General features: G+C 37.8%; 1 protein-coding gene and 1 non-coding gene across 9 annotated transcripts; both read right to left on the reverse strand.

Moving 5' to 3' along the window:
• Positions 1-35,238: 35,238 nt before the first annotated feature.
• On the reverse strand, positions 35,239-169,309 carry PKIB (cAMP-dependent protein kinase inhibitor beta). 8 transcript variants are annotated; one of them, XM_078155172.1, is made up of 6 exons: positions 169,110-169,288; positions 107,729-107,871; positions 83,034-83,095; positions 69,619-69,723; positions 42,580-42,778; positions 35,239-36,372 (listed from the first exon to the last, which is right to left on the reverse strand). In XM_078155172.1, the coding sequence occupies exons 5-6, from the start codon at positions 42,749-42,751 to the stop codon at positions 36,284-36,286; spliced, it is 261 nt and encodes an 86-aa protein (XP_078011298.1). In that variant the 5' UTR covers positions 42,752-42,778; positions 69,619-69,723; positions 83,034-83,095; positions 107,729-107,871; positions 169,110-169,288; the 3' UTR covers positions 35,239-36,283. The 8 variants fall into 8 exon arrangements, 7 of the variants coding, with proteins under 7 accessions (XP_078011298.1, XP_020842626.1, XP_078011297.1 ...); XM_020986967.2 differs by lacking the exon at positions 107,729-107,871; XM_078155171.1 differs by lacking the exon at positions 69,619-69,723 and having other exon boundaries at positions 169,110-169,287.
• Positions 167,966-168,058, reverse strand: TRNAS-UGA (transfer RNA serine (anticodon UGA)). Its single transcript is given in 2 exon segments — positions 167,966-168,001; positions 168,021-168,058. It is a non-coding gene; the product is annotated as a tRNA-Ser (tRNA).
• Positions 169,310-288,358: the final 119,049 nt, after the last annotated feature.

Genomic DNA, 288,358 nt, shown 5'->3' on the forward strand with positions numbered 1-288,358 from the left:
GTCCTATGTATCTAGAATCATTTTAGTTTTTTCTCTTGATTGAACAAATTGATAAATGCCTTATATTTGCCTTCTAGAAGATTTCTTCTATGTAGGAGCCTATTAAGTCTCAGGAGAGTAAGGTAGAAAGTTCTATTACTCATTGAAAGAGATGAAGTATTTTTCATTACTGTCCATACCACTAGTTCCTGACTCTGTTCTTGATAATTGTAATAGCACTTCAATATTCCCAACATGCTTTACCTCAGTTGAAAAAGATTCAATTCTAATAAAGGAATATGACCTATTAGAGCATATATTGTCATATCAAATTACATTGTAGTCGACAGCAGGGGAGGTCTTTGTGGAACTTGGTGAAATCTGTTATATAGAAGTTAAAGTTTATGTGCTGTAGTGTAAAGCTAAGATCATTCTAGTGTAAAGCTAAGATCTCCAGAATTAAAAAAAAATAACCTGATCCTGTCTCTTATTGGCCAAACGAGACCAGATTCTTGCATATCCTTCATTCTTCTCCACATGTATTAAAAAGCTTCTGGAGGCTTTTTGTCCTCTATTATATTGTAACAATGTGGGGTGTGGGTGTGTGTTGCAGCGTGTGAGCAGTGCTTCTCAAATTCTCAGAGCTTCAACTCAGTGACATATTTTATTTTACCTTCATTCTGCCTTCTGTATTTGAATCAAAAATAAATTCAAACCAACCACCCAACCTGCTTTATGAGTTTGGGTTGATGTGTGTTTGGGGAGGGTAGAGGTGTATTGAACAGGGATGGAGAAAGCGGGAGAAAGGAACTTCAATCTTGTATTATCTGGTTAATCCAAATAACATGAATGAATGGAAAACCACTTAATAAGCACTTACTATGTGCAAAGCATTGTGCTAGGGGTATCAGTACAAAAGTAAGATAGTCTTGCTCTCCAGCAGCTCACATTCTATTAGGATGAGATAATACAAAAAGGAAATTCAGCTGAGAGCAAATGGAAAGGCCCCACAGTGCTTAGGTTACAATAGCAAAGCAGATGGTAATATGTACCAAAGAGATAAAAACTGAAATTCATATTCTAAAAAATCTTACCAAAAACATCACTTTTATAAATGTCATCTCTACAAGGCGTCCAGCTGCCTTCAAAAAATCCCTTCTGAAAGCAGTCTTCATAGGAGAAACCATCTGCAATAAACACATTGGTGACGTTCTTCTAAGTAAACACAAACTTCTAAAATTCTAATTCTGTGGTAAATTCAATTTTTCTAATAGTTCTGTTGATTTGATTCCCTCTTTAATTGCATGTCTTCCTTCAATTTTTTAGCAAATACCTTCCCTTATTTCCCATATTATCTGAATGTGGCTGCTTATATTACCAAAAAAAAAGTGAAGAAATCAAAATAGAAAATACTGGTTTAGGGCCATGCACTTATTGAACCATTAACATGTAACAAATGTTTGTTGAGATGAAATGACTTACTCCATCATCAAACCAAAAACTGTTTTTTTTTCTTTTTGATGCTGTTCATTACTTCTTCAAATTAGCCACAGTCATATTAATGCCTCTAGCATAGGAATGGCCTGATCTCATGTTGTCAGCTAGGATTTGGAGATTATGCTTAACTCTTAAAACAAAAAACAAAACAAAACAAAACAAAACTCATGGTTTTGAGTCTGTGGAGTGGTTAGAAAAGAATGCTCCAAAGAAAAAAGAGAATAAAGGGGACATGATGCTTCTTTTAGCACCCCAGGGTCATAACTGAATGGTAGAGGCTCTGGGAAAGGGAGATTTGGAGTAATGGGACAATTTAAGCCAGAAATAAGTTTAAAAAAAAATTTGCTCTTCCCTCCCTAGACTCCTGGGCAAAAAAAAAAGGGGGGATGGGAAGGAGATGGGAATTGGAGGGGAAGAAGAGGAGGTAAGATGATGAAGTAGGTATTGATTGCTCTGATCAATGGTGACCAACTGCAAACTGAATTATTTTTGTTCCTATCCTAGAATAGGCTGTCCTTCTCCTTCTGTTTTCCTTTCCTGGTGCCTGGGAAGAGAAAAAAATTCATTTTTGTATGATGTTCAAATCGCCATACCAGCTCCTGCTTCACAGGCTATGTGGCTACTGGCCTCAGCCACATTCTTATCAATCTCTGCCTCTGCTACTCTGCTGTACCCCTGGGCTACTATGGGAAGTGCCTCTCCTCCCCTTTCCATGTGTTATTTTTTCTCCTTTGGAGGATTCTTTCAAGGGGGCTGAATCACTAAACCATGTAATATTTCCTTTCCTTTTCTTCTCTAGAAAAGACACTACAGATAAATCAGACTATAATAGTATGAGAGAATGAAAAGAACATAAAACAATTGAATCTTAGGGTTGAGAAGGATCCATAGAAGCCGTCTAGCATAGCAGTGTCAAACTCAAATAGAGACAGATTTCAGGAGCCAGAGTTTGATACTTCTGATCTAGGCACTTTCTCTACCTAAACCCTGACTTCTCTCGAAGAATCGCCAACATTACTTGGTTTTGAATTAAATACTTATACTCTATTAGTCCACTTGATTGACATCAGTAGAACACAGAATCACTTGGTTCTAGTTCTATCAAAACAAGTCTATTAGTAGTATTCTATAAAGTCAAGAATATAAACTACTGTGGAAAACATTATCTATTGGTCAAAAATTGTTGGGCAAACTGGAAAGCAGTGAGTCAAAGTAAAGGTTTCATACAATGCTAAAATATTTACTTTTATTATTCAGTCATGTCTGACTCTTGGTGAGATGGAACAGGCATTTCAGAGGGCACAGTGGAAGGGCTGAATGGTGTTTAGTTATAACTCTGGGGTGGGAGACTTGAGGAGGATGGGAATAAGGACTGTGTGGCAACTATTTTGGCTAGTTATGAAATATAAGGCAGAAGTATGGATTTTGGTTTATCATGAGACAGAGTTTACCTACTTTGTAAGAATATTTTCTGTTTTCCCTGAAAACAGTATATTGTTTGAGACACCCAGATGATTTCCCCAACTCAATATCCTTCACAAAGATAGTTGGCTGGCAAAACAGCACGTTATTTGTCAAGGAAACTCATTTTTATACTAACACTAATAATAACTTATATTTGCATCTCATTTTGTAGTTTGCAAAGGACTTTCATATATGTGATCTCATTTGATCTTGATAATGACCCTGGGGGTAGGCAAGACCACTATTATTACCCCCATTTTACAGTGGAGAAAATTGAGGCTGGAAAAGATGAGATTTAGCCAAGTTCCATGGGCATCTAGCGAATAAGTAACAGAACTAAACTTGTAACTTAGGTCTTTTGACCCCAATTCCACTATTTTTATTCTTTCCAATAATCCATGATCCCTTTATAAAAAACAAAAATGCATCAAGTCCAATATCTTATCCATTCCCTGTGGTATCTATTATTCAACACTCAGTTGAGTATAATTTTGTATCACCCATTTCCTTTTGATTTTGAAGCAAGTAATGCAATGAGAAAGTAACACATCAAATACTATTTCTGCTGCTTGCTATTTGTGTCATCTGTAAAATGAAAGGGATTTGAACACAGGTGTTCTCTTCATTGCGCCACATTACTCCTTGTATTTTTCAAGAACAAAGCCAGACCAATGTTTTTTTTATTTTTCTCTATATTATGTTTTTCATCATATCTCTGATGAACACCATAATTTGGCATTTTAACAATATTTTAATAAAACACTGTCATATAATAAATGGTTTGACAAATGAAAAGCGTATTTCAATCATATGAAACATAAATGCTAAGAAAAGTAACCAGGTCAGAAAAAGAGTAATAAGTTGAATGATTAGAGTAAATTATTTTCTAAGCTATTTTTGTACAGGCAAAGTGAAGTCAAAGATCTGGAGGTGTTAGGAAAGAGAAGAGTTCACAAGTTTTGTAGGAAGGCACAAGGACTGGAGGACTTTAGCCATCACACTGCAAGAACCACGGATATCCAGGAGCAGACAATGATCTGAATAACTGGAGCTCTCAAACCTTCCCACAACTTTTATCTTAAATAAACTAACTGAAGTAAAGTGCTTTAAATTGCAATTTTCTAGGTAATTGTCCAACCTTGCTTCTAAGGCTTGTACCTAAATGCTAAATATCAGAATTAAAGCAAAAATTTATTCATATATTTCCCAATATGCAGATTCTGATACCAGGTAGTCAAGTTATCCAACTATTAGATAGCATGTTTCAGTTTTTACATGAATATTTGGGATCATTGTATTCAGCTAAATCATCTGAAAAAGTCAGTTACATTTCTGTTCCTTATTTTCTTCTATTATGAAATGGAGAAAATAACTCCTTGTCACCTGATAAGGTATTTTACAATTAAGCCAATCCTTAGTAAGCTCCATGTAAAATTGGGCTGATTCTTTAATAATCAAATAGATCTGCAATCTTGTTAATATGGTAGGTCTTCTACTAGTGTAGATCTAGTCCATCTATACCTTCTCATCTAGTGTGACTCTTGACTTCATTTTCCCATAGATCTTCCACAGGAAATCTACCAGATTTGCTTGGGGGAGGTTGGGTCCTTCCTGGAAATCTCTTGATATTGTGTGGATATCAATGGAGCCTCTGTGCTACCCTACTAGTTATCCCTCACTCTTTAACATGTATTGAGAAGTATAGGTCTGATTGGTGTTTTCCGGTGTATGGTTAGTGTATGTAATGATAAGTCAGCTAAGACTGCATAGTATGTTATGGAGACAACCAATGCATAAGCATAGAGAGAGGAGATAGAGTGTCCTGTGCAAGGAACAGAGAGGCTTGATTGGCTGGGTAATGCCTCACTCCACTTTGCATCTGCTACTCTGCCAGGTTTCAAGTCCGTAGAACAAGAAGCCCCTCCTAGGATAAACTCATCCCTTCTAAATTCACCACCGTGCTGCTAACTCAAGCCTTGATTGACACCACCTCCCTCAGTCTCTTCTCCCCTCTGATTGGAGGGCTACCAAACTCCTCCCCATGCCTTCCTTTATATGGACAGAAACTGGACTCAGCTCATATCACTTTGTACCATCTACTCTGCCTGCTTTCAACTCCACAGAACAAGATGTCCCCAAGCCAGAAATCTCCTCCTTTCCTGCCTCCTTTAGTGTGCTGTCTGCCCCTTTAGATTGTAAATTCCTGGAGAGCAGAAACTATCTTTAATTTAAAATTGTATCCCCGGCACATAGCTGTTGTTGTTTGTCCTTCATTGAGGACCATGACATCAGAAAGGTGATGACTTGCAAGTGAATTGGATTTAAGTGAGGGAGGGCTGTGCAAAGTCTCACTTTGTCCTCAGGCTAACACTTAGCACTGTGCCTCGCCTGTAGTAGGTACTTAATAAATGTTTACTGGATAAGAGGTGAGGGGGAATTAAGTGAGGCTAGAGAGAGAGAGGATGTAGTTAGGTTGTACAAAGATTTAAAAGCTAAACAAAAGAGTTTACATTTGATCCTAGAAGCAATAGGAAAGCACTAGAGTTCCCTTATTCCCTTGAGTTAGTCTAAACCAGGGGTGGGGAACCTGTGGCCATATGTGGCCCTCTAGGTCCTCAAGGGCCACCCTTTGACTGAATCCAAACTTCAAAGGATTTGTTCTGTAAAACTGTACCCATGTGGCCTTGAGGCCACAGGCTCCCCACCCCTGGAACGCTTTAGGATCATTATGGATCTCACTTAGGAGGCATTGCAGTATTTCAGGTCTTGAGGAAATTAGATGCAATACCATCTATAGAGAAGCAGCCTGACTTAGGGAATAGATTGCTGTACTTTGAGTCAGAAAATACTGGATTCAAATCCCCATTTCTAATGCTTGCTAACTATACAGTCTTGGATGAGTCTCTCAGATTCATTTTCCTCATCTAAAAAAATGGGCATAACAGTACCTGGATTATCAACCTCACTTGGTTGTTGTGAGTTGCATGAAATAATTATGTAAAGTGTTTTGCAAACTTTCAGATTTGTGAAAATTAGCAAAGAATGTTGTGTCTACCATGGTTTGACAATGAGATTGACCAAGTGTTCTGTGAAGTTTCTGATGAAAAATATGTACCTAGTAATGACAGGGCCCTGGAAACCCCCCCCACCCCCTGAACTTTCCTTGAGTTTTCTCCTTTTCCAACAGGGTCAAGTCTTCGTTTGCTTGAGGTATCCACACTTCCCAGTTAATTAACTGTTCTTTCATTGTCTGCACCTGGCTGCACCCTAGACCTCCACTCCTTGATCCTATCTAGACCCCAGTCTTCCTTGACCACATGGTCCAGGCCCCTGGCATTCTTGGTCCTTCTCTATTACCTCACAGTCACCTCAAACTACTTGGCCACTCCTAGATCTTTCCCACAGTCTTTCTGCATATGAGATCCATTTTGGTCTCCATTATGGGGCTAAGATTGTTAAAATCTGGCCAATGGCTTGGATTCAATCTGGCCTGCTTTCATTAGTGATACAAATGTTCAGCTTCCTTAAGAGTCTGGCCAATATGGTGGATTTTTCAATAAACCCAGTCCTTGCCTGAAAGAAGGCTTAGGTCGAATTTCTGTGGGCAGGTCCCATGTGTCACTATTTTGGGGTTCCAGTATCCCTAAATCTCAACACTAAAGGACATAGATAGAAACTGGACCTGTGATTTTATTGCTATAAGGGACTCCCTGGTAGGAAACTTCCTCTGTCAATGCAAGTTGTCACCTTCTCTGCAACTTATAGCCTTGGAGAGTTGTTTAGAACAGAGAGGATAAGTCACTTGCCCAGGGTCAGGCAGCCAGGATGTGTCAAAAGTCATACTTGAACCCAAGGTTCTGAGGTCTCAGATCAGTTTTCCATCCACCATGGCAAGTAAATGCCTCTTTTGATACTTCCAGTGCTTAGCACAGTGCCTGGCACTTAGTAGGAGCTTAATAAATTTTTATTGACTGACTGAATGCAAAATATATACAAAGTAAAGTACAAGGTGTTTGGGGGAAGGGATAATAGCGATTAGGAATCACTCCTACAGGAAGTGGGACCCAGCTGAGTCTTAAAGAAAGTTCAAGATTCTACAAGAAAGGTGAGGAGAGAGTACATTCTAAGCATGAAGGACAATCTAAAAAGAACAACACGTAGGTCGGGTTGATGTGAACATACACTGCGTGAGAGAATAATATATAATAGACTTAGAAAGGTCTGCTAAATCTGGATTGTTAAAAAGCTAAACATAGGAGTTTCTTTCAATCATAGAAGCAATTGGAACTACTAGAGTGTCTTGAGCCAGGGAGTAACTGACTGATACTTCAGGAATATTAATTTGTTAGCTGTGTAGAGAACTGATTGTAGAAAGGAGAACTTGGGGGTGGGGAAATTATTGCAGAAGTCCAGGAATGAATTAGAGAGGTGGCCTGTGTAAGTGAATGTCAGAAATGCTTTAGAAATTGAATAAATGACTGACTGAATATGAGGAGTGAGGGAGAGGGAAGAGTCAAAGGTATTTCTGAGGTTATGAACCTAGGAGACTGAAATGATCATGGTGTCTTTGATAGAAATAAGAAAATTAGGGAGCAGTAAAGATTCTGGGTAAAAGAGAATATAAATACAGGTAAAGTATTTGAGATCATTGCTATATTCCATATAAAACTTAGTTTGGGCATTGCCGGAAGAGAATGATTAAGACATTTATTGCCTATTTGGTATTTGTTGAATGTGTAAAGAATGAAAAAGTGAATGAAAAGGAAGATGCCCAAGGGGAGCATGAAAACACACCCAAGTTGGGGAAAATTAGCGCCTCTCCTTCTGCACAATTAAAGTTAATGTAAGGCCAGCAGAGGGTGTCATGTGACATATAGTCATCAGGGTTTGCTACCCTAAGCAACTTTAGGGTTTAGACCTCTCAGCACTTAGTTTTACAGTTCTCTAATACAAATAAGTAATACTGTACTGTGTATTCTTTCATCCAATTGACATCTATTAAAAACCTATTGTATGCAAAGCATAATGCTCTATGCTTGAGGAGAATATAGATAGTTTTCTGTGCTTCTGTCTCATCTTCTACCTGAGTATCAGATGTGTGGACTATGAGATTCTGTTTTATATAAACTGTTTATATAAAATGCTTCATAAATGCTTTGTGAATGAATTAATGAATATCTAGAGAGGCAGACATGCTGTAAGGGAAGTGACACTGACTCTGAAGTCAGAAGACCTGAGCTCAAACATAAGCAGTAGTTTAATTTGTAGCACTGTTGGCCACAGAATGATGAGTGAGCACCTAAAAGTAGCTTAAGAGAGGCAGAAACGTCATGGTTGACAACACTTGGATTGGTGACAGCCTCCTGACCTCATAGGAGCCAGGAGCTTCTTTTGATAAACCTTGAGCAGGAGAAAGTTAACATAATTGTAGCCAAAAGAAACAGTCACCAAAGCTGCTCTTATTGCATCCACCATATGGCTCTACCACAAATGGAACCTCAGCCTCTGAAGCAACAGCAGCAGGGCTTACGTTATTGGTAGGTTGGAATTAAAGACAATCACAGGAAATGAATGCTCAGAGTTGAAGGATGTTAATCATCATCCTTCCACCCTTGTCCCAGTACCTAAAAGACTTTAGAGCCTGGCCATACATGTGACCACTTACTCTTTACTTCCTATGCAGTGTCCTTGAAACTCTGCATTGTTAATTACTTTTAAGTTATCGTTAACTTAATCAAATATGTACTTTCATGGTTGCTACATAATGGAATCATATGATTTAGAACTGAACCTTAGATGTTATCTAGCCTGTTGTTGTTGTTCAGTCATTTCAATTGTGTCCAATTCTTCATGACCCCATTTGGGGTTTTCTAGGCAAACATACTAGAGTGGTTTGCCATTTCTTTTTCCAGTTCATTTAGCAGATGAGGAAACTTGGGCAAAGAAGGTTAAGTGACTTGCCCAGGATCACACAGCTAGTATATGTCTAAGGTCAGATTTGAACTCAGGAAGAGGAACATTCCTGACTCCAGGTCTGGCACTCTACCCATTGTGCCACTACCTGCCCATTATCTAGCCAAGCCCCTTCTTTACAGAGATGAAAAGGCTGAGGTTCATTGTAGTGAAGTGACTTGTCTTTGGTTCTCATTTGAAAGATCCTCCTAATTATGTGTGATGTTACTATGTATTTAATATTAAAAATAAAAATCAGAATTTATATGTCATAAACAATAAATTTCTATTTTAATGCAGGCAGCTAGGTGGTGCATTTGAGAACTGGATCTAGATTCAGAAAGTCTTCAGTTCAAATCCAGTCTCAGTCACTTACGAGGCAAATCACTTAACCTCTGTTTGCCTCAGTTTCCTCATCTGCAAAATGGGGATAATGACTTCCCAGAGTTCTCATGAGGATAAAAAGAGATAATATTTGAAAGCATTTTGTAAAAACCTGAAAACATTGTATGAGTGTTAGTTATTATTATTGTTATTATTAATATAGAATTTTTAGGTTTACAAAATACTTTATATCCATTTTCTTATACTATGCATCTTGCAGAGATATTATGAGGGAAGTGATTTGTAAACCTTTAAATGTTACCTAACTATGTCAGAAGGAGCAAGGTATATTGGCTAGAAAGCTGGCCTTGGAATCAGCAGACTTGGGTTTAAGTCTTGCCTCTTGTCCATACTGGCAGTATGATCCCACACAAGTTATTTATCCTCTTGGTGTCCCAGGTAATTTGCTAAAAATGTAAGTTATCAAGAAGGTACCTGTCCTACATTGGAGGAGGATATTCTTCACAAGGAGCTCCTTACAAGTGCAAAATCCCACATAAGGCAAAACTAAAGTGTTATCCTCATTGTTAGGTTATCTTCATTATTGGATCCTCACAACAACACAGATAGGTAATGCCTCAGATTTACATAGCACTTCAAGTTTAACAAATCCTTACAACAACTCCATTAGATAGTTATCGCTGTTATTATTAATCTCATTTTATAGATGAGGATATTGAGCCCCAGAAGTTAAATGATTTGCCTATGACCAGACAAACTAGTCCATGGCAGAGCCAAAAATCAAACGCGTCTTCTAAATCCAAATTCAAAGTTCTTTCTAGTAGCTATGATTGTCATATAACCAAAAGAGATTTTAACTCAGAAAACTTTTCCGGGATTATGTTCTTTTTATTGTAATAGTATATTACCTATGAGATCATGGCCCCAACTGAATTTTAAAGACATTTTATGTGCATAGAATGGCAGCGAACAAATCACCACGATAATTAAACTACTTCAGGGACAAAATCCTAGACTAGAGAAGGTGCTATTACTTTTTACCTGCTATGAAATAATATTTACTACCTTAGTGCAAGAATCAGGACCTGAGAGCCAGAAGTATGTCACTGGGGGAGAATACCAGAGAAAACAAAACTCGATAATGTGGCACTCCTCTAGTTGGTTGCATCAGACAAATTTAGATTTGTCTGAGTGCTAAAATTTTGCATCCATGAAGGAAGTTAAGTATTTCATTAGGAGCTGCCCACTATCACTTTTCCCCTTTGTCCACTCCACTTTTCTATGTCCATACACACCACACCTTCCTGTCCCCTGTCCCTACACATACCTTCCTCCGAAAGGGGCAACATCAGTTTGGCAGCTTTGCATTGCATTGAAAATGTTAGCAGTGCACTTAATCAGGCCCTAGCTCTCCTGTTTGCTTGTTTAATAGCTGTGAATCTAATATCAAGTAAAGACACATGAGCTTAGTATACAAAATGGGGAAGACCATGGCAAAACCGTAAGCAGACATTCTCATTTGTATGACAGTTTCCATTTTAGTACTTCTGTTCTGACTGCATAAAATGGCCAGAGGGGTCCCTGGCGTCATTGTCAGCTCCTGCTGCACTCCAGTATTGAACTGGAGTACAATCACTATAGATTATGCTAACCCAATTAGTTTATTAAATTTTTCACTTGATGAATTGGGAATTTATGACTACAGAAAGAAAATTATATAAACAACCAAAACGATTCAAAATAATATGAAATGCGAAAAAAATAATTTGGGACTTACCACTGTTTACCTGAATTATATGCACAGAATGAATCAAACAGTGAGCTAAACGTGGCCTGATCTTCAATCCTATGGTGAATTAAACATTGCCTAAAACATTATCTGATCTTCTCAATGGCTAAAAATAGAAACTTTCAATAACAAACAAACCTGATCCTAGTATAAAGTTAAATTAGATAATTATAACTAATGAGCCATAGATCAATCTTATCTAAGCTTTTTTTTTAATAATAGAAATACTGATTTTATAGCCTCCTTGTTGTATGCATAGAGGCCTCAAAATCAGAAAGAACTGAGTTCACGTCTAGTCTTCAATGCATCCAGGCTGTACGACCCTGGCTAAGTCATATAACATCTCAGACTCCAAAGAAACTCTCTAAGACTAGGCTAAAATTGTAGAACACTTGCCATTCCACATTGATAAGGGAGTTTCACTAAGACGTATCTGCACCAATAAAATCACCAGTCTTAAAAACCAACAAAATTTAATTACCTTAAGATAACTATGCTTCACATATGACAATATTCAAACAGATTTTTAAAAGATTTGTGCTGTCAACTGTATCAAACAATTAAAAATATTTTTTAAAAAATCTTGGACTTAGTGGGTTTGATACAATGTATTGCTCTTTCATTTTGGATGTACTGTCAGAACTTTTCACTAAAAGTTATGTGATGTATCAGTGTGTTACATGAGTGAAAACTAGCTCTAGGCAGATATTCTTTAACATCATGTATTTGATTTATTTGACAGCAAACAATTCATCAAGTCAAAGGAATGTTTTTCTCAGTTATATTTTTTAAATGCGATTTATGTCTAGGAACTCTTCACTTTTTGAAATCTCATTATACATTTACAAGTACTTAAAAATATGCAACAATTATTTTATAGGTATAATGGACCTGATTAAAGAGTAAAGCCTGAGGATTTTCATCTCCCATGATCTTAGAGACCAAGAATATTGCTCATTGGGAGAAATTTCCTAGATTAAATTTCCCAGGAACCATATCTCTGGTCATAAAATAGTGATAGCTCAAGACAAGGATTCTGATTGACAGAGAACCTTCTGAAATGTGAGAAGTTTTAAAAGTACAGAAAAAATGGTACAAATGTTTTCAAAAGGACCAACACCAATTTTTGAGTTTAAGGGAAGGAGGTTGTATTTAAATTTTAATTTTCATCTATATGACATTGATACTTTTAAGTTAAATGGTTTCATTCATAGTATATACACACATATGTGTACACACACACACACATACACATACACACACACATATATACATATATATATATATATATATATATATGTATATATATGTATATAAAATTATATAGAAGGAAAATAAGAGAAGCCCAGAGCTAACCACACAGTGGCCATAGTAAAGAACCTCACATACTAAGCAGCATTTCCTTTAGACATATAACAGTGTGTGGTGTACAATTTTTCCCCCTTCAACTTGATAGCCCCATCCAAGAATGCCATAACCAAAAAAACTTGCATTGACTGATTTATATTTTGGACTGTCTAAATTCAAATCTAGCGCTAAATTGGGGTAGATTTACAGTGCTTAAAAAAATTGCAGGACTTTGTTTTTTCATGAGTAGTTGATTAAAAGGAAAACAGTAGGGAATGTATGCTGAATGGTTCCTTGGAGGATAAAGGCCTGCTTTGTGATTTAATGTAAGTCTTTTTCCCCCTAACTTTTTTTCTCCATGGCCTTAAGTGTCCTTCCAAGCTCTTTATGTGGAAAAAATGTTTTTTTCAACAAAAACTTTGGCGAACATCCACTCTACATTGCCCAAAGCTTCCTGGTTTCTTTTTTTTTTAATTAATTCTTCAGGATTTTATTATTTAATGATACTCATGCTAATGTTGTTCCCTAGACTGCTCTGATTTTCCTTTCTTAGCTCGCCCTGTTTCTACAGTGATACTTTACTGCCAGGATTGGTAATTCCTCTCATGTTTATTCCCCAACACTTCTGTCTGACTACTGCTGCTGGTGCCAGAAGCAAAATGGCTTGGGGAGGAACATGAGAGACAGTGGGACTCTTACAACTGATATGCCCCCAAAATAACCTTATTCTTTAGTTGATATTACCAAGTCCAAGAAAGTTGGAAACACAATGAATCCTTTAGCAATTACTTAGAGACCCAGTGCTAGGATGCTGTTTCCTTGGAAACGGCACTCATTTGATACTCTGATCCACCAAGGCAAAAAGAATGGAAAGCCAGCTGCCTTTATATGGCTTAGTTTCCCATTTCCGATTTTTTCTATTATCCTCTTACTAGTATGTGCTAAGGAAAGGTCTCTTTTTTAAAAAAAAAAATTCTTCTCCTCCTTTGTGACCTTTATTTTATGTTATTCTTTTATCTCTATTCTCCATTTTCTCTTTATTCATTCTTTTATCCTCTTCCTCTTTCCCTCTGCCTCTGTTATTACTTCCCTCCCTTCTTTCTTTTAATAAAGGAATAAAACCAAAATTTTATCCTTCAGAACAAATCTTTGGACTCCAATCTAGTTATGATTCTATTTTTCCCTGGTAAATTAGCAGTAGATCTTCATGTTATGTCAGAGCTCTTGTTTCTGCCTTCTGAATCATTTTTCTGGGCATATTAGATGACCAAAGAGCCCAGTGCTAAAGGAGAAAATGGTGGAAAAATCCAATTTTCACTGCTATCTACTTTCTCAGGAGGGAATTTGACATTATATTCCTTGAACGATCATTAGGAAGAAGTGGACATGAAAAGAAAAACATTTCAATCAAACAAGCATTTATTAAGTGCTGAAACTGTCAGATTCTCTGCTAAACTCTGGAGACATGAAACCAAAATAGTACCTGTTCCCAAGAAGATTACAACCTAGTGTGTGAAGGGGAGGATGTCTATATAAATCTAAACACAAGATGTATGAAAAGTAAATGCAAAGTTGTTTGGGGACACAATTAAAAACTGGTAAAACCAGGAAAGACCACACATATGGGGTGGCATTAATCTGAGCCTTAAAGGGAGCTAAGGATTACAAGAGGCAGGCATGAAGAAGGTGAGTCAGTATCCCAGGCATGTGAGATAGCCCATACAAAGTCACAATTTTGAGAGATGGCATCTCCAGTATTGGGAACAACAAGTTCCCTGATGGGAAATAATGGGAAATCATTCTGGGAAGATGGGTTGCAGCTAGATTGCAAAGGCCAATGAGAGGAGTTTGTATCATATCCTAGAAGAAAAGAAGGTCACAAACTTATTGAGCAAGAAAGTGATATGGTCAAATATGTTTGAAAAATATCAACTCAGTAGCTGTGCAATACTACTACTACTACTACTATTGATAGGTAGAATTTCTGTAGTGCTTTAAGGTTTGTAAAGTGCTTTATAAATATCAGCTCATTTGATCCTCACAGCAACTATGGAAGATAGTTGCTATTATTATCATCCCCATTTTTATAGATGAGAAGAATGAAAGTGAGAGAGGTTAACTGATTTATTTAGGGCCACATAGCTAATAAATGTTTAAAGTAATATTTGAACTCAGGTCTTCCTGACTCCAAATCTATCATTCTATCTACTGTACCACCTACCTGGCACTAGAGGGTAAACTGGAGAGGAGAGAGACTGGAGTGTGGGGGAGAACAATTAGGAGGAGAACAATGTGAATGGAGGGATGAGAATGGATGTGGAGAGTTGACATAAAGGGAAACTAGAAAGAACTTGCCAACTAATTAGCTAATCAATCAATTAATGAAAAGTATTTATTAATCAGTGTGCCAAGTCCTGAGGATATAAATAAAAAAAGCAAAATAGCGCCTACCTTTAAGGTCTTTACATTCTAATAGGGAAGACAAAACATGTAGGGGAGTGGTGGCCAGGATCATGGGAAATAAGGGAAGGTAAAAAGTAAAGGATGACTCCAAGTTTGTAAACATGGGTGACCAGAAGGATATTAGCATACATGTAGAAATAGGAACAGTGACCAGTTTTTGGAGGAATATAATAAATACCATTTTGGTTTTGAGATGAGACAATTGTGTGTAATGGGTCAGCTGATAATGTGAAACTAGAACTTAAGAGAGAGATGAGCGTTTGGTTTCAATAACTAAAAGGAAAACATAAGTTCAACAGGACACATCTAAAGCAAAGAGTTTTAGTCTAGGGAAACAGTGCTTGCTTATTTGTTTACAGTTATCTAACACCCAGAAAATATCAAATGTGCTGGTAATATCTGTATTAATCAATCACTAAATAAATAACTATTAAGCATTTATTATACACTTGATACTATGTTAGGCTATAAAGATACAAAGATACATGAAAAACAATTCCTTCCCTCAAGGAGATTACATTCTAACAGGGGAAACAACACACACATACAAAGTCACACAGTCCAGGAGTGAGGAACCTATGGCCTCCAGGCCACATGTGACCCTCTATGTTCTCTCTCTTTGACTGAACCTAAACCAAGTTTGGGTTCACATGTAGCCTGAAGGCCATAGGTTCCCCACCCCTGGTATATACAAATTATATACCAAAGCTAATACAAGATAACTTTGAGACAAGAAAGGTAACCTTGAGATAAGGGAATGGGTAGAATACTTACACCTGGGAAATAAGGAAAGCCCTCAGGCAGCTAAATCTTGAAAGAGACCAAGGATTCCAAGAACCAGATGAGGAGACAGAACATTCTAGCCATAGGGGACAGCCAGTTGAAAGGCATGGAGACAGGATATATGTGAGGAATGGAGAAAAGACTGTGTAGAGGGGAGCAATATATAATAATGCAGGAAAGGTAGGCTGGAACAATCTTGTTAAGAACATTACATGTAAAATAAAGAAGCTTATATTTGCACATAGAGTTATTAATGAACAACCAGTTTATTGAGGAGAATGCTGACGTGGTTAGGCCTGCACTTCGGAAAAATCACTGTAGTGGCTGCGTGGAAGATGCATCAGAATAGGGCTGTCAGTAAAGAGGTAGCAAAGTATTCATTGACAATATGTGAATGCTTCATGATTATTCTTGTTCTATTCCACAGAATCACAAAATATCAGTGTCAGAAGAAACCTCATCAGCCATCTAGTTCAACCAGATCATGAAAAAGAATCCCCACTACTATACATCCAACAAGTGATCATTGAGTCTTTGCTCAAAAATTTCTGATGTAAAGGAACACATCATCTCTTGAGGTAGTCTATTCCACTCTATTGCTAATTGTTAGGACATTTTTCCTGACATCAAATTCAAGTCTGCCTCAATATTTCAATGGTCCCAAGAGGCAATGAAGATCTGTATTTAGGTGGTGTCCATGTTAATGAGAGTGAGAAATATTGTAGTCCTACATTTTTTTTTGAATCTTATGCAATCTATTCTCAGAATATGAGATACATGACATACTATGACTGACTTTAAACCTACAGTTCACTGTCTGTATAGAACATATGGAAGAGTCATATCTCTTGGCAATATAGCAGCTAGCTAAGTCACTTAGACTCGCTTAATCACTAGAAAGAAAAACACTCTCCAGCTTTTCTTGATTACCCCTAGAACCTGAAAGAGAGGTGTAGCCATTTGTTCTGTGGGGATCTGACATGCCAGTGCAAATAGGGTTTGGGATGGTCATCCCAGAGTTTTTGCTATTAAAATCAACTAGAGAAAAGGAGACACTATCCTTTGGGGCAATTAAGAAATGTCTCACACGGGAAGTAGCATTTGAACTCAATTTTTCAGGGAACCAGAGATTCTAAGAAGCATGTATTAGGAGGGGAGTACATTCTAAGCATGGGGAAATAGTCTGTGGAAAGGCATTAAGGCAGAAGATAGAACATTTTTTTATCAGGAGAAGCGTAAGTCCAGTTTGGCTAAAACATAGGGTGCTTAAACAGTAATAATATGAAATAACCCTGGAAATGTCAGAGCCAGGTGGTGAATGGTTTTGAAAACTGAATAGAGAAGTTTCTATTTGAATCTGGAGGTAATTAGGAGCCACCACAGTTTTTTGAGCAGTGGAATGATATGATGAGAACTCATCTTTAGGAAAATAACTTAAATGGTTGGACAGGGGAAAGATTCAAGAGGTGAGATATTTGAGGCAGGGAGATCATTTGGGAGGCTATTGCAATAACCCCAATGTAAGAGGAGATAAAGTCCTGAGCTAGGGTGATGGTATTGGAATTGGAAAGAGGATTGATGCAACAAAAGTCACATTGACAAAAGTCAATTTGACAAGACTTGGTTAGGATATATGGGGATAAGTGAGCTCTGTTTTCTTCTCTTTTTTAAGATCACAAACATTTCTTCAATTAATATTTGTAAATAATGACAATGGTATATTATTAATTATGAGTGTGATTATTTCCCAAAACACCACAAGAAAGCTATTTTTGGTATACATTTTTGAGGAGTCCTTTTTCCTATGTTAAAATGGTAACAGATAATGGAATTAAACACTTATAAACATAGAAAAATAATTAAATTATAGTAAATGTATTCAAAGATTAAAAGGAATAAAACACTTCTAAGTAGTAATAATCAGAAAAGCATAGCAAGCAGTACTTCTGGTACTGAAAAATCAGCTTTGTGCTTAGTACACTACATGAGCTGAGTCCCTCATTTCTTTTTTGCTTAGGCAATAATAATAAAGTCTAACTTGCCTTCCAAGCTCTGGTCCATCCGATTCTAATCCATCTTCCACAATACTGCCCAGATAATCTTCCTAATGCACTGATATTATGATGTCCTTTTTCCTGCTCAAAACCCTTTAAAGTCCTCCATTTGAAGTATAAATACCTAATAGTAGCATTCATGGCCAGCCAATATCTGGTTCCTGCCTATCTGTCCATACATATGCCATTATTCATTATACACTCTACATTCCTGCCAAATGGACTGCATTATGCCCTCTCCTGTCTCAGAACTCTCAATAGTCTCTCTTCTTATCTTTAACTCCTGAAGTTTCTCCCATTAGTCAAGGCCTAATTATAATTTCATCAAACCTTTGTTGGGGCAGCTAGGTGGTACAGTGGATAGAGCAGTGGTCCTAGAGTTAGAAAGACCAAAAAAACCAGAGTTCAAATCTGACTTGTCACACTTACTAGCTGTGTGACCCTGAGCAAGTCGCTTAACCCCTGCCTAAAACCAGAGAAGGAAATAGCAAATTATTCCAATATCTTTGCCAAGAAAACCCCATGGATGGTGGCTCCACAGAGTCACAAAGAGTCGGACACAGATGAATGAGTGAACAACAGCAAAAACAAAGCCTTCACTGGACTGAGCGCCCTTCCTAGGTGGAAGTGATTTCTCCATTCTTGGATTTCTCATAAAGCTTTGCTGGAATATTTCTTTTACATTTACATTATGTTCTTGTATCATAATTGTGCACTTTTCCTGCCATAAATCAAGAATTTATTTATTAAAGATATGCCAGACATTTTCAAAAATGAAAAATGAAATAGTCCCTACTTTCAGGAAGCTGACATTTTACTAGGGTGATGCAACATGTACACAAATAGCTAAATGCAAGACAATTTGAGGAAGGGGAATTAATACCTAGGGAAATCAGGAAAGTTGAGCCTTGAAAGAAACTAAATGTTCTATGAGGTAAAGAGGAGGAAGTAAATATTTAAGACGTACTATGTACAGGCCTGTAGGAGATGGAGTACCAAGTTTGGAAAACAGCCAATAGGTCAACTTAATTAGAACCTGGAGTTCAGGTGGCAAGAAATGTAAGATAAGTTTGGAAAGGCAGGCTGAAGCCATAGAATAGATAGCTTTAAATGCCAACCTGCGGAATCTATCCTTTCTAGAGCAGTAACGACTTCCTGAAGCATCCTGAGCAAAGGAGTGACATGGTTAGATTTATGTTAGGATAGTGGCAGCTATGTGAGGATGGGTTAGAGAGAGGAAAGCTTGGAAGTTGGGCAAACAATGAGAAGGCTATTGCAATCATTTAGATGAAAGGTGATGAAGGTCTGAACTAGGATAGAGTGCAGAGAAAGGAAGAATGAGACGTGTGGAGATGAAACTAACAATAATTGGTAATCAATTACTTAAAGCAGGACAGGGAAGAGTCAAGGATGATTCTAAAGTTGTGTGCCTGAGTGGACTGAAAGATAGTGCTAACTCCAAGAGAGATAAAGAAGTTTGGAGGGGGATGGGTTAGGAAAAGAAACACGCAAATTCTATTTAAGACATGTTGAGTTTAAAATGGCTATTGGGCATCTAGGAGAGAGGGAGAAGTGGCTTATGGGTCATATTTGTAAAAGGGGCTTAGCATGCACAGTAAAGTACTATATAAATGCTATTCCCTCTCTCCCTCCTCCTTAAGGCTAGGTCTTCAAGGCCTTTAATGACATAAGTCAGCAGCAGATGATTGACTCTCAAGTACCAGGGAGAAAAAGGGAGATCTAGTCAGGTGTTTGAGTCCATAAACACCTGATGGTTGTATACACAAGGTCATGACTGAACCCACACTGGGCTTCATCTTTTGTATTATATGAAGAGGACTGGAAGTGAAATAGTGAGAAGATTCTCTATACATAGAATGAATACTTATTTCCTGGTTGGGGCTGATGATCTTGATGACACAACCTGGGGTCTGGTGTTCAATAGTTATGGAAAGCTGAGACACTTTTCATATATGGTTACAAGAAATTTATCCTACCTTTATTCCATATTCATGCCAAATTTCCTCATCTTCCACCTGAATCTCTAACTTCTGCCAAGACCTTGTACCAGGTGAGAAGTCTCCAGGCATCTTCATGCATAGCCTGTCCTCTCTCTGAAGTTTTCTGCCTCTTACTTTGAGTTCAGTAATCAAACCAACACTATCACTCTTGGAGGAGATGTCAATGAATTGTCCTCTGGCTCTATTCACCATCCCTTTGACTTCACAGTCTCAAACACCCGCCTTGGCTACCACTGCCCTATATGTTTTGTCTTCTATTAGAATGTAAACTCTTTGAGGGCAGGGTCTCTTTCTTTTTCTATTTGTATCCCAGTGTTTGGCACAGTGCCTGCCACATAACAAGCACTTAATAAATGCTTCTTTTTTATTCAGTCACTATCCAGGACTCCCCCATTAGATGGTAAGATGCTGCTTCTTCTTGTTCTTCTTCTTCTTCTTCTTCTTTTCTTCTTCTTCTTCTTCTTCTTCTTCTTCTTCTTCTTCTTCTTCTTCTTCTTCTTCTTCCTCATCTTTTTTTGGTGAGGCAATGGAGTTAAGTGACTTGCCCAGGGTCACACAGCTAGTTAAATGTGGAGTGTCTCAGGCCAGATTTGAACTCAGGTCCTTCTGACCCCAGGGCTGGAGCTCTATCCACTGAGCCACATACTTGCCCCCGACAAGCTTCTTAAAAGAAAGGTTTGCATCATGCCTGCTTGTACCTTCAGTGCCTAGCACAGTGCCTTGCACATGGTAGTTGCATCATATATGTTTATTGAATTGAATCAAATCTTCAGCTTGCCTAAGATGAGTTTAGGAGGCATATCAGAATACCTTGCTGAGATGGGCCAAGACAAAGCTCCCTATCCTTTTGCCCTCCTCTTTGATTTTCTGCTGCAACTAATGAATGTTTCTTGCACTTCTAGCACCAAAACATTATTTAGTGGCTGATAAAGTCTTCACTAGTCTCTAAACCCACCCTTTCATCTTCTCATATATATTCACCAATACAGTAAAGGGAAAATTCTCTTCAGGAAAACCATAGAACACATTCCAAATACAAAGAAACCATGCTCACCAGCCACTTATACCTAGATGTGTTCCATTACAGTACCCTAGAGTTGAGCTTCCTCATAGGTACAGCTGCCAATCCTCACTCCATACTGCCTGCAGTACAATGTATGGAAAGAGCCTTTTTTCATTCCCCTCCCTTCCCTTAAAAATCCAAGGAAAGTCACCAAAGGTAACCCTCTATGTAGTTTTCTGAAAACTTTTTTTAACATGGGGAGAATGACTGTTAAGTGTGTAGACAATAATGAAGGATATTTTTGAAATAAAACAAAAGTCACACCTGCACATTCAAACACAGGCTTATTCAGGCTAGGGCAAACAGGTGTAAGTCAAAGTTGAAAATTTGAAACAGACCACATCAAAGCACCATTAGGATCTGAGATCTTACAGTAGATCTGAGCTTTCAGAAACTCTTTGATCTTAGTGAATAGATTATTTGTGAACACATACTTTCTAAAATTTAGAAGTCCATCAGGCCTTCTTTTTTTTTCCCATCAGGCCCTCTTAAAGTATGCATCTGGAGCTATGACTGTTCTGAATGTAGTTGAGGTGTGCTCTGGCCCCCTCTGTTGGCTATTAAGTGATATAACTTCATCCAAAAAAATAGCTCTGAGCAAGTTGCGGAGACTTGACTCTTTCATAACATAAGATCATAGATTTAGAGCTGGATATTTTTCTATTCCATTATACTTCTGGGAAAATCTTTATATTAAAGACTGCTTAGAGTTTTGTAATAATTTTGAGATTGCCTTATCTAGACAAATCAAGCAAAGTCAAAATCCTGGAAAGCCACTGCATTTCAAGTTTGTAGGCTTTACAGGAAGTGAGCTGGGAGCGCCATCTAGTGCCTTAGCTTATGAAGGCAGTTAAAATAACTACCCAATTTGTAAGGATGATATCCAAGTATATTGGGAAAATTAATTAAAACAAATTCTTCCACTACTGGAAAACATCTATGTCATGTGAAGGCAGTGACAAATCAATATATTTCTTAAATTCCTACTGGGTGCAAGGCACTGGAGTGTTTATTAGTTATAGTCATCAAAATTAATGACACATTGATCAGGTAGGGAAAAAGGGCTACCCTACTGAAATTGGTGAACTTTTTAATAGAGGTCTAGGTAGGCTGAACTTTTCAGATATCTCGTATGCTAACGATAATTGGCCATTTTTTGGCCTCATTTAAAAATGCATCTACATGGAACACAAGAAATGGATCGATGAAAAAAGTCAACTTGGATGGCTTTATTTTTAGGTCAACAGGTATGGTCCAGGGGCACTAGGTGGCACATTGGATAGAGCACCGGCCCTGGAGGAGGACCTGAGTTCAAATTCAGCCTCATACACAGAACACTCATAGCTGTGTGACTCTGGGCAAGTCACTTGACTCCAATTGCCTCACACACACAAAAAAAATAGTTTCCAGTCTCAGACACTTCAGAACACTTACTAGCTGTGTGACCCTGGGCAAGTCACTTAACTGTGACTGCCCCACCAAAAAGCCAAACAACAAAAACCAAAACCAGGTATGGTCCACTGCTTTAAGTATACGGTTTCTCCTTTGTTTCTACTGTAAGAGTAGTGATTATGGAATGTGTCAGTCAAGTAATAGCCAAAGCTTAGGAAAAGTTGTGTAATTGCGTATTGTTGTACCTCCAGCTCCCTTTCAGCACTTGTTCATACACCTCTGCCCATAACCCATTAGTTTCATACATGCTTGAATACCAGTTCTTTGCCACCATGCAAAATGTTGCTATGAATATTCTGGGGTGTGTGTGTATGTGTGTGTGCATGTATGTATATGTGTGTGTGTGTGTGTGTGTATATATATATATACACACATGTATATATGCATGCACACATATGTGTGTATACATATTGTGTGTGTGTGTGTGTGTGTGTGTGTGTGTGTGTGTGTGTGTAGGTAGGTGTAGGTGTCCCTTTTTTCTGTTCTTGACCCCCATCCCTACTACCTTGCCTCTTTGGAATAATGTTAACTGACTGAACTAATTTCTCAATGATTAGCATATTCCTACATTGTCACACCCTTCTCATCTCATAGATTCCGAACCTGAGCTGTCATTGTACAAATCCTAGTCCTTACCCCCCACTGCCTGCTCCTTTATTCCCATCGTCCTCAATCTTATCTACCCAATGACCCACTCAAAATCTACCTACTCTGTCACTGTGCTCTCTGAAATGCCTATTCCATAGATAACAAACTTGCTTTCACTTCAAACTTTTTCCTTTCTCTTTCCATTTTTTTGTACTTGTTAAGCCCTGGATGCCTCTCAATGCCATAACTTTCCTGGCCACCCTTTCTAGCCCTGTGCGCATTATCATTCAGACCCCTGGATTTATTAGTTGAGTCAGAATAGTTTTTGAAATATTCTTTGCTCCCCAAAGCCACTTCCAGACTCTCCCTCTACCACCATCACTCAGTAACCTTTTTGCTTTTGAGGTTCACTCAAACAATATTTATCATCCAATCAAGATTCTGAACTATCATCTATGACCATTAGGACACTGCACTTCTTTCTTCAAAGAGTTTAGTGCCTGGCTCACAGTATTTCCTCACCAACTCCTACCCTCATAATAGAGAGCTTTGACATACATATTGATATGCCCTCAAACACTCTAACTTCCCAGTTTTTCAATTTATTCATTTCCCATAACCTATTCCTCCACCATACTTCAGCTATACATAGAGATGGTTATACTCTTAATCTTGTTATAACCCTTGTGTTTCACTTCTATGTTTGTGAACTCTGAAATTAAATTTTGGCCACCATTTGACCTTTCCCTGTACCTTCTATCTCCTAACCCTGTTCATCCTCTTCACTGATACCTTCAATCTCTCCACTATTTAGTTCTTTCCTAGGTCAACACCTCTACATTGGCTATACCCTTCTCTCTTCTTCATCTTGACCCCTTTATAAACCAGTCCCTTGCCCCTTTATCCTATTTACAATCTTGCCCTGCCAAGCTGCAGTCCTAGATAAGTGCCATGATCCACTGACTTTCATTCTTTCACGTGTTGTTGAATGGAGCTACAGAAAATAATGAAACCAGTCTGACTGGGTCCACTACAAATTTATGTCACATAATTTCAACTGAGCGCAATCCTCTTACATCTCCCTAACTGATCTACCCCACTAACCACAGTAGCTTTTCCAAACTTTTTCTTCCCTTCTTACACCTCCCAAAATTCCCTTTTCCTCCATCTTATCTAAGAACTTTGCTTATTTCACTAAAGAAAAAAAAGTAAGGCCATTTGCCAAGTGCTCCCTCTTCTTCTGAGGCCTTCTCATCTCACATCATTCAGATATCTTCTGAACTTCTCTCCTTCAATTGTCTCACATGAAGAGGACATTCCTTCTCCTCGTCAAGGCAAACCCCTCTATATACAAGAAATCCCATCCTATCCCATCTTCATCAGCAGATTGTTCCCTCTATCTTCTTCACTGATCTTCAATTTCTTCCTGTCGATTGGCTATTTCCCTATTGCCTACAAAACCTGCTCATGCCTTCCTCATCCTCAGAAAACCCTCTCTTGACCTATCCATCCCTGCTAGCTACCTTGCAATCTTTCTCTTCCCTTTGTGGCTAAATTCTAGAAGACATTATCTTCAATGAGTGCCTCTACTTCCTTTGCACTCATTTCCTGGCTTCTGAGCTTATCATTCTACTGAAATCGCTCTCTACAAAGTTATTCATGATCTTTTAAGGGCCAAGCATCTTTCCTCAACCTTGACCTCTCTGTAGCCTTCGACATCATTGTAATCATCCTTTTTTCCTTGAATACCACCTTCTCTCTAGCAATTCAAAACATTGCTCTTTCATGATTTTACTGGCTGACCACTTCTCACTCTCCTTTGCTGGATCTTTATCCAGGTTGTTCCTGCTAATCTTGGGTGTCTACCAAGACTCTCCCTCTGGTCCTCTATGGCATTGCACTTGATGATTTCATCACCTCTCATGATTCAATTATCATCACTGTGCAGATGATTCTCCAATCTACTTGTGTCTCTCTTTTGACTTCTAGTCATGCATCTCCAACTGACTATTATGCATTTGCATATGGCTGTCTCATAAACCCTTTAAATTTAATATGTCCAAAACTGAACTTATCTCTTCCAAAAAATTCCCCCCTTCTCCCTAATTTCCCTATTACTATCAAGGATATTGTAAAACTGCAGGCCACCAGGCTCAGAATTTAGGTATATTCATATACACACATTTTTAAAAATATGAGTTTTTACAATGTAAATTCATAAACAAAAGTATAAATTTGTAAAAAAAAAAACCCTACATATATACATACAACATTTACTATTTCTGTCCTTTGTCATCTTTGCCAATATTTTGGCTGAAGCTTTAAAATGTATTTTTTTAAATTTAACACAGTCTTTCATAGGGTTGTTAAAAGTATAACCTTCCTTCGATCTCTGTTCATATCTTTGGACTACTTATCTATTGAAAAATGACTCTCGTATATTTGTATTAATTTACAATATATCTACTACATATATCATACTGCACATATTTATCAGGGATGTTAGATAAAAAAACCATCCATTTTTTTCCATTTTTAAAAAAATGATATGACCTTTTGTATTTGAATGTTCATCTTTTTTATTCATTGTTTTCCCTAATTAGATTAAGAGCTCCTTGAGGGGAGAGACTATCTTTTGCTTTTCTTTGTAACACTAACACTTAGTACAATGCCTGGAACATAGTAGGTGCTTAATAAATGTTTATTGATTAACTGATTTGGAACTTATTGTGGTACATTGTGGCAGATGGGTTTTCAGCTCCAAAGGCAACTATGGGCTCATCCATAAATTATTTTATATTTTAGAATCTATCTTCCATTCCTCTATTACCTGTCTCTATTATCATCTTAAAGTTTCAGCAAGGAGTCAAAGCTGGAAAAACTAAAGCCAAAGTAGCATTCATTCAGTTATTCATTTATTTCCTTTGACAGTGATTTATCACCACTCACACTCTAAAAGATGTTTATTGGGCAAAAGACACTAAAGGATATCATTTTCTCCTCCTTTGATTTTGCTTAGAGCAGACCTTTCAGACTGGGGCTATATTGTCATCTTTAGTTTCATCTTTTTTATATGTATCTTTCAGCTAAATTTTTCTATTGTGACTGACCTTTTTGGCTAAAAAATATCACTCAAAGATAAAATGGCAAGACTACATGCAGACTATTCTATCTCATTCATGAAAACTAATTAAGAAGTCTAGCTGAGAATATCCCTTTTATATGACAGAATACAACAAGTTCCAACGCATGGTTTAATGACAAGTGCCTTTTTTTTTTTTTGGTGAGGCAGTTGGGGTTAAGTGAGTTGCCCAGGGTCACACAGCTAGTAAGTGTGAAGTGTCTGGTCTGAGACTGGATTTGAACTTCGGTCCTCCTGACTCCACTGCGCCATCCAGCTGTCCCCCAAAATCAATTCTTAATGGAATTAAGTTATAAGAAGAGTAGAAAGGCAAGAAAAGTCTAGGTTATAAGTACTTTAAAAACCAAATACAGGATGTTATGCTTGATCTTGAAGATAATAGGGAGCAACTAGAGACTGTCTCTTATTTTGCTGTTAGATATTCCTAGTTCACATATCTGGCACCATTTGCAAACTAACAACACAACATGACATTTACATAGTGCTTAAAGGTTTGCAAAGTGCTTTTTTATCGTTTGAGCCTTATTACAACCCTGTCAGATAGGTGCTATTATTCTTCCCATTTTACACACAAGGAAACTGAAATTGCTTAAGCAATTTTCCAGGATTTGCACTTAGGTCTTCCTGACTCTAGGCCCAGCACTCTATCCATCTAACTGCTAATATATGTACAACTAGGATCATATTTCTGTGACCATATTATGCCTGATAATAAATTGGGGGCCTACATTCTTATTAACAATAACATAACTGGTGGCCTCCTGACATACTATTATTCTAAATTGGAAACATAACTTCAGCATGAGAGGTAGCCAGTAACATTGGACATAATGTTGGCCTTGGAGTCATGAAAATCTGGGCTCAAATCTCACCTCTAACGCTTACTAGCTGTGTGACCTTGGGAAAGACATTTCCTCTGGTCCTCAGGCAAATCTAGAACTCACCCATTATGTCTCACAATAAAAGTTTTCTATGCTTTCTGTATCTTAACTTTGAAACAAGTTAAATGCCATCCATATGGCAAAGGTATTCGATTGGATAAAACTGAAGATGGGTTTTGTTTTGTAAAAGTATGTCAGAGAAATATTTATATTCAAAGTGAAGCCAAATAGGTTAGAGCTAAGTTGAAATAGTCATCATTTGAGATTTGTTAACATGAATCAATTCATGTGGTACAGATCACCACCCACCACAACTGCTTTCTCTAGCATAAGTGGTGCTATCAGGAGGAGGGGGGAAGAAGCATCCTGGAGGAACACCTGTCCCACAGCTTGCCAAAGGCAATGACCCATCCTTTCAATGGCTTATTATGCTGGGTAAACAGCCAATGCCTTCTGTTCTCACAAGTGTTGGATTCCCTTTCTCCTTTGAAGCATGCTGTCTTATGGCATGGTTTGTCATAGTGTCGTGGAAACAATGCTGGTCTTGGAGTCCGAGGGCATGGGTTACAATGCCAGTTCTGTCCCTTACTGTTTGACTTTTGTCATACCTCTGAACCTTAATTTCCTCAAATGTAAAATGATGGAATGGTCTCTAGACAAACTCAAATGTCTCTTCCAACTCTGAATCTATAATCCTATGATCTGTTTAGTTCATGGCTACAACTGCTTTCCGTATTTAGAGGAGGCCACTCTGTATAAAAAGGATGAGGTAAAATAGCTAATTGCTTTAAGGTTAGCAAAGCAGTTGACATATGTTACCTCATTTGATCCTTACAACAACCCTATGAACAAGGTACCATTATTATACTCATTTTACAGATGAAGCTGAGGCTGAAAAAGGTTACCTGACTTGTTCAGGGTCTCATATGTAGTGTCTGAAGCAGGATTCAAACTCAGGGTTTCTGACTCCAAGTCCAGTGGTCTATACACTATATTACTTCACTGCCTCTAAAAGAGAGTGCTAGCAGTTATCCCATGCATTCAGCAGCCACACAGTATATTTACTGACTGGGAAACAGTATGAACTAAGTCATAAATATAAGAAATAATAATTACATTGTTTGTGCAAATGAAATAGACTTAGTAAAGGCGTAATTTTTAATGAAATTCAGTTCTTTTCTTATTTGTTCTAAAATAATTTCTTTCATCAAAACTTTAATACCTTCATTAAAAAAACTTGGAAAAGCATGTGTTTTGTTATTTTTATAGAAAATCATCCACCAAATATTTAAGAGCCTAGTACTATGCTATTGGCTATATATACTTCAAGACAAAGAGGGAAGATCTTATAATTTAACTGGGGAAACAAGATGAGCCAGCTAGGGAACAAGATGAGACTCAGGATGATATAGTGTTGTATAAACAGTAAATATTTAAAGAAGATATTATTTTGAGATGGCTAGTCAGGAAAGAAAGACACTGAGGAGGTGAGATTTGAACTGGGTCTTGAAAGCCTTGGATCAATGAATAGAGATTATATTCAAAGAAGACAGAATTGCACAAAGGCTCAAAAGTGGGAGTTAGCACAGTGGGTGGAAATGACAGTGAAGAGAAAAAGAACAAGCAGATAAAGGCATCTTGAATGACTAATGGAACTCCATGAATGCAGCCCGTAATTCCAAAGAAATTCCTCTGACCTCCATACTTTAGATTCATCTAAATACTTTTAGAATGGAGATATTCAGCTCCCTTTGTCAACCTCAGTGTAAAACCACACAGCTTCGCACATCTGTGGGCTAGGAGGAAGTTGGGCTGTTATTATTATTATTGGTTGAATCAGATAAAGACTTTGGGGAGCTCTTCTGGGTATACCCTGAATACATAATCCCAGGTAAGTAGCAGTGAAATAAAAGGAATACATACTTTCTTATAACTTATCTGTGTGTGTTCGCATGTGTGTCTGTCAGTGTGTCTTTGGGTGGTTTGAATATTTCAATAAGCCCTGTAGTTACTTTCAGGTGTGTGTGGCTGTATTGTGTTCACTAAAACCTCCAGTCTGAATAACATGAATGGACAGATGGCAATAGTGTGTCGAAACTACTTATATCTTTTTTTTAATCTACTTAGAGGTTATATTCTAGTGTAAACTTGCATTGGTCTTAGAGGAGATATAGGAATGAAGTTTCTGCAGTACACACACACATACATACATATATATGTGTGTGTGTATGTGTATGTACATGGAAAGTCATTCAAAGGATGTGAAATCTGATTGGGGAAGAGTCATTCACAGCTTTTCATGTCACTGTACCTCTGTAGAGTTACCTGCTCTCTTCACGCAGTCATGTGACTGGAAAGGTAGGGAAAACTATGAGTAGGTCACTAGAGAGGAGCTATTACCTTTCTCTTTAGCCTTGACAAGTTCTTCTTTGCACTAGCTAGGAGAAAGGAGTTTATGAAAAAGCAAAAGCTTGCCTCTTAAAATTGAAAGCAAGTAAATAAATGTCCTCACTAAAGAAAAAACAAACTAAGTCTTATGATGGTAAACTGAAGACTGAAAGCATCATGGCCGTGAATTCAACCTAGAAGAGATTTTTGTTAAAAGTAAATTTATTTCTAATTAATTATATATTATTAAATTTATTTTCCCACTTAATAGCATTATTTTTTCCAATTACATGTAAAGATAGTTCAACATTCACTTCTATAAGATTTTGATTTCCAGGTTTTTCTCTCTCCCTCCCCACCCCCTTCCCAAGTTAGCAAGCGGTCTGATATAGGTTACACATGTAAAATCATATTAAATATATTTTCACATTAGTCATGCTGTAAAAGAAGAATCAGAGCAAAAGGGAAAAAATATGAGAAAGAAAAAACAAAATGCATAAATATGCTTTGATCTGCATTCAGATTCCATAGTTCTTTCTCTGGATGTGGATAGCATTTTCCATCATGAGTCTTTTGGAATTGGCTTGGATCATTGTATTGCTGAGAAGAGCTAAGTCTATTCTATTCAAGCATCACACAGTGTTGACCTTTTGTTCTTTGACATGAATTTTGTTATTTTTTTCTGGCTCTGTAACATAATTTTTGATAGCTTGATTGGTATGGCACTGAATAAATAAATTAATTTAGGTAGGATTGTCATTTTTATTACAGTAGCTCAGCCTACCCATGAGCAACTGATATTTTTCCAATTCTTCATATCTGACTTTGTGAGGAAATTGTTTTGTAATTGTGTTTATATAGTTCCTGGGTTTGTCTTGGCAGGTAGACTACCAAATATTTTGTATTGGCTACAGTTATTTTAAATGGAATTTCTCTATCTCTTGCAGTTGGGATTTATTGGCAATATATAAATATGCTGATGATTTATGTGGGATTATTTTATATTTTGCAACTTTACTAAAGTTGTTATTTCAAGTAGTTTTTTTAGTTGATTCTTTAGAGTTCTCTAAGTATACCATCATATCATCTACAAAGAGTGATAATTTTGTTTCCTCATTGCCTATTCTAATTCCTTCAATTTCTTTTTCTTCTCTTATTGCTAAAGCTAACATTTCTAGTATAATATTGAATAATAGGGGTGATAATGGGCATCCTTGTTTCACCCCTGATATAATTGTTGAAGCTTCTAGTTTATCCCCATTACATACAATGCTTGCTGATGGTTTTAGATAGATACTGCTTATCATTTTAAGGGAAACTCAATTTATTCCTATGTTCTCTAGCATTTTTAATAGGAATGGGTGCTGTATTTTGTCAAAAGCTTTTTCTTCATCTACTGACATAATCATATGATTTTTGTTAGTTTTGTTATTGATATGGTCAGTTATGCTGATAGTTTTCTCAATATTGAATCAGCTCTGCACTCCTCGTATAAATCCCACCCAGTCATAGTGTATTATCCTCATGATAAATTGTTATAATCTCTTTGCTAATATTTTATTTTAAATTTTTGCATCAATATTCATTAGGGAAATTAGCTTGCAATTTTCTTTTTCCATTTTGGCTTTTCCTGGTTTAGGTATCAGCACCATATTTGTGTCATAAAAAGAATTTGGTAGGACTACTTCGCCTATTTTTCCAAACAGTTTATATAGTATTGGAATTAATTGCTCTTTAAATGTTGGGTACGGGGCAGCTAGGTGGTACAGTGGGTAGAGCACCAGTCTTGGAGTCAAGAGGACCTGAGTTCTAACCTGGCCTCAGACACATTACACTCACTAGCTATGTGACCTTGGACAAGTCACTTCACCTCGTTTGCCTCATCAAAAAGCAAAAAACAAACAAACAAACAAAAAATATTTGATAAAATTCACTTATAAATCCATCTGGCCCTTGAGATTTTTTCTTAGGGAGTTCATTGATGGCTGGTTCAATTTTTTTTTCTAAAATGGGGTTAAGTATTTTATTTCCTCTTCTGTTAATTTGGGCAATTTATATTTTTGGTTAGATTGTCAGATTTATTGGCCTACAGCTGGACAAAATAGGGCCTAATTATTGCTTTAATTTCTTCTTCATCAGTAGTAAATTCACTCTTTTCATTTTTGATACTGGTTATTTGGTTTTCTTCTTTCTTTTTTTAAATTAAATTAACCAAAAGTTTATCTATTTTATTGGGGTTTTTTTTCCATAAAGTCAGCTCTTAGTTTTCTTTATTAGTTCAACAGTTTTAATTTCAATTTTATTGCTCCCTCTCCTTTGATTTTCAGAATTTCCAATTGGGAATTTAATTGAGGATTTTTAATTTATTCTTTTTCTAGCTTTTTTAGTTGCATGCCCAATTCATTGATCTCCCCTTTCTCTATTTTACTGATGTAAACTTTTAGAGATACAATATTTCCCTTAAGTACTGCTTTGGTTGTATACCATAAATTTTGGTATGTTGTCTCATTGTTGTCATTCCCTTTGATGAAATTGTTGTTTCTATGATTTGTTGTTTGACCCACTCATTCTTTAGGATTAGTTTCTAATTAATTTTTAATCTATCTTTCCATGGCCCTTTATTACACATATTTTTTTATTGCATCATGAGCTGAAAAGGTTACATTTAATATTTCTGCCTTTCTGCATTGGATTGTGAGGTTTTTGTGCTTTAATACATGGCGCCATGCACTGCTGAGGAAAAGGTATATTCCTTTCTATACCTATTCAGTTTTCTCTAGAGGTCTATCATATTTAACTTTTCTAAAATTCTATTCACCTCAGTTTCTTTCTTGGTTTTTTTTGGTTAGATTTATCTAGCTCTGAGAGGGGAGGGTTAAGGTCCCCCACTTACATAAGTTTTGCTGTCTATTTCTTCCTGTAACTTAACTTCTCTGAGAATTTGGATGCTATACCACTTGGTGCATATATATTTAGTACTGATATTACTTGGTTGTCTATGGTACCTTTCAGCAAGATGTAGTTTCCTTCCTTATCTCTTTTAATTAGATCTATTTTTGCTTTTGCTTTGTCTTAGATCAGGATTACTACCCTTACTATTTTCACTTCAGTTGAAGCATAATATATTCTGCTCCAGCCTTTTACCTTTACTCTGTGTGTATCTCTCTGCTTCAAATGTGTTTCTTGTAAACAACATATTGTAGGATTATAGTTTTTAATCCACTCTGCTGCTTCCATTTTATGGGAGAGTTCATCCCATTCATATTCACAGTTATGATTTCCCTCCATCCTATTCCCCCACCCCCGCTTATACTTTTCTCTCTCCTTTCACCCTGTCCCTTCTTACCAGTGTTTTGCTTCTAATCACCACCTCTCTCAATCTGCTTTCCCTTCTATCAGCCTCCCCTCCCATTTCTTTCACCTTTTCCTTCCTACTTCTGCCCTTCCTTCTATCTACCCCTCTCCTTTTTCTCCTTTCCCCTCCTACTTCCCTATACAGTAAGATAAACATCTATACCTAACTGAATGTGTATGCTACTCCTTCTTTGAGTCAAATCTGATGAGAGTAAGGTTCAAACAATGCTCACCCCTCCCCCTTTTCCCTCTACTGTAATAGGTCTTTTGTGCCTCTTCATGTGATATAATTTACCCTATTCTGCCTCCCCCTTTCTTCTTGTCCCAGTACAATCCTTTTTTTCACCTCTTAATTTTTTTTATATCATCACATCAAAGTCAATTTATACCCACACCCTCAATCTATGTATACTCCTTCTAACTGCCCTAATAGAGATACACAGTTCTCAAGGGTTACATCTTGTATCATCTTCCCATGTAGAGATATAAACACTTTAACCTTATTGAATAACATTTTTTTCTTTCTTGTTTACCTTTTTATGCTTCTCTTGAGTCTTGTATTTGAAGATTAAATTTTCTGTTCACCTCTGGTCTTTTATCAGGAAAGTTCAAAAGTCCCCTATTTGATTGAATGTCCATCTTTTCCCCTGAAAGAGTATGCTCAATTTTGCTGGGTAGCTAATTCTTGGCTGTAATCCAAGCTCCTTTGCCTTCTAGAATATCATATTCCAAGCCCTCTGATCCTTTAAATAGAAGCTGCTATGCCTTATGCAATCCTGATTGTGGCTCCTTGATATTTGAATTGGTTCTTTCTGGCTGCTTACAGTATTTTCTCCTTGACCTAATAATTCTGGAATTTAGTTACAATATTCCTTGGAGTTTTCATTTTGGGTTCTTTTTTAGGAGGTGATCAGTAGATTCTTTCAATTACTATTTTATCCTCTGGTTCTAGGATATTAGGGCAGTTTTCCTTGATAATTTCTTGAAAGATGCTGTCCAAACTCTTTTTTTTGATCATGGCTTTCAGGTAATCCAATAATTCTTATATCCCCTCTCCTGAATGTATTTTCCAGGTCAGTTGTTTTTTCAATGAAATATTTTCCATTTTCTTCTATTTCTTTTCATTCTTTTGATTTTATTGGACTGATTCTTGATGTCTCATAGAGTCAGTAGCTTCCATTTGCTCAATTCTAATTTTTAAGGAATTGTTCTCTTCAGTTAGCTTTTGTACCTCCTTTTCTATTTGGCCAATCGTTTTCTTCAGTGGATTTTTTTTTCATTTGGCCAATTGTATTTTTTAAGGAATTGTTTTCTTCAGTCAATTTTTATCCTTCCTTTTCTAAGCTGTTGACTCTCTCTTGCATACCTCTCATTTCTTTTCACGATTTTTTTCCTACCTCTCTTATTTGATTTTTTAAATCCTTTTAGAGCTTTCCAAGAAGGTTTTTTGGGTTTGAGACCAATTCATACTCCCCTTTGAGGGTTCACATGTAGGCATTTTGACATTGTTGTCCTCTTCTGAGTTTGTGTTTTGATCTTCCCTGTCACCATAGCAGCTTTCTATGGTCAGGGCTCTTTTTGGTTTGTTTGGTTTTTTTGCATTTTTAGCCTATTTCATGGCATTTAAAGTTGAGCTCTGCTCCTTGGGCACAAGGGGACACTGTCCCAAGCTTGTGTGTTGGGGGCCAGGGGCCTGGTCATTGACTTTCTGCTCCAGGGCCTTAGGTGCTGGTGGCTTGCCCACTGCGCTGGGAGTATTAGGCAGTAGCCCAGCCTAGTTGTGCATGTTGTGCCCTGGGTCGTGGGGCTGGCAATTTGCCTTCTGCACTAGGGCTAGAGGCCTCACAGATGGCTTGCTGTGCTACTGGCCTGTTGAGCTAGAACTGCGTAGCTTGGTTGCTGATCTGTGCTATGGTTAAGAGCCTCCCACTGGTTTGCCTGGACACTATCTGCACTGGGCCATGCTCCCCTTCTACCCAAGTGAGACAGACCTTTCCTGGAGTCCCTCCAAATTATCTTAAGCTGGAAAATTGTTTCCCTCTACCTTTTTGTAGGTTATGTTGCTCCAGAATCCATTTAGAGGCTTGATTTAATGTTGTTTCTGAGGGAAATTGAGCTCAGGCAACTTCTTGGCTTTTCTCCACCATCCTGGCTCCCTTATTGTTATTAATTTTTTTATTAAGTAAGAGTTAAAAGAAAATTGTATATCCTACTAGAATCTAGGGTTCAAATAATGGTCAGATCAAAACCAGTATTAGACCAAGCAATGAGTGAAAAAAAGTAACTATTAGCAAGGTAATGAAAAAAGTTAGGGGTTGGTTTCCATAATAAATTACATTTTAGGACTATGTACTTCAAGCTTTATGTTTATGATTGGCAATTTTAATTAAATCTCTATCTTTACTTTTGAAAGAATGCATGGAAAAGCATTCTAGTACCTCTCCCTTACCCTTATGAATAACCCTAGTGTTATGACTTTCCATTGTTTACCATACTTAAATATTCCAATTAAATGGCTCCAACCAAAACTTTACTCTATCATAGTGTCAGTTTAACTTAATTCTAGGCAAAACACTTAGGAAGAAATAAATAGTTCCGTGAGTGCTGGCCTTAGGAGCATTAGATGAGTATGCCCTGGAATATCGAAGAGGCATAGAAAATACAGAACTAGACAAAGGAGATGCAATGATTTTAATCTGCATGTTCCAATGAAATAAGTCAAGTTGCTTACAAATTTTGACTTTCAAGGGCTACATGGAAAAAAAAACCCAACCCAGAAATAGTACACAAAATAATATTAAGCAGAAAATTATTAAAAGAAAGCTCAGAGATTAGCAAATTGCTGAAATGTTTACAACTTTTCAAAACATTTTCACAGCTAAAGAAAAAAATCTGGTACATTCTTGGGGGAAATTTTTTCTTATTGTAAATTTTTACTTTCTTCCTCCCATACCTTTTACATAGTTCTTTCTTTGGGGTGAGAAGAGGAGGGAGGGCAGACTTTGAACCTTTGGCTTCATTGGTATAGAGGAACTCCTGGTGAGGAAACTACCTCTACCAATGCAGATGGAAAACTCATTTATAATTTGAGAGAGTAGCCTGGTAGTACTGAGAAGTTAAATAATTTTTCAAAGCTCCCATAGTCAGTGTGTGTCAGAGGCAGACTTGAAGTTAAGTCATGCTAACCCCAAGGCTGGTGAGATCTCTAGCCAATATGACACGCCATCAGAGGGAGCTGTAGGGTGCTAAATTGTTCATGTTTGGATAGTGTCTCCAGGGATAGGCCTCCGGTCCTTATAACCTGATAAATCAGCCCCCCTTCCCACTCCATGCTCAATCACTGTTTTCTTGCTTCAATAAAAATTAAATGAGAAAAAAAAGAAAGCCATTTTAGCTCAATTTTTTCATTATTTTAGAACATGAAAGTCAATTTAATTGGGTTCATCTCAGGCAGCATACCCAATGACAGATGTTAAAAACTCCATATTCTTCCCCCCTCTTTCCTGGTTGCAAATTGAAGATCACTTGCTTTTTGAATGACCTACAGCAGAAATTGGTGCAGAAATCTAAGTAAGTAGATTCACATCAAAATTTTCCAAACACAGATATGTTGCACAGACCTGCAGTTGTCACTATAGTTACTACCAGATCTTGAGATTTAGGAAAAGCAGAACCATAAGGCCATTAGTATCTCCCTCTGCATACATAAGTCTAGCACTCCCTAATGTTTACGAGCTTCCTTTTTAATCTCTGGTTTATTTTCCATATTGTTATTGCTCGGTCGTTTTTCTCCACTGTTTGTTGGATCATCTGAAAGAAAAAAAAATACATATATAACAGATCATTCCCATTCATCTCTCTGATTAGTAGCTCTCAATCAGAGGCAGTTAGCTATTTCCTGCTAAATAGATACAAATGTTTAATCTCTAGTTTCTCTCAATATTTCCCTATTAGTTGTTTTTTTTCCCACTCCTCTTTTCTACTGAACTATTCTTTCATAATAAATTATACCTTCATGAACATGCAGGTACTACATGAAGAAGATTAAGAAATCAAACTTATGGAATCTACTCCAGAAGATAGATTTTGAATATAGGTGGTCAGCAGTGTCTTTGCAGATTAATGTTCTACTACCATGTCAGCATTTAATGGAGAGTACTTTTCTTTTTCCAGTGCAAAAATCTAGAAACCAGGGGATAACAGTCAGATTCATAATAGCTAGAGTTTAGCAATGACAGTTTAGTAGAGCCATAACTAGGCTTTGCACCAAGGTGATGTATTTAGAGGATGTGGAGGGAAATTGCAATCTCTACAATGTAGGGAGGGAAAAAAAACTACTTAACCAGAATGTTCAAAATTAAAAGCTTCCTCCACCTTCTCAAACATACCACCCCCCTCAGTTCAAGTGAGTTTACTCACACATGCTCCAGTCCCACACTGCTATCTGCCCCGCCTCCACTTCACCACACCCATACGGGAAAGCCTACTGAGCTTCTCAGCCACAAAACTTTGCCAATTATAGCTCTATAGCTAGCAAAAAAAAAAAATCTGAGTCTAGTTCTGAGTCTCTTCATACTGTCTTAAGTTAGAATTCATGACCTTTTATACTTTCCTTGTTTACTCTAGGATATTGTTTCAGCCTTCTCTTTTCTGAGTTAAAATAGGGCCTAATAAAGGTCTATAACCTTAAGCTTTAGTGGCCTGTCTGACTCTTGGGAAAAACTCCCAAACTGCAGAAATGGTCTGGCATACTATAGTGCCACATAATGGTACTGTCACCTGTGTGCAGGATGCTATGCTTAGTATAGCATGCACATTTTTGGCTTACCACATTGTCAGTTACTTTTCATTGATTTATAAGGGAGCCCTTAGAGATCCTTTGCTGTTGATTAACTAAAGTCAGTATTGCTATGCCAATGTGAGGGAAAAGGGCATCTTCCCTGCCACATTATGGCCCTTAAGAGGAAGCTGCTTATTTTGATTACTGTGCATTATTTGTAACTCTCTAGCCAACTTTTGCTATTGCTTTCCGTCACTGTACACACTTCTTTGTCTTTATTCATTTCTCTACACATGAAAGTCTTCCTCTATGACACTGGTATCCCTCTTTCACTTCTGACTTAATTATGCTTTCTTATGTAAGTCTCTCATTTTTCTCATACTAAGTAACAGCTAGTATTTCTATAGTACTTGATGGCTTACAAAGTTCTTTACAAATTTTATCTCATTTCATCCTCACCACAACCCTGGAAGGTAGGTGTTATTATTATAGCCATTTTTACAGATGAGGAAACTGAGGCTGGGAGAGATCAGGGTCATATAGATAGTAAATGTCTGAGGCCGGATTCTAATTTGGGTCTTTCAGGCCCAATTTTATTACAGTTAACAAAATATTTTAAAAGTGCCATGCACTGCCCTAGGTACCTAGAGGTTAAGCACTGAGTTACCTTAGCATGTCCTGAGGAGGTAGCCTTCCGCTGCTCCATGTGCTTAGAAACTGAGGCTTCGGGTGATATGAAACTACTTCAGACCTACTTCCTCTACTTCGTCTGGCTCCTAAAGGCCAGAAATGTTTGTAATTCTGAGACCCCAGCAGAGGATGAATGATGAAATGATTAGATCCTTGGGGCTGGTTGTGAGTTCTGTGAGACTCACAGGAAAATGTCAGAGCAGAAGGCACACCCAGAAGCTGACTTCGATACAGCTCAATCACTTATGTCCTGATCCCTAAGTCTCTGAAAGCCAGTACCCCTCTCCACTCCCTTCTGATCCTGTGATATCTTCTGCCCTCCCAGTACCTGTGGAACACTTATAACTCAGAATCTGTCTACTGATCAGCCTATCTAGAACTTAAGAGTCTTTTCAGTGGAGGCTATGCTGTTCCAGGTACCTGAAGGCTAGCTAAGTCCTGAGATGGGTGAGAAAGGTTTTTGGTCACAGTTTTCTGTTTTAACTTCTCTTTATCCAGGATGCCTTCTGCTGTACTGGGTACCTAGACATTGGAGCCTGAAATAGATGTGACATTTCTTGGAACTGACTCCTCCTCAGCTAAAACTTCCTAATATCAACCTACCCAGTCCCCTGATCTTCAGTACCCAAGCACTAGACCACTAGCCTTTTTTCTGAATACCCATTTATAATACCTTCTAGCCTGACTTTCTCATGCCTGGCATGGAGAGTAGTAATCATGAGCTCCAATGATCTCCAGGGATTCTTTGTCCCCTCATTTTACCCTTACTTTGTTTTGTAGATGAGAACAACTGAAGCCTATAGAGTTGAAATGATTTCCCCAAGTTCCCACAGCTAGTGGTGGCGAAGTTAAAATATTCCTGAGACACACTCCAGTTAATCCGAGCCATAACCGGTCCATTCTAAGAACTATCTTCTCTCCCCATAATTGTGATTCTTTGTTTTCTCTCTTTGTCCAATTCCTTAATTTTATTTTTAATTATTTTCCAATTAAATTTAAATTAAATTCCAATTTCCAAGTTGTTAATTTATCTTTTTTTATTTGTTCATTTGTCTCCATCTTTTGAACTTTTGCTTTCTCTCCTTAGCTAGCTATGTGGTTCAAAATCTTTCCTACCTGCTTCTCCTACCTCCCAATCTCTGAGTTTAATATTCTTTTGGAACATCCTTTTGCCACAAGTTTTCCTTTTCTTTGTCCTCATTATTTCTCTCCCATTCCAGTCTATTCTGATTTTGTTCCTCAGTATTTTCTTGTATTAGGAGTCTAGGTGGCACAATAGATAGAGGAATGCTAGTGTCTAAAGTCAGGAAGACTTATCTTCATGACATCTTCAAATTAGACACTAGCTATGTGACCCTGAGCAAGTCACTTAACTATGTTTGCCTCAGTTTCCTCATCTGTAAATGAGAGGGAGAGGAAATGGCATATCACTCTAGTATCTTTGCCAAGAAAATCCCAAATAGGGTCATGAAGAGTCAGACACAACTGAAAAAACGACTGAACAAATGAATTTTCTTGGATAACTTGCTATTATTTATGGACAGGATTTATTAACAATTTTTTAAACAACATTCATTAATTATATTGGTATAATGTTTTTATTCTTTGCTTTATCCTTTCTTGGTTTAAATATTAGGACTCTTTTGTTTTAATTCATGCCTAGATATGAATACAATATGGTCTGAGCCCCTAGTCAGAGTATAGAAGGAGAATCTCCCTAGCCCAGAGCAATCTTCCTTAATGCAAGCCATTAGGTTTTTTGGTTGCCATATAACAGTTTGATTATGGACAGAAAGGGTGTCTATTATTAAGAGGATCAGCCTAAGTCTAGAAAGATGCAACAAGTTGCATCTTAGCTGCTGACATTTTCAGCTATAACAACTCTTGAAGACTTTCTATTAAATCATACAAGGAGTAGAACCTTCATCAGTGGAGGGAGTAAACTACTGATATAATCACAGATCACTGAAGTACAAGTCATACTTTTGACTCACATTAAATTCAGTCTATTTATACTCCTAGATCTTTTTCAGACAAACTACTTAGTCATGCCTTTCTCCATCCTGAACTTAGGAAGTTGTTTTGAACTTTATGAAATTTTATCTTCCTTTTCTCCTTTCTGCTCTTCCTTTGTTATCTTCTCTTAACTTTTGTTCTTTCCCTCTTTTCACCCCTTCCATCCTCACTTCTCTCTTCCTCCTCCTTCCTTCCTTTCTCATTTCTTTTTCCTTCTTTCTGTTTCTTCTCTTTCCCCTCCTTTCTTGCCCTCTCTTTAGTTTCTGTCTGTCTGTCTCTGTGTCTGTCTTTGTCTCTGTCTCTGTGTGTGTGTGTGTCTGTCTCTTTCTGCCTAGGGGATGCTGTTGGAGCATTTGGTAGGGGATGTATTGTATTGAGTGAAAGCAGGTGTATTTGGTACTTGGGTCAAGAAAAGAGGTGAATGGCCTGTTCTGTGTTCCTTACATGGAACAGATTGACTTTGACTCATCAGTCTCTATTCTCATTGCTCCCAAAATCATACTATTGACTCACTTAAAATAATGTAGAAATCGATCTCACAGGGTCCAAGCCAAGGTTATGAGTGCCAAAACTAATTGTTAGCTTCACTCTTGAATATCCATTTACAATACCTCCTGTCATGATTTTGTTCTCCCGCTGACCCTATTCATACATGAAAGAATTTGAATCTTAGAATCACAGAATCAGGAACTGAAAGAGACCTTAGGGATTATCTAATACAAAGGTTAATTACTTTTTTATGTGTCATAGACCCCTGGGAAAGCTTATGGACCCCTTCTTACAATAATGTTTGTAAATGCATAAAAAATATAGGATTACAAAGTAAACCAATGAAATTTAAATACAATTAACAAAATATTAAAAAAAACAAATTTATAGACCTCCAGAAATCTATGGCCACAGATACCTTGGGAGCCTTAACCCCAGGTTAAGAATCCCCGATCTAGTAAAAATTCCCTCCTTTTGCAGAAGGGGAAATGCATCTATTAATTAATGCCTTAGAATTTGCTCTACTATAACTTTGTTAAAAATGGAAATATCTCTTTTGAAATTTCATTGAAATTACCAATATATTTATTTCAGAATAGTGAAATTCTTCTGGAAAAAACCATATAGTTTTCATAAAACTGAAAGAGGGATCAGAAATATCTGCATTTTTCACTTTTAGATTTGATAGATCCTTTCTTTTCATGTTTTGAAGTTGTTTACAGGTTAATGATGCTTATGTAATGAAACATTTTATCTTTAGCATCTTTATTGAATAATCAATGTCAATCACTGCAGGTACAGACACAAAGTACAGATAAACAGAGTCTTTCTAGAAATGATTGTTAATGGGTGGCTGTTTGGAGAATTAATTTCAAAGCCTCATGTGATCATAGATTTAAAGTGCAAAAGCCTCCTGGAGATCATCTAATCTAAATCACTCTCCCTCTGTGCCTTCATTTCTACAGATGAGGAAAAAGAGGCCTAGTGACTTTCCCTAGGTCACAGAGCTTACAAGTCAGAGACAAGCTTACACTTAGATCCTCTGACTCCAAAGCCAGAACTCCTTCCAGATTACCACTCTTCTTAAAAGTCCAGCCCCACAATTTGTTGTTCAGTAGTTTTCAAGTTGTGTCCAACTGTTCAAGACCTAATTTGGCGTTTTCATGGCAAAAATACTGTAGTGCTTTGCCATTTCCTTCTCCAGCTTATTTTACAAATGAGGATACTGAGGTAAACAGGTTTAAGTGACTTGCCCATGGTCACATAGCTAGTAAGTGTCTGAGGCCCAATTTGAACTCAGTCTTCCTGATTCCAGGCCTAGCACTCTACCTACTATACATCTACCTGACCACAAATATAAAATTTATGAACATATGCAAGAAGATACAGTCCATTAAAGTCAGGATACAACAAAGTGAGAAAAATAGTACTTTTTTTGTTTTCTGAAGGGAAAATGTTTAAATTAAGTCTAGAATAAAACACTTTACCCAATTTAGATAGAGCACTGAGCTTGGAGTCAGGAAAACTCATCTTCCTGAGTTCAAATCTGGCCTCGGACACTTACTAGTATATGACCCTGGGCAAGTCACTTACCTCTGTTTGCCTCATTTTCCTCAACTGTAAAATGAGCTAGAGAAGGAAATGGCAAACCACTTCAGTATCTTTGCCAAGAAAACTCTAAATGGGGTCATGAAGAGTTGAACACTACTGAAAACAACTAAAAAACAACAATAGAAAATAAAATTGTCAAATGGTGTAGAGCTGAAAGATATCTTAGATGTCTTCTAGTCCAACCTCAATATTTAAAAAATGAAGAAACTGAAGTCTAGAGAAAGTTTCTCCAAGGCAAAACAGGCAAGTACAGAACCAGGAATGGAGACTATAAATTCAAATCCAGTGTGCCCTTTCCAGTATACAGGGTATGCTGCCCACCATAAAAAGACAAACTTATGAGCCACAGAGGAAAGTACCCTAGGTACACAAAACTAGGTAATCATGAAGGAAATGAGCATCAAGGATAATAAAGCAAAAAATTCGCTTACGGTCAACAGTACTTTCAGCATTATCTTGTGACAAGCTGAGGTTTTCTAGCTTTTTAGGCAGTTCTGATGATCCAGGACTACCAGGAGAACCCCTGATGTCCGGTAAGGCATTCCGACGACCTGTCCTTCCTGAAGATGAAAAATCTGTGACCACAGGCTGTACATCAGTCATTTCTGATTCCTTTCCTCATAGCAACATCTGCAAATAGAATGTCCAAGTAAGGTGAAGAATAACTCAATAAAAAGAAATTTAAAGGTCTAGCAAATCCTAGCTCAGTAAAAGAAATATTAGAACAACAACCTACCAAGGGCTACTGAGTTCTAGCATCATGATACTAACACATCCTTCTCCTGTGTGCCTATCATTTGGTTCTCGGAGTTTCTATCTATACACTGGTTGACAATCCTAAACTTGGTGGAGACTCCTCAGTAGTGTTAACTAAAGTTCTCTAAATAGAATCTGCCCCAGACTTCCTATGAACCACTTGTATGCTTTGAGGGGAACAGATCCCTTTCATTTTGTTCTCCTTTTCTGAGGATTGCTCCACCAGAATGAGAATTGAAAGGGAAATGAAAACGAATTTGTTTGGCTGGCTACTTACTCATATGCCCAGTCTATCTGCTGGTATTTAGTGCAATCCTTGGCCAAAAGCCGATCATAATTTGAGAATGCCAGGTGAAACATTTTGTTCTTAAGTTTTAGCAAAACTAAGTTAAAAACTTTAATTCAGCTTTTTTTTTGTTTAACCCAGTGAGAGCTGAGTCTTTTATTTAAATCTGTTCTACAAAACTACTCTTCAGTGGTCTCAGGATAAAGGCACACAATTTGTGTTTTTCTTTAAATACCTTTAAAGGCTGTTTCCTTTCGTGCTTGCTTCCCTTGGCATCTCTGAGTAGCCTACCAGTCTGTACCTGATAAGGAAGTCTAAAGAAATTATCTTCATAATACATGGAGGTCAGTAAAAGATCACTTTTTGCTGACCACTCTCCTTTGTTTTCTTCTAGTTCACTCTTTTAATAAGGCCGGAATCAAAAGCTAGACTATCATCATCAAAAAAATTAAAAATTAAAATAAAAAAAACAAGTATATTCATATCTAGGATTTTGCCAAGCCTTTTTTGATACCTTCTAGTTCAGATTTGGACAAAGTTAGCATTGAATATTATCATTATCCTAATTATCAAAATATTAAGAACATATCTTTTTAAAATACTTAAATGAAATAAATATAATATTATATACAAGAAAAGGGGTAAGTACATTAAGGTAGTGAGGGTCAAAGGAAATATGGGTTGGGAGACACATATTGGAGAGAATCAATAATATGCACATAGCACAAGATGACTTGTTAAAAAGGCTCTTCTAGCTCTTGGCATAGCGCCTGGCACATACTGGACACTTAATAAAGGCTTGTAGGGCTGACTTGGCTTATTTAGATAAATGACATCCTTTCCAAAATTTCCTCTCCTCTAGATTTCTTTTTTCTTTATTTATTTATTTATTTTTAGTTTTCAACATTCACTTCCACAAGATTTTGAGTTCCAAAATCCCCCCCCACCTCGTGATGGCCTGTATTCTGATTCCCCTTCACCCAATCTGTTCTCCCTTCTATTTTCCTGTAGGGTAAGATAGTTTTCTATACCTCTTTGCCTGTGTATCTTATTTCCCTGTTGCATGTAAAAACAATTTCTTATATTCGTTTCTAAAACTTTACATTTCAAATTCTCTCCCCTCCTCCCTCCCCACTACATTGAGAAGGCAAGCAATTTGACATAGGCTATACATGTGCAGTCATGTAAAACACTTCCATAATAGTCATATTGTGAGAGACTAATTATATTTCCCTCCATTCTATCCCAGCCCCCATTTATTCTATTCCGTCCTTTGTCCCTGTGTCTTCTCAAAAGTATTTGCTTCTGATTATCCCCTCCCCAAATCTGCCCTCCCTTCTATAACCCCTCCCTCTCTTATCCCCTTCCATTCAACTTTCCTGAAGGGTAAGATAGATTTCCATATCCAATTAGGTGTGTATGTCAAGCCAAATCCATGAGAGTAAAGTTCACTCATTCCTTCTCCCCTCCATTGTAAAAAGTTTTTCGTGCCTCTTTTATGTGAGATAATCTACCACATTCTACCTCTCCCTTTCTCCTTCTCCCAGTACATTCCTCTCACCCCTTAATTCTTTTTTTGTATATCATTCCTTCATATTCAACTCACCCTGTGCCCTCTGTCATATATACTCCCTCCAACTACCCTAATAATAAGAAAGGTCTCATGAGTTACAAATATCATCTTTCCATGTAGGAATGTAAACAGTTCAACTTTAATAAGTTCCTTATGATTTCTCTTTCTTGTTTACCTTTGCAAGCTTCTCTTGAGTCCTGCATTTGAAAGTCAATTTTTCTGTTTAGCTCCAGCTTCTCTAGAATGCATTAAATTCCTCTATGTCATTGAATATCAATTTTTCCCCCTCATTGATTACATTCAGTTTTGCCAGGTAGATGATCCTTGGTTTTAATCCTAGCTCCTTTGACCTCCAAAATATTTTATTCTAAGCCCTTCGATCCCTTAAAATAGAAGCTGATAAATCTTGTGTTATCCTGATTGTGTTTCCACATACTTGAATTGTTTCTTTCTGGCTGCTTGCAATATTTTCTCCTTGACCTGGAAACTCTGGAATTTGTCTGGAAGCTTTCCTTTTGTGATCTCTTTCAAGGTGATCAGTGGATTCTTTCAATTTCTATTTTATCTTCTGGTTCTAGAATATCAGGTCAGTTTTCTTTGATAATTTCTTGAAATATGATGTCTAGGGGGCAGCTAACCGGTGCAGTGGATAGAGCACCAGCCCTGAAGTCAGGAGGACCTGAGTTCAAATCCAGCCTCAGACCAAACACTTGACACATACTAGCTGTGTGACCCTGGGCAAGTCACTTAACCCCAAAATGCCTAAAATTTTTTTTTTAAAGATGATGTCTAGGCTCTTTTTTTGATCATGGCTTCCAGGTAGTCCAATAACTTTTAAGTTATTTCTCCTGGATCTATTTTCCAGGTCAGTCATTTTTCCAATGAGATACTTCACATTGTCTCCTATTTTTTTCATTCTTTTGGTTTTGTTTTATAATTTCTTGATTTCTCATGGAGTCATTAGCTTCCATTTCCTCCATTTTAATTTTTAAGGAATTATTTTCCTCAGTGAGCTTTGGATTTCCTTTTCCATTTGGCCAATTCTGCTTTTTAAGGCAGAATTCTCCTCATTGGCTTTTTGGACCTCTTTTGCCATTTGGTCTAGTCTATTTTTTAAGGTGTTATTTTCTTCAGCATTTTTGGGTTTTTTGTTCTCTTTTAGCAAGCTTTTGACTTGTTTTTCATGATTTTCTTGTATCACTCTCATTTCTCTTCCCAATTTTTCCTCTACTTCTCTTACTTGGTCTTCAAAATCCCCTTTGAGCTCTTCCATGGTTTGAGACCAATTGATATTTTTCTTGGGGGCTTTAGATGTAGACGCCCTGACTTTATTGTCTTCTGGTTGCATGCCTTGATCTTCCTTGTCACCAAAGTAAGATTCTATAATCTGAGCTTTTTTCCCTCTGTTTGCTCATCTTCCTAGCCAGTCACTTGACTTTTTAACTCTTTGTTAAGGTAGGCTCTGCTTCCAGTGTGGAGGGTGTACTGTCCCAGGTTTCAGGGATTTTATGCAGCTGTTTTCAGAGATACTTCTAGGGACCTGAAAGTTTTCAGTTCTTCCAAGGTGGCATGATCTAAGGAGAGGTATTTCCTTCTCTCCTGGCCTGTGCTCTGGTCTGTGAGTGATCATAAGCACTCTTTTCTGCCCTGGAAGCGAGAGGAGAATTCCCTCTCCACTGCTGCCACAAGCTCTGCTATGCCAGTGCCCCTCCTCATCCCAGGACTGTCACCCAGGACGGGGATCCAGATCTAAGCATGGGTAAAACAAGAGAATCCTGCTTCAGTGCCAGCAAAGAGATCCCTGCAAACCTCCTTTGATGAGCAGCTCAATCCCCCCACTGTCTGTGGGCAGAGAGTTCCAGAAGCAGCTGCTGTCACTGTGGCCGCCATCCTAGGGCTGTGCTAGGGCCACGGCTGGGCTGTGTTCCTCTCTTTCTCATCCATGTTCTACCGACCTTTCCTACTGACTTTCTAAGTTTTTTTAGATTTTGTGGGTTGAGGAATCTGGAAACTGCCACAGCTCCCCTTGATTCAGTCCCCTCAGGCCTGCTCCAGATTCACTGAGGCCAGGTCTTTGCCTGCATGGCCCATGCTGAATTGCGTTCTTCTACCAGCCCGGAACAATAGACCTTTCCAATCAACCATCCAGGTTGTCTTGGGCTGGAAAGTTGTTTCACTCTGTCTTTTTGTGGGTTCTGCTGCTCTAGAATTTGTTTAGAGTCGTTTTTTATAAGTATTTGGAGGGGTTTAGGGGAGAGCTCAAGAGAGTTGCTGCTTTTACTCCACCATCTTGGCTTTGCCTCCTCATCTAGATTTCTTTGCTTCTACTTCCTCTCCTTCTCCTTCTTTTCCCTGGGTCTCTCTATACTGCCTAGGTTCACCATATTGGTTCAGGATTTACTGCAGACACCTGACTGGCATTAGCCCTACTAAAGCTTATAATCCCAGAACTCAAGGAATCTACCCAGAATCCATTCAGCTTCCTCTAGTAATAGGACTATAGGCATGCATTACCATGCCTAGCTTCTGGTGCTTCTCTTGAAGCTCATGATGTTGTCATTGTTAAGTTGATATTTTAAGCCTTGTCTTTCTAAACCAGTCTTATCTTCTTCAATTCATCTTCCTCCAAAGTAAGTATTATCCAAGACTCTGTCTTCAGCCCTCTTTTCTTCTCTCTCTATAACTTCTCTCTTGGTAATCTGATCCAAAACCATGACCTCAATGATCACTTCTATGCAAATAGCTCCCAAAGTTATATATATCTCCCCAGTCTCTTCCCTGAGCTCCATTCAGAAATCTTCAGCTATCTGCTCAACACTTTCACTTAAATAATCCATTGGAACCTCAAAAATTCAACATGTTAAAAAAAATCACCTGTGGCCCTCTAGGTCCTCAAGTGTGGCTCTCTGACTCCAAACTTCACAAGTCAAGGGAGTCAATCCTTTAAACTTTGGAGTCAGTCAAAAGGCTGCACTTGAGGACCTAGAGGGCCACATGTGGCCTCCCTGAGCCATCTTCCATTCCCCAAATGTAATCCATTCACATTTGTTGAAATTATTCAAGGCCCAATCCAAGTGCTACTTCCTTTATGAAGCTTTTGTTGATTTTCTCCAGATAAAATGATCTCTCCCTTGACCTAATTCCATTCTACTTTGTAGCATGTTTAATTATATACATATCATCCTGTATCTATTAAACTGTGAGCTTCTTGGGAGTATTTTTTTTATCTTAGGCTACCTTTGTATCTTTAGCATATTAGCTTGGACATTGTATGTGATTAATAAATACCTGTCTAATTGCTTAATTGAAATGTTTGAAGCTTGAAATTTGGTAACAGAACTATCTTAAAATTTTGCTTGAGTGATCTATCCAGTATAGAACCTAAGAGAAAGGTGTTGATCATTTAGCCTTGAATGTAGGTAGAAAACAATAATCATAGCTTCTTTTGTAGTTGTCTTACCTAATTCAATAGATTACAAACCTATGGCCCTTCATTATACTATCACAATCAAGGGCATTACTACACATAATGTGTGTGTGAATGAACACGTGTGTAAATGTGTTTGTAAGAAAAAGGAAAAAAAGTGATCATTCTGATCCTGAAGGAGTTTATAATGAAAAGGTCAGAATAGTGAAAAGACAGGAGTTAGAAAAATCAAAGATATCTTATTTTAAGATGTGTTTGTTTTTCATTTTACTGTCTTATAAAGATGATTAAGTCTATTTATGTCAACCAAAATCGTCACTGATTGGCTGCTTCTCCTCCTTTTTCCTCTGGGGAGCTGACTCATTTCTGCCTTTGTCTATTGCAGTGGTTAATTAACTTGTTTGTGTCTTGGAACTCTTAGGCAGCCTAATGATGTCAATGGCTCCTTTCTCAGAAAAGTGTTTGGTGCTTACATTCATAATTAAAGGAAATGCTAAATTTCAGTTAGAAGTTCGTCAAAATAAAGATGAACTTCCCCCCCCCATCCCCAAGTTCAAGGACCTCCTGAAACCTATCTTTGTACCACTTGGGTGTCCATGGACCCCAGGTTATGAACTCCTAATCCACTGTACCTTCTATGACAATGAACAAAGATCCTGCCATCACTACAAGCAAGACAATGTCTTTTCACATAACCTAGGGCAAATTTGTGTTTCTGTTTGTTGTGAGTAAATTTACCAGAAACCCTGTATCCTCTTTATCACCCCAAATACATCTACATATGCTGATCATTTCTGCAATCTCGGAAATTTTATAAATGCAAAACCATCACAACCAGTGAGGAAAAGCAGAATGGTCATTGGAGGCATATGACAAATTTCTCTGGCCAGTTCACAGGATAAAAATAGCCAACATTCTATATAAAGTCACCATCTAGAAACAAATACAGCTTTTTATTGTATCTTCTTTTTCACTCTCCCTAATCTCTCCATCTTCTTTGCCTATTTGTTCATCTTCCCTATCTGCCACAACATTCACCTTTGAAGAATGTCATTTCCAGAAAGGTCCAACTTTAATATTATCTCTATTGAAAGTCTGGTGACTTACATTTCTTGCCCACAAAGCCAAAGTAAAAGGAATAACCTTTCTGAAACCACTATCTAGTTGTACATTAAACTTAGAATGAGTTGTATGCCCACTAAGACAGCCTTTTGTAGCAATGAATCAGAGAATCTGATCATTTATTTAAAGAAACAAAAGGGAAAAAAGCAAAATATGTTTTTGGGAAAGTTGATGTCATAGTTATCACCACCACCCAGAGGAAAAGGCACCTCTTTGATTAGGAGAAGTGGGGAGGAGACTCAGAGGAGAGGTTGGGGAAGAATTGCAGGCTAATTGCACATTAAATGTCGTTTGTCTCTGTACAACCACAGCATCAATAACTAGGCAAATGAATGATTTAGGGCAGAATTCTTAATTATTCCCTCTCTTTTAAATGTTATTTGGAAGTGTTAATGTTCTTCTGTTTGGAAGGGCAAAGTACACCTCCAGGTAATAATATTTAATCCCCCACCAATCCTGCTGTTGAGGTCAACAGATAAAAGAAAGTAACACATACCTTAAACATTCTCAGTTGTTGTTGTTGTTGGGTAGGCAATGGGGTTAAGTGACTTGCCCATGGTCACACAGCTAGTAAGTATTATGTGTCTGAGGCCAGATTTGAACTCAGGTCCTCCTGAATCCAGGGCTGATGCTCTATCCACTGTGCCATCTAGCTGCCCCTTCAGTTTTTGTTGTCGTTGTTTTCCCTTTCCAAATCTTAAATCCCAATAAAAGGTATCATAATGATATTTTCATTTTATTTTTATCATGGCAATCCTTTATTCATCCATGTGTTAAGAAGTCTTCTTAGGGTAAATATAGTTGCCAAAACACATACATACACATGTTAAAAAGCTTTTATTTACTTAATGTTAACTCAAAATGTTGTTATTAGGTATATTTATTCACAAGCTTACTTTTTAAAAAAATTTGCTCTGTCCTCTTTTTAAAATGACCTAAAACCTTAAAATGGTACTCATTAAGTAAAACTTTCAAAATAATCAAGAGAGAACTCTACCTTCTGTTTGAGCAAATATGTACCACTTATTTTATTTTCCAAAGTCCATGAAATCAACATTTCCAAACCATATTCAGCAGACACACTAAAGCTATTTTCAGCCAAGAGGATATCTTCAGAAGGTCAAAATGGTATTCAAAATGCAAAGTCATAAACTTCTCTTGTGCTTGTCATCTTCCCAATGACAGTCATGCAGCAATAATGGGTCACATTACAGTATAACATCCTTGAATGGTACTACTTGCCAACTGTGTACTCAGTCTATTATTATTGACTAATGTGGATAATGGGCAACACCAACTATGAGAGATTGTATAAATGCCTTAAATTCAAGAATGATTTTTGTTTCTTTAACAACGCCTAGCACAGCGTCTCTGTACCTCATAAATTCAATAAATATTTGGTTAATCAATTTTATTTTTTTGTTTTTAGCTTTATTGACATCTGAGCCAAGAGTCTTCTGCTGTATAAAACCCTCATCAGAATCACCAAATTTTGAAAAGGCCTCTCAGTCAGTATCTTGGGCAGCTAAATGGCGCAGTGGATAGAATGCCAGGCCTGGAGTCAGGAAGACTCATCTTCCCGAGTTCAAATCTGGCCTCAGATACTTCCTAGCTGTGTGACCCTGGGCAAGTCAATTAACCCTGTTTGCCTCAGTTTACTCATCTGTAAAATGAGCTGGAGAATTCTGATATCTTTGCAAAGAAAACCTCAAATGAAGTCAGGAAGAGTCAGACACAACTGAAATGGCTAACAAGAACTTAGTGTGTCCCAAGCTGCTTATAGAAATCCCTGGAGCAATAAGGGACTAAACCACGGAGGTATCACACTGGCTTCTCACCCCCTTCATTCCTCTCCCCTCTAGGACCTTGTGCCATTAATATTCTTTTTTTCTTCTCTCATCTTCCATCTTCAATCTTTACTTCACTATTGGCTCCTTCCCAACTGTCAGCAAACGTAAGTAAATCTCCATGATTTGGAGGACATTTTGTTTTTACTCTGGAAGCTCTTCAAACTTTTCCTCTTTATTGAGCAATGTCTAGTAATAGGAATCTACACCCCCAGACTCCATTTCCTCAATCACTCCTTAATCCTGGCCCTGTGAAATGTGGCATCCAACTCTAGCACTCCATTCAAATAGCTCTCCTCAAAGTAACCAGTGATTCTTTAAATCAGTCTTGTAGCCTTTGCTTAGTCCTTCCCTCTTGATCTTTCTGCAATATTAGGCCCTGATGGACACTCTATTTATGGGCGTCTGTATCACTTCTTTCAGCTGGCTTTCTTCCCACCCATCTGCCAGCTCTTTTTGGCCTTCCTTCACTGGATTATCCTCCTGCTGCTTCCTCTAAGGATGAACACTCCCAAAGTGGGTCATCAGCCTTGTCCTTTCCCCTCCCTTCCTCTTCCCTCTCTCTGCTGCCCTCCTTTGCCCTCCTCTTCTACTTCTCTCCACTTGTCCTCTCCTCTGCTCTCCTCTTCTCTTCTCTTTCTTTCCTCTGTTCTCATTTTAAACATTCGCGATCTCATTAAATCCAAGGGCATCACCTCCCAATTGCTAAGGCCATTCCTTCACAAATATCTACTTTGAATATGCTTTGTATTTAATTTTCTGTGCACATAGTAGAATTTAAACTCCTTGAGGACAGTGACTTTTTTTTTGTCTCTGAATACCTAGTACCTAGCACAGAGCTTAGCACACAGTAGATACTTAATAAATGCTTATTGCTGTTGCTGCTAGATCTCACCTGAAGGGGCCTTAGAGATTCCCTACTCCAACCTCTTCTTTTTCCCAGTGAGGAAGTTGAGATTCAGACAGAAGAAGTGACTTGCTTAAGATTGCACAATAAATTAGTAACGAGCTGGGACCATAACCTGACTAATAGTCCACTGGTTTTCCTATATTACTCTGCTTTTTAACCCTAGTCCTGAAGATAATTCCTATTCAGAGAGTAAGAACAAATTGGTTTTTTTGCCCCCTTCTGCATTAAATATAGCCATCCTTGGATATTTCTAGGTATTTCACTCCTGAACACAATTATTTTTAACACAGGTCACAGTCAAAGTGAGGAGGGGATGATGGTGGGAGGGAAACAGCTGAGTAATGCTGAGTTGAGCACTTTCGGTTGTCTTCAATTGTTCTCACTTTGTTGCACTACTTGTGATTAAGGGCAAATGAAAATTATTCTAGATGATCCCTTTTTCATCTATAAGCTGATAAAATTGGACTAGATGATCTCTAAGGTTCCTTCTGTACAAGCCTATGAGTATCTGAGTTCTATGTTTCCTCCCACACTTTCCCCTCCTTTTCTCCTACCCTTTTTGCCATTCTCTTACTTCCATAACAAAGGTAAAATTGTTTGAATTGGTTGAAGAAGAATCAGAGATGAGGGGTGGGCAAGAGAACCATTCTCATTTCTTTCTTCCTCATCTCAAAATATTCACAGTGTTGGATTTGTACTCAGAGGATGTGAGTTTAATCTCAGCCTCATCAATTGGAGAATGGCTGAACAAGTTGTGGTATATAGAATACTATATACTAAAATACTATTGTGATGTACGAAATGATGAGCAGGATGGTTTCAGAAAAAACTGGAAAGACTTACACAAACTGATGCAAAGTAAAGTGAGCAGAACCAGAACAGTGTACACAGTAACAGCAATATTGTGACTATTAGCTACAATATTATTCTCAGCACAAAAAAAATCCAAGACAATTCTGAAGGACTTATAATGAAAAATACTATCCAGCTTCAGAGAAAGAACTGATGCAATCTGAATGCAGATCAAAACATATTTTTAAAATTTATTTTTCTTGGAATTTTTATGTCTGTGTTTTCTTTCGCAACATGACTAACATGGAAATATATTTTGTGTGACTGAACATGTATTACCCTTATTAAATTGCTTGTTTTCTCAAGGAGGATAAGGGGAGGGAGAGTGGAAGAGAATTTGGGACTCAAGATTGTAAAAAACAAAGATCAATATTTTTTACATATAATTGGGAAAGATAAAATACTAAAATTCAAAAAATAAATAAATGCAAAAAAAAAATCTCAGCCTTAACACATTGCCTGCATGACAGTGGGCAAGTCACTTAGCCTCCTTCATCCTCACTTTCTTCACCTGTAAAATGAAAGAGTTGATTTTGATGACTTGTAAGGTCTCTCACAACTCAAAAGCTAAGAGCCTCCAGTCTCTTCTAAACAATCTCGACTATTTCTCCCTTTTTCACTCATGATTTCTTAAAAAAAAGAAAAGAAAAGAAAAAAAATCACAAAGAAATTTTCCTGTATAGTTAAGGAAAGTTTTTTAGAGGCATTTGAGAAGAACCTTGAATTTAGCTAGCCTGATTCTCACTTTTGCCTTTTGCCAACTGCTACTGTATTCAAAATCTTCAAAGATCTCAAAAGGAGCACAAAGAAAGTCCAGTGATCTGGTCTTAGAGGCAAGCTGGTGGTACAATGGATAGAGTACTATCTGACCTCACCAACTAGCTGTGTGACCCTGGGTAAATCACTTAAATTGTATTTGCTTCACTTTCCTCAACTGCAAAATGAGGATCATAAAAGTACCTACCTTGTAGGGTTGTTATGAAGATCAAATATTTGTTAAAAAAAAAAAAGAAATAAAGAAGAAAAGAAAAAAGAAACAAACAAACAAAAGGAAGGAAGGAAGAAGGAAAGAAAGAAAGAAAGAAAGAAAGAAAGAAAGAAAGAAAGAAAGAAAGAAAGAAAGAAAGACAGACAGAAAGACAGAAAGAAAGAAAGACAGACAGAAAGAAAGAAAGAAAGAAAGAAAGAAAGAAAGAAAGAAAGAAAGAAAGAAAGAAAGAGGAAGGAAGGAAGGAAGGAAGGAAGGAAGGAAGGAAGGAAGGAAGGAAGGAAGGAAGGAAGGAAGAAAAGGAAACAAAAGCCCTTAGCACAATACCTGCCAAACAGCAGGTGCAATATAAATGCTTATTGTCTTCCCCTCCTTCCTACCTGCATTTGCCCTAATAAGAAAATAACAGTTCTGTAGGATATGTTGTCTAGGTACTACTGGTTAATTTAAAATGAATTGATAAATAAATATAAGTTGTATAATAAAAATAGCCTAACAAACCAGCTGGTTTGCTCTCAGGAAATCACTTGCCACTTCCCCTTTTAATGAAAAAGGGGATTTCAAATAGATGTCAAATGACATTTGATGATATAGGCAAGAAGGAGAAGTGGAAGCTATTTTTGCACAATTTGGTTACAACATGGAATACAGATAGGGCCATCATATCATCACTGTGACAGCAGGCCATATACAAAATCACTGAGGTTAGCTGTCCAAAATGTAACTTTACAGGAAAGGAACGATAATATGCTCTGGTCTAGGAGCTAGAAGACATTGGCCCTTGTCATGGTTCTTCCTAGCTATGCTGTGTAACCTTGTGCAAGTCATAATTTCTGAGAGCCTCTGTTTCCTCCCCTATAAATCAGGCTAAAAATACCTGCACATTTCACAGGGTTGGTGTAAGGATCAAATGAAGAAAACATGCACTAAAACACTGATAAACTGTAAGATGATATACTAACAAAAGCTATCACTGAGATGACATATGTGGAAAAACTACAGGATGAGGAAATAGGACACCAGGATTCAAATCTCAGCTCTGCCAGAAACTAGTTATGTGACCTTGGGAATACTGCATGACTTCTCAATGAAATGAAAAAGTTACACTAGATTTTTTCCAAGGTCTGTTTTGTCCTAAAATTCATAATATTATAAAATATGCCACAGAAAGCCCAATCCATGACTCTCCATATCAGTTTAGTTGAATTCATGTTTAAAAAAATAATTTGGGGGCTGGCCAGGCTGCAGAATCAAAAGAAATAAAATTTCCTACCAGTATATATACAATACATAGAATGGGTGTCAATGTCTTAAAACCCCAGTAATCCCACTCTGCCCAATAATCCGGGAATCCTTTTTCTCCAGACCAACTCCCTCTCTGGAAGACATCCATAAACATTAATGAATGACCACCACATAAGAAGTTTATCCATGGAGGATTTATGGTCACCAGCAATGAAGTTTTGCTAAGTTGATTAAAAAGCAGAGAAAAGATGCCACAGAGGGGGGTGAACCATGGCAGATATGGAGCTAGAAGAGAACTTTGAGAATATGTAAGGTGTTTCCTAGCCTTGGTCACACCCTCTTTGGGACCAGATCTGTTGAAGTATATAAATGAAGGGGAAAGGGAAAAGGGAATAAGCATTTATATAGCACCTACTAAATACCAAGCAGGATGCTAAGCACCTAAAAAAAAAAAATCTTATTTGATCCTCACAACAACCCTGAAAGGAAGGTGCTATTATTTTACAGTGGAGAAAACTGAGGCAAATGGAGGTTAAGTGATTTGCCCGGGGTTATATAACTAATAAGTGCCTAAAGCTGAATTTGAACTCAGTGTACTTATGCCCGACTCCAGGCATAGTGCTCTATCCACTGAGCCAACAAGTGGCTCCAAACTCCTTGGTGCCATAGCCAGCACAAGAACCCATAATCTCCCAATTCCCAGTCTAATAGACTAGGCCATTAAAGGTATTTAAGCAGGGATTAGATTGGTCACATCCTGGGGATGTCTTAAGGAGGATTAAACATTTTAGATGGGATAGGACTAGGTGATCTCTTGGGAGATCCTTTGATTCCATCCTACAATATCCTAGTTTCCTCTTGGAGGCTGTCACTTTATTTCTTCCAACCCCTCCTTCCTCTACCCATTCCATCTCTTGCATTCGACCATCCCCATTTGTCCATTCTAAACAAGATATCAAGTTTGTTTTTCAACAGGTATTTCCTTGACTTTTCAATTATTACCAAAGCCCTTGTCTAGAACTTTACATTTACTCTTATGAAATTTCATCTTATTAGACTTGGCTCATCATCATTTTAACCTGCCAAGACTGCATCCACAGTCTAAAGTATTAGTGTTCTCTTCCACCTCCATGTCATCTTTAACTCTGACAACTATGTCATACCCACGCCTTCATACAAGCCATCAACAAAAGTGATATCTATTCCACTGGAAAAAGTCCTAGAGCACTCTACTAGGGACCTCCCACAAAATTCACATTCACTCAGTCAACTTCATCAGTCTACTAGCATTTATTAAGTGCCTAATAGGGCAGCTAGGTGGTCCAGTGGATAGAGTGCCAGGCCTGAAGTCAGGAAGACTCATCTTTGTGAGTTCAAATTTAGCCTCAGACACTTACTAGCTGTGTGACCTTAACCTAGTTTGCCTCAATTTCCTCATCTGTAAAATGAGCTGGAGAAGGAAATGGCAAAGCACTCCAGTATCTTTGCCAAGAAAACCCCAAATGGGCTCACAAAGTCGGACACAAATAACTAAAATAACAAAGTAACAAATATAACAATAACAAAACAAATATTAAAAAATGTCTGATGTGCCAGGCAATGTGGTAAGTGTTGGGGATATAAAGAAGGGCAAACAAACAAACACACAAAAAAACAGTGCTTGCTCTCAAATCACTCACAGTCCTTTCCCCCACACACTTTTTTTTAACCTCTATATCCCTGTGTAAGCTTCTTGAATGCCATGTTCTTTTGTATTTATCCCTCTATTTTCTGTGTGTTAACCTATTGGAAACTGAACCAGTTTATGAAGTCAGAGATGGGTGCTTGATATTTATTGGTTCCTGGTTAGTTACCCTGCTTCTGATGCCTAAAGAGAGGTAGAGTGGGTTTAAAACTGGTTCTCCACCTTTGTCAAAGTCCCAAACTATAAGGAGGTGCTAAATTGCCCTGCTTTTGAGGGTGACAGAACCCAGATGTCCCACAGATTAACTAGGAGAAAGAATGAATAGCTTGGAGGCAGCTAGATGGTGCAGTGCATAGAGCACCGGCCCTAAGTCAGGAGAACCTGAGTTCAAATTCAGATAACACTCACTAGCTATGTGACCCTGGGCAAGTCATTTAACCCCAATTGCCTCACCAAAAAATAAATAAAAAAGTATAGCTTGCAGAAACTGATATGCCAAATCTGTGGGAGGTCCCTCAGAAGATCCATTACTGACTCCCATTTCTCCTTCTCCTGGACTAAGCCTCAAGATCTAGCCTGGAAGGCTCCATAGCATCGGTAGGTTCAGCCTCTGACCCTGTTGATGACTGAAAGCTAATTGTAACCTTCTGTCTCTCTCTCCCTCTCTCTCTCTCTGTCTCTCTGTCTCTGTCTCTCTCTGCCTCTGTCTCTCTCTCTGTCTCTCTCTCTCTCCTCTCTCTCCCTCCCTTCCCTCCCTCTCTCTCTCTCTCTCTCTCTCTCTTTGCCTCTTACTTAAATAAGTCTCTTCTATATACTCTCTTCTCCTCATGAATTTAAACAGTGCCTAAGGCTTGTAGTCCTGCCCATTGCAAGGTCTCAGCAAGGTGGGAGGCCAGGATTCACTCCTCCAATTGCTATTTTGTGCTGCATTGTTCTTTCCTTGGCAGGTCTCCTGTGGTCTCTGCAACTTATGGTGGCCCTCACTGCTTCACTGTTTCTGCTGTTTCATTCCTTCACTCTCAACAAGAGCCCAGGTTCTGTCACCATTGCTTTCACAAAATGCCCACATACATTTGGGGAACATCTCACTTCTCTGGATTGGCTTCCCCCTCCTTCTAGTGTCTGTCACTGTGTAAATACCACTCTTCTGTGTTGTACATTATAAAACAAAACAAAAAATGGACGTTTTAAAATAATATGAAATTAAACTATGAAATATTAAAAATATTTGATACTTGTCAATAGGGAAACATTGGAATTTATTTCTGATTCCCCACAACTAGAAGAGATTCCTCTCCTTTTAAAATCTCTGTTTGACCTTTCCTAGGTTACTTTTCTCACTTGACTGAGTAGGTGGTGAGAAAATGGAAGCACCTGGTTCTTACCACCTTTTCAAGAAATTTCATCATGAAGGAGAGAAAAGGTGGTAGCTTAGGGAAATTGAAGAATGGATGGACAGGCTTTTTGAGTATTGAAGAAACCTGAGCACTTCTTTATAAGATGGGAAAGAGCCTATGAAGAAGGAGAGATTGAAGATGTATGAAAGACAGAGGATTGCAGAGCAAGTTTCTTGGAGAAGGTGGGCAGAACTGAGGTCAAAGACCCAGGTGGAAGGATAAGCCTTGGCAATAATCACAGTCTTTTCCTCTGAAACAGAAGGAAAGAGGAGAATGGGTGATGATGCTGATAAATTCAGAGACGAGGAAGAGGAAAGTTGAGGGATGATCATGCTCAAAGTCCTTCTTGGTTATTTCCTGATTTATGGCTATTCCAAACAACCAAGGCTGATGGTCCTAAGAACTTCAGAAAGATAGGATGGAACAATACATTTGCCAAGGCTTTGTTAGGTTTTGATTTGCCCATTTAATAGTTTTAATTAGGAAATTGTCAGAAAATTCTCCCAAATCAGGATGACTCATATGAAGCTTAATTTCAGATTTAATTATTAGGCTAAGTAACCTCAGAGGTGTTCCTTATTAGTATTTTTAGACTGAATGATATTAGGGAACCATGCCTAACAGCTGTATTTTTAAAATATTTCAGGTGAATAAAAAAGATAGCATATGCTATTTTAAATTGAATCTTCAATGAATATTAATCATTTGGTTTCAGATAATATGCTGGCTCTCTATCCAGAGGTTGAACCCTTGTTTCTTATTGTGATATTTTTGAGGTTTTCTTCAAGAAGTCCATAGGAAATCTAAATGCTGAAATAGCTTCACTGTGGACACTTTGGCTCCTTTCTAATATTTCCCTTAACTGTTCCAAGTTGGGAAGAACATACCTTTCTTACCTCATCCAAATGTTGGCCATTTTCTATGTGTATTTCACTGTTTACAAGAAAATGATTTAACTTTGTAACAATTTTTTTTAATTAATAAAATGTCATAGCATTGGAAAGAACTGTGGATATCATTTAATTCAGTCCTCTTGTTTTACATAACACCACCAGCTTTGATAACCTGTAAAACCCTGTTGCACATAGATGAATACACTGAGCCCAGAGGAGTTAGATAACTTGCCCAAGGTCACACAGAACATTAGTAGCAAAACCAGACTTAGAACCCCAAATATCTGCTTTCCTGTCTGAGGTTCTTTCCTCTACTCTCATTCTAGTAACACCCTCAATTCTTCAATCCTTCAATGTTGGCCATATAGAAAGTACTCAGAAACTAATAAGTGAATGATTACTCCTTCAATTCATGAGGTTAAGAGAAAAGTTGTGAAAAGGAGACTAGACCTGAGGTCAAGAGACCTGAATTTGAATGCTGACTCTGTTTCACTACTTTTATGGATTTTGTAAGAAATTTAAGACAGTATAGGCTTTCCACCTATCCCTCTTCTCTATGACTCTTCAAAGATCATTCTCAGTTATTCAGTAAGTCAGGAGTTCTTAACCTTTTTTCGTGTGCCATAGCCTCATTGGCAATCTGCTGAAGCCCATGGAACCCTTTTCAGAATAATGCTTTTCAAAAAATTGATAATTGAAGGAATTGATAAATTTCAGTAGGGGTTCACAAAAAGAAAATGTCTTTTATTTTCCTGTATTAAGTTCAAGAGCACTCTGAAATCACCTGTGGATCTCAGGTTAAGAATCCCTGCTCTAAGTGATAACATTTGCAAATTCTTTTAATGCCCTGTCATGTTATTCATCTGATGCTAGCTTCAAATGCATTTAAAACAATAAATTGGCACCATTCTCTTATCTTTTGGGGAGGACAGTGTTTGTTTTATTGCAGAATCACAAAATTTCTGCATCGAAAGAGACCTTTTGGGGCAGCTAGGTGGCACAGTGGATACAGCAGACTCCCTGGAGTCTGGAGGACCTGAGTTCAAATCCAACCTCAGACACTTGACATTTACTAGCTGTGGGCAAGTCACTTAACCCCAATTGCAGAAAGGAAGGAAAGAGGAAAGAAAGGAAGCTTTTGTCTATTTAAAATTTAAATAAATTTAAAACAACACACCTAAGAGGTGGTCTTATACAATTAGCTTGAAGAGTTCCTGTGAGGAGGACTCCACTAACTTCCAAGGAGTCAATCTGATTGTTTTGGACAGCTCTAATTCTTAGGAAGGTTTTCTTAATATTAGACCAAGATTGGTCTTTGAAACTTCCTTCTAGTGCTTCTAGCTCTACTCTTTGGGTCCAATCACAGACAGTTTAATCCCCCTTCTAAGTGCTTCCTTGAAGCTCTATGTAAATGCTTACTATTTATTATTATTGTTATTATTATTATTATCATGAAGGAAACCAATTATATTGAAATACAGGTATCAATTTTTTTTAAAGAAGTTCAGAGGGGTAGCTAGGTGGAGCAGTGGATAGAGCACCGGTCCTGGATTCAGGAGGACCTGAGTTCAAATCTGTCCTCAGACACATAACACTTAATAGCTGTGTGACCCTGGGCAAGTCACTGAACCCCATTGCCTAGCTAAAAAATTAAAAAATTTAAAAAATAGATAAAATTTTAAAAAGTTCAGGAACCCCAGTTTAAGATCCCTAAATAGCATTTTCCTGATCTCTCAGTTTATTTTTCAAAAGATAAATGGATCTGTAATCTCATCAATCTTATCTTAGGGGATCTCCTCTCCTGTGACCTAGATGACACATTCTAATCTATTCTACGTGACTCTTGTCCATCTGTATTCACCCACATGTTTTCCACAGGAGGTCTACTTAACATACTAGGGACTTTCCTTACTTTCTACTGATACTGAAAGATGATGTTATGAAAACATCAGTTCACAGGTCAATCAATCAGGCAACAAGCATTTATTAAGAATATACTTTGTGGGGCAGCTAGGCGGCACAGTGGATATAGCACCGGTTCTGGAGTCAGGAGGACCTGAATTCAAATGTGGCTCCAGACATATAAAAACTCACTTAACACCAATTGTCTCACTAACAAACAAAAAACCCACTTTGTGCCAAATGCTAAGCTAAGCACTGGGGATACAAAGAAAGGCAAAAATAGAAACTTGAACTCTTGTGAAGGAGACAACATATAAGCTATACACATTAAAGATATATACAGAGAGGCGGCAGCTATGTGGCACAGTGGATAGAGTTCTGTCCTTGGAGTCAGGAGGACCCAAGTTCAAATCTAGCCTCAAACACTTGACACTTACTAGCTGTGTGACTCTGGGTGAGTCACTTAACCCTTATTGCTTCACCACAAAGCAAAGTGGAGCATAAGATATATACCGAGTGGATGGAAGATAATCTCAAAGAGAAGGAACTAACAGTAGTGGAAGAGTTTAGGGAGTAGGGAAAGAGACCAGGAAAAGCCTCTGTAGAAGGTTGAGCTGAATCTTATTGGAAATCACACAAGCCATTAAATGAAGATGAAAAGGGAAAATCTCCTCAGCATGTGGGACAGCTATTGAAAAAGCACAGACTCAGGCAATGGAGTGTCAGGTATAAGGAATAGGAAGAAGACCCACTGGTCTTGCTGGAATGTGAAGTATGTGGAGGGGAATAAAGTGTAAAAAGACTATGAAGACATGAGGGGGAAACATTGTGAAAGGATTTAAATGCCAAACTGAACAGTTTATATTTGGTCTTGAAGGTAATAAAGAGCCAATAGAATTTATTGAGAAATCGCAGTTACAAGGTCAGACTTGCACTTTAGAAAGATCATGTTGATAGCAGAGGATGGACTGGAATGGAGAGACACATGAATCAGGGAGAACAAACAACAAGCTATTGCAACAGTCTAGGTAACGAAGGCCTGTACCAGGATGGTAAGAGTGTCAGAGGAGAGAAGGGGACATAGATGAGAGATGCTGCCAAGCTGGAACCTAAAGGACTTTGCAACCAAATGGTTATGGCAAGGTGGGGAGAGAGTATGAGGAGTCAAGGATGATACCAAGGTTGTGGTGACTGGGAAGATAATGGTGCCCTTGACAGAAATCAAGAAGTGAGGAAGAGGAGAAGGTTAGGGTAGGGGGAAGATAGTGAATTCTGTTTTAAACATGTTGATTTTGAAACGCTTATAGGACATCCAGTTCAAGCTGTCCAAAAGACAGTTGGTGAGGGAAGACTATATCTCACGAGAGAAGTTAGGACTTGATATGTAGATCTGAAAATTATTTGCATAGAGAAGACATATGAACTCATGGGAGTTGGTGAGATCTTGTAACTAGACATCACATAGGAAAGGAGGGCCCAGAACAGACTCTTGGGAATATTCAGGTTAGTAGGCATGATATGGATAAAGATCCAGCAAAGGAGACTGAGAAAGCGTGACCAGATAGATAGAAGGAGAATCAGGAGAGATTGAACCCAATCCTGTAGTTTATCAGTATTTATTTGGATTCTGGTCCTGTCATCCAAATATCCCTAATAGTTTTGTTGATTAGTAGTAGATTTGATAAATATGCTATTTATCTGTTATTGCTTTTATTGAAACTGCTCAGTTGTTTCAGTCATGTCTACCTCCTTGGGTTTCTTAGCAAAGATACTAGAATGATTTGACATTTCCTTCTCTAGCTCATGTTAACAAATGAGGAAACTGAACCAAACAGGGTTAAGTGACTTGTCCAGGGTCACACAGGTACTAAGTGTCGGAGGCCAGATTTGAACTCAGGAAGTTGAGTCTTCCTGACTTCAGGCCCAGCATTCTACCACCTAGCCATGGTCTCTCACCATAGGAGAAAGGAAAATGGAACATGTATTAAATGTCTACTATGTGGCAGACACTGTGTTAAAGTGCTTTACATTTATTACCTCATTTGATCCTCACAATAATTCTGTGAGGGAAGTAATAGCCAGTACTTCCATTTTAGAGTTGAGAGAACTGAGGTAGACAATGGATAAGTGACTTGTCCAGAATCCCAAAGCTAGTTAGTATGTGTTTGAGGCCTGATTTTGTTGTTCTGCAGTGTCCAACTCTTTGTGACCCCATTTGGCATTTTCTTGGTAGATACTGGAGTAGTTTGCCATTTCCTTTTCTAGCTCATTTTACAATTGAGGAAACTGAGGCAAATGGGATTAAATAATTTGCCCAGGGTCACATGGCTAGTAAGTATTTGAGGCCAGATTTGAACTCATAAAGATTAGTCTTCCCTACTCCAGGCCTAGAACTCTATCTACTGCGCCACCTAGGGGCCCTTGCTATTTATGCCTTTATCTAAATCATTGCCATAAATGTTAAACGACAGTAGCAAAATCAAAGGTATGGACCATCTCTGTATATTGATAAGGTAGGGTGGAGGACTAGTTCATAGGAACTGAGTAGACTGGGGAACTGAGAAGCTGCATAAGGGAGAATCAGGAGGCATGTTGAAGTCTTCTGACATGAGGGCAGGACGTGGTAAGGACAGAAGGACTAAGAGCCAGGCATTGAACTCACTGAGGAAGAGAGAGTGTCCTAGAGGTTTCTAGGTAATGGCCACCAGGATCTGAATGTTGATAAATTTGAATAGTTTGAACACCATAAACCCCAAGGAAGAAGAGATTGCTGAGTGATGGTAACAGGAGGTGATGGGAAAGTGGCAATAGGAAGGAAGAAATATTCCAATTCCCTCACCTCAATAAACAAATGAAAGAAAGTATGATCAGTACTGGAAAGGGTGGCCAGGGATGCAAAGTCAGCAGGAGGGAGCTGGTTCACAGTGAGAGACACATGATGGAAGGAGGGAGAAAGGAAAAGACTTTCACCTGCTCTCACAACCTGACCAGCCCATATTCAGTTTTCTACCATTTCTTTGACAACATTTTTGCCTGAATCTTGTTTTGTAGCTCATTATTTGTTACGAGCTGCTGCCTGCTCACACCTACATTATAACTCTCCATTTTCCTGATTGAAATTCATTTTTAATTCTTTGGAGAAAAGTGTTTTCATATTCATTCATTCATAGACATATGACAGCATTGGTAAAATACTAAAAGTAAAAAGATGAGTCCTTGTTTCAGGAAGAGTTCGTGAACATATATGTGTGTGTGTGTATATATATATACACACACACACACACACATACATACATACACACATTTATACATACACATTCACATACACACATATATGGACAAGCTTTATTATCTAACTATATATTGCTATAATCTGGAAAAAAGTCATTGTTAATTCACTTGACTTTACCCATGTAGATAGGAAAAACTCTTTTAAGGGACTGTCACTCTCATACGGGGGGCTCTGCAATGTCCTAGGGCTTGATGAAATCAACACAATGTCACCAATAAATAAGATCATCTCTATGTATGACCTCCCCATCTTTAAGGAGTCCCTCTTTCAGTAGGACTCGTGAGATTTCTCTCCAGGATAATAGCAAACATCTTCCTTGATGTCTCTCTTTTTGACTAGGTTATCTCTTCACATTTTTTGAAGCAACTTGTATAATGTTAATGTATGTGTATGGGATACCTTTGTGGAACAGCCTTTAAGACAGTGTTTTACTCCACTTAATCAAGATTTTTTATAGTCAAACAATGTGTGCCAAGGGACATTGTACTCTCTGTTATCTTTTGATCCTTTCTGTGAAGGTAAAGATGTGATTTACTGTGGATTAGCACTTATAAATTTGCATCTGTTCTCTGTGAATACTTTGATCAAGGATGCCCTCAAAGCATGTACAGATGAATATATATATAAAAATAGTCATGTAAACCATCATATGTTGATGTTCTCTTGGTCACCTTCCTGGAGGTTATTAATAAAATTTAAGGTTTTTTTTCCCAATGCTTTCAGCATCTTTCCCTCCTTCAGATGCCTGCAGAACCGATCCATCAATATATTTACAATTCTGTCATGTCCAGCACAGATGCCTTCTATGTTCATTTGGTCTAATCCAGCCACTTTTTAGAGCCATTTCTACATTTTCTATAATAGAGGTTATTAACTTGAAGTCTATGGACCCCAGGGAGATTCATAAATTTGTTGGGATAAAAATTGCTCCTTCATTTTTATTAATTTCTAATTGAAATTTAGCATTTTCTTTAATTATAAATATAAGCAACAAAACTATCTATTCCAAGAAGGGGTTCAGAGGTTTCACTAGATTTCCAAAGGGGTCTATGACAGAAAAAATTAAGAACTCATGTTTCACAAGCATATACAGGACTGGGTTATTTGAGTCCACATATGGTGGCTCTGTTTCCTTGTGATTAAAAAAAAATTATTGTCCATCTTTAATCTGTTTGTTGTTGTCCTAAACAGTTTCATTCCAAATACTTTTGAGATGATTTGGCTAACTGAGTTTCTCTTCGCCAAACTTTTTTTTCCCCTTTTTTCCTTTTTATTAAAAAATAATATTTTATCTTTTCCCAATTACATGTAAAAACAATTTTTAATATTCATCTTTTAAAATTTAGAGTTCCAAATTCTCTCCTCTCCCCTCTCCCTTGAGAAGGCAAGCAATTTTATATAGGTTATACATGTGAAGTCATTCATAATATATTTCCATGTTAATCATATTAAAAAAAATAAAAGCAAGAAACAAAAAAATGAAAAAAGTATGCTTCAATCTGTGTCAAGAGTTCATCAGAATTCTCTCTCTCTTTTTTTCTCTCTCTCTCTCTGGAGGTAGATAGCATTTTTCATCATGGGTCCTTTGGAATTATCTTGGAGCATTGTATTGATCAGAGTAGCTAAGTCTTTTATAGTTGATCATCCTTACAGTACTGTTGTTACTGTGTATAACATTCTCCTGATTTCACTTTGCATCAGTTCATATATGTCTCCCCAGGTTTTTCTGAAACCATCCTACTCTTCACTTCTTAGAGCACAATAGTATTCCATCGCAATCATATACCACAACTTGTCAGCCATTCTCCAAATGATGGACACCCAGATTCTTTGCCACAACACAAAAAGAGCTGCTATAGATGTTTTTGTGCATATAGGTCCTTTCCCCTTTACTTTGATCTCTTTGGGATACAGACCTAGTAGTGGCTGTTGTTTTTCATCCTTCATTTTTGAAGACACCCAATGACATCATAATTTTGGAGCCAGTGTACAGTGTATTCAGCTATGGCTGATCAGTCCAATATGAATTCTGAGGGCTCTACTACAGGCAGGGCACCTTTTCTAACCACTTCTTCACACCAGGAGGTGAGCAGTATGGTCCTTAAAAGGGCTGCTCTGACACTCAGGGGGCTGCCAAATCCATTGCTGCTTCAGTCCAGTGAGAAGATGATCCAGTGTCCTAGGCTGCCTGTGTGGAGGGTTGTGGCTACAGCTCCCAGTGTATTCGCACCTGCTGTTTCATCACTCACCTGTCTCTACAGAAGAACTTCAAGTTGGGTAAATAGTGGATGATGGATAACATGTTTACTTGTGTGTGAGTCAGATTTACGTGAGGCAGAGTTGCTTAAAGTCATCAGCCTCACTCTCTCTTCCAGAGTATTAAAGCCTAGCAGTGCTATTGCTGAGTCAAAGTACCAAGCTTTCTCTAAATTAGTTTTACACTCACCCCCCACCACTACTACTAGTCTTTCTGTTTTGCGAAACAGCACTGCTCATAATCTTCCAACATATTTCTTCCTAAGATTTTACAAACAAGTTTATATTTTAAACTGGTGTCACTCTTGGCTGCTAAGTCTCAGCTTGGCAAGTAAGTTAAATGTTTGCTAACTAAGGAAATTTTTAGGATCTTTTGGTTTCCTTGTTATGGCAACTGATTTACATCATTTAAACTTATTTGAAATTATTATATTTGGTGTTTATGTTCTTTTTCCATCTAAATCCCATTTTTATTATCAATAACTTATTTAAACAAATTAGGTCATAATTATTTTAAATATATATCATATCCTTTTCTTGTTTCTTTATTTTTTATGTAATTTTGTACTAACTTTAATCTTTCTTCTAACAAGTAAATGTTCTGACTGTAACACACACAAATGATTCAATAATAACTCTTAGGTCAGCAATGTGTTGCTTCATTATCTGTTAAAATATAATCAATTTCCTTTTTGTGATGTTATCTGGTACTAATCATCTCTAGCACCTTCCAATTTTTTTCTCAAAGAAAATATTCAGGATGTATAGGTGTGAAACTTCTGTCTTTAAGTCTTTGGTCTCTCTAATTTCTTATTCCTGATCCACATATTTTCGGGCTGTTTTTTTTTTTTAGGCAATTGGGGTTAAGTGACTTGCCCAGGGTCACACAGCTAGTAAGTGTTAAGTGTTTGGTCTGAGGCCGGATTTGAACTCAGGTCCTCCTGACTTCAGGGCTGGTGCTCTATCTACAGCGCCACCTAGCTGCCCCTTTTTTGTTTTGTTTTGTTTTGTTTTGTTTTGTTTTACACATATTTTCCAACACATTTTTTGCCATCCTCACCTATCCCTACCTTTGTGCTAAAGTCACCAAGTAATAAAGGATACCAGTTAAATTGAATTGTTCAAGGTTACCTAGGCTTTTTTTTTTGCTAACCCCTTATGTATTTTAAGAATCAACTACCTGTTAACCATTTTCATTCTCTCCTTTCTAATGAAAAGATCATTTACTAGACAGAGAAAACAGCTCTGCCTTCCTTCTCTTGTCATTTATCATAATTTCATCCAGTTCAGTCAGTGTCTTCATCCTTTTTTTGCCTCTATATAGCTCAAATAAAAGGACAAGGGCTGCTGCTCTCGGTTTTCCTTGCTGTCCTCAGCAAAATTTGCCCTTGAGTATTACTAATGCTATTCTTAAGAGGATCTTGCCATTCTCTTGCATTCATCCTGTTACTTGCCTTTGCTTCCATTTACTCTACCTCTAAAAATCTCAGCAGTTTGGAAAATTCTACATGCAAACAAATCGGTCTCTTCAGATAGCTTCTACGTTTCCTCCTCATCAGAATTATTTCCTTTAACATATTCAGAATTTTTGTTGTTGTTGAGAGCTCCCCTTCCTTCTTGAACAGAATCCTGCTTGTCCTTACGTTTGACCTCAGATTAAAAATGACCAGGAATATAAATTGGACTAAACAAACTCTGGGATACCTTCCAACTAAGATTCTGTCAGTTGTCTGGGTGCTTCATCCATGATCTAATATGTTTTATCAATACTCATAAAATCATATTAAAATTTCCATGAATAATCCACATAAAGGTAACTGAGAGCTGAACATATGTAATTCCAAAATTTCAGAACATTAATCTATTAAATAGCTTTAACTAGTTCCCTTGGTTATTTCTCTGAGGTAGATAGACATATATGACAAGCACTTTGACATAAAATTCTCAGCTCTCCCTCTGATCCTAGATTAAGATCCAGTGACATTCACCAGGTTGCATCAGCTGTATATAGTGTGGATGCCTAGGTTAATGTGTCCTCTTAGCTTGGTAACTGCTGAATGATGAGACCCACTTCTCTTTCCATCTGTTGTAGCTGTGACCTCTTCCAATTTTTTTTTATGAGCTCTGGGTATTTTCTTTTTTTAGCTTTGTCGGCATAATCATATCACATCCTGACACAAGACAGTGTGAATTAATTCCTCTCCTCTTATGCACAACTCCACACAGATGGACCCAGATTTTTCTTTTTATAAGTTTATTAAATTGGAGAATGAAAAGAAAGAAAAATGCCTCCCTAAGGGACAAAATATGCTTCATTTCTAATTGTCTAAAAATAAATAAGACTAGCTTTAAAGCAGATTACTTCTTTACAAAGATTAGGGTGTGGGTTTTTTTTTAATTATTGAAAAAAGAAAATGTTTCCTATAAATCTTTTAGTTAATTTATGATTTATGCACCACAGATTTCCAAAAGAGATTTGCCAGTTTCTTTAGGACAAAGATCAGGTTATACAATTCAATAACCCAACAGCTACACAACCAGATAACACACTGGAATTATTATTCTCTTTTTTAAACTCCACCCATACAGACATATTGACATCTCCCATCCTGGGCCTCAAATCCAATTCCATTAAACAAACATTTATTAAGAACCTACTACATATAAGAAATCCCTGAAGTCCTTCAACCGTACCTAGTTCTCCCAACTGAATGTTCAAAACATATTGACTTAGTATTTTACTTATATCATTCTTCTCTAACACATATTATTGTATTGTTCTCCAACTGTTTCTAAGTATCTTTTCTTCCCCAAAAAATTATAAGAACTTGCCAGATATGTTTTCTGTATCCTGAACAGCAACTAGCACAGTGTTAGGCACATCATAAACCCCAATCAATTCTCATTTAAATTGTCTGGTTTTTTATTAGTGACATAGTTCAGTCCACACCCAGATTCCCCATGTCTGTCTGAATGCGAATTCTAAATCCATAAAGTCAATAAAGCAGTTCCATATCCACCCAGCAGAAATGCAACTTACATCAGAAATTGGCATAAAATGGTTTGATCCTGCCATGTAGGTATTTTCTCCAATGGTGCAGACTGAAGATGAGAGGCAGAGGAGGGATGATTTAAAGGTCAAGCTCTGAAAGGAAACAGGAATGGAAAGGTACAGGGGTTGGCTTTGACAAAGATAAGTCGCCTCTTTTTCAAAGAATGTAACAAAAAGAAGGGAGTTATAAGAGAGAGAATAGAGAGGAAGAGGGCATTAGAAACAGACGGACTCTATTTCTCAGCTGAACCACAAGGAGGCATTGTTAGCCACTGACCTGATCCAATTTACCAATAAGGACAGGACCCTGGGAAAGCTCATGCTTACCTTCATGAGCTTACGTACTTTACCTCCGCTAAAATTAAGTGGGGCAAGTTGAAAGCTTTACAGTTTTCAGATAAGATATGATCTTCTAACCCCTCTAGCTCTACCTCTCTCTGGGTGAATTCAGGATCTACCTAGAAATCTTGCCCCCACCTTGCATCTAGTAAGTCCCAGATACAAAGGCATATATGCTTGACTATAAAGAGAGTTTTTAGTCTTTATATAAAACCAATAAAGGAATATGTCAATATGTAATAGAACATCTACCACACAACTGTATGCCCTTGCTCAGCCACCTGAAAACTTACATTTCTGTCACAGGCAGCAACCTCCAATCCTCTCTAGAGTTGTTTCCAATTTCTCTGTTCGTTGTCTAGACCGGAGGTGAGGAACCTGCGGCCTCAAGGCCACATGTGGCCCTACAGGTCTTCAAGTGCTGTCCTTTGACTGAATCCAAACTTCACAGAACAAATATAGAACAAAACAAAAGGGATTTGCTCTGTGAAGTCTAGAACAAAACAAAGAGGATTTGTTCTGTGAAATTGGGGATTTGTTCTGTGAAGTTTGGATTTAGTCAAAGGACTACAGTTGAAGACCTAGAGGGCCATATGTGGCCTTGAGGCTGCAGGTTCTCCACTCCTGGTAGGCTAACCCTGACTATTCTTCCTGGCTTATTCATTGCCAGTACATGAAAGGGTTTAGGCAAGGACAAATCAGATATGGTAAGAGAGTCTCTCCACCGTTCACAATCTTACCTCATCTCTATTGTCCCATGTCTTTGAACTTTCCTCCTTTCTCCTTCTACCAGGCCAATATATATTTCATTTACCTCCAAGTCTCTTCTAACTAATACCCAATATTGGTCACTCCCAGTTAAATTAGAAGAGCCAAAAAGAAAGAGGGATAATATAACAATAAAGTAGGAGGTATAGGCCTTTGCTAAGAGAGAGAACAAGCAAGAGAGAAGAGTGAAGAGATTCTTTGGAAAAGCTGTTTTGGAGAGTAAGGAATGAGTCAATTAGATAAGATTATAAGGATTTCCATGAAGCAGTTAGGAATAAGGTAAGATTAGATAAAATAAATATATTAGACAGCAGTTGCAAAACTTCCGCCAGCAGTGTTCAATAGCACTGAGTAGGAACAGAAAAGGCAGATGACGTAGGTTAAGGTTTACTAAGATTAAGTATTTTTTAAAAAAATACCCCTTTTTAATAGATGAGGAAATAGAGTCTCAGAGAGATTATATCACTTGCCCAAGGTAACAGAAGTTATAAGATAAGAAAGCAAAAAATTCAAGGGTAGAAAACAGTATAAGATTAAGAATGTAAAAGGAGGGATATAAAGCCAGACTGGTGGCCAGATCCAGACTTGGAGAACAAGGAGGGATGAATCAAAGAAAAGACAAAGAATAATTTTAGGTGGAGTGATCCAGAGAGGTCCTGGGAATACAGAAGGTATCTGAGAGAGGAGTTCAATGATAGTCACGTAAAAGGGTTTAACCATTCTACCAGGGGCTGAGGTGGAATTAAGGTATAGGTCATGGATCTGAGGAGATTAAACTGGAAAACTGAAGATGTTTGAGGGGTACAGCAGCATGCATATTGAAGCTCCCAACTATAATGGCAGAGATTGGGGTAGAGAATAAGATTATGGGATAGGTACTAGACTGGAGAATGATCTGGGAGTTGCATATGATTGGAACCAGTATCTGTAAAAGGTGATATAAAGAGGGCCAGTTCTGGGAAAGACATAGTTAGCCCCACCATAACCTTTACTCCTGGCAAATGGACAAAGGAATATAGAAATATACTATATGGTTCCAAAATACTGTTCAACTTCATATCCTCCTGAGTAGTCAAGCAAGGGTAGAGATGAGAACATGGTGAGGAAGGAGTAGAGAGAAGGGGAACTTCTCAAAGGAGGAGAGAGTGCTGAGTGATGGGTTAAAATGGATGGTCTCGAAATGATCTTTTCTTATGTCAAGGAGCATGAAAAAAAGTATATTCAATATATGGAATGTCAATATTTTCTGAGGGAAGCCAGTTTTCTGTGAGTGCAAGAATAGTCCAGGTTAGAATTAGCTCAACTGCGTGCCTTATCTTCTCATTCTTATTCTTTCTAATAATTTGGTGTAAATTTTGGTCTTTTCTCTAAAAAGCTGATAGTCTTAAAACAGACTGATGTTGATTCAGAAATGACTTCTTAGGGGTAGCTAGGTGGCGCAGTGGATAGAGCACCAGCCCTGAAGTCAGGAGGACCTGAGTTCAAATCCAGCCTCAGACCAATCACTTGACACTTAGTACCTGTGTGACCCTGGGCAAGTCACTTAACCCCAACTGCCTGAAAAGAAAAGAAAAGAAAAGAAAAGAAAAGAAAAGAAAAGAAAAGAAAAGAAAAGAGTGGTACAGTGAATAGAGAGCTGGGCTTGGGGTCAAGATATGGGTTGAAATTTGGCCTCAAACACTTAACTAGCTTGGTAACCCTGGGAAAATCCCTTAAAATCCATCTGCCTTAGTAGCCTCAACTGTAAAATGGAAATATTAATATCACCTACCTACTAAGGTTGATCTGATGGTCAAATGAGATATTTGTAAAGTGCTCAGAAAAATGCCTGACACATAACAGGCACTTAATAAATGCTTATTTCCTTCTTTCCAATCATTTACTGTTAAAATATTATCAGTTTCATTTTTTGTGGGTTTACTCATTGCTTACCAATTCCATTGCCTACTCTCTAACTTCTTGAAGAAAGTACAAATGACATACAGCCATGAGACGTTTGCCTTTCTCATTTCCTGCTTCTGAGCCACATTTTAAACATATACATACATACATATACACACACATATATATGTATATATGTGTATGTATATATATATGCATATATATATATATGCATATATATAATATATAATATAATATATATATATATATGTGTATGTATATATATATGCATATATATATATATAAAACTTTTCTACCCTTTGCCCACTTTTTTTTTGCATTGAAGTCACTGAGCATTAAAATAAGGGTTAAATAGAAAGATCTTAGTCAAGTTTTTCATACAGTTTCTGTTACCTCCTCATCTTCTGCAATATCTGTTGGCACATAAGCTGTAACTATCTTCACATCGGTCTTTTAAAGCAAATGAGCACTAGAGCACTGCCATATGAGATGACCAAATATCCCATCAAATTATACTTCATGATGTCTCTGGTGAGATGATAAAGCCCAACTCTTTTTTTTGGGGGGGGAGGGGGGAGTCTCTCCAATGACAATTCATCCTTCCAATCTAAGTGCAACTTAGAATGTCAAGACTGACATGATTCAGTTCCTCCAGTAGAATGTCCTCTTATTAGTCACTGGGCAAGGATTAACATTCTGAATACTAAAAGCTATATGCAGGTATGTACAAATATAAAAACAGCATGGTTCTTAACACCTTCTAAAAATTCTTAACACCTTTAAAAATTTTTTGCCACTTGCCATCACCATGGCAGAAATGAGTTTTACATCATTATCCTTTGACATTTAGTTAATAACAATGAATATCTAATTAACAAAGAACTATCCACAATACTCAGACTATAAGAGGAAAACCCAATTTGCTTATTAGGTTTGCAATAATCTGCAAATTACTTTAACTGCAGTCAGTTCTTAATTATACATGTAAACCGAGGGAAATAAGGAAGGCATAGATAATTTAAAATAGCAGATGATAATAGTTGACATTCTATTTCACTTTACAAAGTAGTTTACATACATTGGAACTAACCCAAGTTTCAAAGCCTGGGACATATTGCTTGCTGCTGTTTAGATGTGACAGGGGAAGTATCATGACATAATGCTGGATGCCTGAGGGAAGGGCTGAGTTGGTTTGAGAGATAGGGAAAGAAGAAACATTCTTTCTTTGAGAGAAAGCATACAGGTATACCTCATTTTATTGCACTTTGAAAACATTTCATTTCTTACAAATTGAAAGTTTGTGGCAACCTTACATCAAAGACATCTATTGGAGCCATTTTTCCAACAGCATGTACTGACATCATGCCTCTGTCACATTTTGGTAATTCTTGCAATATTTCAAACTTTTTCATAATTATATATGTCACTATATATATATATATATATATATATATATATTATATATATATACACACACACATATATGTCATCACTGTGATCTTTGATGTTACTAGTATAATTGTTTTGGGGTACTACAAATCGCACCCATGTAAGATGACTAACTTGATAAATGTCGTGTATCTGGCTGCTCCACCAACTGGCCATTTCCCATCTCTCTCCCTCTCTTCAGGCCCCCCTATTCCTTGAGACATAACAATATTGAAATTAGGTCATGTAATAACCTTAAGATGGCCTTTAATTGTTTTAAGTAAATGGAAAAGCCAATAGATGCGAAAAACTTCATCCTTGTCTTACTTTAAGAAATTGCCGCAGCCACTCCAAACCTCAGCAACCACCACCCTGATCAGTCAGCAGCCATCAACATGGAGGCAAAACTTTCCACCAGCAAAAAGATTACATACTTGCTGAAGGCTCAGATGGTGGATTTACTTGCTATTCATCATTTATGATGGTCTTTTGTTTGATCAACTTTTGATAGGAAGGAGTTATACATGAGATAACCCTACCCACCTTAAGAATGATAAGGAAGAGAATTTTTGTTCTGAATCAAAATCATGTTCCTAGTTCAGTAATATTTAGGGGGTAGATAGATATACTTCCAGTATGCCTTTCAAAAATTGAAGAAAAAAGTAGCCAATTGGAGGCCCTGAATTACAGTGTCCCTTGGGGAAAGAGTGGACCAAAGTCCAGAGATATCTATCAGTGCCTCCTGTGAGACTCATCTGAACAACCCATGTGGACACAAGTCTCTTACCTGGGTAGCATGTACATGCTCATACGTGCGTGCACACATGCACATGCGGGTGCACACACACACACACACACACACCCTACATTATTCTCATTGGATCCTCACAAAAATCCTATGAGGCAATTATTACCACTACTATTCTCATATTAGCATTCCTTGTTCCCCTGCAATTGTATCCTCTGCCTAAGACTAGCCCTGAATATAACATTACACAGCTATTTTCAAGTACCAGCTGACTAATATAATGCTTTGTTATCACAAGGTCAACACAATGATCAATTTTGTCTGACAGATCTTTTCCTTGGTCTTTTTTAAGTGACAGTCAAATTTTTCACTGTTTATTTGCAATTTGCATTATAAGGTCAGTTCTTTATAGTATTCTGTCTCATTAAGTAGCAATTACATTCACCTTCCTCATCTTTCTCATCTAAAATATTCCATCCACTTAAATAAAACACAACTGAACTACTAAACCATTATTCAAAGCAATCTAATTCAATAGATCTGTGATTATATCATGTGGATATGTTCCTTCTAGGAATACCATTCACAATCCTTCTATGCAGTCTTATCCTTTCTAACTCTTATTCATGAAGCTTGTGTACAGTACAATAGGAAAGAGTCTTACCACTATAGTCAAGAGAAACTAGGTTCAAATTCTGTCTCTGATACTTACTACCTTTGTAACTTTGGGCAAGTCACTTAACTTCCTGGTTATCAGTTTGCTTAGATGGACCCTTCCTGCTCTAGATCTATGATCCAGGAAGCCTCCATAGAAGATTTACCAATGGTCTGGAGGCCTTTCTCTAGGTCTTTTATTTTATTTTTTTTTATATTCCAAAGGTATCACATTCAGCATTTGGACTAGTGGGCTATTAGACCTCCCTCTCTTACATGGTGGGGCCATCTCCTTTTCTGATCATTCTTTTCTTTTTATGCCAATTCTTATGGTCAGGTTATCAAAAGTAATATAGCGCTATCTGCCATACATCCATTACCCCTTTAGGCTATGGACAATTCTGATTCTTCAAAAATTGCACTGTTCTCTCCAGAGATGCTCAATTCCAATATTATGGCTGTATCTATTCCCTTACAAAATGTGGTAACATCAATAGCAAGAACATTGTAATCATCTATGATAACAAATAATACATCAACCATTCCAGGTATTTTATGTGTGCGTATATATATGTATATGTGTATGTGTGTGTATATATATACACATATATATGTATATATATACACACACACATACACATATACATATATGTATATACACATATATAATATACATTATATGCTTATATATATATATATATAAAAAATCAGTATTTATACATGTCAATTTCCTTTTTAAAAAAAAAAACCTTTATTGGGACACCTCCCAATTTTGTGCCTTTTCATTGGCTGTCCCTCATGCCTGGAATACTCTCCCTCCTCCCTTCCACCTTTTGGCTTCCTTGGCTTCCTTCAAGGTTCATTGCTAATCCCACTTCTATGAGAGGCTGTTTCACAGCCTTAGTCTCCTCAGTAGCAGTAAGATGAGTTGATTTTGGAGTACCAAACCTGAATAAATAAGATACTAAACCCTAAAATACAAAGGTAACAGCAGACCTTAAGATCCTACCCCTAAACAACTTATTGCTCTCCCAAACCACATTACCAGAAAATTTTCCAGAAAAAAAAGATTGTTTTAATGTAGTTCTTAATTTTTTTGTGTCATGGACCCCTTTAGAAATCTGGCAAAGCCTATGGACACTTCAGAATAATTTTTTTTAATACCAAAATACATAGGACTACAAAGGAAATCACTATATCAAAATAGAGTTATTAAAATATTTTTTTTAAAAACAAGTTCACAGGCCTCAGGTTAGAAACCTCTGTTAATGTTTTGATGACCTCCAAAATACAGACTACATAAAGTACATGGACTGAAATTCTTACATTATTTTAAAATATCTTTAAATACTCCTATACACTACCCAACTCAAAACTCAAATACTCACTTGGATTTAACTAATCTATGTGCATGTGTATTATCTAAATATATGATAGTATGATATGATGTTATGATATATGATATGATAGGACATGATATGATATAATATTTGTACTTGTCTTCTCCTTTAGAATATTATGCTCATTGCAAGTCGGGATTGTTTCATTTTCTGTACTGGTATCACCAGTGCCTGGCACATAGTATGTTCTTAATAAACCAGCCAACTCTTTATTTCCCACTAGCTGTTCTGCTTTGTTTTGACTCCACCATTATCATCCTCATCATTCCCCCACCTCCCACCCTCATCCAAGATAAGCTTGACACCAAGAAACTTAGTATCACAGAGATTGCTTTAACTTTGGTACTCATATCTCATCAGCACCCTGATTTGCCTCCATCCCTCTGATAGATGATGGAGGGTGGGACCTCCTCCCAGAGACTCCCTGAAAGAGGGCCCAGAGGCTCAGCCCATTCTTCATTCCCCTCCCACTGGGCTGCTTGGTTTCTCCTCCCCCATCATCACGCCCTGAGAGGCTACTCTCCTGTCCTCTTTTCCGTACCTTCCCCGATCTTTTCAGCTTTCTTTTGTGTGTTGTTTTCCCCCATTAGACTGAAAGCACCTTGAGGCAGAGACTATCTTTTTCTTACTTGTATCCCCAGCACTTAACACAATATCTGGCACACTATTGTTGTTCCGTCATTTTCAGTCATATCTGAGTCTTTGTGACCCCATTTGGGATTTTCTTAGCAAAGATACTAGAGTGGTTTGACATTTCCTTCTCCAGCTCATTTTATAGATAAGGAAATTGGCAAACAGGGTTCAGTGACTTGCCTAGGGTCACACAGCTAATAAGTTTCTGAGGCTAGACTTGACCTCACAAAGCTGAGTCTTCCTGACTTTAGGCCAGGCACTTTATCCACTGTACCATCTAGCTGACCATCTAGCTGCTTGGCACATAGTAGGTATTTAATAAACCTTTATTGTATCATATAAATACTCATTGATTGAATTATCTGAATGTTTTCTTTAATAATGCAGAGACACAAATTTTAATATTAATCTCAGGATTTGGTCCATAATTGCTTTCTACCCTCTGTTAACCTTTAGGATTCTTTTATCTAAAAGTGCCATTCACCGAGAACAAAAATTCAAAGGCTGTTTAACCAGTAATTTCTAAATTAAGAGCCTTTAACTAGGCCAAATATTCATGTTTTATTTTGTCTCTTTCAATCAGAGAAGGCTAAGCCAGACATAGCAAGACATTTTCACTTAAATAATAAATATTTATATAGTATTTTAAAGTATGCAAAGCACTTTACCAATATTCTCACATTTTATCATTACAACAGCCTGGTGATGTGGGACCTACAAGGTCCTATTATCTCCATTTTACAAATAAGAAAACAATCTCAGAAAACTTGAGTGATTTTCCCAGAGTTATACAGCTGGTCAAGTATTAGATGTAAGAGTTCGAACCCAATGTCTGTATACAGAATCTTGGAGATTCATAGGCAAACAGGGATAAGTGACTTGCCTAGGATCACACAGCTAGTAAGTGTCTGAGGCTGGATTTGAACTCAGGTCTTCCTGATTCCAGGCCTGGCACTCTATCCACTTCAACACCTAGTTGCCCCCACCATAAGGTCCTTACATGCACTAAATGTATAATTTTACACTCAGAAAGTAAAAATTGTTCATCTCTAAAGCTAAAGTAGCCATAAGTCTCTGAGGGACTTCAACATTATTTTACCATCTGTTTGCTGTCTGGCACAATTTCCCTTAATTTCATTCCTCTCAGTAGTAACTACCATTTCTCCATTCACCAAATTCATCATGGTGGACAAGTGGGATTCAGCTCCTTAATTATGCAACTGACTCATAGTGACCTGAGGCAAGTTATTAACTTATTCTAGTCTCAGAACTTTTAATAACTTGTCAAGTCCCTCATCAAGGTGTCGTGAGGATTAATGAATTAGAGTTCATGTGGATCTCAAAAAGATCTGGAATATGTAGGAATGTTTACAGGTTCATCTTGTTTATTTGTTTGAGATCAGTGGGTTAATATGTACAATTACTACTCAAAATTTTTGACTCTATGGTATAACTGACCTGGCTAGACCTTGGTACTACCATTACTGTTATTTTTATGGTCTCCTTGCCTAAAGCCGTCTCATCACTCCAATCCGTTCTCTATGTAGATAACAAAGTAATCCTCATAAAACACAAGTTTGACTGTGTCACCCCCCCCATTCAATAAACTCCATTGGCCCTCTATTACTTACATGATCGAATATAAACTCCTCCATTTGGCTCTGATAGGGGTAGCTAAGTGGCAGAGTGGATAATGTGCCAGGCCTGAAGTCAGGAAGACTTATCTTCCTGAGTTCGAATCTGGCCTCAGATACTTCCTAACTATGTGACCCTGGGCAAGTCAATTAATCCTGTTTGCCCCATTTCCTCATCTGTAAAATGAGCTGGAGAGGGAAATGGCAAATCACTCTAGTATCTTTACCAAGAAAACCCCAAATGGGATCACGAAGAGTCAGATGTGTCTGAAAATGACTGAACAATAAAATTAGGCTCTGAAACTCCCTTACTACCTGGCTACTTCTTGCCTTTCCAGTCTTCTTACACTTTACTCCCCTGCACATACTATATAATTCAGTGACACTGGCCTTTTTGCTGTTCCTCCCACATAACACACTGTCTTTTTGTGGCTATCCTCCATGCGTAGAATGCTTTGCCCCACTCACTTCCACTTTTTAGTTTCACTGACTTCTTTTAAAACCCAGATCAAAATCCACCTTCTGTAGATCTTCCCAGGTCTTGGTCTTTCCCACACACTCAGACCTATACACACTACTATTGTCTTCCTTCTGAGATTAACTTCCATTTACATTGTATATATCTTGATATACAATTTTTCTATATTGTCTCCTCTATTAGAATGTCAGCTCCTGCTTTTGGAGGGCAGGGGTAGCATTTTTGCCTTTCTATTCACCAATACATACTAAGTGCTTAACAATAATAATTAAAATATCATTATCATTAATAATCACAATTGTTGATTGACTGTGGCCAAATTGATAACCACAAATTAAGACTTAAGACAAATAGTACTAAGGCCAAATTTCTAGAGCATAATGGAAAATGGACTATAAGGAAAATGTAGGATAAGGAAAATACCTGAGTTCTAGGTTTTAATTCTTCCACTGACTAGCTACATGACCTTAGACAAGTCAATTAAATTAATCTCTCTGGATCTTGATTTGTTCATTGGTGAAATGATCTCTCAGATCCCTTGAAGTTATAAAATCTTTAGTTCTTTAACTAAAATTTTCAGAATATCAAAAGTCTGAGTGGTAAACAGTTGTCAGTTTGGTCTTACAAAACTGATTCATTCACTTGTGAGGAGGGAAAAAATTGTCAGGATCTACTGTACCAAAGGTTAACCAGGTCATATATGCAATAAGGAACTCAGCATTATGGAGGAAATTTTGAGTAGCATTTGCAGAAAGTGTTAAAATGCTAAGCTCCAAAAAATGAGTTTTCTGAAACAGTCCTAAATACCCCAAGTTTCCTTCTATAAATCCACTGTAACTCTTATTCCTCTTTTCACCAAGCCATGATCTGTTACCATCATCTCTCTTTAGTTTTTCTAAACCCTAAAGGCTTCTTGGTAATCCTAGCAACAGGTCTATAGAGTTGAACCGGATAATGTCAAACACACCTAGTTCTATTCTGTGGTCTGATCAACTTTTCAATCTACAGACCCAGAAGTAGACACTAACCAGGTGCCAAGGGAGTAGGTGCCCTCCACTCCTGTGACATCATGTGACTAAGGCAGCTGGAAAAGAGAGGACTCATTTCCAAGGCCTATGAATCTCCAAGACGCTGTATACAGACATTGAAAGGGATACAGCCTATTATGAGAACAAAAGGGAGTGACATCTGACTCTTCTGAATAGTGTTTGGGAAAAGAAAAACTCATGCAATTAGCAGGTGCAATAAAGATGTGACATTTAAAAACAAATTATGCCACATTGTCGTCAGTCTTTAGCAAAGCATAAAATGAATTATTATCCTTTTATTCTTTCCATTTCAAAGACTTTTTTTTAATTGCTTTGCCTTTAGAGGTTTAATTAAAAAAAAAATTCAATGCAGTAACTACCTCAACCTACAAGCTGCTAGGAAGGGCTTCACTTAGTTTTCATATGAAACAGAAAGCCTGCAGAAAGAGAAACCAATTAAAATATAATGGGAAGGGGGAGGGTTGTGCCGGGAATCCAGTTAAGTGGGCTTTTAAAAGCACCATTGTACAGAAGACTGGTTTGCAAAACGGGGATAGTAGAAAGTGAAAATTTTAGTTTTCTAATTCCAAGTCCTAGAAAACCAAACACGTTTAATCAATCTCCCATATGGATAAGCAAATATAAACAATCTAATTCAGACTCCATCAAGAACTACTCATATGTGTTTTCAGTAATTAGCTAATATTTGTCTTACACAATAAAATGCACAAATTTTCTATTTCATGAAGTATTATTTTACTTTAAGATAAATAGACATCTGACCTCTTTTCATTCACTCCCAGATCTCAGAACTTAGTAGATAAGTACTAGGAAATACTCTGAGAGTTTAAGTGACTTGCCATAGGTCACACAAAGAAAGAATCAAAGACAGAATTCAAACACACATCTTCCTGATTCTATTCCTATTATTCCTATCCACTATAGCACACTGCCTCTTACCTTGCAAATATAAGTGATTAATAAATTTATCACCTTGTGGCCCATCTGGTGCCGTGTCTCCCAATTTAGCAAGCTGGATCTCAGATGGCAGATATATTCTGTCACCAGGTCCATACTTGAAGCTTTTACCATTTGGGAGGCCCTCCTAGACCTTGAGCTCCACTGGTATAGTCTTCCAGAAACCAGAATCAGTTCCATACCATAAAAAAGGCATCCAAAGAGGACATTAATGGAGTGCTCTGGTTGGAATAGCCAAATAAAGACTTGAGTAGAATTTGACTGACATAAAAAATGCTGAGAGGTACTACCATCTTGTGATATCTTTATAAATGCAAACTCAAGGATTCTTGGAAGGGAGCACATATAGGACCACATCAGAAGAGATGTAGCTTGGCTCTGGAACATCTGCTATTATTTTTCTCTTGACCATAATCAATCCATTTTTTTCCCTTCATCAAGACTGGTCCAATAAAAAATTGTGAAGTAGTTATTATTTATCCTTAGCATGCCTTCCTTGCTTTTACTGATGATGCAAATAATTAGTAAAGTTACAGGCTTAGAATAATAATATATTTTATTCACTAAAAATACATTTTTTTGGAATTTTTTGCTTTAGCATTTATTCTCATCTAATGAAAGTATGGCTCGTGAATAAGAAATCTGTCTTGCCATTGTTCCAATCAGTCTTCCAAGTAGTAGCACCTGATTGGACTTTAGCTACAGCTAGATACCCAGAAATGTAATAGGCACTAAGTAAATAATTGGAGTTTGAATTTTATGAGACACCTAGCTTGTATTTTTTCATCAAAAAATTTTAAACCTTTCCCTAGGTTATGTACTTTGTAATAAAATGAATGAATGAAGCATTTATTAAAGGCTTACTATGTACCAGGCACTGTGCTGATTGTCAGGAATGCAAATCTAAAAGTGTTAGTGTCTACCCTCAAGCAGCTTACATTCTAATAGTAGTAGACAACACATCAAAATGGAGTGCTACAGAGTGCTGCCCAGATCAAACTTCTGGGCAGTCATATGGATAGTGAGTTGGTCATTCTGCTACATATCTTAAGTCTTTTTATTCTTAGTTACAGGTTTCTGGGAACTTGGAAACAAGCCTTTTTAGAAAAGGATTTTCACACTGGCAGACCAGCCTAAAGAATTGCTTTTCAAAGGAAAAAAATGATAATATCAAGAAAATCCAAAAGAGGGGGGAAGATTACTAATAACTAACACAATTTCTTCACTAACTGGAAGAGACCCTATAGCTCTTCCATGTATTTTAATCTCCCTCAAATCAGATACCACCAATGAAATTCTGATTGGATCGTGCTGTGCTGTCAAATGTTTTGCTAAAGGAACCTGTTTCTATTGATAGATCAATACTCAATTATCAAAATAACTGAGGAAGAAGAAAAAGTAGATCATACTTACAGGTCACCTGGTTAGGATCTACAGGTACTCCTGAAGACAGGCTCTGCTGGACCAGGCCTCTCCTATAAGTGAAAACAGTAGTGATAAACCAAAAGGAATTCGGCCTGCCAAGTTCTAATATATGACCTTTGATCATCCTGATTGGATTGTCCAGCCACTTAAATATAATGTCTATGACTAGTACAAGCTTCTTAACCTTCCTAGGTTAAGGGTCAAAGTGGAGGTAAAATAGAAATCCTTCCATTAAAAGTTAATGCAACTTCACTTCCAATATCACCCATCAGTCTCTCCAGGAAAGGCTGACAAATCTATTGACTACATCGAAAGAGTAATTATATAACATAGCAGTGCTCATGTCAACATTAGGAAATTTGAGCAAAACTTGAAAATTACTTTGAAATCAGTACATACATTGGCTGGATGAGAGAAAGTATGATGTGGGGATGGGGGGGTGAAGGGGAGGAGACTGCAGAATGGTTGGAATGAAAGACATTTCAGAAGGATTCTTACATAATGATAGACTGCGAATCCAGCTTGAGAAAACATTGCATCTTTGACAGGAATCTTACAATATGGCATCCATATTTCTAGCATCCCCATTGTAAGAGTGAAGGAAATCTTACCATGAGTCTGGCTCTCAAAAGTCACCATCAGACTGGGGATTATAAATAATAATTGATAACTACCATTTTATAGTTTACAAAGCATCTTCCTCATAACAGCCTTCTGAGGGGAATACCACAAGTATTGTTATCACCATTTATACATGAAGAAAGGCTCAGAGAAGTTATGCAGTTAATGACTGCTGGAGCTGGGATCTGAACCCTAGGTCCACTCTACTATGCTGTACTGCCTGCCCTCAATTGTGGTTCTTTGCCACTTTAAAACACTCAGTTCCAGTTAGAATATTATAAATAAGAAAAAGCAGCAATAATCAAAACCCAGAAAATTGTAAGCAGCTAGAAGGTTTAGTGGATAGAGTACTAGACTTGGGGTCAAAGAAATCTGAGTTCAAATTTTGTTTCAGAAACTTACCACCCATGTGACTCCTGAGCATATCACTTAACCTCTCTTATCCTTAAGGCAATGGGTCTACTTAAGGCTGAAGGTCTTTGGACCTAATTTATTGCAACTACCTGACTTGCTAATAAATCACATAAATCAAATTTTGTGTTCTCAGTTTACTTCAATTCAATCACAACACTGGCTAACCAGATCTTGATTAAAAGACAGAACCAAGGACCAGGCCTCTTAACTACTTTTCTAGTGTTCTTTCAACTGTGCCATGATTTGGAAGCAGAACCCATTCTCAAAGAGTCATCCAACTCTATCTATTTGCTTCTCTGAAGATGGACCAGCATTACTAATGATATCAGGAAACATCAAATTCATCATCAGACTCACTATTTATGAGTCCTAGGAAGATGTGATGTTTTTTAGAGCATAGCCTATGCAAAACCTATATTAATATTCCCTCCTTCCCTTCTCAAGCACTGGGGTGCTTCTTGACTGGCCAAGTCCCATCCCGAGCCATTGCTCCATCTAGAAGTGTCTTGCCAGGAACTCCCTATGCTACTGTTTCCCTGGATTTCTTTATCAAAATGTAATGGTCCAGCTGATTACTTTGCACAGTCCTGCCTCACTTAAATCTAATTCACTTGAATGTCATGGCATCGCCTCCCTGATGTCATGGTACTCTTTGAGAACAAAGGACAAACAGCAGCAGCGAGATTCTGCCAGCAAGCTGATCTTGTAGATTATTATCAACTCATAAGGGAGTTGCTGCTAATGGTTAAAGGATTGTCCCCTCCCACTCCGCACCTCACTTCACTTTAGCCCCAGGTTACAGCATTTTAACAAGAAACTTCAACTTAACTAAAAGGAATGACTTTAATTATGGTAATTCTAGGAATCTTAATGGGCCTGTGGGGAAAGATATTTTGGGCAGGGGAGATTTACAGAACCCTAGACTAATACCTCATAGTTAGCTGCCTCCCCTCACCCCCACTACTGTTTATTATCTATTATAGCTGGAATTTGAATTATTTCTACAATTTCTCTATTGCTGCTATCATTATTCATGGATTAATCTACATTTTTAATGGATCTGTGATTTCATTGGTACGAGGAACTTCCAGTCTTCCACATGTTCTCATCTATAACTTAGTCTTAGAGACAGCTGTTTGGGGGCACTGAGAGAATGCGACTTAACCAAGGTCACACAAGCCAGTATGTACACACAAGACTTGAACTAAGATCTTCCTGACGATAAGCTAATCAACATTTAGTCTTTTATATTTCTACCTTCAGAAAAACAATGAAGAGTAAACAAAAAGTAAATTAATTGTGTCAAATGTAAGATCACAATTTCATGTCCCTCTAGAGTCTAAAGTAAACTCTAGACAATTAGTTCCCTAGCATTGGGTCAGTATAGAAGTTAAGAGAAACCATCAGCAGCAATGTTGCCCATGACCCAATAGCAGGTTTTCATTAATTGGAAAGAAGCATGTTTTTTTGTATAATGATTATGTCAGGACTATACCTTAAGAGAAGAGTAGGTTCATTCAGGTGAATGGAGAGACATAATGCTTCAGGTTGTTCCAGAGGTGTTACTCAGCCTACCTTCCCCTCCCTACCCCCCTCCTCCACTGGGAAGCTGCTGCTCCCAATCAGCTCTAGCCTTGTACCAGTTGGTAGGGGAGGTAGACCACACCCATTCATCAACATTCCAGATGGACTTTGGGGGTTGGTTTGTTCTATAAACTTCCATTATGACTACTCAGACTACTTAGCACCTCCCACACATCCACAGCACACTCATCCCTCAATTGCTAACATGAACAGCAGACCTACTTCACAGTAAACAACATCAAGTTTGCCCCTTTTTGCCCCTATTAACCACCTCTACCCACAAGTAGAAAATCATAACCTTTGTTATCTTCTTCCATGATCTCATCGCTACCCAGTCCCCCCCAATCTTTCTCTAGCTCACTCTGTCCCTTTTTGCCTCCAATGATTTTCACTATGCCATTTAGAATCTTTGTTCTACCATGATAAAATTCTTTTAAACCTTTCTTCCAGGGCTCCATTTACCTCTATCTTGTTTAGTCATTTTCTGTCATTCTTTGTGACCTTTTTGGGGCTTTTCTTGGCAAAGATAGTGGAGTGGTTTGCCATTTCCTTCTCCAGCTCATTTTATAGATGAGGAAACTGAGGCAGAGTTAAGTGACTTGCCCAGGGTCATACACCTAGTAAGTATCTGAGGCTGGATTTTAATTCAGGTCATCCTGATTCCAAGCCCAGCACTCTCTCCACTGTACCACCAAGCTGCCCTATCTCTAATAACAAATTATAACATTTATATACCTGTATGTAGCAAAAAGCATAAACAAACATGTAGTATTTAGGATCCATGTCTCTGTTGGGTGGCCTATAGGGGTGGCCTTCAAGTATGAAAAGGGGTTGGATTTTAGAGCTAGAGAAAGATGTCCAATATCTACCAGTCCTAGGACATATCTGTCAGTATAACTCAACCAATGAGTGGGAGTTTGGTGGGGCCACTAAAAGGTCCACAATAATAGTTCCAACTTAGACCACAGACCAGACTGTATACCTATCAGAGCAGGCCCAGAGTAGCCTGGCTGGTGTAGGCCAGACCCACAGCGCCCAAGGCCAGGCTAGGTGAAGATAGAAGAATTGTTTTTGCCATCAAGGGCCAAGTATGCTAGGAAGACTTAGCAAGCAAAATCTGTTTCACATGGACTAGTCAGAATAGAGAAGCTCCAAAGCTTTAATGTGTGTAGAAAATTAGAAGGGTGATATGCTCAAGGCCTGAAATCTGAAGGGGAGAGAGATCTAAAGGGCCCTATTAGGGAAGAGTCTTTATCAACTGAGTCAGAGTAGCAGATGGGTCTTTTCTCAAGCCAATGCAATAGCCTAAGTTTAGGAACAACGTGGGGAAAAAAAATTGGATTGTAAGGACTGTAACAGAAATTCAAAAATTACTTCTATTACCTAACTATTTACATTGGTAAGGGGAATTTCTTCAAGTGAGAGTGCCTTAAGCCAATGAAAACATATTCATATCTTCTACCTGTTACTTATACCCTTTCCCTCTCCCCCCCACCGTGCACTCCTTTGTATCTTTTCTCCACAGTGCTTATAATAAACATAATTTGAAAAAAAAACAGAAACAGAATTAGTATGCTACTTAAGTAGGGTATATGGCATAATAATAACCTCTGTAGGGTTCCTGGGTTTTAAGGTAACTGAGAATAATAACAGTTAATACCTAAGTAGACTTTAAGGCTTACAAAGTACTTTACGTACTAGATCCTCACAACTCTATGAGATAGTGCTATTATTATTCCATTTTAGATTTGAGGAAACTGTGGGTGAGATAAGTTAAGTGATTTTCCCGGGGTCACACAGCTAATAAGTATCTGAAGCCATTTGAATTCAGGCCTTCCTAGCTCTAGGTCCAGAGTTCTATCCATTGAACCACCTAGATGCATCAATTTAAAAAGAAAAGAAACAACAAGACAAACAAAATTTAATGCCATCAAAGTATAATGATTAAGCTTTATTCCTAGAAGACACATGAAAAGGCATTTCCTCCCTGTTTTGTTTAGTTTTATTTTTTACAGAGGTGAGGGACTATGAGTATGGAATATAGCATATATCAGACCTTTTGAATATTTTGGTTAGTTTTACTGAACTATCATTTTTGTCTTCTTTTTTATGTTGTATTTATAAGGCATTGATCTCTGGAAAAGAGAAGAAAACACTGGGACATATGGATGATGTGAAAACAAAAGATGTTAATAAAAATTTATTTGAAATGGAGATGGTAACAACTGTACTATTAAGGATTATAGTTTTGTTTTGTTTTTTTCAAGGCAATTGGGGTTAAATGACTTGTCCAGGGTCACACAGCTAGTAAGTGTCAAGGATCTGGTCTGAGACCAGATTTGAACTCAGGTCCTTCTGACTCCAGGGCCAGTGCTCTATTCACTGTGCCACCTAGTTGTCCCAAGGATTACAGTTTATAAAAAAAAAGTGTTTTAAACTTTAAAGTACTTCATAAATGGGAATTAAATAAACTGCTTGCTGAAAGGCCACTGACAACCCCCAATTGACAAATCCAAATACTAACCCTATTTCAGCCATAATACTACAATAAATCGGTTGAACTATTGCATTCCTCACTATCTACAGGATCCTTTGCTTCTACCTTCTCACACTATCAGGTCTCCCCTGTTCTTGGGAGAAAAAAAGAAAAGCCACCCTTCTTTTGATCCTGTCATCTCTTCAAATTCTTTCTTTCTTTTTTTCAAATTCTTTCTTGCTAAATTCTTCACAAGAGTTGTTTATATTTCCTCTCTCTGCTTTTTAACTATATTCTTGCTTCTCATCATTTTATAATCAGGCTTCGAACTCTTACTTTACAGAAACTATTTTCTCTAAGGTTTCCAATGATTTCCTAACTGCTAAATCCAATGGCCTTTTATCAGTCCTCATGTTCCTTGAGCTGTTTACAGCTTTTGACTGCCCTTTTATCCCTAGGTATTCTTTCAGTACTTTTGATAGTCTTTCTTCCTGATTCTTTTTTTATAATAGCTAATAGTTATATTGATTTGAAAAGTAGTTTATGTGTATTAGCTGTCATAGGAAAAGGATCCTCACAGCAATCCTGTGAGGGAGGAGCTATTATCATTACTATTCCCATTCTGTAAATGAGGAAACTGAGGCTTAGAAATGTTAGATTGACTTCTCTAGGGTCACTGAACAGTGTTAGAGAAGGAATTCAAATTCAGGTCCTTTGGACTACAAGTCCAGCCTCCATTCTGCCCCATTATAGTGCTTCTTTGCAACCTGTTCCTTCTCAGTCTGACTGCTTCTCAGTCTCTTTTGCTAGATCATCACTGACTTTCTGCCTTCTAAACATGTCTCCCCAAAATCGGCCCAGGGCCCTCTTCTCTTCCCTTCTCTTTCTGCACTATCTTCCTTAGTTAATTTATCTGCTAGCATAAGCTCAATCAATAACCACATCCAGGCAGATGGCTCCTAAATCTATATATCTACATATAATTTCTCCTAGACTCCTATTCTGCATCTGAGGGGGTCAATGAATTGGAGGCCAATTCAGAGCACAGCAATAAGGATATTACTACTAAGGCTATTGCTATTGCTACTGCTACTGTTACTGCTAGCTAATATTTCTGTAGCACATACTATGTGCCAGGCACTTTGATAAGCACTTTACAATTATTATCTCATTTGACCCCCATAACAACCCAGGGAGGTAGCTGTTATTATTATCCCCATTTTACAGATAGAGAAACCAAGGCAAACAGAAATTAAGAGATTTGCCCAGGCTCATGCTACTAATTAGTATCTGAGGTCATATTTTAACTCATCTTCCTGACTCTGGGCCTAGTGCTCTATCTCCTGTGCCACCATATCTATTACCTTAAAAAAAAAAACCTACCTCTCATGCTAACTTCTTTCTGTTGAAGGTACCACTATTCTTTCAATCACCCCAGCTCAAAACTTTAGAAATCACCTTGATTATTATTCCATTTCCCTCACCCTATACATCCAATCTGTTGTCATGTCTTATGAATTCTACTTCTATAACAAATCTACTTAGCCTCCTATCTACTGCTAAAGTATGAATGTACTGAGCTGACCATGTCACTGCTCTACTAAAAAAAAAAAAAACCTCTAGTAGCTACTCACTGCTTACTGAAAAAAAAAAAGAAACTACTGATCCTGGCTTTCAAGACTGGCTGCCCTTTTTTTCCAATTTCCCTTTCTAGCTTTATCTCCTATTACTTCACTTCACATAATCTACTTCCAGCAAAAATGCATCATTTTCCATTCTCACTCTGCCCTCTTTTATCTCCACACCTTTCTTTGTCTATGTTTTATGCTATCAGCCTTTGTTCATGCCGCACTATTATCCAAGCTGAAAACAGATGCATCCTTTCCTCTCCCCCAACCTTTATATGTTAAAATCCCTTTCTTCCTTCAAGATCCAAATCAAGCACCAAATCTTCCATAATAACAAATCACATTTAAGTAGAATTTTAAGGTTTATAAAGTGCCTTACAAATATTATATCACATTGCTTACTATCTCAGGGAGGAGGGGAGGGAAGTCGAGAGAAAATTTGGAACTCAAAAAAATTTTTTTAAATGAATGCTAAAAATTGTCTTTATATGTAACGGGGGGAAAATAAAATATTAGTTTTAAAAAATTAAGTATTATATCATTTGATCCTCACCAGTACCCTGAAAGATGGGGGCTATTATCTTCATTTTACAGATGAGGAAACTGAGGATGGGAGGTTAATTGACTTGCCCAGAGCCACAAAGCTAGTAAATATTTGAGGCTAGGTTTGAACTCAGTTCTTCTTGTCTCCAGGTCTGGTGATCTTATCTACTATGCCACCTAGCAGTCTCACATGAAAACTTTCTATGAAAATTTCCCTGACCCCACTCTCCACCCCAGCTGAAAGTAACTTTCCCCATTATCAAATTTTTCATAGCACTTGGCCCAGACCTTATACTTTTATTCAGTCTTTCTAAAATTATGATTTTTGTGCAAATATCTTTTCCCCACATTTAGTTTATAATAGGATAAGAAAGCTCCTTACAAATAGGATCTGCATATCTTACCTTTGTATCCCCAGCAGACAGCACAATAATGTATTGTACATATAGATGCTGAACAAATATTTACATTGAACACAATTCAGGTCAATCCAATCTGGTCGTTTTCAGTCCATTATTCCAGCCCTTAATAATTTTGAATCCTAATTCTGTAACCTAATTTCTTAGTTGTCAATTCTGCATCATATGCAGATTTTAAGTATGTCTCCTATCTCTTCATCAAAGTGATTGATAACATATGAAATAAGATAGTAGAAAAGACAGAGCTCTGTGGCACACAACTAAAGACTTCTTCAATCTGACATTAATCCGTTAAATGGACAGGAGATTACTCTGAATGTACATTGACATCAGGGCATATTTTAGAATTGGTTTCCCATTTTAAAACATACTTCTGATAACTTATTTTTATTGTGATTTGGCTCTTTCCAATAAAACTGCAATAGAAGAAAGGGAAAATCTAGCTGATTTACTGTTTTTATCAAGCTTTCTGTCCAGCTGAAGACTTTTTACTGACTTCCTTATGAAGTGTCCCTGAATCTGTACTACTTTTTCATTGTCTTTCTATGGCAACTATAGTCAAATTTTTCTGAGTGTGGAAAACTTGAAATATAAGTGAAATATGTTGTATTACATAGTGAATCTATTTGTGCACATGTCTGATCATCATACTAGATTACAAGCTCCTTGAGGGTAAAGACAATGACTCATTTATATTGATGTAGCCTTCTCCATCTCCCCTTATGAATTAGAGGCAGGGGAGGTACTTGATAACTGCTTGTTGAATGAAAGAATGAATGAGGAGGAAGTCATGTTAATTTAATATGTTTATCATTAGAGTCTCCTCTTCTGCTTAAAATTTGCTCAACTCTATAATCATAACCTGGAAGATACTGACTATCTAATGAAGCTTTGTTTGCCTTTGGCCACTGAATAATAGATTAAAAAGAAAAAGGACACTAAAGATTGCTTTCTTTAATTCTGAATAAGCACATATGCAAATGAAAGAGGAATATTTTGTCTCTAAGAATATCTCTTTTTTAGTCTAGCTTACCATGTGAGCCCTTAATTCTTAGCTCTTCATTTCATTTTTATATTATTTGTAGCAATGGTCATTATAAGTAATGAATCTCAGCAGTTGCTAGGAAAACTAAAGGACCAAGCGTGTTTAACCTGGAGAAAAGAAGAGAAGGGTAAAGGGGGAAGCAGGATAACAGTGTTCAAGTATTTGAAAGACTGTTCAGTGGAAGAGAGATTAGATGTGTTCTGTTTGGCCCAGTGGGATTGAGTGGATAAAAGTTGCAAAAAGGCCAGATTAGGTTTGCTGTCAGTCTAACAATTAGAGCTGTCCAGAAGCAGAATGGATTGCTTCAAGAGATGGGATCTTCTTCCTCTTTGGAGGTCTTCAAGTGGAGGTTGGATGACCACTTGTCGAGGATTCCTTTAGTGTATAGTTTAGACTAGATGACCACTGATATTCCATCTAACTTCTCAACTTCTTAATTTCTATGATTCGGTTAGGATACAATCAAGGAAATTTCAAACTGAAAAGTTTCATATCAACTTTAAAGAGTGAATTCTCTCTCCTAAAGGGACTTAAGTAGTATAATTGATAGGATGCTGGACTTCAAGTCAGGAAGACCTCACTTCAAATCCTCTTTGTGACACTTACTACTTATGAACAAATCACTTAACCTCTATCAAATTTAGTGTCTCAATGGAAAATTAGGATGATAATCCACCTACTTGAGAGAATCAGATGAGAATATACATTAAGTGCTTTACAAAATTCAATGTTCTATGTAAATGTTAGCTGTTATTATCATTGCTGTTTTTATTAAGTGTAAGCTGAATGACCACTTGTGGAAGATATTTTAGAAAAGAATCATGTTTTAGGCAGGGCTGGACTAAATGACTTTTTTCTCAGCTTGAAGGTTCTCTGATTGCTCCCATCTAGCTTGTGCATTTTACAGATGAAGAGGCTAAGAGGTTAAGAGGCTACACGTTCAGGGTCATGTAGCCAGATAGCGGGAGAATTGGCATGACAGCCCTAGTGTTCTACCTCATCACCATGCCTCTACTCTTATTAGGAGGTACAGGAGCCTTTGTTTCCATCAATCAATAACTGGGTCATTGTCATCAACATGGAAGAAAAAACTGTTTGACTGTTTGACGAGAGTTATGTGTCGAGGTTTCCTTATTCAAATCAAAAATATCCTGGCCCCATTATGTTCTGACTACACCTGCCAATGGCTCAGTGTTTGTCCTCTCATCTATCCAAGTTTGTTTGGCATTTCTGTTTCATTTGTCAAGGAAAATCAAAGATTTGCCTGCTCGGTGTGTTCCAGTATCAATCAGTCTGCAGAGAATCAGTGTTTTCATGTGCCTTTTTTCTTGCATGAAGTTCATTCTATTGTTGACTGTCATGCTCACTATCTGTCCACACACAGGCTTTTTCTACATTTTCCTCTTTTGATTTTGTTTTCCTTAGTTTGGTGTTCCCTAAGATGGCCTTACTGCTGCTTACTGACTCCATTAACAGTCTGCTTCCATTTTGTGCTCATCAGCCTCCTTCAGAGCTCACGAAGCTTTACAAGCACCCCATCAAAAAGGCAGACAATTTGCCAGGGAACATTTAAGCTTAGCAGTATACTGAAATCATTCTTTAAATGCTTGAAGACAGGAAAAAATATATTTGCTTTCAGAAAGTGAATTTCTTGTTTTGGGGCTTGAGGGTGAAAGAAAATTGCTATGCTACTTAGTAATATCAAAAAAGACAGAAGATTTTCCTTGCCATCAGCATGCTAATTAATGTCTAAAAGCAAATGTAGGACACCAGTGGAGACATCATGTAAGCACAGCCTGATAGACTGGTGCACTTAGCTAAATAATGAATCCATTATTTTTACCATCTTTTCCATCTTTTTAAGTGGCACTGCATTTTGTTGTATTCCCTGAAAAAGCAGTCACCATGGCAAGTGCTGAATCACATGGGACAATGCACCTGATGCCAACCAACATTGAAAATACCATTATAAAGAAATACGCCCAGCAGGCATTCTGTTGACATTCATTTGGGTAGGGAACAACCTATTTACAGTAAGCAGGAAGTCCTCCTGTTCTTACATTGGCATTTTACAACCCTATTATATTTCATAGTAATCATTTTACTTTTATTCTCCTCCTTTTCTTTCCCTAACCCCAAGAGATAGAAGCACACCCACACACCAAATCCAGACATAAACATGTGTGTGTGTTTATGCGTGCCCGAGCACACACATACAGGTCTTTTCATCCAGTAATTTTAAACTATTTTACAACTATTTATTTTCCAGTGAAATTAATACAGTTAGACTTCTCCAATTTTGACCATGCATAATTTGAATGGGACCCTAAACTGAAGATTACCTTTGTACTGTTAATTAAAAAAAATACTTTGCTAAGCAAATTAATGTAGTAAATAAAGATTGGGGATGAAAGAAGGAAGTTTAATCTACTTTAAAAAAACCCAAACTATTTGGAAGTATTTAGCTTGTTTTAAGTAGGTTTTCACTGACTTGGATGGCTTTCCTTCCCTCCAGTTATTCCCAGTTAGATGTTAGGCTCTGCTGTTCTGTAACCTAACTTACAAAGAGAATAACCAAAACACCTAATTACCCAATATTAAAACAAAAACTGAGAAGAAAAAAAAAAGAAGCTAGCACTGAAGGTCTTTCATTTAGCCTCTTTCCTAATAAGCATGTAAATCAGTAAACCAGTTAGTCAACAAGTATTTAATAAGCACTTACTATGTGCCAGTTCGTGCTAAGTGCAGCAGATATAAAGAAAGGGAAAAATAGTTTCTGTCTTCAAGGTGCTTTTAATCTAAATGGTGGAGAAAACATGTAATATCTAGGCACATAAAAGATATATGCAGAGTAGAAGGTTATCTAAAAGGGGAAGGCACTAGCAGCTGGAGAGATAGGAAACAGCCTCCTATAGAAGGTGAAATTTGGGCTGAGTCTTCAAGGTAGCCAGGGAAACCAGGGGGCAGAGATGATGGATCAGAGCCTCGTTAATCCTTGTCAAGTTAGAGAACTATAAGGTTGCTGTTAACCACATCATAACATTGAACTACAGTCTGGCATTGAAAATGAGGTTTGCATACACAAAAATTATTGTGAATAAATGTTTTCCTTGTCCCTCAGAACTGCAGCTACACTGCCTGCTCTAGACCCTTCTAAGAATATCATATGAAATAATGGGATTAGAAAGTCTTGGTCATCTAATAATAATAATGATATACATTATAGAGCACCTAGAGGTTTGAAAAATTCTTTCTATATATATTACCTCACTTGATCCTTACCATCCTGCCAATTAAGTACTACAGCTATTATTAACTTCTGTTTGTCTCAGTTTCCTCATCTGTAAAATTAGGACAATAATAGCACTTATGTCCCAGGATTGTTATGAATCAAATGAGACAATAATTACAATATGTTTAGCAAAGTGCCTGGTACATAGTGGGCACTATATAAATGTTAATTATTATTCTTATTAGTAAACCCCTCTTACAGATGAGAAACCTGAGACTCAGGTTCAGTGATGTAAAAACTGAATATGGTTATAAAAGAGAGAAAGGTTTTGAACCCAGACCTCCCTGACTCCAAGTGTAGTACTCTTTCAACTATTCTTTCATAGCTTCTCTCATCCATTCATGTTTTTCATTTTCCATGGCCGAGGTTTGCCCTAGAATTCTTCCACAAAAACTTCCCTGTAATCTCTAATTACATGAACTAACCTTATTCTATTATATGTTCTAGAAGAGGGTCCACCTTTGAGTGATTCCATCAATGTGTTTCTCAGGCATATAAAATCTGTGACGTTTTAGAGGGGTACAGAAGTCATCTGTAAGATTGTAAGACTATTTTTCCTGGTCAGGAAGACTGCCAACAGGTAATTTTATTGCTTTTCACTCTTTATTCCTGTGGAATGTGAAGTGTTACATCTGCTTTTAGTGACTGAACTGTCTTGATCCTTATAAAACCCTATGAGGGACGTGCTCATATTATCCTATTTTAGAGATGAGAAAACTGAGGCTGAAAGAGGTTAAGAGAATTAGTGTCTCACAGTCCTCGGTGTCTGAGGCAGGATTTGAGCTCAGTTCTTCCTGACTTCTAGTCCTATGGTCTTTCCACAGAACTGCCTAGCTTCCTAAAGATAAAAGACTTGTAATCAACTGAGACTGGGTTCAGATTTTGATGATTTCTCTCTCTGTCTCTTGTTGAATGGCTTCTTCAGGAGAGTAGGTCAATATTATATGTATTGAGCACCAATTTACTGTAGAGCATTTTCTAAAACAACTCAATCTCATCACACTACATGAATGCTGTTCTAGATGGTCCCTAAATTAAACTCCAAGAAGAATGTTAATGGCAGATATGTCATTGCCATTCAGTTGTTGAGTCGTGCTCAACTCTTCCTAACCCTATTTGGGTTTTTCTCTGCAAACATACTGGAGTGGTTTGCCATTTCCTTCTCCAGTTCATTTTATAGTAAGAACACCGAGGCAAACAAGGATAAGTGACTTGCCTAGGATCACACAGCTAGTGTCTGAGGCTGGATTTGAACTCAGGATCTCTTGACTCCAGGGCTGGAGCTTTATCCACTGAGCCACCTACCTGCCCCAGATATATTGTAGTACCATAGATTCAGAACCAATGTTCATCTAATCTAGCTTCCTCATTTTATACCCAAGGAAACAAACTCTGAGAGATAAAACAACTTGTCTAAGGTCACAGAGGCAAAAGTGTCAGTCAGAATTTGAATCAGGTCCTCTAACTCCAAATCCAGTGTTCTTTCCATTGCGTCACATGGTAGTTTCTGTAGCAGATATGAAGCCTTCCTAAATATGGCAAATGTCATCAACAAGAAGACAAACAAACGTTGCTCAGGTGGCATCATGCCTTTGGAAAAAATATTCTTCTGTGTACACGGGCTAGTTCTATGTCTGTTCTCACTCTACAAACTGTAACCTACAAGCTTGCTTTGTAATACTGGCCTCGCTTCCTTCATTTTCTGTCTCTGTCCTCTGTACCTCTCACTACACATCAGTTGGAAGTCTTGTGCTGGCACCAAATCTGGAGTGACAACTTTGGATCATCTGGGCATATACTTAGCATAGGGCTAAGTCACTTTGACCTGATTCAGAGAGGAGCAGGTTGCCAAAGAGACCCCCATCAATCAAGTTCAGACAATTCAATCAGGTTGTATTCATGAGACATGGGACAAGAACCCAAGCAGACAAAACCATTTTAATTTTCTACAAAAGTTCCAATAAACCAGCTTGTCTAAAACTGTCCTTCTGACATTACTGAACAAAGAATTAAAAAATAATAACTTGATCATTTTTTTTTCTTTGAACCTTCATTAAAACCTACATCTAAGAAGTACATGTAGAACTTTTAACAGGGGGATGGATTGGAAACAAGACCTATGATTTCACTTGGAGATAAGGAAATTTTCTTTATCAACATAGATCAGCACCTACTTCTCAAATTATAGTCTTAGTGTGCTGCTTGGGGACAATGAAAGGTTAAATGACTTGCCCTGCATTAAACAGCCACTATGAGTTAAAGACAGGACTTTGAACCTGGGTTTTCCTCAATCATGATCAACTTTCTATCCACTATGCCATGCTGCTTTTTCCTTATGTACCACTTCGATCTCCTCAAATTAGGTATTTCCTACAATATGGATAAACACTTGATATCTTTATGTTCCAGTTTTTAAGTTGTGGTTAACACATGTCACTTTCCTTCCTGAAAGAATTTTTAAAATATTATTTCTGTAACACAAGACAAAACCCAACCCCTTTGGTCAAAAGCAAGACATTGTTGCTGTTCTGGGTCATCCAGAACCAGTGATCATATTTTACATAATTATAACTGAATACATATGACCACTTTGTTTTTTCCTAATCATTTCAGTCATGTCCAATCTTCATGATCCCTTTTGGGGGATTTGCCATTTCCTTCTCCAGCTCACTTTACAGATGAGGAAACTGAGGCAAACAGGGTGAAGTGACTTGCCCAGAGATAGTAAGTATCTGTGGCAAGATTTGAATTCAGGTCTTCCTGACTCCCAGGCTAACACTCTATCCACTGCACTACCTGGCTACCCTTTATGATCACTTAGGAAGATTCATTATTTGCACTAATCAGGATTTAACTGTGCTGAACTGGAAGGTTTCATAGACTAAATATGACAGAGCTATACAAGTAAGTAAACAAACAAAAAACATAGCTAGAATTAAGGGTCAGATTACATTTAAGAAAAAATATATAGTATTACTTTCATACATCCACTTATAAGATGAAAAAGGTACCTTACCTATCTGCTGACAAATCAGAATTTACAGTTTCAAGGCTCTACAACTAGATGAAATATAAGAAGAAAGTAGGTAAATCTGAACAAAAGTAGAATTTGGCTGACTCACATGGTAGCAAATCAAAGATTAGAGGCCATCAAGCAGAAGATGGATGTCAGTTGGTTTGAGATATTATAGGGGAAATTAATGGTTAAACTAGATGACTTTCCAACTTAGATTCTGAAGGTCTGTCTTTGTTTCTTCAAACAATCAATAAACATTTATTAAGGTCCTACTATGTACCAGGCACTGTGATGCCATAAGTACAAAGAATTAAACAATTCCTATTCATAAGTAGTTTCCACTTCCATGGGAGATATAAAAGTATAAATATAAATATGGGTATGTGTATAGATATATTGTTATTTACATTGCATACACATACATATGTAAATATGTAATATATGCAAATATGAAATGTAAATATAAATATCCACAATAGTTAACAAATATTTATTTAGCACCTACTCATTTTAAGCCATCAAAACAAGACCAACTAACTGAGACACTAATGCACTGTTGGTGAAGTTGTGAACTGATCCAACCATTCTGGAGAGTAATTTGGAACTACATCCAAAGGGCTAAAAATCTGTGCCTTTTGATCCAGCAATACCATTACTAGGTCTGTATCTCAAAGAGATCATGAAAAAATGGAAAAGGATCCATGTATACAAAAATATTTATAGCCGCTCTTTTTGTGGTGGCTAAGAATTGGAAATGAGGGGTGTCCATCAATTGGGAAATGGCTGAACAAATGCTGCATGTGATTGTGATGGAATGCTATTGTGCTATAAGAAATAACAAGCAAGATGATTTTAGTAAACCTGGAAAGATTTCCATGAACTGATACAAAATGAAGTGAGCAGAGCCAGGAGAACATTGCATACAGTAACAGCAATATTGTATGATGAAGAACTGTGAATGACTTAGGTATTCTCAGCAATTCAGTGATCCAAGATAATCCCAAAGGACTCATGATAAAAAATGCTATTGTCCTCCAGAGAAGGAAATTATGTCATCTGAATACAGACTGAAGCATACTATTTCTCACTTTCTTGCTTGCTTGATTCCTTCCTTCCTTTCTCTCTCTCTCTCTCTCTGTCTCTTTCTTTTCTAGTTTTCTTGTACAAAATGGCTGATGTGGAAATGTTTTACATGGTTACACATGTATAACCTATATCAGACTGCTTACTATCTCAGGGAGGGCAAAAGGGAGGAAGAAGGAGTAGAACTTGGAACTCAAAACTTAAAAAAAAATGTAAAAAACTGTTTTTACATGTAATTGGGAAAATTTTTTAAAAGACAAACTAAGTCTTGGGAAAGATCTTAATTTAGAAAGGCCAACGTCATCCACTGCATTCCAGGTCTTCATCAATCATCTTGACTTTTGTCTTGCCACTGGACTTCAATGACTGTGGAGGAGAGAATGAGGCTGATGACAATGTGCAACTCTACCTCACTTAAATCTAATTCACTCACAAGTCAACATATCACCCTCATGATGTCATTGGTCCTCTTCAAGAACAAAGGACAAACAACAGCAACAAATATATGTAAACATATGTGTGTATATATACATATAGATACATATATATATGTTTACGTGTGTGTGTGTGTGTGTGTGTATAATAAATACAAAATTAATAAACAAGAAGTAGTTCCATACAAGGTAGCTTGGACTAGAAGACACTTGCAATTATGGTGATCAAAAAAAGTTTCATATAGAAGATGATATTTGAACTGCGTCTTAAAAGAATAGAAAGACTCTGTGAGCTAGAGGTAAGGAGAAGTATATTCCATGCAAGAGGAATGACCAATCTAAACGCATAGAGACACTACCTGGACTGCCAGGAGGAGTATGCTAGAGTCAGCTCTAACTGGCTTAGGAGGACTGATTGTTAAATTTTCAACATGAGCATTTGTACACCTCAGAACCCACAAATGCTATAAATCAGGCCTTTATTTATATTTTGTTGATTGCTTAGACTTACAAAAATGATGGAAAAATGTTAACACTGCAGATTATACTTAAAAGTATGCCCTGCATTCACTGGTTGTTAAACATTTACCAGAACATGACTGAGTCCTAGAGTGTCATTTGAGGAACAAAGAAAAAACCAGTTTGACTGGTTTGCAGATTGCTAGAAGGGAAATAATGTCCAGTGAGACTGGAAAGGGAAGGAGAAGGTGCAAAGCAATAAACATTTATATAGCACCTACTATGTGCCAAGCATCATGCTAAGTGCACTACAAATATTATCTCCTTTCATCCTTACAACAACCTGTGAGGTAGACGCTGTTATCTTCTTTTTACAGCTGAGAAAACTTAGGTAAACAGGAGTTTACAGATTTCTGTTGTTGTTCCTTATTTAGTCCTCTCATTCAATCCTCACAGCCTGCCTGAGAAGTAGGTGATATTATTATCCTTGTTTACAGTTGAGGAAACTGTACAGAACTTAATTGCCTTGGGTCACACAGCTAGTAAGTGTCTGAGAATGGATTTGAACTCAGGTCTTCCTGACCCCAAACCTAAGGCGTAGCTATGTGATCAGATATGCTACAGCCAGATTGTGAAAGGCTGAACACATGAGTTTATATTTTATCCTAAAGGCAATAGAAAGTCAATAGACTTGAATGAGTAGCAGAGATAGATCTATACTTAACTTAAAACTACATTGGTAGAATGGATTAGACTAGGGTAAACCTCGATCAGAGGGACCAATTAGGAAACTTACGCTAATCTAGGCAAGAAGTGATGAGGGCCTTAATATTTTTCTAATACAACTATCATCACTTCTGAGTGATCTTCTTCAATAATTCCCATCTATCACACCTCCCAATTGTTTCCACCTAAGGTAGTAGTTATATGAGTGCAGAGAAGGGATCAGATGAAAGAGAGGTTCTTTCTTTATGTCATAAGCCATTACATGTTGGCAGTTTAGGTAAATAAATAAACAAAATGGAATTCATTTATTGTTTAGCTCCCTCCAAGGACCTAGATGTTGTTTGTTTATAAACTGCCTACAGGTGACATGATGACCCAAAAGAATACGGGCAGCAGGAACTGATTCACTCAGTAGAAGTGGTAGAAAACTGATCATTAATCAATCAATAAACACTTATTAAACACTTCACTATGCACTAAACCCTGGACATACAAAGAAAAGCAAAAACAGTCCCTGTCCTCAAGGACTTTACATTCTAATAAAGGAAACAACATGTATATCTGTTGGTGCATGCAAGATCTGGAGAAGGAAATGGCAAACCACTCTAGTATCTTTGCCAAGAAAACCCCAAATGGAGTCATGAAAAGTTGGACACAGCTGAAAAGACTGAACAACAAATGTACGAGATAAATATGGAGTAGATAAAAGGTAAGCTTTAGATGGGGAGGCTCTAGCATCTGGGGTTCCATGAAAGACATCTTGCAGAAGGTGATGTTTGAGCTGAGTCTTGGAGAAAGCCAGAGAATCTAAGAGGCAAAGATGAAGAGGGAGACCATTCTGGGCATAGGGAATAGCTGCTGCAAAGGGAGATAGAATACTGTATGTCAGGGACAATAAGAAGGTCAGTTAGCTAGATGTGAAGGGGAGCAAAATGTAAGTTTGTGGACAGGATTAAAATGTAAGAAAACTAGAAAAGTTAAAAGGGGGAAGATTATGAGGTTTTAAATGCCAAATCTATGACTTTATAACCTAGAGAAAACAAGACATCACTGGAGATTATTGAGTAGAGGGAATGACGTGGGCAGACCTATGCTTTAGAAATATCACTTTGGATGCTGTGTGGAGGATAGATTAGAGGAGGGAGGAACTTGAGGCAGAGAGATCAACTAATTTCAAGGCTATTGCAATAGTATAGGCAAGATGTGACAAGGGTCTGAATTAGTATGACCATCTTTTGGCTATCCCCATTCGTAGTCCTATCACATGATGCCCTTCTTTCAGGAAAGTCTTGAGAGGCAGCTTGGTATAGAATCAGTAGTACATGGGTTCAAATTCTTTAGACAATTAATAGCTATGTGATTCTAAGCAAGTCACTTAGCCTTTTTGTGCCTCAGTTTCCTCAGCTGCAAAATGTAGGGGGATGTTTATTTGAGGGCCACTAAGTTCCTTTCCAAATCCAAATCTATGATCCTATGAACCCTTGTGGGCTTTATACTTTATAAAACCATTATCATCACTGATTGGTCTTCCTCAATGATTCTTGCTTATCATCCTTCCTAATTGTTTTTGCCTAAGTCATAAATGCTGCCGGTTAGGGTTCTCACTCAAGATGAGACAAATAGAATTTAGTTGAAGTTGCCTAGAGGTGTTCTAGGGGCCTTGGTCTTTCCTTTAAGGTTACCTTCCATCTGCTCTGATGTATCTCATATGTTAATATTTATGTATATATTATCTCCCCATTAGAACATCAAATCCTTGAGGGCAGAGACTATTTTTGTCTTTCTGTGTACCCTCAGCAATTAGGACAGAGCCTGGCATATAGTAGCCATTTAATAAAAGCTTGTTCATAGATTGATTGACTTTAAGTCCAACATTGTGTTTACTATATTTTCTTCCCCAAGAGGGCTAGAAACACATCAGTGTTTTCAACCAGCCTGGAGCTACTTCAGCCTGAATAGAATTACTGCAGCTGGGCAGAGAAGATGAACAAACATTCCCTATGTTTTTACCTCCTTATGCCATGTGTCCCCTCCCCCAAGCCCCACACAAAACACAAAAGATTGGTAGAAATACAGATGAAGAATGAGATTTGTGTTTCTGTATGGCTGTGATAAAGAATGCTTCCTGAAGTCTATATTTTCTTGCTTTTCTGACAAACCTTAACTGTTTCATTTCCCACAGGAAAGAAACAAAATTTGAATGGGCAAGAAATACAGAAGGCATAAATAAAGCTCTCCTTCTATAGACTAATCATTCAAATATAACTTAAAGGTTTCAAAGATAAATACATTAGAAAGGTATCATGTCTTTTTTCCCACTTAAATATGTAATTTCAAAGCCAAAATTCTTTCTCTAGTGGTCTTGTTGAGTTAAAATCAATAAAATGCATTTAGTTATAAAGATAAGGTAATTAAATTTCATTAAATCTCTTGGGCTTGTACTACTTTCATTTTTCAATGAATTTCACAAGTAGCACACATAATCCAAATCTGACTAAATGCACATTGAATTTCCTAACCCATTCATACTAGAAGACCTTACTCTTCTACAAACGTATGTGATCAGGGAAGAGCAAGGGGACATTTTTTTTTATTAATAGCTATTACTTTAATATATTTTCAATCTAGGGGTGGAGCCAGGTTGGCGGAGTGAAAGCAGCAACTTGCTTGAGCTCTCCCCCAAGCCCCTCCAAATACCTATAAAAAATGGCTCTAAATAAATTCTAAAGCAGCAGAACCCACAAAAAGACAGAGTGAAACAAATTTCCAGCCCAAGACAACCTGGATGATTGATCAGAAAGGTGTATCATGCCGGGCTGGGAGTGCAGCGCAGCACAGCCTGGGCGCACAGGCTGTAGCAAACCTGGAGCAGGCCTCAGAGGTATGAATCGCAGGCAGCTGTGGCAGTTTCCAGACTCCTCAATCCAGGAATGCCAAAGACAACTTAGAAGGTCAGTGGGAAAAGTCTGCTTCTGCGTGCTGAGAGAGGAAGGCGGGGTCTCAACTCCAGTTCCCCCAGAATGCCGCCCTGGGGTGTGCAGCTGCTTCCCGAGCTTCCAGCCCACAGACTGAGGGGAACTGAGTGGCTGATCAGAGGGGTATTGTAAGGATCTCTCTGCTGGTGCTAAGACAGGAATCTCTTGCTTTGCCTGTGCATGGATCTAGGTCACAGGTCTGGATGGGGGTCTTTGGGTGATAAGGAGTGCTGGCATGGTGGAGCTTGTAGTGGCTGTGGAGAAGAAACCTTCTTCACAGTTCCAGGACAGAAAAGAGTGCTTGTGGTCACTAACAGACAGCAGCACAGGCCAGGAAAGGAGTAAACACCTCATCCCTTATCATACCACCTTGCAAGAACTGAAAATTTACAGGTCCCTACAAGCATCTCTGAAAACAACTATATACACCCCCGAAGCTTGGGGCAGTACATTCTCCACATTGGAAGCAGACTCTTACCTTAACAAAGACTTTAAAACTCAAGTAATTGGCCAGGATCATGAGCAAGTAGCACAAAAAGAGTCAGACTATATTATCTTACTTTGGTGACAAAGAAGATCAAATTATACAACCAGAAGACAACAAAGTCAGAGCTCCTACATCCAAAGCCTCCAAGAAAAATATGAATCAGTCCCAGGCCTTGGAAGAGCTCAAAAGGGATTTTGAGAAGCAAGTAAGAGAAGTAGAGGAAAAACTGGGAAGAGAAATGAGAGTGATGCAAGAAAATCATGAAAAACAAGTCAACAGCTTGCTAAAGGAGACCCAAAAAAATACTGAAGAAAATACCACCTTAAAAACAACACCTTAAAAAATAGCCTAACCCAAATGGCAAAAGAGGTCCAAAAAGCCAATGAGGAGAAGAATGCCCTAAAAAGCAAAATTGGCCAAATGGAAAAGGAAGTCCAAAAGATTACTGAAGAAAATACTTCCTTAAAAATTAGAATAGAGTAATTGGAAGAAGTGACTTTGTGAGAAATCAAGACACTGTAAAACAAATCCAAAAGAATGAAAAATTAGAAAACAATGTGAAATATCTCATTGGAAAAACAACTGACCTGGAAAATAGATCCAGGAGAGAGAATTTAAAAATTATTGGACTATCTGAAAGCCATGATCAAAAAAAGAGCCTAGACATCATCTTTCAAGAAACTATCAAGGAAAACTGCCCTGATATTTTAGAACCAGAGGGCAAAATAGAAATTGAAAGAATCCACAGATCTCTTCCTGAAAGAGATCCCCAAAGGAAAACTCCTAGGAATATTGTAGCCAAATTTCAGAGTTCCCAGGTCAAGGAGAAAATATTATAAGCTTCCAGAAAGAAACAATTCAAGTACTGTGGAAACACAATCAGGATAACACAAGATTTAGCAGCTTCTACATTAAAGGACATGGAATATAATATTCCAAAGGGCAAAGGAGATAGGATTGCAACCAAGAATCACCTATCCAGCAAAACTGAGTATAATCATTCAAGGGAAAAAATGGTCATTCAGTGAAATAGAAGACTTTAAAGTATTCTTGATGAAAAGACCAGAGCTGAATAGAAAATTTGACTTTCAAATACAAGACTCAAGTGGAACATGAAGAGGTAAACAGAAAAGAGAAATCATAAGAGACTTATTAAGGTTGAACTGTTCATATTCCTGCATGGAAAGATGATATTTATAACTCATGAGACCTTTCTCAGTATTAGGGTAGTTGGAGGAGAAAATTTATATGTATGTATATGTAGATAGATAGATAGAGGGCACGTTGAAGATTAAGGGGTCATATATGGAGAATAAAATTAAGGGATGAGAGAAGATTATACTCAGAGAAGAAGAAAGGGAGAGGTAGAATGGGGTAAATTATCTCACCAAAAAAAAAAACAGAAAAGAAAAGCTCTTACAGTGGAGGGGAAATGGGGGAAGGTGAGAGGGAATGATGAATCTTATTCTCATAGGATTTGGCTTAAGGAGGAATAACATACACATTCAATTGGGTAGGAAATCTGTCTTACCCTACAGGAAAATAGGGGGAGAAGGGACAGAAAGGGGGATGATAGAGAGAGGGCAGATTGGGAAAGGGGTAATCAGAAGCAAATACTTCTGAGGAGGGACAGGGTCAAAAGAAAGAATAGAATAAATGGGAGGGCAGGATAGGATTAAGGGAAATAGAGTTAGTTTTTCACAACATGTCTACTATGGAAGTGTTTTGCATAACTGCACGTGTATAACCTATATTGAGTTGCTTGCCTTTTCAATGAGGGTGGTTGGGGAGGGAGGAAGGGAGAAGAATTGAAACCTAAAGTTTTAAAAACACATGTTTAAAAAAATGTTTTCACATGCTACTGGGAAATAAGAAATACAGGAAATGGAGTACAGAAGTCTATCCTGCCCTACAGGAAAATAGAAGGGGAAGGGGATAAGAGAAGGGGGGAAGATATAGAAGAGAGGACAGACTAGGGGAAGGGATATTCAGAATGCATGCCATCTTGGGGTGGAGGGAGTGGTGAGATGGGGTGAAAATCTGGAACTCAAAATCTTGTGGAAGTAAATATTGAAAACTGAAAATAAATAAATTTGTATTAAAAAAAGAAAAAAAGAAAAGCATAACAATAAACTTTTTGCAACTTGGCTTAAAAAATGTATTTTTTAACCTAGTTTAAACTGTTTTATAATTTTTGGGTTTTTTTTAACCTCAATTCATGTTCTAAGTTACGTCCCTCTAAAAGAAGTGAAGAAAACAAGGAGATAAATTGTCATCATCTACCTTTTTTTCCTACTTGTGTAGTTTTTTATCATGGTTTTATATTTTTGATTTTTCTTTCATTTTGATAAACACATTTAAAATGAGAAAAGATCTCTTTTTTAGGTGTTTATAACAGCAGGTCATAGCTTTTATTTTTATTTATTTATTTATTTTGGCTAGGCAATGGGGTTAAGTGACTTGCCCAGGGTCACACAGCTAGTAAGTGTTATGTGTCTGAGGTCGGATTTGAACTCAGGTCCTCCTGAATCCAAGGCCATTGCTTTATCCACTGTGCCACCTAGGTGCCCCCAGGTCATAGTTTTTAGCAATTGGTATTTCACCAGCAAGAATCATGCCACAATTCTGCGTGAAAAGAAAAAAGTTATTTCAGTAATCTTATAATTTGTTTTTTAAATATTCAGAAACTGATATAGCTTCCTTCCCCCCCCCAACTTCCTCTACAACCTAGAGGTGGTCTTCTCTCTATTCCTTAAAGTATGCCCTTCAGTGAAAAAGCTTTTCCTTCTGTAGATGGTCTATTTGTAACACTTTACTGTAAAATAATTTCTACTTCCCAAAAATTCTAATTTCACCAGAAATTCTGGCATTGGTTTATTCTCTAAAAGGTTATGACCTAATTTTTAAATTTCCGTACTTAGATTGAGACAGTGTTGCATAACTATTAATGAGCTGCAGAGTTATTAAGACCCGGATTCAAGTCCTGCCTTTGATATATATAGTACTGACTGGTTGAGTGACGCTGAGCGAGTCATGTAAGTTCTCAATCTTCTAAACCACTCTCCAAAATTATAAATTACAGAACAGTTGCTGATCTGCATTAGTACAGATAGTTCCCTCATCTATACCAGTGAAATCACAGGTCTGAACAAAAAAAAAATTACTTGGAAATAGGAGTTTCATCCTATTTGGAAATACAAGAAGAAAGGTTTGTCATCTGACAGTATGCAACAAGAATATAAAACTAATCATACTATTTAACCCTCAAATCCTATTACTGGGAATATATTCCTTCCCCAAATATTATCATTTAGAAATGAGAAGTTGGATTCAAAGTCAGAACAGTAGTATTATTTTCAATAACAAAAGACTGAAAATGTCCAACAGTTAGTTAATAAATTGTGATATATTTGAAATGCTACAATGCGATTTTAAAGGAAAAATATGAAGAACACAAACAAATACATTTGTTAAAACTTACACAGAGTAGGGACAGCTAGGTGGCTCAGCGGATGGAGCACCGGCCCTGAAGTCAGGAGGACCTGAGTTCAAATTCGACCTCAGACCAAACACTTGACGCTTACTAGCTGTGTGACCCTGGGCAAGTCACTTAATCCCGACTGCCTAAAAAAAAAAACCAAAACCTTATGTAAAGTAACATGAAGTGAAGAAAGCAAAGGCAAAGGTGAATAAACACTTTGATTACAGCTACATAAAAGGAAAACTGTATACATAAAAGATAGAATCCTATGGACTAAAGTTCTATAGGCAGCCTAGGAGAGAGTTAGCAATCGAGAATGAAATTCTTAACACACACACACACACATTATCTTAAGGAGGAAAAAGGGTTGTTGACCAAAGAGATATTATGGATGTACAGGGAACTCACCAAGCAACTTAGACTTTTAAAAGACATCCATAGAAGATGGTAGCAAAGGCAAGTGGCAGAAGATGAACACAAAAGTACATACCAAAAATAAATAAATAAATAAAGCTCAGAATAAGCTAACACTGAAAGGGAAAATTAAGTGCAATTTTTAAAAGAGCTTTTTAAAAGATCTGGGGAAGGCAGCTAGGTGGCACAGTGGATAGAGCACCGGCCCTGAAGTCAGGAGGACCTGAGTTCAAATCTAGCCTCAGAACAAACACTTGACACTAGCTGTGTGACCCTGGGCAAGTCACTTAACCCCAATTGCCTTAAAAGGAAAAAAAAAGATCTGGGGAGAAAGAGGAGGGTCAAAGAAGAGATAGAATCATAGCTCAATATGGATGGCGCTGTGATAACTGACATCAGAAAGAAAGCAGACCCACTCAGTTCAATTTTCCCTCTTTTTTTTTCTACTAAAAAGAGTAATCTTTAGATTGGAAAAAAATCTTAACTGACATAGCTTATATCCAAAATAAGTACAGAGATACTAAGAGATCACCTATGTGCCCTCAGTGACTTCAAGTCATCTCATGGTGGGGGGAAAATTAATTGGCTCTGGAACCAGAGGACCTGAGTTTGAATCCTGGATCAGTTACTGATTACCTACGTGATTTGAAAGAGTTTCTTAAGCTCTCTGGCCTCAGTTTCTTAATCTTCAAAATGAAGAGATGGGACTAGATGATCTTTCAGGTCTCTTGCAGCTCTAAATCTATGATCTTATAACTGCATTCTAGGATACTGAAAGAATTGGCAGCTGTCATTGCTAATTTCAGTGTTCTTTGAAAGACTAGAAAGTTATAGAGATATTGAAGGAGTAAAGAAAATGGAAGATTTCTACAATTTTCAAAAAAGAGGGGAAAAAAATGGAACTTGTTAGCTATAGGCAAGTGGACTTGACTTTGATTCCTAAAACAATTTCTAGAATATTTTATTAAAGGGACAGTTAGTGAACATCTAAAAAGGGTAGTGGTGATTACAAAGAATCACCATGGCTTCATCAATAATAGACCATACTCACTAGCTGTGTGACTCTGGGCAAGTCACTTAACACCAATTGCCTCAACAAAAAAAAAGAAAAAAAAAAAGAATAGACCATACTAAACTAGCCTCATTTCTGTTTTCAACAGGGTTTCCATACTGGTAGGTCAGAGAAATGGTGTAGATTTTAGCAGAACTTTTTAAAAAGCTTCTTATGATGTTTGGAAAAGTGAAGAAATATGGATTAAATAACAGTATAATTAGGTGAATTTTGGGCTAGTTATATGGCTGGACCCAAAGGATGGTCATAAATGGTTGAATGTTGGATTGAAAGGTGGTCTTCAGAGTTATATCCCTGGGGTCAGTGCTTAGCCTGCATTGGTTAACATTTCTGTCAATGGCTTGAATAAAGGCATAAATGGCTTGCTTCTCAAAATGTCATAATATGCAAGGCTTGGAAAGAAAGCTAATAAACTGGATGACAAGAGTTGGGATTTAAAAAGGTCAGGACAGACTAGAACATTAGGCCAGAGCTACAATAATTCAATTGAATAGGGAAAAATGTAAAGTCTAATGCTTAGAACAAAAAAAAAACAAAACAAAACATGATGTAGATGATTTGACTAGATAGTAATTTGATCAAAAATAATATAGGGATTTAATGGACTACATGCTCAATATGAATCAACGGTATGATATGGCAGGCAAGAAAGACAATATAACTAACAAAGGTAAGAAATACAGTGATCACCTAACTGTATTCTGCTCTGGTCAGACCAGTCTGTAGTAATGTGTTCAGTTATAGGTGCTTAATCAAGTTTTCTTGATTAAGTCAGGAAGTATCCAGAGTAGGGCAACTGAAATAGTGAAAAGCCTTTAGCACACACCACAAAAGGATTAATTTGAAACATTGAAAATGTTTAGTTCGGGGGAAAAAAGACTGAGGTGACTGGGAGGAGAGGAGTTAGGGGATATAATATTAGCTGTCTTCAAGTATTTTTGAAAGACTTAGGCGGGGTTAGAGTTGTTCTATTTGCTTCCAGAAAACAAGACCAGAATCAATAGATGGAAGACAAACTAAAGCAAATGTCACCTTGCCACAAGGAAAAACTTTCTAATAATTAGATATCTCCAAACACGGACTAGTTACTCCCTACATCATTGTATGGAACTCATAAAATGATGAGAATGCAAATTGATGTGAACAAATCCATTTGATCTGTGATTTGAGTATCTAAACATGGAATGGGCTTTCTGAAGAGGAAGGGACTCACTGTCATTAGAGGTCTTCAGGAAAAAGCTAAATGCAGACAGGAAGAATTTTTACTCAGTTATAGATTGGACAACACAGCCTCCAGTGGTCCTTCCATTGCTCAGATTCTATGTAAAACAAAAATAGATGACCAAAGAACAGAAGTATATTTAGAAGTAGCAATTTTAAAAGTTGTTACTTAGAAATTATATATAGACTGGTTGAATAAACTATACCATATGAATGTCATAAAATATTACCAAAGCACAGGAAGTAATTAATATCATGAATACAGAGAAGCATGTGAAGACTCATATGAACTGATTTAAACTTGAGGAAATAGAACCAGGAAAACAATAACCACAGAGATTCAATAATATAATAGAAAGAATAAGAACAACATAAGAAATCCCCAAACAGAACACTGTATAACTATAAATTATCAAACTTGGTTCTAGAGTAAAGAGAAAATGTACCTCTATTCCTTCTTTATAGAGATGGGGGCTATGGGTGTAAAACTTTACAGATACTGTTAGACTTGGTTGAAATGTTGGTTAGTTGGGCCTCACTGCTTTTGTTTCCTCCTCTCTGTTTTACTCTTTGTTACAGAGGTGGTTCTCTGGGGAGTTAAAGGAGGGACTTATTTGCAAATGAAGACAATGTAAAAAATAATTTTTAAAGAAATTACACATGGAAATTGATTTTGAATGAACAATATTTATATGACCAGTTTTGTTGCTTAGAATTAAGCACGTAATAAATTAGGCTTTTAATTTTAGAAAAAGTTTTGCAATATCAGTATAAAAATTTTTTCTAAGCATTACAATTAGAAAATGGGCTAGTCCACTAACAGTGAGGTTTATTGTCTAGAGAGCATCAGACCTGAAGTCAGGGTTCAAATCTTGCTTCAAATCCTTGCTAGCTGTGTGACTATGGACAAAAGGCATCAATTCATTCATCTGTAAAATGAGGGTATTTGTACTGCCTACCTCACTAGCTTATTATGAAGTTCAAAAGAAATAATCTACATAAAGTACTTTGCAAAATTTAAAGTGTCATCTACATGCCAATTACTAAGCTTGAAATGGTGTAAAGACATGCAAATGGATATATTCTGTAAAATCATAGAAAATACAGAATTGGACAGGTAGGGAAAGACCTGCAGGAAAGAAAAGGATACACTTGAACCACAGGCATCAATGACTATAGAACTCTGGATGTCAATGACATGTCAAAGAATTGAGGCCAAGAGAGAACAGAGAGATTGGGACAAATGTCTACATTCAATGGACAATGGAAGGAGAAAATGCTCACATTGAATTTCTTCTCTCCTTTCTCTGAATTTCTATTTTACTTAGAAATTGATATGATACCAATTTAATATTTAATCATTTTAAAGTTGTTCATATGTGTTAGCCCCTTCTAGCTCCCCACTACTCTTACCCAATAAATTGTCAGCTCTAGATCAAGCCTTTTACTTCTCTTATACCTCCTCAAAGCTTTCCACACAGTGCTGAGTGGCATCTAAGCGTCATTATGTATAGAACGCCAGATTAAACTTAAGGAAGACATTAGTTCAAATCTTGCTTCAGGCACTTTTTTCATTGGAAAAATCACTTAACCTCTCTCAGTCTATTTCTTTAGTTTTTAAATGGGAATAATAATAGCACTTAAAGATACTATGATTGATTCAAGAGATAGAACGCAACCAGGAGAGACCATCAGACTGTCTTGAGGAAGAAAGATTTGTTAGCATCATCATTACTAAAGGCAAAGAAAATTACAGTATCTGTCAGCAGGTCCAAGTTACTCCAGACTCTTGATAATATCTTCACTTTAGGAAGCACAGGCAACATATATATAAATAGGAAGGATTAAATGGAAGTCTTATTAAAGCCATAATTAGGAAAAGTAGCAACAGTGGTGGTACCATACAACTGAGGGGATGGGGTGGGGAGAAAGAGTATATACCCTGGCTGAAATCTGGCTATCAGCAAATGTATACCTACACACTCATAGACTTTGACTGTATTGAACTTCTATAGCCAGATGAATTATTGGTTTACTGAATAAAGGAATGATAAGTTATTTATCCTTAATAGGAGCTATTGTCAGATCAAAATAGTGATAAATTTAACCTACCTTATTGTTTGGTTAAACTATTTTTGGTTTTGTTTTTCTTTCTAAAAAAAAAACCACTGATTCTTACGTGTTAACATTTTCTAGTGAAATTTGTTAATCTTCATTTAATAAATAAACTATTAGATTGTGAGCAAAATTGTGCTCAGAGCTGGAATCAATGACACTTTCCTGTTGCTATATGGTCCCAACAAATACATTATTATTATTTGTACTCCATGTTCCTTCCATCATATCATAATTCCTTTATTGCCACCTTTAGCCATTGCTTTTTCCCCTCTGTTCTCTGTTCTTAAAAGATATAACAACAGAGATAACTCTTCAGTGACTTTCTGATCATTAATATCAAATGAGGCACAAAACAGAGAGATATATACTGGCCAAAAGAGTTTGTCATTATCATGGAATATGTCCAGAACAAAGTCTAACTCAAAGTGGGATAGCAAAGTTTTCTAGAGAGAGGCTTCTACTTATAGATGAAATTATGCTGGTTGAATCAAGCTTCAGAACATTGTGAAGTCTCCTGGATGAAATCTATATCACTCAAAGAGTTTGGCCCATAAACAAAGGAAAAAACAAATGGATCAAGGGACCTATTATTCCAAGACTAGGAAACACTTCTGAATGGATGACCCAATGAGCCAGTTATATCTTAGATCAATAGTTATCAAAGTATGGTCTGGTGACCTGGAGGTCCCAAAGACATTTGTAGGTCCATAAATCAAAATTACTTTCACAATTACATTAAGAAATTTTCATTTCTAATATGGCAAATGTAGTTACATATCACCCACATAAACAAAAGCTCTTTGGGGATCCTCAAGTGTGTAAAGGAGTCCTGAGACCAAAAAGTTTGGGGACCCTTGTCTTAAACAGACACTGTAGATGGACAATGAACTGCCTTGGAATTGAATAGGGTGAGAAAAAATGTCCTATGTTTCATTTGCAATGTTTTGAATGAAAACCAAGCTTCTCCCTAAAGAAAGAACCATCTTTTTAATGTCAGTCTTCTTCTGGTGATACTATATTCATGCCAGTAATGAAACACTACAGTCTCCAAATAATTAAAACAACCAGAGGGCAACTGAGAGGCTAATAATGGGTATGAGTAGGTTATAGCATTATATTAACTAAAAATTGTGTAAGAGAAGTGGTATAAAGGATTTTATCAGAGAGACAACCAAAAAAGGAGGTTGGCCCATCATATATGAATGAGTAGTAATAAATAATGGATAGCATACCAAGTGCTATGTTTTGACCTTATTTTAAAGTTTATTGTTTTTATACCACCTTCATTTCCACATATATCCTTCTCAGCATCCTACCCAGAGAGCCATCTCTTGTTACAAAGAATAAAAAATAAAGAGGAATTAAAGGCCATCTGACAAAATTAACCAATATGTCAACTGAGTCTGACAGCATATGCAATGTTCCACATCCATTGTCCCCAATCTCTGTGAAGTAACAGTGAGGTACACTTTCTAATTTCTTCAGGGTCAAATTTGACTATTATATAGCATTCTATTTTTTTCAGGATGTTATGTTGTAATTTCCATTTAAATTGCTGTAGTCATTGTCTATATTATTTTCCTGGTTCTGCTCATTTTGCTTTGTATCAGTTCATGTAAGTCATGCCATGAAGACTGAACCAGATGGCAGAGCAGGAGGAAGCATTATAGCCAACTCCCACCGCAATTACTCTAACAGTGATCCAAAATGAATACCCAAAAGCAAAGGAGAAACTAGGTCACCGTGGACTGGTTCATCTTTCCAGCTCAAGATCACAAATTTGACCTATAGGCAAGTGACTAGGGCAGGAACTGTGGAACTAAGGCAGGCCAGGAAAACAGACTCAGTGCCTAGAACTCTGTGCTAAGACAGCAGCACAGCAACATCCTGAGTTGATCACAGTGTCATTCCTAGACCAGGCCAGCAACTCAGGGGCTTCCAGAGGGCCTAAGTGCACAGACGGTGCCCACTGTCCCAAACTAGAATTGATTATCTAGAAAAGATTGTGGACTCAGTCTCCTACCCAGGATAGATAGCACACAAAGGAAGGTGATTGTCCCAGAAGGGCCAAAAATCACAGATTCAGTCCCCAGATCTTCCAGGTAGGCCAGCAAAGAGAGGTTGCCCAGAAGAGGTTACTGAAAGAATGAATTTTAAAAAAAAAAAGGTTAAAAGCCATTATGATGCCAGAGAAGCCCATGACTCAAAACCAGTAGAGAATAATTCCAAAACACCTACAAGTAGGCTTCAAAGAAAACTCAGCTTGCTACTAAGATCAACTAAAATTCCTAGAAGAAATAAAGCAAAAAAATTTTAAAGAGTTTAAAATAATATTATAAATGAAATAAGAGCAATAAAGGAAAAAAATTAGAAAACTAATAAAAAGCTATGGAGGAAGACTTAGAAACAGAATTAACAGCTCAATATAATAAGCATACAACTTCATTCAATAAACAGACTCTGAAAATTAGAATGGACCAAACAGAAGTTAACAACACTGTGAGATGACAAAAAAAAAATTAAAACAAAGTCAAAAAGCTGAAAATGTAGAAGAAAATGTAAGATATCTCATAGAAAAGACAACTGACATGCAAAATAGATCAAGGAGAGCTAATGTAAGAATCACTGGACATGACCAAAAAGTGACTGCATATCACATTTTAAGAAATCACAAAAGAAAACTGCTCAAGTTTCTTGGAACCAGAGAGCAAAATGAAAATAGAAAATAACCATTGGTAGCCTCCTGAAAGAAACCCCTAAATGAAAAATTCCAGGACCATCATAGAAAAAAAAATCAGAGAGAGCAGCTAGGTGATGCAATGGATAAAGCACCAGCCCTGGGGTCAAGAGGACCTGAGTTCAAATCCGGTCTCAGACCAGACACTTGACACTTACTAGCTGTGTGACCCTGGGCAAGTCACTTAACCCCCAATTGCCTCACAGAAAAAAAAAATCAGAGCTTTCATGTCAAATAAAAAGTACTATAAACATTCTAAAAGGAAGAGGACAAATACCAAGGAACCAAAGTCAGCATCACCAAGCTTTAGAAGCTATCACCATAAAGAAGCAGAAAACATGGAATATGGTATTATAAAAAGTGAAAAGCTATGGAAGCTGTCAACCAACAGAAGGAAAAGAAATTGACCTCTCATAAAATGAAGGATTTCCAAGAATTCTTAATGAAAGCACCAAAGATGAGTAGATACTTTGAAATGCAAACATGAGGATAAAGAGAAACATAGAAAGGTAATTACAAGGAGCCAAGAGGGAGAGGGAGAGTGACAGGGAAAGGCATTTACTATTTCTAGCACAACACGGTGATATCAAGTCTGATATGGAACAGGAAAGAACTTCATCCTATTCAATAGTGAATACACAACACAACAAAGTCCAGTGTATATCACAACCCATTAAGTAATATTGATTCTAATCTTCCTTTAGTACTGGGGGTTCTTAACCTTTCTTTGTTTCATAGACCCTTTTGGCAGTTCTTTGGATCTGTCCTCAGAATAGGGTTTATAACTGCACAAAGTAAAATACACAGGATTAAAAAGGAAATCAATTATATTGAAATACAGTAATCAAAATATTGAAAGAAAAAGTTCCTTGTTAGGAAAGAAGCACAAAAACACGTTATGCAAAGTTTGAAGAAGAAAATGAATACATATACATGACTTTGGAGAGAATTCCAAAACATGCTGGTGAAAAAGTACAATATTTATTATGTCCCCTGAATGCTACCAAGGCTTAGAAAGGCAAGTTGTTGAAATCCTTTACAGCTTTCCAACATATTAAAACCAGAAAAAGTGATATAAGAAACACCTCCTTCCAATTTAGAGCACTTAGACTATGTATCTTCATTGGAAATATCTGAGAGTGCCATATTTTTAACACAATTGAAAAAAAATTTTCATTTTAAAAAATAGTTGACTGTTTCATGTATATTTTCAGAAGAATGGTTCAAGTATTTCCAACTGAGAAAAGATTAGGAAGTCTCACTGTGGCTGTTGAAAAATCCAGAATAATGTTGCAGAAGAATTTTGTCACTTTTTTCAGAGAGCTAGTGTCTAGGAAAAGTCTATCACCTGAATGGTTTTATAATAGTGATGGAACTGTTTGGCATCTTCTGTACTAGCAAATACCGGTGAATGATCATTTCAGAACCATAGCCTGCTTAAAGATCTCAAAGTTAAACTACTACTAGACTGTCATAGAGTCCATATTCAGGAAGCAGGATGTGAATCTAGGACATTTTACATCTTTCTAGTCTGCATTTTGTTTCAGTGACTTAGTTGATTAACCAAAGAGCTACTTAAAATATAAAATTATATTACAGAAAAGAATTCGTAAAAAAGTTTATCCCATTCAAGACTAAATATTAAGAAGATCTTAGAGAAAACTATGAATGAGCTGAAAAGTGAGAGGGTCATTTCAGCAGAGTTTCAACTTCCACTTATGTGATTGCCTGTGTGATTGTCTTTGTGATTGCCACATGATGATGAGGTTAATGAGGTATATGTCAGCTTTAGGGTAAACCTTTACCCAAACCTATTTGCACAAATCTATAAAACAATAAGGGATTCTCCTCCTTCCTCTCCTCTCCATCCAGTCTAGTGAGTGCCTCACATGATCCACTATACCTAGGCCAGCTTCAGTCACTTTATTTTCTGGCCATCTTCTTGCCCACCACTACACTACTTGGAGCATGGTCTTTCTAATAACAGTGGTAATATTGATATAATTATGGTACAAGACCTGGAAGTGGAGGAGAGGAGAGGAGAAGCTAAGTCTTCCCTCTTTTGCCAATCATCTTGTAAAATGGGTCACTGACCATAACCTGGCAGATTCAGTTCCTACCTTCCCAGCATCTTTCCATTAGAAGATTCACGATTATATCAGTACTTATCATTGAATGGGCATTGCCTTAGACAAACTGTGCCCTAGGAAAGACCCTTAGCTGAAAAAGGCCATCTCCCACTGCATCAGGGGCCATCTCCAGTAATCCTGATCTATGTCTTGCCACTGGACCCAGATGGCTCCCAGGGGAAAATGAGGCTGGTGACTTTGCACAGCCCTCCCTGACTTAAAATCAATTCACTTGCAAGTCATGACATCACCTTCCTGATGTCACTGTCCTCTTCTAGAACTGTGGACAAACAACAACAACAACACCTCTCTGGCCACCACTCTCCAATATATATTGTCTCTCCCATTAAAATATCAACTCCTTAAGGGCAGAAACTGTCTTCACTTTTGTGTTTATTTCCCACCCACCCCCACTCCCACATTCAGCATAGTTCTTGGCACATAGTAAGTGCTTAATAAATGCTTTTTCATTCATTCTTTCATATTCAAAAAAATTAAAAGAGTGGATATGAACCATACTTGTGGTTTTGTGGCAACTAGGTAGCAAAGTGGACAGGGCGTTGGACCTTGAATCAGAAAGAACTGAGTTCAAATCTGACCTCAGACATTTACTAGCTGTGTGACCCTGAGCAAATCACTTATATTCTGTCTGCCCCAGTTTCCTCAACTGTAAAATGGGGATAATAATGTTACCTACTTCCCAGGGTGAGTTATGAGGACCAAATGAGAAACAAACAAACAAAAAAAAATCTGTAAAGTACTGCCTGGCATATAGTAAGCACTTAACAAATGCTTGTTTCCTTCCTTTCTGTGATCCACTGCATCAATGGTACAGGAATTAAACAAAATGTTTTAAATAGTTCTTCTAAGTCAAAAGACATTGAACTTAGAGCAATGGTAAAGAAAATGATTTTCGGTAGAATAAGAAAACCACCTGGGAGAAGGGTGTCATTTTAGTCTTTGGTTTGCTAATTAATTCTGAAGAGAGACAGCCATGTGACACTACTCAGAGATTATTCATCTGCATATGTTTCATTCCACCCCTATGGGAAAAAAAGGCAGATGGCCAAAAAGCAAGGTGACAGGAGGCACTTTTACAAAAAAGCAAATTCCAGGGCCACTGCTATGGTCAGGACTCATTCAGCCCTATGTATTACATCATCTAACTGCTGTATTTGTATCCACTGCCACATCTATAGCACAGTACAATAACTGAGTGATACATTTCACAACCATTTATTAAGAACTCGATAGGTACAAAGTGTTGGTGTTCAAAGTGATGAGCCTGAGTCATCACAACAAAGGTTAAATTATGTTCTGAATACTGAATTCTCTACTAAAGTCCTACTCTGGTGTATCATCATGGCATAGAGATGGCCCAGGGTTTTTGAAGGTTATGCCAACGGAGGATAGCTATAAATATTTATGAAAGACATGGGTCAAGACCACAGAGTAGCAATAGGCAGTGAACCAAGTTCCCCACCCCAAACTTCTCCAAATAGCTCTCTCTAGAAAATGCAACAGACCTAATCAAGATGAGGAAATTCAAGAAAAACTAAGCGTGAGCTATTTTTCCAGCCCACACTGGCATAGGGTGACAGAAAGAGAGGTATATAGACACTGAGGATGGTATCAGGCCAGGAGTAGCCATGAGTGAAGCACTCTAACACCCAGAGAGAGGGTGTGCACCCGCACTAGAGAAGGTCCCAGACCCATACCTATGCCCATCCTGTAGGGCATAGGAACAGTTGTCAACTGGTAGCCTTTTCACCCAATACCCTTGCCTAAGAGTGGCTTTCTCAGGCAGGGAGCAGCAGCAGAATCTGAATTCAGAGGAGCAAGTTCAGAAGCAAATAGCAGTGGTATGACTCTGATCCCTAGGAGCATAGCAGAGTCTCAGTTCCAACTTCTAGTCTAACCTGAAACTTACAAAGGAATAACGAGGGCAAGAATCCCAGACCAAAGAAACACTTGAAGTTCTATCACTCTGAACCAGCAGAGCTTCCCAAGTGGCTGACAGTGGTTGAGTCTGGCAACAATTCTACTGTTGCTCAGACCCAAACCCAGGTCAGGAACTTGCAGATCTCAGACTATGGGGTGGGGCGGGGTAGGGGTTTGGAGTTGGGTGTGGAGGTGGGTAACAATTAGACTTTGCCACTTTGGGATCACTACAAGCTTTCAGGTCCCCACCCTGGGTTGTTCTTGAGATCCTGCACAACACTCAATACCCCAAGAAAGCAATGACAAGGACCAGCCCAGATTTTCTCTACAGAAGTATGTGGAACCTGACCCTAATTTCAAATTCAAAGCCAGGAAGTAAGCTGGAAAAATGACTATAATGGTGATAGGGATGCTCAAGTCACAAACTTTGAAGAAAATAACTCCAAAACATTGACAAGGAAATTGTCAGAGAAAAACAAAGCTTGGATACAAATTAAACTAGAATTCCTGGAAGAGCTACAGCAAGAGTTGTTGGAGTTTCTTTTTTTTTTTAAGTTATGTATAAGTTTTTTTAAGTTAAAAATGTATTTATCAATGAAAAGAGAACTCTAGGGGGGGAAAATGGAGAAGAAATGAGGGCTATAGAAAAAAGAATTTGAAAGGGAAATAACAGCCTGGCACAAAAGATATAAATTAGAATGGACCGAATAGAAAAGAATGAATCTATGAGACAAGAAGAAACATTAAAACAAAGTCAAAAGACTGAAAAAACTAAAAGAAAATCTAAGAGTACTCATAGCAAAAACAACTAACCTGGAAAGTACATCAAGGAAAAAGAAATTAAAATAATTGGACTAATCTGAACACTAAGATCATAAAGAGAGCTTAAACATAATATTTCAAGAAATCTTAGAAGAAAACTGCCCAAATCTCTTAGAACCAAAAGGGAGATTTTTTTCTTTTGGCTTTTGCTTGTCCATACATATTTGTAACAGAGATTTTATTTTTTCCTTTCTTCTCAATGTAAAATGAGGGCAGGGGATAAAAGGCAGGGTTTTTTTTCCAGTTGAAAAAAATCAAGAAAATGAGAGGCTTATGGACCAAGTTTGGATCATGCTTCTGTCTATATCTTTCTATGTCTGTTATCTGAAAACCATCCTAACTAAAATTTCTGCAGAGACATCATCAGAAGTTTGGCCATAATGTGATTAATTACTTTGGCCACTGAACTTTATGAAACTATCTGCTAAGGCAGAGGTTATTAACCTAGAATTCAGTGATTTAAAAAAAAATATTCTGATAACTATATTTCAATATGATTGATTTCCTTTGTATAACTCTGTGTATTTTATTCTATGAATTTAAAAACAATATGCAGAGAAAGGATACAAAGACTTTACCAGACTGTAGGTGGGCCCATGACACACACACACACATACACACACACACACAAAATGGTTAGTTAAGAACTCCTGGACTAAGGGATGGAAAGCTTTTGATCTGCATCAGTGGAGAGAGGTGCCTATACTTACAAAATCACTAATTTTTAGAAACAATTGGATATTCTCTGCTTAAGAAAGAAGATCAATTTTAGGTAGTCAATTTCTTAAAGTTTTCCATTTAAAAAAATAAATTCTGTAGCAGATGAAAGATGAAATGACTGAGGAAACAAAGGTCTGAATTGCTGAGCATTTCAATTTATTAAGCAAGCATGACAATTGCTCAACAAACCAGGACCAGGCCCTTGGCTTTGGTACTGGATTCCAAACACAGGAGGAGACAGATTTTTATACATTAAAAATTATTAATCAAATAAGACCAATTAATTAAAAAAAACAATTAATCAGGACACAAAATTAGGTAACCTGATTTCTAATTGGAGGAAAGATTAGAACTTTCCAAGTTGGGAGGGGGAGAGTAAGCAGGTGCAATTCCTTGAAATCAGAAAAAGAGGTGCCCCACTCCCCACCAAGTGTCTGTATACAGTCAAAGGAATATGGAAACAATAACTGATTGCCCAGTACGGAATTAGTTTTCTGATAAGACGTATGGGTTGCTTGAGATGTATAATTGTGAGAAAATCCATTACAACAATCTTTGCATCTGACTAGGTTTCTAGTCAGCATAAGCTGTGTCTTTAGCTAAGGGCCTTTAAGTAGCAGGTTGAGGTCCAGCTTGTCAGATAAGCAGGGCTAGGTTGAGACAAAGTCCTCTCACAACTCCCATGATTAAATAAAATTCTCTCACAGAATTGAATTTGGGCTAGACCAATAATTGGATAGAAAGAGCACTACTTTAACTCTAGAACTGAGTCACATGATGGAGTCAGTGTGGTTTACTCAATTCCCACTACCACTTTCTGTTCTAAACTTCTCAATTCCCTCATGCTCCCAGCATTTGAAGTGCTCGCCCTCAGCTAAAAAGAAAACTCAGTTATTCAAAAATGACACATTTGAAGGGATTTGGATCACTGAGGTTCTACCATACCATTAAGCCCTTAAAGAAAGATAAGATTAGGGGAAAGAAATTGAGATGAAGTGTGGTGAATAATTTGCCCAATGTCACACAGAAGTTCAGTAATGGATTGAGTATCCAAATCTAGATCTCATGACATGTCTAGCTGAACTCAATTATTTATATCAACTTATATTCAACATTTTCAAGCTGCTGACTATGCTGCAAAAGCCTATCTTTTTATGTGCTGTTATTCTCCAAGTGACACAATATGTCTAGAAATCATTAAACACTATCTCCTCTGAAGAACCAAAATTGCAGGTAACTCAAAGGGCAAGTATAATTATAAGTGGAATGTAACATATTGCCAACAATTATTTATGCATGAAAAGTTAAATAGAAAGCATCAACAACATGTGTAAACCAGGAAAGAAGTAGGCTGGTCATGTACTGAGAACAAAAGTTAACAGCCAGATGCTATAACGATTTCCAAAACACCCCGTCAGACCACATTTGAGTGTTAGTTCTGGATGGCACATTTTGGGGAGGAAGGGAATTGACAAACTGGAATCCACCAACAGAAGAAAAACCAGGATGGGGGAAGAGCCTTGAGATCACGCCATACAGCAAATGGTTAAAACAAATGGAGAGTTTAGTCTGGAAAAGGAAAACAGACTTGGGGGTGCATGATAATCTCTTCAAGCAGTGTGGCACAATTGAAAAACCACTGGATCTGGAAATCAGAGGACTTGGGTTCAAATCCTACCATTCACTACCTGTATAGCCCTGGGCAATTAATTCACTTAACCCCTCTGGGATTCAGTTTCTTTTGTAAAATGAGAAGATTGGACATACAGATCCTGAGGTCCCTACCAGCTATTAATATGTGATTCTATGATTAAGAATTTAAAGGGCTATCATGAAGAAGGGATTTGCACTTGTTAAGTTTGGTTCTAGCAAGCAAAGCTAGAAAAAAGAGATAGAATTTCAGGAAGTCAGATTTAGGCTGGGGCACCCAGGTGGAGCAATGGATAAAATACTGGGCCTGGAGTCAGTAAGACTCATCTTTCTGAGTTCAAATCTGGCCTCAGTTACTTACTAGCCATGTAAACCTAGGCAAGTTACTTAACCCTGTTCACCTCAGTTTCTTCATTAGTAAAATGAACTAGAGAAGGAAATGGCAAACCACTCCAGCATCCATGCCAAGAAAACCTCAGATGTCTTCGCAAAGAGTCAGGCATGACTGAAAATGACTGAACAAAAACATTTAGCCTTGATGGAAGGAAAAACTTCCTAACAGTTACAGCTAACCAAAAATAGAATGGGCTGCCTTGAGTTACCATCCACTTTTCAAGTGGTCCACTTGGAAGCATTCTCAAGTACGAAGCTGGATGACCACTTCTCACTAATGTTGCCAAGAGGATTTTTGGTTAGGTATAGGTTGGAATCAGTGACCCCTGGAGTCCTTTCACAATGAAATTCTGTGATTCTAAGAATTACAGAAGGCATAACTTGTGTTTCTTTTTTTAAATAATTACAGATTCTACCAAAAAATTGTAAGAAAAAATCATCAAAATTAGCTCCTCAAACATATGCACAGAAACACAAAAATAGATACTTAAGAACTGAGGTATTGTAAGCTGAAATGGAACCACAAACAAGGGAGGGAGGCAGATAAATCATGTGATAATAGGGTATATAGGACAGCCTCAAGCAGTGCAAGAAAGCCACAGAATGATTCACTTTGAGCAAACAGTGCAGCCAGCCCACAAAGCTAAAAGGCAGAGCAGGAAGACAGACAGTTTTCACAAACAGCATCTCTCACTACACACCAGATCACAGCCACTCAAAAAACAGCCTTTATGTGATGTGTGGGAATGACTGGGACTCACATTCGGATCTCAGCAGACACACTATTCCCCTCAGTAACAACGTCAGTATGAGTTTCTTCAAACACAAAGGAGAGTCATGCCCTGAAGACTTGAATCATTGGCAGTTCAGATTTTCATCTTCACCTATGGAGATCCGAAGAACTACTGAATGCCACAAAGAAAAAACTGCCCTTTCTGTTGTAAGCTTCTCCAAAAAGACTCCCTGAATATTAGTCATCTGAATATTAGAGAATCATCACCTTTCCAAAGCAACTGTGAAATTTTGTACTTCCACAGGAACAGAATTTGTGCTTGGGTTTGTCTTTTTGAGAAGTGATATTGATGGGGTGCTTGGGTGCTTGTGTTTGGGTGCTTGTACTTGGACCCCCAATTTCTCCTAGCTGCAGAAACACTATCCCTGACAGTTTCTCCCCAGCCCAAGGACACTGTGCCTAGCCATTACTCATGAGTGGGCCCCAGCAAGACCCTCATCTCTCTCCTTAGTGCAGTAACAAGCAGCACCTGAAGGAATTATTAATCTGAATTGGCTTTGCACTGGGTCATAAAGACAAACTACCACCCTACCTCATTATCTACATCCTGGGCTCCTCGTTAACTGTATTCTAGACTTAAGACACATGTATACTCCCCACCTCTATCTTGTCAAACAAGACATTGATTGGTGGCAGACTGAACAACTCTCAGTTACCCTGAATTCTAGTTAGCAGGCCTAAAACCACACCTCCATGTGGCCCCCCTTGTGGGCTTTTCCCAGTGAACTCTAGGTAAAACGCCTGTGCAGTAGGTACAAGAAGTGCATGTTTTTAAAGAACTGACCACTCCTTAACCACTCCCTAATGCCACCCTGAATCCCCTAGTTAGCATATTTGGCACATGTTTTATTGTATTTTATCCTATATAAACTTTAACTGTACCACTCTAAGATCGCGGGATCTTTTAAGAATCCTTGCCCGCTAAAAAGCATAACAATAAACTTTGCCACCTTGACTTAAAGAATGCTTGAGTCTGTGAATTCATTCCAGATGACCCATCCACCCATCACGTACTTCAGTCTTTGGGGGGTCACAACCTCTCAGCCTCTCATACCGCAACAATATCATTGCACAAGTGATAACTTTAAGCGATAACCACAGGTACTTGAACATATTAGCATGTATATCTCTGCTCTCTTAACTTGGATTTCACAGGATATACTCAGTTCTATGCCAGTCAGTCTCTTAACAAGCATTTATTAAGTACTTACTATTTGCCTGGCATTGTGATAAGTGTGGGGGGCACAAAGAAGGCCAGAGACAGTCCCTGTCCTCAAGAAGCTCACAATCTAATGTTTGGAAACAAACTATGCACAAGATAAATAAGAAATAATGGGCACTAGAATGAAGAGGGATTAGGAGGAGTTTACTATAGAAGATGGGATTTTAGTTGGGACTTCAAGGAAGCCAGGGAATCCAAGAGGCAGAGATGAGGAGGAGGAGCATTCCAGGCATAGGGGATAGCCATAGAAAATGTCCTGAGTCAAGAGAGGTAGTGTTTTGTTTGTGAAACTGCAATAGGCCAGTGTCACTGGATCAAAAAGTGTGAAGGTAGAGGAGAGGATATAAGATATTAAAAAAAAAAAACCTAGAATGGTAAGTCATGTAGGGCTTTGAATGCCAAGCAAATGATAACTGCTAAGTTAACCACATTTAATAGATAGCTAATAACTGGCTGACATTTAAAGAAATTCCACTTAACATCATGAAATTTAGATCTATGGGGCAGCTAAGTGGTGCAGCAGATAAAGTACCTGCCCTGAAGTCAGGAGGACCTGAGTTCAAATGCGGCCTCAGACCAAACACTTGACACTTACTAGCTGTGTGACCCTGGGCAAGTTACTTAACCCCAATTGCCTAAAAAACAAAATAGATCTAGAAAAGATCTTAGATTTTATCTAGTCTAAGCTCCTCAATTAAAAAAATAATTAAATTTTTTAATTAACAAAAATCCAATTTTCTCTTTCCTACCTTTCTGCAGTATGTATAGGGATTGGGGGTGTGAGAGAGCTGCAACGAACGTGTTTAGTCAAGCAACATAAATTCATGCATTGGTCATGTACATAAAAATATATGGCTTATTTTTCACTGAGTCCATCAGCATCTCTCTTATCATCAGTGCTCTGGAATTGTGGTTGACCATTGCATTGATCAGAGTTCTTATCCTTCAAGGTTTTCTTGTCTTTACAATGTTGTTATTGTATAAATTGCTTTCCTGGTTCTACTGACTTCACTCAGTTTCAGTTCATATAAGTCTTTCCCTAACTCCTTCATTTTACTGATTAGGAAATTGAGACTCAGAGAGATTTAAGTAATTTGCCTACAAGTCGCAAAGGTAATAAGTAGCAGAGTCAGCATTTGAACCCAGATCCTCATACTACACATACAATACCCTTCCCACTGTGCTATGATGTCTTCATCTCATGATTATTTAACATGTCTCTAGGACTTGATATTTGCAGAATGTCGTTAAGACTTTTTTCAGGCAAAGTAATACAGAATACTGATTGCATTAATTTTATTATTTCTATAACACCCACAGGAAGCACAAGATTATAAAGAATAAAATTACAGATGGCTAAATTTTCATACTTACTTATATTAAACTCTATTGTTTTAAACCATTTGGAAATTAAAACAAAATGAGAAATAATTCATCCCCAAATTATGTTTACATAAAAAAATAAAAAGACATGTTTTTACATTAAAGGAAAACTATGATTTAAAGGAGTTAGATTTAGAGGAATATGGTTCCCATGTTCAAGAATAGATCAAAAAGTCTCTAGATTTTGGGTCTCTGGCTTAGCTATTGAACTAAAACCTATATCTAGCACAATCCTGTCCCATAAAACTTTCCAGTATTATGGAAACGGCACATTCTGTTGACAGCCAGCAATAAGGATTGTAGCAAAGCAAAACTACAAACCAGAAATCCGCAGACAAAGAAATGGCTCAGAAAGAATCAACTTCCAATGATCAGAAGAGCCTTGGCTTTAATCACCAATCCAGTAGGTTAGAGGGCTAGTGCATTGGGCTGAGTTTCTGATTATATGCACTTGGCAAAGTACAGCACAAAATGGAAGAAATCTAGCTTTCCTTCCTCAAATCTTTCATAGCCCTTTGGACTTCTTTGCATTTTTTATTTCTGTAGATGTCTTATCCTATTAGATTATAAATATTGAGTGCTGGAAGAAACCTCAGAGGTCATCTAATTTAGTCTTTCATTTTACACAAAACAGAACAGGCCTAGAGAAGTTACTCGATTTGTCCAAGATCACACAGGTAGTGAGTAACAGACAAGATTTGAAACCATGTGCCTGGACTCCAAATCCAGGGCTCTTTTCGCTGGTACAATTCAGCAAACACTTAATAAATGATTTGTGGAATTGAATTGAAGACATTTATCTGGGGATATGTAAAATGAGGGGATTGAACTAAATTTTTTCTAACTTGCCCTCTAGTTTTATGACTCTGGTCAACTCATTTCTTTTTTATTATCTTATGAAGACAAGTATTGATGAAAAAGAGGATATGGGAAGCTGGTGGTCCTAAATGTGGAGAGAAAAATAGGTCTAATTAAACATTTACACATCAATGAGGAGAATGAGATTTAGAGATCAAAATGAGTTGTTTTATTTAAGTCAGGCTGCACAACCTGGGCCCTCGGGCACTTGCAGCATGTCAAAGGATTAAGGGGGCAGAGAGTAATGAAAAATGTAGAGGAAAACATCCTTTATATGTAGAGGAAATCCTTTGGCCTGCCCCAAGTTGTGCAAACCTGATTTAAGTTATATTCAACTATTTTACCACCTTTTTTGATCTCTTACAACCAATCATTACTACCATCACCTCAAATCACTTATGGAAATATGGAGGATCCCAGAATCCTAGACTTACAGCTACTCTTTACCCTGTTTTATTTGCCTCACCCTATTAGTATCGTCATAAGAGCTTATGGGAATCTGAGAGATCATAGAATCACAGATTTAGAGCTCAAAAGGAATTTAAGAGGCTTCTAGTTCAACCTCCTTTTTTACACATGAGAAAACTGAGATCTAGTGAGGTCACATAACATATAAGAGATAGGTGTAAGAGGTGAGATATGAGTCCAAGTCCTCTGACTTAAGTCCAGAGCACTTTCCATTGCAATATGAGGCATCCATGAACTTTTATAGGAACTGAAGCCAATCTCCTAGTATTTCAACATTTTAGGGATATAACAACAACTAGTGTTTATACAGCACTTTAAGGTTTACAAAACATTTTATAAATATTATCTTATTTTATCCGCACAACTGGGAGGTAGGTATTATTATTATCCCCCTTTCAAAGAGGTTAAGTGACTTGCCCAGGGTCACACAGCCAGTAAATGTCTGAGGTAGGATTTGGAGTGAGATCCTCCTTACTCCAGGTCTATCAGTTTATCAACTGCCTTCATGCAAAAGATGGTGCTTCAGCTGTACCTTCAAGGAAGAGCCTGACACAAAAAGAAAAATAAGGAGGTAGTACATTCCAGGTATGTGGGACAGCCAGTGTCAATATAAATATGACGTGAGGATGTCAACCATGGAAGGATATTTTTATTTCACCCTTGGATCTTGATTGTTTCATAATCCCCACATGGAAGTAAACCACTTTCAGTTACAAACAACAAATCCAAAGGCAGCCTGTGTTACTGCTTGATGAAATGATGTCTGCTTGCAGATGACTGACTGATAGGTGGGTGAATGAGTAGGGGGGGAGGGGATGCAAGGAGGTGGAATGATTAAATGAGATAATTTTTTTTGAATCTTTGATTTTTGTTGCTCACTGAGACAATCTTTAAATGTCAACATTACCTCAAAGTGAAAGGCATAATTTTCTATTTTTTTATAACCTTAAGAGTTTCATTTTAGCACAATCTGATCTGATATTTTATCACTGAGTACAATAAACCCATTCAACCATATTCTCCCAATATATAAGCTACTCCTTTGGAGCCTGTTAGAAATTTGGGGAAAGCAAATTAACTCTTCAAGGTCTCTGGAGTACCACTGAGAAAATTATACACCATTGAGCTCATTGCTTTATGCTCTTTTTTCAACCACATTAACATAACCTCACTATGTTATTTGAGGTTATTCTCCTGATTTTTCTTTATTTTTGTTTTTCCTTTGGGGATAGTGTAGGAATGCAAGTGGAGAAAAACAATATTAATTGATTACAAAATGTTATTTGGACACAAACTTTCCAAACAGGAATGATCTAATTCAATATATACCAACAGGTCCTTTTTAAAGTCACAACATGTTGTCCAAAATACTTTTAATGTAACAGATTTTGCTTTAGAGCAAATTAAAAATGATTCAATCCTTCAAAATAATCCAGAATAATAAACTGAAGATTCAACTAAAAAACAAAAACCCTCCAGCATCTAGGAACAGCCAGCTAAATCAATTTTTAGATAATAAAAATAAAATAATCTTTTGAATAACTAAATAAGCTTCTAATTTTGAATAAAAGACAACTGGACCAAGAGTACAAGCTTCCTAAAGTTCAACAAAAAGACAAGAGATCTTATAAATGATTACTGTTTTCATAGTCTCTGCTTTAGGGAAGAGTATCTCTGATTTTGTGGCCATACAGAAAGCCCCAGAGGAGGGTGAGAGAAACTTTTAATTTTAAATAATATTGTTTTAACTGTTTGTGTTTTGTCACTCTTTGTGAAGTTGAACATCAATGCCCAAGGGAAATGTCAAAAACAACATGGTTTGTAATGTGTAATAACAAATGCTGTCATCTTTGTTGTTTCTTAACTGTATTTCACCACTAATTTTCTGTTTATCTCTCTCTTTTTTTAAAATTTTCTAGTTAAGATCTGTGATTTTATTGGTATGGAACTCCTACCAATGTAGATAGCAAGCTTTCAGCAACCTATAGTCCCCGAGTTTCCTGGGGAGTTTCCAGAGTTTAACTGAGGTTAAGTGACTTGCGCATGGTCACCGAGTCAGTATATATCAGAAGTGGCACTTGAAACCATGTCTTCCTGACAATGAGACCAGTCTTTTATCTGTTGTATCAGGCTGTACCTCTTATCCCTCTTTCCACTCTACTTATTATGCTTTTCCCTCCCATTAGCAATATGCTCTTTTATTTAATACTAGCTTCATAAGCCATACATGGAATGATAGCTAATCATTTTTTTGAGAATGAAACAGGAAAGACAACATTACTGCTCACCCAACTCATGAAAATTCTTTTTTCTAAATTTCGTTGAGAGGTGATTACCAAAAGTTTCTTAAAGAGTGTATACTGAGATGAAAAGGTTTGAGAAGCATTGTTCTGTTGTTCTAAAAAGATCAAATTTCTGGATTTAAAATGTGAAGCCAATTTCTTTGTTGCCATAGTGATTTGTGGCACTTCAGGATTATTCACTTTTTTTTTTTGCCAGTCTAAAGGATCAAGAAGATAGTAGTGCTGAGATGCAGCAGAGACCTTCTTTAAGACTCATAAACAATAAAATCCATCAAATGTATATTATTTATCTGAAAGTTCCTTTCAAGGATACAGACTGTACTCATAAATACTTGCTCATTCTTTGCAATTTTTGTCCATGTCCTCACATTACTTTGACAAAAAGAGTCTACTGCACATACTAGACTTCTTCAATTTCTCATGACATTACAAGGGTATCAAAATATAACATATTTCATTTTTATGATGTTATTTGGTGGTCACCATGTCCAGTGAGCACCACTAATTTGGTGAAAGCAAGGTCCATATAGACTTGTTACCATGATACACCATGTCTTTCCATCTTTCATCCCTCACCTTCTACATGTGACTAGCCAATCTTCTCTTCCTGTCATACAATTCCTTCATCTTTTACTCCTGCATCTTACTCATACCCACCATGCATCTCTCTTCTGACATCTGAGTTTGATATCCATTTTCAATTCTTCATAGGCTGTTGTATTCTGTATATCGCTGCTATGCCATCAATAATACATTAGTATTGAAAAGATAGACCTTTAATTGTGAAATGATTGAGATATGGTTCATTGTTGAATATCACTTGTGAAAATCTTCTTGTTCCCTTTTAAAGCCCTCGTTGAGAATTTCCTCAACTTATATGTAGATTATTTTCATAAAGGTTTTGTGAAAGTAAACCTATAGGTTGGTCATTGTTGATTTTCTCATGGTCACATTTTTGAAGTATTAAAAAGATCTGAGATATTTTGCATTCTTTTGGTATCTTCCCTTCCTTTAGATATTGATTTCTCCATATCCTCACAATTGTGTTGCTTCCAGAATGGCTTTCTCCTCCACATATTTGGTCCAATCTAATCTCTGTAGTTCCATTTCAACTTCCACTATAAGCACATCTGGAATTGTGATGTTGGGGTCCAAGTGTGGTGGTTCCACTGTTGTTGATAGAGGCAGCATTTTGTTATAATGATTTTTAGAAACTTTCTCCCATTTTTCTTCCACTTGTTGTTCTATTTTTATCCTTGAAGCCCTTGGGATAGCTTTATTTACTTGGATATCTTGTGAAACTTTCTTTAAGAAAATTTTTACCATCTCCTGTTTATCTCTGCTTTCTGAAATAATACTGCTCATAAATGTCCGTCATCCTTCTGCATAAAATCTGACCAATGAGTCTATATTCTAATTCTAATTTACTGTTACTTTGGCAGCCAACTCTCTCCATTTAACAAGCAAGGTAAATGTTTGCTGACCAAGGCACTTTCTGGTTCTTTTGGTATCTGTTGTGAGTTAATTTGCCTTAAGATTTTGGATTAATTTATAGTTGACATCAATGTCATTTCTGTTTTCCATTTCCCATTTTTATGTTGTTTTCAAATGCTTGTTAAAAATAGTTTAGGGTTAAGTTGTTTCAATTGTTTGCCTTATCTTTCTTATTATTACTCCTTTTTGTTCTTGTTTTGCTGAATTTTTTTTTGCAAATTCTGATCTTAACTCTGATGAATTAATGGTCTGACCACAGGAATAACTGACTCAGAGATAAGAGCCACAGCAAAATCAAATATTTTTTGTCAAAATATAATGTATATCATTTTTATAGTGCTACTTGGTGGTCACCATGTCCAGTAATCACCTACTAATTTGGTGAAAGCAAGGTCCATGTAGACTTGGTGTGATCATCAACTAATTCTTTTTTTCCAGGGATTCATGATATAAAGGCATAAACCTTCTGTGTAAACTATGAGTCATTGGCTTCTCTCATTTTTTTTTCTTGAACCAAACTTTCCCATATATTCTCCTCATTTTCAGCTTTTCCCCATGTTTGCAATGAAGTCACCAAGCTTAAAAATATATTTAATTTGGAGGGTTTTGTTAAGTTCTTTGTGGAATTTGTCAATTTATAGCCTCATCCTCAGCCAATGATAACTAATGCATAAAGGGCAGCTATTTTCATGGTAGTCCCTTTACAAGTACTTCTCATTAGTTCTGTAATACATGATGTCCACATCCCTTGTGAAATAATGTTTCATATTTACTTTAGGCATAGGACAATACCCATTCATATCAACTCCTTTCTTTGCCTTCCCAAGGAGTACCTGTTTCTTTCTGTTTCATCCTTTCAATAAATGGAATCTTCCTACTTTCTTCTAGTTTCATTTATGACAAGAATATCAATCTTGATATGATTCATCTCCTCCAGCAACATATCCATTCTGTCACTGGACAAGGAGGAATGGACACACACACACACACACACACACACACACACACACACACTCACACACACTACTTGTACTCCAAGCCACTTTTCCCAGAGGACTGGTGGACCACTAGACACAAATGCAAGAGAGCAAAAAAAGTACCTAGAAATCCCAGGCTTTGTTACTACACAGTTTCCATGAGTCTCACCTAGGTTCCTTCTCTTGTACTCTATCTACTCAGCTTTCTCCCCAGACAATAATACACTAGCACTTGCTCTGTCTATACATTCTACTAACTATAGGCCCAGAATGCAGGAAGAAGGAGGCATTTATATCAGTTTCCTACACGCACTCTTACCTGCGCTCTCTCAACTTACACCTCTGTTACTCTGTATTCATTGATACACTAATCCCCCAAAATTCAACAATTAAAAAAAAAGGGAGTTGAAGGGAAATATATTCTCTTGTCTACCTGTTTCATTCCCTCATTGTTCCCACCCACCCACCCCACTCCTGTCATATACATAAACACACTGAGCTCTTCCTTACAAAATTTCCTTCCAACAACAACAAAAAAAAACTTCCTTCCAATAGTTTGCTCTTTGCCCAAAGGAAGGAAAATTGACTTATTTTAGAGATGCATAAAATATTAAAATGAGAATTAGGGAGGGGTGTTGTGAGGCTCAAATGGGATACTAGAAGTATAACATTTTTCAAATCTTCAAGTGATCATATAATGCCAGTTATTATTATTTTTATTATCATAATTCTTATCATCATCATTATTATTATTACTAGCCTCTAGTCACTAGGCTTCAGCCTGGAGATGACTTCATTCTCTGAATGTCCTGCTAAGCTCAACGTTTAAACAGAAACATAGTGGTGTACTGGCTCTGGGTTTAGGGTCAATCTGCATTACTAACACATTCTTAAATCTAGACAATCAACCAAACAATAATTCAAGCCCTGATTTGTAGCCATTTCTGATTTCTGATGTGCAAATGCTCACACTTAAAATTGAATAATGCCTGCTGTTATAATCAGCTACTTCTGATGTAAAGATCTCTAGGATACAGGTTACTTTTCCAGAAGCAAAGCTATCTGACATGATACCAGGGAACCAGGAAATCTCATTTCCTTAAAGTGCTTGATTGAAATCATGGAGAAATTTACCCTATATCAAGACAGCCTGTGTAAACTCTATATTATTTTTGGCTCTTCTACTAGGAATACAAGCACAGCACAAAAACGTTTCCATGACACTGTACATTAAAGAGCATTGTTGTTGTTTGGTTGTTTTACAGCCACGTCTGACTTTTTATGACCCCATTCGGGTTGCTTGATTTGTTTGGCAAAGATACTGGAGTAGTTTTCCATTTCCTCCTCCAGCTCATTTTACAGATGAGGAAAGTGAGGCAAACAGGGTTAGGTGACACACCCAGAAAGTATCTGAGGCCAGGTTTGAGCAAGCACTCTATCCACTGTGCCATCTAGCTGTCCTGAAGGTCATTAACAATATTTAACTCAAGAATTTCTTTGCATACCTAAAGTAGGGTACTCAGTCCTTCATTCACAGTTTTAAGTTTTTCAATGACAGCAGATTGATATGTTGATTTGTTATCAGAGTTCTGTTCCAATACATTTTATAGAGGCAGTTTGAGAATATGTATCTTGCTGCTTGAGGCACCCTGAAGGGGAGACTATGCTTTCTTTATACACAGCAGGGAAAAGCTCCTTCTCCAAATTTATTCCATATCTTCTCTTCAATCCAATCCAACAAGCAATTATTAAGTACTTGCTGAGGGCAAGGCACTGTGCTAGGGCTTGGGGATACACAGACAAAATAACAGACAAGTTCTGATCTGGAGATGCTTATGGCCAATTAGAAAAATTAAACAAATAAGTCTGCTCATGATTGTTTGAGGGATCAGGGTTTCCCATATAAGGAGTCAAATGAGCTAAGCCTTAAAAGAGGCCAAGAATTTTAAGATACAAAGATGAGGAAGGGACACATTCCAGGAATGGGGTACAACCTGGCCAAAAGATGGAATGCCAAGTTCAGGGAATAGTAAATAAACCAATTTGACTAGAATGTAGTGTTTGAAAGGGAGTACTGCGTAGTAAGCCTGGAAAGGTAGGCTGGAGCCAGATTGTGAAATATTTTAAATGCCAAGAGAAGGAGGATATATTTTACCTTCGAAGAAATAGATAGTCATAATATGGAAATGTTTTATGTGCAGAACCTATATCAAATTGCTTATCATCTCAGGAAAAGCGGAGGGGAGGAAGGGAGGAAGAGCATTTGGAACTCTAAATTTTAAAAAAAAATGAGGTTAAAAATTGTTTTTACATGTAATTGGGGAAAACATTTTTTAAGAAAATAAAAGAAATAGAGAGTCATTAAGGTTCTTGAGAGGGGCCTGATATGGTCAGAAGAGTGCTTCAGGAAAATTATTTCAACAGCTATGTGGAAGATAGGTTGGAGAAGAGAGAAAGTAAAAGCAGAGAGACCAGTTATGAGGCAGTTGTAATATTCCCAATGAGAGGTCATGAGGGCTACCTAGGGTGATAATCAATCAATCAATCAATCAATAAACATTTATTAATGCCTACTATGTGCCTAGCACAGTGCTAAACTTTAGGGATACACAAAGAGGCAAAAGACAGTCCCTGCCTTCAAGAAGTTTACAATCAAATGGGAGAGCCAAGGTGTAAACAAGTAACAGAGGGAAGACTTTGGGATTAAGAGGGGTTGGGGAAGGCTTCCTGTGGAAAGTGGAATTTTAGCTAGGACTTAAAGGAAGCCAGAGAGGTCAGTAGTCAGAGAAGGGGAGGGAAAGCAATCCAAGCATGGAGGACAGACAAAGAAAAAGCCCAGAGCAGAGAGATGGAAGGTGCTGTTCATGATATAGCCAGAAGCTGATGTTAGAGTATTAAAGAGTTTGTTTCAGGAAGTAAGGTGTAAGAAGACTGGAAAGTTAGGAGAGGGCTAGGTTTAAAGGTCTTCAAATGCCAAACAGAGCATTTTGTATTTGATCCTGGAGATGAAAGGAAGCCACTGGAGTTTATTGAGTGTTTGGGGGGAGTGGGGCTTATGTTACATGATTGGACCTGTGCTTTAGGAAAATCACTCTAGTGGCTGAATGGAGGGTGGATTGGCATGGGGAGAGACTTTAGACAAGCAGACCCACCTGGCTATCACAATAATCCAAGCATGAGATGATGAGGGCCTACAACAAAGTGGTGTCAGAGGAGAAAAGAGGGCATATGTATTTGAGAGGTATTGCAACAGTGAAATCAGACCTTAGCAACAGACTGGATTGTTTTGGGGAGGGGAGTGATGAGAGACAGTGAGGAATCCCAGATGACTCCCAGGTGGGGAGCCTGAGGGACTGGAAAGATAGTGTTGCCCTTGACAGTAATAGGGAAGGTATTACGGGGGATAGAATTTAGGGTGAAAGATAATGAGTTCCATTTTGGACATATTGAGTTTAAGATGTCAGAAAGACAGTTGGCAATGAAAGATTGAAGGTGAGCAGATAGATTGGAGCAGGATAGGTAAATTTGACACTCATCAGCACAGGGATGGTAATTCAATCCATGGGAGCCGATAAGATTACCAGGTGAAGTAATATAGAAAGCCAGCAGAAATACTGTTAAAGAAAGTGAAAGAGGAAGCTCTAGCAAAGGAGATAGAGAAGGAGTGGTCAGATGGGCAGGAGGAGAGGCAGGAGAGAGTAATGTCCTTAGAGAAAAGAGAATATCAAGGAAGAAAGAGTGATCTCAAAGGTTGTAGAGAGGTCAAGGAGAATGAAGATTGAGAAAAGGCCATTGGATTTGGCAACTAAGAGATCATTAGCAACTTCAGAGAGAGCAGTTTCAATGGAATGATCATATTGGAAGTCAGATTGTAAGGGCTTGAGAAGAAAATGAGAGAAAGTGGAGACACCTTTCATAGATAGTCCTTTTGGGGCAGCTAGGTGGTTCAGTGGGTAGAGCTCTTGTCTTGGAGTTAGGAGGACCTCAGTTCAAATCCAGCCTCAGTCACTTGACACTTACTAGCTGTGTGACTCTGGGCAAGTCACTTAACTCCAATTGCCTCACCAAAAAGTATAGATGGTCCTTTTGAGGAGGTTAGCTACAAAGGACAGAAGAGATAAAGGATGATAGATAGTGGGGATGGAAGGATCAAGTGAGAGTTTTTTCAATATGAGAGCGATATGAGAATGTTTGTAGGCAGTAGGCAATGATCCAGTAGAGAGAGAGAGATTGAAAATAAGCAAAAGTATGTATTGGTGTACATACAAAGAAAAAAAAAACAGATGCTCTAGATATTGTGGTGGAATGGATTATTTGGGTGGGTTAAAGTTAATGAAGAATTGGAGATTACTCAGAGATTGTGAACAAAGGTTACTGGAAGGATGGTAACTCTTTAAGCAAGGAAGTTGGGAGGTTAGGATCCAGAAGGGGAGGTAATGAGTTCTGTTTCGGACATTTTGAGTTTGAGATGTCTCTAGGATATCAAGTTGACTAAAGAGGATCATAGATCTTATGCTGCAAGGAACCCCAGAGGCCATCTGGTGCAACACATTCATTTTACAGATGAGGAAACTGAGGCCCAGGGACATTAAGTGCTTTGCCTGAGGTCACACAGGTATTTAGTTTCACAGACACAATTCACACCCAGGTCCTCTGACCTTAGAGCCTCATGAAATGAAGAGAGTGAGGCTTGATATGTAAATATGAAGAAATGATAATCCAAGCCAAGGGAACAGATCAGGTTTCTAAAAGAGAAGATGCTCAACTCTTTGTAGCCATTGGTTTCCACATAACTATTTGCTTCAATATACCATTGACACGTAATAAATTATTTGGAGATTATCACTATCATCCCTTACCACTCCATGCCACCTACCTGCCCTTCAGGTTCCTAGGGCAAATGTGGGTTCCATAGGCCCCCTCATCTCTCAAGAGAGGGAAAGAATTGCTGTACCAGCTGCACTACTACTCTTTCCTCAGAAATGTAAAGTGATTTTCCCTTTTCAATTTTATGCAAACCTGATCTTCAACCATTCCCACCCCTGGACCATAACGCTCTAACCTCAGGCCAGAGAATCCTGTGGCGGTGGTAGCAGTTACCATTAAATGAACTAAAGTACATTTTTTTTAATTAGAAAGCTCACTTCTGGAATTCATCTAAAATATTATCTGGGAAAATAGCACATTTTGACCATCTCCACAGGTAGTATTTAGTTCTCCCATTAGGCTGGGAGATCCTTGACAGCACAGATTTGTGTGTGTGTGTGTGTGTGTGTGTGTGTGTGTGTGTGCGCGTGTTTGCCCTTCTTTGTAATCCCAGTATTTAGCACATTGCTTGGTGGTTGTTAATTCGACTTCTTATTAAATCTTCTTTTGTTCAGTCCTTTTTCAGTTGTGTCCAACTCTTTGTGACCCCATTTGGGCTTTCCTTGGCAAAGATACTGGAGTGGTTTCCCATTTCCTTCTCCAACTCATTTTATAGATGAGGAAGTGAGGCAAACAAGAGTTAAATGATTGCTCAAAAGTGTCTGAGGCCAGACATGAACTCACGAAGATGGGTCTTCCTGACTTGAGGCCTGGCACTCAAGGCACTGCACCACCTAGCTGCCCTAGATTCAAATTTACATTTAAAATATTACTTGTCACTCTCACTCAGCACGAGGTTTTTAGTCATAGAATTTGTTGAAATGTAAATCTTTTTGCTCAAAGTATGAAATCAATTGACATTTTAAGAAGTTAAGATTGCATCTCTCATGAGTCTCCATTATAATGCAGACCTAGTGGTTAAAATAACTCATTAACATATTGTCCACAGGTGGCACAATTTCAAACTTTTGCATTAAGTCTATTGCACAGACCTTTTTCATCACTAAAAGAAGGAGGCGGGGAGGCAGAACTATGTCACTATATCTGGACCATGAAAATAAACAGCTCCCAACATTTAAAAGAAAGAAAGTAGGATTAAAAAGAGATAGGCTGCAGGTTCAGTGAAAATTGGGCACTGAACCTCAAGTTAATTTTGTGGACCCCATTCTTCCTTTCTACTCCCTTTGCATTTAAATTTTATGAGGGAATCTGGCTGTGGGAGAGAAATGTGAGGATGCCTTATGCAGAGCAGACAAAGAGCTTTAAATGCCAATCTGGATACCAGTGGGTTCTGATGGGCTGCTGACCTGGTAAGCAATATGTAAAAGTGGGGATGACTTCCAGGGTCAGATCTCTAACAAACTTTGGCAAGACTAGTGTGAATTAAGCAAACAAGACTTCATATGGTTCCTATTTTTGCAAACTGCTTCCAAAGTCACCATATCTACTTATTAAGAATACAGAAACCTATTTATTCCACCCTCAAAACTGATGCTTTGAAGTTAATCACTGGCCAACCAGAGGGTTTGTAGTATCATAGAGTTAGCATTTGAAGAGACATTAGAGATGTTGAAACCGAGGGAAAAAGGGAAGAAACAAAGATTCACCAAGCACTTACTGTGTGCCAAGCACTCTACAGTGCTTTATAAACATCACCTCACTCACAAAAACCCTGGGAGTTTGTTGCTCTTGTTAAATTATTTCAGTCGTGTCCAGCTCTTCATGACCTCGACCGGAGCTTTCTTGGTAAAGACACTGGAGTGGTTTGCCTTCTCCAACTCATTTACAAATGAGGAAATTGAGGAAAACAGTTCAATGACTTGCCCAGGGTCACACTACTAGTAAGTGTCTGTGGCCAGATTTGAATTTATAGAGATGAGTCTGCCTGATGCCAAGCCCAGCGCTCTCTCTACTGCATCACCTAGCTGGGAGTTAGGTGCTACTATTATCTCCATTTCACAGTTGAGAAAATTGGAGCAGCCAGGGGTTAAATGACTTTCCCAAAGTTACAAAGCTATTAAGTGTCTGGGGCTGGATTTGAATTGAGATCTTTCTGATTCTAGGTCTCATATCCACTGCCTTGGGCTCTCACTTTGATCTCAATTACTGTAAAACTCACAATAAAGTCACTTTCTAGTATGAATTAATCCATTTTGGATGATTTTCAGGAAAAAAAAAGAAAAAGATCTTGACTATTACTTGACTATTTCTTTCCGTGTTCCACCTCTATGGACATCAAGTAAGCTACTATTAATCAATCCACAAGTATTTATTCAGCGTCTACTCTGAGTCTCGCACTGTGCTAGGCATTGGGGATACAGATAACAGTAAACAAAACCATCCCTCGTCCCAACATCAATAGAGTAAAAGTGTATTTATGTTTCTTAGCCTTTTCTTTCTCCTGAGAACCATTGTGCCTCATTAAATTGCTAATTTTCCAGTTTTCTCTTGACTGAGAGCTTTTTCAGGATACCATAACCCTGAGGAGAGAGAAAAAAATAAAGGTGAGCTTTCATCCCTAGCTTGCTCTCTGTCTCTCTCAAGAAAAGGACAGATGGTTCCTTAGGAAATAGCTCTTAGTTTAGTGATCAATAGCATCACCATCTAAAAAAGACAATTTTCATTGTTTCCTCACCCCCTTTGTTTTTCTTTTCTTTTTAGCCTCTATAGCAAGCTCAGGATCCATTTCCTTGAGTAAGCAGATGCAATGGCCCTCATAAAACACTAGGTTTTTAATTGCTTTGTTCAGGATTCAAACATATCAACTGTGTTCTGAGAACTGCCTAAGTCATCTAAGTAGTTTTTCTTAAAAGAGCATCATTTGAGCTGTCAGAGATTTTTTTTTATTCATAGTTAAAACTAACAATTTGGCACTATATGTATTTTTTTACAAGCTAAATTTCTATTGAAAATATGTTCACCTGCTGAGTGACAGACTTGTGATGTGTAATTACAAAAGCAATACTTAGTCCACCCCAAAAATATTTCCTCTGTTTGCAAGCAACAAACAGAAGGATGTTTATGTTTTTCTAAACTTTATCATGATGTAGCTGCTCTACTTCCCCCACCTTTCCTGAATATATGGAGTTCCAGAAGAGAAAATGATCAACATATGCTCTCATTAGTAAGAGATGTAAACTGAACATTTCCTCTCCACAAGCATCTGACAATCTGATGATTCCCCCACATAACGCCAAAGCAGTCTAGGGGTATTTCAATGAGAAAACAAAAAACAACAAACTTTTATTTCAAAGCAAAGTCATATACCTCAGCTGTGTTCCTTTTCAACGTATACTTTCTACTTTCTAAAAGTACACTTTTATACTTTTCTATGATAAACTTTCACAGTTTATCATAGCCTAACTCATGCCTCACTTTCAGATACAACTCTGGGAGTTTTCATATTTAAATGTAGTAAACACTTAACATTTTATGCTAAGAAAATGGTATGTCTTTGGTTTTCTAGGAGCATTGTTCTCTTTATAAATGTGCCAGGGGAAAAGAGGAAGAAAAACTGTTCATGTTTTGCAAACTTGTTCTGTTTTAGTAATTAAGTCTTTGGAGTCAAAGAGATATAGGATATGGCTTTATGTTATATGTCATGATCAGCCCTTATGTATATGTTAAGGGGGCCTCAAATTGAAAAATGTCTTGCATTTATCAGGTTTGTTAAATACAAATTACATTGAAATTGATTTGAATATGGCTAAGCACAAATGTGAGAAACATTCAAGACCATTCACAAATATTAGGATGGTTGGTTCTGACTTCAAATAACAATTCTCTCCCAAAATGGAGAGCAATCCTGTCTCTCCAGTTAGATTTCAAGTTTGCTGAAGGTCAGGGGCAATGCCTTACACATCTCTGTGTGTCGCACAGTACCTAGCATAATGCACTGTACATTCTATATTTGATAATTAATTCCAGTGTCTTTCTTTGACTTTCCAATTCATCAAAACTAAATTTTCAAAGTCTGAATGTGGCCCAAATCTCTTCATAATCAGAAGTGGAAAGGAAGATTTTTTTTTTCTATGAAGAAACAAAAATCAATTGAAAAATTAAAGAGTTTTTATTTGAGAGAGAAAAGTTAATTCCACAAATATTTACTAAGCACCTACTATGTACATAATGCATATCTACCATGTAGATAATGTATTTCTTCTATGTGCATAATGCATTTGTGATAAGAATTCATTATTTGGTAAAAATTACTAGGGAAAATGGAAAGCAGTATGGCAAAAACTAGGCATAGACCAATATCTCACACCACTTACCAAGATAAGCTCAAAATGGATACATGGCCTAGATATAAAGAGAGATTTTTACAGGAAAGGAAAACATAGAACATATTACTTACCAGTCTTTCAGATAGACAATTTAAGAATAAACAGGAGATAGAGAGCAAAGTTAGATATAAAATTGATAATTTCAATTACATTAAATTAAAAAGGTTTTGTACAAATAAAACAAATACAACCAAGATGAAAAGGAAAGCAGAAAATTGGGGGAAAGAATTTATAGACAGTTTATCAAATAAAGATCTCATCTAAAATATATAAAGAACTTTGCCAAATCTATAAGAATACAAGTCATTTCCCAATTGATAAATAAATGGTCAAAGGATATGAACAGGGAGTTTTCCAATGAAGAAATCAAAACAATTTATAGTCATATGAAAAAATGCTCTAAATCATTATTCATTAGAGAAATGCAGATTAAAACAACCTTGAGATATCATTTTACACCTACCAGATTGGTTAAAATGATAGAAAGGGAAAGTGACAAATATTGGAGAGGATGTGGGAAAATTGGGACACCGATTCATTATTGATGAATTGTGAAATGATCCAAACATTTTAGAGAGCAATCTGGACTTATGCCCAAAGAGTTATTAAATTGCCTATACCCTTTGACCCAGCAATACCACTACTAGGTCTATTTACCAAGATGACTAGGAAAAAGGAAAAGAACATAAAATGTTCTAACATGTTTACAGCAGTTCTCCATGGTAGCAAAGAAGTGGAAAGTGCAGGGATGCCCATCAACTAGGGAGTGGCTGAACAAGTTGTAGTATATGACTGTGATGGAATACTACTGTGCTACAAGAAATGATGAGCTCAATAATTTTAGAAAAACATGGAAAGACTTGCACAAAATAATGAAGAGCAAAATGAGTAAAACCAAGAGAACATTGTATACAGTAACAGCAATACTGTTTTAAGAATGACTTAAGAGTGTGTGTTATATATATTTGTGTCTAATGATAGCTATCTCTAGAGTAAGGGGATGGAGGGGGAGAAAAAAATGGAAAAAAAGAAATTAACAAGTTAATTTGTTGTATAATTTGAAAGGAATAGCAAGTAGCGCATAGTAGATTTGCAGTTTCATATGTAATCATCTTTTTTGTTGTACTATGCTATGGAAATGTTTGTTTTATTCCATAAATTAAAAATAAAATAAAATTTAAAAGTAAGCATAAATAATAAAATTGAAATACAAGTAAGTACATAAAATCACATTTATTTTAAATCAGCTGTTCTACTTTTATAGCTCATAAAGAGACTCTTTTGTCAAAAAAGACACTATGGTAGTTGTGAGGATACAAGGCTGAATGAAAGTGTTTACACTTAAGAAGCCTAAAGTCAAATGGAGAGACAAGACAAATACTCAACTCATCATTTTTAGGAAATTATTAATAGTGAACAAAAGTTTATTTGTTACTTAGACTCATGGAAATTTTGAGCTGGAAGAAGTCTTAGAGATAATTAAAGTGGGTTCAACCCCCTCAATTTAAACATGGGGTTAAATTACTCAAGGACACACTGATAAAAGCTACAAGACCAAGATCCTGGGTCTTCTCATTTCCAGTCCTCCCCAAGTGCAATAAATTCAAATAAGTCTTTTTCTTGTTCTGGTCAATTCAGGAGCAGAGGAAGAGAAAGAGGGAAGAAAGAGAAAATGAATATCTCTCTATCAAAAGAAGAGATGAAAAGAGATATGGGATGGAGAAAAAAGGTAAAAAGAAAGTCAAAGGCATCAGTCAGAGGGAAGAAGGAAGAGAGACATTAGGCTCTGTACTATATTGACCTAAGGGTACACAATGGTGTTTGTAAATTTTAATAAATGGAATAGAAGCACCAAAATAAACTACTTACTCTTAGAATTAAATGGGCCTTCTAGACAGGAGTTTTCCCACTTGTTATAAAAGGTTTCACTGTTTTATTTAACAAAAATTCAGGTAAGTTGACCTTTCTGTAACTGATACACCTCTTTCAAAAGGTGTTGATGTTCCCATTGATTTTAAATGGCTCTTAATGATTTTTAACATTTGTACAAGTGACCAATGGAGGAGCCTTTATTTAAATAGGCTAGTTTCTCATATAGATTGTAACTAGTATTGCCAACCAGAATTTCATCGCAAGAACTAGTAGTTTCATAATGATAATAACTAGCACATTTATAATTCTTCCATTTGCAAAGCACTTTACAAATATTAACTAATGTTATCCTCACAACTTACGAATATTAACTAATGTTATCCTTACAACTGGGAGGTAGATACTATTATGATCCTCGTTTTACAGATTATGAAACTGAAACTGAGAGAGGTTAAGTGAATTGCCCAATGTAAAATAGCTATTAAGTGTCTGAGACCGATTTGAACTCAAGTCCGGTCTTCTACCTACTGCACCACCTAGCACTTGAAGTGTTTTTGTTTGTTTGTTTGTTTTACTTTTTTACTGTTTATTTTGTTTTACTTTTTTTTTAGTTCTCATTTGTATAATGCTTAATTTAAGGTATATACTACATAAATACAAATATCATCTAAATGTTTGTAATTGAAAGAGACCTTAAAGCCCTTCTAGTCCAACCCCAATGTCACAGCTGGAATGAACTTCAAAAGTCATTTATTCTAATTCAGTTTATTCATTTGAGAAAAATATGCTTCAGGTACACCGTAACCACTTTTCTACTTTTGGGGGGTCACTTTTCACATGGATCTAAGTCTCTCTTTTCCACTAGTTATCCAAAAACTCTTTTGTGAGTTACCAGAAGTGGTGATCTGTTGAACATTTGAATTAATGAATTGGAGTAGAACAATGTTAGTGGTGAGACTCAAAATGTTGGTAGGAAAATATAGTAGTCACATACTTATTTCACCATAATTCAGTATCAAAGTATTTAAACTCCAGAACATAGACATAGTGCCAGTACTTCATTCTATTTTTTTTAAATATATCTGCTCCACTTAACTGATTTTTTTTCCCAAAAAAATAAAACCTTCTGGAGCACCTTCCATGCTTCAGTCTTCTCTAGTGAAATAACAATGTAATAATCAGAGTAGTCTTGGATCAATTTGGACAGTTCCCAGCCAACCAATTTCATGAGATTATAGGGTATGGATCTCCATTCAGGCATTAAGCAACACTTGCCATTGAGGTGGCACTGAGGCTTTGGAGAATGAAGCGAGCTCTTCGATAACAGATTGACTTTAGTCTGTTCCAGAGAACAAATTCTTGTTGAAGAAGCTACCTCTTCTATAGTCTATAACAGCAAGATGTGAAATAGTTCACCTTTTTCCTTTTTTTTTCTTGAACCTTTTGTCCTTTGGATTTCCAGAATGGAGGAAAGGGAGAGGGTTTTTTCTCCACTACCCCCAATGGGTGGAAAATGATGACTTGAAGAAGCACGTGGCAAACAATCTACCAGGTAAGTCTGAGAAGGAAGTTTTTTACTGCCCTCTCTGCCTCACTGTTTCCTTTTCTGAGCACAGATCAGAAACTAGAAATCCTAAGAATGACATTTCCAGACTTGAAAGCTACTTTGTGGGTAATATTGAGATCAAAAGTTCCCATGGGATCAAAAGTTCCCAAGTTGAGGAGTCAGGTAATTATCATCCTGAAAGAAAAGAGTAACCTCCATAGAGAATCAGCCTATAACTCAAGGATTAAAGCCCATACTCCATTACGCTGCTATGAATTGCTTATATGACACAGATTCTAGGCAAATGAAGAATATTTGCCCCACAGTCTCACAATGTCTTTACCTTTTTTTGGTGGGGGAGGAGGGCAATGTACAGGTATGGAGTGCAATGGGCTATTTGAGTGTCTTATGTATCTGTATTTGTATATGGATTCCTGTACATCCTTTACATCTGAGATGAGTGAAATAAAAGCTGTTTTATACCTGTTATCCATATTGTTCATTAAGTACCTTTGTAGTAGTTGGGGGGCCTTGTCACCCCTCTTCAGGGAAACCTAGACAAAAGCTATAACTAAACTATCTTTTAGATGTATTCCTTAAGAAATCCAGGTGGGAAGGAGAATCACAAGCCAAAGAGAGAACCAGACACTCTCAGGGGTCAGACTTCGGTATCTAACCTAGTCCATATGAACCCAGAACCTTGGGAGGGCTCTGTACCATGATTTACAATGGCATATTATTTATTTAAATAACAATAGCTTACAAGTATTGTGGTGACAAAAAGTCAGGCAGACAAGGTCATCCTGTGCCCTAAAATTGTACCTTTAAAAATATCAGAATTAGTCGACTAAAAAATAAGGATTTTTCAATTATAAAAACCATACTATAATTTGGATCCAAAATGCTGTAACTATGATCCCACCAAGTTTCCTGAAGTTCCTTTTGAGATTGTTATGCCCTAAAGAATTTTGCTGCATGCTTCCAAAGAAAGAAAATCCCAGTGGAACTATACAAGACCATATTTGGATGTCAAACAAGCTGAATCCAAAAGTTTCAGAAAAAAAAAAGGGGAGGCTCAGGACAGCTATACAACCTTCTAACGAATTTTAATTGCCTGTACCTGTCACATAATGACAACAGCCCAGCTGTTGTTTGTCCTGCCTGTGTTATTCTATTCTACAGGGCACATAGCTAATAACTCCAAATGTTGCTAGACACTTTCTGATAGGACCTATCAGAACCTAGGACCTAGAGCACGCTATGAAGGTCGTTCTTTCTCTATTGTTGTGTTGGAGTCCTTCTATTTCCTTTTAACACTACAAGAGAAATTTTGGAGTGACTTTCTTCCTCTTCCAAAAAAGAACTGAAACAATTAGAAGCCAAAGAACATGCAGCATTTAGTTACCACTGTGAGGATCAAGTGATTTTTAATTTTAAGCTCCACAAACACTGCCAAGTCATGTTTTCCCTTCACTTCTGGTCCACACCTCCAGCTGCTCCCAACTATGTCATTTGAAGAAGCTTTACTATATTCTGATACATAACTTTTGTATTAAACTTTTCAGAAGACTTTGGAGGGTAATGCTCATTGGAAGCATGGAGTCTTTTACATCTTTAGCTTTTTTCTGCTGGTCTTACATCATTGCTATAACTTGACCTGTGCTGACACCTTGGCCACTAAATAACAGGGCAGGATATGAGACAATATAACTAGTGGAATGAGGACACCCATCCTTAATTTGGAAGCCAGTGTCTACTTCCAGAGCAACATAAAACTTACTGACACTGTGGTTCTGTCCTCAAACATTCGTTGGTCTGTGGCTATCTGGGTAACAGACCTAGTCAGATGATAAAAAGAAGATTGGTCTGCCAAATCTCACACCTAGCACACGTACATGCAATCCCAAATATGTTGTGCAGTTCCTTCAATAAATACTTACTGAACAGCTTACCAGGAGCACTATGTCAGGTGCTGGAGAGGATCAGAATACTTAGAAAATAGTCACTGCCTTTAAAGAGCTTCACATTCAGCAGGTGATATATCTGCAAATAGCTACAAGATGGCATGTGAATTAGAGAGGCTATGCAGTATGGTGGAAACAGTACTGGACTGGGAAGGAAGAGACCTGGGTTTTTGTTATAGCTTTCTCACTAACCAGGTACATGACTGGGTTGAATTTTTTCATCTACCTGGATTGTTTCATTGCTTGTGTGACTCCTAAGGTCCCTTCCAGATCTAACACTATGTTTCTGTGAAGTTCTAAATGCCATATGAAGTAATCGAAGAAATAACTAGGACTCCAGACACCTAAGGAACATGGCACACTCCAAGAGATAGTGTCCAATAATAAGCACAGTCTTACAAGGTGAAAGGGCTTCTGCCTCTTCCCCTTACCTGATTCCCCTGCCCTCTCCAAGAGTCTTCCTTCACCAGCAGCCTATGTCTTAGTTAGCATGTCAGCTTTTATTGCTAGTCGTTTTCAGTCATGTCCAACTCTTTGTGATCCCATTTGGGGTTTTCTTGGCAAAGATACTAGATTGGTTTGCCTTTTTATTCTCCAGCTTGTTTTACAGGTGAAAGACTTGAACATAGCTAGTAAGTGTCTGAAGACAGATTTGAACTCAAGAAGATGAGTTTTCCTGACTCCAGGACTGGCGCTCTCACTATACCACCTAACTGCCCAGGCCATCAGAGGACTGGAAAATGTGGGGATGTCATTCTCCAGGCCACTTTAGGGAAGAAGTGTACCCCTCACTCATGAGGAGAAAGTATATTCCCTTAGATGTTGACTCCTTGAACAAAGCACTGGTTTCCCCCATCCTACTTATAGCTCTGTAAGGTATTATGCATATTAGGATATAACCTGAAATAGTATCACAGATGGCTGACACTAGTAAAACATGGAAATCACTCTAGGCAGTGGCTCCTGATTATAATCAACAATCCTTCTGGGAATGAATTTCTAGAATTTGTTGAGGATGCTCAATCAACTTTTACCTTAGTAAAGGAACATGGTGATTCTGATAATGTTTTTTAATCTTTGGCTCTGGGAATGTGTTTTACTACTTACATATGTTAAAAACACTTGAATGTGGATGTGATTGCTGTTCTAGGAAATGAAAGAATTAATAGAATCAGAGCTGGAATGGATCTTAGAAATCATCTAGTCCAGTATGGTCTCAGTCTTCAGTTTACTAATCCATAAAACTAGGGGGGGTTAAACTAGGTGATCCCCAAATTCTCTTCTGGCTCTAACCATTTATGAACACCTTTTTTTGGGGGGAGGGGCATCTGAGAAGTTCTTGGCTTTAATTAATTTATTTTTAATTTTCAACATTCACTTCCATAAGCTTTTGAGTTTTAAATTTTCTCCCCCTCCCTCCCTGCTTTCCTCCCCAAGATGGCGTGCAATCTGATATAGGCTCTACATATACATTCCTAGTAAACATATTTTCACATTAGTCATGTTATAAAGAAGAATTAGAAACAATAGTAGGAACAATAAGAAAGAAGAAACAAAACAAAAGAGAAGAAAAAAAAGAGCAAAATAGTATGCTGCGATCTGCATTCCAGCTCCATAGTTTTTGCTCTGGATATGGATAGCAATTTCCATCATGAGACTTTTGGAGATGTCTTAGATCCTTGTGTTGTTGAGAAAAGCTAAATCTATCAATGTTAGTCATCACACAACAAGGCTGTTATTGTGTACAACGCTCTCCTGGTTCTGCTCACTTCAGTCAGCATCAGCCCATACAAGTCTTTCCAGGTTTTTTTGAAATCAACCTGCTCATGATTTGTTATAGCACAGTAGCATTCCATTACATTCATATACCACACCTTGTTCAGCCATTCTCCAATTGATGGGCATCCCCTCAATTTCCAATTCTTGGCCACCACAGAAAGAGCTGCTATCAATATTTTTGTACATGTAGGTCCTTTTCCCATTTTTATGATCTGTGGGATATAGCCCTAGAAGTGCTATTGCTGGGTCAAAGGGTATGCACATTTTTATAGCCCTTTGGGCATAGTTCCAAATTGCTCTCCAAAATGGTTGGATCAGTTCACAACTCTACCAACAATGCATTAATGTTCCAACTTTCCCGTATCTTCTCCAATATTTGTCATTTTCCTGTATGGACACCTTTTTACAAAGAAGTGACTAAATTGAGTGATTTGCCCAAGCTCTCATGGCAGTGCTAGAACTAGATTATGAATCTTCTGATTGAGAGTGACAGTGTAATACAGTGAACAGAGCACTAGAATGAGAGTTTAGCAATAAATAAGTCAACAAGCATTTATTAAGCACCAACTATGTGCCAGGCACTGTGTTAGATGCTGGGGATTCGAGGACAAAATGAAATGGTTCCTGACCTCTAGATTTTTATATTCAACAGGGGAAGACAATATGAACCAATCTAAGTATTTTGAAAATGAATAAAAGGTTGGCTTAGAGGGAAGGCATTAGCAGCTGGGGGATCAGGAAAAGCTTAGAGAGGGGATACTAGAAAGCAGAGGTAAGGAAGAAATACATTCTTTCCTTTGCATTTTCATTACCATCATTTTAATTGAAAATTGCTTTTCAACATCCCCTGCCAAGTCTTTCCTCTTTTGCCAAGTTATTCAATCTCTTCATTACAATCTCAGCCTCTTGATTCTCAATGGATTAAATCAGAGCCTCCTGTCAGTCAGTAGCTAGTGTTTCACTTGCAAGGTAAAACTTAACCATACCACTCCCTATGAAATAAACAGTCCGTATTTAATTAATAATCCCTTGGTCTCAAAATAGTCATATGATATTTCATTTTTTAAAATTTTTTTCTAAAAATGCATATTTTATTTTGTCACAGCTGTTTGAAGAAATCAGTAGCAGAATGAGTTAGCTAAGAAAAAAGCTTCATCTACTAACTCTTGGTTGGCTGAATACAAATGAGAACTCTTACTCTTGCCTTTTAGTGTTCCCTGGAATTTATGAAAGGTAAAGCCTCTCAGAAGTACCTGTTGCTCTTTGCTACCCACTCTGGCTTGAGAGGGAAAAGAAGAAAGGAGAAAGATTTGCGATTGGTTTTCCGTGTAGCAAGAGAAACTTTGATATGACTGGGATGACAGTACCCTGTTGAGCAAAGAATTGGCTGGACTGGTTTGTCTTGCACAGAGAGGCAACCTGAGTTGTTTTGCTGTGATGTCTGTTTGCTACAGTCTGATTTCGAAGCCATCTTCATAAGCGAATAGCTGGCTGAGCTGGGTGGCCCAGAGAGAGCCGTCCTAATGAGTTTTTACAGTTCTCTGGCTTAGAGGGAATTGATAGCCAATTCAATAGTATAAAATTTTAAACAGCACTTTTAAGAATGGTTGTAAGTTGAAAGAGCTTGTAAATGCTTTATTGATTTGAGAGAGAAAAGGATTTGCCCAACTAGAGTCCACTAAGGACCAGCAGATAGTTAATTGAAATGTGGCTTCATGTGATATAGATGTTCCTGAATATACCAATAACATCAAAACCTGAAGTCCTGAATTTTCCTGAGTATATAAAAAAGATTTTCCTCTCTCAGGTGCTTCCTTGTATGCCCTTTTACTTCTACAGATTCTAAGTGCGTTGGTATGTTATACTGCCTTCCCTGTTGATTATTTCCAATTTACCACGTATGATAGTTTATTTGTGCATAGCTGCTTGCATGCTATCTCCTTCATTAGACTATGATGTCTTGGAGAATAAGGACTGTCATTTGCCTTTCTTTTTATCCTCAGTGCTTAACACAGTGCCTGGTACATGGTAGACATTTAATAAATATTTACTGACTGACCCATCATTTACTGACTGTATAAATTATGACATATTTATCATCCTTGCACTCTTTATTGTATGAGTTCTTGTGATGTTATTATATTTCTTTTGGCTTATTGTTAAGGAATAGGTTATGTAAAGTGTCGTTGCTGTAAGTGGCTAGCACAGGTAAATAAAAGTGCACCAGTAGGGTCTTGAGAGCAAATGTGCCAAGAGTAGGGAGAGTGTATTCCTCCACAACATGGCCATTCTGAGGACTCTGAGAAAATTTGAGTGCAACCATGTGGTGGTGATCCTTCCTTGGGAATTTAGACTTGCTATTCTGAGAGCATGTTAGAGCAAGTAAGCTGGCCCCAAGAGTCACAGTAGGTGTCTACATTCCCTACAATGTAGGTGGCCATCCCCACACACCTGTTACATAAATACAGAGGGTCTAGACTAAGCTAGGAAGTTTCCCAAATATGGTGTTAGGGTTCTGGAGCTATTAATTTTCTTATTTTAGTAATCCCAGGCAGCATTTCATTTCAAACCCTAGACTAGGATCCAGAATCGATTCGGTGAGGGTTTCTCTCTTGCCCTACCATTTGAAGCTAAGACATTAGATGGGGTAGGACACTTATACATGCATTAGAGACAGAAGTGTCTGCAGTGATGAAACCACTAGGCTGGTGACTCATATATAGCACCATCTATTGGATAAATTATATATTACACTTTCTTTCTGATTAATTAATAAAATGACACCCTTTCAATAAGGTTATAAAAGGCAAAATACCAACCATAATAGCTTGCTTGCTATTGCCTAGCTAGAGTCCACTAAGGACCAGCAGACAGTTAATAGATATATGGCTTCATGTGAATGTTCCTGAATGTACCAATAACATCAGAACCTGAAGTCCAGAATTTTTCTGAGTATGTAGAAGAGATTTTCCTCTCTCATGTTCTTCCTTGACAGGTCCCAACCATCATGTGGGCTAATGTCCAAGTACATACATAGTGTACACCAGCATCCTAATAACCATCTGTGTCTATTCCCCTGTGAGTTTCTAAGCTCCACGAGATCAGAATCCTGCCTTATCTAAACTTTGTATTTTTCCCAGCACACGAATACAGTGCTCTGTATGTAGCAATCACTTTCTAATGTCTGTTAAATGTGTACATCTTCAAGTTCTAGTTTTTTCTCATGCTAATTCTCCCAAATGAAACTCCCTCCCTATTCCTGAATATATAATTTCTACCCATCCTTCAAGGAGCAGCTCAAGTCCCCCCTCCTTAGATGACTGTCTTTTCATATTTATTTGTCCTTGGTGAGTCACTCTGCTCCTGGCTGGATGTGTTTTCTTCTGCTAGTCCAATCTCTCTGATGATGTAGTGGACAGAAAAGGGGTGGGAGGATAGACAGAGAAACCCTTCCTTCTTGTAACAGATATTTCCTCTCAAAGGCCTTGCTCCAACTCTGGAGTCCTCCACTTTAGAACCTGGAGTCCACTACTACTGGACTGACTACCACTTGACTGACCACTATATTTTTATATAGGTCCAGAAGTTTGTCTGATTCTTTTAGCCAATCATAAAATATTTCCTGTGTTGGTATCACCTGCTTTTATCAGCCAATCAATCAACAAGTATTTGTTAAGGGCCTACTATGTGCCGGGCACTATGCTAGACACTGAGGATACAAGAACAAAGAATAAAACAATCCCTACTCAAAATTAATTTCTATTCTAATGGGAGATAACAAATACACTCAAGAATATAAGGAGGATAAATATAAAGTTAATAGATACAATATACTCACAAAGGAATTAAATACAAGGTAGTTTGGGAGGGTGGGCAATAGCAGTTACAAGGAACAGGAAAGGATTCATACAAAAGACAATGAATGAGTTCCATCTTAAAGAAAGGAATTTTATGAGGCAAAGGTAAGGAGGGAGTGCATTATATTATAGCTATGGGTGATGTTAAGTGCAAAGGCAGCAAGACGGAGGGATGCAATGTCCTGTGTGAGGAACAAAGAAGGCCACTTTGGCTAGATCATAGAGTGCAAAATGGTGAGTGAAGCTGGAAAGATAGGTTGGGCCCAGATTGTATGGGGTTTTAAAAACTAAATTGAGGAAATGATATTTTATCCCAGAGGCAACAGGAAGCCACTGGTTCATACAAAGGCCAAAGCCCTATAGTCCTTTCTAATTGATTAAAACTTATATCTATATAGTGTAGTAAGGTTGTAGGAAAATTCCAAAACACTTAGTTTACCCTGTTGATTGATTTAATTAAAGGTAACTGGGTCTTCTGTGATTACATCTATGGAGGGGCATGTCTCATCTGTCTCCCCAGTTAGAATGTAAGCTCCTTGTGGGCAGGGACAGGCACTGCATGGGTGCTTTAGTTCTTTCTATTCTTCATAATACCCATCACAGTGTTAGGTACCCAATACACTGAAGTAACCCCACTTAATGACTAAAGAAATCACTCAGCAGATACTTAGAAAGTTATCCTTTTTCTTTAACTTTTCCCTTTCATTAATGTTTTTTACTTCCTGAAACAAAAGATGATTTTCCATATGAGTAATTCAAAATAGTTTGAAACCTGCCTTAAGACTATTGTATTTGTTTGGCACTACTTTTTAAGTTTAAGCTTTTTTTTCTTTTTTTTTTTTGTATGAATAAATCTCCCACTGGACTGAAGACTAGAAATGTAAGAGAATACAAACATCCGTTGATTATGTTGTTAAATGATTTTATCATCTTTCCTAGAACTGAAGACAGCCTTTCATAACTTCATAGAAGTTCAGAATAAATCTTAATATTGATCTACCCACATCACTTTTCTGTTCAAAAATATTAGGTGGTTTCCAGTTGTCCCTTGAGCAAAGTTCAAACTACTTTACCTGACTTTAAGGGCCCTCCATGATTGAACTTTAAACAATATTTTCCCTGAATAAAGATAAAGTTGATTTAAATAAAAGCCATTTTAATAGATATTTAATGTAGAGATATTGAATGAGAGAAAATCCATGCCAAAAGCAAATCCAGTATAAACTTTTCAAAAAGCCATTTTATAGTGAAAAGTTACATAACTAAAAGCAAAATATCTTTAAATAGTTAATTGTGCTGTAATCTACTAATACAATATCTCTGTAGCATTAAAAAAGAATGATGACATATTAGCAAAAAGCATTAAAAAGACTTTTATACCTAAGCTTTACAGAAAAGCAGGGGACAGCACCCAAAGACCAGAGAGAAGCATTTCCCATCAGAACAAAGCCCTTCCTTCCGATTCCCAAGAAGAATCAGTTTACAATCCCCAAAGACAAATGGATTCAGCTAAAGGTAAGAAGTATTATGAGGAAATTGATGTGGAAGGCAAATAGGAAAGATGAGTAGGGTTGTTGTTTTTTTTCTCACTAGCTAATGTGAATTCTTCCACAAAGCTGAGGTGTACACAATTCATTACTTCATACTGTGGCTTCTGGATGACACTCTTATTCTGCAACTCTGAAAAGAGTAATCCCTTGGCATTTACAAAGTGTAGCAGGATTAAGAAAAGACACAATCAATCGGCCTATGCACACAAGCAGCTTTAAATCTGATCTGAAACACAGTCAAGGTCTCTACTCTGGAGGCTTCATTAAACATGAACTTTCAAAATTCTCCCCAGTTCTCCTGAGGAGTCATTTGCCTACTGTGACAAAACTAAAGTACAAGAAAGGTGATGCTGCAGAATTGTTAATGTGTGTTCTTTATAGAAAGAGGAGAAATGGGCTAGTATTGAAGCCTCCTATCACAGCTCCCTTCTTTGATCATAAAGGAAATACAATCAGGCCCAATCCAGGCCTCCTTGAGAAGAGTTAACTTTCTGCTTTTTTTTCTTTGTTAAGACAAATATTTGATTTACATTTAACCTTTGCATATTCCAAGCAGCTTAAGAAAACAATCTTTCCCACACTAAGAAAATATACCTTGTAAGCTTTTAATACCTGGCGAGGAAAGTAGCAGCTCCCTAAGAGCCATTTCCTAACATAGGGTCTTAGATCTAGTTCTGTAAGGGATCTATTAGGCCACTTAGTACAGTCCCTTCATTTTACAAATAAATAAACTAAGGCTCAAAGTCACAAAATGATTTGTCCAATCGCATAGGTTATTAGCAGATCCTAGCTTTGAACCCTGGACCTCTGACTCTACGAATCTCACGGTTTTCCCCCTGCTCCCCAATAATATTTGCCCTACCAATTTCAAAGGGATGACTTGAGGAAAGTAAATTGTAAATCATAAGGCTTGATATCATTATGAGTTATTATTGCTACTTCCATATTATTAGGAGCTAAGTTACTTTCCTTAAATGTAAATTTAGCCACTTATTGCTAATAATCACTAGGGCTTTGTGAAAGGCTAAATAAAAACTCTGCTAAATTCCTCCTCCTCTAAGGACAGAGCCTATCACCTACTGCAAAGCTCCATAGTAGGTCATGAGCCATGGAGATCCTCTTTGTACCAGAAGCCAAATCCCCCTATGATTCATTATCATGGATTACTCCACAATAGCATTTCAGTGTCTAACTAGGGCTACAGCCCTGAAACCAGTGAGTCCACAGAACCCTCAAGAGGGCAGGTTAATTCTTATGGCCAAGGGCCATAAGGGGCTAATTATTCCTTCAGTAAGCACATTTCTTTAGGTGTTTTAAAATTGGCTTTAAAAATAGATCAGAGAGTATTACTAACACAGTATTTTAAAGCTTATAAAAAGTTTTCCTTACAATCACCCTGGAAAGAAGCTATGCAAATATTATTTTTATCTTACAGAGGAAGAAAGGTATAGTTGCTTGCTCAGGATGGCCCAAGACAAATGTTAGTGCCCAAACTACATTTAGATTTTAATCCCTATCCCTCTCACTTCTCAAGTGGTGTAACAGAATGACAAGGATAGAGTGGAGGTAAAACATTACTAAGGTTAAAAAAAACTCAACATCAAAAAACAAGGGAATCATTTTCTTTTTAATGACAGCTTTTATCAGACTTTCAAAGCTATTTAGTATGTCAAAGACTTTTACTAATTTTTCCAAAATTCTTAGGAACATAAGTCACAGGACCACAATCTATAGGATTATAGAAATTCCTCCTCCACATTTAAGATCTTTTAAAAAAGTTTCATTGATATGTTTTGTTTTTATATTACAAACATTTGCAGACTATCCCCACTCCTTAAGAGGTCCTCTGTAACAAAGTAAAACAATTAAAAAATTAACAATACAACAACCTCGTCTGGAAAGTACATACAACATTTCATATTTGGCACAGCATTCTTAACCTCTCCTTTGGAGACCTGATTGTTAAACATTTACCAGCACACTCCTGGTTACGGAACAGTTAAAACCCTACTTCCATAATTAAAAAGAAATTATTTTTGCCTAGTACCTTCCCAGCAACAAAATGTGTTTGTCTTGCAAGAACATGTCTGAGTTGGCATAGTCTCATCACCACAAGGTTGACTTCTTGGTGATGAATTCTCTGGACACAGCAACCCATAAAACAAACAAAAATAAAAATGGCCTCAGTCCTGTGTGGTCTCCTTATGATTCTTCAATGACAGTTGCAGAGAGGCAGAAAAGGGGACAGAAGGGACTACGAAACATCATTTTTACTAATAATAACAACAACAATAATAGTATTTGTATAGTACTTTAAGGTTTGCAAAGAGCTTTGGAAATATCATCTCAACTTTATCTTCAAAACAACCCTGGGAAATAGGTGCTACCATTATCCCAGTTTTACAGATAAGAAAACTGAGGCAGCCAGAGGTTAAATGACTTGCCCAAGGTCACACAGTTAAGTTTCTGAGGCCAAATTGGAACTTAGATCTTCCTGACTTCAATGAGTATCAAATCCATTGGGGCACCTAGCAGCCACATTCATACATTTTAATTAATGGCACTCTAAACATGAGATCCTCTTTCCAATGATCAATTAATGGACATACTACAAGAACTGAATGAGCTCAACCTTGACATTCTTTACCATTTGAGTTGTTCCTCCTCCCCACCCAGTGGATCTGTGGTGAAATCTATGTGAATAAATCTGTTTAAGGGGTAAATCAAAATCTACCCATACTTTATCCTATACATTTTTTAATCTATGTTCTCCCATAAGGTACAATTGTAATCTATATAGTAACTCAGGTATAGCATTTGAAATATTTCTGATTGGATTCTCATAACAGTTCTTTGAGGAAGGCAAACCTGATATTAAGAGCTCCATGAAGAGACACACAAATGTTTGTTCTAGGTTTTCTATATAGGTGAATGCTAAAACAAAACTTTTTTTTGGATGGGGAGGAGAATAATGAAAAAAGAACTAACCAGAGAAAAACTGATATATCACTGCTGGCAAAACCATGTCTATTTCTCCTTTTCTCTCATGTTTATTTAATTACAGCAAAGTCAGTCAATAAACATTTATCAAGCACCGACTATATGCCAGGTACTATACCAAGCTCTGGGCATACAAAAAAAGACAAAAAAAAAAGTCTGCTTTCAAGGAGCTCACAGTCTAATGAAGGAGGCAACATGGAAAGAACTATATACCAAAAAAAAGTCATGTAAGAGATAAATTGAAAATTATCAACAGAAAGACAAAATAGTACAGTGGATCTGGGTTCAAATCTCAGTTCTGCCACTTACTACCTCTATGACCTTGGGCAATTCAACTTAACAAGCATTTACTGAGTGCCTACAATGGACTAGGCCAGGGATGGAGAACCTGCAGCATAAAGGACACATGTGGCCCTCTAAGTCCTCAAGTGCATCCCTTTGACTGAGTCCAAGTTTTATAGAGCAAATTACTTTATTAAAGGATTTGTTCTGTGAAGTTTAGATTCAGTCAAAGGGCCTCACTTGAGGACCTGAGAGGGCCACATGTGGCCTCAAGTCCACAGATTACCCACCTCTGGACCAGGCTCTGGAGATACAAAGGCAAAAATGAAACAGTGCCTGCCCTCCAGAAGCCTTCATTATACTGAGGGAAAACAACACGGACACAGATAGGTATATACACAATAAACACAAAATAATTTGGGGGTGGGAGAGAGAATCAATAGCTGGAGAGTTATTCCTCCTTTGGGAGGTGGCTCCTTAGTTGTTCTTTGAAGGAATCAAGGTGTTCTACAAGAAAAAAGTGAGGAGGATTAGACTCCAGGTATGAGAGATCACCTATGCAAACACCCAGAAGTGGGAGATAGATTGGCACCTACAGGGAACCCCAAGTAAGCTTGTTTGACTGGAATGCAGAGTGTATAAGGAAGTATAATATGAGATTAGTCTAGAAAGATAGGTGGAATAAGGAAGCAGCTGGTGATGAGAGATTGTAGTTCAGATGGTAGAAAAAAGCAAGTCATTTAACTTTTAAGGTTCTCAGTTTCCTCATTTAGAAAATGAAGGGTTTAAATTATATAATTTCTGAGTCTCTTCCAACTCTAAATCTATGGAGCTGATAATATGGAAATGACAAAAGTCTTCCCAATAGGCCTAATTCCCCCAAACAGCTACAACTACATTCTCAGTTTCAGGACATTTAGGTAGAATTTTTCCTCAACCTCTCATCCTGTGGGTGAGTGGCTATGACAGGAAAAAAGTCTGAAAAGGAAATAGAGAAGCCTAAGGAGGCACTTGGATAAATGTTTGTGGATTGATTAACTGGCTGATGAATTACTCAGACCACTGTAACATACAATGAAGAATGCCCATGACTACAGAACATATAATTTCTCATTCAAACTAATCACTATTGAATTAATCTGTACTTGAATGTCTATAGTGCCACTAATACAAGGAAGGAAAAAAATAAAAGCTACAAAAATTAATTTTTGGAGCCAGGAAATTTTAACTTTTAAGATTAATAACCCCTCCAACAAAACCCACAAAATTAGGAGGTGTCAAATTTACTAAATGCCTATCAATTAAGATTCAGTTCAATCCCAAAAATATTTTGACCACCTACTGTATGCAGTCCATTACACTAGGCTCTGTGGGAGACACAAAGATGAATAAAACATAGTTCCTGTCCCTGTGGAAGGTACAGGTAGAGAATATAAGATATGTACACAATTAACTCTAACATATGGTGCTATGGAAAGAGTGCTAGGCTTGGAATAAGGCAAGTCTTATATTCAAATTCCATTTACTAGTTTCCTAAAATGCACAACCAGACAGCAGGCATTGCCTCAGGCAAAAGGGGCAGGAAGGAACTGAGGAAAAACAATTCATATTGCTTTGAGGTTTGCAAAATCCTTTGCATATATCATCTAATTTGGCCCTGATAACAGGAAGGACTATTATGCGGTGTCATCTGTTTTGTAGATGAAGAAGCTGAGATTCAAAGATTAAGTGATCTGCCAGGGTAGACCCAACTAGAAAGTGTCAGACCCAAGGTCTCTAGTGAGGTCTTTGCTGCCTCCCAGCCAACCAATCTCTCCACAACCCAGAGTAATTAGCTGCGTAACTGTTTTAAAAACCTAAGGTCCCAAGAGCTGGCTTTCCTGCACACTGACTCATTCAGTTTACCAAGCAGCTTCTCGGGTTGATAATGGGCCCTGTAGTGCCCTCTCTGGCACTTCCCTAGCTGGCACCATTATCCAAATGGAGAAAACTCCATATAATACAGGTTACTTTAGAATTGGTTTCAGCTTATTAAAACTTTAGAACATTGTTTGAATGCTCTTAGTTTAGCTTTCAGCACAGCTACTACTCATAGTAGGTGCTTAATAAACGCTTGCTGACTTTTAATGAGGCTTTAGCAGATTTTATTTTTACCTACATATCTATGCCAGGCAAATACATTTGCCTCCTCAGATTATATTTTTGAAGAAGAAATAGCAGCCCAAAATAAAGGAGGAGGAAGATTTTCACTATATAATAATCTCTTGAGAAAAAAAATGCCATAGATGGAACATAATAGAAGTAATAATAATATTAGTGCAAAGATGGGTTTATAGTAGCAGTAATTTTAAAAAAAAAAGAGTGAACTGAGGGTTCCAGAATATCTGACAACATCTTCTAGTGTCTACTACTACAAAAAAAATTTTTTTCATCTAGACATCAGAGATGGGACTTGAACCCATAGTCCTCCTGATTCTTAGGCTGTCTCTCTAGTCAACATAACCACGCTCCCTCTATGATCACTAAAGATTATTTTGGAGTGAATTTGCACCTGTGCTTTCAGCAGTATGAGAAATTCCTGGTGTGGAAATATTGTCACCCAATGCATGTCAACAGCTAAAAGACTTTTAGGACACTGAGAGACTGAGTGGCAACCCAGGTCTTCCTGATTCCAAATTCAGCTGTCTACCTAATGCACCACCACTATGATTATAAATCTCACATTAAAGGAGTGAGCTAATTAACCAGCAGGATCTGAAGGCTGTCAACCTGAGAGAGAGAGAGAGAGAGAGAGAGAGAGAGAGAGAGAGAGAGAGAGAGAGAGAGAGAGAGAGAGAGAGATTTCCTGTGATCTCACCATTAAAAAGTTTCCTAATGATTTTCAAAACTTTTTGTACTTTCCCAATCAGCTATCTCAAACAAGAAGTGATTTCTTTCTTCACTTTGTCAATATCTGCTTGCAAACAATCCATCCTCACCCTTTTAGGAACCACAGCCTGGGAACTGTTGATAAGGTTACTGCTAAGGAACAGCATGTTTTATTAGCTCTAAGTGTAATCTGAAATCGCTATTGACATTTGTTCATTAAACAATAATTTTCCTAGTTTCCTGTATCCATCAAGGAGCAGGGGAAGAAAAATACCCCTGAAAGCACAACTCCACTCCGACATCCCAGACTGATAATACAGTTTTTTTTTAAATTAGGAATATTTAAAATTAATTCACATTTATGGATTTACATTTTCCAAAGATGGGTTGCTTATTTGTGCTTGCTGGTAGGGTGAAACTTAATGATAAAATCACAAAGGTTATAATTTTTGCCTTTCCCATCCCATAGCAGTATAATAATATAAAGAGAAGAGAGGTATCTTTTTCTGTCAAGCACTCAAACCTGGAATCCACAATTACATTTGGAGATGAATTAGCTTAGACAGAGGGACAGCTAGGGTGGTGCAATGGATAGAGGGCTGGACCTGGAGTCAGGAAGGCTCATCTTGCTAAGTTCAAATCCAGCCTCAGACACAATAGCTGGGCAAGTCATTTGACCCTGTTTGCCTCAGTTTCCTCATCTGTAAAATGAGCTGGAGAAGGAAATGATAAACCACTCCAGTATCTTTGCCAAGAAAACCCCAAATGCGGTCAAGTAGAGTCAGATACAACTGAAACAAGTGAACAACGACAACAACAGAGGTCCACACAAACATCCAACATAGTTCTGACTCTGTATCATGAAAGGATAGCTCATCTCTTTAGAAAATCTCCTCCCATCATCCCTCTTTTGGATAGGTGATGATACCCTGCTATGAAAGAATCATAAATCTCAAGCCAAAAGACACCTTGAAGGCCACCTGGTCGTAGGATCATAGCTCTGAAGCTGGAGGACCTATTGGTCAACCCCCCAATATTACAGATGAAGAATCTCAGGCCCAAGGATATTAAGCTACTTGCCTAAAGTCAGTAAGCATCAAACAAGAATTTGAATCCAAGGATGCAGGTACTATTATTATTCCCATTTTACAGTTGAAGAAACTGAGGCAGACAGAGATTAAATGATTTCCATAGTCACACATGTAGTACATGTCTGAGGCCAGATTTTAATTCAGGTATCCCTGACCTCTGGCACAGTGTTAAACTTATCAACCCCTATAGGAATATGGGGTGTTGCATGCAGGACAACTAGAATCTTTGGTGTCAGGGCTTAATAAGTCCTTTTCAGGGCTGCTCATTCGCCTTTGGTGTCCATTCAAGTCTCACCTGTGGCTCCAAGAAGCTGTAGCATGTATAGCAGCCGCACCATGGTAATTCCTCTAAGCAGACAGGGTAAACCAGGTTGAGGGTAAGCAAGAGAATTCAAATCTGTCAGTAAGTTAGGGGGATGTCTACACCGAGCAGGTGAAGACTTCCCCTAGTGGAATGGGTGGATGAGAACAATTTGTTCCAATGGCCAAGGAAGCAGCTCAAGCAGGTACTATGAAGTGCTTAGAGCTTGGTCAGACATTGTAGACACCAAGGCCATTCACTACACCCCAGGCCATCACCAGTCATCCTGACCATTGTCCTGCTACTGGAGTTGGGTGACTCTGGAAGAAAGAGCAAAGCTAATGGCATTGTGCAACTCTGCCTCACTTAAATCCAATTCACACACCAGTCAAAACGTCACCCTTTATGTCACTGGTACTCTTTAAAAACAGGACAAACAACAACAACAACGCCATGGAGGACAAAGTCAGAGAGAGAATGAGGAAGGGTCTCCTGTCCTCTTCTCTCCTCCTCTTGAGCTTTGTGTTTTGAAATCTGCGACTTCTTCAGCAACTTGAATTTGTCATCAGAAATTGATTTGAAGATCCCTTTTGGGTTGCTTGCCAGAAGAACCGTTGTGGCCTTATACTTGACAATCATAGAACTATAGGTTTAATGTAGCTATAGTCATCCTGATCTATATCTGGCCACTGGACCCAGATGGCTCCAAAGGAAGTGAGGCTGGTGACTTTGCATAGCTCTTCCTCATTTAAATCCAATTCAGTTGCATGTCATGGCATCACCTCCCTGATGTCATGGTCCTCATTGAGAGCGAAGGACAAACAACAAAACAGTACTTCAGATGTTATGTAATCTAGTTTCCTCATTTTACAAGTAAGGAAACTGAGGCCCAGAAATGTGAAGTGACTTTTCAAAGGTCATACAAGCAGTTAAGTAGCAGAGCCAGAACTAAAATCCAGATATTCTGACAATAAATCAAGCACTTATTTTCCAGTTTATAAACTGATGACTCTGTGTGTTTGCTATTGTTGAGTTGAACCTTGACATCATAATCCTTTCTTTTCAGATGATCCTACACATGAATCTACGCTATGACTGCTACAAAGGCTGGACAAAATAGATCAATTATACTCTGTTTTATTCTTTCCACAAGGGCAGACATAGCCAAGCATAGAATTTAAAAAAAAAGTCACTTTCCACACCTATAACAGGGGCAAGAGGATAAAACTGAAACTATTTGGTACTGAGGTCATGTGTTATGCCAAGCTACAGGGTCACTGAGCTGTGTAAATCTCTGATATACAGGCTTATTAACAGCTCAATCATTATCACTACAATGCAGCAGAATCCTATTGTTATAAAACAACTCATTATTACATGGAGGCAGATTTTTCATAGGTCAAAACATTTCCTGAAATATCACTATATAAAGTAAAATTCAATTAAAAAACCAAGCATTTATTCAGAGCCCCTTAGATGTGCTAGGTACTGTGCTAGACTTTCAGGATGTAGGTACACAGAATAAAATAGTCCCTGTCCTCAAGAAGCTTGCATTCTATCCAGGTTATTTAAGCACTAAAAGCTTAATGTAAGATAGTTATCTTACTTTCAATAATACCTTGTAAAATAGTTTCTCTGTCACTGAATATAATTAAAGTTTAGGATGGGGAAAATATAACTCATTTTAATCTTTTCATCCTTACAACCTTAAGAGTACTCATAGAGATTGATTCTTTATCTTCACATAATTATGAACATATTGTCTCTTCAGCAATGTAAACGTGAAATAACCTGAGCCAGTGACAGTAGGGCTTCTTTAATCTAGGGCTCTCAGACATTGCTCCTCCCACTCCCACCACATGGATAGATTGGGGGAGGAGAACTTGGATGGAAAAAATATATATACCTTTATTTTCACTAACCTCAAATTAAAATTTAGTATTTCCTTCAATTTATTTTTCAAAAAAGAAAATTTATTCTGAGAAGATGTTCCTATGTCTCATCAGACTGCCAATAGAATTCATGATACAAAAAAGGTTAAGAACCCCTGATGTCAGGTTTAAGGTTTAGAACTTCCTCTTCTAGTCCCAAAGCCATTCCTTAGAGGCTTTCAGAGTGTGACAAAATAAGGCATATGCTGAGTTTGGCTTTCCATTAGATTTAAAAGCCTCTCTGGGAAAGAAAGGCAGATGCATGGGGCTAATTTAAGTGTTTTGATTTTTCATGTTATATCTGGCTCTTGAGGCTTTGCTTGGGAGAATTCTAATTCTCAAAATAAACATATATGCTAGACTAGTTATTTCTATTGTGTGCAGAGAAAAATATCCTAATTTCACCAAAACAGATTAGTATTTTTAACTCCTGAGATATCTATATTATCTATAAAGAGAAGACAGGAAATATCCCATTTTTAGTTAAAATAGAAATACACTTGAGTAAATTATCTTAGTTTCCTCTACACCTCTTGATTTTCAAATGTTTTTAGACTTGAAGCCCGTATACTCTATCTCATCCTTCCCCTCTCTACCAAAAAAAGAAAGGTCACAGTTAATTTTGCAGGTACCCACACCATTCCTTTTCATCAGCATAGCAGATGCTAAAGCTTGGGAAGGGTGCCAGGGAAGAATTTGGGGAAAGACCAGGAGGTGAAGGAGCTCTCTTCATGTGGTCTGCAGTTAGTCACTGCCACCACCAAACAGCTATCCAGCACTCCAAAACTCTAGCTTACGTGGATCTTCATCCCGTATCCCCTTGCTCCATTTTCAGAAACAGGATTCTAACTTTCCTCAGCCTAGGTGAGATAACCGTGTCCTGTTCAGCTACCATCTGTTTGTGCATCTCCTGAATTTTTTATGGTCTCGTTTATACTTTCCCTGAATTCCCTTCTTATGCAGGCACACAATGTACTCACTAAAGTATGAGGTTGTTAAAGTGCTAGGGTTTTGTTTTTGTTGTTCTAGTAAATAAAATGTTCGGTACGAAGGTCCATGTCATTGCCTCTCAGAACACGAGCCGCTAGAGGAGAGTAAAGAGTTTAACTTGCTGTTTCAGGTGACCAGTCTACTGAATAAAAATGTTGAATGCACATGTCTTATTGTCATCATTATCTTTCAGAATCTGAGCTGTTTGAGGGCAGTCTCTTTAACTTCATTTGCAGAGCCTAATCACAGCACCAGAAAAGTATAGGTGCTTGTTCAGTCAGAGTCTGACTGTCTACGTGACCCCATTTGGGGTTTTCTTGGCAAATATACTAGAGTGGTTTGCCATTGCCTTCTCCAGCCCATTTTACAGATGTGGAAACTGAGGCAAACAGGGTTAAATGCCTTGTCTAAGGTCACACAATTAGTAAGTGTCTGAGGCCAAATTTGAACTCAGGAGGAGGAGTCTTCCTCTGGCCTGGCACTCTATCTATAGCCACTGTGCCACGCAGCTGTCTAAGAAATGCTACAGTTGGTAGTAAGGATTATAGTCACGTACATTTTTCTACAATGAATTCTTAGACCAAGAAGTTTTGGAAGAATCAATGTACTGTACAGGAAAGAGCAATGTATCTAGACTCATAGGACCTGTATCCAAAGCCTAGCTCTGCTATCCAAAGGCAGATCAAATCCCAGGGTTTCCTTATTTGTAAAATAAAAGAATTAGAATATACAAGATCTAAATCTAAGACTCTGTACTAATGGAAAAGGGTTACTGAAGTGACATTGAGTAGATCTACCCAAGTAGCTAGCAACTGTCCCTGATTAGGAATTTCATTTCATAAATACAAACCATGTAATTTTGTCTCTTAGTTCTTTGCTCTAAAGTCGGTTAACAATGCTTTCTTTGTTGGTTTTTTTTTCTCTCACAAAAGTAATATGACTTCAAAGATATTATTGCTTACTTGTTCTCATCTGAGTTTTAGTTTGTTCTGTCATTGAGAGAAGACACATAAAAATGTTGCACTGGACAAATAAAGGCTATAAAATTTATTTGTAAATTATTCATTGTAATAGTTCAAGTCCCTAAACCATCTTAAAATACAAATTGTAAACAATTCCTCTGTATTTAGTTCTATGTTGGAAAAATGTAATTCTCAGATAATCATGATGATGATTCACTTCACAGCAGAAAACTTTAAAGTAAAAGATATTTATTTCCAAGAAATATTACCAGCCCTTTCCAAAATCCCATGCTCCACCAGAATTCTAATACTGTACACACAGCAAAATCTGATCTCCCCCCAGCCATATTCTTTACATCTACATAGCATCACTTATGATGCACTGAGTCTAGGATTATATTTCTTTAAAAATTTTCACTTTTAATAATTTGTATTTTTTTAAAGTGCATTCTACAACAAAACTTAATACAGCAGGTTTAAATAACAATGTAAGAATGCTTAAGAAAAATGATTTTAAGTCACTAACCTAAGGATTTTTTAAACAGCTTGACCAAACAGGAGAGAAAAAAGATTCCTATCCCCAAACTGAAGTCTGACCTCTCTGAGTGTACTGCATACTGCCAAATAAGAAAGGAGACCATACAACCTCTAAGATCCCTGCCAGTTCTAACATTCAGGATTTTAACAATATTTGATTGCCTTTAATAAATTTGGTAAAAAATATCTGTCCACAAATGTTTACTGAATAAGGAGAACTTAGGGGGCAGCTAGATGGTGCAGTGGATAGAGCACCAGCCCTGGAGTCAGGAGGACCTGAGTTCAAATCTGGCCTCAGACTCTCGACACTTAACTAGCTTTGTGACCCTGGGCAAGTCACTTAACCCCACTGCCTAGCCAAAAAAAAAAAAGCTTGCTGAGGAATATTTCTTCAGAAGTAATGAAACCATTGAGCTAATAGAACTTATTGGTAAGGAAATGTATGGGATAATAGATTTAAGCCTGGAAGGCCAAACAGTTGAACCTCAGTTTTACAAATGAGAAAAATGGGCTCATAGATGTTAAATGATTTGCCCAAAGTCACGTAGCTTGAAAGTGGCTGAGGCAGAATTCAACTCAGGTCTTCCCTGACAAGAAATTCAGCACTCTATCCTTTACATCATGTTGAATGAAAAGTACAATATAACTTTTCCCCTAAGGCAGTGTCTGAGAACTTTTTTTTAATGTTTTGATAACTATTTCATTGTCGTTTTCTTTATAATCTTATACATTTTATTTTATGCATTTAAAAACATTCTGAGTAGGGGTCCACAAATAGCCCTTTCCAGACTACCAAAAAGGGCCACAACACATGAACTGGTTTTAAGAACACTGGCCTCAGGGGGACATTAATAACTGTTGTTGTTGTTCAATCGTTTTCAGTCTGACTCTTCATGACCCCATTTGGGGTTTTCTTGGCAAAGATACTGGAGTGGTTTGCCATTTCCTTCTTCAGTTCATTTTACAGATGAGGAAACTGAGGCAAACAGGGTTAAATGCCTTGCCAAGTATCACACATCTGAACTCAGGAAAAGGAGTCTTCCAGACTCCAGGCCCAGAACTCCCTCCACTGTGCCACCTAGTTGCCTTAGTAACAATGGGAGTGGGCTCAAGGGACTTCCTAAACTCAATTATTTTGAAATGTTATTCCAATAACAATACTGACCCACTTAGAACTTTTTCATCATAACCCCGAAAAGTAGTGCACGTGCTACTGATCTCATTTTACAAACGATAACCCTAACACACAGTTTAAGGAATTTGGGGGTGAGAAGGGTCCGGTTTGTAGACCCTCAGCCTGAAGCAGATTAGCAATATGTCAGTAATGTGGTCTCAGAGAGTTGCCAGTAGCAATGAAGAAAGATTAAATGATTTACCCAAGATCACATGGCTAGTTGGAGTCAAAAAGGATTTCAACCTGTATTTTCTTGACTCCAAGTCTAAAGCCATGACTATTGTGCAACCCTGCCTCAGGGAAGGGCTGTCATAACTTAAGTACTAATTTGCACTTTATTTGAAGTCCATTTAATTATCCTCCTTTTCTAATGTACATTGACAAATATCTATTCTGGACTGCCAGTGATTTTTTTCATACGCATTATCTGTTATTTTAATAAAGGATATGCCTCCAGATTTGTTCAACATTATATTACTTCTACAAGGAAAGCAAAGGAAATGAAAAGAGATTACAGCAGTATATAGACAGAGTCCCTGTTCCGCACTAAGTTGGAATAGCCAGGTAACGGTTGCTACCTTAGTTGCCCAGCAGCGAAGGGCAGAGCAGAGATAGGAAGGTTTCCCTAAACCTCTCCCAGGACCACAGTACCTACTCAAAAATCCTAGCTTCAGGTGAGGCTTGAACTCACAACCTCGGCATAGCCCCGCCCGCATTGTCTTTCAAGTACCGCGCGCTAACCGATTGCGCCACTGGAGCTTTGGCAAAACTTCCGGAATTCTCTAAATCTCGGTTTAGCCAGTTCAACAATAGCGCTAATAATTTGTTTGTTCTTTAACCTTATGACTAGAAAAAAAAGTACTTTGTGAATTTTAAAATGCTATGTAAATGCCACCTCTTATTTCAACACGATATAGGGAGGGGAAAACCTTTAATGAGAGGTAACCGTAATTTCAGGAAGGAGTTTGGATTCAAAACCATTTCTGCCATCGTTGTCCAAATCTTTGATGTAAAGGTGACGTGTTTTTTGTTGTTGTTGTTGTTCTCCCTCCCCCCACAAGGGTTTAATTTCTCAAAAATACTGCTTCGGTTCTCCACTCTGTACCCGGGTAAAAGGAGCAGAGGGTCCTGCGGCTACATGGTAGGGGTTTGATGCCGCTCTACCCGAAGCTGGGGTCCTCACCACCCCACCCCCAATCCCACAGGCACTGTCCCTTTGCATCAGCCGGGGTAACCACCAGGGTTACTAGTGGGGCTACCAGCTGCGGCAGCCTGGTACCAGCCCCTTCGGCCCGCCTGCCGGGTGCGGCATTGTTGCGGGAGATGTCCCGGACAAGCTCCGCCAGCTCGGGTGCCCGCTCTTTACCCTCTCCATCTCTAACCCCCAGCCGCCGCGGTCCCCTCCTCTCCGACGGAGTCAGGCACTCAGAACCCCAGAACGCGTCTGTCTGGGTCTTGGCTCCCGGTTCTCCGAGCGCAGCGGAGCGTGCGGAGCCCAGGGACAGAAGGACGCACCTGGGACCCCTACGCTGGGGCCCGGACCACTCCGAGACCTAGGCCCCAGGAACACCGTGGGGAGGGAGAGGCGTGAATTACGGAGAGAGGGACGGGGATGGGGGAGACCCAAAAAAAAAAGGCATGGGATTTGATTTCTCCTCAGAAGCAAGTTTTAAACTGCCAGAACAGAAAAATGGGAAAGTTTTCTTTACCATACCTTCACTTCTCCAATCTCCTCCAGTCCTGTCTCAGAGGGCATTTCTGCCCTGGGGGCACCTGTTCCTTGTACCCTCTATCCAACCCAAATACTTACCAGCTGTGCGCAGTGTGTTCCGGAGCTCCCACGGCTAGCTCTGGCTCTCCTGCCGTCAGTGGCCCTCGCGCCGCTCACTGAGCTCTCCAGCTCGTCCCCTTCGGCACAATCTGGAGGGATGCAGCTAGCAATCAGAGAAGAGGCTGGCGGGAGGGCGGTGGTGGCAAGAGAAGCAGGAGAGGCGGAGAGCTAGAGGGAGGGAAGATGGAGAAGGGGAGGAGGAAGAGAAGGAGGGAGGGAAGGAGCTGGACCACTCCCCCTCCCTCTTCTGCCCAGGCTTCCTTGGAGAACCAACCACTACCCTGGCCACACCAGGTGGAGGTCCAGATGGGAAGGAGAAGCTTGATCTAACTTTCAGGGAACAAGATTACAGCTTAAAACCTTAGAAACCATCTTTAATTACAGGTGGTCCTCGAAAGACCTGTCCCCGTTGTTTTTCTGAGTATTTCTATCTACGTGACTTGATTGCTTGAAGGTGTCCTTCCCCTTGACGCTGGCTTATGGGAGCTGAGAGAGACAGAGACAGATAAGAGAGACAGAATCAGGTCCCCTGAGTGTGTGTGTATATGTGTGTGTGTGTGTGTGTGTGTGTGTGTGTGTGTGTGTATTAGATGGATAATAGGTAGATATATACACATGTAGCAGTAGGGGAAAATAACATGCATCAAGATGCTTGGGGAAGCTCGGAGGAGTCAAAAGAGCTTTCAGTCTAACCTGCGTCTCTGGCAGATACTCACATTACAGGGAAGTCCTCTCATATATACTTGGAATCAAGGTGGTCTTGTTTATTTGCAAATTATATTTATTTAGCAGATAAGTTTGACTGTAAGTTTTGTACATTGGACAGAGATTTCAATATCATTTCGATCCTCTTGAGAAAAATGTCCCCCACCTACCCACCGTCTGTGTAGGCAAGGTCAGCCTGAACTGGGTTGTTAGAAGGGGGGAGGGGATTTGACTTTTGCTGTTCATAGAGGGAGTGTGTGACTGTCCATTCCTCCCTGACGTGCTAGATGTTCAAATGAAATATTTGTAGAGCATCTGGCATACTGCCTGGCACATAGCTTTGTTGTCTTTTAATCGTTTTTTAGTCATGTAGGCTCTTCCTCACACTTTTTGGGGTTTTCTTGACAAAGATATTGGAGTGGTTTGCCATTTCCTTCTCCAGCTCGTTTTATAGATGAGGAAAATGAGGCAAACGGGGTTAGGCGCCAGGGTCACACAGCTAGTAAGTGTCTGAGGCCAAATTTGAACTCAGAAGGAGTTTTCCTAACTCCAAGCTCAGTACTGTATCGACTGTGCAACCTAACTGCACATAATAGGCAGCTTAACAAATACTTGTTCCTTTGTTCCATAGAGATTCCAAGTAATTTCACTGAACAGACTGTGAAGGCTCAAGTTCCTTTTCAGCACAAACCTTTTTTGGGAGATAGCCTCTGGGAGTTCTAGACTTGAAATCTGAGGACCTTGAGCTTCATTCAGTTCCTGGTACAGACATTTATTATAAGCTGTGTGATTGTAAACAAGTCATTTAACTGTTCTGAGCCTCAGTTTTCTCATCTGTAAAATACTTGTGTTACCAACCTCATAGGGTTGAGAGAGAATCTCTTGGTAAACCATAAAATGCTAGAGAAACTAGGAATCCCTTAAGTATGTGCCCTTCCTCTCCCTACTCCTACTCCTATCCTCAGCCTTCACAGTATTATGAAATCTCAAAGCAAAAACGGACATCAGAGGTCATTTAATTCAAACCACATCTGACCAAGAAAATGCCAAGAACCCTTTGCTTTAAGACTTCCAGTGATGGGGGAACCCAATACCTCTCTAGGGATTCCATTCTACTTTGAGTTATATCTAATTGTTAGTTTTTCATCATATCAATTGTTAAAAAGTTTTTCTTTAGAAAAATCCACTGTTGGCATCCAAGGTTAGAGATTTTGTTAATATCAGTGCCAAGCACAAATGATGAAAGTAACAGATTTTTCTGTATTTCCAGGTATGCCACTAATTCAAGCCTTATGCTCCTGTGCAAATTTTATGGAAAATAGATTGCCATCTGTTGCTTTCTCCATGAGTTAGGGCTGGGCTGGAGAATGGTAGGGGGAGGGAGACTAAAGAAGTAGAGAGAATGAACAACCTTAAAGCTGATTTTTGTCTCTGTTAAATATCAAAGATCACACTCAAGGAAGACCCACTTGTCTTGCAGGATGCAGGCATGATGTGAAAATAGGAGTAGCTTGGTTGGACCCAAGGCTTCTCATCTATCCATCTGGCAATTCATGGGTACCTATTCCCAATCTGAGTTACCTTACTTGTAGAACTATTTTATTACAAAAAAGTAAACACCTTTTACATTTCAAACGTGTGAGTTAATTGTCTAGGAACAATGTAATAATAAACTAGGCTACCAAACACATGTGTGTGAAGTAGTCGGAAGAGCATGGGATTTGAAGTCTGAAACCTGGCTTGGGATCTGAGCTCTAACAATATGTGCCAGATCTGTGAGGTCTTGGACAAAGTATTTTAACTTTCTGTGACTCTGTTTGATCATAATCATGCTTGCCTTCTCTCTCTTACAAGAGTGTTATGAGGAAGGGCTTTGTAAACTATAATCTCTCTCTAAATGGGAGCTATCATTCCTTTTGAGGGTCAAAGTCGAAATGTGAAAGCTGAAAATGTTGCCAAGCAAGTACTTCTGGTAACAATAGCTGCTAAAGACTGTGCCTTTCACGAATTGTTCATTTTCCTAAAGCCTCAAAAAACATTGTGTTTTTTTTAAGAACGTGACTTCTCTCTCCAGCATTTCCTTGTGTGTTAATCGAAGTTAATTGAACTGATATTTATTATGGGCAAAGCACTGCTGGGTACTAGAGAGATGCATGAATTAAATAGTTTAAAATGGTAGATTCACTTCCTTCCTTAAGTGTGAGGGAGGGGCAGAAGAGTCTGAGAATTAATTTTTTTTTTAAGACTGGGTCTCCCTGTCTCTCCCAGGCTGGAAATGCATGGGTTACACCCAGGCTGATCCCACTTTGATCTGCCAGGAACCTTGACCAACTCTGATTCCAACTTTGGTCCCCACACTGCCCATTCTCCATATTAAAGCCAAACTTAGTGTGGACACCAATCAAGAGAGTAATAGATCCACAATGATACCAGGAAAGCAGGGGAAAGGGGAAGTAGCAGAATTGGTTAGTGTTTGAGCTGCAGATGGGGCTTTGGCCATCACAATTTATTTCCCCATCTCCACACCCTTCCCTAACCCATTTGATGAAATTACATGAAGAGACAGGGAACAGGCCAACGAATTCATGACCTAAAGAACATCTAGAGAAGGGTTTTCAGCCATTTATAAGGTAAAAAAGGAATTCTCTTTTATGGAGTTAGGAATATTTAGCTATTAGCTGGCAAAGGATAAGCCACACATCTCTTGACCTCTTAAAAAAAAACACTCCCTAAAAAGGGACAGTCTAGACAAGAAGCAGCTTCAAGGTGTGGACCCCTGGCAGCAGAGAAGAGAGTCATCTATGGATGACAAACCCAGATCTTGAGATGCATTTGTGTTTTCCTTTATGGACTCATGATGAAAAATGCCAACCACATCCAGAAAAGGAACTGATTGGAGTCTGAATACAGAACAAAGCATATTATTTTTCACTTTGTGTGTGTGTTTTTTTCTTTTGTTCTATGTTTTCTTTCACAACATAACTAGTATGGAAATATGTTTTGCATGATTGTACATGTATAACCTATATCAAATTGCTTACTGTCTCAGGGCAGGGAGAGGGAGAAAATCTAGAGCTCAGTTGAAAAAAATGATTGTTAAAAATTGTCTTTCCATGTAATTGGGAAAAATATTATTTAAAAAATGTAAGTGTTCTCCTTAGGCCTTAATCAAAGCACAGTGTCAGAGGTGAGAAGGAGAGAATTTCTTTCTCCTCCCCCTCTCCTCATCAATTATGCTGTCTTACAATGGAGTTACTCTCCCAGGAGGAGACAGTAAAGGAAGCAGAGAAAATCAGTGGAAATGGTTTGAAGGAGTGTTACCCGTGGAAGGAGGAGAGAGACAGACAGACAGAACCAATTATGAATTCAAATCATAATTTTATCCTTGGCAGCTGAGAGTCAAGGTGCAGAGAAGAGCCATCACAAAAAGATAAAGTTCATTAGGACTCTGCAGTACCAGTGGCAAGAGTTGCTTTGGCCACCACAGGTTCCCTAAGTGTGTCCCTCACTACTGGTGACTTCTAATGTGCTCATGTTTCTCACTGATATTGTATTTGTGAGAGATGTCCCATATTTATAGGGGGAATGCTTTTTTGTGCCTACTGTTTTTATTATGCCATCTTAGTAAGCATCCTTGCTTTGAGCAACTTGTGTCTAATAACCATTAAAAGTAAGCACACCAAGTAGGAGACCATGCACTGTAGTTTAGGAGTACACAGTACTTTAGAACTTAGGATAGATGTTTCACCCTGGTAACCTCTCTTATAAGCAATGAATACTGAGTTGGGGAAAAACTCCTAGAGGTATGTTACGATACTTGATCCTATCATCCCTTCAATCTACTGTCCTATATTTCTCTTCCCTTTCATAGCTAAACTATTAGAAAATCTGCCTAAATGGATTTCATCCATTTTCCAGTCTTTTGGTTACTTTTCTACTCTTTGTAATCTGACTTCCAACCTCATCTTTTAATTGAAGCATTTCTTTCCAAAGTTACCTATGAGTTCTTAATTGCAAAATTCCATGGACTTTTCTCATTCCTCCCTTATCTTTCTGTACTCCCCTGCAGCATTCAGTATGGTTGACCTGACCTTTGCCCTACACACTTAGGGAACACACCTTCTCTTCCATAATTTTAAAGATACTGGACTCTCATTGTTCTCTGACCCATCTGACTGCTTCTTCTCAGTCTGCAAAAGCAGGATCATTATATTTGTCCCACTGCCACCTCAGAAGTCTCTCCTAAGCCCTTTTCTCTTCTCTCTCTGTTCCTTCTGGCTTTTCTTCACAGCTCTCATGCATCTGACTATCACCTCTAAATAGAGACTCCAATCTCTATATAACCAGCCCCAATCTTTCCTCTGATCCCAAATGACCAACTGCCTGTTGGACGTCTTCAACTGGAGATCTGGGAAACACCTCCAACAGACTATGTCTGTGTTCACTGCCTCCATTTCCTCTCCTCTGATTTTCTTGTAAACCCTCTGCAATCTGACTTCCAATCTCATCACTTCTCAGTTGCTAAATCTAATGACTTTTTCTCAATCTTTATTTTTCTTGACGATAGTTTGAAATGATGTTTAAAACAAAATTGATTACCCTTCCCCAAAAACCTTTCCCTCTTCCTATGTCCTCTATTTCTGTAGAGGATGTCATTTTCAACTAGTTATCCAGTTTGCTACCTAGGAGTAATCCGCAACTTTTCACTGTCACTCACTCCTCACATCCAATTGCCGAGTCCTGTCTATTCTGTGTCCAAATCACATTTCATATTTCATCTTCTTCATTCCACTCAAACCACCCCAATTCAGGCCCTATTTCTCTCTAGCCTAACTATCACAATGGCCTTCTAATAGGTCTCCCTGCTTCCAATCTCTCCTCTGTCTAATCTATCTTCTACACAGCTGGGAAATTGGTATTTCTAAAGCATAAGTCTAGACATGTCATTCCTCTGCTCAAATAGCTCTAATGGTCCCCTTTCCCTCTAGGATAAAATAAAAACTCCTTTATTCGGCTTTTAAAGCCCTTCACAATCTGACTTTAGCCTACCTTTCCCGCCTTATTGCTACTCTTCTTCACTCACCCCAAGCTTCTGTCACACTGGTCTCTTTGCTTTGAAGTTTGCTCAACCTGTTATCACCGGCCTCATTCTATTAAACAGGCTGTTCCCCCATACCTTAAATACATTCCTTCCTCAACTCAACCTCACAGAGTCCCTAGCTACCCCAAGCCCAACTCAAGTGTTATTTCTTATAGGAAGCCTATACTGATCCTCCCAGTTGTTAATAAACCCTCCCAACCAAAAAAATTATCAGTGTTTTGTATTTTGTCTTTAGTTTTCTATGTTTCTCCCAGTAGAAAACAAGTTCCTCAATTGCAGCGGTCACTTTGCTTTTATCTTTGTGTTCTTAGTATATGGCACATAGTAGGTACTTATTAAATACTTGCTGAATTATATTAATTGAAGCTATCAAGAAGGAATTTGCTATATAATGCATTATTCCTACCATTTCTGACAATTCTATGCTTCATTTATTTCAATCATTATCTCTATAACCTTTACACAGCACCAAATCTCATTAAAATAAATTAAAAATTAAATATGCATATTTAAAAACTGCTATCTGCCTCATTTTTGTGTCAAGATGATGGACTAACCTGCAAATTTAACCTCAAGTACATTGTGGTCCATTTTAGTTTTGGCTAAATTTAATTAAAATCAATGTTTTAAAATTACAATATAGTAAGCTGTGTGAAACTAAATTCAAAGACAAATAGTTAAGTAGAAATGGAGATCTCATTTGGATTGGTCAGCAATCAGAAGTATAAGCTTTTATTAAGCCACAATAGTTATTCTTAGTTGGTTAAAATAATATGTATTATAAAAGAAATCAGACTACTGACAAAATTCCTTTTAAAAAGTATAGACAAAGACAAAACCCATTCCTCAATAATTGTAAAAGACACGAAGAAACCATTTTCGAAAGACAAATTGTAAACTATCAGCAATTATACAAAAGATTGCTCTAATACCTGTAATAATATTAACATATATATATATATTTTTTTAAACTGAGGCTTCACCTTATGCCCATCAAAGTGACAGTGATGACAAGATATGGAAATAGTTACAGTTGAAAAGGGCAATGGGAAGACATTCGCACTAATATACTGTTGCTAGAATTATGAAATGATCCAATCTTTTTGAAAAGTAATTTGCAATTATACAAGAAATGTCTCTGTACTACTCATGCCCTTTATTTGCCCCACCAGTCCTATTACTGGACATTTACCCCATGAAGTCTAAAGACAGAAGGACACAAATGTACCCCAAAAAACATTTAAAGAAGCTCTTTGGAAAAAAAAACAGGTACCCATCAACTGGGGACTGGCTGGCCAAACTCTGGTATATAAATGAATGCAATATCATTGCACTGTAAAAAACAAACATTAAACAAATAAGAGTAATTCATAGGAAGAGTCATATGAACTGATACAGAATAAAGTAAGGAGAATCATGTGATCATTGTAAACAATGACTGCAATAAACATGAATTTGGAAATTTGATAGCTAGCATTTATATAGAACTTTAAGTTTTACAAAACACTTTACAGATGTTATTTCATTTTATCCTTGCAATAACCCTGGAGGGTATGTGTTATTATTATTCCCACTTTACAGATGAGAAAACAGACACAGAGAGCCTAAATGTCTTCTTCTTGTTCAGTCTTCTCTTCAGTCTGACTCTTCGTGACCCCATTTAGCGTTTTCTTGGCAAAGATACTGAAGTGGTTTTCCATTTCCTTCTCCAGATCATTTTACAGATGAGGAAACTGAGGCAAACAGAGTTAGGTGCCAGGGTCACACAGCTAGTAAGTGTCTGAGGCCAAATTTGAACTCATGAAGGTGATTCTTCCTGACTCCAGGCCTGGAACTCTATCCACTGCACCACCTAGCTAACTTGCCTGGAGTCAAACAGCTAATAAATGTCTAAAGCTTTCCTGGTTCCTGGCTATTCACTGTATCCCCTGAGTAATTGTAATGACCAGTCTCAGTCCTACAGAAAAAAAAGTGATGAAATATTCCTTCTTCCTTTCAGTAAAGAGGATGGGAACTGAGAATGAAGAATGCATCACATAATATCAGATTAGGTTTCTGTTTGGGGTTTTAACTATTCTTTGTTACAAAGGAGTTTAATAGAGAGAGTGTTCATCAAAGGGAAATAACACAGAGAAATAAAAACAAAATACATCAATAAAATTTTTAAAAATACATGGAAAGTAATCTCTGTGCTAAAGAACTACTGCCATAAATATTCCTCTTTAATAAAGGTTTGTCTTAGGGGCAGCTGGGTGGCACAATGGATAGAGCACCAGCCCTGGAGTTAGGAGGACCTGAGTTCAAATCCGACTTCAGACACATAACACTTACTAGCTGTGTGACCCTGAGCAAGTCACTTAACCCTATCGCCTAGCCAAAAAAAAAAAAAAGAATAAAGGCATATCTTGTTTCATTGTGCTTTGTTTCACAGGTGTTGAGTTTATTTTTTTACAAATTGAAGGTTTGTGGCAACTCTGCATCAAGCAAGTCTATTGGCAACATTTTTTCAACATCATGTGCTTGCTTACGTTGTGTCTCTGTGTCACATTTTGGTAATTCTCACAATAATTCAAACTATTTCATTATTATTATATCTGTTATGGTAATCTACGATCAATTATGTTACTATTATAATTGTTTTGGGGCATCACAAACTGTGCCCATATATGACGGCTACTTAATCAGTAAATGTTGTATGTGCTCTGACTGATCCACAAACTGGCCATTCCCCATCTTTCTCCCTGTTCTGGGGTCTCCATATTCCCTATGACACAACAATATTGAAATCAGGCCAATTAATAACCCCTCAATGGCATATATGTGTTCAAGTGAAAGGAAGAGTCTGTCAATGGGGCAAGCTTGTCTTATTTTAAGAAACCGCCACTCTGTACCTCTGTGGTATGCCCATATATTGAATCTAGTTCTATTAACCTTTCATCTCTTTTTATTTCTTAATTGTGTCTCATTCAGGAGATCAAATTCTATGATAAAGCTATCAGAGATATATCTGTAAATCTATTAGATTCTTAGTTCAAAAATAATATTTTAAACATGTAAAGAATATGTTTTGATATATACATTCACATCTTGAAACATTTATTTGCAGAAGTCGTCTTTTGCTTTGTACATTGTCATATGCATACTACTTAGTTAAAATAAAACAAATTAAAAGCTCAGAGTTTTGTCCAATAACAAATAATCAAAGACCAAGTGAAAGTGAAGGTATTCAGTTTAGACAACTGAATTTAAGAGAAGAGAAAAAGCAATCTTGCTCTTTTTAAAATTAAATAAGATTTTTTTTTCATTAAAGTATAGAAAAAGATATTCCTTTCCTTTAAATAAAATATATACATTCTTAACTAGGATTATATTGACAATCTCCATATATTGCCTCTGAAACATTTAAATCTTTGTGAATTCTAAGCAGTTACAAATTATTCATTGCCAATAACTAATCAGTTAAGTGAGTTCCTAAAAACAACTAGTAGTGAGAATAAATAACTACTTTGAAAATACCGAAACTGTATCTGAAGGGGATACACAAACAAAATGCATGTTCCAGGCCAGAAGATCACCATTGTTGATGTTGTTCAATCATGTTCAACTCTTCATGACCACATTTGGGTTGCCATTTCCTTTTCCAGCTCATTTTATAGTTGAGGAAACTGAGATAAATGGGAGTAAGTGACTTGAGCAATGTCATATAGCTAGTGTCTGAGGCCAGAATTGAACTCCTAAAGATGAGTCTTCCTGACTCCAGGCCTGGCACTTGATCCCCTGCACCACCTAACTGTCCAGAGGATGATGGATCAGGAGCTAAAAAGGACCTTGAAAAGCATCAAATCCAAGCTTATCATTAACAGTGGAAGAAACTGAAGAACATGAAAAGAATGACTTATCTAAGATCATAGCATAGGTATCAGAGACTGAATCTGGACCCAGATCCCCTGACCCAAGAGTTAGTCCTCACTGCATTGTACTATGCCACATCTTCTGAAGATAAGCCCCTACTGATATAAAATTATACTTCCTAAAAGTATAATTGATTCATTTTGTTTGTAGGATAAATCCATTGGCTCAAAACTGTTTGGTGACACTTTGAGGAAATTACTTGGGACCACAAATAGAGGTGGTACAGATTGCTACAATTGTGTTTAGACAACAGATCATAGAAGAATTGTATAGCTTACCAGTAAATGTATATCCTTATGTTGGCATAGGAGCATGATAACTTTAAAGACACTGTGTCACTGTGATAGGAAATAAGTTTCGTTCAAGTGGATGAATTACTACATCAAACAGACTGGATCATATTTTAAAAGATAGACCTAGCACCAGTGTACCACTAAGGCCATCATGTAGTGACTAGAATAGATTAGTGGGGAAAGTCAGCTCTAAGACATGCCCAACTTCATAGAAAATACCCTACCAGTCTCTGAGCAATCTGATCTGATCTCAATTGCTAGCTGGTGCAGCTTATTAAAGATCTGTGACTCAATGGTTAAGTAATGAATTTTTCTTTCCATGAACTGTATATCCCTCACTCTGAAGAAAAGGATGCCTACTCTCACTGTACTATGGCTCTAATTAATGTTTAGTTTAATCTAGTGTCCACAGTGATAAATGCAACATTTTGCAGAGTTCCAATTTGGAGTACCACAGAAGCAAAACATTCATATTCAGCTGTTCCTAAGGCAATTATCATTCTTCTCTAGAAAAAATAACCCAAATCCCAAAACCCAGAAACTGTGCTATTTGACTAGAAAAAAAATTTAATTATTTCTTCATTATTGAAATCATGGATTTTTCCCCAGAACTACTCAATTTCCTATTTCAAAATATAATTTTCTTTTTAGTTAATACAATGACTGAATGTATCTTATTCGTATCTTCACAATCTTAATTATAGATTCAGAATTTTATAGAAAGGAAATAAGCATTTATTGGAGGCATTATTTCACCTATGTAAACTTGGAAGGAGTTATTTAGTGGAGTACCTTAGAGTTTTGTCCTTGGTCCTACACTGTTAAACATTCCCTTCATTTCCTTGAATAAAGAAATTAATGGCATTCTTCTCAAATTTTGGGATAGCACAAGTGATGACCATGCATCTGAAGACTTACAGAAACTGATGCAAAATGAAATAAAAAGAACCATATACATTATTATTAAAACAATGTAAACAGAAATAATAAAACTCAGTGCTTGGTGATTACAATGAATAACCTTGGCCTTGAAGAAAAGCTAAAAAAATCTAATATTTATTAAGCACCTATAATGTTCCAGGCACTGTGCTAAGTGCTGGAGATACAATCAATAAAAAGAAAGCCAGTCCCTGCCCTCCAGGAGCTTACAATCTAAGAGGAGACAACATGCCAAAGAAGGCTGAAGCATGGAGGGAGTGAGGAGTGAAGGGGTAGAGAGGGTGTGTTAGCAGCACAAAGTCTTTACACTAATTCCACAAAGCCATTGTTTGAAACAGGAAGAAGCTTTGTTAATGGCCTGGGAAGGCTGGGCGTCCCATGCGTGGGGGCAAATGTGTCTGACAGATACATACCCTTTTATTCGCTACTCCCTATTTGAATTTCCCTACTGTTTCCCCATTGGCTGGGTACTATAGAGGTTATAGCCTATCCAAAGGGCCTAATTTCCTCATGTTAGTCTCCGCCTCTGATTGCATCTCCCATTCCCTACAGTTCAGGGACCCAAGCCCTCATACGCTGTTACCCTCATTTGGGAACACCTCTTTTAATGTTAATCAAGACCTAACCTCAGAACTGGTTTTCAGCGGGTTAGTCTATTCACCTACCAATAGTGTTTTCTTATTCTAATTTATAGCTTGCTTTGTTCAACTTCTACCTAACCCTTATATTGCATTTTAGGTTTCGGTGACTTCTGTGAAAATGAAAAATAGCTATTTCTCACAGACTCAACCCTAGTTTAAACTGATTTTAGTGCTCTCAAGTGTGCTGCCATGCAGGCGACCACACCACGATGAGTGATACACAGAAGCATCATCCCTAACCACATTTTCTACAGGTGGACACCAAGGAGTATCCTATTCCACAGAGCTGAAACCAGGCAAAGCAGCAGAGGCAAAGTGAAGTGAACTTCTTTCTTTATAGAGCTGGAAAATATAAATATAGAATATTGCACATACTATCAGGCATGATTGATTATGTTGGCAGTTTTTGCAGAACTGCTCATTTTTCTTTTAAAATTCTTTGTTCTGAGGGATGGCTTATGGGGCACGGGGTTATCCTATGATCAAAGTGACCATATGAGAATCTTCCTACCTGTTCTACTTGGCCTATGTGGGCAAAACTTGTAGCAATGGATAGAGGTTACAGAAAAGCATTTTAAAATATCTTAATGGAAAATCTTCTTATAGTTAGAGCTGCTCTGTAATGGAAAGGCTGACTTGGGACAAAACGAATTCTTCATCACTTGAGATCTTCAAAAATAAACTGGATGATCATACCTAAGGGAAGTTGAAGAGGGGGCTCCCCAATAGATGGAACTTAAACTACACACACAGGTTCCTTCCAACTCTGAGATTCTGTGACAATCATGAGTCCCCTTTGAAAGCTGGGGATAGAATCTGGAAGAAGAGAGGCCTCTTAGACATTATCTTTCTCTTTCTGTAGCAAATGCTGGAATAAGAGTTCTTGACCTTTTTTGGTTTATAGTCCCCATGGTCAGTCTGGTGAAGCCTATAAACACCTTCTGAGAGTGATGATTTTAAAGAATTGAAGGAAAGGCTAAATTTCAGTCAGATGTTAGTAAAAATTACAATGTAATTTTATTTCCATCAAATTCACGGACCTTACCCTGAAATCTGTCCCTGATGGACATCATGAGGGTCTATGGACACTCTGGTTAAGAATCCCTGTCCTAGGGGAAACTGAATTGCTCAGGTTCCTCCCTTCAAATGCATACTGATTGAAGATTAATAGCCATATCTAGCTATGTACCCCTATCCTCTTCTACTGGTGCCAAGGGGATAGTCTAGCTGAGGAGTGATGGAATTATGATTCTTAGAGTAGCCCATGTCCTGTGAGTGCTCTTCCCACTGAATTTGAAGAACAAAGGCAGGTTTAAAAGAGATGGAATGGGTTACAGTCTTGGAGCTTGTCATTTGGTTCTTCTAGAGTTTTTTGGACTGGATTTTGGTCTATGATTTCATTGATATAGAAAACTCAGATGAGGAAATTTCTTTTGCCAACGTGGAACACAAATTAATCTGCAACTTACAGTCATAGAGAATTGCCTGGGACACTGAAAAGTTAAATAATTGGCTCTGGATCAACATAGTGTGGGTAGGAAGGGGTGAGAAATGTTTTGAGGCTAACTCCCTTTTCTTAGACTAGTATATGTTGAGAGCAAGACTTAAACCATGGTCTTACTGTCCTCAATACCAGTTTTCTGTTCACTATATGTCACACTGCCTCCCACCTCTGGTATTAGGCTCTAAACTCATTTTTTAAAGTATTTAATTTCAAGAGTTCCTAAGAAATCCTCTTTTTAATAGCTACTAAGTGTCAAGTGTCTGAGGCCTGATTTGAACTCTGGTCCTCCTGACTCCAGGGCTGGTGCTCTACCCACTGCACCATCTAGCTGCCCTGAGAAATCCTCTTTTAAAATCAGTTCTTTCAATGTGATAAGTTGGAGATCCACTGATCCAGTGGAATCCCTTCATATTTATAGATGAGGAAATACTAAATAAGTTGTGGTATATGAATATGATAGAATATAATTATGCTATAAGAAATGAGGAAATAAATTATTTCGGAGACAGAAAAACTTGTATGAACTGATGCAGGGTGAAATAAGCAAAATCAGAAGAATAATTTTTCACTGTAATATCAATATTGTAAAAAAAAATTTTGAAAGCTTTTATAAATTGATGAAGAATGAAATGAGCAGAAGTGAGGTGGGAGAATACAATAACACTGTAAAGACAAACTTTGAATGCTATAGTAACTATGATCAATACGACTGTCTGTGATTCTAGAGGACAATGAATGATGAAACATACTGTCCACCTCTGATAGAATTTACAGATTTAGGGTGCAGAATAAGACATACATATTTTTGTATACTATCAATGGGGGAATTTGTTTTACTTAACTATGCATCTCTCTCTCTCTCTCTCTCTCTCTCTCTCTCTCTCTCTCTCTCTCTCTCTTTCTCTCTCTCTCTCTCTCTCTCTGGATGGGAGGTTAGGAGGGAAAGAAAATAGCATTCTATTAATTCGATTTTTTTTTAAACCACAGAGGTGGGACTAAGATGCTACAGATAGAGGACTGTTGCAGACATTTTCAGATGAGATTGTTTTATTGTTTTTGCTTAATTACTTTACTTTGTTATAAGAGATCTCTCAAGGAGTAGGTGCAGGGGAGGAGGAATAAATGTCTGTAATGTAAATAAAACTTCAAAAAAGAAAGAAAAGATAAGGGCAGAAGGAGATCAAATAACTTACTCAAAGTCTTACAACTGTTTTGGGGCAGGTCTGGAGTGAGAAACCTTTTGCAAACACCTAGCTGATTATATTTTTTTAATTATATTTTTAAATTAAGAAGTGATCATTTGTGGCCATTGTTCTTTTCAGAATAATTATTTTGCACATAATCAGTTTCAGTCAAGTTTCTATCAGAAATATGGTTTTCTACACCAAATGATAGCTTTGGTTCATGCTGGATCCAATAAGTCATAATTTTACCAGAGAGTGCTTATAATGAACTCATCATAAAGTCTCTCACACAAATAAAAGTCCAATGAGGTAAGATGAGCAATGACTTAGTTTACAAATTTAGGAGGAAGATGCACCTTGGGGAAAAGTCTTGATCATACTGTTATTTGGCGTTTCTACAACCAGCTAGCTAGTCAGAAATCTGTGGTTGGGCTTCCTGTGAACAATCCTCATATTATGGAGTAGCTGGTGTTTTTAACTCAGTTCTCATTTTCTAGCCTTCCTGAAGTGAAAAGACTTTTAGACCAATTTCTCATGTACCTTGCTAAAGACTTTCTAAAGCATTACATAGGATTAGCATCCAGCAGGAGTGGCAATGAGCCCAGAAAGGGAGTACTGGTTTCCCTACTTGAAGTCCTATATTTCATAATTCAACTGTTGATCCTAAATATAAATTCCCGCCCCTGAAAGGTGAGGAAAGAAGATAATGCCCAGATGTTTTCCACCTTTAATGAATGAACTGGAGGAGATCTGTTTTGTGTTAGGTCAGACTTATAAATGAGTTTAAAAGAAGCTGATTTGATGTTTGCTGTAAATGGCATTTTTGGAGCACATGTGTGGAATCCTTTCCTTCCTCATTTGCACTTGGATTCCCTAGTCCTCTTCCATACTCAGGTCCAGTACCATCTCCTACAAGAATCTTCTCATTCGCCCAGTTGTTAGCACTTCTTGCACCTCCCCACACGCACACCCTGAAATTGTTTTGTATTTGTAATTTATTTACCTGTGCATATGTTGCCTTCCTCTGCCCACAAGAAAAAGAGCTGCAGCAACCATTTCATTTTTGTTTTTGTATCTCCATTGCCTCTCAATACATCTGGCACGTTGTAGACACTTAGTAAAGGCATGTAGAATTGAAGTAAATTGATTTCACTAGTCTATCTCTAAAAACACCAAGGTTGTAAATAAATGAAATCATCATCAGTTAAGTTCTCTAAATCATATAACTTCTGGTTTCTAAAGAAATGGGCTCAGAAGGGAAAGAAGGCTATTTATTGGCACGAATGACTTGGAATCAAAGATTCCATTTTATTTGTCTTATTTTACTGGACTTGCGTCTCAGTATAGGGAACTCCTACCAGTAGATCGATACCTTCTCTGCAACTTCTAGTCTTAGTTGTCATTGTTATTTGTTTGTTCAGTCGTTTCAGTCACATCTGACTCTTCATGACCCCTTTTGGAGTTTTTTTGGCAATGATACTGAAGTGATTGACCATTTCCTTCTCTAGACCATTTTATAGATGAGAAAACTGAGGTAAATAGGGGTAAATGACTTGCCCAGGGTCACACAGCTAATAAGTATCTGAGGCTGGATACGAACTGAGGTCTTCCTGATTCTAAGCTGGGCACGCTATCCACTGAACCACCTTGCTGCCCTTCTAGTCATTAGGACTCCTCAAAATCAAGATAAATATCATGGCCTAAAATGGTTAGATAAGTTTTTCAAAGTGATATCCATTACATCTCACACCTTTTAATGGTCAGAAAGAAGTTGTAAGGGTAGCCTACAACTATGGAATAGCTGTTTGGAGATGATAGCAAATTTGCTTAGAAAAGCTTCATCTTTCCACATAGTATTTGTATCTAACAGCAGCCATCTCTACAGTGGGAGGGAGAAGAAATAAAAAGGAAAAAAAAGAAATTTATATAACTTTATTATGTATTTACAAGGAATAGCAAATTGTACATAATAGATTTGCAGTTTCATGTACAATCATCTTTTTTTTCTATTCTACTATGTTATAGCAACGCTTGTTTTAAGTAGAAAATAAATAAAATTCAAAAAATAATCATCTCCATAGCTTTTCTCTTTTCCTATCCATCCTCTCTTCTCCACCAATAAACCCTTCCCTCTTTCAAAGTCAATTAAACCTTTATTTTAAAAAATTGACATCCTCTCTATACTAAATAGTAGTAGTACTGGGCACTTATCTACCCATAATGAATCAGTTAAAAGCATTTAGTAAATGGCTCTTATGTGCCACATACTATATTAAGTGCTACAGATATGAAGAAAAAAAACAAACATCCCTGCCTTTGAGAAGTTTACTCTCTATTGATGAACACAATACATATGTATAAATAAATATGAAATATGGACAAAGTAAACACAAGGTAATTTCAGGACTGGGAAATATGAGCAGCTGGAGGCATCAAGAAAGGTCTTATGTATGAGGAGGAAACCAAGCTTTGAAAGGAAAATGTTAAGATTGTTCTTTTCTCCAAACATTGAAAAGTACACATTGAGGACAGAATTATCCTATCTTTGTCTTTCCAGCTTCATCAAATTAACCAGATAATTTTCTAATCTACAATTGTAATGGATTATACCATTACTAATATTAGCAGTTTCTAAGTGAACTGCATCTGGAATCAGAACACCTGAGTTCTTATTCCAGCTCTGCTACTAATTGGTAACTGAAAGCTATGTAATCTCAAGGTAAGCCTTGTTCCTCTTTAGGCCTCAGTTTCCTCATCTATAAAATGAGAGGGTTAAGCTAGATGGTCACCAAGATCCTTCTGGTCTAAAAAGGAAAATTCTAGGATTGAGTTTTGAAAAATACAAGTTGAAGACAGATTTATCATATCCTCAAGTTTTCTACCTTCATTAAATAAATGGCATAATCTCCATTTACTTCTGTATTGTACAGGTGCACTTAGTTCTATTGTTTTATCTTAGCTTTCTAAACTCTTCCATGGTCTGTGATGGGAGGGGGGCAGTGCACTGTTAGGGTGAGGGGAGAGTGATTCTCAAGAATTTCTAAACCATGTACTCTATTTCCCTGTCACAACATCTTGAAAATTCATAAGATGAAATATTTCTCAGAAAGAATGGCTGTGAATAAGACTTTATTTAAAATAGCTATTCATGGAACTCTTCCTGAATGTGATTTTTAATATAAGATGACATCATGTTTGCTAGCAGCAGGCAGACAGCTCAGAGATAGAATTATTTTAACCAGTTTCTACCCTTCCTTAACAACAGTTTAGCATTTTTATAAACTTTGCTATTTCCCACTGAACACCTGCTTATACTTTCCCTTTGTTTCAGATATTCTTTTTATTTGATTTCTTTTGATTTTCCTTGGAAATGCCAAAAATACTCATTGCCTAATGAGAAAATTTAAAAAAAAAAAGGCAAAGCAGCCTAGGACTATCAAAGTCTGAGAAAAAGAGGCTTCCTAGCAACATAATTCATCCAGGACTTGAAGGGTGCTGTATATGGAATTGACTAAATTTATGTACTTGTTTATAAATTGCATTGACCCTTTTGATAGCTTTAATTTCATCATTGCTTACCATTTTTTCAGATCATTGCTTTTTATCTTCACTGTTTTCATAGTTTATTGTAGTGAGGAAGCTAGATGTGACAGTTCATACAGCACTGGTCTGGGAGTCAAGAAGACTGGAGTTTGAATCCTGCTTCAGACAGGATTACTAGATGTGTAATACTAACTACTTGTGTGACCCTGGGCAAGTCATATAACCTCTCTGAGTTTTAGTTTCCTCATCTGTAAGATGGGGATAGGAATAGCACCAACCTCATTGGGTTGTTGACTACATGAGGTAGCACAAGTGAGATGCTTCACAAATCTCAAAGTGCTATGTATGTGCTATCTGTTATTAATGTAATTGAGTGGACAGAGGTTGACCTTGGAGTCAGAAATGACCTGTTTAAATTCTGCTTTAGACACTTACTAGTTGTGTTACTGTGGATGAGTTATTTAACTTCTTAGAATCTCAGTTTCCTCCTTTGTAGGAAGGGGATGATAATACTTGTAGTACCAGACCAGTAATGGTGTTACAAGGTAGACAAGAGTTGTTTCAAGTTGTTTATTGGCTCTGTAGGCCCATGGAGCATCCTTTATTCAACCAGCCAGTTGCATACTTACCCCTCCACTCTGGTTTGTTTGGTTTGTTTTGGTTTTTTTCCTAAAGTTCCTGTAGTTGGACAGCTGCTGCTACTATCATTATTCTCCATAGCAAATTATTGGAAGTTTAGGTTGTGGTGCATGTCTAGGTCTCCGCAAAGAAAAGAGTAAAAAAAGATACTTAATGTATGATATAAATCAGTTATGGAGCCAGTGTTTATTTCCTACACATAAAAGAAATAATAAAAAAGAAAATCCACAAAAAATAAAGTGTGTTGACAGAAAGATTTAAAATAAGATTAAGTAACTTAACAACTACTGTCACAATCTCTCAGGAGACTGCTAACTTAAATTTCACTAGAACAGAGCAATTTGTAGGAGTGTCGATTAGGAAGCTTACATTTCACCTTGTCTTTTTAGTGTCTCCCTCAAAGGCCAACTCTTCTGGTAAGCCAGCCCAGGATTTGGGCGTATTCTCTTGGAGTAGTTGCCAGGGTCTCCTCAGTGTGCTACAAGTTGGTGCTGACCAAAACCACCCAAAACCTCCAGACTTCTTGAATTCAGTCTTATTCACCTGAGACTAGGAAAGAACAAACACCAAAAAAGAAACCCAAACCTAGTTTCAGGCTTGCCAAGACAGGACTTGTGCTGAGACACAAAAAGGCTAGGTTAGAGGGCAGGGCAAGCCATTCCAACTCTACCCCTTTCAGGAAGTAGGGCTGACATAATCTGAAGATGGAAAGGGAAAGAGCACTGAGGATGGGGTCACTCCCTTTCAAATATCCACGAAGTCATCAGCTCTTCCCCGTCAATGGCCAATAAGGGGACTACCTTATCATCTCAAAGCACCAAGCCACCTCATTGCTGAGTCAGGCACATATGGTCAGCCATAAACAGGCAGGGGATCTCTGTTATTTTGTACATAACTCTCATTGTTGTATGCTTCAATGACAAAATAGCTTCTACTTAATCAATCAATTTATTTTCACCAGAATATTATCCTTTGTGTTTCCTTTCTCTGGTTTTCACTTTTCCTTTCAAGTCTCAATAATATCTTTGAGTTTAAATATGCATTTATACCAGCTTTTGTTGGTGTCACCCTAGCACAGAGATATGATATTCCACTGTTAAAGGACTTCAATTATCTAGACATCAGCTGGAATTCTCTTTGTCAAAAGAAAAGCAACTGATAAATTTGTAAGTTGTCTTAATGATAGCTACATCCTTCAAAAGGTGAAAAAGAAGGGCAGCTAGGTGGCTCAGTGGATACAGCTCTGGCCCCTGGAGTCAGGAGGACCTGAATTCAAATCCAGCCTCAGACCCTTGACACTTACTAACTATGTGACCCTGGGCAAATCACTTAACCCTGATTGCCTTGCCCCCCCAAAAAAATGAGAAAAGAAAGGGGAATTGCTGTTCTGGACTAGGTTTCTTATCAAACAAGAAGGAAGCAGAAATGATGGAAAGGGCAAAGGATTACTCTATCATAGAGTATATGTTAAGGAAAGAGAGAAAAGCTGGGCATAGTCTATTGTTAGAACAAAAAGTTCAGAGAAAATGTATATAGAATCAATAACCCAATATTTCCTTAGAAGGAAGAGAATATATAGAGAATAAAAATATGAAGACACAACAGAAATTATTTTGTTACCCTTTTTTAACAAATGGAGAATTATCAAGTAGATAATAGTATAATTATATGCATCTGGGACTTGTTCAGTGACTAGACCCAAAGATTAGTTATTATTATATTAGTTCTAGCATGATAATTGTTATTAGTTATTAGATTAGTTATAAATGTGCCAAAGTTAATACGGAAGGAGTGTCCTAGTGGTTTTTATTTGTTAAATTTTTTTATTCTGTTAAAATTTTTAGGTTTAGATGAAGCCAAAGAAGACATGCTTGTCAAATTTGCACATGACAAGAAGCTAGAAAACATAGTTAACATGTTGGATGAGAGAATCATGATCCAAAAAAATCTTGATAGATTAGGAAGGGCAGAATGGAATAAGTTGACATTTCAAAGGGGTAAGTATGAAATTCTACACTGAGTTCAAAAATTTAACTTCAAAAGTGCAGGATGGGAGAATTGAGCTAAGGCTTTAGTGGCCTGCAAGCTTAATATGAGTCAACAGTGTGACGTGGCAAACAAAAAAAACCTCATACTATCCCAGCTTATTTTAAGAGGATATTAATATCCAGATAAAGGGAATTAATAGTTCAGCTATATTCTATCCCGGACAGACCACATCTGAAGTACTGCAACATTTTAAGGAGGACGCAAAGAAGCTAGAAATACATCCAGAAGATATTGAAAGGAGATCATGACATTCAGTGGGCAACTAAAGGAACTGTGGATGTGACCCTAAGAAGAGAAGACATTGAGGGGGATGTAATACCTATTTTCAGATATTGCAAGAGCTATCACATGGAGGACAGCTGTTTTGGCCCTAGAAAACAGAAATAGGAGGAATGGATGGGAGTAGCAGAGAAGCAAACTTAGATATCACATATTAGGAAAAACTTATTAACAACTAGAGCTGTACAAAACTGTCATAAACTACCCCAGGATATAATGGATTCACCATGACTGGAGGCCTTCAAATAGAGCCTGAATGACAACTAGTCAGCAATTATAAAGGACAATTCTTTTTCAGATGTGATTTAGACTAGTTAACCTTAGTTAACAAACTATTGGTTTGTTAACCAATTGGTAAACAAACTACTGGTTTGTTCCAATCTTGAAATTTTGTGATTCAGTAATTAATGCACTATCATCTCTTAAACCCAATTCCCCACCTCCCCTCCCCTCTATATGGTTGGACTAAGCACAAAATAGGAATCTTAGCCAAGAATTCTCAAACTTTTTTGTGTCTTACACACCTTTGGCAGTTTAGTGAAACTTCTCAGAATAATGCTTTAAATTCTTGAAATAAAATTAAATAAATACATAGGATTATAAAAGAAATCAATTATTTGAAATATAGTCAAAATACTTTCAAAAATGAGTTCACAAACCCCAGGTTAAGAATCCCTGTCCTAATAACTGTGAATTGCTAAATATTTTTTTAATATTATGAATATGAATGAACTAGAAAGAACCTGTGAGGGAAGATGCTATCAACCCCCAGAGAAAAAAAAACGGACTTATAGAAGTATACATAGTATGATTTTACTTATATATCTCTATCTATCTATCTATCTATCTATCTATCTATCTATCTATCTGTGTCAGATGGTAGCCTTTTGTAATGTGAGATGGGGAAGGAGAAAGACAGTTTGGAACTTAAATGTAACAACAGAAAAATTTTTTCTTTAAGTTGCAAAAAAGAATCCCTGTCCTAGACCAATGATCAAATGAAAGCTAAGGATGATATTCAGAAACTCAATTCTATTCAACCCAACTGTTATTAAGAGTTCACTATGTACAAGACTTTGGGTCTCTCCTCTTCCTGTTCCTTTCTGGGTACAACTCACTGCCATTTGCAGTTTCTAAATGATATTTACTATATATTGATGGATGAATAATACAGATTATCCATCCATTTGTATGGACAACAGGCATTTTTCTTCCAATTGGTTTTTCCTGTGTAGATGATTAGGCAAACCTTTTGGATGCTTTATGATCCCATTTGGGAAACTGCAATGTTCTAGGGTTCTATATAGTCAGTGCAAGGACATATGCAAACAGAAACATCTAGAAGACTTCATTTATAGAGAATGCCTCTTTGACTTGTACTCTGATTCAGATCTCTTCTACGACACTGTTGTACAACTTTGGCCTAATCATTTTAAGTCTCAGTTAATATTAATGATCAGAGGGTATCAAATGAAGTTACCCTTGTTGTCATGTCTTTTAAAGATTTTGAATGTTTTTTGATGTGCATAGGAGACAAAATGTCAGAAAAGAGGCATTTTGGTCTACCAATCAAATGTGTATATATTTTTTTAAAATAGCCAACATCTGGGGCAGCTAGGTGGCAAAGTGGATAGAGCACCAGCCCTAGATTCAAGAGGACCTGAGTTCAAATGTGGCCTCAGACACATAACACTTACTAGCTGTGTGACCCTGGGCAAGTCACTTAACCCCATTTCCTAGCCAAAAAAAATATATAGCCAACATCACATGAACACAATGACATTTTTTTTTTGCTTTTTGGTGAGGTGATCAGGGTTAAGTGACTTGCCCAGGGTCATACAGCTGGTAAGTGTTAAGTGTCTGAGGTTGGATTTGAACTCAGGTCTTCCTGACTCCAAGGCTAGAGATCTATTTATTGTACCACCTAGCTGCCTTTCACAATGGGATCTTGAATTCTCTATATCTTTTAGTAAGTTGTTTGATTGTAAATGTCTGCTGTGGCACATCTCTTGGAAAAGCCTGCGATTCTCTTTTAACAGCCTCATCAAGGATACCCTTGATGTATATATAGATTATTCTCACTAGAATTTTTATAGAGATGGGAAAGTTTCCATATGGCTCTTTTATGCTTTCTTGAATTTTTTTCTTTGTTTTTTAATGAGACTTGAGATTTTTTTCCCCCAACACTTTTGGTATCTCCAAACACTTTGAAACTCTATCCCACAAAGCCCTCAAAACGGTGTCATCTCCAGTACTGACTTTTGAGTATAGTTGTGTATAAGCTTTCCCCTTAACTGTTTTCTTCAATGTCATTTCCAGCTCCTTCCATAAGTACATCCAGGACTATGGTGTTAGAAGAATCTGAATATGGAGATTTTGCTGCCCTGATAGTGAGTAGTTGGTGTTAAATTTTTTCTCTAGAACTTTTTCATTTTTCACTTACTTGTTGTCCTCCTTGCTTTTCATTCTCAAAGGTCATCAGGATGATTTTGCTAGTTGGATCCCTCTCTAAGCTTTCCTAAAACCAACATTTCCCTCTGCTGCTTCTTGCTGTTTTATGAGGTAACACTGCTCATAATCCTCTACTACCTTTCTGCAAAAGATTCTACAAATGAATTTATAACCTAAACCAATAGTCCCCTCACTTTCCATATCTCCCACCTGACAAGTAGGCCAAGTCTAGGCAGACTCTTGGTCTCCTCACAAAAGTAATTGATTTACATCAGTTAAACTTCTGTATGGAATTGTTAGAATCTGTATGAGTTTTCTTTCTTCATTCCTTTCCCTCTTTTTGGCATCAATAACTATTTTAAATAGTTCAAATTGGAGTTATCTTACTAGTTAGTATGCCATTTTTTTTTCAGGCATCATGGCAGTCTTTAGCTGTTAACAAGTATCAGTGCTCTAGGTAGCTCTCTAAGAATAAAAGTGGAAGGAAAGGTGTCAAGAGAGTCTCCTCACTCCACAAGTCCAGTCTGTATCCCTGCTTCTATTTTTTCCTCATTTTTATTCCTTCTTCTAACTTTATTTTAATTTTGATCTTTATTGTAACAAATCAACAGTCTGACTATCTGCAGACAGCTGATTCAGGAATGACTCCCCACATCAGTAATGAGTCATTTCTAGTATTTTGAAACATAATTAGGTTCATTTTGGGAAGTGTTATTCAGTTCTCACCATGTCTAGACCTTTCTGATTCTTTTCTCAAAGATTCATGGTGTATAAGCATGAATCTGTGGTCTCTCTCATTCCTTACTCTGTCCTGGTTGTTGTTCCAGGTCTAGTGTAATGGATAACTCAAGATAAGCTCAAATAAACAAATCCTGTAAGAAAAACATTGTCAAATATACCCCCAGTAAAAGCACTTCACAGAAAGGTACAAACAGATAAAAACTACCTATAAGGAGATGAAGGCAGCAAGGAAGTTTAGGAACTTTTCATCAAAAATATAAAGCTATTTAGGGGCAGCTAGGTGGCGCAGTGGATAGAGCACAGGCCCTGGAGTCAGGAGTACCTGAGTTCAAATCCACCCTCAGACACATAACACTTACTAGGTATGTGACCCTGTGCAAGTCACTTAACCCCAATTCCCTCACCAAAAAGAAAGAAAGAAAGAAAGAAAGAAAGAAAGAAAGAAAGAAAGAAAGAAAGAAAGAAAGAAAGAAAGAAAGAAAGAAAAACCTAACCAAAAAAAAATAAAGCTATTTTATATACACTTTGGTAAAGGTCCCAAAGCTGGGTTCAGAATTAATCTACCTTCAGAAAAAGTTAACTTACACTGCCCCAGGTTTGCTCCACTAATTCTTAACTCACAATAGAGCTGCTTGTTGGTATGAAAGTGTAGAGATCAAGTCAAGCCATTCCAGTTACATTAATGTCCTGGCCCACAGTACCCCTAAAGCATATTTTCTAATATTTTTTCTTTTGTCCTCTCATATGTTCACTTTTGCCATGAAATCACCAAATATCAAACTACCAGGAGGGTTTCATTATCCAATGATAATTGGTATTAGAAAAAGACCACTTCAGTGAATCCACTTAATATGGGAATTGACATTTCTTAGTAAATAGTGAAAAAAAAAGTTTCATTAAGACTTTGTCTTAAAGACAAAAATCTAAAATTATGAAAATAAATTTCATTTATCTTATATTTAACAAAATATAAGTTTTAATGGCAACTATGCTCTTATTCTTACAAAGAACAAATAATCAACCAAGTTCTGATGGTACAAAATGACAACTTCAACTTGAACTTTTGAAGAAAGGTCATAAAAGAGTTGTTGTTACCGAAACATTTAAAAGCTTCAAAAAATTTCTCAAGGGCCTCTCAATCCTTTAACATTCAAATCACTCTCTTTTTAAACACTTACCAAGAGTCAGTAGGAGATTGCCATCCTTGTCTCCATGTGCTAGGATGGAGGGATACATGATGGTGCTAAGTAGAAATAGATGTTTGAGTAGGCACTGGTCAATTCTTTAATGACTATTCTTTTATTATATAACTTCTGCTTTCCTATGCAACTTCATATAGGGAGGCAGCCTGGCATTATAGATACAAAGCTGGCCTGAATCTGAATTACCTGGGTTCCACCTCTGAAACATACTCTGTGTCTGTCCCTGGACAATTCACTTAACCTCCCAATGCCACAGGCAAATCCCTAAGACTACAATGTGCAGAAATGTTACTGATCTGCTTTGATAGAAGGAGCTTCCTCCCCGGGAACTTCATATCCCAGAAAAATCACAGGTCAAAATCAAAATGCAGTTTAGTAACTACAGGGTTTCATATAAGAAATACACCATCATTGAGGATCTGTATACATTATTTAATTTGGAGTGTCTAATCTAGAACTTCACAGAATTTCTCTACCTCTTCAACCTCTGTAGTTGATGTAAGTATAAAATCTGTAATGACTTTCATAGCCCTATCTATTTATTTGCGTTCATTTTTTAAAAATCTGAGTTCTGATTTTTCTCCCTCCTTCCAACCTCTCCTACACCTATTGAGAAGTCAAGCAATATGATATCCATCATACATGTGATGTCCTACAAAATATACTTCCATATTAACAACGTTGCAATAAAAAAAAAAAACAGAAAAAAGGGGGGGTTAACTGTGCTTAAGTTTGCACTCAGAGTTCATCAGTTCTCTCTTTCTGGAGATGGATACCATTTTTCATCATGAGTCCTTTGGAATTGTCTTAGATCATTGTCTTGATCAGAGTAGCTAAGTCTTTCACAGTTGATTGTAGTTATAATATTGCTACGTTACTGTGTACATTGTTCTCGCGATTCTGCTAACTTTACTTTGTATCAATTCGTGTAAATCTTTCCAGGCTTTTCTGAAACCATTCCCCTTGTCATTTCTTATAGCACAATATTTCCATCACAATTATATACAACTTGTTTAGCCATTTCCCAAGTGATGAACATCCCCTCAATTTCCAATTCTTTGCCACCACAAAAAGAGCTGTAATAAATATTTTTGTACATATGGATCCTTTTCCTTTGATGTCTTTGGGATATATACCTAGTAATGGTATTGTTGGGTCAAAGGGTATGCATAATTTTATAGCCATTTGGGCACATCATGACCTTTTCTGAAAATTTTTTTATCATGAGTACTAAATATGAGATAACAAAGTATCCCATGAAAGATAATTCATGTTACCTTTGATTAACAATAAATCTAGCACCATTAGCTTGTATTTGTAAGCCATCCTTCCATTTAGCTGGAACTTCCTTTTCTCTTTTGATTTCATTTATACTGAAAATTACAAGATAGATATTTTTCAATTCCCTCAGTAGCATATTAACCTTTTTGTCACTGGAGAAGGATCTTGACTTTAGAATACAATGACTAAATTAACATTTATATATATATATAGCCTAAAAACTGTGAATCAAAGTACCTCCTGCCCTCATTTTTAGTACTTTGACATCAACATTGTGGAAATAAAAGTGGTCTGTGCTAATCTGAAGGCCATTTTGTATGTTTCTTTCTTATATAGGTTGCCATGGTCAAAGAATTTACTACCAAGTGTCTACCATATTGGTGAAGTGCAGCCTCTCCATACTTAGCTGTGCTGGTCCATGGAAAACATACTGGATCTGTTACAGGAATCATTTCTGAAGCTTTTATAGCCTGTTAGAAGATGGCAGAGCTTTTATAGTTTTTGAGAATGCTAGGTCATCTCCATTCCTCAGTTATTGGAATAGGACTCTCTAGAGGATTACCCACGTAGGCATCTCCATGAAAGCCCATCTTTTCAACATCAGTATTCCTCCAGGATGTTTACTATATGGCTGTGAGTTGTGGAATACTATAATCTCCAAAGAACTGAACCATAGGCTTACTCAAAAGACAATGGAAAGGTACATGTCAGGCATGAGCAGGCTGAACACATTAGGAACAGGGAACAGCAAAGGGGAAATGGTGTAAATGTTATAAAAGAAATACATGATCAAAAAAAAAAAGATGGGCTAGTCAAATGATGAGAACAAAGGATAACTGATGTGTATCCCATGCACTCCACTGATATCCCTGTGATGTTGAGATGGCTCCCTGCATCACCATGCACAAGAGTGGATCAAAATGAGAGGGTATGGATATGTTATGATCTTCATGACTGACAGAATACTTACATCCATGAGATCACGGATCCACTGGAGTACTGGAAAATATGCCAGATACTGTTGTGTACACTGGGAATACAAGGAAATAAAAGTTTTCCTGCTTTCGGAGGAGCTGAAATTCTACTTGTGGGGGGGAGGGGAGATAAGGTAATTTGAGGGAGAGGAGGGCAGAATACAACAGGTGTACAAGTTAAATGCAAAATATATACAAAGGGATACAAGTAATTTCAAGAGAGAAAAGGTGCCAAATGGTGGGTGTGCAGAATCAGAAAAGATGGCATACTACAGTCTCTTAAGGCCAGGTTTATATTGAAGTTGAAACAAATTGGAACCCTGAAACAGAATTGACTCTGTAGAATGCCACAGACTATGAGCTGACTGTAGCTGACCTTTCCCCCTTGCCTGACCTATGAATTGCCTGAGGCTGATCAGATGTTACCACCCCCCTTAGCCTCTGGCTATTTTGTTAAAAAAAAATCAACTCCTCCCTCCCAACATTCAAAAGCTTTCTCTTCGAACTTTTGGTTGATATACAAAACAATTTACCTCATAAAACCCTTGGATGTCCCAACCCCCTTGCACCTGCAGCTGGTCTGTTACAAGAATTGTACTCTTCTCCCTCCACCCTGGGACTCTATAAAAACCTGGCACTCATTCCCCAGCTTGGCACCCCAGCACTTGCTACTGCAGGCTACCTGAGTAGTAACTCCCTTGCCTCAATTAACAATCATAACTTTTACTATATTGGCAGTCTTCTCTCTAATTCAGGTTGACAACTTCATTTACTTCAGCCTATGTTTTTAGCAAATCCCCACATCAAGGGAGCAGAAGCATTGGGTTTCTCACTTCCAAATTGTTCGGAAATCTTTTTGCACACCTGGTTTGAGAGAATATTTCAATTCCTGTTCAATTTTCTCAGTAGGATATAAGATCACCATTTCTTGGAAATCTCTGCACTTTGCTCTTCAAAAGAACACAGTGTATCTGAGGAAGAAAAGTAATTTAAGGGTGATATAAAAGAATAGTATTTAAATTTAAGTAACTCCAAAGTATGTTCTCCATTAGGCATGACGTTTGATTATAGTCATACACACCTAGTAGAAAAAAATGTCAGAAAGTTCTCTCTTACACATTTCTAGCAGTTAAACAAATATACACCCACACCTTACATAAAATAAGGTCTACTTCAGTAGTTGAAAGAAGAAAAGGGGGAGTTGAAAAAATTGTTTTTCTTTCTCTCACATTTACTATTTCTCCTAAACCCTCAACTAGCAACTTTGATGATTTTCTCATCTAATTAAGGCATTTAAGAATAGTTCTGGGTTTCCAGGAGAGGCAAACAGAGTAGTTATTGCTTATACAATGAGTTCTGTTCAAATAAATTCAATAGCTTTAGATAAAGTCTTTAGACATTTGTATGGTTCAAAATATTTTATCACTTAGTGTAGTAGCTGGTACATGGTATGACATTTAAAAGTTAGAGAGACACAATTTCTCAGTAATTAATAATTTTATTAATAATGCTAGCATTTTTGTTAACAAAAGAGTTCAGTGGCACTTTCAAAAGCCAAAGACCTCTGGTCAGTGGGCTGACTAGGAACCTCTCCATTGCTGAAGGATAGGAAATATAGTTTGCAAAACTCACCAAGGATCCTTTCTGCTGTGGCTGCAGAATGTTCAGATAGAGCCCCAGGAAAAACTGTGAGGCAAAGGGATGTTTGTGTTTGGGTTCCACAATCTTTTTTAGTTTTGATTTTCAGGGATATTTGCATTTCAGTAGGAGGCATTTATAAATCAAAAGGTTTTCCAGATCTCCCAACCATGCATCCAGTCAATAAGCATTTATTTTGTATTTATTATGTTCTAGGTAATTATGTTAGACCCTAAGGATATAGACATAAATGAAATTGTCCAGCCCTCAATGAGCTTTTTTTGGGAGACAATTTGCATACACATAAATTTACCCCTGGCAGTGTTGAGGGTTAGATGCTAGGGGTGATGGAACCCCAAAATCATGACACCTGGGTCCTATCCAAAAGAATTTGACCCAAGCCTCCTTTCATCCAAAGACAAGGTTCATTAAAGATGAAATATATAGGCCAGACTCTTAAGGAATCTGAACATTTGTGATGCTCGTAAGGACAAGCAGGCATGAGGAATTCTCAGCTCCTAAATTGTGGCCAGGATGGATCTTATATACAGCCAAGTAGTTTGGAGTGACTGGAGGAGGAGCTGGGAGGAGGATCCATTTTGCTTTTCATAATGTTCTCTGGATTTTCCCCCTATTTTCCCCTTACTGGTATATCTAAATGATGAGGACAGGATTTAGAGCCCAAAAAGGTAAAACCCTGTACTTTCACACATGGCCAAATCTCTGGCATTCCCCTGAGGCTATAATCCCATCAACTGGCCTTTCTTTGGGCTATGCCCAATCTGTTACCCTTAACCTAGCCTAGACCTCCCTAAATCCCCAGCTACTTTCCTCCCTTAATCCTATCTAGGCTCCACTCTCCCTTTTTTCCCCCCCATTACCACATAGACTACCTGGCCACTCCTAGATCCTTCCCATAGTCTTTCTGTATAGAAGATACATCTTGTCTCTATTAAGATGCTCTGATTCTTACAATCTAGCCACTGCTCATATTTTTACAACCTAGCTAATAGCTCACAGATGCTCAGATTCCGTAAGACTCAGGCTGATATGGCAGATCTTTAATAAACCTTGGTTTTGGTTGAAAGAAGACTTGGGTTGAATTCTTTTGGACAGGACCTGAATGTCCTGATTTTGGGATCCCAGCACCCCCACCTCTAAACCTCATCATAAGCATTAGAATACATTATTTAACCATTGACCATGGATTTAAGAGCATAAAAATCACATCAAGCTTGAAGGGAAAAAAGAAATAAGTATTTTATAGTACCTACTGAGAGAAATTATTATTAATAACCAATTATGAAAAAGATTCAGGCTTCCCTCCACTCTCTGCATCCTATTTCATTGTTCAAAGCCCAGCCTCTGAAGGAAGTTACTGACCTTGGCCAAAAATTTACCCCACTTAGACCATCTTATCTAAGGTGAATTTCTGCCCATTGTGTTCCACTCAAGCAAATTTGGGTGGAGGTAGATCCTTTGTCTAGATTGCCCAAGCTGGTGTGGTCTGGGTGTAGAGACAGTCTTTTTGTCCAGGAGTGACATGATGTCATTCTCTCAGCCCCGCATTGCCATGAGTTCTCTCATTAATTGTTAACCAAAGTTGATTGCCACCCTCATTCAAGAACATCTATTTTTCCCAGGGCATATAAACTGTGAGCCAACTGACTAGGGGCCTTTGGCATTCGAAAGTGCCACCGACTTCTTTTGTTAATAAAATGCTAGCATTATTAACAAAATTATTAATTACTGAGAAATTGTGTCTCTCAAGCTTTTAAATGTCATACCATTATGTGCCAGGCATTATACTAAGTGATAAAAACAAATACCAGTTCATTGAATTCTGACAACAACCTTTCAAAGTAGTTGCTATTATTATCCTCATTTGAGGAAATTGAGGCAAACAGGTATTAAGTGACTTGCCCAGGGTCACTCAGCTATTAGGTTTCTGAACCTGGATTTTAATTCGGGTCTTCTTGACTTGAGATCCAACACTCTATCCACTGCCACACTATCTGCCTCTGATAAAAAAAAATAGACTAAAAAAAAAATTTCCAACCTAGCTAATAAGAGAAACAACAAGTCTTTCTTTTCTGGAGGGAAAGGGGGATAGGACAAAGTAGACACTGTGGACTCTGAAAAGTCCCTTTACTACTGACATCCGTCCTCTTTATTTCAAATCATTGCTTCTTTCCTGTCCTGTAGCAGACCAGCCCAGCTATGATCAGAATCACAAGGTTGTGGCTCACTCTCACCATGGTTTTGTAATCTATTCTGTCGAGGACTCTGAAGCTGTCTTTTAGTTAGTCAATAAGTATTTATTAAGCTCCGACTGTGCTCCAGGCACTGTGCTAAGCACTGGGGATACAAAGAAAGGCAACAAAACAAACCAAAACAAAAGTGGCCCCTGCCCTCTGGAAGCTCAAAGTCTGATAGAGGAGACACTAAACAAACAAGTAGGTACAAATGACATATATAGGATATATTGAAGATAAGCAATACAGGGAAGTATTATGGGAATTTTAAAAAAAATTTCCTTTTCTTTATCTGGGATTCAGGGACATTCCTCCTGCAATCATTGGTTATATTGAATGCAGCTGACTATGACCTGACCTTGTTACCACTCCTGAGCCTCCCCAGCCTTCTCTATGGACTTTCAGCTGTTATGCAAAACAGCTTATATAACAGCTTCAGGAGGCTGTGCATTCCAGGAGACTCCCTCCCTATTAAAATGTATGACCCCCTATCCATTCTGGGCACTCTTGCATCCTGGTCCTGTGTAGTGACCCTGCATTGCAATCCCCTGCCTCTATTAAAAGACCCTTTATTGCTGTTGTTTTGTAGAACCCCAAAAATCACAACATGTGGGTCCTGCTCAAAAGAATTTGACCCAAGCTTTCTTTCAGCCAAAGACAAGGTTTAGGGGCAGCTAGGTGGCAGTGGATAGAGCACTGGCCCTGGGTTCAGGAGGACTTGAGTTCAAATCTGGCCTCAGACACAGCACTTAATAGCTGTGTGACCTTGGGCAAGTCACTTAGCCCCATTGCCTAACCACAAACCCCCCCCCAAAAAAAAAAAGAAAAACCAAAACAAAGACCTGGTTTATTAAAGATCTGCCGTATTAGCCAGACTCTCGAGGAATCTGAGAGTCTGTGAGGTATTGGCTAGATTCTAAGAATCAGAGCAGTGGCTAGATTGTAAGAATCTAAGTCCCTTAACGGAGACAAGATGGACCTTATATACAGAAAGACTATGGGAGGAATCTAGTAGAGGCCAAGTAGTCTATGAGGTAATAGAATTCCAGGGGCAAAGGACAATGGAGTCTAGATAAGGGTGGGAAATAGCCTGGGGCCATAGGGATGTAGCCACAATGAAAGGCAAGTTGATGGGATTATAGCCTCAAATTTGGCCATGTGGGAAAGTCCAGGTTTTTCCTTTTTGGGGTCTAGACCCCATCTTCATCATTCCCCTCTTAAACAAATAGGACACAAATTCTTTTGGAGGAAGGAGCGAAGTTTCGGCTTCTGAAACTGCTTTCTGCTGGCAAGGGGCATAGAGCTGCCCCTGCCTCAAGGGGGTCCCAAAGAGGAGGTTGACTGGAACTGAGCACAGGCTGTACCCAGGGAATGATGGGGGACGCTGGCTGGTACCCGCTGTACTTATCATTTGTAGTCTGGAAGACACAAATCTGACAGAAAAGACTAAAGGACCCAGATATAAAGCAGGACTAGATTTAGGGCCCAAATATGAGAGGATAAAACATCCTTAGCTCTATTTAGATTCAGATAATTCAGTTTTCCAACCATGCAGTATCAAATCTACCTCATAGCCAGACTCAGGAATAGCCAGGTAGGTAACGTTCCTTTTCAAAGGAACATAATGAGGAAACTGAGCCAGGAGGCTCCCGTTCTTAGACTGAGGTTAAAATTGTCCTCTCAGCTTTTCCAGTATTGATGGGGTTGGGATCTGGGCCCCAGAAAGCAAAAACCCTGGATTTTCCCATTTTGGCCAAATCTTTGGCTTGTGCCTGAGGCTATAATCCCCTCAACTGGCCTTTCATTGTGGCTACACCCAATCTCCCCTCCATTGTCTTACTTCCCTATGGCCCCTGGCCATTTCCCACACTTAATCCTAGCTAGGCTCCATTATCCAGTTCACCAGAGTTCTGTTAACCCCAGTTTATTGGTTTTTCCCATCCAGATCTCCTTAGGCTCCTCCTCCCATCACTCCAAATTACTTGTCCACTCCAAGATCCCTCTCACAGGCTTTCTGTACATAAGGTCCATCTTGTCTCCATTAAGATGCTCAGATTCCTAAAATCTAGCCACTGATCCGATTCTTGTAATCTAGCCAATAGCTTACTAATGTTCAGACTCGTTAAGAGTCTGCCCAATATGACAGATGTTCTAATAAACCTTGTCTTTGGCTGTAAGAAGGCTTGGGTCAAATTCTTTCGGGCAGGATCCACATGTTCTGATTTTGGGGTCCCAGGACCCCTGAACCCTTAAACTGAATCAGTATCACATTCTGTCTGAGTAGCTTGTGGCATTTCTTAGATCATAGATTATTGATGGATTATTATGATCCATCAGACAACTCAAAATAAATCCCACCAGCTTTTATCTCAAACAAATTTTACTTTATCAGTACTTTTTAGTTCAAGTTGACAGTTAACTCAAAGTCTGTCTTAACATTAAGTTTGCCTGACCAAAACCTGTCCCAGGAGATGTAAAAATTTACTCAAGAGTCTTAAAAGTTCCTTAGATTAGAAGCCAAAGGAAGAATCTGAACTATCCCTCACTCCTTGGAAACATGTAAAATCTTCCTCCTCAGTCAGCCTGATGTGGTCTAGGGGTGCTGAGAACCCTGAAATGCAGGGTATAGGGTGTGAGTCTGCCTCAAAAGAATTTGACCACTTAAGCCTTCTTTCATTTCAAGAATTTAGTTTATTATGACACTGGTTGGGGTGGGCAAGATTCCTAATGAGTCTGCGCATTTGATAAGGACAAGACTGATACTTTTATAGGGAAAAGACTGTGGGAAGATCTGGATGTGATCTAGAAGTGGCAAGTAGCTGGGGTGGTCCAGAGGTAACAAAGAATGAAGGGCTGGGCTGCATTGAGGCCTCAGTGAAAGGACAGTTGAAAGGATTATACTGGGATGAGCCTGATGCCTCAGGCAAATGGCACGGATCTGAGTTCAGGGGCTGGGTTCCTGAAATTTGTGGGAAAGTTCAGGGGCTGAGGGTGTTTTCTTTTTAGGGGTCCAGATCCCATACCTCATCAAGCCTATTGTGAATCCTTTAAATGTAATTTAATCTCTAACTCCATAACTTGATTTAGTTAACCTATGAAGTTTGTTTCCCTAGAGGATGTATGATATCATGACTGTTTAAATTTGTTCAACTTTTATGACATTGAAGGAAGTATGGGATTATGGATCTATCTTCTTTTTAACTTTTGTGGCCTGCACAAGGGTAATGGGCAGTATTACAGAAGAAAAGAGAGTATTTTTTGAGAGATGTTGTGAAGGTAGAATTGACAAATTCGATGTGGGGTGTGAAAGAAAGTAAGGAGTCAAGATGATACCAAGGTGAGTCTAGATGGCTAGAAGTACATCACCTCCTATAGGAGGATGTCAGTAGGAATAGGGAATTTCCACAAGAGGAGAGGGTTTTAGGGGAAAGATAATGAGTATGGTTTTGAATGAGGTCATCCAGTTCAATATATCTAATAGGTGGTTAGAGATCTGAAACTGGAGGTCAGCCAGAAAGATTAAGGCTAGATAAATAGATCTGAGAACTGTGGGCAAAGAGATGATAACTGGATCCATGGGAGCTGATGGGATCTTCAAGTGAAATAGTATATAGGGGGAAGAAAAGGGGCACAAAACAGAGCTTGGTGGACATCCACAGCTAGTAGGATAAAATAATAATAATAATAATAATATTAATTATTATATTATTTATTATAGATAGCATTTATGTAGTGCTTAAGGTTCATTTTATCCTCACATCACCTGGAAGCTAGGTATTATTATTGATCCAATTTTGAAAATGAAGAAACTGAGGCAGACTTGCCTACTGTCACATAGCTAGTAAGTATATGAAGCCAGATGTGAACTCATGTCTTCCTGTACAGCTAGGTTGTACAGTGAATAAAGCTCCAGGCCCGGAGTCAGGAAGACTCATTTTCCTGAGTTCAAATCTGGTCTCAGATACTTACTAGCTGTGTGACCCTGGGCAAGTCACTTAACCCTGTTTGCCTCAGTTCCTTATCTGTAAAATAAACTGGAGAAAGAAATGGCAAACTACTCCAGTATCTTTGCCAAGAAAACCCCAAATGAGTTGTTAGAATTAGAAGGGCTTAAGTTTCCACAGGTAGAATAATGCAGAGATTTAAAGAACAAAGGTCCCAGGAGGTGGTACACTATAGGTGGGCTGGGCTTGACCAATGGGAAGTAAGTGGATTGTTCCAAGAAGACCCCAAAATCAAGATAAGGGTCGAGCCAGCTCAGACCAGTTAGGGTCAACCTGAGGACACCTGGAAAGTGCTAGTACACCTGCTTAATAAACTTCATTACTATTATCTGACACACCCCGCATAAAATTAAAGCCTCATAAATGAGTCATGGGACGTACGACCAAGGGAGGGGGAACATACTTGAGCATATCAAGGGGAAAATGTAAGGAAAGGTGTAACCTGGGAAAGGTTGGACCAATTCTGGACTGGGAGGTTTCATGCTGAATTGAACTGCATAAAAGCACACTTTCCCTTGCACTCAGGGCCCACCCCTCCTGAAGAGGGGTGGAGCCCACTTCTGGCCAGAAACGTCTAAATCCTCTGGACTTTCTTTATAATAAATTTTCTTGATACTAAATTTTTGTTGTCAAGTCTATTTCTAACATGAGTCATAAAGAGTCAGACATGACTGAAAAATTGACTGAACAACAACTTCCTGACTCCAGGTCCAGTGCTCTATGCACTGTACCATCTAACTGTTTCTAAAGGTCCTAAGAAGGGCCTGTCAGAAGGTACAAGGTCAACTAAGAGTGTGAGCAGCATCATGAAAACCTAGAGAGAAGAGTATCAAAGAGTGTGTCAAAAACTCTCAGAGGGTCAAAGGATGCAGAGGTCAAAAGGGGTGAGGACTGAGGAAAGGCCATTAGATTTGTCAATGAGGAGATGTTGGAGAGCAGTCTCACTTGAATGACGAGTTTGGAAGCCAAACTACAGAGAATTAAAAAGAGAATGAGAGGAAAGGAAGTAGAGGCTCTGATTATAAATGCCTTTCTCAAGGAGCTAAGCCATGAAAGAGAGGATATATATATATATATGATGATAGTTAGTGGAGATCAATGGGTCAAGTGAGGGGTTTTCGGTGGGAAAAACTTCACAAAAACAAAAGAAAAGTTAAACAATAGAGGGCAGTGCTTCCTCCACCCATAACATTCTGGAGCGCAAGGACCTCTGAACTGAGAGTAAGGAAACATGGTGTCTGTTCTCTTTTGTCTTTCTAAGTACCCTGGGCAAATAATTTTATAACTCAGTTGTCCCCTCTGTAAAGAGAGAGATGGAATTAGAAGATTTGTGCATTTTATTGTAGCATTGCATGTTAGAATCTAATATTCCATGACTCTCATTTTAAAAACCAGCCTTCTTTGACTCAATTGAGTCAATAATATGATACAATAATCAAAAAAATATCAGGATGAATTAAGATAGTTGTAGTGTCCAAGACTAGACAGCTTCTAAGGTTTCTTCTAACTCTGAGATTGTGTGATTCTATGGTACTTTGAGTTATAGAAACTCTTATGAAGTTGAAACTGATGTCTATGTCTTTACTGGAAAGAACATTGGACTGGGAGTAAGTAGATGTGTATTCTAGGTGTGATTCTGTCACCTATGTGACCTTGACTAGTTCCTTCACCTCTCTGTGCTTCACTTTTGTCACTGCAAAACAGGATGTTGGAAGTAGAGCTAGGACCACAGGTAAACAAGTAGGCAGTCATTTGGGTTGTAAAATACAGGGGAACCACACAAGACACTTTTAAATATTATTTTTCATCAATGCACATATTTTTAAAGCTAGAAAAATCTCTCCATGGCAAGTAAACTTTTATTTTGTGCAAGTCAAATGGACATGTTACAGTGAAGGTTCAAGGCCAGAGGTGGACAGTAACATGCAGGGTTTTGATTTTCAAACCTTACTTAGGACATAAAAATAAAAATTCCCAGTACAGGTTGGACTCTGTTAATCTTCTTCTAGATCTAACCTTCTATCATTCATTCATTGTTTAATTCATTCATCCAACAAGTGTATCTTCAACTCTTTTTGTCGTAAAAATACTAGGTACTTTGGGGGAGAAGAAGCTGGTACAAGAGAAGTAAGAGTTTCTCAGGAACTAGCAATCTAATTGGTAACAGTGAGGAGATAACCCAAGATGACCTTTCTGCCTGAAACAGTGGAAGGAAAGGACAATATGGAGTTGTCTCTGAGATGTAAATGAATCTCCTCTCTGCAGTGGTGACCTACCATTAGGGCCTAGGTCACCAATTTCTCTTTTTGTGTTCTCTACAAAATGAAGATTAAAGATTAGGAGAAAGTGAGGAGGGGATTCAATTGTGCTTGCTCCTGAATAGGAAGAGCAGAAACTCAAGAGAACTCCCAGATCAAAGCAGGAAAAAAAGGGCAAGGAAAGCTCTGGGCAGTATTCATTCCTTGTAGACAAATTAACAGAAAGGGGATCAGCCAATGAATAAAATGGAGCTAAAAATAAAAAGTCAGGTCCTAGCTGTTTCTGGGTTGTCTTATATAGAATGTAAGGCATGACCTTACAATCCCACTTAGATAGTTAAGTCTTTAAGGGTTTTTGGCTTCTTTTGTATCAGCCTCTTTCCCTTTGTAAAATACCTGATGAAAGAATTGAGGCCAAAAAATAAGATAAAATTGAATAAGGAAAAATGAAAAATGGTTCAATAAAGCATCTTCACAAATATAGGCTAAGGATTTTGTTACTAGACATGAGTTTTTGTGAAAAAGATCTGGGAGATTTAAAATTCAATACAGGTCAACAGTCTGTACTGAATTCATAACAGCCAGAATAAGCTAATGTTATCTTTTCCAAAGTCACATTGAGAAGCATAGTGTCTAGATCCAGTATGGACTCTATTCTGCCCTGATCAGGTTACATCTGGTTCAAATTGAGGCTCCCTCAATGATTATTTAAAACTTTCCAGGAACCACCATATTACCAGAAGTCTCAGTCACACTGCCCACTTCCTTTCCTGCTCACCCTCTAGTCTGCTCCACCTCCACACCAGTTGCTTTGCCCCAGGAGAATGCCTCCACCCTAAGGCTGTTTGGTGGGTCCTTGTCAGGAACAGCCACAAGAACAGACGTCCCAGCCAGGTTGCCTGCTTCCCTTCTGGCTCTGGTTCTAGTCTGTTCCCCCTCCACACCAATTGCTTTGATCTAACCCAAGAATCACCTCCCCCTTTCACACCTCGCTTTTATGTATTGTCTTCTCCCATTAGAATGTATATTCCTTTAGAGCCTTATTTTGTTTCTCCATTATCAGCAGTTAGCCATAGTGCCTGATGCTTGGTAAGCCTTAACAAATGCTCTGTTTATCTATCATCTGTCTGTAATCTATCACTCACCTATATCTATCTATTATTTGTCAATCATCTATCAACAAATCATCACCTATCTGTATGTATACACCTATCATTTCTGGACACAGCAGAATCTCAGATTTGAAAAGGTTCTTATCCAACTGAGATTTGAAGAAGAATCTCCTCTCCCACATACCCTATGTGTTGCATACAGCCTAAAAGAGTAGTGATATCCTTGAAATTAAGAGACAAGCTTAGGGGAAAGAGAATAGGATCTGTTTTAGACTTATTGCTTTTGAAGTACCTATCCAATTGAAGATGTCCCACAAGTAGTTGAAGAGGCAAGATTGAAATTGTAGAGAGGGATAATGGTTGATTAAGTAGATTTGGGAACTATCTATATATAGGTGGATGATGGAACCCATTTAAGTGATCAGATCTCTGAGACAGTGTGCAGACAGAAAAGAAGGGGGCTTAGGATGGACTGCTGAGGATACCCACACACAAGGGGCAGAACACAGATGATGATGATCCTCCAAAAGATACTAAAGAAGAGCAGTCAGACAAGAAGAAGAACAAGGAAAGAACCGTGTTACAAAAATGAAGAAAGAAGTGAATACCCAGGAGAAGGGAGTAGTCAACTATGTCAAATGATGTAGCGAGGTTAAAAAGGATAAAGACTGAGAAAAGCACATTGGATTTAGCAATGAAGAGATAGCTGGTGAACTTGAGAGAGATGTTTCAGTCAAAGGAGCAGGTCAGGAGTCATATTGCAAAAGGTTACAAAGTGAGTGAGAGGTGAGAAATTGGAGGCAACTTGAAGATAACTGTCATATCTCTCCAAGGTTTTCTCTTTTCCAGGCTAGGTAGCTTCAGGTCCTTTGATTTGTTTTCCAAGGGGCATGTTAAGAGATAGGCAGTGTGGCAGAGTAGATAACGTGCTAAACTTGGTCAACTGTATCCAGGGAGGAAGAGTGAGGACCTTGGCCAGTTGGTGCCTTTTGTATGGATAAGCAGCCAGTTGTGGCTCAGGAATGAGCATGCTCAGTTTGCCTAACATGGAGTCCATTGTGTCTCCTAACATGGGTGGAGTAGCCTTCTTTGATTAGCTGCTTGAGTCCGTCATCTTCAGAACATTTATGATGAAATGATAAAGGCTTAGATGGTTCTAAATCACAATATAATGTGATAATTACATTTCTATTTTCTTGAATTACAAGGACTATTAGAAGGGTAAGATAGTATCATTATGGTGCAATCATCCAAAGATGCTGGGCCCTATTGTCACCCAAGGTACATTTTGGGCCTATGATTGATAGACTATGTCAGACATTTGGCAAACTAAAAATGGCAACATGGAATGGTAACTTTTCCTCCCCCACCCCCACCACCACTATAAGGCCATAAAATAAACCACAGTTTTCCATCCCCTCTCATTGGTCCAGTTCATGGAATCCAAGCTGGGCACAGCAGATAGGAGTCATCAAAAGCTCAGCTGAAAAGATAACAGAATAAGAGAGTGCATGGTGTCACCATTTTTAAAGATACAGGCAATCAAAGGAGGCTACCCTACCCATGTGGTAAGGAACACATAGCTCCATGCTAGGCGACATAAGTATACTCAAACCTGGGGTACATAATCAAAAGCCTATTTTTTCACCTCTTGGTTAGCAGAGTAGAAAAAAAAAATCTGCACATGCTCCAAAATCCATGTAATCTCATATAGGGACTGGATTCTCATTGGCCAATCCCAGTCTCCCATTACATTAACAAATATTTGTTGCATCAGAATGTTGCATTATATTAAGTGTCTTAACTCTGCACTCTAGCACATATTCCATACAAATATTAAACTAACAATAGCTAGCATTTATATAGCACTTTAAGGTTTACAAAGTAATTTATGTAATTTGATCCTCACAACAACCTTGTGAGGTAGGTGCTATTATTATCCCCATTTTACAAACAAGGAAACTGAGGCCAAGAGAGATTAAGTGACTTGCCCAGCTAGTGTCTAAAGCAAGATTTGGACTCGGGTCTTCCTAACTCCAAATCAAATACTTTATCCACTGTGCCCATCTAGATGCCTTACTTGAGTTGCACAATTTTGATATACAGAAAGCCAGAGGGATTCTAGAATGTAACTGCGGTCTGACATCAGTGAAAACACTCTCAGGCAACAAATATTTATTCATCAGTCAGAGACGTTTGTCCAAGCAATTAAGGATTGACTCAAGTTCCTGTATTTTCAAAGGGTCTTATCATCTAGAAAGGAAAGGAGTTAAGATAGCACAAATATACCTTCATAAATTGGAATTTTAAGAGCAAGACTGCACTAAGGTTGAGCAGGAAAAGGAGTGAGTAGGCAATCATGTTGGAAAGTGGAAGAATAAATGAGTTCATTTACCTTTAACAATGCTTCTTTCCAGTTTTCAAGCTTTAGTGATCTGCCCCCTCCCCAATGTTTATATTAAAAGTTGCTTTGATATTTTCTTGATGCTTTCCATTTGCAAATCCATTAAAGTCCTTTCTGAGGCTCCTAACTAATTTGCATAGCTTCTCTTTTCCCATTTGGCTTTTATTGCTCAGTTCTGCCTGGTAATGATAATAATGAGCAATCATAAATCAAGATGAATGGGGCAGACTTACTGAGAGAAATGTTACATCAAAAACAACCCAACAATACAAGTGGGGAGTGGAGGAAAAAGGATTCAATAAGTAGAAGCCAGCATGTTCCATGAGATCTCAAGTTCAGCTGCAAACCACTCCTTATCTACAAAACAAAGGAGTCCTTTCTGTCATCTTCAGAACATTTATGATGAAATGATAAAGGCTTAGATGGTTCTAAATCACAATATAATGTGATAATTACATTTCTATTTCCTTGAATTACAGGACTGTTAGAAGGGTAAGATAGTATCATTATGGTGCAATCATCCAAAGATGCTGGGTCCTATTGTCACCCAAGGTACATTTTGGGCCTATGATTGATAGACTATGCCAGACATTTGGCAAACTAAAGTCCTTAATATAGTGCCAGTACCGTACACCCAGCAGGCTGCTCAGAAAACATGAATTGAGGATAATGATGATTATCAGCAGCACCAGCTGCAATCCGGGCTCTTTTCTAAGGGAAGGAAAAACAGCTCTCCCAGGGATAATGTCTTTCAAGGTACTATCAAGGAATAAATAGCCTCATCTCCTCCAAAAACTTTTTTCATTTGAGCTCACAAAAGAAGGTTTGAATTGAGGAAGGGGGGAGACAGTGGGTTTGTTGGGCTATTGATAAAACCGAAAGAACACCAGATCAATTAATATTCCCTGTTGTCTTCCAGTATAAGACTTCCATAGGACAAAGCAAGAAAATGCCAGCAAAAACATTGTGGCAGGCTGCTAAGTGATTCAGGAAGATTCAAAGTTGGGCTCTAAGCCTGGCCACACTAAGCCAGATTCTTCCAAATTAAAGTAGGCAGCCAAGATACTTACAGGTTCTATAACAATGAATGAATCAAATCAACAAGTGTACATTGATCATCTATGTGTCAAGCACCATTGCCAGATGTTAAGGATACAGTGATAAAACTAAACACTTCTGGCCTCAAGTTGCTTATAGGGGAAGGAGCCTTCAAGAAGTTTCTCCTGGAGAAATGATGTATGCAATAAAAAATACATGCAAAATAAATAATTCTGGAGGACAACAGAAGCCTGGAAAGGTATGATATAGGACGGGGCACTTGATGGGCACTGGGGATTCTAAGAGGCAATAGTGAGGAGGAGTGCTTTGAGACAATAGTAAGGAAAGAGTGTATTTCAGGCGAAATGGAAAAATAATAACTAGCACTTTTATAGCAGCACTTCAAGGTTTGCAAAGTGCTTTACAAATGTAATCTCATTTAATCCTCACAACAATCCTGAAAGGAAGGTACTGTCATTATTCCCATTTTACAGATGAGGAAACTGAGGTTAAGTGACTTGCCCAAGTTCACACAAGTAGCTAGTATCTAGAGCAGGATTTGAGCTCAGCTCTTCCTAACTTCAAGACCATCTCTCTATGCACTGTGCCACCTCATTGCCAAACTTGGCCAGTCAAGGAGATGGGAGGTAAAATGTCCCTGCTGTGCTCGGAACAATAGAAAGACTAGATGTAGGAGAATAATGTATAATAATCCTAGAAAGATAAAGTTGGTTCCAAATTATGAAAGACTTTAAATTCCAAACAGGGTAGTTTGTCTCCTGTCCTAGAAGCAACAGATCTGCCTTAGGCCCTCTTCTTTTTTCTACAATCCCAGGAAGAAAAGAGCACCCCAGAGAGAGCCTTGGGGGACATTCAGAATTAGGGAATGGGTTATGAATGATGATCTAGTAAAAGAGATGCAGAGGGAGCAGCCATACAGGTAGAAGTAGAACAAGAGAGAATAAACAGTCTCTTAGAAACCCAGGAAATACACAGAAAGGGAGGCCAAGATTAGTCAAGTAGGATGGGGATTGAGAAAAGGGCACTGGATCTGACAATTAAAAGATCATTAGTAACTTTTGTGAAATCAATTTCTGCTGAGCCTTGAGATTCAAAGTCAAACTATATGAGTTGGACAAGTGAGTGAAAGGAAGTGAGGTGGAGGAAGTAAGTACAAAAAGCTTTTTCCAGGAGTTTGGCTATGAAAGAGAGGGGAGGCATAGGATGGTAGCTTGAGGGGATGGTATGTTTAACAGAAGGATTTTTTAAAATTAATTTTAAATTAACGGAAATATGTTTTCTCTCCTTTCTTCCCCCTCTCCACTTAAAAAGGAAAAAAGAAAAATGAAATTTTTGTAACAAATATACAGTCACGCAAAACAAATTCCTGTCTTATTCTTTTTCTTAAATCTATTACCTCTCCTTCATGGAGCAGATAGAATACTTCATTATCAGTCCTTTAGAATCACAGTTGGTCATGGTGTTAATCAAAATTCTTAAGTCTTTCAAAGTTGTTTGTCTTTACAATATTGTTGTTATTGTATAAACCGTTCTCCTGATTCTTCTCACTTCACTCTATCAGTTCATACAAGACTTCCCAGATTTCTCTGAAATGTTCCTTTTCATAACTTCTTATGGCACAGATACCATAACTTGTTCAGCCACTTGGGGAAGGACTTTTAAAGATGAGGGAGACCTGGATATGTTTGCAGGTAGTGTATAAAAAGAGTATAAAAAGATTTGAGAAAAAAGAAGGAACAACCATGGAAGCAACTTGCCAATAGATATAGGAAGGGGTGGGATTAAAGATCCAAGTAGAAAGTTAGGCTAAAGAATGTCAGAGAAAGGTATGATCAAGGGGAAAAAAAAAGATGGGATGCTCACTTGGTGAGAGCAAAAGATATCTGTGGGGATAACCTGTGGACAGCAGTTGAGCTTTTTTGTATCCTGCTGATGCTGGGAGAAATCAAGGAAGTCATCAGCATCCTGAGCGGACTCTCTTTGGTGAATTATTTGTGGGAGGATATAGACAAGGGCAACTAGGTGGTACAGTGGATAGAGTGTCAGGCTTGGTGTCAGTAAGACTCATCTTCCTAAGTTCAAATTTGGCCTCAGACACTTACTAGCTATATGATTCTGGTCAAGTCACTTAATCCTGTTCACCTCAGTTTCCCCATCTGTAAAATGAGCTAAAGAAGGAAATGTCAAACCACTCCAGTATCTTTGCCAAGAAAACCCCAAAAGGGATGACAGAGTTGGAAGTGACTGAAATGACTAAACAACATAGACAAGTTACACAGGAAGGGCAGGAATAGACATGTTTACAGTATAAATCATTTGAAGGAATATCCACTTGGATGCTACCATAGATCCATTTAAATATTTGAGCTGCATAGAAGCATTTATAAGTTGCTTATTATCATCCTATAATGTGCTACATACTATGAAGTACAGTTATGTTTTTCAGTAAAAGGTATGGGGAGTTTTTTTAATCAGATATTATATTGATTTCCTCAAATGCATGATTAAGTTTATTTTGCCACTCAAAAATCTTCAGTGACTTCCTATTTTCCGTAGGACAAAATAGAAAATCCTCAGCCCAACATTTAATGTCCTTGATTATATGACACATATAATTTCCCATTCTCCACTCTCCATTCCATTCAAATTGATCTGCTAGCCTGCTATTCCTCATTCACTAGATGTCATTTCCTGCCTCCTATGCTTTTGCACAGGTGACCCCCCATGCTGGAATGAACTCCCTCCTCTTCTCTATCAGAAAGAATCCCTGGATTCCTTTAATACACACACACACACACACACACACACACACACACACACACAAAGCTCAGACATGATTTCCTACATGAGGCCTTTTTTTATTTTCTCCTGTTAGTTCTTTCTTCCTCTTATAAATTATTTCATATAACTTTGTATGCACTTTCCTTTTACAGAGCTATATGCACATTATATTTCTTTCCATATAAGAGGAATATGTAATGCAATACTATATTGTAAGAAGTTATGAAGGAGAGTTTCAGAGAAACCATGTATGTGTGTGTGTGTGTGTGTATTGTGTATGTATTCCTATGTACAATGTTTTATAAAACAGAATGTATAATCTCTTTAAGGATACGGACTCTCACTGTTGTATTTGTATCCTTGATACCTAACATAGTGTCTTGCATGTAGTAGGTGCTTAATAAATGCACCCCAGTTTAGGGATTAAACTTAAAGAAGGTCGTATAACCAACAAAGATGGAGGACTAGACACTAATACTCATGACTTCTTAAATATCTCCAAAACATGAATTATTCATGAGAAATAAAGCAATTTTACCTGTCTCCCTGGTCCAAAATACCAGGAACATTAACAAGATAACAACCTAATAAAATAACAGCAGATGAAGTTAATACCTAACCTCCAATGTGTTCACATAGCAACTTCTTCCCCACCAGCCACTGTGCTCTGGCAGAGCTACATAAGCCAATCCACAGGCTTGAGACTCCACCACCCTCCTTGTCTATGGAAAACTAAAAAGTAGAAGCTTTCTCTGCCTGGGACTTCAGTTCTATGCTATAATAGAGCTAGTCAGAGAACTGAGGAGCAGAGGGAACTGGGGCAGGATAGGCCTGAGGGAAAGGTCCTAGTATCCAGCTAGGGCCAGTTATGTTACCCTAGAAGTCATGTGGGGCAGAGACTGAGGCTGGAAAAACATGAGTTGCACAATCTGGAAGGAATTAAGACAGTTTTGAGGTTCAACTCCTAGAGAAACCACAATTAAAAAGGAAGAAGTCAGAAAGAAATCAATAAGGAGAAAAGATGGAACATACCAAAGATCTTAGGAGGAAGGACTCAGTGAAAGACTTTAAGCTTGAGCAGATCAACAAATAGAGAAGATATTAATCACAAAAGGGCATATTGCCTCCAGATCAGCTAAACAAGTCCAGATATCTATGAATAAATATTACAAGAAAAAAGAAAATGAATTAACAACTGATGAGGCAGAAGAGCATATAGATTCACAAGAGAGCATAAAACCAAAACAGGATGTTCCTGAATCCTTTAAAAGGAAAAAAAAATTGAAAGTAGAATTTATGGTTTACATAGCAGAAATAATTGGCAGATTAGAGGGGGGGAAACAAATTTCACTGGACAAACCTCATTTAAAAAAAACACAAAAGAGAGATCAACTGATTAGAAATGCAAATACACAAAAGTGAAAGATAATCTGGGGGGGGAAAGCAAAAAGCAATAATGTTAAAAGAAAACAAAAAAAGCATATTCATCTCAAAATAGATTACATAGAGAAAATTTAATAATTATAGATCTCTCAAAAGAACATAATGTTTGTTTAAAGACAAAAAAACTGAATACTAATTTCAAGAAATAACATCAAAAACCTGGCCCAAAGCTCTGAATACAGAAAACAAAAAATCCATCAAAAGAATTCATAGATTACCATCACAAAACCAAAACAAAACAAAACCCCAAACACATTAAAACCCTGTACTGAAAACTCTAAGACATTTAGTAGATAAATTTAACATTTTCAGATTCTGCAAGTGACCAGGAGAAAGATCTTCAAATATAAAGGAAAGAATGTTTAAATATCACAAGACTACTATGCACCTACCACAAATCACAGGACAGAATGGAATAAAGTGTTCCAATGGGCAAAAGAGCTCAAGATGAAACCCAAGATGACATACCCTGCAGCCTTGAGCCTAACCATTTGTGAATTAAAAAAAAAAAAAGAATATTCAATTTAAAAAAAAAAGGCATTTGAAACATGCCTACAAAGGAAACATGAGCAAATTATTTTATTTTCAAACACTCAGACAATAGAAATACAAGAAAAGTAAATGAATACAGAGAATATCAGAGACACTTTCAAGAGATTTTTTTCAGAAAGTATATGAGGAGATAAAGGTGAAAATGGAAGTCAGAAAGAAGAGATGGTAGAGAAACAGGCCAGAAACATCATAGACTAAGCCTCAGAACACTCTGCCTACAGATAAATCAATGTGGAGTTTTTTTTTTCATGGGACTAAATTATAGAATGGAAGGACACATAATAGGGAAGCTGGAAGGAAGAAGGTAAAAAGGAATATGTTATGTACACTTAAAATCAAGTCAAAGGTTAACAATCAAGGGAAAACAAGTCCTGTAGTGTTTAAAGAAGAAAAGGGCCTATAGCAGAAAGCTGAGGAGGCAAAAGGAGAAATTGAAACAAGGGCAGAGAAAGGGAGAAATCTTGTTTTAGTGGAATGACAGGGTTCCACTGAAAAACATTCTCAGTGGCAGAGAAGAGAGATGAGCACCTTAAAGTGGGTATAACCTACAGGCTTTTGGTGCTTAGAGAAACTGCTCATTCTTCCTCAGGAGAAGGGAAATCAGATCTTTTGGGGGCAACTAACACCCAGAAGACAGGAGAGCATGGGTCCAGAGAGGAGATTTTATGGAACATGGAAAAATTATCATGGAGAGGACAAATAGAAGCAACAAATCGCATAATCAGGGACATGAGAAAATTCCTACAATGGAGTAATCCTTCTACCCTCTCACCTGCAGGAGTTGGTGTTTCTAAAGTGAGGCATGCAATAAAATGAAGGACTTGGAGGGGCAAGATCTTCAAGATAATAACATAGGAACTATTTAGAAGAGGAAACCCAAAACTACTACCTTAAAAACTTTAGTTTCATGAGGAATACAGGGACTAAAGAAGGATTAAATAAGTGTAAGAGCCATGAACCAAAGAAAAAAAGTCTAGAATAGACAGAAAGCTAAATAATGAAGAGAATGAAGGAAATAAACCCTTTTTAGGAAAAGGTGCAGAAAATAAAATTTAAAAATAAAAAATATTAGATTAACTAATATTAACTGTGAACTCCTTTAGGGCAAGACTGTCTTGTCTGTTTCTTTGCTTAGCACAATGCCTGGCTCATAGTAGGCACTTAATAAGTGCTGACTGACTGACTGTCCAAATAAAAATCTTAAATAATCCAGTCTCAGAAAAAGAAATCAAACTAGCTGTAAGGGAACTACCAAAAGAAGGGGCGAGGGGAGGGCTCTTGGTCCTAACAATTTCACAGAAGTCTACCAAACCTTAAAAACTTATTAATATCCCATATTATACATATTATTCTCAAAAATAGAAAAAAGAATGTATCTTGCCATTTATAACACAAGTATAGTCCTAACAGCTAAAACAGGGAAAGATAAAACACAGAAAGAGAATTGTACACCAATATAATTAATGAATATCAATTCAAAATTTTAAACAAATCCTGTCAGATTGCAGTAAAAATCCAAGAAATAAGTCATCATGACCAAGTTGAATTTCTTCCAGGGATGTAAGACTGGTTCAACATTAGGAACACTATCAACATAATTAATCATATTAAAACAGAAAAAAAATCCCAAACAACTTTATTATCTCAAGAGTCTTACACTAATAAGTATCTGAGGAAGGATTTGAACTCAAGTTCAGGTTAGTAAGCCTATTACCAAATATAACATTCTATGTACCATCTAGCTACCTATATAAAGGCAAAATACTTTCTCCCATATAAAAATGTCCCATGTAAAAATAAACTAAAGCTCTCTATTCATGTTCTCTACCACTTAGATTTTTCTCTTCATCTCACACTATCTTTCCATTTATCAATCAAATATCAAGCATAGTGCTGGCCCAGAGAAGGAACTTAATAAATGCTTGTATCTCCAATTTCTCTAAAAAATAAATAAAAATTAAAAAAAAAATAATGAATTCTCCATTTTTTATCAGTTCATCTCCTTAATTTATATTAGACATCCTTCCCCTCATTTTCTCAGTAAAATGTGCCTTGTCCTCTGCCTCTCTGTAGTTTAGCAATAAATAAATAAAAATCAACTATCTCTTCCCCACTGAAAACAAAAATAATACATTGCAGCTTTTCCTTCAGGGCTGGTCTCCACATTTTCTCGTCATTGACATTTGAAAGTGACTGAGTCTTGTTTATGTGGCAGGTATATTGGCCAGCTCACAAACCTGAGAGCATATTTGTCTTCATTGCCCTTCAGACAGTCAAATCCCAGGGCTTAATCCATGCTCATATATTCCTAACAGATTAGATAACAGGTTGGCCTGATGAATTTGCATTGAAAGCCAACAAAATTATTCATTCAAAATTTTCAGGATTATTTAAAAAATTTTCCCTAATGTCCACAGGGCCTTTTAGAATCTTTTAGCAATATTCCTTTCTTATTCCCCATTCCCCACCCAGAACATCCTACTAAATATTTGTATTATAGAATAGTTAAAAATGCACATGGTGATATGGACCACATTTAATCTCATCTTTCCCTTGTAGTATTCTTTGTCTTTGAATTTAGTGAGCATATTAATTACACATTATGATGATTAATAAGGAAAAAGCCCAAAAGCTCCCAATATTAAATTAATCTAGGTCCCTCTCTAAGTGTACCTCATTTTGAATTAGAGGTCAGTTTCCCCTGCAATTTCACCTCCTCTTCAGTTTTTATCTCATTTAATGGCATCTGTAGCCAAAGAAGTTTGAATTAATTTTCAGAAATTCATGAGGCACAATGTCAAATATATTTAAAAAATGAAGATGTAGTATGTTAATGGTTGGATACTTTTCTAGAAATTAATTTTGATTTTAATGATTTTTAAATTTTGAATCCACTTATGTTCTTTTGCCTAGTATTCTAAATTTAGCACATAAAAATTTATTAGCATTTATTTTAATATTTTCCTGGAAAATAATATCTACTAGAGGTTAAATATTAAATGATCTTCCTCTTTTCCCAGGTGCTACAGATTTCCATTTTCTAGCTTTTCACAAAACCAGACTCTCATAATTGGGATGGACCTTAGGGTCCAACCCTTATCTGAATGAGAATTCCCTTTATAATGCATTCATTGAATAATGCACTTATTTCCAAATAAATTATTTGACTTTTTTTTTTGAGACTGTTCTCCCTGTATTGCCCAGGCTAGAAATTCAACAACCCCATCATAGCCCTAATCTCAATACAAATTGTCATGGAAACTCCAACCTGCTCTGTTTTTTTCAACTGGGCTGGTTCACCCATCCTTAGACTACTGGTGACCCTCTGCTCCTGCGGGCTCACCATATTGGTGCCAGACTTAGTGAAGACACCTAAATTTTAGCACAGAACTCTCAAGCTCAAACAATTCACCATATGCAGCATCCCCAGACACAGGGAATCTGTGAGACACCTGGCATGTTTAACTTGTAATAAGTGTCCTGGAAAATTCCCCTCCAGCCCTTCTGTGAAGTGGGATACAATATTTTTATAAGATAAAGAATGACCCTATTACAGGGCAAGTGGAATGAATGTTTTGGGGATTTTTGATGACTGTTTTGGTTCTGCAGTCCCTGAAGGAGACTTTCTGCCTTAAATTAGTTTTCTAGTGACCCTCTTTCAGCTATGTAACAACCTAATTGGTGCAGATGAAAGAAGGAGTGATAAGGAATTGTAGTACTGATCTTCTAAGGTATTTACACTCCACCCCATTATTTGGTATGGTATAAAGCCTCCAAAGACATTCTTTTCCCTTGGACTTCATAACTGCAAAGATTTAAATCGAAAAAACAAATATCCTTAGCATGGAACATATTTCTTCAGAATTGTGTGGTTCATTTATTTCTTTTCTGCTATAGGAGATGTTTCATTAATATCTTCACTGATTTGCAAACAGTTAGATTTCCAAGAACTGTGTGCTTTTTTCTGCCTGTTGGCAAGAATTAGTAAAATATGGTCTCACATTTGTGTAGACTTTTAAAGTCTGCAAAGCACCTTACATATATATTATCTCACTTGATCCTCTCTACAACTCTGTGAGTTTTGTCTTATTATTACCCCTCCTTTGTATGTGAGGGAAATTATTTTCAAAGAAATTCCATTATTTGCATCTGAGGCAGAATTTAAGCCCAGGTTTTCCTAGTTCCACATTTGGGACCAATTGACCACATTTTATGTTTTCAGAGGCTTCCTGCATCACCTTCTGTCTTTATTTGATTATTCAGTGGAAGTCAAAGTAAAGGAATGTTGCCTGTGACTGAGCTGTTCTTCATTTCCTTTGATAGTCCAGTGGTTGCTATTTTTATCTCATATCCTACATATGTTTAACAAGGGCATGGTCGTCCTTGGGCTTTCTGTCACATATTTCACCTTCAACAACTAGATGTTATAACAAATGCATTTCGAAAGCTTCCTTCCCTGATTTGTATGCTGCTGCCACCACCAGAATGTAAGGCATATTCCCAGCATCATTTCCATTGCTCATCCTTTTGTTCTTTCAAGAAAATAAAATCCATTATTATAGTACCAAGTACTTTTATTATTATTATTACTATTATTATTCAGTTTCCTAAAAAAATACATTTGTCATTGGAGTATAAGGGGAGAGTCCTTAGAACACTCAACATTTAATAGATTGCATGAAATTCTGACAATGACATGGAAGCCATGTTAACTAATAAGCATTTTAGCCACAGGAAAATTTAACATGTCAATGGTTTTATTAATCAATTGATCAATCTACTAGCATTTATTAAGCACTTACTATGTGTCAGGTACCAGGTGAAGCTCTAGGATACAAGAAAAGGCAAAAACAATTGCTGTCCTCGACAAGCTCACAGTCTAATGCAGGAGACACTATGTAAACAATTATGTAAAAATAAGATAGATGCAGGATAAATTGGGAATAGTCTTAGAGAGAGGCATTAAGAATAAGGAAGACTTAGAAAAGTTTTTTGTAGCAGGTGGGATTTTAGCAGGGACTTGAAGGAAACTAGGGAAGATAGGAGGCAAAGAGGAAGAGGGGAAGTGTTCCAAGTCTGGGGACAACAAATGAAAATGCTTAAGAGTCAGGAGCTAGTGTCATGTTCAGGGAACTGTAAGGAAGCCAATGTCACTAGATCACAGAATGCTTGGAGGACAGTAAGGTGTACGAAGGCTGGAATGGTAGGAAGGGTCCAAGTTATGAAAAGCTTTAAAAGCCAGGGGATATTATCCTGGAGGTAATAGGTCACAACTGGAGTTTATTGAGTGATGTGTCAGTGATATGGTCAGATCTGTGTTTCAGGAAGAACAATTTGACCACTGAGTAGAGAATGGATTGGAGAGGGGAGAGACTTGAGGCAGGGAGACCAACCAGATAGTTGCAATATTCTAGGTGTGAGTTGATGAATGCAATGCACCAGGGTATTGGTGGTGGTATCAGAGGATAGAAGGGGGCATATAAAGGGGATGCTAAGAATGTAAAATTGACTTGACAAATGATAAATATACAGCTGACAGTGAAAAGTCACATATGGCATTTAGATGGCTGAGAGGATTGTGTACCCTCAACACTAATAAGGAAGTAGAATGAGGGGAAAGCTTGGCGTGAGGGAAAAGATGTTTAGTTTGGGACATGATGAGTTTAAGATGTCTATGGGGCATTCAGCTTAAGATGAGGTTGGAGGTCAACAGAGAGGTAAAGGCTAGAAAAATAGTTTTAAGAATTATCAGCATAGAAATGATAACTGATAACGCCCAGTTAGAGGTTGTGACCTGGATGAAGATATGACAAAGGAACAATCAGAAAGGTAGGATAAGAACAAAGAGAGAGCAGTGTCAGAAAAACCTAGAGAGAAAAGAATATCAAGAAGAGGTGATTGGCAATGTCAAAGACTTCACAGAGGTCAAGAAGGATGAGAATTTAGAAGTAATTAATTTGGCAAGTAGATCATTAGTCAAGACATCTCGGCCATGTGACCAACAAGATGGAGGAGTTGACATTTTCTTTGGTCCTCTAAACCCCTCCAAAACAGAAATTACATACCAAGGATAAAGCAATTTCATCTCTCTCCATGGTCTATGACACCAAGAACCCAAAGAAGATAATAATTACATGAAGTAATATCTACCTTGAGCTAACTCAGCACTACCAGGCTCTCTACCCTGCCCCCACTCCCCAGGTTCCTAGAAGTAGTGCTAGACTAGCTGATCAAATCCATGGCCTTATAACTGAATGCAACCACATATCCTGCTCCCCCCATACACACACACACACACACACACACACATGCACACACACTCACTTTTCTGTGCTTGCAAATTCAAGCTCCAAACTGAAGAAATTGGTTGAGTCCATAAAAGCCAGTGCCAACAGCATCCTGGCCAGGAGCACCTGCATCCCCGGCTGTGGTCTGATTCCGGCAGAGTGTGAAGAGAGAAAGAATCACGGGCCAGGTGAGAGCAGTGAAGAACAAACTCTGTTTATTGATCTGAGGGCTCAGGCTTATATAGTACTAGATCAAGCAATAGTAACATTATTATTCATGAAAAGTACAAATCTAATTAAGTGATTTCCTTACATTCTTTGTACTTGTCTGTTACATTCTTTCCTGCTTCCTGTCCTCTACCCCATCTGTTTCCTCCCTTCCTGCATCCTGTTCTCAAGAGATGGAACAGGGGGGTGGTGAGCTGACATTCTGAGTTTCACAGCTGTCAGGCTTAGTACAAACTACAGGTAAGACCCGGACTGGCCTAAGCCTTCCAACTCCCTAAAGCTGGCCCTCTACAATCCTGTGCTGCAATAGAACTTTACAGGAGAGTGAAGGAACAGAGGGAACCTGGCAGGACACAAAGCTGGGTTGATAATAGAACTCAATGCAACACTCTGACCCCCACTGCCTCCCAGTGCCACAGAGATCTGAACTCCAAAAGGCAGAAATTTGACCAAGCAGCAATTTCAGCAGTATGGTGGTGCTCCGTAGTGCTGAGCCAGAGAAGTAAAGGAATGAAGCAGGACAACTTGTATGGGGAGCTGTGTGGCACTCTACTATGCTTGAGGCAAAGAGTCCAGCAGCCACCTAGAACAGGTCTGTTCCCTGAAAAGTCACTTGACATAGACATCAGGGCTGGTGAACCATGAATTACCCAGTATAGCAAGAGGCTGAAGTACTTTGAGATCCAGTCTCCAAGGAAACCACCATTAGAGGTGAGGGAGTCAGAAAGTGAGCAGTAGAGGACAATAAGGGGAAAAAAATGACTGAATATCAAAGGTCTCAAGAGGAAAGACCTTGCACATAAGCAGATAAACCAACAAGGAAGGTATAATAGCATAAGCAAATATCATCTCCAGACATAAAAAAGCTCAGTATGCCCAAAGGGCTATCAAACTGTGCATATCCTTTCACCCAGCAACACCACTACTAGATCTACAACCAAAAGAGATCAAAGAAAAAGGAAAAGGACCTACATGTACAAAAACATTTGTAGCAGCTCTTTTTGTGGTGGCAAAGAATTGGAAATTGAGGAAATGCCCATCAACTGGGGAATGCCTGAACAAATTGCGGTCCATGATTGTGATGGAATACTATTGTACTGTAAGAAATGATGAAGGGATGGTTTTACAAAAACCTGAGAAGACTTATAGAACTGATGCAAATTGAAGTGAGTAGAACCAGGAAAGTGTTGCACACAAAGTAACAGCAATATTGTAAAGATGATCAACTGTGAAAGACCTGGCTACTCTGAGCAATATAGTGATCTAAGACAATTCCAAAGGACCCATGATGAAAAATGCTACCCACCTTCAGAAAGAGAGAACTGATGAACTCCGAGTATAAATTGAAGCATATTTTTTTCATTTTCTTTGTTTCCTGCTTATTATTTTTTTGCAACATGGCTAATCTGGAAATATGTTTTGCCTGACCTCACATGTATAATCTGTATGAAATTGCTTGCCTTCTCAAGGCAGGGGAAAGAGGAACAAAATTTTTACATGTAATTGAGAAAAATAAAATAAAAATATAGAAAAGGAGTTGAGGGATTCATGAATAAATGCTACCAAACAAAGAAAATGATTCAACATCTGATGAGGCAGAGAACCCTGAGGATTGCAAAGAAAGCATGGAACCAAAGCACGGTGCTCTTGAGTGTTTTAATGGACAAATGAGAATTGTTGGAACAAAAACTTTGGTCTGCACAGCAGGAAAAATTGACAGAATAGAAAAACTTGAATCTGCAGTGGCAAGTCTCACCAAAGAAATTAAAGAGAGGACAAGTGATCAAGATTGCAAATATACAGAGTGAAGGACAATCTGGAAGAAGAGAAACAAAAAGTAATAACGTTAAAAGAAAGCATCCTGTCCATACAAATAAAACATTGGTCTCAAAGGCAAGATGTGTAGGGACAACCTAAGAATCATAGACATCCCAAAAGAATACAAGTCAAAAAACCTGAACACCATAGTGAATTAATAACACAAGAAAACTGCCCAGAACTTCTGAGCACAGAAAACAAAACCTGGTGACACCCTGCATACAGGTAAATCATGATTTTTGCAGGACAAAATTGGAGAGCACTTGGAAGGGAGAGAGGAAGAGGAGGATAGAAGGGAGTGTGCCCTAATCAAGGTGAGGACTAGCAATGAGGTGAAGGTAACTTCTATGGTTTCTCAGGAAGAGGAGAGCCTGAAGGGGAGTGGGTGAGGAGGAGGAGGAAAATATTTTAAAAGTAGGGGAATAAAGAAGGAGTCATTGTTTTGGTGATAAGAGAGGACGTCACTGATAAATGATCCTATGGGCGAAAAGAGATGGAGGCCTTATGCCTGGAGTTGTCTGCAGGAATTTGGTGCTTGAGAGACCACTTGTCCTACAGTGGGATGAGGCAATTCCGAGCTCCTGAGAGCAATTTAAATTGCTAGAATTTAATGGCGTGGCATAGGCAAGACAAGCCTAATCTTCAATTGCTTCCTGTCTATAGATTACTCTTCTACTATCTATAAGCATACCTATTTCTCCTCCATCCTCAGAAAAAGTCACTTGATCTATTCAACTCCACTAGCTATTGACCTAAATCTCTCCTCCCTTTCATGGCTAAACTCCTTGATATGCAACCCTTATGGTTGGACTGTGCCAATTATAGTAAAAATGACAATATTACCAAAATTAATTTATACTTTAATGCCATATTAATAAAATTACCAATGGGATACTTTATAGAACTTGATAAATAACAACAAAATTGATTTGGAAAAAAAATATCTAGAATATCAAGGGAAATTTGGTTGTGATGAAGGAAGAATAGCACTTCCAGACCTCAAACTATATTACAGAGCAACAGTTCTCAAAACCGTCTGGTTTGTATTTAAAAATATAGAAATAGAGCAATGAAACAAACAAGACAAAGGAAAATCAGAAACAATGGAACTCAATAATCCAGTGTTTGATACAGTGGAAAACATAAATTACTTAGAAAAGAATTCTCTATTTGATAAAAACTACTGGGAAAACTGGAAAGCAGTCTGGCAGAAATTAGGTTTAAGAATTCCAGAGTATTAACAATCACATGAAAGAATGCTCCAAATCACTAATAATTAGAGAAATGCAAATGAAAACAAGGTTTCACCTTATACCCTTGAAATTCAGCAAAGGTGACAAAATAAATGGCACTAGTCAATTTTGGAGGGCTTGTGGATAATAATCACATTAATGCATTATTGGTGGAGCTGTGAATTGGTACAGCCACTTGGAAAGCAATTTGGAATTATACAAATAAAGTGACTAAGATGTCCATACTCTTTGACCCAGAGGTTCCCTTATTGGGTTTATAACCCAAAAAAGCCATTAATAAGAAGAAAGTCTCCATTTATACCAAAATATTTATAGCAGCATTTTTTATAGCAAAAAATTGTAAACAAAGTAGATGCCTATCAATTGGAGAATGGCTCAATAAATCGTAGTATAGGAATATGGAATATGGAATTGAATCTTACTGTGCTGTAAGAAATGATGAAATATGATGAATATAGAGAAGCATAGAAAGACCTTCATAAACTTCTGCATAGCAAAGTAAGTAGAGCAAAGGGAAAAAAAATGACTACAACAATGTAAATGGAAAGAACAACCACAAACAAAAAAAGTCAAAAGTGAATACAGCAAAATTATAAAGCCTAGACAATACTCCCAATCCACACCTTCATGGATATCAAACATCCACAAGTGTGGCACATTGCACATTGTTTTCAGATTTTTTTCAATGTATTGTGTATTCAGTGTATTGTGCTGATTTTTTGCTCTTCTTTTTTTGTCATTAAAAATTACTATTTGTTATATGTAATGGTTCTCTGGGAGGAAGAGAGGGAGGGAAAAATGGGAAAATTGTTATTTTAAAAACAAAAGACGTTAGTAAAAGCATTAAAAGACAATTAAAAAGAAAAAGCAACACACACACATTAGAAAGATCATTACTGACTCTGAGAGCAGTTTCCATCGAACTATGAAGTCAGAAGCCAGATTGCAAAGACTTAAAATAAGAGTAAGAGAAAAGGACCTGGAAGTATCTATTGTAGATAGCCTTCTCAAGTAGTTTAGCCATGAAAGAGAGGAGAGATATAGGATGATAGCTAGTGGTAACAAAATAGATCAAGTGAAAATTTTTTGAGGATGAAGGAAATAAGGGCATGTTTGTAGATAGTAGGGGAGCAGGCAGCAGACAAAGAGTGATTAAAGACCAGGCTTACCTTGCCTATGCCATCACACTTCAGGCACCCTCTCTGGCCATCTACAGGTCTTTCCTTGGCACCTCCACCACCACACCACACCCTTTCCAGTGTGATGTCCTAAAACAACTCCATCCTAGGAAGAATCCCTATGGACTATGATAATCTACCTGAATTCATTCCTCCATGATTTATATACCTATCATACTTTACTTTATATACCTATCATATTATCCCATCCCAGTGATTCTGAACACCTGCTTGCCATTGTTCAAATACCATTCTCCACCCCCACCCCCACTGACTGCTCCCTTATCCCTCCACCCCAAGCCATCCACATTACCTCCCATTCTAAAGCCTCTCAAAATTTCCACTATACTTAATAGGTTAACAAACTAGCTTTCATCTTAAACTTTTTCCTTTAATGCTCCCTTCATCTCAATGTACTCACTATGACCTGGCTCCCTCCTTATGACACAGTTCACTGGCTCCCCTTTCAAGCATTGCTTGCATTTTCATTCATAAACCCCAACCCACTGGTCATCCTTTTTTTTTTTTAGCCAGAGACAAGGTTTATTTAAGATCCGCCATATTAGCCAGACTCTTAAGGAATCTGAGCATCTGTGAACTATTGGCTACATTGTAGGAATCTGAGCACCTTATTGTAGACAAGATGGACCTTATATACAGGAAGACTGTGGGAGGGATCTAGGAATGGACAAATAGTTTGCTGGGACAGTGAGGTAATAGATTGCTAGGGACCTGGACCACATGGCCAAGGGAGAATGGAGCCTAGATAGGATTAAGGCTGGGAAGGGGCCAGGACACACAGGGAGGTAAGACAATGGAGGCCTGGGCTAGCTTAAGGATAACAGAAAATTGGAAGATTGGGTGTAGCCACAATGAAAGGCCAGTGGATGGGATTATAGCCTCAAGCAAATGCCAGAGATTTGACCATGTGGGAAAGTCCAGGGTTTTTCCTTTCTGGGGTCCAGATCCCAATACCATCATTCCCCCCTCAAACAAATGGGACACAAATTCTCTTGGGGCAAGGGGTGAAGGTCTTGGCTTCTGAAACTGCTTCCTGATAGTAAGGGGCATAGAGCTACCTCTGCCTTGAGGAGGTCCCAAAGAGGAGGTTGATGGAACTGAGCACAGGCTGCATCCAGGGAATGATGAGGGGATATTGACTAGTTCCTGCTATTTGCTACCAACTGTAGGTGAATGGCATGTAGTCTGGAAGACACAAATCTGACAGAAAAGACTGCAGGGCCCAGATATGAAAGGATAAAACATCCTTAGCTCTGTTTGGATTCAGATAATTCAGTTTTCCAACCATGCAGTATCCAATCTGCCTCATATCCAGACTTGGGAATAGCCAAGCAGGTAACATTCCTTTTCAAAGGGACATAATAGGAAAACTGAGCCAAGAGGATCCCATCTTAGTCTGAGGCTAAAATTGTCCTCTCAGCTTTTCCTGATGCTGACTTCCCACCAGTATCACATTCTCTCCGAGTAGCTTGTGGCATTTCTCTCAGAAGGTGGATTATTGATTATCAATGGATTATTATGATCCATCAGACAACTCAAAATAAAATCCTATGAGCTTTTACCTCACACAAGTTTCACTGATCACAGCTTAGGAAAAATTTTTCCAGGATTTACATCTCAAACTTAAATTTGTCCTGGTATAAAAGCCAATTGCTAGAGATTTCTATATACTTGTAAATTCTCAGCAAATCAAAACCCAAACACGCTTTTTAGCAAGTTTACACATTAAAACAATAACCAGCAATAGCCAAATTATTTTAGTGGTAATCCAATTATGAAAAGTTGCTTGAGATAACTGATACAAAAAGTTCACCAATTTGAAACTTGAAACAAACCCATTACCAATTAGGTGACTTCAGTTTTGTTAAATGCATTTCCAAATTACTTTACACAGAGAATCAACATCTCATCATTAACTGTTAAAAAAAAAAAAACTACAACTTTAAAAAGAGCTTGCTTACCCAACTTCAAGTTTGGAGGCCAGCTTCTTTACCTTGAGCAAGATGTGCTGAACCTGGGTGATGCTACCAGGCAAAGGCTGCCTCAGGACCCAAGGCCATTGCCAGTGTGGGCCATGCTATAGCTGCTGCTGCTTCCCCCTCCTTCCTTTCTCCGGGTGGGTGAGGGCAAATTCGAAGGTGAAGGGGGGAAGGGTGAAACATTTTTCTCCTATGAGAAGTGTTAACAGATACCCTCTTGACTCAAGGGAAGGGAATAGGAGAAAGGAGTGACCAGGGTTGTAAGGAGGAATTTTAAAACTCCTTAATGACTGATCACAAAACCTCCAGAATCTGCTAGTTTTTTAGCTATTCTAACTTTTGCCTGTGACCTCCATGAGGAGGATTCAGGGATGTAGAGGGAAGGGAATAAGTAAGCCTCAGGAAATCAAAAAGCACCTGCAGTTTTCCCAATTCCCTAATGCCAAGAGAATTGACAGAATTGGGCATATGTTTCCTGATAGGGCATCTGTCTTTGTCCTCTATACTGTGGAAGGTATACTCAGGTCCATGGCTTTGAACTAAACCAGTACACTGAGATCCTGAGAGTGTCAGGTCCAAGTGCAAGACAGCTTCATAACTGTCTGCCCAAAAAGCACCTCCAAGTCTTCCTAGGTGCTTGGAGAGTGACCCCAATTGCAGGGCAATAAAGAAAGGAGAGGGGGAGGCTTACATACCTTCCAGTCTTGGCTGGAGAAGAGCTTGGGGTTAGGCAGTTTTCCCATATGGGCCACCAAAATGTTGAGGTTTAGGTAGGGGTTTAGGGGTGCTGGGACCCCAAAATCACAATATGCAGGTCTTGCCCAAAAGAATTTGATCCAAGCCTTCTTTCAGCCAAAGACAAGATTTATTAAAGATCCTCCATATTAGCCACACTCTTAAGGAATCTGAGCATCCATGAGCTATTGCCTAGATTGTAAAAATCTGAGCAGTGGCTAGATTATAAGAATCTGAGCCCCCATTGGTCATCTTGGGGGAGTTGGATTACTCCTTGCTTCCCCATTGCTACTTCCAGGCTCTCCTTCTACCAACAACACTCAATGACTTCTGCTCCATTTAGGTTTATTCAAACCACACGTATCACCCAATCAAGAGTCATACTTATTATCAGTTACAGATCTCTAGGTTACTCTCTTCATTTCCTCAAAGAGTTCAATGCCTGACTCACAGTTTTTCTCTTCTTCTCAACTCCTGTTCTTGTACTAGGGACTTCAGAATACATGTTGACTCTCAATCAATCACCCAAATGTCTCAATTACTCAATACTCATTTCTTATAACCCACTTCTCCACCCTACCACAGCTATACACAAAGATGTTTATATCCTTGATCTTGCCATCTGCTATCAAGCCCAGGTGTTCCACCTTCTTTCTCTTGAACTCTGAAATTTCTTTATTTGAACACAATGTTGTCACTTTGTCTCTTTCTCTGCCTTCCAACTCCAAAACCTTGTTGTTCATCCTCACTAACTTCAAATCCCTCAACCTCTCAGTCCATTACCCTGGCAGTGGCTTCCCCATTTTGACCCTTTGATGAACCAGTTCAACTCTTATTTTCCTTTTTTTTTTAATCTTTTGTCCCTTTATCATATCACCAATCTTGCCTGTCAACCCCCAGTCTTGGATTACTACTACCCTCTGCTGCCTTGCCTCCTACTCACATGCTGCTGAACAAAGCTAGAGAAAAATCACAAAACCATGTTGACTGAGTCTACTAAAAAATTATGTTATATAATTTCTATTGGGCCCTCACTGCCACAAAGCAATTCTTTTAAACCTCCCTAATGGAGTCAATATCTCACTCAGCACAGCAACTTTTCCAAAGCTCTTCTACCCTCCTCAAGCCTCCCACGGCTCCTCCTCCCACTCATCCCTCAGCCAAGAACCTTGCCCCACACGTTACTGAAATCATTGGCTATTGCCAAGATATCTTTCTCTTTCCCCTTCTTCCTCATCTCATCACCCAGAAGCCTTCTGCTACTATCACTAACTTTACTCCATTGCACACAAAAAGTCAGCACTTCTCTTCATCAAGGCAAAGTCCTCTAAATGCACAACTGGTCCCACTTCATTCCATCTTCTCCAGAAGATTGTGCTCTTTCTATAATCCCTATTCTCTTACTAATCTTACATACACACACACACACACACACACACACACACAGGATTAGAAAGCTATGATTTGGGTGTGTGTTAGATGATGATTTCTCTCAGAGGCATTTTAATACAGAATCTCACAATTTTAATTGGAAGGAATTTCAGTGGCCTAGAGACCAACCAATATTATAACATATTTGATAAGTGGTCATCTCACTTTTGCTTGAGAAGGAATTCATCTCCAGGGCCAGCCCCTTCCTCTTTTGCACAGCTATAATTAAGTTTTCTCTTCTATCAAAACTAAATTTTCTTTTTTCCTTTTTTTTTAAACACTCACACATTATTCCTGGTTCTGCCCCCTGGGCCATGCAAATGAAGTCCCATGCAAATGAAGTCTTATCCCTCTTCTACTTCAAATATTTGAAAATTGTTTGTTTATTTGTTTGTTTTTTTCCTAGATAGGATTTCTCACGGACAGGGGTTATTCAGAGGCTGTTTAGTGCATTTCTTCTGGAGAGAGAAGACAGCTTGGATCCTGGACAGTCAAGTGATGAGGAGCAGGATTAGAACCCTGAATCATCTTCCCCTGAGGCAAAGGGGCCTTCCAGCATCTTGGTACCTTTGACTATAGCAGCTTGGCAGCTCCAGAGAATCAATGATCTAGGAAATAGTCCCTCTAATTATACTCTTATTTTCTCTCTTCTTATCCCCCCCACCTCTAAAATTTGTAATAATACCTAGTTAAAGCTTTGTATGGGAGGAAGGTTTAGTGTGGGTGGACCTGGCCTCCCCACAACACCAGCTGTCACAGTCAAAATTGGGGGTTGGGAAACATCGAAATTGAACCCCTGCAGGCATTTATGATGAGTTGATAATAGAATGTGGAGCAGAAAAGATTAGCGAGAGTAGGAAGGAGCTAGCAATTCCTGGCATTGAGCACCCAGCATGCAGAGGTTGTATACAAAAAGATGGAGATGAGTGGTCGGAGGTACCTGGGGGATACATGAGTACCAATGTGGCAAATAATGTAAATGAATGGGGACAGAGGCAGAAGACAGGATGTGAGAGATCCAGGAACTGGAAAGGCAACTAGAACTAGGATGTCATGATAGCAGGATAGATTGAGGCAGAAAGAAACAGCCAGAGATAGAATGGAAGAGATATCCCTGGTGAGGATTTTGAGTGGCTGGCAGCAGGAGAAGAGAGAAGCAAAACATTTGTATAGAAGCGATTTACAGCTCTATCCAATAGCTTACTCAAAACACATGTCTACGTATTTGTAAAATGATTCCGCTCTCTGAGAGCTATCTCTCTGTTCTTTCCTTTTCATGGGAAAATTAGTGAGATCACAGACACAGAAAATCATTCCAGTGGTAGCTAAGAAAGCCTATGGATCCTTGATTCCAACTTACTGAAACCCAACATTAGAAGCTGAGTTAGAATCTCAGTTCCATGAATGCTCAGACTCAAATATGTAAATAGCAGATAGATGGGAGCTGAAAGGGAAAGGATGACATACATAAGGCACTGGATGGCAGACTTTGTGTGCATGTGGAGATTGGGGATGGGGAAGGGGGAAGGTGGTTCATGAGGCCATGGAGACCCAAGTAGCATAGAAGAGTGAAAAGAAGACAGGGCTTAGAACCAGGGCATATAAATTTAAATCTTAGCTCCAAATCAAAACAGCTGTGTAGTAGACCAGTCAATACAGTTTCATCATTTTCTTCAGGGTCATTCAATAGTACATGTGTGGAAACAAGGACAGCAAATAATGGGAGTGATCCAAGACTAAGGAGTGGCCAGGTAAGATCAAGGATAAACAACTCAAGAGGGCAGTAAGAGTTGAACTGGTTCACCAAAGGACCAAGATGGGGAAGGGAAGAGAATGCCAGCTTACCAATTATAAAATGTGGATAAGAATTCTTGTGTTAACTAATCTAAGGGGTAGATATGAGGAAAATGTTTTGTTAAATCTCAAAGCATTATAAAAGTTTTATCTTCACCATCATTTTTGCCCATCTCTGCCACTCAGACTCACTCCTACAGAGGGGTTGACACTGATGGAAATGGCAACCCTTTGCTTCATATGCCTATCAGATGAAAGACCCTCAGGTCTAGGCTAGGAGAAAGGGAAAGTTTTGAGGAATGGTTAAGGGAAATATTACAACTGTGAAGATTGCAATATATATTCCCATTTTTTTATTTTAAAATTTTTACTTTCAATTTTGATTGGCCATGAACATAATGGATAAACGATTGATTGGCTGGCTGTTGTCCTTCATTCTCAAAGAGGACCAAAATGACAAAACTATGTCAGAGTGAAGGTATAGCGTGTCTGACTGTGGCTGATTAGGCCAACATGAGCTCAGAGAGTCCTACCTGAAGTCAGGCACAAATAATCCATATGAATTTTTAGAGTGGATATGTCTTAATTTGCATATCTCACATATCCTTTGAGCTACTGCGGTTCTGCTTTGCTCATAGAGCATAGCACCTTCTTTGATTCAGGCACACCATTCTAGGTAGTCCTGTGTCAGTGTCTCCCATGTCTCATAATAAATTCCAAAGTTCCTCAGAGAGATCTTGAGAGTGTCCTTGTATTGCTTCTTCTGACCTCCATGTGAGCCCTTGCCTTGCTGAGTTCTCTGTAAAAAAATGTATTTTAGACAAATGTATATTTGGCATTTGAACAACAAGACCAGCACATCTGAGTTGTGCTCTCTGCAGGAGAGTTTTGGCAGTTCAGCTTGAGAAAGGACCTAGGTGACCAGTTTCTTATCTTGCCAGGTGATCTTCGGAATCAATTCAAATGGAATCCATTCAGTTTCCTGGCATGCTGTTGGTATACTATTAAAGTTTCCCAGGCATACAACAATGAGGTCAGCACAATGGTTCTGTAGACCTTCAGTTTGGTAGGCAGCCTAATACCTCTTCTCTCTCACACTTTCCTTCAGAGCCTCCCAAACCCTGAACTAGCTCTAACAATGCATGCATTAACCTTATCATCTACGTGGACATCTCTGGAAAGTATACTGCCAAGATAAGTGAATTTATCCACAGAATTCAAAATTTCTCCATTACTGTAACCAATGGTTCTACCTATGGATGGTGGAGTGTTGGCTGATGCTTGTGTTTTCTTGGTGTTAGGCCAAAATTAGCACAAGCAGTAGAGAATTGATCCATACTCTGTTGCATCTCAGCCTCGGAGACTGCACTGAATGCACAAGCATCTGTAAACAAAAAGTCACACACCAATTCTTCCTCCATTTTAGTCTAGGCTTGTAGCCTTTTCAAGATAAATAATTTACCATCAGTGAAGTAACTGACCCTGATGCCATTTTCATCTTCAGTGAAGGTACCTGACAACATTGCTGAAAACATCATGCTAAAAAAGCATGGGAGCAAGCAAACAGCCCTGCTTCACTCCATTGGTGGCTGGGAAAGTATGAGAGCATTGTCCATTATCCAGAATTCATGCAGGTATGCCATCATGGAATTGATATACAATACTGATAAACTTCTCCGGACAAAAAAATTTTGCCATGATCTTGCATAAGCCCTCACAGTATCAAAGACCTTGGTCAGATTGACAAACATTGTTTACAGACCTCTATTCTGCTCCTGGAATTTTTCCTGGAGTTGTTGAGCAGCATACACCATATCAACCTTTCTTGGCCCTTTCTGAAACCACACTGGCTCTTGGGTATATTATCATCTTCCAGGTGAAGGATTAGCCTGTTAAGAGATCTCTGACAAGAATCTTGCCAGCAATGACTAAGAGAGATCCCCACTGTGATTGTCATACATAATCTATTTCCTTGTCCTTTATAGAGATGGACAATGGAGGTATCCTTGAACTCCTGGGGGATAACCTCTTCTTGCCATATAACCCAAAGGTTTCAGTTGGCTTTTGTATGAGTAGTGGATGCCCTGCCTTATAAATTTCAGCTGGAATAGAATCAGCACCAGATGCTTTGCCACAGAAGAGGAGCCTAATGGCATTTAAAACCTCTTCTGCAGTTGGAAGTTCAGCTAGAGAGGGACTGACTTTAACCTGAGGTATGTGGTCAATGGCTTTAGCATTGGTTAATGACAATTTGTTGAGAGTGCTATGGAAATATTCAGTTTATCCTTCCAGGATCATGTCTTATCATTAATCAATGTGGCTCCTCAGTAGTTAAGATACTCCATAGGTCTTCGGCTCATAACTAGTCTTCAGGATGTCATAAAAGTGCTTTGGATTGTTACTGTTAACTTAAAACTGAATTTCAACTGCCTTCTTACCAGGCCAAGAATCCTGCATCTCTCTAAGCTTCACTTGCACTTTATTTTGGATGGAGCTAAATGCTGCCTTCTCAGAGACAGACAAACTATCCTGTTGGTAAACCTTGTGGAGTTCTCACTTTTCATTTAGCAGCTTCTGAATTTCCCCATCATGGCAGTGTTCTAACCCAGATGAGTAAATGAAGTGAAGTACACCAAAACTCTGAAAGCTGGCCGCTCCTTTTCTGCTCCACTGTTGTTGGTGTGTGTTGGCTCAGCTTTCCCTCCAAGTTAGCAATAAACTGTTCACATTTGGAGAAGTACTCTATTCTGTTGACATTGTCTTCTGGTCATCATCTTGCCTTAGGGCTGCCACTTTGTTGAATGTGGCTGTTTAGCATGGAGAAGATAAGTCTATGATCAGTTCAGCATTCTATGCCACACATTGCCTTAGTCACTTTTACATCCTGTCTGTCTCATAGTCTATTAAATGATAATGTCTGCTACAAGGGTGCATCCATGAAGTTTTATCAGAATTAGGTAAATGGAAGACAATGTTGTTGATGAGAAGATCATGAGACGCTGAAGTCTTCAGTATTAAGTGACCATTTTTGTCACTGTTTCTGACTCCATTCTTCCCAAAGACTCCATCATGTACTATAGTCTGTGCCTATTCTGTTGTTAAAGTCACCTAGAATTATGTTTGTCTTCTTTTGGCACATTGATGATGAGGGTCTCCAGGTCTTCACAAAATTTTTCTTTGAATTTTTTGAATAAGAGTTTTTCATATCAGGTTTTGTCATGGTGGGAATATATGTGTTGGTGATCTTGCAAATGGCAATCGCATTGTCATGAGCCTGTCACTCACTCCTTTTGGGAGGCATTCAAGCTTGTTGACTAGATCAGGTTTGATTGAGAAACCTATGACAGCTTCACCAAGCTCCCCACCACTGCAGCCACTCCAGGAAAACATGTATCCAGCTCTGACTTCCATAAGTTGGCCTGCATTTGCCAGCCTTTTTCACTCATGGCTGCCATCTGGACATGATACCTGCTGAGTTCTCTCACAAGAGCTGTTTGTCTTTAAGGTCTGCTGGATTTCTTATTGTCCATAAGCATATATACATTTTATGTACCAAAGGTAAGGAGAATCATCTTTGTTCTTTGTAAAAATTTTTGTACATGTGTGTGTGTGTATGTGTGTGTGTGTGTTTTGAACACAGAATAGGATCCCCACCTGCCACTGCAAACATTCCAGTGTTAGGTTAAGTGAAGCAGACAATTTTTAAGACACCTTCTCTATCCCCTTCCTCATGCCAAGAAGTGAGTTGTGTGGTCCTTTAAAAGGGTTGCTCAGACACCCATGGGGCTGCTGAATCCCTCTGCTGCTTGCGAGACGATGACCCTGTGGCATATGCCACTTGTGTGCAGGGTTGTGACCATACTTCTCAGTATATCCACACTTGCTTCTTCATCACTTGCCTGTCGTTACAGGACTTTGAGGTAGGTAGAATGGTATGGTTAATGTCTTTTGACTCACACATAAATTAGATTTAAAATGAGCCAGAGTTATGCAAAGTTGCTGGCCTCACTCTGTCTTCCAGAGTAATCAAAGTACAGCAGTAAGGCAAAAGTCAAGACAACTAGTGATGGCTTGAGACTCAGTGAATGACCTTGGCATCTTTGATGTCTAATCAAGTTCTAAGCACTCCACAGTATGTACTTGAGCAGCTTTCATGGCCATTGGAACAAATCATACTCATCTTCCTATTCTGCCAGGGGAAGTATTTACATGCATGGTGTAGTACCCCCTTAACTCACCAAAGGGTTTGAAGTCCCTCAGTTACCCTCAATCTGGTTTAGCCAATCTGCTCAGTTTATCAGGGGTGGTGGGTGGCCATAGTGAATGCTCAGTTTCTTGGAGCCACAGGTGATAGTCGGATGAATCAGGTGGACACCAAAGATAGAAAACAGCCCTAAAAAGAGCTCAGCATCCCTCACACCAGAGGTACTAGTCTAGCCTAAACACTTGTACACCCTAACATAATAGATAAATAAATACGTGTATATAGACATGTAACATATATACCTACATACATATATAACATACAAACATCAGAGTCAGAAATATGTAAACAGATGAACAATTATGTTCAGGTATTTTAATTAAATTCAGCATATATTTATTAAAGGCACTAAACTAGTCCCTGTGAACGCAAAAACACAGCACAATAAAACAAAAACAATCTCTGTTCTCAGGTAACTGATATTTTTTGGGGGGGTAGGAGGGGAAGGGATAAAAATGTACACAGCAAAATCAAGATAATTAGATTCATTTACATATACTGTATTGTTGCTGAATAATAGGCTTCTCCTTTACTGCTGTTCCACTTAAAGTGGTTTTAAGATCTGGCAGGTAAAGAATATTAAGTAGGATTTGTCTGTTCCATTTCATAAATCTTTTTGTCTTTACTTCTCAGGCAGTAGACAGAGCCATGATTAGGAAGGTTTGTGCTGGGTCAAGAGGCACTAAAGTCACTCTGGAATATGTTAAGGAAGGGTAGGTATTCGACACTAATCTATTGGAGGAAGAGAGAGATCTAGGACAGCAGTATAGGCTGCTGGTTGATGTCAGCCATTAGAGAGGAGGATAGGCAATGGTGGATAGAGAGATGAGGAGATTTATTCTTACTAATTAGATGGTATTTCTTTTATCCCTATGCTTCTATAGGACAGCAAATACTGTCAATGTCCTCTAAATTTGGTGTCCTGGGACAAAGCCTGGTCACCTTGCCCTAATTCTGTTCTGGCAGCAAAACAGAAATGATTAGAGCCACACAAAGCAGTCACACTTAGATGAAAATAAATAAATTCTCTAGGGCTCTTTTGCATTTCTAATCTGACTCTTCCAAGAGTAATTAATCTTTACATTTAACACCACTCTAGTAAACCAACTCTCTTCAAAGTTGACCATGACTTGATAATTGTTTAATCCAATAACCTTTTCTCAGCCTTTTTCATTCTTGACTTCTCTTCAGCCTGTGACACTATTGAAGACCTCTTCCTCCTTGATACTCTCTCCTCCCAATACTGCTCTCTCCCAGTTCTGCTCGTATCTGTCTTTCCAGTCTTTCTCAGATTCCTTTGCTGGATCATCATCAATGATTGCCTCCAAATAAATATAATAAAATATAGGATACAGGATAAATACAATACAGGTCTTCTTCTGCCCCTATCACCATACTTAAAGCTTTTAACACTCTGCCTTAATCTACCATTTCAGATTTACTTCACATTACTCCCCCTTCACAAAATCTATATATTCTAGCTACACTGGCTTACTCCCTCACTTTTACATTCTGTCTCCTACCCCCTGCCTTTCCATAAGTTACACCCAAGCCCTTCTTACCTCAGCATCTTTGAATCTTTAGCTTCTTTCAAGGATTGGACCATGAGCCACCTCTTACAAGGACACCTACCTGATCCCCCAAGTTATTAGTGCCTTCTTCTTGAATTATCTTATGTTTGATGGACATGTTGTTATCTCTTTACAGTAGAATGTAACCTCCTTGACGTCAAGGACTATTTTTCGTTTTGACTATGTATTTCTGGCAAATAATGACTGTGTGACCCAGGGCAAGTCAATTAATTTCTCAGTGCTCTCTACATTTCTTTAAGACTATAAATTGTACAGAAGGCATTACATGGCATTAGTAGAAGGAGCTTCCTCACCTGGGAGTTCACCATAGCTATTCAATCACAGACCCATTTCTTATCTGTATACTATTCCTACCACCTAGTACAGTACTTTGTACATAATAGGTCCTTAAAAAATACTTGTTGGATTATATTAGAAATAATGTAAATGATCAGATATCTGTTTATGATTTCTGTGCCATTTATTTTAAAATATATTTATATTTGTCTCCCTCCCCCCACTTAAACTCTTCAAGGATCATGTCTCCCACACAAAATTCTGTGTTCAATGTTCCCTTAAATGTTTCCACTTTGCTGAGCTGTATTAAAATGATGGAATTAAAATAATTTTTTTCCTGAGTCCCTTGTGGTTTTCTCAGTTTAGTACTCAATATGTGAAAATGTCTATAGGAAACCAAACTTACATGTTTCCATGGAGACTCCTTACATCACTGCTAGAGTGTATTGGCACTATGGAGATGTTGCCTGAATCTATTATAAAGCCTAAGAAACAGAAACCTCAGATAATTCCATGGGATGCGCTTTTGTACAGTGCTTGCGTGTTTTTCTAGTACTATTCAGTAAAATCCAGCCTCATTTACATAGTCTTCACCCTTCGTGCTCTTTGAGGTATCCTAAATATTTTCTGTTTACACGAAGGAATGTCTCCAAACACAGTAGTGAGGTCAAGGAGATCCAATACTCAAGAATACTCTCCTTCAAGGAAAAGGGCTTCAAAACCTTTGTCCATACACCATTATTTTTTTTCTTATACATGGGTTATACTTAATTATGACTGATCCATGTATTTCTTACATTTATTATGAAAAAAACCACTATGAATTGGTGTAGAGAAGATATTATCATTTTACAAATGAAGAGACTCTGAGGCTCTGTGAGTCTGCATAATTTGCCTAAGATCATATAAAAACAACTAATTATAAAGCTAGAGATTAAAAGTCCTAGTCTAGTGTCCTTTTCATTAAATCAAATGTGTTTTCTACTGTCATTGCCTTTGAGAATCCAAGGTCATCTCCATGCCCTAATGAGGAAACAGAGTAAGATTTTTATAGAGGGAAGCATCATAAAAATGCCAGCTTTTATTATATCATGTTCTATTAATTAATCATATAATTCACTGACAGTCACCCCCTTTGCATCTCTTATGATAATTTTCTCTCTCCTCCATTATTTAACCCAACTTGATCATCTTTTGCTGAAATAAAAGAGGTTAAGAGAGTAAATCTAGACCAAATGCCTTGATCTTAGAGATATTAATATTTATATGCATAATTTGAGTTCAATTCATTCATTCTTTTAACCCTTTACAAGAGAAGCCAGTTTGACATCTGAGAGAAAGAATTAGCCTCATGAAAAATCATCATTGGCATCCTCAGAAGCCAAAGACCAAAGCATATGAGATGCATCAACCAAACAACATGTGGTCATTAGGCACTAATCAATTTGCTTTATATAGTAGTGGATACAGTAGAAGATTTTTTTTTAATCTTTGCTATTTAGCAGAAGAGACCAAATGAGGAAATAGCAACAAACAATATATGCCACTATAAAAATTTAGGTACATGACTCTGAGTGCCATAGGATTTCATAAGAGAGAGAGAGCTCAGTGAGAGTAAGAGAACATAGCTAAAGAGTTGGGGGGGTTAGGTGGAAATTTAAACTGAGTCCTGAAGAATGGGTAAGGTCTGAATATGAGAAGTGAGGAGTAGAAGATATTTTAAGTAAGAGAAAAATATGATGTGGCAATGAGCATTGCATGTTTGTGGAAGAGTGAGGAAAACAGTCTGACCAGAATGGAGGCTGTATGTTGAGAAGCAAAATAATAATAATAATAATAATAATAAGATTAGATCAGTAGAGTGGAGGCAAATTTTATAAAACCTTGAAAGTCTGGCATTGAAGTTTTTACTTAATATGATAGAAAACATGGGGGGAAATTCTGAAGAGACATGACTGGATGAAAACAATGTGACTTAAAGTTTTTGTATAATAAAATGTACTAGAACAACTCCATAACTTGAATGATAGATTCTAATGTACAAGAGATGGTGGCACCTACAGCTAGTAAAAATCCCTATAACTCATTTTGTACTAACCCGGAGTTTCCTCTTAAATTAATGAATGAATGAGGCATTTATTAAACTTTTACTATGTGAAAAGCACTGGGGTAAGTTCTAGGGATGCAAAAAGAAAAGTGAAACTGTTCCTGCTTTCAGAGTTCACAGTCTAATGGGGAAGATAACACATATGAAAGGTTTCAGCTGCAAATCAGATGGAAAAGTCCCATGGTCCTTACAGTGAAGTGACAAAGCACATTTTAATGATCCTACTTCAATGTTATTCCACTGATAAAGTGGACATCAGTTTCTGATGTCAAATTATTTGATAGTGCCAAGAATTTTGGTGCCGACAACTTTCTTTCCCGAATCTTTGGTAGCTATGGGATTGCAGGAACAGTTGCCAGGCTGCATTTTCATAGAGGTTGCTTCTTGGGATCTTGTCTGACGGCACTGGAAGCATTGCTATTTCAAAATCTCCTGAGTTCAGGGTCCTGGACTGTCACTATCAGGGTCTAAGAAGAGATGGTGGTGGTTGATTTGCTTGGCATATGCTCCTTCCTGTGTCTCCCTCAGAGGGCTTTGCTGCTTCAACTAGATAAGGGATAGAACATATAGCAAAAGAATTCTGAATCAGAATTCTTAATGTCAATTTTACAAATGGAGAGCTGGATTGATGGTGGAACATCAAGGAGTCTGGTTTAGCTGGAACACAGAGTGTGTGAGAAGACAGTAAGGTGAAATAAGATGACAGAGGTAAGTAAAACCTGGATTATGGAGGGCCTTAAACAGATTGATGGGTTTTTAGTTTATTCCATAGGCATTAAGATGCTACTGAAGGATTTTTTGAGTAAAGAAGGGTAATAGTCAGATACATGGCTTAAAAGGATTATTTAGGAAGTTTTATGAAAGATGAACCAGAGAGAAGGAAGCTTTGGAAGCAGGAAAACCACTTAGGAGGTGGTGAGGGCATGAACTAGGGTTGTGGGACAGATGCCTGAATTTGGAGAGTGAGAGAGGAGGAGAATCAAAGATCATTCTAAGAATATGAATTTGAGTGACTAAGATTATTATGGTTCTCTCAGTCATTCAACCGACTGAGGGTTATAGTAAGTGCTTACTATAAGCTTGGCACTGTGCTAAACACTGGGAATGCAAGGAGAAACAAAAGCAGCTTCTGAACTCAAGGAGCTCACTTTATATTGATATAAGCCCATTAGGGACAGCTAGATAGTAGAGTGGATAGAGCATAGTACTTAGAATCAGGAAAACCTGAGTTAAAATCCTATCTCAGACACTTACTAGCTGTGTGACCCTGGGCAAGTCATTTAACTTCTGTTGCATGACTTGCATGAAACAATGCAGAGTGAAATGAGCAGGACCAAGACAACATTCTATATAGTAACAGCAATATTGTTTTAAGAACAACTTTGAGCGAGTAAGTCATTTTAGCTATTATAAATACCCAAATTATCTACAATGGACATATGGAAAAAGACACTATCTGCATCCAGAGAAAGAACTGATAAATAGAATTATATATAGAATAATTTTACATATGTACCTATTTGTGTCTGATGGTAGTCATCTCTAAAGTGGGGGGAAGGGAAGAAAAAAAGGAGAAAAAAGTTTATTATGTATTAATTTATTATATATATAAATGGAATAACAAGTTTTACATAATAAAAAAATTCAATTAAATTTTTAAAAAAGTTCACTTTAGCATGACAGAAATAATTAAAAGTTGAGATAAAGCAGTTGTCCAACTAAGACAACTTGGGAAGATGTTAGGAAAGACCTGCAGTCAGTAGCAACCTCAGCTTCAGAAATGGACAGTGTGGAGGTCGAACCACTGATCAGGGGAAGATTACAGGACCCTCCACTGGGGCTGGACTCAGGGTCCCAGGTTATGGCTAGGGGTGAGGAGGAGCAAGTACACCTACGTGATTGGAATCCCTGGTTCTGGTTCCAGGGCAGAGGGGTGACTGACCTGAGGCTTACAGCCACCAGAGGGAGCATAGAGAATAAGCGTTTGCAATGACAGCACTGCTGGAGGCCCTGGTCAAGGTTCAAGGACAGAGAGGAGTACCTGTGATCAGGCCCCCAGGCAGAAAACAATAGTATGAAAAACCTGAAGCCTGAGACATTATCCCCCACACCTCAGAACTAGAGCTTGATTCTAATATAAAGATAACAGCCAAGAAATAAGCTATTAAAAAAAAATGAGAAAGTTGACCATAGATATGATAGAGAAGATTAAGGTTCAAATTTAGAAGAAGACAAAACAGCTACTTCTAAAGCTTCAAAAAAAAAAGTAAAATAGTTACAAGCCCAAAAAGAGTTCTTGGAAGAGCTTAAAAAGGACTTTAGAAGTCAAATAAGAGAAGCTGAGGAAAACTTAGGGAAAAAATAAGAGTAATGCAAGAAAATAGGGAAAATTATGAAAAAAAAAAGTCAATAACTGGAAGAAGAGATCCAAAAACTTACAGAAGAAAACCACTCCTTAAAAATTATAATTGGACAAGGGGAAACTAATGACTTTATAAGACACAAAGAAGAGAATGTGAAACATCTCATTACAAAAACAACTGACCTGGAAAACAGATCAAAGAGACAATGTAATTTTTGGACTACCTAAAAGTTATGATTAAAAAAAAGAATCTAGACACAATACTTCAAGAAATTATTAAGAAAATTGTCCTGAAGTTTTAGAACTACAGGGTAAAATAGAAATTTTTAAAAATCTACCAGTCACCACCATTTGAAAGAGATCCTAAGATGAAAATGGACAGAAACATTATAGCTAAATTTTGAAACTTCTAAGTCAAGGAGAAAATACTATAGGAACTGTTGTTGCTCTTCAGGTGTATTTGACTCTTCGTGACCTCATCTGGGGTTTTATTAGCAAAGATACTGGAATGGTTTGCTACTTCCTTCTCCAACTCATTTTACAAATGAGGAACAAACAGGGTTAAGTGACTTGCCCAGGGTCACATAGTGTCTGAGGCTAGATTTGAACTCACAAAGATGTGTCTTTCCTCATCCCAGGCTTAGTGCTTTATCCACTATGCCACCTAGCTGTCCCACTACAGGTAACTAGAAAGAAATTATTTAAATATTATGAAGCTACAGTCAGGATAAGACAAGATTTTTAGCAGCTTAAAAGACTGAAGGGCCCATGACGTTCTAAGAGCAAAAGAGCTATGTTTGCAACCAAGAATAACCCAGCAAAGCTGAATGTAATCCTGCAAGGGAAAAAAATGGATATTTAGTTAATTAAAAGATTTTCAGGTATTGAGGAAAAGGCCAGAACAGAACAGAAAGTTTAAACCACAAGAATCAAGAGAAACATAAGAAGATAAACATAAAAAACCAATTATAAGGGATTTAATAAGGTCAAACTATTTACTTCTTATATGGGAAAATGCTATCTGTAACTCTTAAGAATATCATCTGTGTCAAATGGTGACTTTCTCTAGTGTGGGGTGAGAGAGGAGGAAAGGAGAATTTGTAACTTAAAATGTAACAAAAAATAAATTACATTTTTTTGAAGTGTCAGTGGTTCTCGTTTGTCTTTGCAAACCCAGTCCTACACACATAATAGATATACATAGCAGATGTTTAATTAATGCTTACTGATTGAAAAAAAAAGTCAATGGTGCTATTGTGACTGATATTATAAATCAAAAGGGATGGGGGCTCAAGAGATGCAGTAGCAAGGAGTAAGAATGTATCTTTCTGCCTCACAAAGTTTCTCCCAAGAATCTTGAGTGGTGTGAGTTGTACCAACATAGCATGGCCTTGGTTAGGTCACACGGGAAAATCCTCTAGACCAGCGCTTCTTAAACTGTGGGTTACAACCCCATATGTGGTCGAATAACTGAATGTGGCGGGGAGGGGTAGGTCATGAAAAATTTGGCAACAGTAAAAAGCTTCTGAATGTGCAATGACGAAAAATTAATTCAAAATCAAAAGCATAATGAATTCGAGGTGTTTCTGGCAGCACTTAACCATGTTGCATCAAACAACTTCACTGCAGCCTTGGTTCTGATCACACAACATGCGCACTTTGCACTGTGTGTGCCATCATGCCATGCAATGCCAACGAATGCTGCCAGAAACACCTCGACTCAGATTCAAGACTATTGTATGTTTATGAATTGCAGTGTTTTCGCTGTACACATAAAAATTTAAATGAATTTTGGCTTGTGATTAGGACAGAATTTCCAGTAATTTCTGAAATGGCCCTAAACATACTTTTGCCATCTTGTACTATGTATTTACATGAAGCAGAGTTCTCAGCATTGACAATTATAAAATATTCCTCCAAGATTTAATTCCTTATGTAAAAATAAACAAGTCCATCAATCTCATTAATATGCAAATGTGCTTTCATCTTTAATAAGTGGTAAAATTATATGTATGCCAAAGAATTGTTTTAAAATAAATTTCTTTATGATTTATTATTAGTAAATGTTTGATTTGTATACCTATTTTATATACCTATATACCCAGGGACATGTAAAAATTCCTCAGGCAAAAAGGGGTCATGAGTGGAAAAAATTTAGGAAGCCCTGCTCTAGACTGGCTGGTAGAGGTAAGTGAACTGGCCCCAAAGGAAGAAAAGAAGGTGAAGGTGCCTTGTTGGAAGCTACCCCAAGGATATATAGCTTAGGGGAAGGCAGGGTCAATGAAGGTATTTAACCAAGTTTAAAATTTGAGTTTAAACAATAAGTACTATATGACTCTAAAATCTGTCACCCTTTTAAAATAACATTTGTATTCTAGCCAAAGTACTACTTCTTCACTAGCTGCTATAGAAAGAGGAGAACAAACAGGAGTACTGTGCATTTGGGGAAAATGTCTCTCCAAATAAAGAAAACTGGAGACCAAAGAAATAGAGTTATGGAGTTGTGTCAATAGGAATGCTTAGGCTATAGGACATTCTCCTCATAGAAAAAAAAATGAGCCAAATTGATTCTATCTTGAAAAAGAACTACATTATCTTAGAGATCACTAACTACTCAGAAATGCATTTTCCCAAGAGAAGATTTCTCCTGATCTTTATGAACTCCTGTGACTTGAATGCTTTCCTTCTCCTCCTCCTCCTCTCCCCCTAACCTCCCACCACCCCATACGTTCCCCCAACATATTTCCTTTTCTGCCTCAGGAATGCCACTCATCAACTGTCTACTTTAAAGGAGCCTAAAAAGCTATAAAATTCCAATCTGTATCCAAAGAAGTTGAAGCTGATACCAGCCAAGCACTATTCCTTAGCACTCTACTCAAGTTATTTGATAAACCACCATCCCTGAGCAGATCCAGCTGGTTGGTGAGATTCCGTGGGCTCTCCAGAAATCCAGGCTGAGAAAAATCCCACAACAGTACTCTTCTTTGATACTATGGTTGGGAGAAGGTTGTGGGGGAGGACACCATCCTAATACTATATATTCAGACAGAAATGTGGGTAGAATATTCAAGTCAATTCCCACTACCACCCATACTTAGAGTAAACTGGAATCTAGCATTCAGTTGGCTGATACTCAGGTGTATCCCATCCTTGTATGGCTCCATTCATTATTGGTGCATTTGAAAAAAAACATTTTTATTGATATTTTCTGTTTCTTAATCACCACAGTATCCCATATCTCCCTCCTTTTCTCTCCTCCTCCCGGAAAGCCATCACATATGACAAATGGTATATTTTTTTTTTAGAAAGAGAGGTGGGAAGCACAATTGATCAAAACATTGAGAAAGCCCAAAAATATGTGCGGTGTGTAACGCTTGTGGACCTCTGACCTCCATGAAGGGGTACGTTGGGAATGTCTTCTATTTCTTCATTCAAGTCCCACTTGATCTTTATAATTTTGTTACATTTACTTCTGATTTTTAGTGTGCCATTGTTCTTTTCATCTACACTGTTGCAGTCACTGTGCAAAATGGTTGGGTTGTTTGGGTTTTGGGTTTTTTTTCAACTCTGCTTACTTCACTCTGCCTCAGTGCATATAGATCTTTCTATGCTTCTATGTATTCATCACATGCATAATTTCTTACAGCACAGTAGTATTCCATCACATGTCTGTACATGGCACACTTTCAAAGAGAAATAAGTAGAAAAATCTTTGAGGATATTGTCGGCTCCATTTGAACACCCTGTTGGATTTAAGTGTACCTGAACTTGAGTAAATTTCAGCACACTGGTTACTCCAGAAATAACCAATGAAGCGTGGTATGTATTTCAAAGAAGCTGAGCCAGCTCCATCTCCTAAGCAGAAGTGTGACCACTTGCTGTGATCTTCATTTTCATGAGCTAGTGAGCCCTGTTAAATGGGAACTGTTTGTCCCTGAGTTCTGGTCCAATTCCAGAGCAGGTAACAATAGTTGCTCTGCCAAAATCCTCATTGGCATTTTCTTTGCTTACTGTTGCTTGGGAAGATTGCTGACTTATGCTATTATTGCTCTTTCTGACTACCCACAAACAATAGAATACGAGCTCCTTAAAAGCAGGGACTTCTTTTGCCTTTCTTGGCACAGTGCCTGGCACATAGTAGTCACTTAATAAATGTTTATTGATTGGCAGCTGATTGAACTTTAGGCGTTTTAAGACTATTTTCATTATTTGCAGACACTTAAAAATTACAGAAAAACTTCACACTTAATGAAATTAACTTGGGGTGGGGTGGGGGAACAGTCTGCATTATGGAACTTTGGTAAAAGTAATAGAGTTTATTATTTGTTAGTACAAATAATTCAGACTAAGCTAGTAAAGCTCATTATTCCTCTATTCAGATTTTGGCTCAAAGAAATCCTTAGGGATCTGTTTTAATGAATATGTAAAACAAGCTTGTAATTATTATCTCAATCATGTATAAATGAAATTATCACACTGGAAGATATATATCATACTGTGCTATAATAAATGATGATCTGGTTGATTTTAGAAAAATATGGAAAGACTTGCATGAAATAAAAAAGAGTGAAATCAGCAGAAATGAACAGAATACTGGACACAGTAATAGCAATATTGTACTAAGAACAACTTTGAATGATAAAGTTATTTTGAGTATTATAAATATTCAAATCAACTACAGAGGACCTGTAAGGAAGATGCTATCCATATCCAGAGAAAAAATTGACAAGTAGAAGTATGTATAGTATGGTTTTACACACATACACACATACACACATACATACATACACACACACATACATACATACATACATACATACATACATACATATTTGTGGTAGCCTTCTCTAGGGCAGGATGGGGAGGGAGGGAGGAAAAAAATTCACAGCAGAGAATGAAAGAAAGCTTAGAAGTAAGCACAGAAAAGTAGGGTAACTTTGAAAATGATGATTAGCATTTATTACATAGTTTTCAAAAAAAAAGGAAACTGTGAAATGGAAATTCATAGTTTTATATTGAATCTTTATGGTGTGCTATATATATGGAAATGTTCTTCTTTTGTCTTTTTGTATTTAAGCTCAAAATGAATAAAAACTCAATATATATATGCATATGTACGTATCAACAATTAGTGACCAGTGCAAAGATGAGCATGAGAGAAAATGGTTAAAAATGTTTGAAAAATATGGTTTAGAATTTAAGGAATAAAAAAAGCTTGTTCTTTCTCAGACTGAATACTCAGGCTTCCTATTAAGGAGCTCCACAAGTATAAATCATCAATGCTTTTTTCCCCCAGAAGAGAGTCAGAAAGCACAGGAGATTACAAGTACCAAATAACATCACAAAAAATGAAGTTGACTGTATCTTAACAGGCAGGGAATGACTGGTTCCTAAGGTGAGAATAGTTTCTGAATCAGTTGTCTGTGTGCAGTCAGACTAGTGACCTTTCTTTATGTCACTTTACATGTGCAATTCCTCATCAGTAATGTGGACCTCCTCATATCCATCACGTATCTATCTCTCTATTACTGTATAGGTACCCCTCAACTTTAATTCTTTTATTAAAAATAAGTTTTACTGAGGAATATTATTTTTATATCACAAGCATTTATAAATTATTCCCACTTTGTGAGAGGTCTTGTAATAAAGTAAAACAGTTAAGTAAAACTAATGATACAATGACCTCATTACCTCATCTCAAAGTGAATGTAATGGGGCAGCTAGGTGGTTCTGAGGATAGAGCATCAGCCCTAGAGTCAGAAGGAACTGAGTTCAAATATGCCTTCAGACACTTACTACCTGTGTGACCCTGGGCAAATCACTTAACCCTGATTACCTCCAAGAAAAAAAAGTATATGCAACACTCCACATTTGTGAGGCCCCCTCACATCTCTGTTTTTTTTAATTGACATGTATTTTCTCTCCCTCCCAGTTCCAACTCCATTGATAAAGAAATGAAAAGAAAAATAAATTTCTTGTAATAAATATGCATAGTTAGCAAAAAATTTCCTCAATGATTTTATGCAATATACATCTATGTCTACAACCAATCTATCTATATTTATATATATGTCTCATTCTGTTCCCTAAATCTACAACCTCTCTGTTATGGATAGTATATTTCATTATGAGTCCTTTTGAATCATGAATGGTCATCATATTAATCATAGTTCTTTTGGCTTTCAAAATCATTTGTTCTTTATAGTTTTTTGTTGTTATTGTACAAATTGTTCTGATGTTCTGTCCATTTTATTCATTAGTTTATAAAAGTCTTCAAAAATGTTCATTTTTATGACGTTGATGTCTTAGTATAAATCATTCTCTTGGTTCTGCTTCAATTCTTCAGGAACCATGTTGGCCCATCACTCATAGTCTTATAGCATCCCTGGAAGAATATTGATGTTTAAAAAAATATGACCCTTGTTTCAGGGAGCAACTTGTGATAAACAAAACAATTTCTCTAAGGCAATCCAGCTCATTCTCCTCCTACCAAATTCTGTGCCTCATCATTATCCATGCATATTATCTGTCAAAATAATGGATTATTAATGCATCACTGTCTTGGATTGTCCATTTATATACAGTACAATAATTATTCTTCATCCACTTGTTTTTCCTTATCTAGATCACAAGATTGAAATTTTTGGGGTGATTATGGGTCTTATTTAGCAGGCTCATAAATGTCTTGGAATTTGTTATAATCAGTACAATGTCATCTACAAACAGGAGCAGTTCCTCTCTTTTGAGAATATGTCTTCAATTTTGACTCTGCCCTGGACCTATGCTATCATAGTAACAACCACTTTTTTTTTTTTGGAGAGAAACAAGAGGGAAACGTGTCTTCCTGTTTTACTGTCTCAGTTTATTTTAATAATCAGGTAGTTACTGAATAATTTTATCTTTGTTATTTCATCTTTCAAAGGATTTTACATAATTTTACAAATACATAGAAGACACGTCTTAGAAGAGAACCTTTAAGGAGGCAACTTCTTGTACTGAAAGTACAAGACATGTAGTTAGTAAACAATAAGCATGGTAGGACCCTCTATTCTCTACACCTTTCAGTCAATAGTGTGAGTGAAAAGATGAGGTATGCTGGGGGAAGTTGTATTCATATAGGAAGAAAGGAAAGAACAAAGGAATGAAGGAATGAAAGAAACAAACTTTTATTAAGTGCCCACTATACACCAAGCAGTGTGCTAAACACTTTATGAATATTATCTTATTTGGTCTTCACAATAACCCTTGGAGGTAGGTGCTATTATTATGATCCCCATTTCACAGTTGCGATAACTGAAGTAGACATGATTTGCCCAGGGTGACATAGTAAGTGCCTAAGGCTAGATTTGAACTCAGATCTTCCTGACTGGCTGGGCCAAGTATTTTATCTATTGTACCATCTAGCTGCAATAAATATATAGATAAAATATATAAAAAGCCCACCTTATCCTTGCTGTCATCTTCATTCAGAGTATCTTGAATATAAGTGTAGATTTTTCTCATAGAAGTTTTAGAAAGATGGGAAAGTAGGCACATGGGCCAGTAGTTATTTGTGTTTTTTTGGTATTTTTTTGGCAAAATAATAATAATGATAAATAAGGTCTGTCATTTTCTTCAAGTGTTTGAAGAGCAGTATTCTTCTTTCCTCGAAATATCTTAAGAATTATTTCTTCAATTGGGATAGGGGCCAGACCTGTGATTTCATGAGTACAGGGAGCTCTTAGGTGAGAAAACTCCTTCTTGTATGTAGGTTGGCATGTTCTCTGCAACCTTTAGAGCAGGATTCTTAACCTTTTTTGGGTTGTGGACTCTTTTGTCAGTTTGGTAAAGCCTATGGACCCTTTCTCAGAATAAATTTTTAAATGTATAAAATAAAATATATATGGCATAGAGTAAATGTTTAATAAATCTTTATTGATTAATTGATTATTGATTGAGAATATTTTTTAAAGCCAAATTTACAAACCGCAATTTAAGAAACTTTGTCTTACAGAGTTGCCTATAGCACTGAGAGCTTAAGTGACTTGCTCACGGACACACACACACACACACACACACACACACACACAGAGGCAGAAAGTGACTTCCTGACTTAGAAGCTAGCTCATTGGCATATTTTACACAACGCTGCCTGTCAAAACAAAAGTTTACCAGAAACAGAGGGACATACACAAGGTAAAGGTAAAAGGCTGGAGCAGAAAATATACTTCAGCTGAAGTAAGAAAAGCAAGGTTAGCAATCCTGATCTCAGACAAAGCAAAAACAAAAATAGATCTTATCGAAAGAGATAAGGAAGGAAACTACATCCTGCTAAAAGGCACCATAGACAATGAAGTAATAGCATTACTAAACATATATGAACCAAATGGTATAGCATCCAAATTCTTAGAGGAGAAGTTCAGGGAGTTACAGGAAGAAATAGACAGCAAAACTATACTAGTGGGGAACCTCAACTTTCCCCTCTCTGAATTAGATAAATCTAAACACAGAATAAACAAGAAAGAAGTTAAGGAGATGAATAGAATATTAGAAAAATTAGGTATAATAGACCTCTGGTGAAAATTAAATGGGGATAGAAAAAAAATAAAACAACAAAACAAAAACAAACAACAAACAAAACCAAACCAAGAACCAATGTTTTTTTCTACCCTTAAAGAGCGCTGAGGATCATCATAATTTCGGAGCTAGCATGGATCCCCCATTTTACAGATGAGGAAGATAAGGTCTGGAAAGATTAAGTGACATCCATAGTTATCTAGTCAGCAAGTCACATCTGGGGTTTGAGCCAAGGTCTTTGGATTGTCAATGTAGCAGTCTTTCTATTTCATTACACTTTTTCAATACCCCTCCAAATTGTATTGCCTCCAGCACAGTCCTCCTTTGTATGTTTATTGTCCAGTCTAGGTGCTATTCTTATTTTCAAGGTTTCATTTCTTCTTCCATTGTCATTGATGAAAAAAAAAATAATTTGTTACAGAAATCTTGACAGATCTTTTCCATGTGTTTATTATCTTCTTTCCTTGGTCTTGGAAAAATATTTTAATCTGGTTCTTTCACCAAGCCTTTTTTTTTTAAACCACCTGTGATTTTGTTGTTTTATGGAACTCCTGATAAGAAACTGCTTCTTCCATTGCAGATGAGCATTTGCTCTGCTATGCAAGTCTTAGAAAATTACCTGAAGCACCCAAAGGTTAAGTGATGCCCAGGATCACAGAGCCAAGGTGTCAGAGGCAGGATCTGAACCTAGGTGTTAGGTTTAGAGGCCAGATCCCTACTCACAAAGCCTTACTGTCTTAACTACTAAAATATTTTCCTCTCTACTGCTTCTTATTCTTTTATGAGGAAATATTACTCCATATTCTTGTGCTATCTACCTCTGGAAAATTTTGCCAAATAGTTTGTAATCTAAAATTGTTTTTCCATGTTGTTCTGCTAGGTATTTGCTGAAGAGAAAAGGGCAGGGGAGATTTTGAAAAATCTGCATTGGCACAAGAAGAGGAACAATTAAGAGAGAGAATCTTGATTGGGTTGTTGAAAATAGCATAGTGGAAAGTGGGACTCCTATTTTGTTTCTGTTTTATCAACAAAAGAGAGTGACTTTCAGAATGATGTCTAGAACAAAAAAGGTCAACAAAGAATTGATATCCCCAAGTAAGTGAAGAAATGGTGAGAATTCAAGTCATCTGGTCAGGACAAATCACTAAACAAACTCCTTTGTGTGATTGCCTAATTGTTACCAATGCTCTTTGAGAGAGTCTCACAAATGGAAAATAATTCACTGTATTATGCTCTTCCATGAAAATGAAATTTTCAAATTTTAGGCTGCAGAGCTTGACTTCTATTCCTGGAAAAATTATAAAATGTATTATTGAAAGAGTGGTTTGTGAACATCTAGAAAGGGAAGCAATGATCACTAAGTCAGCATGGCTTCATCAGAAATTAGCCAGAGTTGGGGCAGCTAGGTGGTGCAGTGGATAGAGTACAGGCCCTGAAGTTAGGAGGATCTGAGTTCAAATTCAGCCTCAGATTAAATACTTGACACTTACTAGCTTTGTGACCCTGGGCAAGTCACTTAACCCCAATTGCCTACAAAACAACCCAAAAAATTGTTTGTTTAAAAAAAAAGAAACCTGCTATGGAAGTATTTTGCATGACCACACATGTATAACCTGTATCAAGTTGCTTGCTTTCTCAATAAGAGTGGGTGGGGAGGGAAGAGGGGAGAAAATTTGGAACCCAAAGTTTTAAAAACAGAAGTTTAAAAAAAAATTTTCACATGCAACTGGGAAATAAGATATACAGGAAATGGGGTATAGAAATCTATCCTGTCCTACTGGAAAATTGAAGGGGAAGGGGATAAAAGAAGGGGGGAAGAAATAGAAGGGAGGGCAGATTAGGAGAAGGGGTATTCAGAATGCATGCCATCTTGGGGTGGGGGAGGAATGAGATGGAGAGAAAATTTCGAACTCAAAATCTTGTGGAAGTGAATGCTGAAAACTAAAAATAAATTATTTTTTAAAAATTTTTAAAAATTTAAAAAAAAATAGGTCATAGTTGACCGGCATTAGGATCCTGCCTGCTTAACAATCCTTCGCAATATTACCCTTACCACTGACTGATACCAAATTACCTTTTAGTTGTTTCAAATAGGGGTGGGCAGAATAATTTACCCCTCTTCCACTCAACTCCAATAAGAATGAGTAATGTTAATTATACTGGAAAAAAAAACCTGTTTTCTGGGCTTAACAGGAACATCTCTACCTCAATTCAAAAGTGAGTCATCCCTTGAAAAAGAGGTGAAACAATTAATACTCACCCTCAGAGCCTGGAATGAAGAAGGTACTATATGACGTGCTCACCAAACCTCAAAAAATGAGAGCTGAAGAATTAACATAAAAAGAAAGAATGTGACTAAGAGCCCTACTGGGTTTAGGACAGATATAAATTGGCAATATTTCCCTTCTATGTTTAGGAATGCTTTCGTACTTTGTATATTGTGGATTATTGTTGTCTTTCAAACATTTCTTGAGGGCAGCTAGGTGGTGCAGTGGATACAGCACTGGCCCTGGAGTCAGGAGGACATGAGTTCAAATTCGGTCTCAGATACTTGACACTTACTAGCTGACAAGTCACTTAGCCTCAATTGCCTCAGCAAAAAAATTAAAAAAAAAAATTCTTCCTGATTCCCTCAGTTGCTGGTCCCCCCCTTTCCAATCATTTTTATATCTTTATTTTGTGTATATCCTGTATCTTTTTATTTGTGAATATGTTGTATCCCCTGATAGAATGCAAGCTCCTTGAGGGAAAGGATTATTATATTTTTACCATAACGTGTGGTACATACCAAGCACTTATTAAGTGCTTGCATGTTGATTGATTGATTAAGATAAAGTGTTCAGTATAAGCAATCGGTTCTAGGCTTTTTTGACCTTTTTTGTAGTTGAAACTTGCCTTGGAAATGGCTGTGCTATAATGGATGGAAAACTGGTTTTGGAATCAAAATGACTTAGGTTCAAGTCTGGTCATTGACATGACTGGCTGTATAACTCTAGACAGAGGTCACTTTATCTCTCAGTGCCCCAGGTAACTTTCTAAAACCACACATTGCAGAGCAGATGTTAATTTGCTTTGGCACAGGGGATTTCCTCACAAGAAGTTCTCTTTTTCTGATGACATCCCAGGTCAGGTTTGTTTGGTTTTTAAAATCTTTAGGAAACAGTGATTGGCTGTTTTATATCTGTTCTCCAATCTATTTCCTATTTAGCCCTCAATTGTAAATGATATCTTCTCATTTTTATTCACCTAAGTTGGTATTTGTTTTGATATTTGTTGTAATTTCTGGTTTTGTTTTGTTTTTTAGGCAATTGGGGTTAAGTGACTTGCCCAGGGTCACACAGCTACTAAGTGTTGATATTTGTTGTGAGAAGTCAGTAATATAACTATATACAGACAATTTGAAAATGTCTCTCATACTGATATCAATACATTTCATATCCATCAAAATAAAATCAATTTCTGTTTTGCGTGTGTGGTGTTATCTGGTACACATTGTATTCAGTAGTTTATAATGCTTTTCTTGAAATAAGTATCCATAACATGTAGGTGGGGGACTTCTGTATTGTCTACATAGGGTCATCATAAAATATCTTTATCTTATCATTTTCTGCAACAGTTCTTGGCATATAAGTTTCAATTATCTTCATGGTAGTTTTTCCACAAATGCCTCATGAAGACTGCAAGACAAGATGGTCAAACGTCCTCTGATATTGTACTTGTGCCTTTTTGATGCATGATAAAACCTACTCTGTCAACGCTCTCCAAGGAGAATTTGTGAGTCAGCCATCCACTTAGGTACAATGTCCTTTTGACTTCGGATTTTGTACATGATAAAAATGCCTCTGTTGATATAATTCAGTTCTGACAATAGTATATATACTTATGTATGTATGTACAGTATGATCACCTATTTCACATTTAGAGTACAAGTAGTTAAAGTAATGTTTATAAGTGGTCCAAAAACTGTGTGATGCTTAGCACCTACTGGCCTTTGTTCAACAACTCTGTCTCCATCACTTGCAGCAGTGGAAGGAGGCCCCACAAAACCAATGCTGGGCATAATATCCAAACTGAATTGTAGTTATATTGCCAGGAGATATCTAAGTGAATGCAGCTACTTCCTAAGCTGCCAGTTAGCCTTAGCTATAAGCTTTCAAATGAAGGCCATTTTGCATTTTAATTTTTTTTCACAAGTTGACATTTTATAATAAATTCCTTGTCCATTGCAACTCCAGTAGCAAAACAGAAAGACATATGCCTATCAAATATGTTTGCTTCTATTATGAAGGATGTCCTGCAAAGAATCCAAATGGTAGAATGATTATTTATGGTCTTTCACATCCTCATGTTTGTGAATAGCATTAGGCTGATTGCATCAAGCCTTAAAGTTCTACAGGCCTTCCAAAAGAAAATTCCTAACCATTCAAATCATCAACATAATGTTCTGGGGTGGGGTGGGGAAACAAAACCAAAAACAAATGGATGTTGAATGCCTGTTGTCCAGCCTATAACATGCAGTTAAATGGGCATACCATTAAGTTAATCAACCAATACTGATTAGACCAACGCAGCAAATAGAAAGTGAGTTTAGGTCCACAGATGAATAGAAGAAAGAAAGCAGACCGGATTGCACTTGTAAAATTACTCAACACTTTTAGTTATTTCAAGTGGATCTCTAATACAAAAACCTGTATTTTAACACTAGTAGTCTTCTGGATGCTATCTGACTGTTAATCATGGAACACAACAATCTCCAAAAAAAAAATCTAAACTACAGAGCATCCCAAGGGCAGGGGAGAGATGCATGGTGCATACAATCAGTTTGCAGCATGTTATAAATAATGACTTACACACAAAAAGTGATCTAAGAGAAATCATCTAGGAAATGTATGATCAGAAAAGCAGGCAGGCTAGTCATACAGGGAAGGAAAAGAACAAATATTTATTACGTACCAAGCACTTTACGAATATCTCATTTGATCTTCTCAACAGCCCTATGAAGTAGATGATATTATTATCATCTTTTTACAATTGAGGAAAACAAGGCAAATAGATGTTTAAGTGACTTCCCTAAGGGTCACACAGCTAGTAAATGCCTGAGAATGTATTTGAACTTCCGTTCACATATCACCTAGCTGCTGAAGCAAAGCATCACATAACAAACTGAAAGTCTGAGTATTTCTCTGGCATCCACATTTATAGTGGTCTCCACAGAATATTAAAGACCTATATAAAAAATCTCCAGCTCTGGGTAGGTTGATAATGGAATATTTATAGTAGGACAAGGACAAGAATCACACAGGATTAGAAGGTAAGATAGGTAGGTGGTGATTCACACTAAGGGTGGGAGTACTCAGATCAGTGAAATCACAATTCTGTTGAAATATGGGGCACATATTTATGAAGAAAAGCTTTTTTATGGAGTGATAAATTCCTGGGTATTGAATGTTTATTCCTTTCCTGAATTTTCTCCTCTAGTCTCTCTTTCAAAGTGGAGTCAGCAGTCTCTGTGACTGGGACAGCAAGCAAATGCCTTACGCTGCCTGAAGAATAAATACATGGGCAAACTCCTATAGACTATGAAGAGGTGAAGGGCAATCCTGCCTCTATCTTACTGGTAATACCAACACATATTTAAGTGAGCAGGATCTCTTTTATGCTTGCTGGGGAAGAAAGAATCTGAATCACTGTTTGTTATCAAACCTTTCAAGCATAAAGTGGATTAGAGAGAATGATGAGTTGATTTCCATATTCCCAGAGGATGAAAAAGTGTCACTGAGCTTGCATTACAGTACAAGTGAAGGACTAAGTCTCCTAGGGAATAGACTGGAGGAAGAATCTTCTGACAGGATTCATAACAATTATAACCAGTTACTGAGACACCTTTGTTAGAGGTTTTAAAAATAAATTCTCTCAAAAAAAAATTCTCTTCTCCCTGACATGGTTGAGGCATAATGATTGGAAGCAAAGGAATGGAAAAGATGCTCCTTTTTTTTTCCATTAGATTCCATTACTCTGAGATTTTTTGATGAATGAGATGTAAAAGGGAAAAGTATGGGGGTCTACACTTCAAGAAATGTATTACATAAACAGCACTTCTAGGGCTATATCCCAAAGGGATCAAACAAATGGGAAAAGGACCCACATGTACAAAAATATTCATAGCAGCTCTTTTTGTGGTGGCAAAGAATTGGAAATTGAGAGGATGTCCATCAATTGGGGAATGGCTGAGCAAGTTGGAATACTATTGTGCTATAAGAAATGATGAACAGGCTGACTTCAGAAAAACTTGGAAAGACTTATATGGTCTGATGCTGAGTGAAGTGAGCAGAACCAAGAGGACTTTATACACAATAACAGCCACGTTATGCAATGACTAAGATTGTTAAACTGAACCCTTCTCAGCATTGCAAGGATCTAAGACATCTCCAGAGGCCTCGGGATGGAAAATGCTGTCCACATCCAAAGAAAGAACTATGGAAGTCGAATCGCTATCACTTATTTTTAACTTCTGTTGAGTTTTGTTTCATCTTTCTGATGGTTCCTCCTATTGGTTTTAATTTTTACTTACAACTTCACTAATGTGAAAATATGTTTAATGTATATGTAAATGTAAAGACTATATCAGATTGTGTGCCGTCTTGGGGAGGGTGGGGGGGGGAGGAAGAGGGAGAAAAATTTTCAACTCAAAAGCATATGGAAGTGATTGTTGATAAGTCAAAATAAATTAATAAAATTTAAAAAAAAGAAATGTATTGCATAGCATCTCTTGTTTAAAAGATATAACACGTATTATGCTTAGGGACTGAACTTGTCACATTCGCATTCTACAAATATTATGTTTTATATTAGAGTGCCTGAGTTTTATTTTGTTTATTTATTTGCTAAATAAACCAGAAGCCTTTGCTTAGGCAAAGAAATGGTATGACATATTTATATAGTAGAAAAACAGCCTGGCAAGTAGATAGTGAACTGGCCCCAAGTTAGGAAGACTTGGATTCAAGTCCTGACTCTGAAACTTACTGGCTGTGTGAACCTAGGCAAATCACTTAACCCTTCAGCTCCCCAGGCAGTTCTAAGACTATCAGTTTCAGAGAATGTGTCCATCTGCTTTTATAAAATTAGTTTCTCATTAGGGGCTCCCTATACCAATAAAATCATAGGTCTAGTCACCCAAAAACATTTCTATAGTACTTCATGGTTTACAAGACTAAAACTTTTGAAATAGAAGCACAGCTAGGAATTTACTAATTGTTTTTTACTTTTTCTGAACAATAGTTAGAGTTTAATATCTAACCCAATCAGTTAGTATTAAAGGCTGTTAAATACACCTCTTTTATAAAATGAGAGGGTTGGGAGAGGCGACCTCTAACCCTGCTTCTAGTTCTAATACTCTATGTTTACATGAGTTTGGACTGCATCTGAATAGAGCCTTCATAATTCTAAAAAAGGTCTTCCCTTGACCCTCAAGAGAGACTATCAAATGAGATAATGTGTATAAAGTGCCTCACAAACTTTAAAACACTAGGTAGTCAGTTATTATTATCTTATTCATCTTCCCCCTTTCATTTGACATGAAAATATATGTAACTTTACTTTACTTTACTTTACTTCTTTGCCTCCAGTACTGTTTTCATCCCCTTGCAATAAGATTTCCACATCCACCAATTTGTAGAAACTACTCATTCTAAGTTCACCAGTGGCCTCCAATAATCTCTTCTTCATTCCTCCTCCTTCTTAGCTTCCTTGTAGATTTTGACATTATTCATTACTCTTACTAACGGATATTCTCTCCACCGCAGGCTTCAAAGACACCATACTCTTCCAGTTCTCCTTCTAACTCTAACTAAGCCTTATTTAATTCCTTCTCTGGACCCTCATCCTCTTCCAAACTGCTTGATGTGAATGTTCCACAAAGGTCTGTTATTGGTCCTCTTCTCTTCTCTTCTTTGATAGTATCTTTCATTGACTGTTTCAACCAACTTCTCTATGTAAATGACTCCAACATCGATATTTTTAGTCTTGACCTCTCTTATGACCTTATTGACCTCATCTCCAATGGCACATAAACAACTTCACCCAGACCTCCCAACAATGCATCAAACTGAATATCTCCCAAACTAAGCTATCTTTCCCCCTAAACCTGTTGCCTCATCATTTTTCTCAGTGGCATAATTATTCCTAGTCTCCAACATTTGAAATCTTGGTGTTATCTTTCACTATTCCTTCTTACTAGTTAGATGCCAATTATCAACATGATAAAATATCTCACTGCTATCCTTTTTCTCTAAGAGGCATCTGATGATGTAGTAGATAGAGACATGGGGATTTTAGCACCTGCATTGCCGAGTTGTTGTGAGGATCAAATGAGCTAATACTTGTACAAAGCTCTTAGCCTAGTGCCTGTAAAGTAGGCAATATAAAAATTATTATTTCCTTCCCCTCTTTCTATGCTCATTGTTATATTTCTACTACAGGCTATCATTATCACACATCTTGACTATTAAAATAGCTCTAAGAGGTCTTCCTACTTTCACTTTTTAAAAAAGTTTTATTGGTGTTCTTTAAAAACATGTTTTCTGTTACTGCCCAGTGACTCCTCAACCCCAACAAATACAATGCTTTCTTGTAAAAAGAAAATAAAGGTGAATAAAAGTAAATCAATACATTAGCCATGTTTTATGACATGTCCCTCATTCCATATCTTTTTACCAAGAGGAGGGAGGTTATGCTTCATCCTCAGTCCTCTGATTTCACAACTGGTAACTTCACCAACCAGATCTTTGATGTCATTAAATGTGGTTTCCTTTATATTATTGCTACATTCTCTCTTCAATCCACACTCCATGTCAAAATCAGAATAATCTTTCTTTTGTGTAGATATAATCATTTTATCCTTTTGCTCAAAAAAAACCTTAAGGGGTTCCTGAATACCCATACAGTAAAATGCAAATTTATTTGTTTGGCATTCAAGGCCCTCCATAATTTGATGCCTTCCCAGCCTTATATTACAGTTTTCTCTTACAAAGATACTATGCTCCAGTCAAACTGGACTCTGTCTCCTAAACATGCTCTCTGTTTCCTGTCTCAGTTCATGCTGTTGCCTGTGCCTGGAATGTCAATCATTACCTTGTTCATCTTTTGAGTTCCCACTCATCCTTTACATTTCAGTTCAGACTCTACCTCCTCCTCAAAGTCTTTCTTAACTCTGATGGTAACAATCTCTCCCTTTTAGATTATAGGTGGCATTTTCTTTTGGAAATCTCTAATCTACCTGTATAATATTATACATAGATATTATAGTTATCTGTGAATCTGTCATACTACTAGACCATAAACTTTGTCAGGACAAGCAGAATGTTGTATGTGAATGTTGGACTTTGTGTAGAACCTAGGTCCTTGGAATCCAGAGCCAGTATTTTTTTTTCCAGCAGTACTCTGTTCACAGTAGGTCCTAAAAACATGCTTATTATAAATATTTGTCAAATGAATACATGACTGTTTCCTGTGCCTGGAATGGTCCCTTCTTCACCTCTGCCTCCTTCTTTCCTGACTTCCTTCAAGAATCAACTCAAATTCCACTTTCTGTAGGGGCTTTTCCCCATTCACCTCTACCATTAGTGCTTTCCTTTCTCAAATAACATTCCATTTCTGCAGAATATATCTTCACACATGTAGTTATTTGTACGTTGTCCCCCTCATTAAAATATTACATCCATGAGGGTGAGGTCCATGTTCTTGCCTTCCCAAGTGTTAACACAGTGCCTGGCCCACATTAAAAAATTAATAAATGCTTGCTGTCCAACTGAATGAATGAATATGAAGGAGCCACAGGAAGGGATATATTCTAAATTTAAGAGAAAGGATAAACGATGCAGCAAGATCTTGGAACTGGCAGGAAGGATAAGCCTTGGCAAATAGAAAAGCTTACTTTCCTCTGAGATGAGAGGAACAAAGAGAAGATGAGCAAAGGAGAAATATTAAAGGTGTGAAGGATCAGAGCTTAGATAATATGTCAAATGGCTTCAACATTCTCAGGAAAGTAGATGCTGAAAGTGGTAGTGCTAAGAGAGGTTTTAGGAGTTAAGGAAAGAAAATAAGATTTAAAATGGTTGCTTTAGGAAAGCTAATAAAAAGATAAAAATAAATGAATAAAAGGTTTGCTAAGAAGCAGGTAACATCTGGCTGATGTTAAATACTTTGATGAGTCTGTGATTTCATGAATATGGGTAGTCCCTCCACTTGTACAGATTGCAACCCATTCATTCCCTCTCATTCTGTGTGATTTTTGTCCATATCCTCTCTGTGTGGTGGAAATCTTCTTCTGGGTCACTGAACATTTAGTGAGAACTTTGGCTCATTCCATAATTATTACATATTATCCCTTGACACAAAGGACAACAACCAACCAACCAACGGACAGCGATGAGAAATGGACCTAAGGACAGGAATGGACCGGAAGCTTTCTGGTAAAGAAACTCCCTCTATCAGTGCAGGTTGACACCTTCTCTGCAACGTAACAAATTCCCTAGAACACTGAGAGGTTAAATGATTTTCCATAGGTCATTATACCAATATGTCTCTGGCATAACCTGAACCCACATCTTGCTGGCTCTGAGGCTGGCTGTTTAGTCATTGTAACAGTATACATTCACAAAACAACCAAAATACATTTATCAATTAATTTCAGCTTTTGTGCCTGCTTCACTACCAGACCATTTAATCCTTAGTACAAAGCCTGAATATTTATATCTTGAATTTAGCTGGTGGTTTGGTTTTTTGATTAGGTTTGTTTTGGTTTTGGTAGCAAATCAAATCTGTATACCTCTGTAGTAATGGACTCTACCTGCCAGTAAAAGAGCATAAAGGATAGACACTGAATAATGAAATAGTCAATACAATTTCTAATTAAAGTTTGTTCCCTGAAAAGTTGAAAAGGTTGAAAGCCAGCTTCTTTCTGAATGATGCAAAAGAAACCTTCATGTGGTGTATGTAACGATCACAATTCTACAGTGCAGGTTGAAAAGAGATTATTGCTAGATACTATAAATATTTGATATGCTTCCTTTCCTTTAATGTTCTTTAAGTAATACTGCTGTGCTGTCTTGGTCTCAGGTGCCCATTATGAAAAGAGTAGGATGAGGTTTCACTACTGCCATGAGATTTCCCTCTTATCAGAAATGCCTTTAGAGATATTCTGGAGGCTACAATTCAGCTGTAGAAAGTCTCTTCAATCCATTCCCTGAAGCGAGGTTAGGAGTTCATTTGGGACTTTCCCGTGAGAGTGCTGAGAAGTGGGCTATTTTTGTATTTTAAAAGTCACTATTTATTACTCTGAATTTATTTTTTGACCCAAAAAGAAGTAGAAGTTGTTTTAAAGCTACTAGAATTCCCAGATCAGCTTCAGATGAATTTTGATCATGTCAAATGATGTCTGTTAAAAGCTTATAAGAAAAAAAAATAGCTTCATAGTCTAATCTAGTTTCCAAATTGTTGGTTCATGGATCAGCACTAGTCTATAAAACTTTTACTACCGAAGATTTTTACTTCTTAAAATCTACAACTGTAAAACAAATGACTTCTCTTTACATCCTACTCCTTGTGGTTCTGGACTTGTCACCTACTGTGTAAGTAGCTAAGTTTTATTGTAGTAATGCTGTATTTCTTGTATTTGGTTCTCCAGGACCTAGCACAATGCCTGGCACTCAGAAGGCTCTTTGTAAATGCTTTTCACTTTACGTGAGCTGGTCAGCACTATTATTCATGGCTGCATTGACATGGTAGTAGTATTAACCATCTTCCCCAGTTAATGTCTTCACCTTTCCTCTTACTGACAAGCAATGACCCCCTCTGTCTGAAAACAAAACAAAACAAAACAAAACTCAGCAGTTATCAGCATTCTGAGCAAATGTCCTGAACCTGGGTAGATAAACCAGACAGCAAGGGTCCTGAGGTTCAGAAAGTAATGTTCCATTGGCCTCAACCCTCTGCTTGTTCCTAGGGACATGGCACTGCCTCCCAAGACTGATTCAAAGGATTTCTGGAATGAGGAATTCAATGATACTACTTGAGTCCTACTCTCTTCATGGTGCTGATTCCCTTTAAGACTGAATGTTTCCAAACCAGGGCCAGGGCTGCCCAGAAGGGCAGTGTTTAATGCCTTCCATTAAAACACTACATTTCATAAAAAGAGACCATTTGTATAACAAATTCTCCTGAGGGTAAAACACACTTAGCCTTGTTTTGCCCCCTACATTTGATCTGTCTGACCAGGAATCAGCATGCTGCCCACATTTCTGTTTTCTCCTTCTGTCACCTGCTTCACTTGTCAAAGATATTTCTTTCATAGTGACACCTGGGCTTTCTTTATGAATCTGGCTCAAATTTGACTTCCAATTAATTTGTCCAAGCCCCACTAAAATTATGTAAATGCTGAAATGCTATGTAAGTGCTAGCTATCATCATCATCATCTAACAATAATTCATATAACAATATTTATATAACACTATGTAACCAGGCACTGTGCTAAGCATTTTACAAATATTATCTTCTTTGATTTTCACAATAACCCGGCAAGGTAGGTACTATTATTATCCCTATTTAACAGATGAGGAACCTGAGGCAAACAGAAGTTAAGTGACTTGCCCAGGGTAACACAACTAGCCAATGTCTGAGGCTTGATTTGGATTTACGTCTTTCTGACTCCAGGATTGGTACTCTATCCACTAGCTACCACTATGTGCTCTGTTCCTTAAGCCTCACTTTCATGTAACAATGACCACTTAGTGGTCTTACGACATCCTTTCCTACGCCAGTCTTAGAAACACAGTACAATCAATCCTGGGAAAGCTTGATAGTGGTCATCATTTTATATATACACATATACACATAAAAATATGCCAGAAGAAGAATGGTTAGAACTTTACCCCACTGTTTTTGGATGGTTGCTGATCAAATGAGATAACGTATATAAAACACTTTGCAAACCTCAAAGCGCTATATAAAGGTTAACTAATGTTATTATTAATAACAATCTCTTTAATAAAGCAAATATATTCAGGCATACATCAATCAATCCAATAAACATTTACTAAGTACTTATTCCAACAGGCACTGTGATAAGTGCCAAGGACACAAAAGGAGGCAAAAGGCAGTTCCTACCCTCAAGGAGCTTACAATCTAATAAGGGAGATAACACAAATCAAATACATACAAACAAGTTATAAGCTATAAGCTACATGGTCAGAAGGTTTTAATCCTGACTCTGCCACTTATTGTTGGTGATATCTCAGACAAGTTACTTGACCTCTTTGGACCTCAGTTACCTAATATTTAAAATGAAGGAGTTGAAGTGGATGATATTTAATATTCTTTCCAGTTCTAACATTATATTATGCTATGTTCATTCATTCAACAAGCACTTATTGAGTGCTTCCTGTGGGTTGGACACTGGGGGTGAGGACTGGGAATACAAAGAAAAAAAGGAATCAGTCTCTGCCAGAGTTCACCTTCTACTGGATGAAAACAACATGTATGCGAATAAATGAACACAAAATATATGCAAAGTAATTTTTACAAGGGGGCTGGGAGAGCACTGGCAACTGAGAGGATCAGGAAAGGCCTAATGTAGAAAGCAGCATTTAAACTGAGCTTTGAAGAAAGCTAGATATTCTAGGAGGCAGAGGTGAGGAAGGAGTCCTGGGGGAATGTTGGGGAAGAGATACTGAAGTAGATATACTGATCTTATCTCATTGTATAAAACTATAATTCTTTTAAGTTGAGGCTGAGGACAAAATCCAAATTCTCACCTTCTCTATTCACTTTTTGGGAATGGTGGTCAGGCAACTGGGAGATGCATTCTTTAGGAATTGCACTTGGGAGTGCATTCTTTTAGGAAAAGACAAAGCCAATGGCATTAGGTGCTTTTGTAAAATAACAGATCTTCAGAGATAGAAAGAAGGGACCCTAGAAGTGTCTAGTTCAACTTCCTCATTTTTTAGAAGAAGAAATTGAGACCCAAAGAAGTTAACTAATTCATCCAAATTAACACAACTAGTAAGAGGTAGAGCTGGGACTTGAACCCAGGTTTTCTCATTCCAGGTCCAATGCTCTTTCTACTGTACTATAAACCCAAGGGAATAATCCCACCCAAATGAATTGGGAAAAAGTGATGTGCCTTGCCAACTCCTGCATCAATAAGGAACATGTCTCTTGTGAAAGAGATACCCCCCTGTAAAGCCAAGAAGTTGAAAGGACAATAGGAATAGAATAATGTTTAATGTACCATATTTGAAAATAGAATCAATTCTGCTGATCCTTCTGGGGAAAACCAGACACGGAAGGGAGAAGATTTAGACAGGAAGCTCGAACAGTATTTCTCAAACTTTTTGGTATCTGGACCCCTTACATTATTAAAAATTACTGAGGAGCCCCTCCCCAAAATATTTTGTTTATATAGACTATATCTATTGATATTTACTTCATCAGTAATTAAAATATCTTGATATTATCATGAAAATAGGACCCCTAAAAGGGTCTCAAGGATGCCCAAGGGTCTCCAGAACACATTTTGAGGACCACTGACCTAGTGTGAAAGTCCTCCTCTAAGGCCCACCTCTGGTTTGAGTCTGTTCAAAAGAGTTGTAGACAAAAAGGTTTAAGAGGATGGATATGGGTGATGTTGTAGAGAGAAGTGAAAGGAAATTCTTAGTAGATATGGTTTTGCTGATCAGATTGGGACTCCCACACAAATATCTAGAATTCCCAGGAAAAGCTTAATGTTAAATTTCCCAAAATATAACCTGGACCCTTCATACTTCAGGAGCACCCTCTATACACCAGACATTTAGTGATGTGAGAAGGTATCTAGTAAAGAATAGTACTAGACTGCAAAAGCAGAGTGAAGTGGAAGGTTGAGGCAATTATACAGCTAATTTAGGTTATTTACATAACCTAAATTAATTAAGGTTATACAGATTAGGTTAACTGAGGTTAGAATATTGATAACAATCTAAAGATGAAGAAAAAGAAAGTTTTTGGATTTGAATGGCTCTGGGTAACTATCAGTTTCATGGATTCTATTATTTCCACTCATTTGAACTACAATAAAAATGTAAACTTGGAGATTAATTAGTCAAAGATTTATCCATTACTTCAAAGAATTTTGTGCTTTAACCTCATCTTATGAATTTCCCCCTAATGTTGTAATTCTGGGCCTTTGTTCATTGTTGTTGTTGTTTTTCCTCAGAAATTATTAGTGATATGGTGTGATTTGTGTCAAAGAAAGAGTCATACAACTGCCTCGAGGGAGCTTTTTTTCCCCTAAACCTAATTATCACTAACCAGACACTAGTTATAAGACACTACACAGTCATACAGCAACCCAACTTTTTCTTCCTAGGGTAGTTTAAGGACATTGAACAATACTTAAGGGCAATTCTTAAAAATTATTGATTCAATGCTATTTGTCCTCAAAACCAACAGTTTAATTCCACAGTGAAATATGGCATATGCCTGGAAATATTTGCATACAGAAAAGTTTTCACTCTTGTGGTTGGTTGTCAAGTTGCTTCAGTTGTGTCCAACTCTCTGTGACACCATTTGGGGTTTTCTTGGCAAAGATATTGGAGTAGTTTGCCAATTCCTTCTCCAGTTCATTTACCAGATGAGGAACTACCGTTCTCATTGGTGGATGATTCTTGTTGCTTATTCTACCTCAGCAGACTTCAATCATGTTTGACTTCATTTCCATGAAAATTAAACTAATTTCTTGTTTTGATAGTATTAAAAGAAAAGCGTATCTGGATTTGTTGTTCAGTATTGTTCATGACCCCATTTGAAGTTTTCTTGGCAAAGATACTGGAGTGGTTTATCATTTCCTCCTCCAGTTCATTTTACAGATGAGAAAACTAAGTCAAACAGAGTTATATGATTTGCCCAGCTAATAAGTGTCTAAGGACAGATTTGAACTTGGGAGATGAACCAATCACCCAGCTTAGTTCTGACCATTGCTTCTTGATCTCCTTTGCTACATCACTATCCATCCACTCACATTTATATCCTTTACCTCCTCCCTCAAGTCCAACCAGTCACCAAATTTTATAGTCAAGTGCTAAATTTTGGGGATGGGGGATGATAAATTTCCTTTTGGACATTTGAATTAAATATACCCACAGTATATCCATTTGAAGATCACAGAATTTGCCAGTTGGAAAGTAGTTTTATGGCCATCTATTCCAACACATACATTAAAGGAATTCCCACTATAGTATACTTAATAAATGGTCATCTAGCCTCTGCTTGAAGACCTCCAAGGAAGAAGAACCCATCACCTCTTGAGATATCCCATCACATGTTTGGACAGCTATAATTATTTTTAATAGTATTTTTATTTTTCCAATTACATGTAAAGATAATTCTTAACATGCATTCAAAAAATTTTTTGAGTTCCAAATTTTCTCCCTCACTAAGATGACAAGTAATTTGATGCAGATTATATATGTGTAATCATGTAAAACATTTCCATATTAGTCATGTTGTGAAAGAGGAAACAAACCAAAAGAAAAAAAATATGAAAAAGTAAGGAAAATAAAATAGTATGCTTCGTTTTGCATTCAGACTCTATCAGTTCTTTCTCTTTTCTATCATAAATCCTTTGGAATTATCTAGGATCATTGTTTTGCTGAGAAGAGCTAAGTCATTCATGTTGATCATCACATAATGTTGTTACTGTGTACAATGTTCTTTCTGCTGGTTTTCTCACTTCACTTTGCATCAGCTCATGTAAGTCTTTCCAGGTTTTCCTGAAATCTGCCTGCTTGTCATTTCTTATATGGACAGCTATAATATTTATTCTTTATATCAAACCTAAATTGGCCTCTTTGAGCTTGTTGATAATATGCTTCTAGAGTTCAAGGCAGAGATTAAGAGAGGCTATATAAATAGCTGATGAGATCAACAGTCAAGAAGGTATAGAGAAAAAAAAGACAAAGATCCAGGAAAGAGCACTGAATCCATGCCCCTGAAGAGGAGGGAAGGGAGGGGAGGGAAAAGCATGGATAATGAAGGAGCCAAAAAGACTGAGAATGAATAGTCATTCTCAGCCTAGGAGAAAGCTGCGTCATGAAAGCCAGTGAAGATAGTCTGAAGGAGGAAGGATGTTTTGTGGCATCAAAAGCTGCAGAAATATTGAGAAGTATTAGGACTAAAAAGAAAAAAAAAGCTATTAAATGTTGCAATTAAGAGAACTTTGATAACCCTGGAGCAAGCAGTTTGAACTGAGCAGTGATGTCTAAAGTCAGACTGCAAGGAGTTAAGATGTGAGTAGAAGGGGCAGCTAGGTGGCGCAGTGGATAGAGCACCGGCCCTGAAGTCAGGAGGACCTGAGTTCAAATCTGATCTCAGACCAAACACTTGACACATACTAGCTCTGTAACCTTGGGCAAGTCACTTAACCCCAATTGCCTCACTTAAAAAAAAAAGAGAGAGATGTGAGTGGAAGAAGAGAAAGTGGAGCCAAGGGACTTATCTGTGAAAAGATCTAGAAAAGGAAGCTAATCTAGCTTCCTATTTTTAAGTATTCCTGCTTGCCAGGTGCTAGTTAGATCATGGATTATAAAATAGCAGGGTGAGAAATGAGGCAGTCTAACACCTTTCTTTACCCACCCGTCCTTCCCCTCCATGATCACTACCATGATCTGGGTCCATAGGTGGGCAAATTTCATGGAATGTGCTTCTCTCTCTTTGCTATAAGTGAGGCAGATGTTGACAAAAAGCCAGTACCACCTGCAGAAAGATTGAGATCTGTAGAAGTAGGAGCTTATCTGAACTTATGGCAGTACCCAATATCTATCAAGGTGTATAATGTGCTGCCCCCTGCCCAACTCGTGTAGGTCAGACCTTCCTTTTCTCCAGTGACGCCATACTCCTACCACCCCTCTTTATTCCAACAGTCTCCCATGGTAAAGGGAGGGGCCTTTCTGGTAGAGCAGTTCCATGATCTCCACCCTTGCCTGGCCACCCTTGTCTAATACTCAAGGCACTCATCCTTTGGTACTGATTTAACAGTTGGAGTCTACTGCTTTTTCCATCTTTATGACCTATTTGGGGCCTTTGCTAGGGTAGGTCCCCTGGAAAAGGAAATGCCGGGTTGAGACTTCATCAGATCCTGATGGACTCAGGGACCTGGTGGATAAACCAAATTAATCGGAAGTCCCTGGATATTTGGCACTCTTTGCCCTCCTGAATCACCCTCATGTGTTGCCCTTCCTCCAAAGCCTGCAGCATCCTCTTGGTATGGTCCATATTCCACTATACTTGAATAATGCCTCACTTTCCTTACCCTGTTAATAGCTCTGCTTCTAGACATAACATTCTATGAGACTCTGAGGTTGACAACTGCAAAGGATTGATTAGATGTGACAGATAGGAAGTGGGAGAAAAAACATACAACAAGCAAGGAGAAAGCCAAAGTGGGACACAGAGAGGAAATGAGATGAGTAAAGACAGGGAGAGGAAGAAAGGACAGGAATTAAGCAGCAGAGTTGAGTCTCCAGAATAGAAAAGCAAGAGATACAATGGGAGATAGAATCAGAGGAAGGAAAAAGAAATGAAGGGATGATGAGGTAAGAAAAGAGTTTCAAGCTCCTTAATGTAAACAGATACTATTAATTCTGAGTCTATTGTTATTGGAAGTTGTTTTTAATACTTGAAAAAGCAAAAGCAAATCCAAAATATACTCACCTTCAAGACAGTTAATATGCTTAAGGGGATTTTAGCAAATGAGCATTGAAATGCTACAAGGAAAGCAGGACATGAAGTCTCATCAGGTCAGGATAAAAGGGAATTGCATTGAATATGATAGAGCAAGGAGAATGTTTTTAGGTTTCAACAAAACAGATTTTAATGTATTATTTGGACCAAATATGTTGAACACTAAAGGAAAAAAAAAGCTTCTGATGCCTGGTTCTTATTTGCTCCAGCTAGGTACTGTGCCAGATTCATCTAGTGCTCAAAAAACTCCCTGGGTAGGTGAGGCTACTTTAAGAGTTCAATTATCAGCAACTCAGGCCACTAGGGTACCATTCAGTAAATGAGAACACACACATTCCCATCCATTGTTGCCTGGGAACTGAGAGAATCTGACTCTAAGGATCATAATAATACAAGGCTATGTATCCTGTCATCCATCATTCATGAGACTTTATTGTAGCAACTGCTCTGATAACAGAGCTATTAGAAATAGGAAGGTATGAATGTAGGTGCAGCTATTAGAAAGTTAGAGCAAAACTCAATAGGGCAATCTGAATTGAATGAGTGAGAAAAAATAGAGTCCTTGTACTGGACAGAATTAAAAGGATAATATATTTAGCTGTATTTTCTGTAGTGTTGAATTCATTGCTTCTGGACTTTTCCATGAAACTAGTGCCAAGGCAAGTAGCCAAAGACCTACCTGTGAGAAGGGAAGGAGAAAAAATGAGACAAAAGCTGAGACAAAAATTGTCAAAATGAAAAGTTGGCTGCTTCCCCCTAACCTCATCCCCATCCCCAACTATGTCTCTCCATGCTTGGAATGGTCTCCCTCTTTACCTCTACGTTTGGGGTTTTTTTTTTTTTGCATTTTAATTTATTTTACCTCTACTTCTTAAAATCCCTGATTGCCTTTAAAACTGTTCAAGTGCCATCTTCTACATGAAATCTTTCTTGATCCCCCTCAGCAGCTAGTGATCTCCTTCCTCAATTTGCTTTGTATTTGTTTTGTGTATATTTTTTAAGCTTTCCATACATAATTTTATTGAGTGATAATTTGCTAAAAAAGAAAAGAAAGTGATGTTTTTAAAACTTTAGGTTTCAAATTTTCTCTCTTCCTCTGTCCCTACCCACCCTCATTGAAAAGGCAAGCAACTCAATATAGGTTGTATACGTGCAGTTGTGCAAAACACGTCCATAGTAGACATGTTGTGAAAAACTAACTCTATTTCCCTTAATCTTATCCTGCCTTCCCATTTATTCTATTCTTTCTTTTGACCCTGTCCCTCCTCAGAAGTATTTACTTCTGATTACCCCCTTTCCCAATCTGCCCTCTTCTCTATCATCCCCCTGCTCTCTTGTCCCTTTCTCCTCCTATTTTCCTGTAGGGTAAGACAGATTTCCATACCCAATTGAATGTGTATGTTATTCCCTCCTTAAGCCCAATCCTATGAGAATAAGATTCACTCATTCCCTCTCACCTTCCCCTTTCCCCTCCACTGTAAAAGACTTTTCTTTTCTGTTTTTCTTTTTGTGAGATAATTTACCCCATTCTACCTCTCCCTTTCTTCTTCTCTGAGTATAATCCCCTCTCATCCCTTAATTTTATTCTCCAGATATGACCCCTTAATCTTCAACTCACCCTGTGCCTTCTATCTGTCTATCTATCTATCTATCTATCTATCTATCTATCTATCTATCTATTTATACACATAATTTTTTTTCCTCCAACTACCCTAATACTGACAAAGGTCTCATGAGTTATAAATATCATCTTTCCATGCAGGAATGTAAACAGTTCAATCTTAATAAGTCTCTTATGATTTCTCTTTCCTGTTTACCTCTTCATGTTCACTTGAGTCCTGTATTTGAAAGTCAAATTTTCTATTCAGCTCAGGTCTTTTCATCAGGAATACTTGAAAGTCCTCTATTTCACTGAATAACCATTTTTTCCCCTGAAGGAGTATACTCAGTTTTGCTGGGTAGGTGATTCTTGGTTGTAATCCTATCTCCTTTGCCCTCCGGAATATTATATTCCATGCCCTGTGGCCTTTAATGTAGAAGCTGCTAAATCTTGTGTTATCCTGATTGTGTTTCCACAGTACTTGAATTGTTTCCTTCTGGCAGCTTGTAATATTTTCTCCTTGACCTGGGAACTCTGGAATTTGGCTATAATATTCCTAGGAGTTTTCCTTTGGGGATCTCTTTCAGGAGGAGATCTGTGGATTCTTTCAATTTCTATTTTGCCCTCTGGTTCTACTATATCAGGGCAGTTTTCCTTGATAATTTCTTGAAAGATGATGTCTAGGCTCTTTTTTTGATCATGGCTTTCAGATAGTCCAATAATTTTTAAATTGTCTCTCCTGGATCTATTTTCCAGGTCAGTTGTTTTTCCAATGAGATATTTCACATTGTTTTCTAATTTTTCATTCTTTTGGATTTGTTTTAGTGTCTTGATTTCTCATAAAGTCACTAGCTTCCAATTGCTCTATTCTAATTTTTAAGGAAGTATTTTCTTCAGTAATCTTTTGGACTTCCTTTTCCATTTGGCCAATTTTTCTTTTTAGGGCATTTTTCTCTCATTGGCTTTTTGGACCTCTTTTGCCATTTGGGTTAGGCTATTTTTTAAGGTGTTATTTTCTTCAGTATTTTTTGGGTCTCCTTTAGCAAGCTGTTGACTTGTTTTTCATGATTTTCTTGCATCACTCTCATTTCTCTTCCCAGTTTTTCCTCTACTTCCTTACTTGCTTCTCAAAATCCCTTTTGAGCTCTTCCAAGGCCTGGGACTGATTCATATTTTTCTTGGAGGCTTTGGATGTAGGAGCTTTGACTTTGTTGTATTCTTCTGGTTTTATATTTTGATCTTCTTTGTCACCAAAGTAAGATAATATAGTCTGACTCTTTTGTGCTGCTTGCTCATGATCCTGGCCAATTACTTGAATTTTAAACTCTTTGTTAAGGTAAGAGTCTGCTTCCAATGTGGAGAATGTACAGTCCCAAGCTTCAGGGTTTGGCATAGCTGTTTTCAGAGATACTTGTAGGGACCTGTAAATTTTCAGTTCTTCCAAGGTGGTATGATAAGGGGAGAGGTGTTTACTCCTTTCCTGGCCTGTGACCACAAGTACTCCTTTCTGTCCTGCAACTGTGAGGAAGGTTTTCTCTTCGTAGCCACTACAAGCTCCACCAGGCCAGCACTCCTCCTCGCCCCAGGATCACTGCCCAGAACTATGACCCAGATCCAAGCACCAGCAAAGCAAGAGATTCCTGCCTCCGCACTGGCAAAGAGATCCCCGCAATCCCTCTCTGATCAGCCACTGGATTCCCCCTCAGTCTGTGGGCCGGAAGCTCAGGAAGCAGCTGCCCCTTCCCCCCTCTGGCTATGCTCTTGGGGAATGGAGTTGAGACCCTGCCTTCCTCTCTCAGCACCGCAGAAGCAGACTTTTCCCACTGACCTTCTAAGCTCTCTTTGGCATTCATGGATTGAGGAGTCTGGAAGCCTCCACAGCTGCCCTCAGTTAAGTCCTCTGAGGCCTGCTCCAGGTTTGCTGCGGCCTACATTCCCATGCCACACTGCGCTGAGCTCCCAGCATGATATACCTTTCTGATCAATCATCCAGGTTGTCTTGGGCTGGAAATTTGTTTCACTCTGTCTTTTTGTGGGTTCTGCTGCTTCAGAATTTGTTTAGAGCCATTTTTTATGAGTATTTGGAGGGGTTTAAGGGAGAGCTCAAGCAAGTCACTGCTTTCACTCCACCATCTTGGCTCTGCCCCCTGTTTTGCATATTTTAAATGTATTATATATCTATTTTATATAGAAAGCTGGGGTGGTATAGTAGCTAGAGAGAGCTGCCCTTGAAATCAGGATGACCTGGGTTTAACCTAGCTTCTGATAAACACTGGCTGGGTGACTCTGTATAAGTTACTTACTTTCAGTGCTCTAGGCAATTTGCTGAGACTCTAAGTTGCAGAGAAGATGCTGCCCTTCATTTGCAGGAGTTTCCTCACCAAGCAGTTGGAATGGCAGAGGACAGTGCTGGTCCTGGAGTCAGGAAGACCTAATTTCAAATCTACTGTCAGATACTCACTGTGTGACCCTGGACAAATCACTTAACCCCTCTCCACCTCAGTTTCCTCAACTGCAAAGTGGGGGGGGCATAATGGCACCTGTCTCCTAGGGTTTTGTGAAGATCAAATAAGATAATATTTGTAAAGTCCTTAGCCTGGAACTTGGTATTCACCAAATAAATGTTTATTCCCTCCCTTCTCTACCCTGGAGTTCATTAGATCACTGAAATCAGAAATGTAGTCTCTCTCCCTATATTTTATTTATACTTATCTAAGTATATGTTGTTTCCCTCATTAGAATATAAGTTCCTTGAGGGCAATGGCTGTTTCACTTTTGTCATTGTACTTATGCCACAGTGCTGCCACATAATAAGGCCTTAATAGATAATAATAATCACTAACATTTATATAGTGCTTTAAGGTTTGTAAAGTGCTTTACATATTTCATCTCATTTGACACTTGTTGATAAATCGATATATATTATTCACTGAATTGTCCCAAACTTTTTTTTCAACCAGACATTTGATTTCATTGATATAGAGAACTCTCAGTGAAGAAACTCACTCTGCCCATGCAAGTTGTCACTTGCTCTGCTGCTCAGAGTATTGCCAGGGGTGCTGAGAAGTTAACTGACTCCAGGCATTTATAAATTAAGGAAGGAAGGAAGGAAGGAAGGTAGGAAAGAAGTGAGGAAGGAAGAGAAGAAGGAAACCAGGCACTGTGCTAAGTACTATACAAATACTATGTCATTTGATTCTCACAATGACTCTAGGAGGTAGGACATTTCTGAGGCTGGATTTGAACTCAAGTCTTCCAGACTCTAGGCTCAACGCTCTATCTACTGCACCACCTCACTGCTTCTAGGGAATAAATAAAGGAAAATGTTTTTAAAATGTATGGAAATCACTACTATTCTCTCATAGATCTATACAGTCTCTTGCAGCTAAACTTTTTGTTCAACTTGGAAAAGTAAAGAGTCAAACACTAAGTATTTTTCTTCCCTTTTGCATGAGTAAAGATACATACTGTGGGTTTACTAATATTGTTATGTATTCTGGTTGACAAGTCTTCTCAGAACTTGAGCAACAGGTGATGAAATGGAGGACCAAAGAGATACCATGTGTCTAAGGCCACACAACTAGTTAGTGGCAAAGTTGAGACTAGAACTCAGAAAAAAAGGCATAGTTAGGGACTTGTCTCGGGGTCCCAAAGGTAATAGAAACCTCCTCTCCTGCAGTACTCTGCTGGCCTTACTTCCAGTCCCATGTCTACCCCTATTCCTTTCCCCAGCCCTAGCCCCAGGTCCTGTCTCTGTGACATCCCTCTCATTGGCTTACCTTCCTCTGCTACCATGCACTCCACTTGCCTTCCCACTCTTTACCTTCTCTAAGTTTCTTGAATTGGGGATGGGAGAAATGTAAATATTAGAAGGACCAGGCATGCCAATTGTCACAAAAATGTCCTTGAAATGTCCTTAAAAGTATTCTTAAATTCTGGTCCTTCTTGCTCATGTGACTGCACCCAACTTAGTGGACATCACCACCATCAAAATTTACCCCAGGTGCCAGAATTCCTCTTTATGTTCTAAAGTTACATTCCTTGACTCCCAGTCCCATGTTCTTTCCATTAATCCACACTACCTTCCATAGTAGGTGCTCAATAAATATTTGTTAAATGAATGTGTATGAAAATGATCACTACTCACCTAGTCTGACTGTACCTATGGCATACTCCCAACTTTACAATTCTGCACATGGAAGGCTACATGCTGCCTATCCCAAAACTTTGGGGTCCTTGTTTGCCTCATGCCTTGGCATGTATAGGAGCAACTTCTTCTCAGTAACAGTAACAAAGATAGTCAATAAGCATTTATTAAGCATCTACTATGTGCTGGGCACTGTGGATACATATACAAGTAAAAAACAAAGACAGTGTCTACCCTCAAAGAGTTTACATTCCATGGGAGAAGAGGACACCCAAAAGGAAACTCAAAGTTGGGGAGGAGTAGGAGAGAGGAGGGAAGGAAATATCCAGAGCAGGGGCACATTGGAAACTCCAAAGAAACCTGAAAGCAATGGAATTGATGGGAAATAGGAAGAAGATTGTACTGAGCCCTCTCTTTAAATAGAGGTCCAGGAGCCCATGGTGCTGCTCTTCAGTCAAAGAGCAAAGATACATGTAAAAATTTAAAAGCTTTGTATAAAAAGTAAAAACACAGAAGACAGAAAGGCAAAACATCCCTTCCCCTCTTTCTTTAATAATAAAAAGCATGAGAATGAAGCCAGTTAAGAGGAGAAAATGAGAAAGGAAATGGAAATGGAGAGCTGATAGCAGGGACAGGCAAAGAAGATGGCCACACAGGACACAATCCTTTGGGGTGGGGAAGGGGAGTTGTATAAGGAACACATCAAATTATTACTTTACAAATGCATGTATTTTAAGGCCTTCCAAAAATGACACATTCCATAGCATGTATGTATTTTGTGATACATCAAATCACATGTGTTATAGTGAAAGCTCCACAAGATATTTAGGCACACCTTGTAATTGGAGCAAAACAATGAAGGAAGCAGACTTGATTGAGAATTCTATGTCTATCAAATGCCGTCCAGTATAAATGAGGTAATGCAAATGCTTCAATAAAACACATTTTGCTTCAATATGTTTTGTGTATAGAAGAGAAAGAGTAATGCAGAGTTCAGTGATTTGTACTACCTTTATTAAAAGGATTAAGTTTTTTTAATATAATTTTCATTTAAGCAAGTGTTGATCTTCAATTTCCCCCTTTATCCAACACTAACCATCACAGGATGTCAGATAATTAGGAATGTATCATTTTAAGCATTCAACCATTGATTTAATACCACTTTTTGTCCATCACTGTTATCAGTAACATAGGCATGGTAGTAAATCAAAGAACGGATTTCTGCTTGCAAAATGATGAATAACATTTTTGTTTGAAAACTTTTGTGGGAGCCAAAAGGAGATATGTTAAATAGGTTTGATTGTTTTCATCGAAAATTGGCACCCACTGAATTATGAGTAGATAGTAGGTGATGAGAAAAGAAAAGTATTGTTCTTTTTTCTTCTTTTGCAACCTGTGTAATGGCCGTGTAACCTGTGACAGGGACTTAACAGGCTTTCTATCCAGATTGCATATTCCCAGGGCTTTGGGGGCTAAAAGTCTTAGGGATTTTTTTTTCTGAAGGAGGTTCCATTTGATATAAGAATGTCCCTGACCATGGAACTTTTGGAAGGAGGGAGATAGGGGGATACAGGAATGGAAATCATGTTTAGGGTTCCTCCTTATCCTGTGGCCTTACTCTATGCCTGGTAAAGAAATTTCCTTTTCGTGAATAGAGAAACCAGTAGGCATGAGTAAAGGATCATCCAGCCCAGCTGACAAAAAAACAGTGCAAAGATATTTTTGAGTGGGATCAAGGGTCTTACCTGAGCAAGAATTGTGGCCCAGCAATCAGCCATAAAGACTATGTGTGAGTCATTCAAAACTCACCCACTGTTTGCCTCAGCAGCAGATGGGAGACTTGCCTAAGCATCTGAACTGTCTATCTCTTCTCTGAAAGGCAGCCAGCCAAAGTCAGTTTCCACATTATAGGGTGGTGGGAAGGGGAAGGAGATGGCCAAAGCAGCAAGGCAGCTTGAGGAAGAGACAGGAGGCAGAGTGTGCCAAGTGAGTCAAAATGCCACCCTTGGCCACGATGTCCTCCCAGACCTTAAGGAAGACAGCTGACAACAGTGAATCCAAGACCCTTTGGAATATCAGTGCCCTCCATCCCCATCAGACTGCTTCCAGCCCAGCTCCTGAAACCATCATTGAGGGGACAAATCATTGGGGGGGCAAGAGCCCACCTTAATCATCACCAGCAGTAGCAACTGATGACCATCTGCCACCAATAGGCAAATAAGCACAAAACCCCTGGGCTTGGCAACATCCCTCAGGCCACTGGTCCTGCTTCCAGCTCAGCCCTCCCAGCCATCATCTGGTGAAGCAACTCCTGCAGAGAAAGGCCTAGTTACTCTCACCAATTACCAACCAACTGCCACTCACAGAACAGGTAAGCCAAGCTAGCTAAAGCCTCAAAGAACCCTTGAGAGAGTGCTCTGAGGACAGCAAGACACCTGAGTGAGAGACAGGAGACAGCATGTGCCAAGCAAGTCAAATTACCAATACCAGCTTGGCCACCATCTCTCCCCATACCCTGATAGAGATGGCCCAGGACATTGACCCAAAAAGCATTGCTCCCAGCCCACAGCCCTCCGCCAATATCTTGGGAAATAAGACCTATAAAGATATAGTCTGGCAACTGCTCCTGCAGGTGCTACAGCTATATCTATTGAAGACCCAGAAAGGAAAGTTCTTGGCACCGTTAAATAGTTCTACAGCAGGAACCAATAAAATAATATCAGTTCAAAAATATTAAAGAAGAGGCATTAACATCTCCTTTGCTGATGCACCCTGAGGACCATTTTACTTGCAGCTGAAATTTTGTGTTATGTGTTCTCTCCTCCATTAGAATGTGAGTGCCTTGAGAGCAAGGGTTGTCTTGATTTTCTATTAGTATCTCCAGTTCTTAGCACAATGCTTTATACATAATGTGAACTTAGTAAATGCTTTATTCATTCATGCTTGTCATTTAATTCACTGCTGTGAAAGGAAAGAGAAGGTGGCTAAGTAGATGGGTCTAGCCAGAGATTTTGACTGGTGGACAGAAATACTTCCAGACCTGCCTCAGAATTGAAGTTAGCCAAGGTGGTGGAAGCAATGGATGAAAGCCAACCAGGTACCAGGAGGATCTGGCAGGGGCTATTTCATTTTGTCTCTGTATCCTCATCAACTAACACAGTGCCAAGCACTTAATAAATGCTTGTTGGTTGATTAATTAAGAGGAACAGGAAGCTTGGTTGATCCCTCCAGTACCTGTTAATGGTCACACTTTCAAATAACTAATATTCTTGTTGGGTTTAGTGTGGTTCACAAAGAAGCACAATAAAAATCTGGGAAGATAATTAAATGGGAGAAAGGCCACAGTATTGGAGTAAAAAGAAGGCCATTCTCATGGTCAAGAAGTTGTTGTCATTTAGTCATTTTTCAGTCATGGCTGACTCTGTGACCCTGCTTGGGATTTTCTTGGCAAAGATACTGGAGTGGTTTGCTATTTCTTTTTCCAGCTCATTTTATAGATGAGGAAACTGAGACAGAGTTAACAGAGTTAAGTAACTTGCCCAGGATCACACAACTAGCAAGTGTGTGAATGCCAAGTCAAGATGTGGGGTCAATTACAACCTCTCACATTTTGGCTGTGTGACTTTGGACCAGGGGCTTGGGCAACTCTCTAAGACTCCAAGTTAAAGAACAGGCACTGATCTAAATTGATAGAGCTTCCTCACTAGGAAATCTCTACGCCAAAGAAATTACAAGTCAAATTCTAAAAAGAAATTAAAGAGAAAGAGGAATTCATATTGTTATGTCATAGGAATAGTTGGTAAAGGAATGACAAAGATGATTTTTTTAAAAATGGAAATTGGCTGTGGACTGTGGGAAAATAGGCAAACTACTGCACTATTGGTGGAGCAGTAAATTGATCCAACCATGCTGGAAAGCAATTTGAACTATGCTATATCCAGAAAATTATTAAATTGTGCATGCTTTTTAGCCCACTATTAGGACTATACCCCCAAATAAATCAAAGAAAGAGGAAAAAGATCTATATGCACAAAAATATTTAGAGCAACTCTTTTCATAGTAGCCCCAAATTAGAAATTAAAGAGGTGATCTCCTATGGGTAAAGGATGAAATAAATTGTGGCATATGAACTAATGGAATATTATTATGCCATAAGATATGATGCTGCTCCACTCTGACTGAAGGGCTGGAAGGTAGAGTAGTAAATTCCCAAAGCCTTTCTTTATAGAGAGCTCTGAGCTTTCAGGACTTGATCACGATTATTTGTAACAAAGTTGTTGTTTTTTTCCCCCTTTGTTTTTAATGGGGGTGGGGTGGAGTAAAGGAAGGAAGGTTAGCAATAGTGAAGTCAGGAAAAAAAAAGAGGGCCATTGAAACATTTTTAATGCACAGAAAAGAACAGGAGGCTCAGAAGGAAGCACCTGCAGGTAGAATAGTTTCAAATTTATTATGTACTTTAAAAAATACAAAATAGCATAAAATAAAGACTCATGGTTTCACATATAAACCTTTTTGTGTGTTCTACTGTGTCTACCTGGGTAGGTAAAATCTTCCTTTTTTGGTATTTATGTGCAGAATTTAAAAAAAAACCAAATTAAGTCACCACCATCTTTCCCACCCACCTCTTAGGTTCATGAGCTCTATGTTATTCTAGATTCCTCACTCTCTCATCCCATACATACAATCTGTTACTAAGTCTTGTGTCTATATCCACAACATTCTTCACCTCCATCCCCTTATCTCCACCTACCCAGACAACATCGTAGTTCAAGTACTCATCACCTCTCACCTGAAGAAGTGGAAATCAATTGGAAAAAAGAATGACATTTTATTAGTGGTGATATTCAACAAATCAGTCAAAGATTACATTCAATAATTAAATCAGAAAGACAGAAATATTGGGAAATTCTCACATACTTTTTCCAGTTAGGATGATTTAGAACAAAATATTTTTAAAATGTTCTATAACATTTTTTGATATATTAGATACTTCCCAACACTTCCATCCTACTCAAGATTACCTTCCCATAAAGAATAGCTAAACTCGTTTTCCTCATTAGAATGTAAGCTCATTTTGATCATGGACTGTTTCATTATTTGTACTTATATCCTGAGTATCCAGCACAGTGTCTGACCACATAGTTCATAATTAATAAGCACTTACTGATTGGTTGATTAATTGAGTCTTGCCTTATATGTTTAACACCTAATCATACCAGTAATCATGTGACATGATTACTGATTTTATGTACATAGGAAATGCATCAATTGGGGCTCAGGAGAGATACACTGGGGAGTAGGAGTGCATTCTATACCATGCCCCACAATAAGATTATGCCCAGAAGCATGATAAAGTTCCAGTCATAGGTTTATGGTGGTGGTCCTTTTCTGAGAATTCTGGACCTGCTCACATGAGGACAGGTTGGGGTGAATGAGCTAACCCAGACAGCAAAGGATACATATATAATGTATCCACAAAAAATTATTAGCATTTACATACAGCAATAAAAAAATCTCAATAGAAATAATAGGAAAAGAAATCTTCTTCAAAATAACTACAAAAAAGAATAAAACATTGGGTCGCAAACTTACTAAGACACACTCAAGAGATATAAACATGATTATAAAACAGTAAATAAGTTGAAATAAAATTGCGTTCAGGCTTTCAAGGCCATTGGGAGGAAGAAGGTATGAAATATGATTTCCAAACCTTGCCTAAAGTGCCCATATGTCCAAAATAAATGAATGAATAAACAAACAAATTAAATGAATGAATGAATAAAATATACTCACTTGACTAGCTACATTGATTAAATTAACTAAATAATTAATTACTGACAAAAATCATTATTTACAAATTTGCCCTATTCCTCAGGATATGAATAGTGATTTTCTAAAATAATGGAGTGTTCTTAATCACCTGGTGATGTTGGACAGAGTATAGTGCTAGGTTTGGAAGGTAAAAGATAAAAAGAGAGAAGGGACTTAATGCAAATGAAAGTAAAAAACTGTAGTGTTGAAATTTTAAAATGTTAATAGATTATTTCATCTTTATCTCATCCTTTTAATTTCTATTTTTTGTTTATGTTTTAAGATTTATAGAATATGCTAGGAAATATACAGAACTTTAAAATAACTGTACATTTATTGGTAGTACATTTTAACTATTGGGGACATAGTATAAAAATTTTGTAGAAAATTAGCTTGTGGAGTTAAATGACTTACTAAAGTTCATAAGAGTCTGAACACAGGTCTTCCCGACTCTGAGGATAGTTTTCAATATACTGAATTACAGCTGACATGCATACACACACACACACACACACACACACATACACACACTGCTCTCCCTTCCCACTAAACACCATAGAAACTGCATCTCTATAAACATAAAGGACCATAAGAATTCAAAGGTTCATTAAACAAATTTTTTGAAGTAAAAGTCAAATGTGCAATTGCATACGAGTAATTATTACCTTCTTGTACTACCACTATCATAATGCTAAATTAAAATAAATAGCCTCTCCTGCTATCACCTGACATAGCTTTAGCAATGCTAGTGATAACAATTAGACAAAAGAAATTAAAGGCATAAACAATGGCAAGGATGAGATCACTTCATCTCTATCTGCAGACAGCAGAGTATTTTATTTAAAAGCCCCATGGAATTGACAAAGAAACTGAGACAAAACAAATAGCTTCACTAAAATAGCAACATATACAACATATCCACAAAAAATTATTAGCATTTATATATAGCAATAAAAAATTTCAACAGAAATAATAGGAAATCTTCAAAATAACTACAAAAAAGAATAAAACATTTGGTCACAAACTTACTAAGATACACTCAGATATAAACATGATTATAAAACACTAAATAAATTGAAATAAAATTATGTTCAGTCTTTCAAGGCCATTGGGAGGAAGAAGGTATGAAATATGATTTCCAAACCTTGCCCAAAGTGCACAAATGCCTTGTCCCAACTTGAAGGGAATGGATAATAAGCTTTTAGCACACAAAATCCTTTTCTATTCCAGAGACACTACTTACATGTTGTTTGTCCTTGAAAATGAATTCGACTTTTCAGTCACAATCAATGCATCATCACAAGTTCCTGCAACAGTGATTAGGGGCATTGACGAACTTTAGTCTAACAGCTATGACTTTAGAGTCTGGTAATTGCAATTCTGTTTCAGGAGCTGCAACAGGCAATTTAGGTAAAGTGGAGTCATTCCACCTGGACTGATATGTTCGTTTCATATGTTACCTGGGAGGAGTGTGGTTTAAGGAAAATTCAAAGCCTCAGCTCCTTATCTCTAAAATATGTACAATAATCAACACAATTCTAACTTACAAAATTATTGTAATGAATGTGTTTTGTATACCTTGAAGTGAAACATAAATATGAGCTATTATAACTGTTATTTTCTAGATATTAACACTGTTGCTACAGTTCTCCACACAGTTTCTTATTTGTTTCTGTAATGCTTCTCCCACACATTTCGTTGTTAGGGGGAAAGTGGACAGATTGGGAGGGGACTAGTAGAAAGAAAAGGGACATTCCAATTCTCCTGAAGGTGGCCATTTCCTCATATGGAGAGGGTGGGATGATTCCATTTGCCTTCAAAAATTCATAGCGCACAAAGAGATAGTAGATGTGAGGTGGTGATACTGAAAAAAGGACAGTGCTAGGTTTTGTAAGGTAAAAGAAAGGAATGGAATTTGAAGGAAGTCAGGGAATTCAGGAGGTGCAGATTGGAAAAGAAAGAATTCAGGCTTGGGAGACAGCCAATGAAAATTTCCATTCAGCATTCCCACTTTGTAAGAGGAAAAATTGTAGAAAAGAATTGATTTGCTCAAGGTTACATAGTAGATAAGTCCAGAAATTTGTACTTACCTACCCAGTCCCTACCTATCTGTATAGTAGATGATAAATAAAAAGAGACTAATTTCATTCTTTTGACTCTTATGTAACCAACCCATAGAGAGATAGTCAAAATGGGGAAAACAGAGAGAGAGAGAGAGAAAGAGAGAGAGAGAGAGAGAGAGAGAGAGAGAGAGAGAGAGAGAGAGACAGAGAGAGAGACAGAGAGACAGAGAAACGTTTTATACTTCACTGCAGATACAAGGCTGTTTCTTTTGTACTTCACTGCAAATACAAGGCTATATTCAGGTCAAGTGAAGTGAAGCATGAAGTCATAATCCATATAATCCAGGAAATCAAAAGATAACAAAAACTACAATTGAATGTTTCTCCCCACCCCCACCCCCTTTGAGGATCCCAAATTGCTTAAGTGTAAGGAGAGGTACTCATCCAGATTTTTCTAGACCCTGGAGCACTGAGCAGGATCTGGCAGAAAGAGCATTCTAACATGAAATTTATTAAGCTCCTTTCATCAATATTTGCCCAGTCTAACAGTCTTTAAAAAATCCAAAAGATCTGGACCCTTCAGTTCATTAGATAACAACAACCACAAATTATCAGAGTTTCCTACTCTTGTGAAACATAGGCCAAGTAGGAGTTTTAGGTGTGGTCATGCCTTTATGATGAAGTAAATATGTGAGCCTGGTGAATTTGGTCAACATCTGAGTCAGGTAGTGGCATGCCACACCTGATACCAATGATATGGAGGTTCACCAGGCCTTACCATTTGTCTTTGAACTTCATCTTAAGGTCCTCTAGGCCTTACCACCTGTCCTGACTCTATACCTTTCAGACTCTTGGTACTATCATCTGCTCCACTGATACAACTTAAGAACCCTTAGATCTTGCCATTGGAACTGCTGATCAACCCTTAGAATGTCAAGACGGCTCCTTCCACCCTGCACCTGAACTTTCTATTGTATGTTGTCTCCCCAATTCGAGTTTTAGCTTCTTGAAATTAGGAACTGTCTTGATTTTTTTATTTATATCCCCAGATTAACACACTGTTTGGTATATAGTAAATGCTTAATAAATACTTTTTCATTCATGTATTCATTCACAGAAGGGTAGAAGGCTTGAATAGTCCTCTCAAGTGTCTAAAGATAAGGGGTAGCTCCTTTTGTGTTACCAGCTAGCAACAACAACAACAAACTTGCATGATCAGGTGATCAATCCAGGTTTTCATTTATTTATAACTGGGATCCAATCAGGGATGAATGCATGCTTGTTTTATTCCTTCATCCATTGACTTCTTTGTGTTCTTCAGTAGTAGTTGTTTACCAGTAGACTTTGTAGTGCTAGATTTGTAATCAGGGAACCAGAACTTGATTCCCACCTCTGACACTTAATAATGATGTGGCTCCAGGGAAATTATTTCATCTCTTTGAGTGTTAGTTTCCACATCTGTAAAATGGGATAAATAACAATTTGCTTGACTTACTTCCAAAGGTAATTATGAGGTAAATTATTGTTGCTACTGCTGCTGCTATTTATGTAACATGAATGTTCCTATCCCACTGAATTAATTTTTAAAAAATATTTTCATAATTGTTTTTTTAGTATTGGTTTCTTTTCTAATCCTATATACTTTATTTTATCTAAACCATCTGAACCATGTTTCAATGATCCTCTTTTCTTTCTTTTCTTTTGGGGGGAGACCATGAAAAGAAAGAAAAAAGAAAGAAAAGAGGGTCACTGAACCAAAAAGAGGGTCATTGAAATAATTTGGAACTATGGCTAAAAAAAATCACTAAGCTGCATATATTCTTTGACTCAACAATACCACTATTTTATGTGTGTGTTTGTATGTGTATGTGTGTGTGTGTGTGTATACATGTATGTATATACATATGCAGACAGAGAGAGAGGAAAAGGACTCATAAAGAAACATAAGAAACACTTAACAAAAGCACTCTTTGTAACAACAAAGAACTGGAAGCTAATAAGGTACCCATTGTGTTTGTTGTTATTGTTCATCCTTCATACTCAACAAGGACCAAAGACATTACAATGTTGGGGTCAGGGTACAATGTGTTCAACTGTGGCTGATCAGTCCAATACGAGCTTGGAAGGTTCTACTATAAGTCAGTCACAAATAGTCTGTTTGAACATTTGTGATGGAAATGTCTCTAGATTTGTCCATAAAATAGTAAAATAATAAAATAGTAAAATAGTGGATGATGGGTAATATCTTGACTTGTACATGAACAGGATTTAAGTGAGGCAGAGTTGAACAAACTCATCATCTCACTCTCTCTTCCACAGTCATCAAAGTCAAGTGGCAAGACAAAAGTCAAGATTACTGGCAATAGTCCAGGATGCAGTGGATACCTTGGCATCTTCAAAGTCTGACCAAGCACTCTACTAATAAGGGCATGGCTGAACAAATTATGGCATATGGATACAACAGAATATAGTTGTATCATAATTCACGACCAAAGGGATTGTTCCAAAGGAACCTGAGGAAACACGTATGAACTGATGTAGAATGAAGTGAGCAGAACCAGCAGTACAACTTATAAAATAACGTCATAAAAACAACCAACTTTGAAAGATTCTGAGAATATTGATCAATGCAATGATCAACCAATATTCCAAAGGACAAATAACGAAGCATGCTACTACCTTCCAACAGAAAGATAATGAACTCAAGTTAAATAATGATACACACAATTTCAGAAAAAGACAACATGAAAATTTTTTTGTTTGACAATACACATTTGTTACTAAGGTACTGTATTAACTACAAGGAGGTGGATTGTGTCAGGAACTAGGGATAATGCGGCCTCCTAAAAAAAAGAAAAAAAACCTGATTTTTACTTACCACTTCACTAATGTAAAAATATGTTTAATAGGAATGTAAATGTATAGCCTATATCAGATTGTGCGTCATCTTGGGGAGGGTGGGGGGAAGGAAGGGGGAGAAAAATTTTAAACTCAAAAGCATGTGGAAGTGATTGTTGATAAATCAAAATAAATTAATAAAACAAATTAAAAAAAAAAGAAAAACCCCACAGTTTTACAAGGGAACCAAACAAAGGAATGCCAGAAGCAATCATAGACAAGGGGGCTAGGTATGAAAGCAACATGTTTAATCCATCATATATTTTAAAACAAATGCAAGCAATACATAAGAGATTCATAGTTTCATGCACAACCCTTTCTGTTCTACTGTGTATATGGAAGTGCCCATTTTAGATGATATTTCTTCAGCTCAGAATTTTTAAAATTGGGGAAAATTTTTTTTATGAAAAAAAGAAGAGACATGATTAAAGGACAAATGTTCTAATTTTGAAAAGAAAAAAGAGGAATAAGTTGAGTCTACAAACTATTAGCCAATGAGTATGAATTTGACTTCTTACAAACATATATTCTTTTGATTCCTGGCAAAATCCTTGTAATTCTTTGTAAGACATGGTACCCCAGTGAGACATCAGTGAAAGCTTGAGGTGTGAAGGGGCAAAAATATAGAGATTTTTAAATGTATAAGGGAAGAATTTCAGATATAAAATAGATTCCCCAGCTTGAAAGGATGTGTAGCTTGAATAGTCCAGCTGTGTATGAAGAAATCAGTGAGACAGTGATCTTGCCTCTAGGACACAGATTGCATTCATACTTTTGTCCCCAATCACTCAACTGCATAAGATCCTAAAGGGAAGATAGAAAACGTAATTGACCAAATTGGGACTGATCACCATAACCTAAGGACCTTTTGAACTATGAAGTCTCGTCAAACTTGAGAGTCAGGAAAACTCTCTTATCTTCTTCTTGGAGATAAACTTCAGACTTGAGGCTATGAGAGAATCAAAGAAGAGAGGGTTTTTTGTCAATCCTAGGGTAAGGGTCATTGTTTTAACAGTACTTCAGCTGAAAATAACACTGTTAACATTCCAGCTGAGGAGAGTGCAATGCTGCCAAGCCAAGCCAATGGTTGAAGGTGGAAAATAACTGCAGTT

Source organism: Phascolarctos cinereus, unplaced genomic scaffold (genome assembly GCF_003287225.1).
Source record: "Phascolarctos cinereus isolate Bilbo 61053 unplaced genomic scaffold, phaCin_HiC Scaffold_5;HRSCAF=322, whole genome shotgun sequence".
Lineage (NCBI taxonomy): Eukaryota > Metazoa > Chordata > Mammalia > Diprotodontia > Phascolarctidae > Phascolarctos > Phascolarctos cinereus.

Bases quoted from the DNA above. Each gene is read 5' to 3' on its own strand.
- PKIB (XM_020986967.2), bottom strand. From the start codon at position 42,751: ATGACTGATGTACAGCCTGTGGTCACAGATTTTTCATCTTCAGGAAGG. The intron at 36,373-42,579 runs GTAAGCGAATTT...TTTTTCTTTCAG, and splicing joins TGCTGAAAGTACTGTTGACC to ATGATCCAACAAACAGTGGA.